This window comes from Orcinus orca, chromosome 1, assembly GCF_937001465.1.
Source record: "Orcinus orca chromosome 1, mOrcOrc1.1, whole genome shotgun sequence".
Taxonomy (NCBI): Eukaryota; Metazoa; Chordata; class Mammalia; order Artiodactyla; family Delphinidae; genus Orcinus; species Orcinus orca.
In genome coordinates this window covers 99,236,970-99,514,877 of record NC_064559.1, presented here as the reverse complement: position 1 = coordinate 99,514,877, position 277,908 = coordinate 99,236,970, and the positions used below count along the sequence as shown (strand labels likewise).

General features: G+C 49.9%; 11 protein-coding genes, 1 long non-coding RNA gene, 1 other non-coding gene and 1 pseudogene across 51 annotated transcripts in view; 10 read left to right on the top strand and 4 right to left on the bottom strand.

The window, feature by feature from the left end:
* The window catches only part of LMNA (lamin A/C), a 19,259-nt gene extending 3,948 nt beyond the window's left edge, over positions 1-15,311 (top strand). Inside the window, exons 2-12 of the mRNA XM_004284575.3 lie at positions 8,112-8,268; positions 9,593-9,718; positions 9,979-10,149; positions 10,352-10,477; positions 11,249-11,469; positions 11,563-11,785; positions 12,216-12,323; positions 12,432-12,551; positions 12,981-13,070; positions 13,867-14,136; positions 14,412-15,311. Coding sequence (XP_004284623.1) covers positions 8,112-8,268; positions 9,593-9,718; positions 9,979-10,149; positions 10,352-10,477; positions 11,249-11,469; positions 11,563-11,785; positions 12,216-12,323; positions 12,432-12,551; positions 12,981-13,070; positions 13,867-14,136; positions 14,412-14,438 — 1,639 coding nt within the window. The 3' untranslated portion in view covers positions 14,439-15,311. The remainder of the gene's footprint in view (positions 1-8,111; positions 8,269-9,592; positions 9,719-9,978; positions 10,150-10,351; positions 10,478-11,248; positions 11,470-11,562; positions 11,786-12,215; positions 12,324-12,431; positions 12,552-12,980; positions 13,071-13,866; positions 14,137-14,411) is intronic.
* An 11,402-nt stretch (positions 15,312-26,713) lies between these two features.
* Positions 26,714-47,144, top strand: SEMA4A (semaphorin 4A). Of its 5 annotated transcripts, none has more exons than XM_049709477.1 (15): positions 26,714-26,777; positions 29,063-29,233; positions 31,378-31,538; positions 33,350-33,412; positions 33,673-33,771; positions 34,003-34,108; positions 34,928-35,044; positions 35,423-35,547; positions 35,709-35,881; positions 36,925-37,075; positions 42,627-42,807; positions 44,685-44,803; positions 44,913-45,070; positions 45,336-45,436; positions 45,829-47,144. In XM_049709477.1, exons 2-15 carry the CDS (start codon positions 29,092-29,094, stop codon positions 46,419-46,421), a joined length of 2,289 nt encoding a protein of 762 aa, XP_049565434.1. In that variant the 5' UTR covers positions 26,714-26,777; positions 29,063-29,091; the 3' UTR covers positions 46,422-47,144. The 5 variants fall into 5 exon arrangements, with proteins under 5 accessions (XP_049565434.1, XP_012394060.2, XP_033270643.2 ...); XM_012538606.3 differs by having other exon boundaries at positions 26,773-26,915; XM_033414752.2 differs by lacking the exon at positions 26,714-26,777 and adding an exon at positions 26,928-27,153.
* Positions 47,145-49,081: 1,937 nt separating this feature from the next.
* On the top strand, positions 49,082-50,747 carry LOC125964283 (60S ribosomal protein L23a-like; annotated as a pseudogene).
* Positions 50,748-57,293: 6,546 nt separating this feature from the next.
* On the top strand, positions 57,294-75,836 carry SLC25A44 (solute carrier family 25 member 44). 14 transcript variants are annotated; one of them, XR_007470503.1, is made up of 5 exons: positions 57,294-57,453; positions 58,848-59,034; positions 62,781-63,418; positions 69,563-69,685; positions 73,209-73,348. XR_007470503.1 is itself a non-coding variant. In XM_049695242.1 (5 exons), the coding sequence occupies exons 3-5, from the start codon at positions 62,794-62,796 to the stop codon at positions 73,398-73,400; spliced, it is 945 nt and encodes a 314-aa protein (XP_049551199.1). In that variant the 5' UTR covers positions 57,294-57,453; positions 58,848-59,034; positions 62,781-62,793; the 3' UTR covers positions 73,401-75,836. The 14 variants fall into 14 exon arrangements, 9 of the variants coding, with proteins under 9 accessions (XP_049551199.1, XP_049551200.1, XP_049551224.1 ...); XR_007470504.1 differs by lacking the exon at positions 73,209-73,348 and adding an exon at positions 66,849-66,955 and having other exon boundaries at positions 69,558-69,687; XR_007470502.1 differs by lacking the exon at positions 73,209-73,348 and adding an exon at positions 66,810-66,955 and having other exon boundaries at positions 69,558-69,687.
* A 69-nt stretch (positions 75,837-75,905) lies between these two features.
* PMF1 (polyamine modulated factor 1) lies at positions 75,906-100,815 on the top strand. 3 transcript variants are annotated; one of them, XM_033414715.2, is made up of 7 exons: positions 75,906-76,224; positions 84,012-84,029; positions 90,747-90,835; positions 93,434-93,438; positions 97,265-97,365; positions 98,583-98,778; positions 100,302-100,815. In XM_033414715.2, exons 1-7 carry the CDS (start codon positions 76,064-76,066, stop codon positions 100,353-100,355), a joined length of 624 nt encoding a protein of 207 aa, XP_033270606.2. In that variant the 5' UTR covers positions 75,906-76,063; the 3' UTR covers positions 100,356-100,815. The 3 variants fall into 3 exon arrangements, with proteins under 3 accessions (XP_033270606.2, XP_004284618.2, XP_049551231.1); XM_004284570.3 differs by lacking the exons at positions 84,012-84,029; positions 90,747-90,835; positions 93,434-93,438 and adding an exon at positions 96,407-96,512; XM_049695274.1 differs by lacking the exons at positions 84,012-84,029; positions 90,747-90,835; positions 93,434-93,438; positions 100,302-100,815 and adding exons at positions 96,407-96,512; positions 99,556-100,291.
* Positions 100,816-100,963: 148 nt separating this feature from the next.
* BGLAP (bone gamma-carboxyglutamate protein) lies at positions 100,964-103,561 on the top strand. The gene is given in 5 exon segments (XM_004284571.4): positions 100,964-102,577; positions 102,806-102,844; positions 103,049-103,118; positions 103,272-103,389; positions 103,391-103,561. Coding segments are annotated over 5 exon segments (447 nt in total). The 5' UTR covers positions 100,964-102,513; the 3' UTR covers positions 103,547-103,561.
* A 113-nt stretch (positions 103,562-103,674) lies between these two features.
* Positions 103,675-109,545, bottom strand: PAQR6 (progestin and adipoQ receptor family member 6). Of its 8 annotated transcripts, XM_033414719.2 has the most exons (8): positions 107,470-107,796; positions 107,014-107,089; positions 106,440-106,567; positions 106,102-106,307; positions 105,850-105,976; positions 105,359-105,455; positions 105,002-105,152; positions 103,675-104,666 (listed from the first exon to the last, which is right to left on the bottom strand). In XM_033414719.2, the coding sequence occupies exons 2-8, from the start codon at positions 107,062-107,064 to the stop codon at positions 104,392-104,394; spliced, it is 1,035 nt and encodes a 344-aa protein (XP_033270610.1). In that variant the 5' UTR covers positions 107,065-107,089; positions 107,470-107,796; the 3' UTR covers positions 103,675-104,391. The 8 variants fall into 8 exon arrangements, with proteins under 8 accessions (XP_033270610.1, XP_004284615.1, XP_049551171.1 ...); XM_004284567.3 differs by lacking the exons at positions 107,014-107,089; positions 107,470-107,796 and adding an exon at positions 108,535-108,657; XM_049695226.1 differs by lacking the exon at positions 105,002-105,152 and having other exon boundaries at positions 104,017-104,666; positions 107,470-107,805.
* Positions 109,546-109,692: 147 nt separating this feature from the next.
* SMG5 (SMG5 nonsense mediated mRNA decay factor) lies at positions 109,693-137,586 on the bottom strand. Of its 4 annotated transcripts, none has more exons than XM_012538562.3 (22): positions 137,472-137,586; positions 133,304-133,402; positions 132,656-132,779; positions 132,134-132,290; positions 130,154-130,243; positions 129,111-129,200; positions 128,320-128,398; positions 124,673-124,798; positions 124,499-124,567; positions 123,829-124,037; positions 122,991-123,128; positions 122,226-122,825; positions 120,323-120,498; positions 119,108-119,183; positions 118,226-118,401; positions 117,067-117,225; positions 113,896-113,955; positions 113,335-113,494; positions 112,822-112,912; positions 111,900-111,974; positions 111,328-111,466; positions 109,693-111,146 (listed from the first exon to the last, which is right to left on the bottom strand). In XM_012538562.3, exons 3-22 carry the CDS (start codon positions 132,752-132,754, stop codon positions 111,063-111,065), a joined length of 2,853 nt encoding a protein of 950 aa, XP_012394016.1. In that variant the 5' UTR covers positions 132,755-132,779; positions 133,304-133,402; positions 137,472-137,586; the 3' UTR covers positions 109,693-111,062. The 4 variants fall into 4 exon arrangements, with proteins under 4 accessions (XP_012394016.1, XP_004284612.1, XP_033270595.1 ...); XM_004284564.4 differs by having other exon boundaries at positions 137,349-137,584; XM_033414704.2 differs by lacking the exon at positions 133,304-133,402 and having other exon boundaries at positions 137,349-137,584.
* Positions 137,587-139,277: 1,691 nt separating this feature from the next.
* Positions 139,278-144,986, top strand: TMEM79 (transmembrane protein 79). Its single transcript, XM_004284563.3, has 4 exons — positions 139,278-139,412; positions 140,206-141,008; positions 141,289-141,502; positions 143,936-144,986. The coding sequence occupies exons 2-4, from the start codon at positions 140,249-140,251 to the stop codon at positions 144,147-144,149; spliced, it is 1,188 nt and encodes a 395-aa protein (XP_004284611.1). The 5' UTR covers positions 139,278-139,412; positions 140,206-140,248; the 3' UTR covers positions 144,150-144,986.
* Positions 144,987-145,239: 253 nt separating this feature from the next.
* GLMP (glycosylated lysosomal membrane protein) lies at positions 145,240-148,249 on the bottom strand. 2 transcript variants are annotated; one of them, XM_004284723.4, is made up of 6 exons: positions 148,102-148,249; positions 147,333-147,590; positions 146,931-147,131; positions 146,588-146,806; positions 145,860-146,116; positions 145,240-145,745 (listed from the first exon to the last, which is right to left on the bottom strand). In XM_004284723.4, exons 1-6 carry the CDS (start codon positions 148,177-148,179, stop codon positions 145,580-145,582), a joined length of 1,179 nt encoding a protein of 392 aa, XP_004284771.1. In that variant the 5' UTR covers positions 148,180-148,249; the 3' UTR covers positions 145,240-145,579. The 2 variants fall into 2 exon arrangements, with proteins under 2 accessions (XP_004284771.1, XP_012394023.1); XM_012538569.3 differs by having other exon boundaries at positions 145,240-145,468.
* Positions 148,250-155,469: 7,220 nt separating this feature from the next.
* CCT3 (chaperonin containing TCP1 subunit 3) lies at positions 155,470-170,622 on the bottom strand. Of its 2 annotated transcripts, none has more exons than XM_004284559.3 (14): positions 170,466-170,622; positions 168,533-168,594; positions 167,765-167,815; positions 167,613-167,675; positions 166,823-166,919; positions 164,415-164,532; positions 161,828-162,014; positions 160,770-160,919; positions 159,871-160,003; positions 159,609-159,690; positions 157,932-158,112; positions 156,921-157,166; positions 156,514-156,645; positions 155,470-155,800 (listed from the first exon to the last, which is right to left on the bottom strand). In XM_004284559.3, exons 1-14 carry the CDS (start codon positions 170,494-170,496, stop codon positions 155,696-155,698), a joined length of 1,638 nt encoding a protein of 545 aa, XP_004284607.1. In that variant the 5' UTR covers positions 170,497-170,622; the 3' UTR covers positions 155,470-155,695. The 2 variants fall into 2 exon arrangements, with proteins under 2 accessions (XP_004284607.1, XP_049551154.1); XM_049695197.1 differs by lacking the exon at positions 170,466-170,622 and adding an exon at positions 168,815-168,832.
* A 131-nt stretch (positions 170,623-170,753) lies between these two features.
* Positions 170,754-222,340, top strand: LOC105748829 (uncharacterized). The gene is made up of 6 exons (XR_007470522.1): positions 170,754-170,914; positions 175,436-175,558; positions 176,495-176,536; positions 181,146-181,197; positions 183,014-184,192; positions 219,344-222,340. It is a non-coding gene; the product is annotated as an uncharacterized LOC105748829 (transcript).
* Positions 188,431-216,185, top strand: RHBG (Rh family B glycoprotein). 8 transcript variants are annotated; one of them, XM_049695165.1, is made up of 11 exons: positions 188,431-188,601; positions 193,415-198,437; positions 203,430-203,616; positions 204,114-204,264; positions 204,387-204,534; positions 206,398-206,564; positions 206,867-207,004; positions 207,088-207,221; positions 207,786-207,907; positions 208,914-208,987; positions 214,647-216,185. In XM_049695165.1, the coding sequence occupies exons 2-11, from the start codon at positions 198,251-198,253 to the stop codon at positions 215,412-215,414; spliced, it is 2,076 nt and encodes a 691-aa protein (XP_049551122.1). In that variant the 5' UTR covers positions 188,431-188,601; positions 193,415-198,250; the 3' UTR covers positions 215,415-216,185. The 8 variants fall into 8 exon arrangements, with proteins under 8 accessions (XP_049551122.1, XP_049551119.1, XP_049551134.1 ...); XM_049695162.1 differs by having other exon boundaries at positions 204,063-204,264; XM_004284557.3 differs by lacking the exons at positions 188,431-188,601; positions 214,647-216,185 and adding an exon at positions 209,186-209,578 and having other exon boundaries at positions 197,092-198,437.
* Positions 222,341-234,762: 12,422 nt separating the features above from the next.
* LOC125960648 (uncharacterized) lies at positions 234,763-239,459 on the top strand. The gene is made up of 2 exons (XR_007470525.1): positions 234,763-236,408; positions 237,811-239,459. It is a non-coding gene; the product is annotated as an uncharacterized LOC125960648 (long non-coding RNA).
* The last annotated feature ends 38,449 nt before the right edge of the window (positions 239,460-277,908 follow it).

Here is a 277,908-nt window from a genome sequence, read left to right as displayed (position 1 = left end):
CCAGGACCCTGCCAGGCCATGGATCATGGGACAGAGCTCAGGGAGGCTGGTGATTCCTGTCTTGAGACTGTCTTGGGACTTGTCGTGGGAATTGTCTGTCTACCTGGATCTGCAGGAGGCCGTGCCCTTTGGCAGATACATAAGGATAACAGGGATGGAGCCCTTCGAGGGTACCTGGGCCCCAGTCCTCACCTGAGGGAGCTCCTGGTGTCATCTCTTCCCCCACCCCACACCCTGAAGTCCACATTCTTATTCAAATGGAAAGAAGAAGGTACAGCTAACCCTGGGGGCTGAGCAGTAAGTACTTAAGGAGCCCAAGAGAAACAGGAAAGACAGTAATTCCTGCCAGGGCCCCTGATTGCCTTCCCACGATTGATGCCCCCGGCCGGCACATCCCCTGGCCTCCAGGAATCTGAGACTTACTCTTGCATGGGATGTGCCCATTGTCCCCACTCCCAGTCCCACCCCCAGTGATTCAGTAGCTCAGTGTCAGGGCTGAAGGCAGGGACAGCTGTGGGGACAACTGGTAGGAGATGCCTTTACCTACCAACTGTGCCCTCTGCTCCCCCTCCCTTGCCTCCCTCCTCCCCAGCCCCTGACTACCTCTAGCAGCTGCAGCAGGCAAGACCAGGTCTGGCTCAGAGGCCCAGGGCAGTTCATTCCATTCTCACCTCCCTGAGCCCCACCCTGTGTACTGAAGATGACACAGGCCAAGCTCGAATATTCTTGGAGACAGCAGGAAAGAGGTTCTTTGGGGAAGGTTGCAGCATCTGCTACTGCTTAACAAGAGGCAAGGTGGTCCACCAACAAAATGACAGGTAGCAGGAGGTAGCGCAAACAGCCCTGGCCCTTGGTGTCCTTAGTTCTAGGCTTGGCCCTGCTGCTAAATTGCTGTGTGACCTTGAGCAAATCACCCCCCATCTCTGGATTTCCCTAGCTATAAAAGAAAGGGGTGAGGGCAGAAGGTCTCCAGAGATCCCTCTGGTTCCAGAGTCGTACAATGACCCACAAAGTGAGAAAACAGTCCTCTAAAATACCACGCTATAAGTATGAAAATCGAATATAATTAATAACCAATGCTATTCACAATAGAAATATTTCCCACAAGCTTGGAATTAAAAGTACTAACACCCTCCTCTCTTTCTCAGAGAAAGTTTGTGAGAAACGGTTAACTATTCTGGCATCATATCCTTGGCTTATGCTTTGTTTTTACTGCTAGTAGGAAAGGACACTACGTTTTTAATGCGTCTCCCTTCAGGACATGTCATGTAGGCTGTACCATGCAGGAGAGGGAGAGTCCCATGGATCTGTGTTGGGGAAGAAGGGAGGCTCTGGGGCAGGCAGGACTCTTACCTTAGTGCTGGCCAGGATTAGACAGCATGAACCCGGAATAAGAGGGAGGTGCAGGGGTGACCTTGAACTGCCCCCCTTCTCTCCTTCCTGCACCCGCAACCTGAGGCTGGGCTGTGAGGAAGTCTTGGCCCTTAACAATCTCTCAAGGAAGGGGACAGTTTGGGAAGGAGGCGGGGCAGGGTGGGGGGACAGGAGCTCCCCCTGCCCGTTTGTGGGAGAGGAAGCTTGAATCCTGCCTGTCGAAACCAGGAATAATTCTGGCTGGAATCCCAGGCCCAGCAGACGAGCTGAGTCACGGTAGAGGGCAGAGTAGAGAGTGGACGGGAGACCCTGAACTTGTCCAGTCAGAGAAGAAAAGGCAGAGGGATGGCCTTTTATTGAAAACTACGATGGGTGTTCTTGTTGAGTGGCAGCAAGAGGGATGAGGGCCTGAATCACATGAGGGACAGATGGAGGGGAGCAGAACACAGGAGTCCCTTTAGGGACTGGCTCAGGGGAGTTAGAGACCCTTAATTTCAAGGGTCCCAGACCTGGGCAGTTGAGAGGGGGCTGTTTGGGATTGCCAAGGCACCCCCTTCCTTCTCCTGAAGCTCCAACGCTGCCACCCTCTGCTGGCTGGGAGAGAGCATTGCATCTTCCCAGGCTGGAGTTGGAATGCAGTGGTACCAGAACTCCTCGGCCCTCCCCCCACTACCTCTCTCCATCTTGGGGTGCGGCTCCCACCCCCTTCCCGCTGTTGTCAGGGTTAATAACCATGAGCCACCAGTCGGAGGGTTAATACGTCCTAAGAAGGGACAGCTAAGTCACCTTCTTGCAGGGATCCCCTAAATGTCCCACCTTATGGCCAGTGGCCTCCCTCCCTCCCACCCCCAGGACATCCTACCTCTTCCCAGGCCTTCCGTCTCCCCTCCATGCCCCCACTTCTTTTGGTCTGTTCTCAGGCCTCAGCCCTGCATTTTTATGACAACACAGGAATAATTTCTGGAGAAACAGGCCAGGAAGAAGGAAAGTGGAGTTTGGCATGGGACCTGGAGGGAGCAGTTGGTCAGGAAGCCCGCTGCCTGTTGTCCAGGACCCCAGCACCCTGGCCTCTGGCCGCAGGCCTCTCCTGCCTCTGCACAATGCCACGTTGATACACCCAGCAGCTGTGACTCAGGCCTGGCCCCCTGCCAGTCCCAGCGCCTCTGCTGGAGTTGCGTCTGAACGTGTCAACAGGCCTCCTGTCCCCCTCTCAGCACCAGTTCCCCCATCCCAACCCTCCCTCTGCTTGGAATTAGACCTGTCTTTGTCTGGGGCGAAGACAGCTGGGAGCCTGGTGGCTCTGGAAGGGGATCTGAGGACCCTCAGACCCCGAGCATATGTGGCAGGTGTCACGCCCAAGGGAGGCGTGTGGAAGCAGAGCCGTGCCTGCTGTGGGTGCATGTGCCTGTGTGGGGAGGCCCATGCACCCACATACTGGGGGTCGACCTCTACCATGTGCTTTCCAGGTGCAAGACATTCAGAACTTCACAGGGTGGCGTTTGGGGGAGGCTCAAGGGGCTTCTAAGTCCCTGGAACACCTGCCCCTCTCAGTTCCTCTCTTCAAGGTCTCCTTTCCAGAAAGGGCTGGTACCTTGAATGCCAGAGTGGGGAACCAGATGTCCCAGCCTATCCACGTCCTACCCATACCTGAAAGTGATGGCAGACCCACAGACCAGCCAAGAACCCAAGCAGTGGTTACTTTTGGGGGTGGGGGACCGTCAAACTTCATGGCTCCACACACAGCTGTGGGAGTAGCTGATGTCTGAGGGCTGTTTCACTAAGTCTCTGTATCATCACTCTCAGACTGGGGTGGCTCCCAGCAATTGAGCAGAAGTCGAAGTGTCTTCCAGGCTCTCTCCCTGGGTGTCTCTGTCTACTTTCTGCGCCCTCTGTGTGTGTCATGCCATTTTCTGTGTCTGTCTCCATCTGTTGTGAGTGTCCTCAGGTGACTGGGTGGGCAGGGTTTTAGGGTCTGAGGCTGCTCTTCTCCAGGCCTCGGTTTCCCCATCTGTAAAAGGGCAGGAGTTGGTCCAGGAAGAGGTCCCCCTAGAAGCCTTGAGCTCCTCCTAGTCTCAGGGCATTTGGGGACATACAGAAAAAGCCCGGAGACACACTTATTACTGGAAAGAGAATAAACCAGCAGATAAAACAACAGCTGAACGCACTTGGAAGAGGAGAGAGGGCTGGGACTGGATCTGGAGGCGCTGGGCTGAGGCGGGGCTCAAACAGAGGTGGGGGCGTGGATTTGGATAGGTGGAGGGAGGGAAGGATACATTTCAGTGGGGGGAGTTGCTGGAACAAAAGGAGGAACGTGCGGCCGGCTTGGGGTGGCCGTTGGAGACGCCCCATCACCTGGCAGGGAGTCAGCCTGGGCAGAGGTCTAGACCCCTGGGAAGAGAGGGGAGAACTCTCGCCAAGCCAGGAGGGCTGGGACTCACTGCTCTGCCCCCAGCCCTGCTCTGCCCCCAGCCCTGCTCTGCCCTGCCCAGCCACAGGGGTCTCCCTTTCCTGTGAGGCAGGAGACGCTCGGGGGTTCAGGGCCCTTTGTGCGCCTGCCTCCCCTCCCCCTCCTCCCGTCTCTGACCCGCGGCGATGGGGAACACGGAGGGCCGGTGAGGCTGGGGCGGGGCCAGTGAGTGGACAGGGGCGGGTCTGAGGGAGCCCGGCTGGGCTGGTCCGGCTCCTCCACCGCCCCCTTGGCCACCTGCCCCTCCCACTTCTTATTTTTAGCCCCAGTCCGTTGTCGTTGCTCCCCTTGTCTCTTCCTCAGCTCAGCGGAGGAAATGGGGGCCTCTCCCTCGGGGCCTAGCAAGTTGCTCCCGGCAAGCGGGCCCAAACAGGCCTGCGGCCGGCCCTGGCTTCCATATCTGGCATCTGAGCTGGGCTGAGGAGGGTGACTCAGCGGGCGGGTCAGCGCCTGGCCCAGTGCCCACCTCAGCCCCTTTCCCGTGCTGCGTGCCTTTCTCCCCCTCCCCCGCCCCCCCAGGCAGCCCCCAGAGTCCTGGCCTGCAGTGGCCCTGGAGCCTGGCTTCCCTATCCCACCAGCCAGCCTCAGCGTAACAGAGCCCCAGCCTGGGGCCACACGCGCCAGCTCCCAGGTCTCATTTCTACCTTATTCTTTTCCTCTCTGCTCCCCTGCCCTCCCCCACCCCACTCGTCCCTCCTTCTGCGATCAGATATGCCAGACGTGGGAAGAGTTAGAAACAGGATGCCCAGCCCTTCTTGCCTCATGAATGCCCGCTGGGATGGAGCCACTCCTGTGTGGGAGGAGCCTGGCGGATGGGAGGGAGAAGCCGGCAACCCACTGGCATGGCACCGGGCCTGGGGCAGGACGTGGGTAAAGCCAGGGTCTCCCCTGTGAGCACCAGAGGATTTCCCGACCCCTGCCAGAGTATTGTGTGCTTGAGGATGAGTCACCTGTGGAGCCCCTGGTTCCCACCCTTCCAGCTCCCCTTGCCTGCCTCACCCTGTCCTCCCTGCCAGCCCAGTCCTCCCTGCCCTAGCTGTGGGGCAGCAGTCAGCATGTGCCCGGCTTTCCCACCGCCAACCCCCAGTGGACTCAGGCACGGGCAGCAGCACCACTCTGGGGCTGAACGCCTGGCCAGTGTCTGCTTGCGGTCCCTGCTAGGGCTGAAGACCCCAGCTAGGGAAGAAATGGCATTTGGACCTGGTGGTCAGGCAAGACTGGGGAGGAGGTTGGAGAGGCACTGGTTTCCGTACTGCCACCCGCAGCGGTCTCTTGGGGAGTGCTTGTGGCTCCCTGGCCACAGAGCTCCTGAGGTCTGAGTCATGAGCCCATGGGTGACAGCGGCTGCTTCCCCACAGAGGGGAGCTCCCCAAACACGGCTGAGAAAACCACAAAGGCTCTTCCTTGCTTCCCTCTCTTTGCTTGGGGTTTCCCTCACCTGCAGGGTGTGCCTTAGTCCTTTCATCGCATGTCTTTTAAGCGCTAATCAAAGCCTCCAGGAGGGGAAGGAAAATCGCCCCCTTAATTTCTCTGGAGGCCATTAGAGCACGGGAGGTGGAGCAGTACATCAGTGATTTCCAGCTCTGCTCCCGACTTGCTGTAGGACCCTGGAGGGACCCTGGACGTAGCTCTCTGTGCCTGTTTCCTCACTCACGCAGTATTAGCACCTATCTCAGTAGGGAAGCTGTGGAGATTAAGTGAGTTAATATTATAATATTTAGAGCAGTGTCTTGTATGCAATTAGGTGTGTTTGCTGTCATTATATGATTATTAGTATTAGTCTGAGTATCAGTATTAATATTAGTATTACTACTACCCCACCTTTGGGAGCAGAAGGAACTGAAGAGGTTATACTGAAGGACAAAATCCTGCAGTTGTCAGGCTGTGTGAGCCCCCGAGGACAGGGACCGTGCAGCTCCGTTGTTTACCTCTGTCAGTGCTGCGTTGCACTGCCACAGGAAAGGTATTTCCAAGGAGAACTTCTGCAGTTCCTCTCCTGGTGTCTGAGGAGGCCAGGGAGGCGGGACTAGGGAAGAGACACCCTTGAGATGCCTTCCGAAAGCATCACGGTGCTCCTTTCTGCTTCTCCCAGCTCAGGCTGGCTGGATCTGGGAGCCCTCTTTCTCCTGCTGGCTTCTCTGCTCTCTCTAGACCTGTGGCTTAGGGGGAGGGGGAAGGGGAGGGGAGGGGGAGGAGGGAGGGGAGGGGGAGGAGGGAGGAGTCCTGATCAGCAGCCAGAATTGACTGTGACCACCCCCCCCCCAGCCCAGTCCCTATAGCTGCTTGCCGTGCTTGACACTGGGTCACTCACCTTCCTCCTCTGTGCCTCAGTTTCCTCATCTGTACAAGGAGGGGGTTACGCTGAACGTATGCTCAGCTCCTTCTAGTTCTCTAAATTCTGAGAGCCTCCCAGGATGGCCAGCTGCAGCCGTTAGCCTGCAGGGTAGAGAGGCCTCTTGGCTGGGAAGTCCCTGCCAACCTTGGAGTCAGCCCAAGGGGATCGGAATCTATGTCTGCTGCGTCGCTTCGCTTTACCAGCGGTTTTTCTTCTTTTTCCCTCCTCGCCCTGCAGCTGCCTCAGCTTCGGAAAAGTTCTGAAGTCATGGAAAGTTGGGGCTATGCTCCCAGCCAGGGGCTGGGCCGGATGGCAGCCAAAACCTGAGCTGGGTTTTGACTTTATTTTTAGCTTTTCTGGCTGAGACGGAGGAGGGGAGACATCCTCCAGATCTGGAAGGGCCTCTTTTCACAGGAGACAGACACTGTTGCATTAAACAGCTTGTTCTGAGATGTGGCCAGAGGCCTGGACAGAGCAAGCGTGCAGGCTGGGGGTGCTTCCCCCAGGTCTTCGGGTCCTTCCGTTGCCTGTCTGGGTGTTGCTCTGTCCCCCCTCCCAGTGGAGCCCAGTTGGAGGGGAGGTGGCTCCTGTTTGAAATCTAAGCTGGTGGCAGGAGAACACCGTCTCAGTCTCGGGCCCTCCCTCCAGAGCTGCCTCCAGTCTAGGCTTCTCCATCCTGCTTCACAGTGAATTGTTGGGTCTGCTGGAGCTGAGGGCTTTGGTGGCAGGAGAAAAATGTTGGCAGGGCCACTTTTCTCCTTTCCAGGATAGAATTTTTTTCCCCCTGCCCACGTTTGGTTTTCCTTTTTTCCATCTGCCATGGTGGGTTCATGCTTGAAGTCTGATGAGTTGCAGATGGCAACTGGGCCCAGGCCCCTTGTCTCTTCCCTTCCATTCCCTGGGTCTAGTGGTTTCTCTCACCACGCAATGCTGAAGGGATCATTACAACTGAAAAGTTCTTGGGTTCCCCAGAGGTCTTTAAGAAAATAGGATCCCTCTATTTCTCTAGGTCACTCTCCAGCAAAAGTCATCCGCGGCCCAGAAAGGGACGGGAGGTGGCAGAGGCAACCCCTGTTTGGTTGGTTCTAGCTAAAGCTTTACCCAGTTTGAGGAGTGGGGAGGTTCAAGGCTGGAACCCAGGTGGACCTGGAGGCCTGGGGGTCACATCTGGAGCCAGATGCTGAGGCCTGTGGTCGATGTGTCGGGCTCAGCATTCTCAGGCTCTGATGAGGCCCAGAGGGAGGGAGGCTGGAACCCCTGTGCTCTGCCCAGATCAGGGGACCCAGACTGGGTCCGAGAAAGGGAAGGGTCAGTACCATGCCTGGCTGTCCTCGTCCCAGGTCTCCCTGAGCTTTAACCAGGCTTTCCCTCCCAGCAGTTCCCGGTGTGTAAAAGGGACTAGGGGAGGTGACAGACACCTTTAGGTCTCAAACTGATAAGTGTTAGGGACGCACAGACCCGAGGCCTAGGAGCCTGGCTGTCTGGGTACCCGCAGGGAAGGAGGCTTGGCTGAATGGAAGGTGGGTGGAGTCGGGGGAGAAGGTTAAGGCCCTCTGTGGGAAGGGGCAGGAGACAAAGGTGGCTCTGTCTCTTTGGGAAGGAATGGGAGGGGAGAGAGGGAAAAGCATTCATCTCACGGGATCGAGCTTTGCCCTTGGCCCCAGGCGCGTTCCTGAGTACTGAGTCATGGGAAGGGTGGAGAAGCAGGAAGGGGGTTTTGGGGACCTTGGGGGAAGTGGGAGTCCAGCCCCAGAGGCAGGCAGATGCAAACGAACCAAAGTCAAGGATGCCCTCCCCTGGCAGTCTGAGGGATAGCAGAGCCAGGCCCCACAGCTGACCTCCCAGAACCTGACTTCTCTCTCTCCCTGGGGGACCTGGCTCTCTCTAGGAACACAGACTCCTCCTCTTAAACCCACTCTTCCCTGGCTTCTTTAGCAATACCAAGAAGGAGGGAGACTTGATGGCTGCCCAGGCCCGGCTCAAGGACCTGGAGGCTCTGCTCAACTCCAAGGAGGCCGCACTGAGCACTGCTCTCAGTGAGAAACGCACGCTGGAGGGAGAGCTGCATGACCTGCGGGGGCAAGTGGCCAAGGTGAGGCCCGCCCGTGATGCCGCCTGACACCTGTCCCCCTTCCCCTGCCAAATGCACACTCACTCTTCCACCCCAGGCCCCCTCAGGAGGTGCCCAGTCTGACCTGTCACATGGCATCAGAGCCATTCCTGTGTCCTACCCTCGTTGCACCCATCCAGACCATATTGCATCCTCCTTTGCTGCCCATGGTGTCTAGCACGGTGAATTTAAAAGAATCCACAAGCCATTTCCATGTAACTTTGCAATGAATTGTGCCTGGCCCTGGATCCCTCCCGGTGTGACCCTGCTAGAGAGAGCCATGACCTCTCTGGGAGGCAGGAGAGGATGTAGCCTGTCCACAGAGCCCTGATCGGGAGCTGATGGTCGATCACGTATGGATGCATTTCTCAGTGCTCAGCATGTATCCGATGGTCTTTACTTTCAAAACACTTTGCTATGTATTCTAGCCTCTAATCTCTCATGTTACAAGCTAAAGAACAGAATCAAAGAAGCTGGCTTGTTCCCAATCTCACAGCCACATCTGCTCAGAGTAGGACCAGGACTAGAGACAGTCACCAAGCTTCTGTCCTGGGCTGTCTTCCCTCCCAGGCCCTGCCGCCACGGTACACCGTGGAGAGACCAGGAGAAGCCAGCATGTTGACAAGAAAACCAAGGCTGGGCCATTCTCCTCCCAGGTCCTGCCCCCAGCCCTTCCCAGCTTCACTTCCCAGCTTGTGCTTTCTAAGATGAAGATCTAAGACAGGTGCACCCCTACTTGAGCTTCAGAGGATTGTTTCGTGGCAGATAAGGGCGCGTCTCTCCATGATCAAACCCCTGCCTTCCAGTCTGGCCGCCTCTGCTGTCACTCTACCCGCTGAGCCCTGTCCTTCAGGCTTCAGTACTGACTGGAGATCCTGAAGTGCACATGTGTGCCTTCTTCCCTCTGTGCCTTTGCACTTGGCTCCTGTCTGCCCCACTCACCTGTCCTTCAGATCTCAGCCTCTTGGAGGCCTTCCCGGAAGCCCCCTCTACCACCCCAGGCACACTTTGGTTCCTTCCCTCATATTCCTTCTGTATTCTGGACATACTTCCTTTATAGCAATTGCTATGTTGTGCCAGAGAAAGGAGGCACTGTCTTTTTTTTTCTTAGCACAGTACCTACCCAGAGTCATTACTGTGAGGGAATAAATATATTATTACCTCTATGGGTATCCAAGGCTCTCACTCCCCTAGACCTGTTTCTGCACATATAAAGGGATGTGCTGGACGCAGCCCACTTCTCAGCTTCCTTCCAGCTCTGATGTCCTATGATCCCTCTCCCTGACCTCTGCCCCCTTCCTCTCAGCTCGAGGCAGCCCTGAGTGAGGCCAAGAAGCAACTTCAGGATGAGATGCTGCGGCGGGTAGATGCTGAGAACAGGCTGCAAACCCTGAAGGAGGAGCTGGACTTCCAGAAGAACATCTACAGCGAGGTGGGAACTGTGCCCTGCAGACCGGAGGACCAGGGCTGGGTGGTGACAGACGTCAGAGCTGGGGCTGGGGGATCAGCTGTGTGCAGAGCTCCCTGCCTGACTCCCTTGTACTAGTGGATGGGGAGTTGGGGGGTGGCCAGCCCCCAGGTTAAAGTGGGGCTTTACAGTGACTCCATTCAGGGTTAGGACTGGGCCGGGAACTTGGGTTTCATCCTTGAAGGACTAGTTCTGATTTTGGTTTCTGGGTCCAACCCTTCCAGGAGCTTCGTGAGACCAAGCGCCGCCACGAGACGCGACTGGTGGAGATTGATAATGGGAAGCAGCGTGAGTTTGAGAGCCGGCTGGCGGATGCCCTGCAGGAGCTGCGGGCCCAGCACGAGGACCAGGTGGAACAGTACAAGAAGGAACTGGAGAAGACCTATTCTGCCAAGGTGCTCATTATCCCATGGCTCCCTTGCTGCCTCTGCCCCCAGCAGCCCTCCACCCGCCCACCCTGAGATGTCCTGTGGGAGATCGGGAGGACGGTGGCAGGAGCTCAGGGTACCCGGCCCCTGATGCTGCAGCAGTGATGCCCTTCTCAGGTCCCTCCTGCCTTTGGTCGCTGCAGCCCTAACCCTGTGTCCTCCCCTCCAGCTGGATAATGCCAGGCAGTCAGCCGAGAGGAACAGCAACCTGATGGGGGCCGCCCACGAGGAGCTGCAGCAGTCCCGCGTCCGCATCGACAGCCTCTCCGCCCAGCTCAGCCAGCTCCAGAAGCAGGTGATGCCCCCACCCCGCCCCTCCCCCATCAGCCAATAGTCTGGGCAGGATGTCAGGATGTCAAGTGGAAGTCCTGAGGAGGGGAGGGTAGTGGACAGAACATGCCCCCAGGACCACAGGCTGAGTAAGAAGCCTAGGATTTGGAGTCAGAAGACCTGTTTGCTGTTCCAGGACTACCTTTTATCTCGCCTGTAAGACCTTGCTTCTCAGAGCCTTGGTTTTCCCATTTGAATATGGAGATCATTCTTATCCTCCCTAACTCATAGATCTGCCAGGAGACCCAGTGTGAGGTGTTAAAAGCATCAATATTCTTCTAGCTGGCTGTGCCACTTGTGGCAGAGGAAATAGGTTCTAGCCTCAGATTAAGAGATTTCAGTTGGATACTGAGAAGGCCTCCTCAGTCGTCACCAGCCAGCCGAGGCCACATTAGAGCCATAAAAGGCTCTGATGGGGGCTTCCCTGGTGGCGCAGTGGTTGAGAGTCCACCTGCCGATGCAGGGGACACGGGTTCGTGCCCCGGTCCAGGAAGATCCCACATGCCGCGGAGCGGCTGGGCCCCTGAGCCATGGCCGCTGAGCCTGCACGTCCGGAGCCTGTGCTCCACAACGGGAGAGGCCACAACAGTGAGAGGCCCGCGTACCGCAAAAAAAAAAAAAGGCTCTGATGGGAGCCTGGAGATCCCGGGGAGGATAGCTGGGTGTCCCCTGCCCCTTACATCTCCATACTTGGGGCCCTTGGGAGCTCATCAGACCCCTGCCCCCCGTCACCCAGCTGGCAGCCAAGGAAGCAAAGCTGAGGGACCTGGAGGACTCGCTGGCCCGTGAGCGGGACACCAGCCGGCGGCTGCTGGCAGACAAGGAGCGGGAGATGGCAGAAATGCGGGCAAGAATGCAACAGCAGCTGGACGAGTACCAGGAGCTGCTGGACATCAAGCTGGCCCTGGACATGGAGATCCACGCCTACCGCAAGCTCCTGGAGGGCGAGGAGGAGAGGTGGGCTGTGCGGGAGTTGGGGAGGTGCTAGCGGCCGCCTCCAGCCTGCCACCGGCCTTGACTAGGCCCCCCACCCTGTCTCCCCCTCCGCAGGCTACGCCTGTCCCCCAGCCCCACCTCGCAGCGCAGCCGCGGCCGGGCCTCCTCCCACTCATCCCAGACACAGAGTGGGGGCAGCATCACCAAAAAGCGCAAGCTGGAGTCCACGGAGAGCCGCAGCAGCTTCTCCCAGCACGCTCGCACCAGCGGGCGCGTGGCCGTGGAGGAGGTGGATGAGGAGGGCAAGTTCGTACGCCTGCGCAACAAGTCAAATGAGGTAGTCCCCCAGGTTGGGTCTAAGAGAATGCATCCGGGTTAGGGAGAAAACCTGGAAAGTGAAGGGATGGGGTTTGCGGGGAGGGCTGTTCCTCCCATCAGAGGCAGACCAGGGCAGTGTGGATATCTCCTCCACACTCTGGTTCCAGTCCTGGCTCCGGGACTCATCGGTGGCAGTGAGACCTTCGGCAATTTATTTAACCTCTCAGAGCATCGGTTTCCTCATCTGTAAAATGGGCATAATAATAGTCCCTAACCCTTTGAATTCTTGGGAAAATGAAAGTACTGAGTGTGTTTGGCACAGCATAAGAGCCCATAGATGTAGCTATTATTTATCCTTGAGGGGGAAGGCAGCGAGGGGCAGAATAGAGTGAGATAGACCCAAGAGCCTGAACGAGCCTCCCCCAACCTTCCCCTTCTCTCCCCGGCAGGACCAGTCCATGGGCAACTGGCAGATCAAGCGCCAGAATGGAGATGATCCCCTACTGACCTACCGCTTCCCGCCAAAGTTCACTCTGAAGGCTGGTCAGGTGGTGACGGTGAGTGGCAGGGTGTTTGGGACTCTGGGGTGGCCTCGGGTGGGGATGGGTTGGCCTGAGGATGGGAGTGCTGGAGTGAGCACCCTTCTCTAATTCTCCCTCCCCCAGATCTGGGCTGCAGGAGCTGGGGCCACCCATAGCCCCCCTACCGACTTGGTGTGGAAGGCACAGAACACCTGGGGCTGTGGAAACAGCCTGCGCACGGCTCTCATCAACTCCACTGGGGAAGTGAGTATGCCGCAGGCTGGCCTCTTACTGGACAAAGTTCCCCTGACGGCCAAAGTAGGAGCCAGCTGCCCCCAACCCAAAGGGGCCAATTCAGGGCCACTTTCTCCCAGCTCTCCTGTGCAGTCCCAGGCCCCAAACTCTCTAACCAGTGTACAGACCCAAAGCTGCCTCCCCCAGCAGCAGGAGGGGTGGAGGTTAGACAGTGAGGATTGTTAAGGCAGACCATGCTCCTACCCAGAGAGTTTGACAGTGTCACCCTGGGGTAGAAACAAGTTCCTTAGCTCCAGTACCACAGAGGACAGAGTAAGCATCAGGTTGGACAAAGGGCAGGCCACTCGAAGGTTCTTAGGTGGTCACTGGGTTGGGTATGCTGCACACTCCTCCCCTGGCCCTGAGCCCTAACCCCTGGGGCTCTCGTATCCCCGGCAGGAGGTGGCCATGCGCAAGCTGGTGCGCTCAGTGACTATGGTTGAGGATGACGAGGATGAGGATGGAGATGACCTGCTCCATCACCACCACGTGAGTGGCAGCCGCCGCTGAGGCCAAGCCCACGCTGGGGCACCCAGCCAGGCCTAGGGACAGCCTCTCCCTGGCCTTCCCGTGCCCCCAAAATCTTTTCATTAAAGAATGTTTTGGAACTTCACTTGCTGCCCTGGCTTTTCTTCTCTCTCCTCCCTATACCTTGAACAGGGAACCCAGGTGTCTGGGTTCCCTACTCTGGTAAGGAAGGGAGTGGAACTTTCTGATGCCATGGAGTCTTCCCATGGGAGCAGTGGACAAGGGTCTGGATTTGTCTCCTGGGACAGGGATGGGAGGACAGATGTGGGGCACCCAGCCCTGCCTCTCTCCCCCAATTTCTGTTGCATGCATCTCCTTTCTTGTCTCCTCCCCATTCCTGTCACCTGCATGGCCTCTCATCTCCCCCATTTTTCCTGGGAGAACGGTCTCTCTCACCCACGCCACTTCCCAATTAATTTTGCATGCCTACTGCTCTACAAGCTTGCTCACTCTCTCTCCTTTCCCTCTTAAGTTCAGAGTAGCTAGGACAGAGTCAAAGCCACAACTCCCATTCCCTGTCTTCTGTCCCCAAGTCTTCATGACCCTGCCCCCTTTCGTGTCCTCCCTTCCCAGCCCCGGCCCCCTAAGCCCTATCGCTCACCCGCTGTTAGGTTAGATTAGGTTAGGTTACTTGAGCGCAGAACCCCACCTTCCCACCTGGCAACTGGGAACCTGCCAGAGCGCGGAGCCTGGGTGTTGGGCCTGAGCAGTCAGTCTCAGACTCGCCGTCAGGCCTGAGCCTTGTCTCCCTCCTCAGGGCTCCCACGGCAGCAGCTCGGGGGACCCCGCCGAGTACAACCTGCGCTCGCGCACCGTGCTGTGCGGGACGTGCGGGCAGCCTGCAGACAAGGCGTCTGCCAGCAGCTCAGGAGCCCAGGTGGGCGGATCCATCTCCTCTGGCTCCTCCGCCTCCAGTGTCACAGTCACTCGCAGCTACCGCGGTGTGGGGGGCAGTGGGGGTGGCAGCTTCGGGGACAGCCTGGTCACCCGCTCCTACCTCCTGGGCAACTCCAGACTCCGAACCCAGGTGAGTTGTCCCTCTGCCTCTACACCCCCACAGGCAGCGGGGCCCTTGTCCCTGAGGGTTAGGGTGGCCCTGTGGGGGGAGAGCCTTCTCTTCCGCAGCCCGGGGGAGTGGGAGCCTCCTCCCCGAAGCCCAAGATCCTAGATGGTCGCTCCCGCATCCTGCCCCTCCTGTCTGAGCCCCAGATTGGAGGGCAGGGGTGGGGCGGGGGGTAAGGGAGGGAGGGTATGGGCCAGGTGCTGCGGCTCACACCTCTCCCCTCCTCTCTTCTCTCTTAGAGCCCCCAGAACTGCAGCATCATGTAATCTGGGACCTGCCAGGCAGGGATGGGGGCGGAGGCCTCCTGCTTCCTCCTCACCTCATGCCCACCCCTGCCCTGCCCCTCCTGGGAAGGGGCTTGAAGCCAAAGAAAAATACCCCTTTGTTTTTTCTTCTATGTTTTTGTTTTTTTCTAAGAGAAGTTATTTTCTACAGTGGTTTTATACTGAAGGAAAAACATAAGCCCCCCCAAAAAGCGCATCTATCTCAATCCCCCCCTTTTTTTCCCTGCTTCTGGGGAACTCCATATCTGCCTTAAAACCAAAGAGGGAGCCAAGGGAAAGGGATGCTTTTTACAGAGCCTAGTTTCTGCTTTTCTGCCCTGCCTTCTGCCCCCATCCTGGGGACCCTGTGACATGGTGCCTGAGAGGCAGGTGTGGAGTCTTCTCCGCCAGGCCCCTGGGCCATCCCCCATCGTTCCACTACACCTGGCTGAGGCTCCTCCGCCTGCCCCTCCCCCAGTTCCCCCCGTCCCCAGCCCCGGGATGACTTGATTCTCCCAGGTACCAGCTGCGCTTGCTTTTTCTGTATGTTATTTAGACAAGAGATGGGAATGAGGTGGGAGGTAGAAGGAGGGTGAAGAAAGGTTAGAATGAGCCTGCCATCACCCAGCTTCAGAGCCAGGGGTGGGCTGTGCCCAGTCACTGGAGATCGAGGTCAGGTGGGTGTAGGGGAGGAGGGAGAGGGAGGCTGACTAGAATGGGGGAGAGCCTGCTGGGGCCCCACCACAGAGGAGGAAGATGAGGAAGGGTGGAGGGTGTGTGGCAGTGGATTTTGGCAAACACTAAGGAGCCCCTTGCCTCCCATTTCCCATCTGCACCCCTTCTCTCCTCCCCAAATCAATACACGAGTTGTTTCTACCCCTGGCTGCTGTGGTGTCTGTCTTTGTTGGTGGGTGTCACTGTGTGTTCTGAGGGGCAGACAGACAGACAGACAGACACACACACACACACACAAATGTCGCTCAGTCACCGCATCCTCACGCCTCCCAGCCTTGCCCCTGCTCTAAGGGAGATGCGACAAGGCCCTCAGAGCTTCAGATGCACATCTGGGCACCCAGCGGTGGCTGATGGGGAGAGGCTCTGACCTGAGCATCGCCCACCCAGTGCAGGGCTCTCTCTCCATAAGTCCCTCAGAGAAGCAGAGCCTGAAGGAGAGCATTTCCTTCCAAGCTTTCTTCAAGCAGCCAGCACTTAGCGAGCACCTTCTTCGTGCTGCACCCTGAACTCAGCGTGAATACTGAGACATGATGATATGGACCCAGTCTGAGGGTGGTGACATCTCAGGACCTGGGGCAAGGACAGATGGGGAGGAGGGAATAGAAGCCAGTGAGAGCAGCAGGAAAGGGGCAGGACTGACTTTGCAAACAAGCAGTTAATGTCCCTCTGCGCCACACTCCATGCTCAGCTCAGGGACAGGGAAATGGACAAGACAGTGTGTTCAGTGTCCTCAGGGACCTTACATTCCACTGGGAGCCAGAAAACGTGGACTGCTGTGGACAAAGGGACGTGTCAGGCGGAGTAGGAGCCTCAGAGAGGGAACCTATCATCTGGGGGAATGAGGAGCCCAGACTGAGGGAAAGGGCCCCAACCAGGGAAAATGAGTTATAGGAACCAAACTTTCTCTGGCCCTTTATAAATTCCAAAGCATCTCTGCGCTATTTCATTGGACCCTCATACTGTCTTGACAGGTGGATATTGTCCCCTTTGCCCCTGGAAATGGGGACTCAGAGTTAACTCGACAAGACCACACAGCTAGTAGATGGCAGAGAACCCAGGGTCCTGGCTGTAGACCCCTACTTCTGTGACACTATGCTCCCCCTCTGAAAAGAAAATAGTGATGATAAAATATAAGTTTATATTCCCTGGGACAGAGGAGTTGAGCCTGCAGTCAAAAGTCAGTGAGAAGGGGCTTCCCTGGTGGCGCAGTGGTTGAGAATCTGCCTGCCAATGTAGGAGACACGGGTTCAAGCCCTGGTCTGGGACGATCCCACATGCTGCGGAGCAATGAAGCCCATGCGCCACAACTACTGAGCTTGCACTCTAGAGCCCGTGTGCCACAACTACTGAAGCCCACGCGCCTAGAGCCCGTGCTCCACAGCAAGAGAAGCCACCGCAATACAGCAAGAGAAGCCACCGCAATGAGAAGCCCACGCACCGCAAGGAAGAGTAGCCCCTGCCCGCTCGATGCAACTAAAGAAAGCCCGCGTGCAGCAACGAAGACCCAACGCAGCCAAAAAAAAAAAGTCAGTGAGAAAAAGAGCATGTCTGGGTTTGTGGGAAAACGAATTGGAGAAAGCAAAATGAATGAGAGGAGAAAAGCCTCTTAAGTCCTGCTGGAAAGTTCTGGTTCCCCATGGGCTGAAACCAGGTGTCTCTGGGAAAGGGATGCTGAGAGGATGGGGCGTGGGCTTGAGGAAGTGGTCCCTTTCTGAGGTGGGCAGCTTCGAAGAAGGAAACCCTTTCTCAGTCCCAGGCGAAGGCCTCAGGGGTCCCAAGTGGGTATGGGGTCTTGGGCATCATTGGAGTCCTGTGTCTCTTCTTCTTTCTTTCTTTCTTTATTTATTTTTGCGGTACGCGGGCCTCTCACTGCTGTGGCCTCTCCCGTTGCGGAGCACAGGCTCCGGACGTGCAGGCTCAGCGGCCATGGCTCACGGGCCCAGCCGCTCCGCGGCATGTGGGATCTTCCCGGACCGGGGCACGAACCTGCAGAACCTTTCCGGACCGGGGAACCTGTTCCCTGCATCGGCAGGCAGACTCTCAACCACTGCGCCACCACGGAAGACCCTGTGTCTCTTCTAAATGAGGACTTCCTGGGATGGACACGTGGGGGCGCCAGAGCCCCACCCACGCCGTTGGTTGCCCCCCAGCCCAGCAGGACCCCGATGGATGGCGCGGGCTCTGAACATAGAAGGCTACGTGCGCACTGTGGGCTGGGAAGCACCAGGACCAGCCGGCAAGGTCCCGGCTCTTGAGGAGGGCAGAGGGATAAGGCAAGTCCGCAAAAGCTGCGGCAAGCCGAGCATGCAGTCGAATTGGTAGCTACGACTCAGCCCAGCGGGTGCGTCGCACACGTGGTTACTTCACATGACACTCAGCGGACCACAAATGACTATTAAGAATTTTGTTGCTGTTAATAACATGTAACACATACTCTGTAGTAAAACGGAAAACACAGGTAATTACAAAGAAGAAAAAAGAAGTCATCCCTTTCAATCACCCAGAGGCAACCCCGGGTGGATTTCCTTCCAGATTTTTTTTTTCCTGAACATATATTTATTGATAGTTTACATAGTTAAGGTCTCACCGTGGTTTAAACTTTGATTCTGCTATTCTCAGTTAACATGCATAAGCACTTTCCAAAGTTATTTCAAAATAACATTGACTTGGGACTTCCCTGGTGGCGCAATGGTTAAGAATCCGCCTGCCAATGCAAGACACATGGGTTCAAGCCCTGGTCGGGGAAGATCCCGCATGCCGCGGAGCAACTAAACCCATGCCCCACAACTACTGAGCCTGCGCTCTAGAGCCCAAGAGCCACAACTACTGAGCCCTCGTGCCACAACTACTGAAGCCCGCACACCTAGAGCCCATGCTCCGCAGCAAGAGAAGCCACTGCGAGAAGCCACTGCAAGGAGAAGCCTGTGCACTGCAACGAAGAATAGCCCCTGCTCGCCATAGCTAGAGAAAGCCTGCATGCAGCAACGAAGACCCAACACAGCCAAAAATAAATAAATAAGTAAATTTGTTAAAAACAATAATAATAACATTGACTCTTTTCCTATCATGTAAGTAATACTTGGCCGTTACAGAGAGGGTAGAACAAGAGAAAGAAAAATATTATAATCATCTGTGCTGCCACTACTCAGGGGTAAACACTATGAACACTATGGGGGAAGGCCTTCAAGCATTTTGTTTTCAATTTTCAAATATATACATATATTTACAATTTTCTCCTGGCTCTTGTAAATAATGTGTCCTGGAACAGACATCTTTGCACACATCTCTGGGCATTTCCAAGAAGTAAATTCCAAGAGGGGGACTAGCTGAGACAAAGTATATACATATTATAAAGGCCGTTGATAATATTGTCAAGTGTCATCCAGAGAAACTGGGTCATTACCATTCTCACCTGCAGCAGAGCCCACTTTTTCCCAAACTCTTCCCAACACCAGGATTTTTGTCAGTTTTAATCCTGTTAGGAAAACAATTATAGTTCATTAGTGTTTCAAATTGCATTTCTTTGAAGAGAAGTTGAAACCTCTTTTCCATCCACATATATTGGTTTTTTGCATTTCTTCTGGTGTGAATAACATGTTTCTATCCCTTTTGCTCATCTTTCTATTGGCAAGATTATCTTTTTCATATTGGTTCTTAAGATAAGGGAGAAATGGGGCTTCTCTGGTGGTGTAGTGGTTGAGATTCCGCCTGCCGATGCAGGGGACACTGGTTCGTGCCTCGGTCCGGGAAGATCCCACATGCTGTGGAGCGGCTGGGCACGTGAGCCACGTGAGCCACGTGAACCATGTGAGCCACGTGAGCCACGGCCGCTGAGCCTGCGCATCCGGAGCCTGTGCTCCGCAACAGGAGGGGCCACAACAGTGAGAGGCCCACGTACTGCAAAAAAAAAAAAAAAAAAAGGGAGAAAGCTTTTCCTCTCAATTTTATCTATCTATAGCTATTAAGTCATATGTTTTGCAAATATATTGTGTTTTGCAGCCATTTTTAATGCTGAATGAATATACAACACTTCATTTAACCACCCCCTCTGGACATTTAGATTAATTCTCAATTTTATGATTGTAAATAATGCTGCAGTGAATGTCTTGTCTTTAAAGATTTCAGGTAGTTTCTTCGGATGGAATTCTGATGATTCCCCTGCTGACTGGTCTTTAAATTCATGACCACGCACCCCTGGGACTCCCTCCCCTGCTACTCCTGTCCCTAGCCCACTCATCCCTTTTCTCCAGATGACTATTTCATACCTGTCCTTTCTCTTCAGACTTCCCCTCTTCACTCTCAGCTGCTGATCTGCTTCCTCCTTCATTCCCAAAAGACTGCTTTTGCAAGGTCCCCATGACCTGCACATTGCTAACCCAGCTGCCACTTCTCAGTCTTCATCTCCCTTGACCTTGTTTGTCACTGCTCAGCTAACATTGCTGAATCTTCCTCTTCTCCCTGACCTCTGATGGATGGAGTGACCCAGGGCTCAATTCTTCTCTCCTCTGTCTACACTTAGGCCCTGAGAGACTTCCTCCAGGTGCATGGCTTTAAATACCATCCATATATTGGTGACTCTCAAGTTTATACCTTTAGCTCATTCCTTTGTCCTGTACTCCAGACCTGAATACCCACTTGACAGTCTAATGGCTCTCAAAGTTAACATGTCCAGAACCGATATGCTGATTTCTACACCTCCACTCCACTCTAATCTGCTCTGTCTATAATCTTCTCCACCTCAGCCAATGACCACTCTTCTTTCCGGTTGCTCAGGCCAAACACCCTGGAGTTTGTCTTTAACTCCTCTTGTCCTCTCATACCCCATGTTCAGTCCATTAGTAAATCTTGCCAACTCCATCTTTAAGATATATCTGGAATCCAGTTCATTCTCACCACCACTACCATCTCTTGTCTGGGTTATGGCATTAGTTTCCTGCCCTTGCTCAATACACTTTATTCTCCACACAGCAGCGGAGTGGTCCTTTAATTGTTGGGTCACTCCTCTGCTCAGAACCCTCCAGAGCCTTCCCAAAGCACTCAGTGTAAAAGCCAAGGTCCTCTAAATGGCATGCAAAGCCAGGCATGACGACCCTTCCAGCTCGTCTCTCACGGCTCTCCCTCGTGCTTACTCTACTTAAGCTGCAGTGACTGCCCATGTAATTCCTAGAACACACCAAGCACATGACTGCCTCAGGACATTTGCACTAGTGGTTCCCTCTGCCTGGACCCCTTTTCCCATCAAATATCTGCTTGCTTGTTCCCTCACTTTCTTCAGGTCTCTATTCAAATGTCACCACCTAATAAAGCCTTCCCGGACAAAATTTAATAAAATAGCATCCTCCTCCTCATTCTGAGCTACCTTCCCTGGTTTGTTTTTCTCCAGAGCACTTATCATCACTGGACATATTTTGTTTGTATATTTGTTCATTTTCTGTCTTCCATACTGGAATACATACACCTGAGAATAGGTGTTTTTGTCTTTTTGAATCCCCAGTACCTGGTGCAGTGTCTGACAATATAGTAGGTGATTTATAAGTATTTGTAACTGCATAGACTCAGAAATAGACTCAGTGGGAGCACTTTTGCAGAACCTGAGACCTTTAGCCAAATTACTTCCAAAACAATAGGGGGCAGACTGTTAGTATTCCCGTTTTAAGTGAGGCAGCTGAGACCCAGAGAGAAGAGAGGTTTACCTGAAGTCACCCAGCTCACTCCAGGACTCCTGATTCCCAGAAAACACTGTGGCAACTCAGAATAGTGTGGGAGGACCCAGGAGGGCTTTACAGAGGAAGGGGTCCTTTTGTGGGGAGGGCATGGAACATTTCTATCAGGTAGAAATGAGGAGAAATACCACCCCAGGTAGGGCATGGAGACTAAACTGAAAGTTGAGGAAAGGCAGGGTCCAAGTGGACTGGGCGGAGCCTTCCCAGGCCGAAGGGATGAGAGGAGGTCTAGAACACCAGTCAGGGAGTTTGAAATTAATTCCACAGGCACTGGGGAGCCAGGGGGGATTTTTGAGCAGAGCAGTGATGTGAGAACTGAGATTTTCTGCTGGCTCACTGCTGTCTTTCAGTTTCCACTTCTCTTTCCCTCTACTTATATGTCTCTCTCAGCTGCCCCCTGCCCCTCCAGGGCCAGAGGTAACTGGTTAAGTCATTTTCCTTTTCTATGTCACCACCCTGACAGCTGATCAGGGAGTAGGAGGGGGAGGGGCTGAGCCAGGACCCTTTGTCTCTTAGCCTCCCCAGCACCTCAGTGACCCCTACCCAGGGAGGGGCGGAGGAAACAAGACTTAGAAGGTAGTTGAGAGGGGAAGGTGCCTCCTGCCCTCCCCCACCCTAAATTGACTCTGAGGTGCTGGCCTCCCCTCCCCCTCTGGGGCCAGGCCTCAGTCCCTTACAATCCTTGGGCTGATTCTCCGTGCTTAGTACCAGTCAGTGCCAGCTGGCAGCTCTCACCGGAGACTGAGGTGGCACGAATATGGGGAAGGGGGGAGGAAGTGGGCAAGGGCCCAAGGGGAATAGGGGCCAGGATTCGAAGAGGTGGTAGTCATAAGCTGGGTGGCCAAAATGGGGGTCGTATGGGAGGAAGAAAGGGCTAGACTGAGGAGTCTGGGGCTTTCCAGGGGAATAGAGGATGTGTCAGGCCCCTTACTCTGGCCCTCCTGTCCCTGGCAAACCTAATCCTCTCCCCACCACCTACTTTCCTCTACACCTACCCCCTTAAGCTGCCCCTAGCTAATTCTCCTTGGTCCCTTTAAGAGCTGCCTGGGAACTGGGGCACTGGAGGGGGCTGGCAGGGCCCCCACCCCTCCCCCTGCCCTGCCTGCCTCTGCTCCGCCCCCTGCCCGGTACAGACTCTGCTGGAAGTCTTGGACGCCTGGGTTAGGGTCTCCACTGCTGGGCTGGGGGTAAGGCTTGAAAGTGGTGGGGAAGGGGGACCGTGGTCCCTGGGGTGGGATGGGGTGGCGTGGGATGTCAGTTTCCTAGCCCTATGGACACGGAATATCTGTGTGCCAACTTCAATGGATAATGTAGGGGGCCCTCTGAGTGGTCCTCCGGCCTCGGACTGGGGGAAGGGTAGCCCCAGGTATCTTGAGGGACAGAGCCTAGGGGGCAGGATGCCTGGGTATCCTCACCCTTCACTCCCCCATCTTATTTTCCTGGGACCCTCATTTGCTAACCTCCATCCAGCCATTTCCTGCTCTTCCTGAAATTAAAGACATAGGGCCCTGACGCCGTCTTTCCACAGATGGGGAAACTGAGGCTAAGCAAACCAGAGTAAATGGAATTGTGTGTGCCTCAGCAGGAGAAATGGAGATTAGGCTGTAGAAAGGTTCTCCTTTCTCTACCCCAGTGAACTAGACACAGGGGACTTGGGAGTCCAGCGTACCCCAGCAAACTTCTAACTACAGCCACAGTCCCCACCGGAGACTAAGCCCCTGCTCCCTCGTCAAGACAACTTAGCTCCTGCCTGCAAGTTTTGATTTCCATATGTCAAAGCCAGGAGAGGTTCCCCGAAGCCCAGCTGGGTAACCTGGAACGAAGTGGAGCTGGGGGCGGGGGCTGTAGACCCCCCCTACTTTACTCCCTTTTCAAAAATGGAAATGTAGTCCCTTCCAGTTCTGCCACAGAGACTGTGAGCAATTCCCCTAAAAGGGAAAGAGATGGGGGCCAAGGACACCCCCGGGTGTAAAGTCGTTCTGCAGTCCAACCTGCCCTAGCCCAGTTTCCTCTAATCCCTGCCACCTTGATTCCAAATCATTTCTTCCCCTCCTGCCGTGTGTCCCAGTCCTGGGGAAGAAGAGCCTGTAGGCCCCCTCTGAGTTCCCAAGGGCCTCGGGCTGAGGGCACACAGGATGGCATGTCAGGAAGTGGGGGAAAGTGGTAGCAGCTCTGCTCAGTCCACTTCTGCTTTCACCACAGACGCTTCTTGCCCTGCCCCGGACAGATATGCTCACCCATCACCCCAACCCAGACCTAATCTAAAGGGGAACCAGGTTTGGCCTGTGAAACTCTCTGCCCTGGGCCGGCACCAGCACACTCACTTCCTTCTTCCTAAAAATACTAAGACTAGAGATAAGCCAAGCTGCTTCCAGGTAAGCTGGAAAGCCATCCTTTTACCTATGTGAATCAGAGAGGGCAAGTGCCCTGCCTATGATCACACAGCAAGTTATAGGTATGCAGGCCTGGGATCCAGGGCTCTATTTTTGTTTTAATTTTTAAAAATTTTATTTATTTATTTATGCGGTACACGGGCCTCTCACTGTTGTGGCCTCTCCAATTGCGGAGCACAGGCTCCGGAAGCGCAGGCTCAGTGGCCATGGCTCACGGGCCCAGCCGCTCCGTGGCATGTGGGGTCTTCCCGGACCGGGGCACGAACCCACGTCCCCTGCATCGGCAGGCAGACTCTCAACCACTGCACCACCAGGGAAGCCCCAGATCCAGGGCTCTTGCTCCCCAGTCCCATGATACCTTTTCTCACAATCTTCCCACAGGCGGAGAGAGGCCAACCTGGAAGCGGCTTTTTGTTTTCCATTTCTTTTTTCCTTTTTGTTTTTTTTTTGGCCACAGGGCATGTGGGATCTTAGTTCCCCGGCCAGGGATCGAGTCCACACCCCCTGCAGTGGAAGCATGGAGTCTTAACCACTGGACCACCAGGGAAGTCCCCTGGAAGGGGCTTTTTCAACTCCTCATTTTACCAGTGAAGAAGTTGAGGCCCAGGGGGAACAGGAGGGAACTCTGGCAAACAGTGGCTCAGGATCAGGCCTGGAAGAGGACACCAGGCCCAGCTCCCAAAGCTTCCACCCAGACCCCTGCTTGCCTCACAGATGGGAAAGAATCCAGCTCAGGCTTGTCTCTTTTTAGCCCTATCTCATCTGGACCTCTGGAAAGTCCTTTCTGAAGTCTTCCCTCAATCCCTCCTCTTATAGCACAAACTGTCTCCTAATAGGTCTCAGGGGGTTAGCCAAAGAAGGCTTCTGGCATCTTCTTGGTAAAGTGGCTTAGTAAGAAATGGCAGAACCTGAACCTGGCAATGGAGCCCTTGCCATCAAGCCAGGATAATATTAATAGAAGAGGGCTTCTTGGGCTTCTTGACAGAGACCCTGTCTCTTGGCTTCTTTGCATAGATATTTGTGGGTTCATTTGCATCCTCATTGGCAAACTCAAAAATTTGCCTGGGGTCAGGCAGACCAGCATCCAGGTGTGACCCCCTTACTTATACACAGTTCCCGAGAGAATGGGGAAAACACAGAGAAACCGACCATAAAGGAGAAATGGCCCCAACTGACCCCCTGAACCCAGCTGGGGAACATCTGCACTGTGGTGCCTGCCTGACGGTGGGCAAGGGAGCTGAGCAAGGACCCCCAGGGGTTAGTGTGCCCCCTCCTGCCTCCCCCCACATCCGGAGCCCTGCCTCCTCCACACATGTGGATCCAGGAGCCGCAGAAGGTGGGGCGCAGGGGGACACTGGGAAGGAGGAGGAAGAATATGGGGAGATTCTAGTCCCTCCCACTTAGAGATGCAGTTGCCATGGTGACTGAGGACGAGTGAGGCGGGATGGGGTTGGGGATGGGGGGTGGGGGTGTGGCAGGGCCGAAGGCACTGGGAGACAGGAAGCCTGGCATTCCAGGGGGAGGGAAACACGGAGGCCGCTCCAAGCTTCAGGTAAGGGAGCGGGAGAGCTGACAGTTCAGAACGGAGGGGGCGGGCCATTGTCTGGCGCTCGCTCTGCCCTGAGGAGGGGACAGAGAGAGGGGGTCGGGCCATTGTGTTCAGGACTCAGCTCAGTCTTCCAGCACTAGTCAGACGGAAGGAGGAAACCTAGCAGGCACTGGGTAAGGGGTTAGGGGGGACTGGGCTGGGTGGGCGGCAAGAAGGCTGGGAGACTGGGGATGGGAAGAGGTGGGGGGGATGCTGGGGGAGTAGAGGTTTGACGATATCGCTAGTGCCTTAGACACAGTAGGCACTTAATAATTATAAGTTGATTTGACTTGCTTGTGATTGTAACAAGAGGGTAACGACGGGCAGGGCAGGTGGGGCTAAGAAGGAGAGCCAGGAAGCTGATGTTCCCTAGGACTGTGCCCTTCTGGGGCTGTCCCTGAAGCCAGAAGGGAGAGGTGGGTGGGGGGGAAACTGGACCAGCTGGGTCATTGGCAAAGCCAGGAGTGGCTTCTCTCCTGGCTTCAGGAGCCCCTCCCTCAGTGAGGTATCCATGCTCGCTCAGGGTGCAGAAGAGACGGAGTCCCTGGGGTGAGCATGGGGTAAGTGTGGGAGTGACATCCCCATCTCCCTTCCCACCTCCATCCCCACATCTACATCTCTATCCTGGGCTGAAAGCTGGACAGAAAGGGGCTACTATTTGATGTGGTCTAGGGGCCGTGGGGGAGGAGTCCCCACTGAGGGGGTCAGGGTTGAACTCAGCATTGTTGTCATGGGGGTCCCCAGGCTGGACCCCAGGGCTGGGAGAGAAAGGAGTTGGGGAGCTCCCACAGTGGAGCTATGAAATGGCACGGCCCCTACAGCCTGGTCCTTGAACCTCTGACCCCTTCCTACCACCACCCCACCTGAACTGCTGCCTGACTCCAACCTCAGCCAGGACACTTCGCCTCCCTGGCCTTGGTTTCCTGGTTTGTACAGTGAGGGGGTGGGACCCTGTCAGCTCTGAGCATTCTTGATATTTTGGGCAGGACCTGCTACATCATTTGCAGGGCCCAGTGCGAAATGAAAGTGTGGAGCTCCTGGAACAAGATCAAGACTTTCAAGACGGCAACAGCTGGGCATTAGACCGAGCGTGGGGACCTGTGTGACTGCGCAGGTCACATGCCCAGGAAGCCAGCCCTGGCTGTGGGCTCTGCAGGCTGCAGCAAGGGAGATGGCAGTGTAACTTGGGATCTGACTCCTGAGGCTCTGGTGCAAGACAAGCAGTGGTAGCGGCAGGTTGCCCTTCCTCCCCACCAGGCTCCTCCAGGGAGCTAGACCAGAAAGCCCTTGTGGAGACAGGGGGTGGGACCTGTACCTGATGGCCTTTCTTCAGAGAGGTTTCTGTTTCCTCTTGAGTCAGGAATCACCCTAGAGGCACTGTTTCTTAGCCCATAGGAGCTAGAACTTGCCACCCTCCACCCTACACACTTGCCTTCTCCATGCAAGTGGCTCAGAGCTGAGTTTCCCCGACTAGGGCAGGAGTAGGACTCCTGAGAGACAGTGTAACTAAGGGAGTCACTCTGGTATGAGGCAGATATGAGTTTAACTTGGCTTCTGGCTGTGTAGCCTCCTTTGCCTCACTTTCTGTCATCTTTAAAATGGGATTATGGTGGTACCTAGCTAAAATTGTTGGGTAGACCAAAGCCTGATAATGCAGACTTCATATCCACTGGAGAGGCTGGGGAAAGGGAGACTTGTTGCCAGAAGGAGAATTCCTGGGTCTCTGGAGAAGGAGGAACTCGGCTCAGGGCATTGAATCTAACACTTCCAGAGAGGTGGGAATAGGGCAAGGACTGGGAGGGTGGGGCTGGAACCTGCTTCCCCAAGCCCCACCCACCCTATCAGAGCTCCTCCCAGAGACCCAGAAAAGACGATCTGTTCAAGCAGAGAGGTCCCAGAGCAGGTTAGGCTCTGAGGTGGTGTCTGGGTGGGAGTTTCCCTTGATTCTGAGCGTCTACAAAATGTTCTCTGGGTGGCTTAGACCATGGCTTCTCCCAAGGATCTGGCAACAAGACTCCATGAGAGTCTGGGGAAGTCTTAGGTAAGTCTTGATAGAAACAGTTGTCAGGAGGGGTTGGGCTGAGGCCAGCCCTCAGGGAAATGGAGGGAAAATGGGAGCAGAGGGAAAGGAAAGAAGGCTGAGCAGACTGATAAGGAATTCTTCTAAGGAGAAGCCTAGGCTGTCCCATCACCCTGTAGGCTTTGCTGTGGCAAGAGGGACGTAAGTTACCCTACAGGAAGGACTTCCTGACCATGAGGAATGTGCATTTAAGGAGGAGGTGGGTTATTTATCGGAGTCGGATTAGCCCTGGGGTGTCTGTGCTCTTTAACCAGCAGTCAGCGGGGCTCAGGCGGAGTGGGCAGGAAACTACCCACTTTATAGGTCGTGAAGCCCTTGGTGCTAGATGCCTCATTAACCCTGGATTATGAGGTTCCCCCTGGAGCCTTCAGGGAGGGGGTGAGCAGCCATCATCAGGCGTTCGGGTGCCCCAGAAGTATGTTCAAGCTCAGATGGGAAATTTTCTGGGTTTCCCACTGGCCTGATGCTGCCATAAGAGTGTTGGAGATAAGACCACAGAAGGAATTTCCACAGCAAAGCCATGGATAAGAGCTTAATGCAATTGTTTTGTTTATTTATTAGATTTTTTAAAGCCATTTTAAAAAATTGAAGTATAGTTAATTTACAGTGTTGTATTAGTTTCAAGTGTACAGCAAAGTGATAGTTATACATATATATATATATTCTTTTTCAGATTCTTTTCCATTATAGGTTATTACAAGATAATGAGTATAGTCCCCTGTGCTATACAGTAGGTCCCTGTTGTTTGCAATTGTTTTATTTTTTAAAGACTATGGCCCAGTTGGAAGTGGGAGGTTTGAAAGTTTAGATCACTGCAGGGACTTCCCAGTAGGTAAGAGTAGAGAGACCGCACCTTGTGGGTAAGTGGAAAGAGGAATATGAAAGACTGTGTCATGTCTCCTAGCTGGGAAGTCTTGAGCAAGAGGAGAAACCACTGCTAGTCTGGTTAGACTGGATGTGATGAGATAGAGGGACAGGGGAATGGCTGAAATGACCCAGAAACTTTCTGGCCGTTTAAACTTTCTGGATAGATGAGGTGAAAGACAGAGGTGTGCCTCCTTTTAGTCCCCTCCCAATCCACCAACTTCCGCCCAAGCCAGGGATCTGTCACAACTCGAGGTGGAAATTCTGGTTTCCCTTGCCCAGAGCTCCCAGTGCTGGCTTTGCCGCTATGGGTACCTGGAGCGCCGCACGCCTGGCCCAGCCAGGCTGAGCCTCCCGTCCCCTGCCTCTGGGGCCTGGGAACCCCCCTTCTTTATTCTCTTGGATGGCACCCACGCCCAAGAGTCTGGACATCTAGGTTCTGCACTGTGTCTGGCTCAAGGGTGAGATGAGATGGGTGGCTGGGGGTTGGCAGTCCCAGGGGAGGATTATGCAGAGGCCTAGGGAGACAGACAGCAGCAGCACAAGGACCAGGGAGAGAGGGGGCAGCTGCAGAGGCTGGGAGACAGCCAGCCAGTCCCTGCCCTGGGCCACTTTCCGCACGATGCTGGTAGCCAGCCCTCCAGGCTGGACTCCCATCTCCTCCCTGCAAGAAGAGGCTTGTAGGCCTGAGAGTCAGCGACCTAAGCCCAGCTGCGGAGAGATCAGAACAGGCTGATTCAGACCTGGTCTGCTTGTTTGGGTCATCAGAGGGTAGGGCTGTGTACGAGGCCTTGGGTATTAACAGATCTGAAAGTGCCGGGAGAGTCACGTCTGAAGAATCTATATTGTGAGTGCAGGAATCTGCTCCCCAGAAAGTTCCCTGCCCAGGACCAGGCATTGGTTTGGGCTCTGGGCTATAGGAGGAGGGAAGGCAAAGAGGAAACAGCAAGAAAGACTTCCCTGAGAGTAAGGTGAGAAAAGGCAAAGTGGGGCTATTGGTGCAAAGAGATCAGAAGGGCGGGATGGGGAACAGCTGGACTCCTACCCAGAGGGGAGAGTGAGGCGGGCCTTTGGGATGATGGAAGTGAGACTCTCTAAGGGCACTCTGGAGAGGAAGCTGGCCCGTCTCTCTAGCATCCCCCCCACAATACACACTTCTGCTGCCTGGGGCTATCTGATTGGTTCCCAGGGAGGATGTGGTAACGACTGCTCACCCAGAGAGTGGCGGGTGCCTGTTTCCCCAGAGCCGTCTGGTGACAGCCTCTGGCTGAGCATGGCCCTTCCAGCCCTGGGCCTGGACTCCTGGAGCCTCCTGGGCCTTTTCCTCTTCCAGCTGCTTCTGCTGCTCCTGCCACCACCGACGACTGCACGGGGTGACGGGCAGGGGCCCACACCCAGGGTCAAATACTACGCGGGTAAGTGTCTGATGATGAGGAAGTGTGGGGATGGCCACACCGGGCTGACTGAGACAGAAGTGAATGATGAAACTCACCTGGGGCAGAGATTGAGGAAAGGGAAGTGAGGGGACCAGGGGGCCAGGGGCGTTGTGCCTTCTTGTTCTCCAGAGTTGGTGATTTTTCTTTCCCTCCTTAAATGTCACTGGTATCGAACTGGTCACCTCAAACCCGTAACTGCTTTCATGCCCTCAAGTGCCCCAAAGCCAAGGCCCCTGCCAGAAGAGCATCTGTGGGCCTGGTGACCCAGGACACACAACTGCACAGATGATGCTGGACCACGTCAGGCCCAGTACTGTGGACACCAAGAATACAAGAACTCAGTGTGGCCTGACTGGGATACGGACCCTGGGACCCTTTAGGCACAGCTTGGCTGGTTTCTTACTGAGGCTGTGGTGACTGCTGGTCTTGCACCTCCAGGGAAAAGATTCAGGAAGGAACATGGGCCCTGCAGGAGCTGTAGGGGCAGACTCCTGGGCACAGCTGTGTCTTTAGCGTCTTTCTGGGGCAACGCGGTAAAGGAAATGCATGTTGCCCGTTGATGGAGGGACCTCTGTGTTGGGTGCTGGGACTACAACATAAACAGGGCTCAGCCCCTGCCCTCAAAGTGCTGATGGTCCCAAGGGGGAGGCAGATGAACCGACAACCACACTTTGGGGCAGTCAGTTCAGTAACAGAGGGGTGTATACAGTTCTGGGGAGGCCTGCCTCTCCAGCTCCTTGCCACACGTTTCCCCAGCTCCTCCTCTTGGTTGGTCCTAACAGTCTCTGAGCCTCCAAAGGTAACAATTAGCTAGTCAGTCCTCTAACTAATGCAAAAGTACAAATGTGCTCATGAGAGGGGATTTCAGAAGCTCCTCCCCCCTTGCTGATATGCCAGGGGACCAGGCACACACGCCCCATGTCTGCCACACCACGGTGATGGGGAGACCTCAGGGAACTTCCCACAACCAGCTGGAATCCCATGCCCAGGTGACATCTAGGCGCTTGCAGGAAACTTTGGAGAAAAACATTTCCTTTCTGTTCAGCCTATGGCAGTGATTCTTGTGGTGGAAATTTCCTGCAATAGAGGCGGGGAGGAAAGTGGGGCTGGTGAGTGGGTCCCCTACAACCCACAGCTACTTTGACACATAGTCTTATCTACATCTAGCTTTCCTGTCTGTGGCTGCCAACACCTTCCTGTCGTCTCTCTGCCTTCTGCTCTCCCCACGGGTGAGGACCAACGTGTCCTCCCCCACCGCAGCCCCCAGGCCTGGAAGAGCATCCACTGTGCCTCACTTTATTTCCTGTCCCTTTGTCTGTCTCTTGGGTACGGGCCACCCTCCCCCAGCTCCAGTCTGTCATTACCCTGTCTCTGGCTGCCTTTCCTCTCTACTATGAGCTCAACACACAAAGCTCCTATGGCTGCCAGCAGGGTGGGACGAAGCGGGGAGCTGCTGATGAAGAGTGGGTCCAGTTGCCAAGGTCTGGGGAACACACTCTGCCAGCCCTTTTCTTCCCCTGATTTTATTTCAGAAATCAGCTGCTTGCCCACTGACTTATTTTTTTTTAACTTTTTTTTTTTTGCGGTACGCAGGCCTCTTACTGTTGTGGCCTCTCCTGTTGCGGAGCACATGCTCCGGACGCGCAGGCTCAGCGGCCATGGCTCACGGGCCCAGCTGCTCCGCGGCATGTGGGATCTTCCCGGACCAGGGCATGAACCCGTGTCCCCTGCATTGGCAGGCGGACTCTCAACCACTGCGTCACCAGAGAAGCCCTAAACATTTTTTTAAAATTAATTTATTAATTAATTTTCTGGCTGTGTTGGGTCTTCGTCTCTGTGCGAGGGCTTTCTCTAGTTGCGGCAAGCGGGGGCCACTCTTCATCGCGGTGCGCGGGCCTCTCACTATCGCGGCCTCTCTTGTTGCGGAGCACAGGCTCCAGATGCGCAGGCTCAGTAGTTGTGGCTCACGGGCCTAGTTGCTCCGTGGCATGTGGGATCTTCCCAGACCAGGGCTCGAACCCGTGTCCCCTGCATTGGCAGGCAGATTCTCAACCACTGCGCCACCAGGGAAGCCCTGACCACTGACTTCTCATCACTGTCTCCTTCTCCCCACCTCTCAACAGGGGATGGACGCAGAGCTCTTAGCTTCTTCCACCAGAAGGGCCTCCAGGATTTTGACACTCTGCTCCTGAGTGGTGATGGAGACACTCTCTATGTGGGGGCTCGAGAGGCCATTCTGGCTTTGAATATCCAGGATCCAGGGGTACCAAGGCTGAAGAACATGGTGAGAGGCCAGGGGAAGGGCGTGGGCTGGGAGTGAGGAGGGGACCGACAGCTGCCCTGCGCTTGGGCTGCTTACGCATGAATAACCACCCAATTTGCTGTTACCTATAATCAGCAACAATCAGCAATTCTTTTTTTTGTTAATATTTATTTATTTTATTCTTTGGCTGCATTGGGTCTTTGTTACAGCGTGCGGGCTTCTCTCTAGTTGTGGCCCGCGGGCTCCAGAGTGCGTGGGCTCTGTAGTTGCAGCACGCAGGCTCTCTGGTTGTGGCTCGCGTGCTTAGTAGTTGTGGTGTGCAGGCTTAGTTGCCCTGCGGCATGTGGGATCTTAGTTCCCTGACCAGGGATTGAACCTGAGTCCCTGCATTGGAAGGCGGATTCTTAACCACTGGATGACCAGGAAAGTCCCCAACAATCAGCAATTCTTCGTATAAACATATATATATGATTGGTATAACAGACAAGAAACACTATAGTGGCCTCACTATTCATTGGTACCATGAATACTGGTTGAATACTATTAATTACTAAAATGGCTGATATGGAAATCATTGACATATGAGAGAAACATTGACTCAAATTATATCAATAATATGATATCCACCCACCGGTAGAAATCACTGAAGCTTCTGTGTTAAATTACAGCCACCCTACTCATGGGAACAACGTGAGGGAGAAAGGGAGAGGGAAGGATAAAAGGGAGGGAGGGAGCTAGCAATTACTGAGCATCTCCACGGTTTGTTTTTCTCAATGTGTGGTCTGTGGGCCACCTGCACACATGGGATGCCAATTAAAAATACAGATTCTTGGGCTTCCCTGGTGGCGCAGTGGTTGAGAGTCCGCCTGCCGATGCAGGGGACACAGGTTCATGCCCCGGTCCGGGAAGATCCCACATGCCACGGAGCGGCTAGGCCCGTGAGCCATGGCCGCTGAGCTTGCGCGTCCGGAGCCTGTGCTCTGCAACGGGAGAGGCCACAACAGAGAGAGACCCGCGTACCACCAAAAACAAAAACAAAACAAAACAAAACAAATACAGATTCTGGGCTTCCCTGGTGGCACAGTGGTTAAGAATCTGCCTGCCAATGCAGGAGACACGGGTTTGAGCTCTGGTCCGGGAAGATCCCACATGCCGCGGAGCAACTAAGCCTGTGCGCCACAACTACTGAGCCTGCGGTCTAGAGCCTGCGAGCCACAACTACTGAAGCCCGTGCGCCTAGAGCCCGTGCTCCGCAACGAGAGAAGCCACCGCAATGAGAAGCCTGTGCACCGCAAGGAAGAGTAGCCCCCACTCACCACAACTAGAAAAAGCCCACATGCAGCAACGAAGACCCAACACAGCCAAAAATAATAAATAAATAAATATAATTTTTTAAAAATACAGATTCTCTAAGGTGTGAGGAACTGACATTTTTAACAATTTCCTCAGGAAATGTGGTGGTTTTTTTTGCCAACCTTTGCTTTTATACCATGCATGGCATTAGGCGCTTTACATATGCTACCTAGTTGTGCCCTCCAGAAGCCTGTGCAGTTGACCAAGATCACTCAACCAGTAAGTGGCTGAGTCTAGATTCAAACTCAGGTCTGATTCCATAGGCCATGCTCTACCATGGAGCTGTGTCCTAATGAATAACAGTATCATCAGGGTAATAGCCAGGGTCACAAATTGAGGTTATTATAGCCCACTAGCATGTAACTAACCACTATGCCTGCTGGTGATTTCACATCAGAGCCAAGGGGGGGATGGTAGGTCAGAGCTAGAGCGGAAGACCTCATTCCCTTTATCTCCTCTTTCCCAATGCCCCACTTCAGATACCCTGGCCAGCCAGTGACCGAAAAAAGAGTGAATGTGCCTTTAAGAAGAAGAGCAATGAGGTAAGTAGAGGTGGAGATACTGGGGCTCTGGTAGAGAACCCTGGTGTCCCTAGACCATCACTGGATGATCTCAGGTTGGGCAGGCAGCAGAGGATGCTTGTTTGCATGATAATTGCCTGCATCATGTTCTATAAAGACAGATGGGGACTGCCTCAGCATTGCCCAGCCCTTGTCCCTACTAGGGAGTGAAGGAGCAGCCTCTGGGGGCCCGGGAGTTTGGGGCAAGTGCCCTGGAGGCCTGAATTCTCTATCTCCCCCAGACACAGTGTTTCAACTTTATTCGTGTCCTGGTCTCCTTCAATACCACCCATCTCTACGCCTGTGGCACCTTCGCCTTCAGCCCTGCTTGTACCTTCATTGTGAGTTATCTGGCACCAGCTCTCAGGCCCCAAGCATCCCTCCTCACGTCTACTCCCAGCTCATCCTCTGCAGCTCTGGAAAACTCTGGTTTTCCAGACGCAGGACCCTTGTGAGCTTCCTGGCCCCAGACCAATTTTCCTCTACATCCCCTCCCCTCCCTCCCTCACGCCCCTCCTTTCCCAGACATGAGACTCTGGCGTTCTGGCCCCCCAGCCACTCCCCCTCTCTAGGAACTCCAAGATTCCAACCTGTTGCCCATCTCGGAGGACAAGGTTGTAGAGGGGAAAGGCCAAAGTCCCTTCGACCCCGCCCATAAGCACACGGCTGTCCTGGCAGGTGAGTATGAGGTTCCCTGGTCCATCCCAGCAACTGCTTTCCCTGGTCACTCTGTGACATATGGAATCTGACAATTTCCTGAAAAGCAGGGGACAGAGGGAGGAGAAGCCAGGAGCCTCGGAAACAAAATCAGAGGGAGAATCAGGTACCCCAAACATCAGCTCCTGCTGAAACTGCCACAAAGGAGGTGGAGCGAAATGGATATGGAGAGAGGCACAGAGGTGGGAGGGTCCAGGAAGGGTCTCAGGCAGGGAAGAGGTCTGAGATTCAGTCATTTGTTCAACAAGTATGCTCTGTATGAATGCCCCCTCTGGTGTGCCAGGCATTGTGCTAGGAACTGTAGGGATTACAAAGAAGAAATCGTGGTGCTGTGCCCTCCCAGACACAAACCATTACAGACTTCCCACCCTGGCTTCCTGAAGGCGGTGGACTTTGACTGAGTGGGACCTTGAAAGATAGGTAGATGGGCAGGGAAGGTGTTCCATGAAGAAAAGGGTAGGACTTAAGGTACGGAAACAAAACGAAGCTGTCTTCGGGCAACAATGAGTGATTCTAACTGGCAAGTGGTTTAGCTGGGCATGGGAGGGAGGAGCCAGAGATAAGTGCCAAAACCCTGAAGGCCATAAGGTTGGCCATTCCCTGTGGGCAGAAGGACCTAAGAATGGTGCTCAGTGTGGGGCTGTGAGCTGGGCTTTGGGATTCCATAGGAAGGTGTAGAACACATGAAGGAGGCCAGAGACTGATGTGAATGCTGACAGGTCTGAGGAGGGCAGGGGCACCCTCCAACTGATGAGGTCTCCCCGCCTCTCCCCACACTAGATGGGATGCTCTATTCCGGCACCATGAACAACTTCCTGGGCAGTGAGCCCATCCTGATGCGCACACTGGGATCCCAGCCTGTCCTCAAGACGGACAATTTCCTCCGCTGGCTGCAACGTAAGGACCTGAGCCCCACCCAGCACAGGTTTGGCCCCCTTCCCCAAGTCCCGGAGACCTGGCACTGTGAACTGCTGTTAATTCACTCAACTCTCGTTTGTTGATGTATAACAGTGTGCAAGGCAGTACTGTTAGGCATTGGCGGTACTGCAGGGAAGAAGACAAAACTCCCGTCCTCTTGAAACTTTCATCTTACATAAATAATTAAAGAAGTACCAGTCGCTCCCCGCCCCCAACCCCCACCCATGGCTACGTCTCGACCAGCTGTGGGACCCGAGAGGTCATGTCTCCTGTCCTCCAGAGCCAAGGGTTTTCACAAAGGGGAAGCCAGGGCATCCAGGTGCTCCATCTCTTAGCCCATCTGCCCCGCCCCTGCAGCGGACGCCTCCTTCGTGGCAGCCATCCCTTCGACCCACGTCGTCTACTTCTTCTTCGAGGAGACAGCCAGCGAGTTTGAGTTCTTCGAGAAGCTCCACACATCACGGGTGGCCAGAGTCTGCAAGGTCGGCAACCTGGGCGGGAGGCGGGGCTGGCTGTGGAGAAGCCAATGGGGAGACGGCAGAGGCGGGGCTGAGCACTTAGTGACCAATGGGAGTGAGGGGCGCGGAAGAGGGCGAGGTCACGTGGGGCAGGGGTCGTCCCCTGACTCCTCTGGTGCCCCTAGAACGACGTGGGCGGCGAAAAGCTGCTGCAGAAGAAGTGGACCACCTTCTTGAAGGCCCAGCTACTCTGCGCCCAGCCGGGGCAGCTGCCCTTCAACATCATCCGTCACGCTGTCCTGCTGGCAGACAATTCCTCCACCGATCCCTATGTCTACGCTGTCTTCACCTCTCAGTGGTGAGCAGCCAGGCGGGAACGTGGCGGCTGGAAGCGGGATTACGGGTCAGCACCCTTGTTGCCCTGGCCCGCCAGGGAGGGTAGGAACTGATGTGAGCCGAGCACATACTCCACACTTCACATACGAAGGCATTTGATCGTCACCATCTCCCAGGAATTTGACTCATGCCCTTAATGTAGATGGGAAAAATAAAGCTCAGAAAGGTTCTTATTAGTTTATATCCTGCCTGGTTCCAAAAAGGATAGGAGGCAGCTTACAAAAGGCAAACATTAAAATAAAATAAAATCCATGAGGAAATGGAAATAAAAGGAGAATAAGAGAACCCAGGGATCCAGTCAGCACATTACACATGTGCTTTACAAATGTGCAGTCCTGGGATGTTGGCACAAATTTAGCTCTGAGCTTCCTAATGGTCAGAGCAAAGAGTGAAACACCACCAGTGACATAAGATAAAAATACAGTCATTGCTTGGAGGCTGAGAAAGTTTAACTTACTTGCTGTGGTCTGGGATCTGCTGACAATATGTCAGGTATCAAAGATATCTGTTGTAAGCAGGGTCTGGTATCTATGGCATCCAGAACTGAGAATATGGTGTATGTCACAGGTTAAAGAGAACAGGAGAGAACTTTTGTCTCCACAGACCAAGGCTGAAGGAATAAAAATAGTTGTAGTTAGGCTCTTGTTGGTTATCTGAGGACCAGGAATACATGGGATCCCCAAGGAGGAACACTTCATCTGAAGCCTGTTGGGCAGCTGGTTATACTGCTCCTCCCATAGGGGCCCAGTCTGGGCAGGCCAGGCAGGAGACACCCCAGGGCATGAGCCCCATTTAATTCCCATTAAAGATAATCACACCTCAGATCCTAAGATGGGCTAGAGTCTGGGGCTCTCCTAGCCCTTATCACCACAGCTGGGGGCTGACCCAGCCCTTCATCCTCCTGCCCTTCTGGGGTTTCTCACCAAGGGTGGGCCAGGGTTGGAAGGGGAGCTTCCTGGTATAGCAGAGGAGGTTACAGACAATGTCCCCTCTGGCTTTCTCCAGGCAGGTTGGTGGGACCAGGAGCTCTGCTGTCTGTGCTTTCTCCCTCAAGGACATCAAGCATGTCTTTGAGGGGAAGTATAAGGAATTGAACAAAGAGACTTCACGCTGGACTGCTTACGGGTTCTCTGATATCAGTCCTCGGCCAGGCAGCGTGAGTACTACCCATCCCACTGAGCAAACCCTGCCTCCCCAGATACATAATATGCATGTCAAAGTACCTATCACGGCATAATAAATGCCCAATAAATGCTAGTGTTCCCCGCACCCCCAGGTCCTGTCTGCTCAGATATTCACCCATTCTGGCTGCCCACATTCCACATGTGTCCAACCCCATCCTAAACACAGAGCAGCGCCTCTTCACCCCAGCTGAGTGCACCCCAAATACCTGGGTGTATCACTAAGGAAACAAGGGAGCACGGGCTGTGCCAAGGACTGTCTTGGGCATCTTCACCTGCATTTCTTATTTAACTTTTGTTTTTTGATCAGAGTGTATATGTACAGCATTTAAACAATCACATAGATTTACATGGTTAGTTACAAAAAACAGCCCTGTTTCCTATCCTCAGCACTTTTTCCTCTCTAGAGACAACCACCTTCAACTCTTTTAGCTGATTCTTTTGATATTTATCTCTAAATCTGGAAATACTTTTCTTGCTTCTTGATGTTTCAGTGTCAGGCAGTGTCTATTGAATTCCCATTCTGGATGGTGAGGATTTAACCATGTCCCCCACCCGCACTCAGCGATGTGCTAGAACTGGCTTGCAGCAACTAGCAAGAACCCTTTGTGCATCTCTTTACAAATCCGAATTCAGTGACAATACATTGATAGCTTGAAATCAGCCATGGTGGGAATAATACATCATGGAAATCAGCAAACACTTCAAATCAGCGGTCCCCCCACTCGTCATTCCCCAGAGCTGCCTTATCAACACACCACTGCACCCACCCATCATCTCCCAACATTGTTTTATAGTAATTTTGGTTAAATCAATATTTGTATTATGATTCATTATTCACAACTGAGCCAGGTAGTAAGACATGATTATTTTTCCTTTTTGCATAATTTAAAATTTTTCCCTGGGGTTAGTAATTATCTTGATTATTATTGTTATTTTTTTGCTTTGTTTTCTAAGCTCTTATCTTTAATTCAACCCCAGACTATTCCTCAGTTATCTGAATCTCTTTTAAAAACAGATCCATTAAAAAAAAAAAAAAAGATCCATTATGTATTCTAAGAGTTTCATCTTCCTGGAGATCCTTCCTATCTGCTGTAGTCTGTACTACATCTTAACTACATCCGGGACACAGCTGCCATCCTGGAATCTCCCTTCCTCATCATTCTGGGCATACCCTTTGCCTCTTCCTTGTGCAATCTAGTGTTTCTTGCATCCCACAACTTCCTCTCTTTTCTTTTTTTTCACTATCTCATTTTAGTGGAGATTCCCGGAAAGGGATACATGACAGGTAAATTTTTTTGAGAACTTGAATGTCTGAATATGTCTTTATTCTACATTCACGTTTGATAGTTTGCCTAGGTATATCTAATTCGAGACTAGAAATGATTTTCCTTCCAAACTTTGAAGGCTTCTTCTATTATCTTCTAGCTTCCAATGCTGCTGTTGAGAAGTCTAAAGCTATTCTGATCCCCAACTCTTTGAATGTCACCTGTTTTTCTTTTTCTCACTAGAATCTTGTAGTACCTTTTTTGTGTCGCTGGTTGTTTTGAAATTTCATGATTGTGCCTTGATGATATCTGTTTATTCATTGTCTGGACATTCAACTTGCCCCTTAAGCCTGGAATTTTAGTTCCTTCAGTTCTAAGAAGTTTTCTTGAACTATTTCCTCCTGTTCCCTTTTCATTCAACAAATATTTTTTGAGGCCACCTGTCACTGTTGTAGGCACTGGGGATATAGCAGTGAACAAAATAGACAAAAGTGTCTTTCCTCATGGAGCTGACATTCTAATGTCAGAACGTTTTTTCACTTCTTTCTGGACCTCCTGGACTAGTCCTCTACCTTTTAAAATCCTTTAAAAGATTTTTTCCATGTCTTTGTTTTGTTCTACTTTCTGAGAGAGTATCTCAATTTTATCTTCTGATCCTTCTATCAGATTTTTAATTTCTGCTATCAGATATTTAATTTATTAGATTTTTTGAGCTTTGAATATGTCTTTTATAAACATGTTCCATTATAGAGAATTTTAAATATATAAAAAGTGAACAGAATAGTGTAATGGACCTCCGTACACCCATCAGCCAGCTTCAACTCATAGCCAATCAAACTGTTTCATCTATACCCCACCCACTTCTCCTCTTATTATTTTGAAGCAAATTCTGGTCATTGTATCATTTCATCTGTATCAGTTTCCTATGGCTGCCATAACAAATTACTACAAACATCGTGGTGTGAAACAACAGAAGTTTATTCTTTCACAGTTCTGAAGGCCAGGTGTTTGAAATCAAAGTGTTGGCAGGGGGCTTCCCTGGTGGTGCAGTGGTTGAGAGTCTGCCTGCCGATGCAGGGGACACAGGTTCGTGCCCCGGTCCGGGAAGATCCCACATGCCGCAGAGCGGCTGGGCCCGTGAGCCGTGGCCGCTGAGCCTGCGCGTCCGGAGCCTGTGCTCCGCAACGGGAGAGGCCACAACAGTGAGAGGCCCGCGTACCGCAAAAAAAAAAAAAAAAAGTGTCGTCAGGGTTGGTTCCTTCTGGAGGCTCTGAGGGAGAATCTATTCTATGCCTCGCTCTGAGCTTCTGGTTGGCTGCTGGAAACCTTTGGTGTTCCTTGGCTTGTAGGCACATCACTCCAATCTCTGCCTCTGTCATCACTTTGCCTTATCTCTGTATGCCTATCTCTCCACTTCTCTTATACAGACACTTGTCATTGGATTTAGAGCCCATTGTAATCCAGAATGAGTCATCTTTTTTAAAAAAATATTTTATTTATTTATTTGGCTGCGTTGGGTCTTAGTTGCTGCATGCAGGATCTTTCATCGCGTTGCAAGGGCTTCTCTCTAGTTGTGGCATGCGGGTTTTCTCTTCTCTAGTTGTAGTGCACAGGCCCCAGGGTGTGTGGGCTCTGTAGTTGTGGCACGCGGGCTTAGCTGCCCCGCGGCATGTGGGAACCTAGTTCCCTGACCAGGGATCAAACCCACGTCCCTTGCATTAGAAGGCGGATTCTTTACCACTGGACCACTAGGAAAGTCCCCAGAATGAGTCATCTTGAGATTTTTAATTATGTTTACAAAGACCCTTTCTGCAAATAAAGTCACATTCACAGGTTTTAGATGGACATGGCTTTTGGGGGGCTACCATTCATCCCATTACCTCATCCATAAATATTTTAGTATGTATCTTCAAAGGATAAGGGCTTTGAAAACAACAACAACATAGCCGTAGTACCATTATCACACCAAAAAATTAATAATAGTTCCTTAATCTAATATGCATTTAGTGTTCAAATTTCTAATAGTCTCACAGATATCATAAGGGTTTTTAAAAACTATGGTTTCTTTATTGGAATCAAAATCCAAATAAGAACTGTAAATTTGGATTGGTTGTTCTTTTCAGTCTCTTTTAGTCTATATGTTCCCTTTCCAACTTCTTTTTTTCTCTTGCAATTTATTTGTTATGTAGAATTTTCCACAGTCTGGATCTTGATTTTGCATCTTGTGATGGAGTTTAAGTATTTTCTGTAAATTGGTTGGTGTTTGGATCTAGAGATGTAATCAGATTAAAGTTTGATTTTCGGGAACAAAACTACCTCATAGTGGTAGTGTGGTCTTCTTTCAGGAAGTATGTAACCTCTGGCCACACTCTTTGAAATAACAACTCCTCTTTTGTAGCATTATGTTCTTGTTTCATGGGTATACTATCTTCATACTTCTCTCTCTTAAGATAGTAATGATATTTTGCTCTGGTTTTCTTTTCTCTGAACCATTTCTGTTTCTTCTTAGGTTTTTGTTTGTTCATTTTTTCCATTTCCTTGTTTTGATCTCTTTCATGTTCATGGTTTCACTCACATATCTGGTAATCCTTGGCTATCTACTCATATTTAAGAGGGAGGGGACCATGAAGCTGTTTGGAAACTCTGCACCCTGGGCATGACTTGGCAACTTGAGCTCCGTGATAGCTCCACTGAGGATGGTCTGGCTGGACTGCTTTGTTGGGGACTTTCAATGTCAATATCTTTAAGTCTTTCCTCTTGGACCTCTAGTCAGTTTTCCTGGAGTAGATTCTTCCAGTCTTCTGCCTGGAGGGAAATGGTCTGGCTCCTGGTGTCTGGGAGCCATGGGGAAAGAGGGCTGGGTGTGGGGGAAGAGTCTCAGCAGGTACTGTGTCTACTTGGATTTAATCCCCTGCTTTCATGGTGGTGTCACCCATCTCTGCTGTACTCCATTCAGAGTCCCTCTGTCTTACCCTCTCCAGAGAATAAACCTCCAGTTTGGGGCTAGGGTATGGAAGGGTCAGTCACTCAGTGGCATGGAGCTGGGAGGAAATCTGCCTACTTCTTAAAGAGACTTTCAAATAATCTTCTTTATTCAGCCCCTCCTTTGCCCCATTTCCAGAGGTGACTGGGGCCACTAATCCATGAACTTCAGGAATTCTGCCTTATAAATCAGATAGTTTGGGGTTATCCCTGGGCTGGCTTAAGAAGATTCTTTTATCCTGCTAAATCTTTTCCTATTTGTTCATTTGCTTTCCAACTTCCAAAATGTGGCTGCCTTTGCCTCCTCTCCTGTTCTCCCCATCCCTGTAGGTTTGTGTCTTTAAAAAAAAAAAAAATCCCTTTGGGAGGAAGTGAGAGTAAGTGCCTATGCTCATTCTGGCATCAAAATGAAATACAAATGTTATTACATCACTTTACAGATGAGGAAGTTGCAACTCATAGAGGTGGGGTAACTTGTCTGAGGACATATCTTGTAGGTGACAGAGCTGGGGCTGGTGTTAAGACAGTGCTCTTGGAAACGGAGGACAAGAATCGTGACCAAAGATCAGGACACAGGTGTCCCAAAGCCACAGTATGCTGGTGTTGGCAGGGCCTTTCGAGAACAGCTGGTCCAACCCCCTCATTTTATGAGTAAGAAAAAGAAGGCCCAGAATGGAGAAGGGATTCTCCCAGAGTCACGCATCAAATTCATGCCACACCATGATGAGAAACACTCCCTGTTCACCACCCCTTTCTGTGACATCATTCATTCAATTACTGACTCAGCGAACATTTATTGGGCACCAACTGTGTGCCAGGTCCCGTGTTAAGCCTGGACTTAACAGACATGAGTTCAAGGTGGTCCTTGTCTGCAAGGGACCCTCACTCTACTTCCTGCTGGTGGCCAGGCATCCTTGGTGAAGGTGATGATGGAGGAAAATAATGACAGCTAATGTTTATGAAATACTTACTTTATGCCAACCACTGTTCTAATTACTTTTCATGTGTTGGTGCATTGCATCCTCACAGCAAGCCTGTGATGTATTGGTAATAGGCCCATTACACTGTTAAGAAACCTCAGGCACGCTCAGTTCAGAGGCTGGAATTCAAAGCCAGGCAGTTCCTGAGTCCAGCTTTAATCCCCATCCTGAAATGAGGACTGCCAAGAGGAAAGGAGGCAAAGGATATTAGCCAAGGGGGGAGGGAGGGAGGGAAGAGGCAATGGGTGAGTTGAAGGAAGAAGAAAGCTGACCTGATCTGCCTCCTTCCCCTTCAGTGCTTGGAGGGCCCCTCCTCTGATAAAGCCTTGACCTTCATGAAGGACCATTTCCTGATGGATGAGCCGGTGGTGGGGACACCCCTGCTGGTGAAGTCTGGTGTAGAGTACACACGGCTTGCGGTGGAGACAGCCCAGGGCATCGACGGGAATAGCCATCTGGTCATGTACCTGGGCACCAGTGAGTAAAGGGCTGAAGGCCCTCAGGGGACCAGAGCAGGGACTGCAACTCGGGCTGAGGAGGGAAACCTTTGAGTTCATTGACTCAGGCATTCATTCAACAAATGTTTTCTGAGCACCTACTTTGTGCCTGGCACCCTGCTAGGCTCTGAAAATACAGTGGGAGGACAAAACAGTCCTGTCCCTACCTTCTCTGAGCTTTCAGTCTGGTGGGGGAGAGAAACATGGAGGGCTTTGGTGGCCTTAGCAAGAACTGTTTATCTTATGGGGAAGACATGCTAGAGAGGTGAAGAGTGAGGGAGGATAGAGGGGGAGCTGGAAACAGCGAGAGTAGAGATCACAGATCATGCTTCAGGAAGCTTGGCTGTGAAGGGGAAGAGGGGAAGGGGAGGTAACTGGAGGAGGGCGTGGGATCCAGCCAGCAATCTTTTTAAAGATGGGAAAGATCGTCAGGATCCGGTAGAGAGGGAGATGGCGAAGAGATGGGCAGGTGAGGGGCTAAATGGCAGGTTAAGTTGCAGAGGCAGCAGGAAGCCTGGTTCTAGAACCAGGGGGAGGGACTGGTCGTGAGTGGGGGAGGTACAGACCTCTGCTGGGATGGGAGTGAAGGAGTAGAAGGGGGGATAAGACAGGAAGGGGGAATGTATAGACTTGTGGGGGAAATGGGCAAGACATAGAGGGAACTCTTTTGTGAAGGCTTTTGTGTTTTCTACGAAGTAGGAGGACACAGGGTCATGAGTGAGGGGCGGGGTGGGTGGAGATTGAGGGGTAGAAAAGGTGGGAGGTTTGAGGAGAGAGGAAAAGATTCAAATATTCATCGTAGAAAGAAGGAGAGGGACTTCGCTAGTGGCACAGTGGTTAACAATCCGCCTGCCAATGCAGGGGACACGGGTTCGATCCCTGGTCCGGGAAGATTCCCACGTGCCACGGAGCACCTAAGCCCGTGCCCCACAGCTACTGAGCCTGCACTCTAGAGCCCGCGAGCCACAACTACTGAGCCCGTGCTCCTAGAGCCCGCGCTCTGCAACAAGAGAAGCCACCACAATGAGAAGCCCGCACACCACAATGAAGAGTAGCCCCGCTCGCTGCAACTAGAGAAAGCCTGCGCGCAGCAATGAAGACCCAACGCAGCCAAAAATAAATAAATTTATTAAAAAAAAAAAGAGAGAGAAAAAAGGAGAGACAGTCTGCGGGGGAGATGGGGAAGATTGCCAAGCATATATTATATTGAGGGCCTGGCTGAGATGGATGACCTTGAGCTTTAGTGGAAGAAACCCATCAGGTTCATTCATTCTTTTAGGACATCAGCTGTGCATATATTGGGTATACAATAGAGAACAAAACAGACAACAATCTAGCTCCTTTTTGGAGTGCGTGGGGACAGACAATAAACATACTGAAGAGTCAATTACTGGGTACATTATGAGATTAGAAAATAAATGGAGCAGTGTGTGGTCAGGAATGCCAGTTGGGGTGGTAGTAATTTTTAAAAGGGTGTTCAGGGTAGAACTCACTGAAGTGCCTTTGAGTAGAGACACTTGATGGCGGTGAGGGAGGCTGGTGATGTGATTTTCTACAGAAGTGCTCAGCAGTCCACTTCCCCATGTCCATGGAGAAAGGGGACGGTTGGGTTCCTCCAGGCATGGAGTTTTATCAGGCAGTTGCAAAGGAAGGGCCGAGAGGCAAGGGATTTCCAGCCATTTACAAGCAAGCTCATCTCCGTGGCATACAGGGAAACGGTCTGACAGGTCTGTGTCCAGTGCACACTTCAGAAGGAACTTTCTGACAGCTGGGGAAGCCATCTGGAGTCAGAGAGGGAGCACGAGAGGGGTGTGTAGATGGGGTCAGACAATTTCAGCTCTCTCTGTCTCTTCACAGGCACAGGGTCCCTCCACAAGGCTGTGGTGAGTGGGGACAACAACGCTTATCTGGTGGAGGAGATCCAGCTGTTCCCTGACCCTGAGCCTGTTCGCAACCTGCAGCTGGCCCCCACCCAGGTGGGAAGGGGCCTGACCCTCAGATGGCCTTCTAGTGGGGCAGACCTTGGGTGCTGGGTTCTTCCTAGGTGTGGCGAGGACACCCTGACACTCTCCATCTTTCTTCCAGGGCGCAGTGTTTGCAGGCTTCTCAGGAGGCATCTGGAGGGTTCCCCGAGCCAACTGTAGTGTCTACGACAGCTGTGTGGACTGTGTCCTTGCCCGGGACCCTCACTGTGCTTGGGACCCAGAGTCCCAAATCTGCCGCCTCCTGCCCACCCCCATCCCGTGAGTGCCAGTTACCCAGCTTATGGTCTTCCTCTTTCCAGGTGCTACTAACACATTCCCTGCAAGATTCCCCCGGCCTCTGGGGGGCTCCTGCAGGGATGGAGTTGCATCAGGCAGTCCACTCTGGGCTTGTCTTCCCCTCCTCTCTGTTCCACCTAGTCTCCCAGACCCACCTTCTTCCCCCCTGCACTTCGCTCTCTTGCTCCCTCCTCCTCCCACTCTTGGCTGTTTCAAGGGATAATTTTTGCTTTCCCTGCCTTCTCAGGAAGTCCTGGAAGCAGGACATGGAGCGTGGGAACCCAGAGTGGGCATGTGCCAATGGCCCCATGGGCAGGAGTGGAAGGCCTCAGAGCCGCCCCCAAATCAGTGAGTGTGGGACCAGGGGAGGCACAAAGGCTCGGGAGGACTTCTGGGAGGGGATGGGCATTTCTGCCTCAGTTTCTCCCCCAGCACCTGCCTGGCTTGAGACCTGAATACCCAGAGTTGGAATGGATTGGGATGTAGGCTGTAGGGAGGAGGGATAGGAATTTTAAGCTGGGATTCAGGGTTGGGGTTGAAGTTGCTTCTGGTGTCAGAGTTGCAGTCAGATGGACTGGGGAGGTTAGTATGGGGCCCAGACAGGAGATAGGAAAGGGGTCAGAGTTGAGTTTAGGAGTTGAAATAGAAGTTGGAGGTGGGAGTTGGGGCCCACATGTCGAGTAGAGACTCCCTCCTGCCTGCTCTCTCCTTAACCTTTGGCCCCTTTCCCTTACCTACAGTTAAAGAAGTCCTGGCTGTCCCCAACTCTATCCTGGAGCTCCCCTGCCCCCACCTCTCAGCTCTGGCCTCTTACCATTGGAGTCACGGCACAGCAGCGATCCCGGACATCTCTTCCACAGTCTACCATGGCTCCCTCTTGCTGCTACTGCGAGATGGGGTGGGGGGTCTCTATCAGTGCTGGGCCACTGAGAATGACTTCTCATACCCTGTGGTCTCCTACTGGGTGGACAGTCAGGACCAACCCCTGGCCCTGGATCCTGAACTGGCGGGCATTCCCCGGGAACGCATGGAGGCCTCGCTGACCACAGTCGGTGGTGGGGCTGCCCTGGCTGCCCCGCGGTCCTACTGGCCCCACTTCCTCACCGTCACTGTACTCCTTGCCTTAGTGCTTTCAGGAGCCCTCATCCTCCTCCTCGCCTCCCCTTTGGGGGCACTCCGAGCCCGGGGCAAGGTCCAAGGCTGTGGGACCCTGCCCCTCGGGGAGAAGGCCCCATTGAGCAGGGAGCAGTGCCTCCAATCCCCCAAGGAATTCAGGACCTCTGCCAGTGATGTGGACGCTGACAGCAACCTCCAGGGCACTGAGGTGGCTTAAACTCTGGGTACAAGCTGGAGCTGTCGGGTAGGGCAGGGCGCCTGGCCGTGCTGGCTGGGGGTACCGGGAGCAGTGCAGCCCTGACTAGGGTGGGAGTAGCACAAAAGACCATCTTCCTCCCACAAGAGGACCTTCTCTGCCATTCTGTGCCACCGATAGCACTCAGTGGGACTGGGCACAGCGGTCTGACTCCCCTATGGGACTCCCTTCTGCCAAGCACGTGGCCTCTCTAATGGGGGCTGCCCCAGACCTGGACCTAGGCTATGATAGGAGGACCTAGAGAGGATCCTTCAGTTCTGGCCATTCCGGGATCTTCCAGAAACATACTGCTACAGGAGACCCTAAAACACCAAACACCTAAGCAACTGTAAGATGGCACACCACACCTGGAGACTCCACTCTAAAAGCAGCTGTCACCTTGGACACCAACACTCCCCTCTCCCAAGGCTCTCCAGGACTCTGCAGGGAGCTGCTCCCTTCCTGCTCCCCTTATCAACTCAACCAGGGAGGCCTTTCCTGAAGTCTCACCTCCTTCTGTCTTGCTTCAGTTGGGGCAGATTTAACCCCTTCTGGCCTGGCTAGAGCACAGGGGTAATCTGAGCCTTGTTCACTCCTTTTCCCTGTCTGACCCCTGGACCCCTTTCCTCTCCCCTCTCCTTTGTTTTGGGATTCAAAAACGACTTGTCACAGACAGTTTATTTTTTATTAAAAAGACAAAGCTTATGACTGGTGCTGTTTTTGTCGGAGCAGAGCGCTCCAGCCGAGGACCGCGGGAGGTAAGGGGAGCAAGCAGTCCGAGGACATTAGTAGGTTTGTAGGGTGATTGTTCTCTCCAGCTCCAAACCACCTTTTTTGCCCTGCCAGCTGCCTCCCAGCCCCCAGCCAGCCCCACAGCCCTTTCTTCCACTCCAGGCACTGCTAGAGGGTGCCTGCAACTCTGCCTTTGGGGCCAACACACGTCTGTGTGTCTGCTGGCCAGGCAGCACCTCATCCATCACGGACTCCGTGCTGCAGTCCCACAGTTGCTGTCCCCAGCTGTCCCACACTTCTCTTGACTCCTCCTCAGCCCCCCTTTCCCACTGCAAGCTGTTGGTTTCAACTCTTGGTGGATTGAATTTATAGCAAGACTGTGCAGTCACCCCCATCCTGGCCACATCCTTCCCAATATCTGACAAACACTCTGTCCACGCCCCCTTATCACCTTCCCCCTCTCCCTCCTGTCACGAAGGCACATGTCCCTCCTCCAATGAAGGCTAACAGGTGCATTTGCCCCTTCCGCTGTGCCAAGACCCCCTGCATCGCCCTCCCCACTTTATTACTCCCTCATCATTAACCCCCCTTCTTCCCCCACAAGTGTGCTCTCTGTACCGAAAAAGAAAACAAAGCAATAATCCTTCCCACAGCTCCACCCTTTCAGTCTAGCCCCTCCACCCTCACTAACTCTTGCCTGTTACCACCAATCACCAGGCAGGGTCCGTTCTTGCTGCCCCCCACCCCACCCCACCCCCAGTGTCGCCCTCACCCTCTTTAATGCCCTGTGGTCTGTCTGGCTTTTCCCCCACCTCTCTGCTCAGATGACTCTCCACAATTTCCCAGAAGCCCCCCCACTGGCCTTGACCTCTGTGCAGTCTTTACACCTTGGCCACACTATTCTTCTTACAACTCTCTTCTACTATGGCTTTTTCTTCAAAAAAAAAAAATTTTTTTTTAAATTTTCAATTGTGGTAAAAAGCACATGGTGATATAACATTTGTCTCCTTAACCGTACAGTTTAAGCATACAGTTCAGTATGTTAACGATATTCACATCGCTGTATAACAGATCTCTAGAACTTTTTCATCTTGCGAACCTGAAAGTTGATGTCCATCAAACACCATTCCTCCTCCTCCCAACCCCTGGCAACTTCTGTCTATTAGTCTGACTACTTTAGGTGCCTCATATAATCATATAGTATTTGGCCTTTTGTGACTGACTCATTTCACTCACCATACTGTCCTCAAGGTTCATCCATGTTGCTGTATATGACAGGATTTTCTTCCTTTTTTGAGGCTGATTAATATTCCATTGTATCTATAGACTACAATTTCTTTATCCATTTGTCTGCTGATGGACATATGGGTGGTTTTCACGTCTTCACCATTGTGAATAATGCTGCAATGAACATGGGCGTGCAAATATCTCAAGATCCTGTCTGCTAGGTCTCCTTTATTGGCGTTATTTGGCTTCTCTTGGTATTTCTCCCCTTCTGGTTCCTTTTCTTCCTCCCATTACCCAATGCACTTTTACCCTGAGGCCTGGCTTTCACTGTTCCAAGCACCCTTTCCAGACCTTCTCTCTTGTGGCTCCCCATGACCTCTAGGCCAATGGCTGTGGGGTAGTGGAAAGGGAATGAGGCCAGGGTTGAGCTCCTGGGGCCTTCGTCTGCTGTTAATAGACTTGGACAGCTCTTCCTGTCTGCACCTCAATTTCTTCACCTCTCAGAGGGAAAGGATGCACAGGAAACTTCCTGCTTTAAGCATTTTGGATCCCTCACTGTCAAATACATAGCCCCAGAGCTGAACTTTCTCCCGTCCTCCAGCCAGTTCAAGGACAAACCTGCTGGACGTCTTTATCCAGGTGACCCAAAGGCTCCCAGAACACCTTTTCTCTGTTTCCCTTCTCAGCCTCCCACCAGCACCACTCTGGAATGTACTCTTTCCTCATCTCCCTCTACGGTATAATTTAGAGGTTATCTCCTCCGTGCCACCTTCCCAGCCTGCCGCAGTCCTGGCTGATTAGTCTTCTCTAAGATTTCCCCAGCACTCACTGTCTACATCATTCATGAGGTACTTAGACCCAACCATAAGAATGTAAAACACAGCTTTTCACGAAGATGGCGCTGAAGGCGAAGAAGGAAGCCCCTGCCCCTCCCAAAGCCGAAGCCAAAGCAAAGTCTTTAAAGGCCAAGAAAGCAGTGTTGAAAGGCGTCCACAGCCACAAAAAAAGAATGTCTGACGTAATCTACCTTCCAACGGCCCAAAACACTGAGGCTCCGGAGGCATTCCAAATACCCTCGGAAGAGCGCCTTTCAGAGAAACAAGCTTGACCATTATGCCATCGTCAAGCACCTAGTCAGCCATGAAGAAGAGTGAAGACAACAACACATTGGTGTTCAATACGGATGCCAAAGCCAACAAATACCAGATTAAACAGGCTGTGAAGAAGCTCTATGACATTGACGTGACCAAGGTCAACACCCTGATCAGGCCTGATGGAGAGAAAGAGGCATATGTTCGACTGGCTCCTGACTATGATGCTTTGGATGTTGCCAACAAAATTGGGATCATCTAAGCTGAGTCCAGCTGGCTAATTCTAAATATAAAAGTTGTCAGTATATATAAAAGAAAGAATATAAAACACAGAAGGGGATGACACATGCAGTTACCCCTGCTGGACTCTCAACACCCTGGGGGTAGGAGGTATCTCAACCCCATCTCCACAGCCTAAAGCGTGAGGCACTATGCTCTAGTGAGAGGAGGCACCTGGGAAATGCTTACTGTTTATGAGAACAAAACCTTTTCAGTCTCATCCTACCTGACTTCTCTGCAGCCTTTGACACTGGTGACAATTCCTTCTTGTAACACTTATGCTTTGGTCTCTGGCTGCAGTGCTCTTGCTTACCTTCCTAGCTCTCTAACCACTGCTCCTCAGGTCTTTTAAGCACTTCTCTTTTCTTATTTCCCTTGAAAATTCCCCTTGGACAATATCTTCTGTGCCTATTGCTTCCACTCTCACCTCTCAACCAAGGATGCCCATTTATTCATTCAGCAAACGTGCACAAAGTACTTACTATTGTTCAGAATCTGGCCTAGGGACTTCCCCGGCAGTCCAGTGCTTCCACTGCACGGGGCTCAGGTTTGATCCCTGGTCAGGGAACTAAGATCCTGCTTGCCAGCGCAGCATGCCCACCCCCGCCCCGACCAAAAATAAAAAAGAATCTGGCCTAGACAGCTGGGGAGAAACCTGAATCAGACCTGCTTCCTACCCTCACAATCTGGCAGTAGGGACAGACTAGCAACAGTCGAGCCCAGGGTGGGATGGGGAAGAGCTATCGTGGGGGACAGAGTACTGCAAGCTCAGGCTTCCTGTCTCCCCCTCTAGCTACTGGTTACAGCCACCTGGATACACCACAAACATCTCTGATGCAACGTGTCCCCAGCTGAATTTATCAACCCTTTCAAACCTACTTGCCCTCCCTTGTTCCCCATGCTAGTTAACCTCACTGCGATGGAGAAGCTTGGGACCTCTTCTCTCTCACCCCTCCACATTTAGTGGGCCACCAGTCTCATCTCCTCTTCCTCCTCTCTCTCCCTGGAATTCCTCAGCACCTCTCCATTCCCACAGGCCCAGATCACTGACCATGACGGCCAGAGCTGACCCCTGACCAGCCTCTGCCACCTTCTCGCCTGCCGATGCAGGGGACGCGGGTTCGTGCTCCGGTCCGGGAGGATCCCACATTCCGCGGAGCGGCTGGGCCCGTGAGCCATGGCCGCTGAGCCTGCGCGTCCGGAGCCTGTGCTCCGCAACGGGAGGGGCCACAACAGTGAGAGGCCCGCGTAACGCAAAAAAAAAAAAAAAAAAGAAAGAAAAAAAACCTGCCTAAAACTCTAAATGGCTTTTCATTAAATCTAGAATTAAAAAAATGAAAACCCCTCGTATGGCATGGCTTGCCTCCAGCTCCTCCATCCACATCTAGGCACTACTTGTAAATCCTGAGGCCCTCTATACAGCTTTCTGGAAAGCTTTATTGAGTGCCTAGCACTATTCCAGGCCTTGGGGACACAGAGATGAATAGACATTCTGCGTAGAGGAACCAACAGTGAGGTTCTTTGGGCATGCTGTGTCTCCCTTCTAGAACAGCATCTTATCTGTGTGTTCTTCTCTACCCTCCCATGCAGAGTTAGTGACCTATGCACACTTCAGTATAACCGTTTTCATACAGTGCTGCTTTTTCATTGTGTTTCTGTGAGCCTGACATATGGTAAACACTCTCTCAGTGCTGAAATCCATTCATTTATTCAACAAATATTTACTGAACACCTACTATGTGACAGGCACTGTTGGGTGCTGAGGGCAGATCAGTGAACAAAACAGACACTATTCTTGCCATCACGGAGCCTACATTGTAGTGTAGGAGAGAGATAAATAAGTAAAATAAATAGGGTACTTTATAAACAACTTTTTTTTGTTTTTTTGGCTGTGTGGCTTGCAGGATCTTCCCCAACTGGGCCACAGCTGTGAAAGCCCAGAATCCTAACCACTAGGCCACCAGGGAACTTCTGATAGGGTACTTTATTTTATTTTTTTTTTAGTATTTATTTATTTGGCTGCATCGGATCTTAGTTGCAGCATGTGGGATCTTTGTGGTGGCATGTGGGCTCTTCATTGCAGCACACAGGCTCTCTAGTTGTGGCACGCTGGCTCAGTAGTTGCAGCACGTGGGCTTAGTTGCCCTATGGCATGTGGGATCTTAGTTCCCCGACCAGGGATCGAAGCCACGTCCCCTGCATTGGAAGGTGGATTCTTAACCATTGGACCACCAGGGAAGTCCCCCGATAGAGTACTTTAAATGGAGATGTGCTATGGAGAAAAAAATTTGAGTTGCAGAAAGAAGGTTGAGAGTGGAAGGAGTGTCTACAAGTTTAAATAGGGGATTCAGAGTAGGTCTCATTGATAAGATGATGTTTGAACAATGAAACAATGAAGTAAGTGAAAGTAGGAGCTATGTGGATGCCTGCAGAAAGAGCTTCTAGGCAGGAGCAACAGCCAATGCAAAGGCCTTGAGGCAGGAATGAGATGAAATGAGAAAGATGCTGTGTGTGCATGGGGGAAGATTGTAGGACCCTGTAGGCCACTGTAGAGACTTTGGCTTTTACTGTGAATAAATGGGGGAGCCATTGGAGGATTTTGAACAGAGGAGGGACATGATCTGACTTAAAGCTTAAAAGTATCACTCTGGCTGCTTTATTGTGATTGGTACATACCAGAAGCAAGGGTGGAAGCAAAGAAACCAGTGAGGAAGCTACTGGAATAATCCAGGTGATAGATGATGGGGGCTCTGATTAGGATGTTAGTATGTTGGTGATGGGAAGTGGTCAAGCTCTGAACATTAAAAAAAATTATTTTAATTGAAGTATAGTTGATTTACAATGTGTTAATTTCTACTGTACAGCGAAGTGATTCAGTTACACATATACATACATTCTTTTTCATAGCCTTTTCCATTATGGTTTATCACAAGATGTTGAATATAGTTCCCTGTGCTATACAGTAGGACCTTGTCGTTTATCCATTCTATATACAATAGTTTGCATCTACTAATCCCAAACTCCCGCTCCATCCTCTCCCCACCCCACCCCCAGCAACCACAAGGCTGTTCTCTATGTCTGTGAGTCTGTTTCTTTTTTGTAGATACATTCATTTGTGACATATTTTAGATTCCACATATAAGTAATATCATGTGGTATTTGTCTTTCTCTGTCTGCCTTAGTTCACTTAGTATGATAATCTCTAGCTGCATCTATGTTGCTGCAAATGGCATTATTTTGTTCGTTTTTATGGCTGAGTAATATTCCATTGTGTATATGTACCACTTCTTCTTTATCCATTCATCTGTCTATGGACATTTAGGTTGGCTAATTATAAATAGTGCAATGAACATTGGGGTGAATGTATCTTTTCGAATTATAGTTTCCTCCAGATATATGCCCAGAAATAGGATTACAGGATCATATGTCAACTTTATTTTTAGTTTTTTGAGGAACGTCCATACTGTTTCCTATAGTGTATGCACCAATTTACATTCCCACCAGCAGTGTAGCAGGACTCCCTTTTCTCCACACCCTCTCCAGCATTTGTTATTTGTGGACTTTTTAATGAGAGCCATTCTGAATGGTGTGAGGTGGTAGCTCACTGTAGTTTTGATTTGCATTTCTCTAGTAATTAGTGATGTTGAGCATCTTTTCATATGCCTATTGGCCATCTGTATGTCTTTTTTGTAGAAATGTCTATTTAGGTCTTCTGCTCATTTTTTGACTGGATATTTTTAAAAATTAATTAATTATTTTTGGCTGCATTGGGTCTTCGTTGCTGCACATAGGCTTTCTCTAGTTGCGGCAAGCGGGGGCTACTCTTCGTTGCAGTGCGCGGGCTTCTCATTGTGGTGGCTTCTTTTGTTGCAGAGCACGGGCTCTAGGTGTGCAGACTTCAGTAGTTGTGGCTCGCGGGCTGTAGAGCACAGGCTCAGTAGCTGTGGTGCATGGGCTTAGTTACTCCATGGCATGTGGGATGTTCCCAGACTGGATAGAACCCATGTCCCCTGCATTGGCAGGCGGATTCTTAACCACTGCGCCACCAGGGAAGTCCAGGTTGTTTGTTTCTTTGTTATTGAGTTGTGTGAGCTGTTTGTATATTTTAGAAGGTAAGTCCTTGTCAGTTGCATCGTTTTCAAATATTTTCTCCGAGTCTGTAAGTTTGGACATATTTTTAAGATAAAGCCAATGGTATTTGATGATGGATTGCATGTGATATACGAGAAAAAGAGAACCTTTAAGGATGGCTCCAGGAACTATACTCAATATCTTGTAACAACCTATAATGGAAAAGAATCTGAAAAAGAATATATGTATATATAGTTATCTGAATCACTTTGCTGTACACCTGAAACTAACACAACATTGTAAATTAATGATACTTCAACTTAAAAAATTGGTTAAAAATTTTTTTTAATAAATAAAATAAATAAAAAAGAAAAGGATGGCTCCAAGATTTTCAGTCTGGGCAGCCAAAATGATGGCGTTGCCAATGAATTGAGATGAATAAGAGAGCAGGTAGGTCAGATTTCAGGGACAAACAAGAGTTCCATTTCTGACATGCTAAGTATCAGTCAGGATTCTTCAGAGAAGAGAAACAGAACCATTAGGATATATATATGTATATATAATATATATTATTTATATATATAATGTATATTTTTTCATGGCTGAGTAGTATTCCATTGTATGTATGTACCACATCTTCTTTATCCATTCTTCTGTTGATGGATATTTAGGTTGCTTCCATGTCTTGGCTATTGTAAATAGTGCTGTTATGAACATTGGCGTTGATGCTGCCGTCTTTATTTATTTATTTATTTATTTATTTTTGTCTTCATTGGGTCTTCTTTGCTGCACTCGGGTTTTCTCTAGTTGTGGCGAGTGGGGGCTACTCTTGGTTACACCGCACAGGCTTCTCATTGTGGTGGCTTCTCTCGCTATGGAGCACGGGTTCTAGGCGTGCGGGCTTCAGTAGTTGTGGCACGTGGGCTCAGTAGTTGTGGCTCAGAGGCTCTAGAGCGTAGACTCAGTAGTTGTGGCGCACGGGCTTAGTTGCTCCGCGGCATGTGAGATTTTCTCAGGCTAGGGCTCAAACCCGTGTCCCCTGCACTGGCAGGCGGATTCTTAACCACTGCGCCACCAGGGAAGCCCTATTTATTATTTTTTACCATTTAAAAATTGAAGTATAGTTAATTTACAATGTTGTGTTAGTTTCAGGCATACAGCAAAGTGATTCATATATATATATATATATTCTTTTTCAGATTCTTTTCCATTGTAGGTTATTATAAGATAATTGAATATAGTTCCCTGTGCTATTCAGTAGGTCCTTGTTGTTTATCTATTTTCTACATAGCAGTGTTAATCCCAAACTCCTAATTTATCTCTCCCCCCACCCTGGCCATGCTGAAGTCTTTTTTTAAAAATTAATTAATTAATTAATTTATTGGCTGTGTTGTGTCTTTGTTGCTGCAAGCGGGCTTTCTCTAGTTGTGGTGAGCAGGGGCTACTCTTCGTTGCGGTGCGCAGGCTTCTCATTGTCGTGGCTTCTCTTGTTGCGGAGCACGGGCTCTAGGCACGCAGGCTTCAGTAGTTGTGGCATGTGGGCTCAGTAGCTGAGGCTTATGGGCTCTAGAGTGCAGGCTCAGTAGTTGTGGCGCACGGGCTTAGTTGCTCTGCAGCATGTGGGATGTTCCCAGACCAGGGCTCGAACACGTGTCTCCTGCATTGGCAGGCGGATTCTTAACCACTGCGCCACCAGGGAAGCCCCATGCTGAGGTCTTGATGCAGAATTTCTTCCCAGAGAAACCTTAGTGTTGCTCCAAAGGCCTTTCAACTAACTGGATGAGGCCCACCCACATTATCAAGGTAATCTTTACCTAAAGTCAGCTGATTGTGGATGTTAACCACACCTACAAAATACCTTCACAGCAACACCTATTAGTGAATAACTAGTTACTTACTATAGCCCTAGCCAGATTGACATAAAACTAACTTTCACACTAAGCTTGAAATGTCCATTAGATATTTTGAGGCAATTGTCAGTACAAATCTGTTGTTCAGGAGGGACCTTTCCTAGAGGTATCAAATTCTTTAATTGCAGTAAAATCACATAACATAAAATTTACTATTAGTGATATTTAGCCATTCACAGTGCTGTACAATCATCACCACTATCTAGGTCCAGAACACTTTCATCACTCCAAACGGACACTCTGTACTAATTAAGCAGTCACTCCCCACTCTTCCTCCCCCCAGTCCTTGGCAACCACTAATCCACTTACCTGCTTTTTGTCTGTATAGATTTGTCTGTTCTGCATATTTCATGTAAATGGAATTACACGATATGTGACTGTTGTGTTTGGCTTATTTCACTTAGCATAATGGTTTCAAAATTTATCCACATCATAGTATGTATCCATATTTCATTCCTTTTTTTGTTTTTTTTAAATTCACTGTGTAATATCCCATTGTATGGATATACCACCATTTGTTTCTACGTTTTGCCTATCGTGAAGAAGACTGCTGCTGTGAACATTTGTGTACAAGTTTTTGTTTGAACTCTTGTTTTCAACTCTTTTGGGTATATATTCAGAGCGAAACTGCTTGGTCATATAGTAATTTTGCTTAACATATTGAGGAACAACCAAACTGTTCCCACAGCAGCTGCACCATTGTACATTCCCACCAGCAATGTCTGAGGGTTCCAATTTTTCCACATCCTTGCTAACACTTGTTACTTTCTAGGTTCTTGTTTGCTTGCTTGCTTGCTTGAATTTTAGCCATCCTCGTGGGTGTGAAGTGGGATCTCATGGTTTTGATTTGTTTTTCCCTAATGATATTGAACATCTTTTCATGTGCTTTTTGGTCATTTTTTTGAAGAAACATCTATTCAAGTCCTTTGCCCATTTAAAAAAATTGGATTGTTTGTCTTTTTGTTGTTGAGTTGTAGAAATATCTATTTTGAAATGAATCTCCACCCCCAGCCTCCCAGTCCCTTATTTAAAAGGCTCTGCCTCTTCTTTTAAATCCATGCATAAGCAAATAGTTTTAGAGCTGGAAGAGACCACTCCGCCTCCAGGATGTTCCCTATTCCTGCAGTTTTTTGAGTTCCCAAACCTTAAAATTGGTTGTCTAAACTTAGTCTTTCCTGCTGCACACTGGCCTCTGTTTTGGCTCTATAGATGAGAAAAATTACACAAAAATTTACAGATTAGATTTGAATTTAAGGATTCCAATAGATCGGAAACACAAGGTGCCCCATTTAGAACAAGATCTTCAAGAAGCGCCGGGTGACTTTAAATTTCCAAGAATTAGAAAGACAACGCATGCGCTGTAGAGCTAAGGGCATGTCGAAGCCAATGAAGGCGTGGCCTCTGCCCGCATTCAAGATGGTTCCCAGGACCTTCCACCCTTGCTGCGGGGGCGGGGCGAAAGGCTAAAGGCTCAGAACGCCATTGGTGGAGTTGCACACCGTTCATCCCCGCCCCCCGCAGGGGGCGGGAGTGACAAAGTCCCAATTTCCGGTTCCGTCAGTACCGGGAGCCCGGTCGAGATGGAGGAAGATGCGACCGGAGGCCATCAGTCGCCCGAAACAGAGGATAGAGTGGGAGCTGCGGCCTAGAGATCCGCGCTTGGAGTTCACCTCAGACGGGGCGGAACCGCCCTGATGTGAGAAAGTAAGAAACCACCGGCTTGGGGTGCCTGAGGACTAAGGTCTCCGAGGACCTGGACCTGTCAGGGAGGCAGCGGGTGCCTGCAGTGGCCGGCTGCAATTCAGTGGGAGCCCGCCACGCAGTTTGGGGAATGAGGGGCGACTCTAACGAGTCATCTTTTCCTGTCGGAGGAGCATGAGTTTCGCTGACAGCGAAAGAAGCATGGCGAGAGGCATCTCGGGGGCCAGGACAGAAGCAGCTTAAAGGGGGTGTCATGTGGAGTAGGTGAAGAGGACTGTCATGTGGTGTCTGTCATGAGGGATCACGTGGGCACCTATGGAAGACCGAAGGAAGGCTGGATGGAAATCGCTTCATGCCCCAGAGGGGAGGTTGTCTTGAAGGGAGAGGTTAGAGGCATGCCAGGGAACTTCCCTAAGGAAATGCATGTTCATTAGGACAGGTGGGCAAGCATGTAAATATATTCACATTCATGTGGTAGATAGCTCCCAGGATGCAAAGCCTTGATGCAGTTGCAGTAAGAAGTACAGAGGAACAGAAGGAGGAAGCAAAGATGTTTCCAGCACAGAAGAGGGGACCAAACCCCACGGATGTCTTGTCAGGAGTTGTAGGTGGCTATTTGACTTGGGGGGGGTTGTTGACTGAAAAGATTTGAATAAGTCTAGAAGTCATCACTGAGCCCAGTCCTGGTGACAAGTCAGGATGGAGTCAGAGGGCTCCTAACCTAGTCATAATGGTCTGGACTCCTAGAGTAGTTGTTATTGTTATAATACTGACAATCCTTAATATTTAAGGCAATACTTTCCAAACTCTGATATATGTATTAACCACCCAGAGATCTTGTGAACGTGTTGGTTCTTATTCAGCAGGCCTATGGAGCATCCTGAAATTTTGTATTTCTAACAAGCTCCCAGATTATGCCCATGCTGCTGGTCTGAGTAGCAAAGATTTAGAGCAGCACTGTCCAGTAGAGCTTTCTGAAATGGTAGAAGTGCTTTGCTGTTAACAAAGTGCTTTCACACATTAGCTCATGTGAGTTGCACCACAGTGACATAGCTATGGCAGGCTTTACTAGCCCCATTTCACAGATGAGGAAACTGAATTTCAAAGAAGTGACTTGGTTCCAATCCTACTAGTAGGTAATGGAAGTGGAACTCAGACTTGGCTCTCCTGACTACTAGTGTTCTTTTCATCAAATGACCTTACATTCCAGGTGACACTGCCTTGTCCTGAACCAGAATCTTATCTCAGAACCCAGTGAACAGTCTGGTGTGGTTTTTCTGGTACAGGGAGAGGGGAAGTGGAGAGGGAGGTATACCTACTTGGGCCAGTTTGTCCCTTTCCTCTGATGGGCTCAGCAGTGGGGGTTCTGCCTCTGACATCTCATTTGATGATTTCAGGACATCCTGGGTCATCTGTTGGGTCTCCATATGAAGCACTTTAACCTTTGTGTCTAAGCTGTGTTAAAAGATGGGGGAAAATTCAGAATTGGAGCCATGAACACAAATAAGGATCTGGGAAAGAGCCATAAAGAAGCTGGGCTGATTGAATTGGAAGAAAGGAAGGCTGAAGGAAGTGAGCATACAGGTATCTGCATGGAGGATTTTCCAGAGGGTGAAACACAAGGAACTGGTTTTGATATTTCAGCGGGAAGTTTGGAGGTTAAATAACAAGGATCAGGTTGAGATCCCAACTTTTAGGAGCAACCCACCTTTCAAAGGGATAGAGGGGGTGGGTGCAGTGCCTTCCCCTTCAACTGTAGAGGCTCAGCCCTCTGTGGCATGACCCTTAGTGGCTTCTTCTGTCACCATGGTAATGATAGAAATTACCTGCTTTGGCCGTGGAGAGTCCTCCCTTCTTTCTGGGAATTTAAAATAGACTGGCACATGTGAGACATGGAGGAAAGTGGGGAAATGGGGTGCTGGGTGCTGCTGTAGGATTTCTCATCAGGAGTTGTTGGCACTCTGTCATTCAGTTTGATAAGTTGAGACGGTGCCCACAAAACCAGGTCCTAGAACAGAGTCCTTCGTGGCTCTGGCTCTCTGCCCTGCTCAGCACACAGTATCCATGAGCTGGGCAGGAGTCCTTGCTTGAGCCCTGCCGTATTTGTCCTGTGATGACAACAGGCCTGCCCAGCCACTCAGCTCAGTCACTCCACAAGCACGCTGGGAAAGCAGAGGCAGCTCTTGGTTTCAGTGGAACAAAGCGGAGAGAAATCCCTGGGCATCTGCTGCCGGGAGCTTATGCTTAACCCTTGGGTGACTGGCAGTCATGAGGGCATTAATTCTGCCTCCCAAGGGTGGGAATGACCTGGCTTTATACTGAACAGAGTGATTTGTGCTGGAACTCCTCAACTCCCATGGAGTAGAGGGCATGATGGAGTAGAGGAGCAAACTTGGCTCATATCCTGCCTCCGCTAACCAGCTGTATGACCTTGGGCTTGTTCCTTTTAACCTATTTGTTGTACCTCAGTTTCCTCAGCAGAAGTGTCTTAACTGTGTAGAGGTTAAGTTGTAAGGATTACTTGAGGTAATAGGTGTCTAGGTGTCTCTCTCTCTTCTCCTCCTCTCTCAGTGGAAATGGACACATAACCTTGGGACCCTGGATGCCAAACACCCTGTTTGTCAGTGATACAGTGATCCCCTTCTCTTGAAGGACCTTAAAGGAGAAGTTTGCCACACTGGACTTGATGGGTGTCCTGGGCTGAGGCTGGAGGAAGGGCCACTTTTGCCCACAGCAAGTGGCACATCAGTGTTCCAGGGGTTCTCCTCCTAGAACCCCATCTCTAGCTCATTTCCCATGGCCTAGATTCTCTGTTCTGGTCAACCCAGTTGTTTCAAGCCATTGTTTTCTCCCTTTCACTGTCCACATGTATTCCTCCATTCAAGCTGCTTTGTCCTCCTCCAGGAAGCCTGTCTTGGTTACATGTGCCTCACCCATGCCTCACCTTGAAGCTGAGGTTTTCCCTCAGCTCACATGTACTCAGTTTGCACTGCAGGTATCTTATACTTTAATGAAAGTGATGCAGTCCAGCTCAGGAAATTCCAAAAAGCTAACCTTGCTTCCCCACTGACTTATATGGTAAACCAAGAAGCTACTTAGGCTGGTTGGGACCTTTGGTTGGGGAAGGTGGTTGAGGATGAACTCTGGTTATACACTTGACATGAGATTTGTCAAGGCTTTGGTGCTGGGACTGCCTGTGTAGAACACTTCACCTCTCTAGAGTTGTCCTTTTGATGTGGCCACCTCCTTTCCCATCCCTTAAGGATTTCTCTCAGAGCTTAGGGAGGCCCTGATTTCCTGCTTCCTGGACTTTAACTTCTCACTTTCCCCTTCTGGCTGAAAATGTCCAGTATCCTACACAGGAGCACATTACATTGTCACTATGTGTATGTCCAATATATGATGTCCTCTCATTTGACATTTCTTTTTTTTTTTAATTATTTATTCATTTATTTAATTTTTGGCTGCATTGGGTCTTCACTGCTGCACGCCGGTTTTCTCTACTTGCTGAGAGTGGGGGCTACTCTTTGTTGCGGTGCGCAGGCTTCTCATTGTGGTGGCTTCTCTTGTTGCAGAGCACAGGCTCTAGGCACATGGGCTTCAGTAGTTGTGGCACACGGGCTTCAGTAGTTGTGGCTCAAGGTTTCTAGAGCACAGGCTCAGTAGTTGTGGCGCACGGGCTTAGTTACTCTGTGGCATGTGGGATCTTCCCGGACCAGGGCTTGAACCCAGGTCCCCTGCATTGGCAGGCGGATTCTTTCTTTCTTTTTTTTTTTAAAATTAAGTTAATTTATTTTATTTATTTTTGGCTATGTTGGGTCTTCGTTGCTGCATGCGGGCTTTCTCTAGTTGCGGCGAGCGGGGGGCTACACTTCATTGTGGTGCACGGGCTTCTCATTGTGGTGGCTTCTCTTGTTGTAGAGCACAGGCTCTAGGCACGCGGGCTTCAGTAGTTGCGGCATGCGGGCTCAGTAGTTGTGGTGCACAGGCTTGGTAGTTGTGGCACACAGGCTTAGCTGCTCTGTGGCATGTGGGATCTTCCTGGACCAGAGCTCAAACCCATGTCTCCTGCATTGGCAGGCAGATTCTTAACCACTGCGACACCAGGGAAGCCCCTCATTTGACATTCCTTAAGTTGAAAGCTCCTGATTTTATACAGTTATTACAGTTGTAACCTTATTAGTTTTGTTTGAAACTTTAGTCAGTGGATACACTTAACATGAGGGCCACATGTACATTAATTTGCCCTGGTTTCTTTATCTCTGTGTCTTATATCCGTTCCCCAGAGGGATACTGTGTCCCCTTGAAGAGACTGAGTTTCTCAAAGGCAGAGTCTCTATATCTTTTCTGTCACTTGAATCTCCCTTCGCTACCTAGGGGCTGAGGTTATTATTTATATGCTTGGGGATGAAAGAGGCCAAGCACGTTCTCTACCCTGTAGTTAAGACTCTTCAGGGAAACTGCTTAGCTCTCAGGTGGTTCTCTTCTTTCTCTAGAGTAAGTTATCTAATAACCAAAGAGGACTCTGACCTTTGGCTTGTTCCTAAATTTCTAACTCCTTTCATTAGAAGGAAGGGAGGTGTGGGGGGGTTCCTGTGGAGTGAAAGCCCCACTTGTCTTCTTCCTTGCACTTTCTTCTAATGCAGACTGGAGAAGGTGTAAGTGTAGTGAATGTGGGTCAGGAGGAGCTCAGAGGGGCCAGCACAGGAAACCAGAAATAAAGTGAAGTGAGTCAGCTGGTAAATGGTGGTAAAAGAGGCACCCTGCTGAGGCTCAAAGGCCCAAGGCCAAAGGCCATGGCTCCTCAGTAGGCCCAGGAGTGTCAGAAATGGAGCACTTCCCTTTAGCCTTTAGGAACCTCCAGAATGTCACTTAGTGACATCCCATTAGCCCACTTAAAGGCCAGGTGGTTGGTTTGCCCACAGCATCCTGAGCTGCCTGGGTGAGCTAGAGAAGGAAAAGGAGAATGGGCCGTGACACCAGGGCCTGGGCAGAGGCAGAGAGACCAGAATAGCTGATCTGATAAGCTGGGGGTAGGGAGCTGAGGTGGGAGTGGGCCCACGGGAGTCACTGAGGTAAGAAACAATTTTCAGAAGAGGGGTCCTGAATTGGGACAGACTGGTAAAGGAGAGAGAAGAGGGCACTATCCCGATCCATGAAGGAAGAATCAGGCAGGGGTTGGCAGAGCCAGACTGGGTGAAGTCTAAACTTTGGAGAAGTGAGTACCCCAGGAGCTGAAGCCTGAGAATGGGGTTTCAGAGCCCATCCAGGAGGGGAAAGTGCAAATTCTGATCTCCTTCACATTCCCTCCACCCTGCTCAAATCCCCAGGTCTCCAGACACAATGGAGGACAAACGTAACATCCAGATCATCGAGTGGGAACACCTGGACAAGAAGAAGTTCTACGTGTTTGGTGTGGCAATGACGATGATGATCCGTGTCAGTGTCTACCCATTCACCCTCATCCGCACTCGCTTGCAGGTTCAGAAAGGCAAGAGCCTCTACCATGGGACCTTTGATGCCTTCATCAAGATCCTACGGGCAGATGGTGTGACTGGCCTCTACCGGGGGTTCCTGGTCAACACCTTCACCCTCATATCTGGCCAGTGCTATGTTACTACTTATGAGCTCACCCGGAAGTTTGTAGCTGACTACAGCCAGAGCAACACAGTCAAATCACTGGTGGCCGGTGGCTCGGCCTCTCTCGTGGCTCAGAGCATCACAGTGCCCATTGATGTGGTCTCCCAGCACCTGATGATGCAGCGCAAGGGTGAGAAAATGGGCCGCTTCCAAGTGCGAGGGAATCCAAAGGGACAAGGGGTAGTTGCCTTTGGCCAAACCAAGGACATCATCAGGCAGATCCTGCGGGCTGATGGACTTCGTGGCTTCTACCGGGGCTATGTGGCTTCGCTGCTTACTTACATCCCAAACAGTGCTGTCTGGTGGCCCTTCTACCACTTCTATGCAGGTAAGCAGGGACCAGGAGGGTGGGGGTGGAGGATGGTCACTAATAGACAGAGATGCTTTTGCTCTGTGCATGTTGGAATGAGTGATTTAATGGGAGACTGGACCATTCATACAGCAAACATTTGAATCCAGGAGGATTCAGAGATGAGTAAGACATGGTTCTTCCCTTCAAGGAGCTAATATTATAGTGGAGGGAATCAGACAAGTAAAGTATATGACTGTAGGACGTTCTCGATGAATCAGGATCAACTAAGTTTAGTGGAATATTGGCAGAGAATCATAAGGTGGGGAGGGACAAAATCCATAGGATTTAAAGATGAAAGCAATGGAGCAATGGGCAATAGCTTTTGAGTTGGATGCCTTTCCTTACTATTTTTTTTTTTTTACATTTTTTTCTTTTTTTAAAAAAATTATTTATTTTATTTATTTATTTTTGGCTGCGTTGGGTCTTCGTTGCTGCGCACGGGCTTTCTCTAGTTGCGGCAAGCGGGGGCTACTCTTTACTGCGGTGTGTGGGCTTTTCATTGCCCCGTGGCATGTGGGATCTTAGTTCCCTGACCAGGGATTGAACCTGTGTCCCCTGCATTGTAAGGTGGATTCTTTACCACTGGACCACCAGGGAAGTCCCTCTCCTATTTTTCTAATTGTACTTTTTTTTTTTTTTTTGTGGTAGCTCTGTCTCTTCTTCTGTTTAACACAGTCTTTCATCTGGAGTATTTGGTAAAATTCAGATACATGGACTCCACCTCGACCCTTTGTATCAGATTCTTTGGGAATGGATGCTGGCAATCTTAATGTTAGAGAACCTTCCAAGGAAACGTGAGCATTTTCTCTGGAGTCTGTCCTCACCCCTCTCTCCTCATTTGATTTCATTTACAATTAGAGTTGTCCTTTTCTAATATGTCCAAAATTTCTATTTCTGTTCCCAAACTTACGTGTCCAGAGCTCTGGACAGACATCCTGGCTGTTGGACCTTTTGACCTGGAGGCATGCACTTACATCTGAAATTTGTTTCAATTAACCATTTTTCATCCCAAGCTGGCTTTCTCTTCTGACTTACTTTCATGTGTCAGTGGCCATGTTATTCTCCAAATCACTGAAACTGAGGCCTTGGGCATAGTGCTTGGCCCCTTGTCCTTGTCCCCACATCTAGTCCTAGTGACCCTGGAATGTCTTGTCCAACTTTCTGTCCATTCCCACTGCCTTTCCTGAAAACCATTCTCTGTACCTACCCTCTTGGACCACTGCATCAGCCTTCTAGCTGTTCCAAGTCTCTTCCTTCCTGTCTACACACAAGTCCCTAATGGATTAACTTTATTTATTTATTTTTAAAATTTTATTAATTTATTTATTTTTGGCTGCTTTGGGTCTTCGTTGCTCCGCGTGGGCTTTCTCTTGCTGTGGTGAGCGGGGGCTATTCTTCATTGCGGTGCGCGGGCTTCTCATTGTGGTGGCTTCTCTTGTTTCAGGGCACGGGCTCTAGGCGCGAGGGCTTCAGTAGTTGTGGCTCGTGGGCTCTATAACACAGGCTTAGTAGTTGTGGCGCACGGGCTTAAGTTGCTCCACGGCATGTGGGATCTTACCGGACCAGGGCTTGAACCCGTGTCCCCTGCCTTGGCAGGTGTATTCTTAACCACTGTGCCACCAGAGAAGTCCCCCTAATGGATTAACTTTAAACTCTGGTTGTGATGTTCAGTGGCTCCCACTGCTTACTCAATAAAATCCAAACTCTTCAGCCTGGCTTCACCTTCCCTTTTCAGTGAAACATCTTGCTGTTTCCCTATGTATAGTCTATGCTGCAGCCAGGCCAGTTCACACACCGTTCCTCCACCGTGCATCATCTCTCCCACCTCTGCTGTATTCATATCCCTCTGCTAGATGCCTTCCAGGTCCACTTACCCTGGTGAAATCATGACTCATTGCCTCCTCTCCCATCCTCTCCATGTATCTCTCAACTCAGAAATGATCTTTCCCTCCTTCCAACTCCCATGACATTGCTTCAGTCTTTCTTAAGGCAGTTAGAACATTTGCCTTGATGTTATTTGTATGTGCCTATCTCTTCTATTATTTGCACAGGTTCTTCTTTTTTCTTAATACTTTTTTTCCCCCAGCTTTATTTTGATATAATTGACTGGAAAGTTTCTTGGAAGGGGGTGGAAACTAACATTTACTGAATACCCACTGTGTACCACACTCTGTGACACTGTGTGTCTCAGGGCCTGGTGAATTGTAAGTGCTCAGTAAATATTTGTTGAGAGAGTAGACTGGTTTTTGTCACTCCATTTTGCTTAAAATTTTGCTTAAAATTTGCCTTATGGGTATTTACAATAAAATCTAATGCTTCTCACGGACAATACAGGTCTATGTGATCTGGTCCCTGTCTGCTTCTCCAGCCCCGTCTTGTGCTCCTCTGCCCTTACTCACTCTGGTCCATTCTCACTGCCCTTCTCTCAGTTCCTGAGACACACCAAGCTCTGTTCTCACCTCAAGGCCTTTGCAGATAGTGTTCTTTCTGCCTGGAATAGCCTTTCCCCTGTTGTTTGTGTGTCTGGGTCCTTCTCATGCTTCAAGCCTCAGCGTACATGCCATCTTTGCAAAGAAGACTTCTTTTTTAAAAAAATAATTAATTAATTAATTAATTTGTAAATTTTTGGCTGTGTTGGGTCTTTGTTGCTACGTGCGGGCTTTCTCTAGTTGTGGTGAGAGGGGGCTACTCTTCGTTGCAGTGTGTGGGCTTGTCATTGCGGTGGCTTATCATGTTGTGGAGCATGGGCTCTAGGTGCGCAGGCTTCAGTAGTTGTGGCACACAGGCTTCAGTAGTTGTGGCTCGCAGACACTAGAGCACAGGCTCAGTAGCTGTGGCGCACGGGCTTCGTTGCTCTGTGACATGTGGGATCTTCCCAGACCGGGGATTGAACCCCTATCCCTGCATTGGCAGGTGGATTCTTAACCACTGTGCCACCAGGGAAGTCCCAAGAAGACTTCTTTACCCAGTTGGAAAGAGGGCTCTTCCTGTTTTCTTTTTTTTAATTGATTTATTTTTAAATTTTATTTATTTATTTATTTTGGCTGTGTTGGGTCTTCATTGCTGCGTGCAGGCTTTTCTCTGGTTGCGGCGAGTGGGGGCTACTCTTGTGGTGTGTGGGCTTCTCATTGCATTGGCTTCTCTGGTTGTGGAGCACAGGCTCTAGGCACGTGGGCTCAGTAGTTGTGGCTCATGGGCTCTAGAGCGCAGGCTTAGTAGTTGTGGCGCACAGGCTTAGTTGCTCCGTGGCGTGTGGGATCTTCCCAGACCAGGGCTTGAACCCGTGTCCCCTGCACTGGTAGGTGGATTTTTAACCACTGCGCCACCAGGGAAGCCCTGTTTTCTTTTGTAGCACCTTGTTTTCCAGATGCTGCCTTCCAGTGGTTGTGAAATGTTTTCTTCTCAGGAGCAACAAGGCACCCTTGAGGCAGAGCCACCAGTTCACTTTGTTTCTTTCTGTATGCTGACCCTGGGGAAGAAAGTGATTAGAAATCCAGGGGAGAGGTGGTTCTGGTAAGGCTTAAGGAATTCTGTCATGCCTTCGGACTTGGAAGCCCTCGCTTCTGTCCTGCCAACCTCCACCATCCTACTTGTTTCCTAATCTTTAGTTGCCTGGCGGTAAATTACCAAAACTAGGAGCATAAGAAAAAAAATATATATATATATATATTTTTAAATCGAAGTATAGTTGATGTATAATAGTTTATAAATTACAGGTGTACAATATAGTGATTCACAATTTTTAAACGTTATACTCCATTTATAGTTATTACAAAATATTTGCTATATTCCCTGTGTTGTATAGTATATATCCTTGTAGCTTGTTTGTACCTCTTTTTTTTTTTTTTTTGAGGTATGCGGGCCTCTTACTGTTGTGGCCTCTCCCGTTGCGGAGCACAGGTTCCGGACCCGCAGGCTTAGCAGCCATGGCTCACAGGCCCAGCCGCTCCGCGGCATGTGGGATCTTCCCGGACCAGGGCATGAACCCGTGTTCCCTGCATCGGCAGGCGAACTCTCAACCACTGCGCCACCAGGGAAGCCCTTGTTTGTTCCTCTTAATCCCCTACCCCTATATTGCTCCTCCCCGCAAGAAGAAATTCTTAAAGGTATTATGGTGACTGAATTGTACAGAGAAAACTGAGAGGGAACCTTGGAGATGATAAATCTATTTTACATCCAGTCTCACTCAGAGTAAGAGCCAAAGTCCATGCAATGGCTTCAGGGCCCTACCTCTTAGACTTCATCTACTGTTCTTTCCCTCATTCATTCGGCTGCAGGCATACTGGCCTTGGTGCCAAAGACCTCAGGCATGCTCATGCCTCAGGGCCTTTGCATAGGATGTTACCTCTGCTTGGAAAGTTCTCGCCACAGATCTATAAGGCTTATACTATCCTTTAGGGCTTTGCTTAGACTTCACCTTCTACCCTTTCTGCCCTAGGCATTCCTTATCTCCTTTTCCTGCTCTATTTTTTTCTATAATTAGCACACAACATGTCTGACATAGTTGTATATTTTGCTCTTTATTTATTTATTGTCTGTTTTCCCCCACTAGAATGTAAGTTTCATAAGGACAGGGATTTGAGGCTATTTTATTCACTGTTGTATCTTTAGAACCCAAAGTGACTGGCTCGTGGTAATCACTCAATAAATCTTTGTTGAATAAATGAACGAACTCTTGTCTCTCACCTCCAGAGAGGGAAAAGCAAAATAATTCAATTGCAGGTGAACTTCCTAGTGACACTGGGATTGGGTGGATCTGGGTATTATTCCATCTTCTTCATCAGCATTTTGAAAAATGAATTTTCCTTTCTTTTTTTTTTAATTAATTAATTAATTTATTTTCGGCTGTGTTGGGTCTTTGTTGCTGCGCGCGGGCTTTCTCTATTTGGGGCGAGCAGGGGCTACTCTTCCTTGTGGTGCGCCAGCTTCTCATTGCGGTGGCTTCCCTTGTTGCGGAGCACAGGCTTTAGGCGCGTGGGCTTCAGCAGAGTTGTGGCACTCAGGCTCAGTAGTTGTGGTTTGCAGACTCTAGAGCTCAGGCTCAGTAGTTGTGGCGCACGGGCTTATTTGCTCTACCGCGTGTGGGATCTTCCCTGTCCAGGGCTCGAACCCATGTCCCTTGTATTGGCAGGTGGATTCTTAACCACTGCGCCACCAGGGAAATCCAATTTTCCTTTCTTGATATAGGCTGAAGAAAAGTTCTCACTGTAGGATATGATTTTCTCTTTTAATTGTAATTGTTTTTATTTTTTAAAACATTCATATGGTTCAAAATTCAAAAGGTAAGAAAGGGTATGCAGTGAAAACACTCCTCACCTACCACAGTCACCCAGCTTCCTTCCTTAAAGACAATTAGTGTTACCAATTTTTAATGTATCTTACCAGTTATCCAATGCACGTATAAGAAAATATGTGGTGTGTGCTTTTCTAGCCAGTGAGTTGTGAAAAGTAGAGCATAAGCATAAGAGTTTTACATCAGGAGTGATTTCTGAAAGGAGTCAGCAAGCAAAGAGGTTTTGAAATCCCCTTCTCCAGAGGAATTTTTGTCCTATGCAAAATGACTTCTGGAAGGGGCCTGAGATTTAAAAATTTTAGTTGGTTCAGGGCTTCCCTGGTGGCGCAGTGGTTAAGAATCCGCCTGCCAATGCAGGGCACACCGGTTCGAGCCCTGGTCCAGGAAGATCCCACATGCTGCGGAGCAACTAAGCCCATGCATCACAACTACTGAGCCTGCGTTCTAGAGCCCGCGAGCCACAACTACTGAGCCCACGTGCCACAATTACTGAAGCCTGCATGCCTAGAGCCCGTGCTCCGCAACGAGAAGCCACCGCAATGATAAGCCCGCACACTGCAACGAAGAGTAGCCCCCACTCGCCACAACTAGAGAAGGCCTGCGTGCAGCAACGAAGACCCAGTGCAGCCAAAAATAAATAAATAAATTTATTTTAAAAATTTTTTTGTTGTTGGTTTAGATGGAAGCAAAGATGGGAGTTATAGGGTCTAAGGTGGCTAAGGATGGAGGGTTTGTCATCGTTGGGCCAACTGGTAGAAAAGGTTTGGGCCCGTGTGGAGTGGAACCTCATGTCTTGAGGCATTATTTTTCCCTTGATTCCAGAGCAGCTCTCGTCCCTCTGCCCTAAGGAGTGCCCTCACATCGTCTTTCAAGCCATCTCGGGGCCTCTGGCTGCAGCCACTGCTTCCATCCTCACCAATCCCATGGATGTCATCCGAACCCGAGTACAGGTAAGACCAGTCTTCTCCCCTACCCTCCTCCCAGATAAACCATTAGAAGTGTGATCTTGAGGCCCTCCAATATTTCCTGACCTCTTTGTGTCATGGCCCTCTAGTCTAGCCAGCCTTCTCCTGGTCATCCAAGCCTCTTCCTTGTGGTTATGCTTACCATCTACAGAAACCAGCTGAGCACTTTGAATCACCTAGAATGTTTCTGTCATCCTGTCTGCTACCTTGCATGCCTCTACTCCTTTCCTTGCCCATGCATCTAGGAATTCTTACTGCTTTCTTCTAGGCTTTCATCATAATAGCATAGCCTATCAACCACCTTTTCCTTACCTTGTAGCTTTGTGGTTATTAGAAATATGATTTTAGTTAATTTCGTAAGTCTATCTAGCTTCTCCACTTGCTATGTGCTCTCTACAGTGAAAATGACTGTCCTTGAACAGGTTTCACAGATTGTTCTGTGTGGACTCAGCACAAACACAGACAAAGCCCTGGGTGGTGTTGTCCAGAAGTTATAGTCCCTGTCTTTAGTCAGCTTAATGACAATTTCACAGCCCCGAGTCCAAGGAAATAGAATCTGAATGATAATGTATAATATACACATGGTAGGTTTTGCTATATAAAGCTTTAGGTGGAGGGACTTCCCTGGGGTCCAGTGGGTAAGACTCCGCGTTTCCAATGCCAGGGGCCTGGGTTCGATCCTTGGTCAGGGAATTAGATCCCGCATGCATGCTGCAACTAAGAAGCCCGCATGCTACAACTGAGAAGCCCACATGCTGCAACTAAGACCCAGTGCAGCCAAGATAAAAAAATAAATAATAATAAAATTTAAAAATAAATAATAATAAAAGAAAATAAATAAACAATCATAAAATAAATAAATAAATATTTTTAAAAAAACTTTAGGTGGAGAGAATGGGGGAATTTTAATATCTGATTTGGGTAACTTAACAGGACAGCTGTCCAGGAGAGTGTGGTCATTGAGTTACAGTGAGAAGGAGAGGGAAGGAAAATAACCTTAGCAGATGGAGGTGAAGCCAGCTTCCCTGATACCAGGATGTTGGGATGGAGGTGGCTGGTAAATCTAGGTACAGTTGACTCTTGAACAACATGGAGTTTAGGAGCACTGACACTCCGCATAGTTGAAAATTGGAGTATAACTTGGCCCTCTGAATCTGTGGTTCGCCATCCACAGATCGCATAGTACTGTAGTGTTTTGGGTTTTTTTAAGTATAAATAAAAATGAATTTTTACTTAAATCATTTTGGTATAGATTATAGTCAAAGATATTTAAACACGTTGTGGGTAATATAAGCAGGCAGTTCAATTTTAAATTCAATTTTTTGTGTAGTAACTCTGCTACCTATGTACAATTTTTTTTTTTTTTTTTGCGGTACACGGGCCTCTCACTGTTGTGGCCTCTCCTGTTGTGGAGCACAGGCTCCGGACGCGCAGGCTCAGCGGCCATGGCTCACGGGCCCAGCCGCTCCGCGGCATGTGGGATCTTCCCGGACCGGGGCACGAACCCGTGTCCCCTGCATCGGCAGGTGGACTCTCAACCACTGCGCCACCAGGGAAGCCCCCTATGTACAATTTTTATTTATTTCCAGAGAAGTAAAATAATCTCTTTAAATTTAATGTTAGCGTAAGCATGGAATTCTTAAATTAACCAAGTGTGTACTTTAGAGAAACAGGAATATATCTTGACATGTTTAGAGAGATATGCAATCCATAAAGGTTAAATAGCAACGGTAAAGTCTTCCCAGTTATTATATTTATTTTATTTATTTATTTTTAAAATTTTTATTAGTACTGTAGTGTTACTTGTTACTGCTGGAAAAAAACATACTGCATATAAGTGGACCCATGCAGCTCAAACCCGTGTTGTTCGAGGGTCAGCTGTGTATTGGTCCCTAGGAAAGTATGCGCCCCCTCCACGACCCACACGTTTGAAAATGAGTGGCATCTGATTGGTTTGCAAATAATAAAGTGTATAGGTTCCATCCTTATTCTCTCCTGAGCCTTGTTCTGGGTGTTCCATGAGGAGATTCAAGGAAAAGGACAGGTCCTTACTTTGAGGAGTTCCCAGGCTGGAAGAGACAGCACATATGAGGACCAGGGCCATAGCTAAAAAAGCCCTTGACGTGGCTGTGGATAAGTGGAGGATTAGCGGAGCACAGGTGGTCAGAGGAAGAAGGGAAAGGGGGAATGTGGAGGAGGGCTCTAAAGGAGGCAGAGAGGAATGGGGAGACGTTCTTAGTCAGAGATGGGACCACCTTGTGAATAGAGGGAAGTATAACAAGGAGTGTGTCTGTCCTGCATTGGCTGAAGGTCTGAAGGGGGTGATCTCTAAAAGTATAATTTGGTGGCAGGTATGGGGGTGGGGGGGAAGAAGAGGGCAAGACTATTAAGAAAAAAGAGAGAAAAGATTCCAGTATGATAGGGAAGACAGGTCACAGGGTGTGTGGGAGATGACAGGGTTGGAGGGGGAGGACTCTAGCCATGGGGCTTCAGAGGGATCGAGATGATCAGAATCAAAATCACTGGTAGAGAGAGCTGAGACAGGCTGGGACCTGGGCCCCTTTGCTGCAGTGCTGCAGGGCTTGCACATGGACACACCTCTCCTTGAGCAATGGAATATAAAGAAACTATATGGGACTAAAAACAACTGTGTGCATGCCCAGTTGGGGCAAATTCTGGACCCAAAACATACAAAGAAACCAAAAAACCCAACTGCCACTTTTGAAGTGCCGGGAGCAAAAGCAGGGTACTGTGCATGCTCCCTGCACACACCACCACCTAAGGGGCGGCGAAATACCTAAGCCACCCCTCTGGCCGGACTCCTGGACACACCCCTACCCTCACCCCATATAAGAAACAAGCTTACCTCCCTTTGGGGAGTGAGCAAGCAAAGGAAGCTCTTGTTTGTTCTTGCTCCCCTCTTGTGCAGCAAGGGCCCCAGTAAAGCCTTGCCTGAATTTCTTGTCTGGCCTCTAGTCGATTTCTATTGCTTCGGGAAGGCCAAGAACCCTGGCCCGTAACAGAGCTGCAGAGGCCCTTAGAGGTGATTTAATCCAGCCTCCCTGAGACCAGAGAGAAGCACTTGGTCCAAAGACTCATCACTATGTAGTTTATCTAATGATATTAATTATAACTACCATTTATTGAATACTTACTGTCTGCCAGGCACTGTTCTCAGCATTTACAAGTATTCTTTTGTTTACTTCGTAGAACAACCACACAGGGTAGGTATTATCATTACTATTTTATATTTGAGGAAACTGGGGTGCAAAGTGTTAAGTAAAGTACCTGAGATTATGCTGTTAGTAAATTGTGGAGCAGAATTCATACCAGGCAGTCTGGCACCAGAGCCCATACTCAGTCACTGTGCTGAACTGTCCCGCAGAAGCAGAGTCCAGCCCTCTGACTCCCAAGTCTAATTCTTTCCACTTTAGCCTAAGGCAGAGGGAGATTGGGTAGAGGGGCTTTGACTGCAGACCGTCGTCCTCCAATGCGTTGACTTTTCCAGGTTGAGGGCAAGAACTCCATCATCCTGACCTTCCGACAGCTGATGGCAGAAGAGGGGCCTTGGGGCCTCATGAAAGGCCTCTCCGCCAGAATCATCTCAGCCACGCCCTCAACCATTGTCATTGTGGTGGGCTACGAGAGCCTCAAGAAACTCAGCCTCCGACCTGAGCTGGTGGACTCAAGACACTGGTAACCAGTGATGGGGAGAGAAGCCTGCTGTTTCCCACACTACTCTGAGTCAGGGGCAGAGAGGAGAGGGTAGCACCCTCTTCAGGTGCCCCACCAGATACCGAGTCCGGCCCTGGGTCAGGGACAGAGACTTTGAACTGCTCTTGCTGAAGAGGCTCCACGCCTGGATCCCCTGCTCTCATTTTTAAATTTTCTTGCCAAACTGGGCTCACTCATTCAGTACAGGTACTGTCCTGCCCTAAGGAAATCCACTCTCCCTGCCAATTCCACTCCATCCATCCCCTGCCAACCCTTCTCTGCCTTCCCCCTCCATCTGTGTCCCTGAGATCCTGAGAAGAGCTGCACATAGAACTTGCTTACTACCACTGGTTCTTCCTCTTGGGCTTTCAGCCCAGATTCCAAGCAGTTGCCATCAGCCCTTTCCTGCTTCATCTCTTAGGCTTGCTTATTTTTATTTTGGGACTGAGCTGCCCACCAGACTACTCTGCTTTTCCCTGCCACTGGGGGCAAGGTGCCAGGCACTTTTGCACAGGGAGTGGGAGCAGCAAAAACCTCTGGTTCTCCAAAGCACTCATCCTCTGTTTGGAGAGTTATTAGGTTGGGGAGAAATGTTGATACTTTATTTTGTGTGTGTATTTTTCTGTGAACCAGGCTACTGTCTTAGTCCTGCTAAAGCACCAATCCTGCAGTCAGAGCCCACCCCTTCCTCAGACAGGTGGAAAAATATCATGTAGCTTTTCCCTCAATCCCAGTTATCTATCCCTCCCAGTCCCTTCAGTCCCAGCAGCCTCAGGATATATAAGCTGTTTCTTTCCTCCTGGCCCAGATGACTACAGTGGTGGGCACAGCTCTAAATAGATCAGACTGTCTGGGACACACTGGACTTGGAACACTACCCTGAAAAGTCTGGTTTAGAGAGTAGTTGGTTTGGAAAGTGACAGGAGTATATGTGTGCCCTAGTGCATCTCCCTCGACCAGCTGAGCCAAACCTAGGAGAGGGCAGTGGAGGTTCTCAGCCCCAGGCAGTCATGACACACATATATACCCCAATCACTTGGACTCACAGAAACAGATGTTGTCTCACAATGGGAGCCTCTGAGATGTGGAACTGTTTGTGTTTTTCTTGTCTCCGATCTGAGGAGTCATCCCGGTCATGGTACCCTCTGGAGGGATGCTTGGAGGCGGATAAAGGGCGGGTCAGGAACTCACCCAATACCAGGACCACTGCATTTACCAGCCTGATACTGCCGAGATGATCTGTTGAAGCTCTCGGGAGCTAGATGATGAGTGCTCCTTCCCTGCCTCATCCTTCCCCCACAACACACACCTCCTCTACCAAGCTTGTGTTGCAGGTGAGGAGAGGTGCAGTAAATGGAATGACAAGAAGGCATACCAAACCCTGCACTTTTACTTGAGACATCTGGCTTGGATGACCCTTCAAACTTTCTTATTGGTCCCACCCCCTGGGAGAAGCCATGGTGCCAATTTGAAAGGTGCTAGCTACCTGAAGCCTTGATATTTCTTATGGCTGCCCCACATTCTATCCCCCAGGCAAGATCAGAATCTGAATTCTCTACCTTCACCACCACCACTGCCCATCTTGGGCTCTATCTTTGAGGGTTATTTTCTCTTTCACTTATTTTTATTTTTGACTGTCCCTTGCGCTTTGTCAGGAGTCCTCCAATTTCTATTCACAAACAGTCATCCAAAGGGTTGGGCCCACAGATCATGAATCTTCCTGCCTCTCAGTCACTCCTTTACCCTAAGAACCACCAACATAATAGAAGCCAGGGGTCCCTCCTTTCTCTTTAAACTCATCCTAGTGAGACCTTTGGAGGTTGGTTTTCTCAGCTCCACACCTTCCCCTCCCTACAGTCTTGTCTTCAGTCCTTCCCCACCATTGCAAAGTGGGTAAAGTATCAGGGACAGGAGGTAGTCTCCTGCTTCTCATGTCTTAGGTTGTTTCCATCCCAGACTCCTCCAGACTCTTTCTTCTGTTTTATTTTATTGTACAGTATTTCAGCCTTTCACCTGTTTCCTCTGTCTGTCTCTCTCTGTCACACACACAGTTTTAAAGGACGATGGGCATTTACTAAAAGGGACCCCTGGCCCCTACTTTCCCATCTAATATTTTAGGGACTGGGATTGGGTTTGGTTAAAATGCCTTGGTGGGGGTGGGATAGTGGGCTTCCATTTTCCCAGGACCATGGATCTGGACCAATTGGAATTTTTGATACATTGGTCTGTAGCCAAAATTGGAAGAAACTTTCAGGGGACTGGGCAAGACGGGAAACCTGATGGGAGTATTTAAAGACAGGGGAATAAAGTGCAGATGCAGTTAACATTTGATAAAATGGATTCGTGAATATTAACAGCGAACATTCACTGTTGCACTGTATGAAGTCTCCGAAGTGTAATTAAACGTTTTTATTGAGTCCTTAAGCTTTGCGCTTGTTTTGCCCGCTTGCCGAGAAAGTATGTTACGTAAGTGTATCGTTGTTGTATTAATACGTGTGTAACCCTCCGCCTCGGCAGTTTCCCCGGTGTTTGGTCGGTGATAGACATTCGCTGCTTCCAATCGGAGGCGCGCAGTGCCGGGAGTGGCCAATCGGGGGCTTCGGTGGGCGGAGCGGCCGGGCCAGTTAGCTTTGGCGGTTTTATTTCAACATGGCCGAAGCGAGCGGCGTCAAGTTAGGCAGCGGCTGTGAGGAAAAAGGGCCTGAGGAATTAGCTCAGGAATCTGCGCGACCCGGCACTACCATCTCGAGGGTGAAGCTTTTTGACACCATGGTGGACACTTTCATCCAGAAGTTGGTCGCTGCTGGGAGGTAAGGTGGAGGAAGTGAGGCTGAGTGCCAATCTCGCAGTAGGTTGAGGCGGGCGAGAGGCAAAAAGAGGGTTTGTCCCGCCAGAGTCTAAACCCCGCGAGACCAGGACGGCCCCAGGGAAGCCAGCCCAGTCACGTGGGTCTGGGGGGGTCTGGGTTATTTATCGGCAGTCATATTCTACCCTCAATTCCTAAGCCTCCGGAAGTCACGTGATGTTTACTAATACATAATTAGGTAATGTGGAGCACATTTAGGACAAGTAGCTACTCCTTCCAGTAAACCTAGTTTTTGTTTTTTTTTGTAAATATTGGATGCACTTATAAATTTATTTATTTATTTTGGGCTGCGTTGGGTCTTAGTTGCTGCTTGCGTGCTTTCTCTAGTTGCCACGAGTCCGGGCTGCTCTTCATTGTGGTGCGCAGGCTTCTCATTGTGGTGGCTCCTCTTGTTGCGGAGCAGGGGCTTCAGGCGCACGGGCTTCAGTAGTTGCAGCATGTAGGCTCAGTAGTTGTGGCTTGCGGGCTCTAGAGCGCAGGCCCAGTAGTAGTGGCGCAGGGCTTAGTTGCTCCGTGGCATGTGGGATCTTCCTGGACCAGGGCTTGAACCCGTACAGTTTCTTAACCACTGCACCATCAGTGAAGTCCCCAGTAAGCCTAGTTTTGATTATAGGTGGTTGAGAGGAAACACACTGGCTTTGGAGTTAGATTTAGGGTTCAAGTCATGGCCCAACTTAAAGTGAGCGAGACTTAACTGCTCTGTGCCTGCGTTCCTCATAAATAAAATGGGAACAATAGTACTTTTCTCATAGAGTCGGTCTTTCTGAGGTTTAAATGAGTAAAAACTCGGAAGGCTCTTAGAACAGTGCCGGCTACGTAGAAAGCATTAGACTTCTAGCTGTTGTTATGGAAATAGTAATAACCTTCACTGGGTGGTTGTGAGGACTAAATGTATTGCCATAGAAAGAAACACTTCCTCTCTTGATTTCTACTTTATATGAGCAATATTCTAACAATGCTGTTGACCTGAATTGTTGGACACTTTAATCAATAGAAATTGATATGGGCTTCCCTGGTGGCGCAGTGGTTGAGAATCTGCCTGCCAATGCAGGGGACGTGGGTTCGAGCCCTGGTCCGGGAGGATCCCACATGCCGCGGAGCAACTGGGCCCGTGCGCCACAGCTGCTGAGCATTCTCAAGCCACAACTGCTGAGGCCCGCATGCCTGGAGCCCGTGCTCCGAGGTGGGAGAGACCACCGCAGTGAGAGGCCTGCCCGCTGCAGCGAGGGGAGGACCCCGCTCTCTGCAACTAGAGAAAGCCCATGTGCAGCAACAAAGACCCAACACGGCCAAAAATAAATAAAATAAATTAACCCCTCCAAAAAAATGAATAAAAGAAAAAATATTTTTAAAAAAAATAGAAATTGATAAGAGGCCAGAGGAGAAATTCAGGCAAGGCTTTATTGAGACTCATGCTGCTGCATGAGGGAGTGAAAACAAGTTACAGGTGTCCTTGCTCATTTTTCTGAGGGGGAGTGAGCTGGTCCCTTAAATGGGGTGAGGGTAGGGGTGGATCCATTGGTCCTCTGGAAAGGTGGCTTAGGTGGTCTGCCCACCCCCTCAGTGGTGCTGTGTGCAGGGATCATGGGCAGTACCCTGCTTTTGCTCCTGACACCTCAAAAGTGACAGTTGGCTTTTTGGTCTTTTTGCATCTTGATCAGAATTTGCACCAACTGTGCATGTATGTAGTTGTTTTTAGTCCCTTATAGTTACTTTGTATTGTTGTTTGAGGAGACATTTGCCTAGGTGCAAGCACTGCAGGAAAGCGTCCCAGGTCCCAGCCTGTCACAACAGTATTGGACACTTTAAAGGAAGAGTTTTGTCCATGGTCCCATACCCCAGAACATTAATGCTGAAACACTGTTATCAGAACTTTAAGGGGTCTGACCACAGCCTGTTTTCCATCCACCCTCTATGTCCCCACTACCCCTGTTCTTTAACATCATCAAGACTCTCATCTGCTATTTCCTTCCCTCCTGGTTTTAGGACTTTACCTTTCCTACAAAAACCTTATGATACATCTCTTCACTCACTGATTCACTCAGCAAATATTTGAATGACTATTCTGTACCAGGCGCTGTGTCAGGTGCTGGGGATATGATAAAGCAGACAAGGCCCGTCTTATATTCAGTGGGTAGAGACATGAAGTAAACAAAATAATCATAGAGTTTGTTAAGGTAATGAACGAGCAACTTGAGGGAAAGGAAAACACTAGATAGGATAGTTAGGGGATTCCACTCTGAGGAAGTGACATTGATATGAAAAAAGAATAGGAGGGCACCAGCTTTTCAAAGAACTAGAGAAAAAGCTTATAGGAGGGAAGGACAGCTTGTGCAAAGGTCCTGAAATGGTCAGGGCGTTCTAGGAGCTGGCAGAGTGAGAGGAAATCAGAGGAGGCCGCACAGGCAGGTGACAGCCTTATCAAGCAGGGCCTAGTTTCCATAGTAATAAATTTGATAAAATAATTTGTAATCATTTTTATGGCCCATTCATGACATACCATCATTTTATGTCCAGGCAAGATTTCTCCATTGATTGATTGATTGGCTTTCCCTTACTCATTCTTACCCTCCTCTCTCCTCCCCACAGGCCCTGCTTTCTGTTGGCTATATGTCCTCCATTTATTCATGTATTCATGTACAAATGTTTTTTGGACATCTCCAGTGTCTCAGGCTCTGTTTTAGGAGCTGGAGATACAGCAGTGATCAAGATAGGAAGGTCCCTGCTCTTGTGGAATAGACTTTCTTGTGCCACAAAGAAAAATAAATCAGCGTGAAGGAACAGAGAGCAATGGGGAAGTGGTCTGGGTTAGTGTGAGTGCAGGGAGGTGACATTTGAATAAGTCTGCATCCTTGTAAAGTGTGTTGTTTTGTCTGTGTATTTTTTTTTAATTTGTTTATTTTTGGCTGCGTTGGGTCTTCCTTGCTGCATGAGGGCTTTCTGTAGTTGAGGTGAGCAGGGGGCTACTCTTCCTTGTGGTGCGTGGTCTTCTCATTGTTGCAGAGCACGGACTCTAGCTGTGCAGGCTTCAGTAGTTGTGGCCCATGGGCTCTAGAGTGCAGGCTCAGTAGTACTGGCGCACGGCTTAGTTGCTCCGCGGCATGTGGGATCTTCCCAGACCAGGGCTCCAACCCATGTCCCCTGCATTGGCAGGCGGATTCTTAACCACTGCGCCACCAGGGAAGTACCCTGTGTATGTTTTAAATTTATATGAATGATAGTTGTGCTGCATATGTCTTTTTTCACTTAATAGATTTTTTTTTTTAATATCTAACCATATACTATAAATGCATATGGTTCAGAGCTCTCAGTGCTGCTTGTCATTTCATGATATGCATCCAGCACTTACCCGTTCCCTATCATGGCACCTGGTTGCTTCCAGCTCCCTCCTCCACAAATTATGTCAGGGTACATCCCCTCACAGACTAGTGCTAGAATTTCTCTGAGGTATATAATGGATTGGAATCACGGGATCCAAGGGTTTATATCTACCTATGTTTTGTCAGATTGCTTTCCAGAAAAGCTGTTCCTTTCTCCTGTGTCCTCACCATCACTGGGTATCTACCATTCTAATATTTGCTATTCTGAAGGTGTGAAAGGGGTATTTCATTATTATTTTAATTTGCACATTTCTAATTCCTCATAGGTGTGGGCAGTTCCTTATATACCTCATTAGTCATTTGGCTTCCTTTTCTGTGAACTGCCTACTTATTTTCTGTAGTGTTTTTTTTTTTTTTGGACCTTTTTTTTTTTTAAATTGGGTTTTTTATCTTGATGATTTGCTGGAGTTCCCTGTATAGTCTAGATATCAATCCTTTGTCTGTTTCAGACTGAAGAGGAAATAGCTGTCTCTATTAGATGTTAACTTTGTCTATGATGTCCTTTGAGTAACAGAAATCCTTAATTAAATAAAAAATTACACAGATTTTAGTTGCTTACACTTTACCCCAGGAAGATGAAGCAGAAAGAGAAATGTAGTCATCCCAAGGGACCTTCTCCCAAGCAGTATGGATACTCATGACTCTTCTCAGCCTTTGCACTAACTTCGCATCCTTCAAACAGTCATAATAAATTGCTAAGTATTGCCTAATCAATTTGTATTTTAAAACCCTTAATTTTCATGTAATTCATGTTTTTCATTTTATGGCTTGTGCTTTTGAGGTCTTGTTTACAGAGGCTATACCAATGCCCAGGTCACAAAGATAATCTCCAGTGTTTTCTTCTATTGGCTATTTTATCATTTTACTCTCTGCTCTAAATCTGTGATCTGTCTGGATTCAGGTGTAAAGTGGTAGTCTCAGTCTCATTTTTTTGTTTTCCCAATCATTGTCATCTAAACAGTTCGTTCGTCCCCATTGCTTTAGGGAGCCCCTTTTATCGTATGGCAAGTCCCTCTGCCTATTGTGTCCCTGGGTCTCTCTTCTGCCCCAGATCTATTCACCTGTCTTTGTGCCAGTGCATATGGGTTCTTAATACCAAACCTTTGTAGGAAACCGTAAATCTGGTACAGCAAGTCCCTCTTCTCTCTTCACTTTAAAATTGACCCAGCTATTTGAGAACCTTGATTTTTTTCCTTGTAAACTTTAGAATGAATTTTTCTGGATCCTCAAAACATTCAGCTGCAATTTTTGGTATGTATTTTTGGCAAATTAAGGAAGTCCCTGTCTCATTCTAGTTTTCTGAGAATTATTAAAAAGATCATGATTTGGTGTTGAACCTATCAAATGTTTTCTTCCCCAGTTAAGAAGATCATATAATTTTTCTTCAGTTCATTAACGTTGATGATCTACATTGGTAGATTTTATGGAAGTTAATCTATCTTTGCATTCTTGGAATAAATCTACTTAATTATGATGCATTTAAAAAATACAGTTGGATTTAGTTAGATCAGTGTTTGTATGCCATAAGTGAAATGGGCCTATGGTTTCTTTTCTTTCACTGTCCTTATCAGCTTATAGAACCAAAGATATATTAGCCACATATATCCCTCTTCAGGAACGATTTATATAAAATCAGGATTATCTAGTCCTCAAAAGTTTGGAAGAGCTCATTTACGCCTATAACTTTCTGGGGTTGTCGAGGACTGCCAGTATTATGTTAAAGAGCAATGATGCAGTAGGCACCTTTGTTTTGTCCTCAAAGTGTCCCCATAGTGTTTGTTGCAGATTTTTGGTGTTTCTGTTTCTTTAACGGCTACAAGTCTGTTTAGATGTTATTTCTTCTTGCGACAGATTTGCCATTTTACAGGTTCCCCCCCAGAAATTTGTCTCTTTCACCTGTTATATTAACTTGTAACTGTTTGAACTGTTTAAAATTATTAATTTAATTTTCATTATTTCCCTTTTTTCCATTATATGCTGTTTATTTTGGACTTTATGTAGCCAGAGTTCTATCTTATTAATCTTTTTAAAGATTCAGCCTTTTTTTTTCTTTCTGTGTTTTGAGGTTACTATTGGTCTCTTTGTCTTTGTATCTATCCTTATTTTTTAAAATTTATTTAGATTTATTTTATTAGTCTCTTCACAAATTCTTTCTTTCTTTCTTTCTTTCTTTCTTTTTTTCTTGGCGGCGCCATGCAGGTTGCAGGATCTCAGTTCTCAAACCAGGGATTGAACCCAGGCCACGGCAGTGAAAGCCTGGAATCCTAACCACTAGGACACCAGGGAACAGCTCCAAAATTCTTGAGTTGAACATTTAACTCTTCTTTTTCAATCGTTTTTGTTTTCTGAAAAATGTGTTTAAAACCATAAATTTTCATATAATTACTGCTTTTGCTGGTTTCTACAAATTCTTATATCTAATATTTTCAGTCATTTATGTTTTTAAATTGAGATTTAATTCATAAAACATAAAATTCACCTTTTAATGAGTGAAATTAGTATATTCAAAAAGTTGTGGAACCGTCACCATTATCTAATTCCAGAACATTCTTTTCACTCCAGAAACGTTGTACAGTATTCATTAGCAGTCACTTCCCATTTCTCAGTCTCCCAGCTCCTGGTACAGGCCTGTCATTGTTGTGGCCTCTCCCGCTGCCGAGCACAGGTTCCGGAAGCGCAGGCTCAGCGGCCATGGCTCACGGGCCCAGCCGCTCCGCGGCATGTGGGATCTTCCCGGACCGGGGCACGAACCCATGTCCCCTGCATCGGCAGGCGGACTCTGAACCACTGCGCCACCAGGGAAGCCCTGGATTTGCTTTCTCTGGACATTTTATATAAATGGAACCATATAACGTGTGGTCTTATGTGTCTGGCTTCTTACACTTAGCTTAATGATTTCAGGGTTCATCCGTGTTATAGTATATATGAATCCTTCACTCCTTTTTATGACTGAGTAATAATTCCATTGTATGGATATACCATATTTCATTTATCCATTCATCAGTTGATAGACATTTGGAGTTGTTTTTAATTTTTTTTGTCTATTATGAGTAATGCTGTTATGAACATCTGTGAACAGGTGTTTTCAGTTCTCTTGGGGATATACATAGAAGTGAAAATGCTGGAGTGTATAGTAATTCTATGTTTAACTTTTTCAGGAATTGCCAAACTATTGTCCAAAGCAAGTGTACCAATTTACATTTACACCAGCTGTTTCTGAGGGTTCTGATTTCTCCACATCCTCACCAATACTTGTTAGGTCCATCTTTTTAATTACAGCCAATAGTCATCCTAGTGGGTGTAAATTGGTATCACATAGCATCTTGGATTTGCCTTTTCCTAATGATTAATGATGCTGAGCATATTGCATGTGCTTATTGACCATTTGTGTATCGTCTTTGGAGAAATGTCTATTCAAATTCATTGCTCATTTTAAAAAAATTATTTATTTATTTATTTTTATTTAGTTGTGCCAGCTCTTGCAGCAGGCAGGCTCCTTAGTTGCAGCAGGCAGTCTCCTTAGTTGTGGCTCACTGGCTTCTTAGTTGTGGCACATGGGCTGCTTAGTTGTGGCAGGCATGTGGGATCTAGTTCCCTGACCAGGGATCGAACCCAGGGCCCCTGCATTGAGAGTGTGGAGTCTTAACCACCGTGCCACCAGGGAAGTTCCTCATTGCTCATTTTCTAATTGGGTTATTTGTTGTTTTATTGTTAGCTTGTAAGAATTCTAATTTTGAGAAGTCCAATTTAGATTACTTATTAATTTTATTTATTTAGGTTAAAATTGAGAAGAGTTTTTTCTTTGGTTGCTTGCTTTTAGTGTCATATTTAAGAAAACATTGTGTAATGCAAGATCACAAAGATTTACACCTATATTTTCTTCTATATAGTTTTAGCTCTTACATTTAGGTCTTTAATCCATTTTGAGCTAGTTTTTGTATGATATGAGAAAGAGGTCCAATTTCATATTTTTACATATGGGCATTGTCATTTAATTTTATGTACTTTGTAATTTTCCTTACCATTTCCTCTTTAACCCAATGATTATTTAGTAGTATGTCATTTGGTTTCCAGACATGTAATTTTTAAAAAGTTTTCCTTTTGTTGCAATTTCTAATTTTATAGCATTATGGTGAAATAACAGTTTGTGGGATGCTGATTTTTTGGGAATTTTTGACACTGGCTCTATATGGCTAAGTCTATGGGCAGTTTTTGTCAGTGTTCCGTGTACATTTGAAAAGAGTGCAGTTTCTGTTTCTTGGGTATAAAATTCTATACTTATTTATTAGTTTGAGCTTTAAAATTTTATTATTAAAACATTTTAGGAATTCCCTGGCAGTCCAGTGGTTAGGACTCCATGCTTCCACTGCAGGGGGCATGGGTTTGATCCCTGGTCCGGGAACTAAGATCCCGCATGCCACGAGGTGTGGCCAAAAAAAAAAAATATATATATATATATATATATATTTTATATGCTCATTTTAAAAATCTTCTTGATTGAGCCATTCATTTCTTTTTAAAATCTTCCATCACAGTTGTTTATATCTATTTTTCCCCATAATCTATCTTTGTTGCATTATATAGAGAGGTTATTATTTTTACTAGGTGCAAGGGAGTTTATTATTCTAAGAGAAATGGAAAGCCATTGATATTTTTTAAGTCGTGACTGATCTTTTTTTTTTTTTCTGTGTGTGGGAGATGGCTCTCCACTGGCTTAAAAATCTATTTATTTGAAATGCTCTGAATACAGTGACTGATCTTTAAAAGGTACTCTGACTGCTGTGCAGATGATCGATTGTTGGTAGGATTCTTTTAAGGTCTTTCTAGGCTTCTAGACTCTGATTTTTTTTGAGACCCCAGCCCACATCATGACAAATTTATTTATTTAAATTTATTTATTTACTTATTTATTTTTGGCTATGTTGGGTCTTCGTTGTTGCTTGCGGGCTTTCTCTAATTGTGGCGAGCAGGGGTACTCTTCATTGTGGTGCACGGGCTTCTCGTTGGGGTGGCTTCTCGTTGTGGAGCACAGGCTCTAGGGCACGCAGGCTTCAGTAGTTGTGGCATGCAGGCTCAGTATTTGTGGCTCACAGGCTCTAGAGCAGAGGCTCAGTAGTTGTGCATGGGCCTAGTTGCTCCACAGCGTGTGGGATCTTCCTGGACCAAGGATCAAACCTGTGTCCCCTGCATTGGCAGGTGGATTCTTAACTGCTGGACCACCAGGGAAGTCCGACAAATATATTTAAAAAGCATCTAGTATCTTGACTGAGGTGGTGGTTACACATGTGATAAAGATACACAGGGGCTTCCCTGTTGGTGCAGTGGATAAGAATCCACCTGCCAATGCAGGGGACACAGGTTCGGTCCCTGGTCCGGGAAGATCTCACATGCTGCAGAGCAGCTAAGCCCGTTGCCACAACTACTGAACCTGCGCTCTAGAGCCCGTGAGCCACAACTACTGAAGCCCGTGTGCCTAGAGCCCGTGCTCCACAACAAGAGAAGCCACCGCGATGAGAAGCCCGTGCACCGCAATGGAGAGTAGCTCCTGCTCGCCGCAACTAGAGAAAGCCTGGGCGCAGCAACGAAGACCCAATGCAGCCAAAAATAAATTAAAAAAAAAAAAAAAAAAGATGTACACACACAAACAAATGTATGTGTAACTGTTGAAATCTGAATGAGATCTTTGGATTGCACCAATGTCAGCTTCTTGGTTTTGATATTGTTTTATAGTTGTGTAAGATGTTAATAACATCGGGGAGGATACATTTCTTTGCAGCTTCGTACAAATCTATAATTATTTCAAAAAAGTTTACATACAAAAAATATTCATCGTAGCTCCATGTTCAGTGGAAAATAGTTGAAAACCACCAAAAATGTCCAATATTTGAAGAATGTGGTTATGTAAATATAATAACTATCTAATAAAATACTACGGGGACTTCCCTGGTGGTGCATTGGTTAAGAATCCGCCTGCCAATCGAGGGGACACGGGTTTGATCCCTGGTCTGGGAAGATCCCACATGCCACGGAGCAACTAAGCCTGTGTGCCACAACTGCTGAGCCTGTGCTCTAGAGATCACTAGCCACAACTATTGAGCCCACGCGCCCTGGAGCCCATGCTCCGCAACAAGAGAAGCCACCGCAATGAGAAGCCTGCGCACCGCAAGGAAGAGTAGCCCCCAATCGCTGCACCTAGAGAAAGCCCATGCGAAGCGAAGACCCAACACAGCCAAAAATAAATATAAATAAATACATTTTTTTAAAAAAGGTTAAAAAAAAAAGAGTGGTTTGGAGGGGAAGATGAGGGAAAGGGGAACTCCAAGAGGATGCTGACTCTTCATGATAGTGGTTTAGTGGAGGGTTTTACCATCTACTGAGATGGGCAAGAAACACTCCCTGCTGAGAGCTGCGGGAGAGAAATGGGTCTGGGGTTGGAAATCAAGACGTCTGTTTGGATAGGTTCAGTTGGAGATGCAAGGCAGCCACACTTCTGTTTCACAGCTCTTTTGCTCCCTCATCCTTCCAGCCCACCGACTGTCAAACCGAACTTCAGTATCCTGTCTGCACTCCTCTGCCCCTACACTCAGCCTCCGCGCAGCACTGTAGAGTCTCACCCATGGTGGAAAACGGTGCCTCCACAAAGTCATGTTCTTGGAATTCATGTGGACCCTCAGTGAGCCTATGATCCTCGTGTCTCCAACCAGTTCTCTTGCCCTTCTCCACAGTAGCTATTTAAAATCTTCGTCATGTCCCTCAGGCCCTTCCTCTGCTCTGCTCCCTGTACCCTCTCAGTGAAAATGACCCCAACACCTGGTTCATAGAGAGAATTGAGACCACCAGGCAGGAGTTTATACATTTACAAATTTGGCTGAGAGATGCCCAATCCTGCATCCTCCTAGCGACCTCCCCATCAATTTCCTACCCTTTACCTCCCAGGTTGTGGCTTTGGGTCTTTGCATTCCCAGATTCTAGTTCTCCATCTCCAGTTTTTTCCTCAGCTTAGGGCAATTTGCCACCATTCCCCTAAAACCTTCCTTTCAAGGTCACTAATAACTCTTTGTTGCTAAATATTTTGGATATTTTTTCATCTTTAACCTACTTGCTTTCCTTGCAGCATTTGACTGTTAACCACTTCTCTGTCCTTGATATTTCTCTCTTGGCTTGCAACACCATTCTCTGTCCCTTTACCTCACTAGTTGCTCCTTCTTGGGCTCTTCTTTCTCCACTTGTCCCTTAAATGTGTGAGTATTGCCCTTTCCTTACTTCACCTACACATGTTCATGATCACATCCCATTTGATATCTTGCTGCTGCTGAAAGTCCTTTGTGACTGTTCATTGCTCCTTACCGTGGCTTCCAAGGCCCCACATGTTCTAGCCCCTGCCTACTTCTTGTTCCCCTCTCTAACTATACTTGGTTATACTAACCTCATTTCCTAGAATGTCAAGAGCTTTCTCACCTCAGGGCACTTTGCACTTGTTGTTTGCTCTGCCAGCAATGGTTTTCCTCCATCTCTTCCCTGACCTTCTCTAAAGCCACCTTTCTCCCCTGGTTATTCTTTATCATGGCACCGTATTTTATTCCTTCATAGCACTTATCACAGTATATAGTTCTACTGTCTGCCTGTTTGTTTGTGGTCTATCTTCCCCACATAAAACGTAAGGTCTTTGAGGACAGGATCTTATCTGTCTTGTTCACCACTCTCTACTCATTGCTTATTATGGTGCCTGGCACATAGTAGATATTCAATAAATAGTTTTGGAATAAATGAGGGTTCCCAAGCCACATCTTCCTCCTGAGCTTCAGACCTCTATCTCTAACAGTCTACTACTAGAAATCTCCACTTGGTGTCCCTCAGAACCATTAAGTTCAGCAAAACAGGATTTCTCCTCCCTCTGTGGTCCCAAACTTGGTTGAAGATACCACCATCTACTCATTCTCTAGGCCAGAGATTTGGGAGTCCTCATTGACCCCTTACTTACAGTCAACCACCAAGCCCTGTTGGTTCCAGCCTGTCTCCTCAGTGTCCTCTCCATCCTTTGCAAATGTTTTAGTTCAGCCCCTCACTATCTCTCATACGATTGTTGCACCAGCTTCCAAAATGGCCCTCCAGCTTCAGTCCTGCCCCCTCCAGTCTACAGCTCAGATTTGAGCGTGTCTTTCTCCTGCTTAATTGGCTCAGGGTTGCTTCCAGAATCAAATGTCAGCTCCTTAGCTTAGTGTAAAAGGCCATTAACTCCTTGGCCCCTCCTGTCTCTCTAGCCATGGTCAGGGCCATGGGTATGCAGCATATGCACACTTGCGTGCAGGTGCAAACATACACGCACATAAGCTCTTCTGCATTGAGTGCTGCACTGTCCCCCCACCCTTGCCACCTGCTCTTTCCACTTACTGCTTCTCGCTAGAACAGCCTTCCCCTCATTTTGTTAAATAGGAACTTATGGCTGGTTTCCACATAGAAAGGGCTCAGTAAAATGTCGTATGAATACAGACTTTTAAAATGTATCCAAGTGCTTGACCCTCTCCCAAGTCATTAGAAGTCCTCAGTCCCAAAGACCAAGTATTTATAGCGAGGACAGGAATCTTTACATAGTAAAAGCTAGTTTATTCACGTCATTTATCCAAACGGATATTTTAAACCGCAGGTTGGTTTTCCCTACAGCTCAGCATACTTTTCACATTCATGTTAGCTTAACTAGGGGGGCAAATTATATGATGCACTCCACAGTGACTGGAAGATTATTGGCCTCGCTGGGCTATCAGATCTCACAGACCCACAACCCTATCTTCAGTTAGGGTGTCTTCATTTCATTGGACCGGCTGACGCAAAGACGCCTGAATCTGTCCTTTCTCAGGCTTCAGAACATAGAAACGTGGCCATGTTGGAACTTACCATTTGCGACCTCTCCCTTGTCCTCTGAAAATGAAGGATTCTTTTCTGTCCTTACAGCCTCCTGGACCTTCTGAGAAACAGCTATTCTCTTAAAGCAAGCAGATGAGGCTTGCTATGTTTTGTTATAAATCAGGACCCGCCAAGAGAGGCAGTTGATTAGAGTTGGTGTTGGTGGGGCCCCGGTTGAAGTTAGCACTGTTTGGGGTACCTGTGGCACCTGGCAGCTGTGCCACATGTGTTGTCAGTGCTGGGGGGGCTGAAGGGAGTGAGAGGTGATTGACAGTTCCTAAGTTCTTAGATGCCAGACTGGTCCAGTGCCTTCCTGGTCCAGTCTTGCAGCCTGAGATGTGCTGCAGAGTGTGATTTGTGTAAACTGACTTAAAGCCTACATCTGACAGTGATCAAGGAAGGAGAGCTGATTGCACTTGTACATGAACTGGTAGAGTTTTAAACTAGTGGCAGAGACTGTTGGTGTTCATAGGAAACAGTTTTTCACAGGAAAGAGTGGTTTGATATATAAAATGTTCCGATTAAATAAGTGTTTCAGAAATGTCTCACCATCTTTGAATGTGCAGATGATGCGTGCTACTGGCAGTGATTAGTTTCTGAAGTGTGGTATGACTCACCAGACTGTGGTGTGCGGCTTCAGCCCCATCATGCTGATTCTCTCTTCTTTGTGTGTTTCCAGGCCATCTACCTCACTCTATCCCCACTGTGTCTGCCTTGCTCAAGTCGGCAATCACCTCAGCTGTGCCTCCTGAGTCTGCCCTCACACAGCAGCCGGAGGGAGCTTCTAACATACAAATATGATCTTGTCCCACCCCTGCTTAAAACCCTTTTCTAGCTCTTCCCATCATGATATGGTCTAGACTCTATGTGTCTGGCCTACCAGCCTGCAGACTGTGTGTCTTGGAGGCCAAGGCACCTGATCCAGAGCAGATGGTTCCACATGTCCCAACTCTGTGACCTTCGATAAGCTTCTCTCTGCCTCAGCATTCTCATCTGAAAAATGGGCATGGTGATAATAGACCCTACTTCATAGAGTTATCGTGAGGACTAAATGAGTTACTTCACGTAGAGTGCTTAGAACAGTGCCTGGTTCTAGTCAGTGCTCAGTACACATTTCTTGTTATTACATCTTTATACACAGGCATGTCTGTGCACTCTTCAGCTGCGCTGCCAGGGCCTTCTGTCCTCTGACCGACTCCTGCTACTCTCATAGGTCTCAGACGTTGCTTCCTCCAGGAAGCCCTTGTTGGTTGCATCACTTGCAAATATTTTCTCCCAGTTCGTAGGTTGTCTTTTCATTTGGTTTATGGTTTCCTTTGCTGTGCAAAAGCTTGTAAGTTTGATTAGGTCCCATTCGTTTATTTTTGCTTTGATTTCTATTGCCTTGGGAGGCTGGCCTAAGAAAACATTGGTACAATTTATGTCAGAGAATGTTTTGCCTGTGTTTTCTTCTAGGAGTTTTACGGTGTCAGGTTTTATATTTTAAGTCTTTAAGACATTTTGAGTTTATTTTTGTGTATGGTGTGAGGGAATGTTCTAACTTAATTGATTTACATGTGGCTGACTGATCTCTTATTTTCATCAAGGAACACTTCTGCTTTCTTTTCCCCTCTTGCTTTCTCAGTCCTGGGGCTGAGAAAGGGGGGAGGGGCAAAGACCAAACAGAGAAACCCCTTCCCTCCCCTCCCCTCCCCTCCCTTCCCTTCTCTTTTCTCTGCTTTCATTTTTTAAATAAATAAATAAATTTATTTATTTATTTTTGGCTGTGTTGGATCTTTGTTGCTGTGCATGGGCTCTCTCTAGTTGCGGCAAGTGAGGGCTACTCTTCTTTGCGGTGCGTGGGCTTCTCATTGCAGTGGCTTCTCTTGTTGCAGAACACGGGCTCTAGGGTGCGCAGGCTTCAATAGTTGTGGCTCGCAGGCTCTAGAGCGCAGGCTCAGTAGTTGTGGCGCAGCATATGGGATCTTCCCTGACCAGGGCTCAAACGCATGTCACCTGCATTAGCAGGCGGATTCTTAACCCCTGCTCCACCGGGGAAGTCCGAAAAACATTTCTTAATGAAACAGGGCAGCTGTACAGGTGGTGGTTGGAGGGTGGAGAGCATGAATTTCTGTCACTGCGCTCCCCAGCTTCTATCCCCAGCTTCTATCCGTCTTGGTCTGTCTTTGGCCTCCACTCCTTTACTGGTCGGAAACGCCAGTTCTCACCCGCCCTCTGGCGGACAGTCTGTGGAACATGCGTTCAGTCGGGCAGCAAGCCGGTTACCATGGAGAAGCCAGGGCTTCCTTTGCACTAGTACATGTGTTTACTTGTCTGTGCCTCTGTCTTTCCATTCTTACACAATTTATCTGCGTATATAAACTGACAGATTGACTAGCCACCAGAGTTTGATTCTGGCCTTAAGTACTTTAAATTAAACTTGTGTGATAATTCAGTTTACAATGAGTTTTTAGTGCAGTAAAAGACATGCTTTATCAGTGAGTTCAAAAACAGTGATGGGGCTTCACTGGTGGCGCAGTGGTTGAGACTCTGCCTGCTGATGCAGGGGACACGGGTTCGTGCCCCGGTCTGGGAAGATCCCACATGCTGCGGTGTGGCTAGGCCCGTGAGCCATGGCCGCTGAGCCTGCGCGTCCGGAGCCTGTACTCCGCAACGGGAGAGGCCACAACAGTGAGAGGCCCGCGTACCGCAAAAACAAACAAACAAACAAACAAACAAAAAAAGTGACGGTATCTCAGATATTGCACAAGAAGTATTTAAGAGAAAAAAATAGGTTAAAATCAGTTAATGTAGTCATCTCTGTTTTGAAGCAGTAAATGCAGCTTTTAAAAGTTACTTTCGGGAGGGAGACGCAAGAGGGAAGAGATATGGGAACATATGTATATGTATAACTGATTCACTTTGTTATAAAGCAGAAACTAACACACCATTGTAAAGCAATTATACTCCAATAAAGATGTAAAAAAAAAAGTTACTTTCATTGATGACAAATGTGGTCCTTTTTGTGGGACCACAGTGTAGCCTTTTCTTTGTAGTGGGGGCCAATGGGTTCTTCCTGCATATGCAGTTGCAACCAAAATGCTTTTACTAAGCCCCTGCTTCTGCAGACTTCTCAACCCTGGGAAGCCAAGTTACTGACTGTGTTCTACACTTCTCAGGGGGTGGTGAGGACTGTTCCTTTGAGAATAGTAATAATAATTGTAGCTAACATGGAGCATTTCCGGGTGTGCTCTGCACTGTACTAAGTATTTATATATGTAACCTCATTTCATCCTCACAGTAATTTTGTGACTTATGGATAGTTATTATCTCCATTTGACAAAGGAGGAAACTGATGCTTATAAAGGTAAAGAAGTTGTCCAGGATCACTCAGCTGATGAGGGGTAGAGGTAGGATTTGAACGTAGGCAAAAGGACAGGCAGTCTTTAGAGCCGTACACTTACCCCAGCACAAAGCTGGATGGCCCCTTGTGTACCCTTGGAAGGCCGAGGCCAGGAGACCGTTCCAGCAGAGGGCAAAGGGGGGCTTGGCAGAGGGACCATTGGGGATGCTCTGTGAAGAGGACTGCTCTGTCCAAGTAGCCCAGGCCCTGGTACCCTGGAGTCCAGGGTAGGGGAGGTGGCTGGGAATGGACCAAGCCTGAGGCCAGGCAGCCCAGGTCTCAGCTCAGCCCCAGTCGCCTGGTCTACAGCATGTCTTGAGTGTGCTATGTATCTAACACTGTTCTGGGTACCCTGGAAATCCCAGCACCATTGCAGATGGCGTCCCTATCCACAAAGACATTAGAGTTTACATGAGAAGATAAAAGTTGACATTTGGAGGGGGTGGCAATGAATGTTTTCTAAAATGCATCACTTTTCCTGTTTCTCTGTGAATGTATGTTTTCAGGAAATTCACAAGGGCATTCACAGCATTCCCAGGTCTGCATTGTCTCCCAAGAAAGGAATCCCTGGGGGCTGGGGGGAGAGGGAATTGCATGAAGTTGATCAAAAGATACAAACTTCCAGTTATAAGATAGATAAGTACTAGGGATGTAACGTACAACTTGATGACTACAGTTAACACTGCTGTATGGTATATGTGAAAGCTGTTAAGAAAGTAGATCCGGTCTTCCCTGGTGGCGCAGTGGTTGAGAGTCCGCCTGCCAATGCAGGGGACATGGGTTCATGCCCCGGTCCGGGAGGATCCCACATGCCGCGGAGCCGCTGGGCCCGTGAGCCATGGCCGCTGAGCTTGCGCGTCCGGAGCCTGTGCTCCGCAACGGGAGAGGCCACAACAGTGAGAGGCCCGCGTACTGCAAAAAAAAAAAAAAGTAGATCCTACGAGTTCTCATAACAAGAAAAATCCTTTTTTTTCTTTTGTTTCTTCTTTTTTGTTTCTATTTGAGATGATGGATATTAACCACACTTATTGTGGTAATCATTTACCAATATATCTAAGTCAAATCATTATGCTATATACCTTAAACTTACAGGGTGCTGTATGTCAATTATGTCTCAACGAAACTAGAAGAAAAGAAAAGAAACCTAAATGTCCATCGATAGATGAATGGATAAAGAAGATGTGGTAAATATATACAGTGGAATATTACATAAAATATATACAGTGGAATATATATATACAAATAAATATATACATATAAATATATACAGTGGAATATTATATAAAAAGAAATGAAATTCGGTCATTTGTAGAGATGTGTATGGACGTAGAGTCTGTCATATAGAGTGAAGTAAGTCAGAAAGAAAAACTAATACCATATATTAATGCATATATGTGGAATCTAGAAAAATGGTACAGATGAATATATTTGCAGGGCAGGAATAGAAACGCAGACGTACAGAACGGACCTGTGGACACAGTGGGGGACAGGGAGGGTAGGATGAATTGGGAGATTAGGTTTGACATAAATACTCTACCATGTGTAAAATAGACAGCTAGTGGGAACCTGCTGTATAGCACAGGGAGCTCAACTCAGTGCTCTGTGATGACCTAGATGGGTGGGATGGGGGGGAGGGAGGTCCAAGAGGGATGGGATATATGTATACATATAGCTGATTCACTTCACTGTACAGCAGAAACTAACACAACATTGTAAAGCAATTATATTCCAATAAAAAAAGAAAAGAAAAGAAATCACTTTCCTCCTGGCCTCCAACCTGGCTGTTCTCCCTCCATGTCCTTGGAGCATATGTTTCCCATCTTGCGTGTTTGTAACAGTGTACATGTTTCTGGGTCCTTCACTTTCACTGAAGTCTCAGAAGGGTTGACGGCAGCACTGGTGGGCAGAATTATCCTCACCCCTGCCCTGGGCCCTGTCTGCTGCCAGCCGCCTGAACTGGGTGGAGATGCACCCAGCTCAGATGTGCCTGGCGAGTGGGCTGGGAGGAGGAACAGGATCTCCTGTGTTTGAGCCAAACCCATTTCAAGCCACAATTACCCGGTTTCAATTCCAGCTGTGCTTTGTCAGGTGTCATGTATCCCTCCACATTCCTCCATGTAGCCACATGGCTGCGTGGCTCGTGGGGTCAGTGGCAAAACAACAAGATGTCTGGGGCTCTGCTGCAGGTTGAAATGATGCCTGTCATCTTTGTATTGTCCTTTTGGTACCTAGGTTTAGCCTCCAAGGGGTACTGATGTCTAATGTGTACCCTCAGAAGGATGAGAGACTGTCACCCTTACCCAGAGGTGTGCTGGTAGGTGCGTACAGCCAGCTTTCCTGAAATAAAGCCCTGGCTTGCAGTGTTTGCCAGTTTCTGAGGTGTAAATACTCCTAAGCTTACCAGCGTAGCATCACTACACACAGTAGAGAAGAGATGGGCAGCAGCACACCTGTTTCCACAGATCGAGACCATAGATGGAAACAGCTTCCAGAGCAGAGTAAAATGTGTAGAATGATTAGGAAGTCGTATGTTTTGAGCAGTTAGTATCTTTTTTTTTTTAATAAATTTATTTATTTATTTTTGGCTGCGTTGGGTCTTCGTTGCTGTGTGCGGGCTTTCTCTAGTTGTGGCTAGCGGGGGCTACTCTTCGTTGCGGTGTGTGGGCTTCTCATTGCGGTGGCTTCTCTTGTTGCGGAGCACAGGCTCTAGGTGTGCGGGCTTCAGTAGTTGTGGCACGTGGGCTCAGTAGTTGTGGCTCGCGGGCTTAGTTGCTCTGCGGCATGTGGGATCTTCCTGGACCAGGGCTCGAACCCGTGTCCCCTGCATTGGCAGGCGGATTCTTAACCGCTGCCCCACCAGGGACGTCCCGGTACCTTTGTTTTTAATATAATTGATTGTAACTTTGTATAATTTAATTTTCAGTAATGGCTGTGTTTAACAACTGGCTCACAGATTTCCTGGAAATTGAACGGTTATCTCTTACAAGCCACAGTGAGCTGGCCTTGGCACACCACTGCTCTCACACTGCACCTGTTTCAGAAGACATTGTTTTGGGGGTAGGAATTAGGCCAGGAGGCCCAAAGAGCCATGAGAAAGGGAGGACCCAGTAGTGACTCCCTGGGTGTGGTGGGGGCTATGCATGGGGTTCCAGGTACCTAACCCCCTGTTTGTCCAGAGCCCAGCAGCCTGGCTCACATGGCTAAGGGGTATCTGGGCCCATAGCGAAGCGTCAGGGTGGGTTTTTTGTGTTCCAGGACTCCTCCTCAGACACTTTTCGCAGGTCCCTTGAACATTGCTTCATCAGAGAGGGCTTCACCGACCACCTCCCCACTTAGAGGTGATGCCCATGGTACACCCTCTCAGCCCCATGACCCTGGTTCTTTTCCTTCCAGGCACTCTCCACAAGTAATCTCCTCCACATTCACATGTGAGTTTCTATGTTTGCTGCCATCTCTTCCTCTACTGGAAGCTCTAGGAGGGCCGTGCCAGTCTCACTGACCCGGAGCACCCAGCACATAGCAGGTGCTCAGTGAACACTTGTGGAGGGGAAGGGCCTGAGAGAGCAGGCTGAGAGACACGCACAAAAACGAGGAGGGAGAGGAGACAGCCATTTACCTTATTTGAGTTTCTTTTTCCAAGAAGAACAAGCTGTTGGCAGTGTACTGGGTACCCTTTGACCTTTCCAGCTACAAGGGGTGTATCTGCTGCCAAGTGACAGAGACCTGATTTTAAATGGTGTGAACAATAAGAGAAATCCATTAGCTCACTAACAAGAAGCCCCAAGGTAGGGTTGCTCCAGGTGGGTGTTTTCAGCAGCTCGACGATGTTCTCAGAGACCCGGCTTCTTTCCCTCTTTCTGCTCTGCCTCCTTAGGGTAGAAACTTTGCTCTCAGACCAGGCCCTCCATGGTTGCCGGGAACTAGAGGCATCACCTGGATATAGTCATGCCCTACAGACATCAGTTCCTTCCGGTGTGGCTCTTTTTAGGAGTAAGGAAACCTCTCCCAGAGACCACATGTCCTGTCCTAACGCAGCCCTGCAAGGGGACTAGGATGACCAGAGATTCTCAAAGTGGAGTGCCCAGACCAGCAGCACCAGCAGCACCTTGGAGCTTGTTCAAAACTGAGGAGGTGGGGCCCAGCGATCTGAGTTTTAACAAGCTCTCCTGGTGATTTGGTGCTTGGTAAGGTCAAGTTTAAGAACCACGGCTGGCCCAATTGTGACCCACCCTTCAGAGGGTGAACTCAACTGGGGCTCTGCTGAGAGGAAGTGGGGAGACTGGTGGGGCTGAGCCATCCTCAGAGACTGGAGCTGCAGATGAGACACTTTGCATCTACTGCCTTTAACCAGCACCATGAAGGAGACAAGGCTCAGAGTCCTGTGATGAGGGGCAGGGCTGCCCAGGCAAGAAGAGCCTATGACTCTGAACCCCCCAACCTTTGCCTTCTCTCCTTACCCCCAGCTACCAGAGATTCACTGACTGTTACAAGTGCTTCTACCAGTTGCAGCCTGAGATGACACGGCGCATCTATGACAAGTTTGTAACTCAGTTGCAGACATCTATCCAGGTGAGTGGCAAGAAGCCCAGCAGGTACTATTGGCTCGGGTCCTGCCTCCAGATCGTCAGCCCCCTGAAGGCAGGGACCCTGCCGTCAGCCCCTCTCTACCCTCAGTCCCCGAAACTGTCCTCTGTGCCCCCAGGCTGCAGTGGCCATCATCCGTTCCCTCCAAATGACAGGGGTGTCTTGAATGCCTCTTGTCTCATTGCCCTGTGTTGTAATTGAGTTTATAGTTGTTGTCCCACCTGACCTTGTGAGCTCAGCGAGGGCACGCCTGGGTCCACTCCTCTGTGTTTCTCCAGCACCTGGTGCAGAGCCTGGCACAGAGGAGGCATTTAGCAAATTGTTGAATTCATTGGAACTGCATACCGGAGGGGATACAGAAAAGGACAGGATTCCATTCCTGTCTTTAAGTGATCCCTCTTGGGAGTTTAACTTCCATGCTGTCACACTCCAGAATGGGCTTCGTTAGGCATCAGAATGTATGTGTGCTGTCCGCAAAGGGTGCTCAGCTGTGGGGACAACAGCAGGGATGCAGCCTTCAGAGATGATGTGCAGGAGGAGAGGCTTGCTGCAGACTCTTTTTAAATGTATTCTATTTTATACTTTATTTTCTTAATTATAAAAGTCACATGTAGAAAAGTTGGAATGTTTGTATAGAGACAGAACTTAAATTAGCTAAAATTTTACTAAGTGCCGTTAGTAGTTCAGCGTATGGAGTTGTCTGGTATTACTATAGCTCTTTCCTCTTTTCTCTTCAGGAGGAAATCTCTGAAATCAAAGCGGAGGGAAACCTGGAAGCTGTCCTGAATGCGCTGGATGCGATTGTGGAAGGAAGCAAGGACTGCGAGGAGCCGGCTTGGTGAGAAGGGTGATGCCTGCCCCCCAGCATGGACAGGTGGAGAGGACCAACACCAAACAGTGACCCAGAACAGAGAGACAAATGCATAGCCCCTCTGGGGCAGGAGAGCTGGGGGCAAGCGCATGTAGTCCAGGGGGTTGAGGTGACTGGGATGAGAGAAATCTTCCCAGGGAGCTCATTTCAGGACCCATCTGGCCTGCAAGAGAGAGGGTAGAGGGAGTGGGATGAGGCACAATAGCGAGGTTTGGAGTCTTATGTCGATTAGTCTGGCCCAGGCATCTGGTTTTTATTCATTTGTTCATTCAACAAACACTTAGAAGCACTTACTATACGCCTAATACTGTTGTAGATGCCAGAGATTCAGCAGTGACTAAGACACGAAAGACCTTCTCTCCCGGGGCTGTCATTCCAGTGGGCAGCCCTGCTGCCAGGTTGTTCTGGGCAGGATGGAGAAGGAGGCCCTGGGGACAGGAGTGGAGAGTTGAGGCCACTGAGGTGGCAAGTGGCCTGAGCTCCTGCCTCCTGCCTCCATTCCCTGTCTGAGTAGAATCCTAGGTCAGGAGGAGTAAAAACCTTTTTTGTGCTTTTCAATTTGCTAATGCTTTGTGACATTCATAACTGAAGAGAATTAACTTTTATAACTGAGAAAGAATTTTTAAAGAACCTACAGTGGCTTCTACCCCACTGCCCATCAGAACTGGCCTATCTCCTCACTCTGGGCACTCAGCACCCCCTAAACTCTTGCCTCCTCAGACCTGTCTTTCCTTTATCTTCTCACATTAGCCAGCCAGGGCCTCTTGGGGTCTGGGCCTGCTCTCAGGCCGCCACCTTCCCCATCTCTCCAGCTCACAGTCCCATGGTGTGGATGCACCAGCAAGGCACATGGTCACAAGGACTGAGGAAATCATCTCCAGCCCTGGAGGTTTACAGCTGGAGGGAGTGTCTGTGGATGAGGAGGAGGGCTAAGGTGTGGGTTGGTGAGAAGAGGAGAGATGGGTTCCTGGGCGCTGAAGCTAAGGGACAAGGGGTTAGCGTCCCCTCAGGAGCAGGAGCCATGCGGTTGGATCTTGGGAGTGAGAGGGACTACAGGAGAGTCCTGGAGAGCCAGCCAGCTGGAGGCTGAAGGTGGGAATGCCACTGGCTGGGTTTGGAAGGAGAAGCCTTACCCCACACGACGACTCTCTGTCCCCACCCCTGCGCCCCCTGCGGCCCTGCAGGCGCCCTAGTGGGATCCCAGAGAAGGACCTGTGCAGTGCTGTGGTGCCCTACTTTCTGCAGCAGCGGGACGCCCTGCAGCGACGTGTGCAGAAACAGGAGGCCGAGAACAGGCAGCTGGCAGATGCCGTCCTGGCCGGGCGCAGGCAGGTGGAGGAGCTGCAGCTGCAGGGCCAGGCCCAGCAGCAGGCCTGGCAGGTGAGTGTCCCGGCCCTGCCCTCAGGCACGTGCTCCCCTGCTGCAGCCGAGGAGAAAACGGGCCCAGGGAGGGCAACTGACTTGCCCAGGGATGGCTCCTCCATGTCAGGATCAGGGTTAATCCTCTGTAGCCATGGTGGTTCTACTCCATGTGATCACTGCCCAGTACTTTTAAAATGTGTACAGAGAATGACTTCTAGAGCCGTCAACATACCTAAGATATATCCTCCATGCAACAAATACGTGTCCTTTGAGGGTGAACTCAATTTCTGAAAGTGGCCCACAGTCACTTGGGGCCAAGTTGTTGAATAAGGGGGAAGAGAGTAATCAGGCTGGGTGACGCAGATAGCACATGTGGCTACAGAGTGATGAGATGGACTTTCTCGCCGGCTCAAAATGTAGTTCCAAAAGAGGGTTTCTAGTGGGGCTTGAATGGTGGCCCATTATTGGGTTCTCCTCATCATTTAGATGTCCAACTTATGTTTACCTGTGGCCACTCGACAGCTCCCTTCCTGGGGCAGACCCTCCTATTCCCAAGGGGGATAAGTCCCCAGATCCATGGCTCTCAGGTCCCCTGGTCTTCTTCCCAAGACCAGTCAGGGGCAATCTGAAGGCCCTGCCCCAGCCTCAGCAAGGCCCCAAGCCTCAGGGAGGCGGCAGCAGGAGAAAGGCTGGTGCCTTGCTCTGCTTCCTCTTATCTTCACCCCCTCAGCCTCCTCCTGTAACACACTGGCCCTGGGGGTGTGTAGTGTAGTGTAGTGTAGTGCAGTGGCCCAGGCTCTACACAGCAGACACCCAGGTGGTATAACCGAGGCCTCAGCCTAGTGCCGTCTCCTGGGACAGGTTCCACAGTTGAGAGTTGTGTCTCGGGTACTCTCGGGGCTGCCTTGCTGAGTCCTCCGGCTGCTCTGCCATTGGCGCTTCATCACCATGAGGCCAAGGGTCACTCCCCTGTCTAGGCTTTGGCTTCCAAATTGGCCAAGTAGTGATCCCCAACGCCCTGCCAGCTCTGACATTCAGTGCTTCTATTTTAAGAGGAAGAAGGAAGCCCCCTGCTCTTATAGCCACACCTCTCCCATTACAGCTACAGATGCTAACCATTGTTTGAAGTGGGTCAGCTGGATTGAGTGTTGAGTGCTGAGCCCTGTGTGGGCTCAAAGAGCCCTTTTTCACTACAATTCCCATGTCTGTAGCCCAGCTGCAAGTCCACTTAATTTAAGAAAGTTTCTCTGCTAGAAATCTCCAGTGAGGTCAGAGGATCGGGGGACACTTAAGGGGCCCTTTTTGAAAATCGGCTCTTCTCTGGGGAGGCCCAGCCTAGGTGGCCATGGCACCCAGCCCGCCATAAACAACTGCTGAGTGGGGCGGATTTCCTAATATGCCCTGCTGGGCCTGTGATATGAGTTTCAGACCCCTTCCTTATCATCCTGGGGGAAACCCAGGCCTGGAGTCAAGGACAGTGGAGGGAAAGCATTTGGATTTTCTCATCTCCCAGTCTGTCTGTTCTCTCTCATTGGTGTCAGGCTCTACACAGAGAACAGAAGGAGCTGTTGACCGTGCTGAGGGAGCCTGAGTGAGGAGGAGAGGGCCCGGCCCAGGAGCAGAGGGTCAAGGTCAAGGGCCTGTGGTCCAGGATGCTGAGCCTGAGTGAGCTGCCTCCAAGAACAGTCCCTAAGCAGTGATGAAATTTGCCGGAGAAGGAGGCCTCAGCTGTCTCCACTGCCGTTGTGCCTCTGGGGCCCCTTTGGGGTCAAACACACACACTACCTTCAGATTCCTCCCTGTTTTCTTCTAACTTTAGGATTCTTGGCCAGCTCCCGCCCTGGGAATTAGGCACCATGCTGCCTCTCCTTTAGGTTCAGGCCAACCCCCCACCCTACCCCCATCATACATATTGCCTATTCCTGAGCCCTCCCTAGGACCTGGCTTGGGGAATCTGTATTCAGTTTCCACTGATTGCCCCCTTGCTGGCCAGCCCAAGGGCCCCTGCCATGTTCTCCCCACATCCGCAAATAAACTTCCTTCACTACACTGTAATCTGTGAGGATGCTCCCTCTGCCTGGGCCTCTCCCAGGACTCTCCTAGGCCAAGATCCCACCCTGGACTCCAGAGTCCTGGCTCCAATTGAGGCCCCAGTTGCAGGGCTCTGAGAGCCTCCAGGCTGGGGAGGGTTGGTGGGGGGTGTATCTGACCATCTGTATGGAAGGGCAGTGAAGCCCCTTGTCACAGAAACCAGGAGCCTTGGGTTCCCTGAGGCCAGGACAAGCTGCCGGGGGGGTGTCACTGTCCATGCGCCTGCCCTTCTCTTTGCCTTGGGTTGATTCTGAGAGGCTCTATGGTGGGCCTCCCTAGGTGTTTGTTTGCGCCTGGTGAGTGCTCGAACATGGAGCAAGTGGGCCCTCCAAATGGCTGGGGCTTTGTCCTCTGGCTTCTCACAACCCCCTCTTCCCCAGCCAGGGCCACAGGGCATCAGGAGTGACTTAGCCAAGGGCAGGGTGGGTGTTTCCTCCAGACTGGAGGGTGAAAGGAGTGGGTGTGGGTGGGGGCAGAACTTTCTTCCCTGGCAAGGGCTTCACCCTAACTCTGTAGAGAGAGGCCTGGTTGGGTCTGTCTAGGAGCAGCGGGGACACTCGGGAAGATGGCAGGGTGGTCCCTGATCATCAACCCCACCCCCCAAGTTGAGCCTAGTGGCTCCTCTCTCCTCCTGGACACGCCTAAACATCCAGCCACCGGCCGTGGGGTGGAGGCAGCAGTGCTTCGTCTGGCAGGTCTCCACCTGGTGAGTGGGTGGTGGGGGAGGACACCCTCCCTCTTCTCCAGGCTGAGCTGAGGCAGAAGTGGCTTTCAGGTCTGGGGTGGCGCTTTTCAGGCTGGATGTTCTGCCCCTCGGAGGACAGGTCCCCAGGGTTGTTGGCAGTGGGGAGGCTGTGAGGGCAGGAAAAGGATCGGGGTGGGGCGGTCAGGAGCTCAGAGGTGCGAGGGGCATGGGGAAGGGGGTTCCCACCTCAGTGCCCACCTGGCCAGTCGCAGACAGAAGGGCTGTCCTTACCTCACACCTGGCCACACCTGTGTTGGCTTTTGGCTCTTGGCCCTATGCTGCCCCAACCCCTTCCCCCGTCCCAAGGCTCAGGGCCTGAGCAGAGTCGAGCCGCCCCCATGCCAGGCCTGCTGTTGAGGTCTCTCTGGGGCAGAGGCCCTCGGGGTGAATGAGGGCATTGGCCCTCCCTCACTGAGTTTGGCTCCTGCCCACAGGGCTGACAGTGGAAATCAGCCTGTGGGAGGCTGTAGCCCAGCTCTGTGCAAATCTATTTTGGACCTCTGGGCCCCCCTTCCTCTCTAGGCTCCCCCTCCTACCCCTCCCCGTCTGCCCCGCTGGTGCTCAAACTGAGGCTGGGGCTCCGAGGGAGAGTGAGTAGGGGCTGGGAGACCTGGGGCAACCCCCTTGAGGAGGGGCTGGGGACCTTGTCTGGAGGCTGGCAGTCTTGGACTGAAGCCCACCTTCCTCCATCACTCCCAGAGGCCTGCCCAGGCAGCCGCAGCTCCAACCACAACATCCTTTGGGGTTTGGCCTAGGCAGTTGACCCCCAAATAGCCCTGGTAGATTCCCCCAAGACCCGCCCGCACCCTTGCCTCTGGGGCACAGCCCAGAGAGTATAAAACAGTGCTGGAGGCTGGGAGGGGCAGACCAGCTGAGTCCTGAGCAGCAGCCCTAGCACAGCCGCTGACAGACACACCATGAGACCCCTCATGTTCCTCGCCCTACTGGCCCTGGCCACACTCTGCCTCGCTGGCTGGTCAGGTGAGTGCCCCTACCCCTGCCCCAGCCCGCGGGAGCTGCGAGGGGAAAGCACCATGGCCTCACCTCTCCTCACCCCTTCCACTGGCAGTCCCTATTGGCAGTCTAACCACCTTTCTGTGGGCTCAGTCCATTTGCCCCCACTGCTGTCCTTGTGGAGGGAGAGGAGAGGGGAGGAGAGGGAGAGCCCTAGGGATGAGCAGGGGTGAACTGGGCTCCTTTTTCTTGCAGATGCAAAGCCCAGAGATGAGGAGTCTGGCAAAGGTGCAGGTATGAGGCAGGGCCTGATGGGAAGCTGTGCCCTGTATCACTCAATGGTGCTGCCCACTCCCAGCACCCCTGTCTCACCCTGGTCCCCTCAGTCCCATTCTCCCCTCCTTCCCCCTCCCATCTGGCTCTCAGGAAGGCCAGCCTACTCCCCACCTTGTCCACCCAAACTCGGAATCACCTGACCCCTGACCCTCTGCTCCACAGCCTTTGTGTCCAAGCAGGAGGGCAGCGAGGTGGTGAAGAGACTCAGGCGCTACCTGGATCATGGGCTGGGGTGAGAGAAAAGGAGGTGCTGGGCCAGGGCCCTGCATCTCCAGGATGGGCTGGGAGGAGCGGCCGCTGTGGGAGGACTCTGGAGCCCCAAGTGCAGTGGGAGGAGGGGCGGGCATTTTGCATGGAGGCTGACGCCAGTGTGTTGGGCTCTCAGAGCCCCAGCCCCCTACCCAGATCCGCTGGAGCCCAGGAGGGAGGTGTGTGAGCTCAACCCCGCCTGTGACGAGCTGGCTGACCACATTGGCTTCCAGGAGGCCTATCGGCGCTTCTACGGCACAGCCTAGAGCTCTCAGCCCTGCCGGCCTGGCTGGCAGCCCCCAGCTCTGGCTCCTCTCCGGGACCCCTCCCCCTCCCCTCTCCCTGACCTCCCTGCCCGGCAAGTGTGAGATCCCAGCAGCTGGGAGCATCATCCCAGCTGCTCCAGAATAAACTCTGGAAGAGGAACTGGTGGGGCTGTGATTCTTTGTCCATCTATGGAGTGTGAGGAGGAGGTATTGGGAGGATGGGGAGTGGAGAGGTTTTATCTTTTTCAGTCCCAGAAAGTGCTTCCCAAAATCTGTTGTTGAGTTATTTATTTATCCCTGCCTCAGTCCAGAAGCATTGAAGGTGGCTTCCTAAAGTCTAAATAGGGTTCTCCTCTCTAGCCCAGCACCCTCCCCCACCTCAACCCACTGCCCCATCCGTGACACACCCAAATAGACCAGATCCCAAAGGCCTGGACGCCTGGAGTACACGGCTGTGACCAGGACAGACAGCCTCATCGCCATAGGCAAAGAGCTTCCGGTAGATGGTACTGCCTGGTTTGGGGGTGGGGGCAGTAGCGGGCCTCCTGGCCTGGTTAATAAGCATTCAGGATGGGCCTGGGTTAGTCATGTTAGTTCTTGCCTGGGCTGAGCAGAAACTCCAGGAGCACCAGAGATGGGACCAGATGAAAGGGCCCAACACCTCCCCATCCCAGCCTTCAATGGCAGGTGGGGCAGCTCCAGCCTGGACACACGCACCTCCCCTCTCAGACCCTCAGCACTTCCCCCAGCCCCATCAAGAGCACCCTCCCTGACCCTCCTACTCACTCTCTGCCAGCCTCCCAGCCCCTCTCCTCTCCTCTGCCTTCTGATCTCCGCACTCTCTCCTCAGCCACTCCTCTTGGTTCCAGGCTCAGAAGTGCCCCTGTCTTATCAGGCCTGGGTCTGGGCTCCTCCCCAGCACGGGGGTGGGGGCGGGGGGGGGGGCACCTGGCCTCTGCTTCCCTCCAGGGCAGGCTCAGAGCTGGGGCCTCACTGTAGTTTGGCCTTTGTATTCCTCTCCAGCGGGCCACCCTGCAACAGGGGGCACGTACTGGGAGCCTGAAATAGGGAAGCTGTGAAAGCAGCAATGATGAGCAGGTTCCCAGCCACTGCCAAGCCCAGTGTGGCCACTGTGCCCGCCAGGCCCAGCGGCGGTTCCTGCATGGCCAGCCAGGCTCGGCGAGATCCCATATCAGCCAGCACCGCCTCCAGCTGGAAGTGTGTGCCCAGCACTGCACAGATGTGGAATAGCTGGTGGCTGTGGCCTGTGGGGAGGATGGGCGTGTGAGGGCACATACCCCATCCCCAGGGCTGCCCCAACTCATCCTGTGACCCATGGTGAGCACCACATCCTCTGGGCCTGCTACTCCCCTAAAACTGGGAATAAGAAACCCAATTCCCAGTTATTGGCAAGAGTGAGTGAGCTGCTGTGCACAGAGCCCCTGGCCTACAGGCTGCTGGTTTTGTTGTTATCTGAGGACTGGGGCTGGGCCTGGACCCTGAGGGCCCTGCCAGGAATACTCTCCTTTACTCAGTTCACTCTGTGCTCTGGGGAGCTGTCTCCCCAACCCCTCCTGGGCCAGGCCAGGTCTGCTCTCACCGATGTAATCAAAGCGTCCTGGTGCCAGCCGCTCAGGCAGGTGGGAGGCAAAGAGGAAGCCAGTGAGCAACGCGCAGAAGAGGTGGTAGCCGTGGCTGGTGCTCAGTGCCTCCTGCCCACAGCTGTGGCCCCTGCCCCAGCACAGTCCGAGCTGGCAAAGGAAAAGCAGGGTTGACGGGGAGGGGCTTTGGGGGTGGACATCATGTGTCTGGGATCTGGTGAGGATGAGGAGGGGGAGGGCACAGCTGGACTGGGTGCTGGGCTAGGAGGGTGGGCAGCAGGGCTGAGTCAGGGATCGAGGGGGCAGGGCTGGGAGTGGGCACTGTGAGGGTCAGGACAGGAAAGCAGGAGCCTTACCCGATAGAAGAGCGGGAGGTTGTCGAACAGAAAGGGATAGGTGAAGGCAGCCGTGCGGAGGATCTTACTGAGCGCAGGGCTTTCTAGCTCTGGGAACCTGGGAGGCGGGAGTGAAAGGCTGGTCACCATCCTTATGCTGGGGTGGGGGTCAGAGGAGGGCAGGGGACCTTTGGCCAAGATGGAATGTCAGTGTAGCTTAGTGGCTATGAAAGCCCTTAGGCCACATGACTCCTCTGTGAGTGACAACAGCTGTTAGACGGGGATAGACACCTGCCTCTTAGGTGGCTTGTGAGAGTTAGAGACAGCGCAGGGATGGTGCTGGTGCACAGGGTCTGGGCACAGTAAGTCCTCAATAAACGGTCCCATTGTTACCAATGTTGTTCAAGAGCAGTGAAACGCAGGCACACCCCAGTGGTCCTGGGTGTCCAGGTGTTTGTGGGTGCTCTGTCCTGTCCCTCCGCCTTCCCCTTCACCACTGGCCGAGAACCCACCGGGAGTAGCAGGAGAGGCCGGTGCACAGGAAAGAATTGAGTGCGGCGGCGGGCACAAATAGCTGGTGCAGGCGGCTGTGCAGCCAGGAGGCCGGCATGGAGTAGGCGGCATAGGGGAAGGCGCAGCCTGGCGGGGGGAGGGGGGGAGGGGAGCTGAGGCCCCGCCCCGGAGACCCCGCGCCACACCCCCGCCCCGCCCCGGAACGCCCCCGCCCCCCTGCCCACCGCCCCAGCCTCCGCCGCGGGGCTCACCCAGGCTGTAGAGGCTGAGCGCGCCGTAGTCCAGGAAGTAGCAGATGTGACGCGCGCGGGGTGACATGGAGCTGAAGGTGTGCGCGCAGCACGACGCAAACGGGTAGAGGCAGGCGGGCAGCAGGAAGACGAGCAGCGGCCAGTGGTAGGGCTCCGACCGGAAGCCCTGGCCTCCCGCCAGCGCCAGGAGGCGCCACAGGAAGTACCTGCGGCAGGCATGTGCTCAGGCCACCGGACCCCCAGCGACTCCCAGTGCTGCCCGCGGGCCCGGACGGTCCCGGTCCGCCTGAGTACCCCCTTGAGCTCGACGCCCAAGCCTGGGACAGAGCCTCCCTCACCAAGTGGGCAGGAAGTGAGTCCAGATGTTGACGGTCTCGTTGGTCATCTGGAAGGAGCTGAGGACACAGTCCAAGGCCGAGCTGGTGGGGCGGCGGTAGCCAGACATGATACCATCTTCCCAGAACACCTGGGGTTGTGGGGGGCAAGGGAGGAGAGGAGTCACTGTGTCCCACCCTTTCTCTCCAAGGGACTCCACTGTGTCCCACCCTTTCTCTGGAAGCAGGGTGGAAGGGAATGGGCTGGAGATCACAATGGCCCCAAAGTAAAACTAAATCCAACCCCATCTCACCACAGTTTCCAGTACCCAGAGAGCAGGTGAGAAACAGAAGAGGCAGAGTAAGGGGACAAGATAGGATGGACACAGGGTGCTCTGAGGAAGCCGACTCTGGATAAAAGAGTGTTCTGGGCTCTAGGGAGCAGGTCACAAGCCTGTTCCTTAGAGAGCAGAAGAGTCCCACACTGAAATGGCAGGGATAAGAGTTAGCCTAGAGCAGGGACTTCTGCACTTGCAAAAAGAGAAGAAACTTTGCCCCAGCCAGTCCCCTGAGAAGTAGGAGTTGGTGACTCCCTCACCCTGGGGACCTGGTGGACGCGAAGGAGTTGGGGCAGCTTGAGACTGAGCATGGTGGCCCGGCACCTCCACGTTGACCTAGAGACAAAGGGCGGGGGGGGGGGAATTAGGTATCTGCCCCCATCCACAGGTCCCTTTTCGCCCAGGTCCAGGCTGAACCTGGTCACTGAGTCCCAGGGTAGGCTGTGTACCCGGGCATGCATGCGGGTGGTAGCTGGCCACCAAGCTGCTTCCTTCAGGCCAGGGGAGGCTGGCCCAGCTTCCCCAGTGATCATAACCCCAACCCCTCCCCAGCCTAGCCTGGGGGCTATTTAGTTCCCCCATTGAGAGGGGCTGGTCAGCCTCGACTCAGCAAGGAGTGGAGGGTCCTCCTCAGCCAGAAGGCTGCCTCAGTAACCCTGGACCCTGGAGCCAGGTCCCCAACCCCCAGTTTTTGTCTCAGAAGAACCCTGACTTACGGAGGCCAGCACAGAGAGCGCCTAAGCACACACCACCACCGCCATCGCCAGCACCAGAAAGCTCCTTGGCTCACAGTGCCTGGGCTGAGCACAGAAAACTTAGGGTGCTCAGGGAGAATTCTTGGAGAGGCCAGATGCCTACCGGTGGGACAAGGAATTAGGGGGATGCCTGGCTCTTCTCTGAAGACTACACGTGTGCCCCGGGGGGGGCATTTGGGGTCCCTGCCCCATCTGAGCCCCGGCCCCTCAGCCTCAGACCTGTGTGCTGCCTCCGGGTGGCCGCAGCTTTGCTGCCCCGCCCGCCCGCCTCCCAGGCTGCCTCTCCCAGGCACATTCCTTGGCACAAGTGGATGGGCTGGGCCACCAGGGCGGGTGGAGCTGCCCCAGGAGGAGGGAGAACAGGACACTCCTCCCACCTCTCCAGGCCAAAACTTTCCAGCCCCGCCCCGTGCCTCTTCCTGTCATCGCTTTGCCTACTCTCTGTGTGCATGTTTGCTCCGCACACACTCCGGGCCCTCACACCGCCAGCCTGAACCCCAAGCCTCTGTTCCTGTCTTTCAACATTTTGGGGGCCCTCTGCCCTTGAGCTGGGTGCTGGGGACCCTGCTGGGCACAAGGCCGACCTGGTCCCTAGTCCCTGCACCCTGGCTGAGATTTGATAGATGACCCCGGGAATTCCCTGGCGGTCCAGTGGTTAGGACTCTGTGCTTTCACTGCCGAGGGTCTGGGTTTGATCCCGGGTCGGGGAGCTAAGATCCCACTACCACAAGCCTCGGGGCGCAGCCAAAAAACAAAAAGAAACTAAGATAGATGACCCCTCCCGGAAGTGGGATGGGGGTATTCTGACCTATCCTGAGTGCGGCCCAAGCTGCCTGGGGGAGGGGTGGACCAGGAAGATGCTGGCGTCTAGCTCCCCTCAGGGTCCCTTCCCTCAGCACTGGGGTTCAGAGGTCTCTGAAGTAGTTTGTGCTGGAGCCATGGAAATGGGGGAGGGGCCGGCCGGAGCAGGCGAGTGGCCTCTAGTTCCCCAGAACGGGCGTCTTGGCCCCAGGTGAGCTTCCTTACCCAGAGTTTGATGGGCGCTCCTAAGCCGGTGGGTCGGCAGGCCCCGGGCTCCACGGGTGGAGTCCCTGGCTCTTGCCAGCCGGGCCAATGGGAGGGAGAAGAGAGTGGCGGGCAGGCGGGCCAGGCCTGGGCGGGGAGTGGGAGACAAAGGGGAGCCAGAGAACAATCCCAGCCTTGTCCAGCCTCCAGAGAGCCGTGCGGGGTGGCCCAGCCCCATTAGCAGGCAGCTCACTCGGGCTCCAGCGCACAGCCAGCCCCTTCAGCTTGACCCCACCCCACTGAGAGCAGACTGGCCGGAAGAGGCCAGGGCCCTAGCCAGGATGCAGCCAGGGTGGTGCAGAGCGCCCCCCTCAGACCAGGCTGCCCCACGGCTCCAGGGTTCCAGGCTCTCCCAGGAGCTGAGAGTGGCTCTGCCTCAAGCTGGGCAGAGGAATCCAAACCCTGAATATGAATTCTCCAAAACCTCTTCTCACTGTGCTTCGCTGCCTCTCAGCGCCTGGTGCTGGGCAGAATCCAGAGCAAATGCATTTGGTAAATGTTGGTTCAACCTCGAGGGGTTCACCAAGCTTCTCCACTCCCCAGACACACTTGAGGTGTCAGTGCTTGCGGAGGGATGGGGTTGAATACTCAGAGGCTGGTTTCAAGGTTCACCCTCACCTCTCCACTGAGGAAGTTTCTCCCTGATTCAGAGGACCCAGCTGAAAACCGCAAACCACCCCCAGGGAGCAACGTAGCCTTCAAAATAGTTGACCCTTGAACATAGGTTTGAACTGCGTTTATATGCAGCTTTCTTTCACTAAATATGTACTCAGTACTACACGGTCCCCAGTGGGTTGAATCATGGATGTGGAACTGCAGATACAGAGGGCGGACTGTAAAATCAAGTGCAGATTTTTGCTTGCATAGGGGTCAGCGCCCTAAAACCACATATTCTTCAGGATCATCTGTATATTGTTTTCACCTATCACCCTTGTGAAGGCAGCAGCTCAGTTCAATGAACTTCACATCTATCAAAACCGTCTCTGGAGTTTGTGCTTCAGCTGCTGGTTACTTGCTTCAACTGGGCCACCTCAAAGAAACCTTTCCAAACTGCCATTTCAGTATGTAATCTCCAATGTCCCAATAAAACTGTACAGAAAGGCACCAGGAGACAAGGAGTGGGCTTCTGGGGGTCTTTATTAAGTGATGCTTTAGTCTCAGCCTCTGCCAGGGACTGGAAGTGGGGGTGATCCCACTCCCCCCAGGTTGTCCCAGACTTGCTGTCTTAGAGGAAGGAGGCAGGCAGCCAGTTCTCCTCCGAGAACAGTCTGGGAAGCTAGGCTAGTGCTCTGGGGTGGGGAACAGCAGAGCTGAGATCCCCGACCCTCAACCCCCAGCCCGAGCTGTATGTGCAGCCCGAGCGGGAGGGGCCGAGGCAATCCTGGCCAAAGCCTCCCACACTCAGCCCCACTCTTGCTGCTCCACTCACTGCCCTGAGCTATTCGTGATCTCTGCTCTCACATTCACCTCAACACTCCAGAAGCTAGCCCCATGCTCAGCTCCTCCAGGCCTTTAGTCCCGGGGAAGGACAAAAGTAGGGAAGCCCATCAGGGCAGAGGGTCCCTGGCCGGGCAGCTTCAAGAGCCTCTCCTTTCTGCTGTCCATCCGAACACAGGCCCCTCCCTAGATAGTAAGGGGGGTTGTGGCCTCAAACTTCACCCCTCTCTCCTCTTACTGGCATCCCACTCTGTCCCAGCACAGCAGCCCAGAGCACAAAGCGCAGTGACCATGGGGCTGGCGGGCACAGAAGCCCTCATTGGCATATAGGCCAGACTGCCTGCAGCCGTCGTGGGCCTGCTCCCTGCCCTGGAAGCTAGACGAAGGGAGACAGAAAACAGAAGTGGGGCAATGGGTGTGCATCCCCTGCAGCAGGAGGAGGGGATCTAAGCCCTGCCCTGCTACTGGCGCAGGCAGCTCCAGGCCCCTCTTCCTTAAGAGTCCCCAAGGCTCCAGAGCTGCCCAGCCCCTGCAAAGGGAGATGAGAGGGGGATGGGTGGTCCTCAAGGAGAGGAAGGGTCTGCAGAGAACCACCCAGACACCTGGTGTTACCCAACTCTACCCCCAGGCCCAGAGGGCCCAAACTCCTGGCACCAACCACCCTGCGTCTTGGGTGAGGAAGAAGGGCCCCTTCTGCTGTCCCTTCCCCTCAGAGGTCCAGGAACCACTCCAACGAAACGCAGACACCCGTGCCTGCCACCTGCCCCTGGGGAAAGCAGGGGGGCTGAGGCAGGAAGGCTGGCTAGGGGCCAACAGGCCTCTCCTGCTCCAAGCACTTTCCTTGCTTTCCTGACGTCGTCTTGGCAACAGGGGGACCCCGCCCTCCCAGCTGGCTCCTGGGCCCTCCCTGCAGCCTGTGTGCAGCTGGGCTTCCTTCCTGTGTGCGTGCGTGAGTCTGCGTGTGGTGGGGTGACTACAGGTGGTGGTCCTGGCTGCCAGGGAGGGCAGGAGAGATCTGGAGTCAGCCCCGCTGCAGGGCCTGGGGGTCGGTCTCAACCAATCTCCTTCCACTGCTTGTAGAAGTCCAGAACATTCTTGATGTCCACACTGGCATGTGCAGCGGCCTGCAAGGCTGCCTGTAGAATTGGGGGGAGGACAAATGGAGGAGGGTCTGACCTCCCAAACTCTGGGACAAGTCGTTGAGGGGCTGGGGAAGGGGTGATGGAAGAGGAAAAGGGCAGCTGTCTGGTCTGAGGGAGTCGACACCGGTACCTCCTCCCCATTCCACACTCTGCCAAACATCACCCCATGACCCACCTGCATAGGGCCTGAGAGCGTGCTGGGGTTGTCCAGTGGAAGGCCTGTGATGATGGTCACCATGCCACTCGGGTCCTCCTCACCTGCCCCCTGGGCCAGAGTCAGCTGTTTGCAGCTGTCCAGGATCTTATAGAGCGTCCTGGTGGGAGCAGGGGGAAGGCGGGCCAAGCCCCAGCATTAGCACAGCCTGAACACCAGATCTCCAGGGCACAGGGGAAGCTGGGGGTGAGGAGGGCACCAGGAGAGAGCGAGAGAAACCAGGCAGCCCAGAGGAGAGGGTCCTGGAAGCTGGCCCCAGAGGACATGCTACAGGGACTGGGCAAAGGTTCAATGAGTGAGGAAGCTGAGCCCAAGGATCTCAGGGCCACGGGGGCTCAGATGCTGGAGCAACTTCTCACTCCATCTAAGGTGAGACCTGCAGGAGGCCTCCGGCAGAATAAGCCTGGCCCCGCGCTGGTCCTGCTGCCTGTTATGGAATTCTCCGGCCCCGTCCCTCTGTCCTGGGGAGTGCCCACAGAGGAGCAAGGTAGGCAGCCTATCTGAGGTTCTAGGGGTGGGGGCTGAAATTTTACCAGGCATCTGCATCCTGCCTCTTCAGCTTATGCCGCTCAAAGCTCTTCCCCACCTCTTTCTGGCAGCGAATGTACCTGCAAAGGAGACGAGAGAGTGAAGGTTGGGGGCAGGGGAGAGGGAGGGCACCTCATACAAAGCAGGCCATTGTGGCGCAGGGGACCCAGTTTTATCGGGGGGGGGGCACGTCTCCCACATCACAGGTCTGTTTGGAGTCATTCTGAAGTGGCTTCCTAGCTGCTGAGCCCAGCTTGCTTTTCCTTCTGATAACATCAATTCTTTGGTTCCTCCCTGGGGAGGAGCTGGGAGGGGAGAAGCAGCAGGTGCTTTTCAAGTCAGTGCTTCTGGAGACAAGGTCCAAACAAGCAGGCTTTGTGCAGCTTTCTGACCAGGCAAGGGCAAATGCAGAGGAGGGGTGGGCCAGCCAGCAGAGAGCAGGGAGCTTTCTCCCTCTTCCCTACACCCAGTGTCTAGTCCTTTTCTGGCCCCAAAGGCCAGAAGGAAGGGCCTGTGCTGGGCTGAGCACCTATACACTGCCATCTGTCCCCTCAGCCCCATGGGAAGCCCCTGGGCAGCCCCGATGAAGGCACTCCCACCTTGGTCAACCTGATCACCTAAAGCAGGAGAACCTCCTGCAAAGGAGTCCATAGGTTGGAGGTGGGGGCTTGTTCCCCTCTCCCCGGTCACAGTGATCTCATGTTTGCCCCAGAGGTAGATGGACAGCAGGTCACTGTTCCCCAACAGGGCTCCTAGCTCCTCCAATCGCTGTCTATTTCAGCACCTAAGACCCTGACTTCTAATTATGTCTTCGGCTTCCCTCCCCAGGCAGTGAGCCAACTGTGACCAGGGGCCACGTGTCTTACACGAGGAACACACGCATTTGTTGTCTGTGCTCAGCAGAGGTCCAGCCAGGCCTGCACTCACCTGTTCCCTTTTTTAAACTCTGCCTCCAGGTATCGGATCCCATCCCGGGCCCCGGGGTGTTCCTTCTTCAGCAAATCCAGGCCATCGATCACTGGCGGGCAAGATGGGGGGTGGGGGAACGACAAAACAGATGAGCTCAGGCTGTCGTGACATGGGGCTCTGCAGAAGCATCTGCACTCACTCCAGGACACACTGCAGGAAAAGGGGCCGTAGCTCCTACAGGAATCCTGAAGTTCTTTCAAAGACTGACCTTCTGCCAACAATGTATGTTGGCAACTTACCAACTGCTTTCACTTAGATTTTCTCATCTGTTTCTCCCAACCATCTTGTGAGTCAGGGTTTAACAGGGATTGTCATGCCCACTTCGCAGATGAAATGACTGAAGTTCAGAGAGGCGGCAGGACTTGACCAAGGCCACTGTGTGTAAACTGGGCCCCAAGTAAGGGTCTCTCAATCCCAAGCCAGATTCTCTTTTAGCCACACTCTCTGCTCCCACCTCTCCAATATACTCACCTGTCCTTGGGATGATGACAATGAAGCGGCCACTGGTGGCCAGCTGGCGGATGACAGGGAGGTGGTGGCAAAGGGCTTGGGTGTCGGGGACGAGGTAGGGAGACATTGCTGACTGGGCCTTGGGCTGCTGCAGGCTCCCTTCCAGCTGAGAGACCTCGAGCTGTTGAGAGAAGGCAGAGTGGGTGGAGCTGCGTGCAGCCTGGGCAGGGGAAGAATGGTACTCAAGGTGGCTCTTATGGGGCTCCTCCTGCTGCCAATGGGAACAAGGGACCCCTTCGATGAATGGCCTCATAGGAAAAGTAGACAGAAACAAGTGGTAAAGGAAAGAGGAAGAGAAAGAGAAGGAAAAGAGACAGAAGTGAAGGCAGAAGGGACCACAAAAGCTCAGTGACAAGTCAGCAGTTGGAAGGCAGTCTAGGAGGCTGGGAGGGTAGCCAGGGCAAGGTAGAGAGCCACAGCGGGCAGAACAGGGGCTGAAGCTGGAGGGCTGAGGACGTGCCAGGGGGCTTCAGGCAATAACCAGATCAAGAGCAGAAGGAGCGCGGGGCCCCAACTTCTTACCTGAAGTCGTAGCTGGGCCATGTCTCTCATTAGCCTGTTCCGCCGAGCTTCCTCCTGTGCCTACAAGGGGAAAATAGCAGGTGCTAAGCTTGGGACGAGAAGCTGGGGGAATGAATATTCCTTTCCCCAGTGATCAAGAAGACCAAAAGGGATTCCTGGGGTCTGAAACAGGTACGGCCTCATATAAAGGCAGCTCTCTATCACTCCTGATAAGTGAGGGGAAGGGAGGTGTGGGAGAAAAAATATCCCTCCTGTGTAATCTGAACACACTTCATCAGCAGCCCACAGAAGCTCACGCCTCCCAGGGAGAGAGGGAGGGGATGGCACCTGTCTGTGTCTCAGGGTTCCACCTCTGCTCCTCTCAATCTGTCCTCCCTCCCAGGGGATACCATCCATGCACCCCTTCACTTTCTATCATCATCCACTTGCCAACTTCTTCCAAAAGCTGCAGCTTCAGCCCAGACCTGACCACTCCTGAGTTCCAGACGTACATACCCAAATGCCTACTTGACAGCCCAACCTGTTTCTCAGAACCTGCTTCTCATCCTCTAGTGTACCCCAGCTTGCTAAGTAAACCACCATCTGCCAAGCCAGAAAGCTTAGCTAGCTTTGACTTTTCCCTCTCTTTCAGCCCCAGAAGCTATCAGCCTCCCAGTCCTGTCAACTGTACCTCCTAAAAAATCATTCACATCCCTCTGCATCCCTCCATCTTCAACATGCAACCCCGGTCTAAGCCAGTACCTCCCACCTTGACTATTATAACCACCTTCTTTTTGGTCTCTGCCTCCAGCCCAACTCATTTTCTCTGCCTGCAACCAAGGCAATCTTTCAAAAACCATCTGCTGTCCACCATGGCCCTGACTAAAAGTCCTGTGATGGTTTTCCTTTGTCTTCTAGATGAAGTCCAAATTCCTTAGTACGGTCTAAAGATGGGGACTTATTCTGAAAGACATGGGGAGCCACTGAAGGCTCTTCAGCAAACTGGCATCATCAGAGTGATGCTTTAAAATATTAATCTGGAATGTATAATCTCATCCTCATCCTAAGAAGACACCAGACAAAGCCAAGTGAGGGACATTCTACAAAACAACTGAACAATACTCCTTAGGACTGTCAAGATTATAAAAGACAAGGAAAGGGACTTCCCCAGTGACGTGGTGGTTAAGACTCTGGGCTCCCAATGCAGGGGGCATGGGTTCGATCCCTGGTCAGGGAACTAGATCCCACACGCATCCCACAACTAAGGAGCTCGCCTGACTCAACTAAGATTCAGTGCAACCAAATAAATAAATAAATATTAAAAAAAAAAAAAAGGACATGGAAAGACTGAGGAGACATTAAAACAATCAAATGTAATGTGGGATTCTGGAAAAGAAAATAGACATTTACAGGAAAACTAGTGAAATCTGAATAAAGTCTGTAGTTAACAGGATTGTACCAATCCTAACTTCTTAGTTTTGATAATTATACTATGGTTATGAAGTGTCCACCTCTTACCCGCCTGTGGAGTGTCCCCTTCGAGAAACTCTGGTAGAGAAAGCAAAGAAGGGAGGCAGAAGACCAGACCCATCGGGAAAGAGGGGTCCCTAAACCAGGCAGACACTAGAGCCCAGAGAGTAGGAGCAGCGCCCCGCCTGGCTTGCAGAGAAGCTAAGCTCCCACAGCAGCTTAGAACAAGGACAAGAGCCTGGTCTTTCCAATTCCAGAGCCCTGGCTCTGCCACTGATACCTCCTCCTTTGTCATTCTGAGCCTCCTTGTCTATAAAATGAGGCTGCAAGCACCCACCTCACAGGGCTGTTACAGAGTTAAATGAGATGTCACATGCAAAGCAGCTTTGCACATGGAAAACTCTCGGTAAATGATGGGAGAAGGCAATATGACAAGGACCACGCTGCTGCTGCCAGGGGATAAACCCCTTGGGGTGGAAACGTGACTCAGGCAGAGCAGGAGGCAGTCCCAGCAGGCAGTGTGGCCTGAGTCCACCGTGGCCTGTGGTGTCTAGCACCACACCAGAGGGGCTTTCAAGTATTCCGTGCCCCCAGGAGTCGTCTTCGGGAGGTTTAGGCCAGAGGAAATGCCTGCAAACACTCTAACATTTTTTGAAGCTGTGTGACTTCCCCGTAATTATTTTTGTAACCCCCCGTGTTTCCCCCTATGCAACAGCAATGAAAGCCTTAACACAAAAGGTTAGTTTTTAACAAAACATGCTTGCTTTTAAGGCAGCAAGGAGGGGGGTTTCTGGGGAGACTGTGCCCCTTCCCATCCGCAGGAAGGGGGTGCTCATAGGTCGGGGAGCCTGCGGCTGGGGAAAGGAAGAACATGGGGGAGGAGACTGGCTTGAGATGAAGAAGAACCCCTGGGCTTGCCAAGACACGTGGGCCGTGCTTCCCGTGCCAGACACCACCCCCCCAAATGTACTGGTGCCACTTAGCTTGGGGAGGACAACACGCCCAGGGTTGTGCAGGCCCCACTAAAGAACCCACAGTGTTGCTCACGAAGTATTAGCCTCACAAGAGAAAGGCCTGTCTTGTTTGCTGCTGTAACCCTCATGCCTAGGATACTGACGGGTCTGGCATAGAGCAGATTCTCAGTAAATATCTGTGGAATGAATGACTGACTGGAAAAGAGGTAACACAGGCCACCTCCTACTCTTTGAGGCTTCTGTGGGATGGAAGGGTTCCTGCATGGTGTCTGATGCCAGGATCCCTCCATTCCTCAGTCTTCATCCCTCGAAAAGGAAAGGGAAAGGAGCATTTTGCTGAGCACACGTACTCCACAGCACACACTCCATAATGCAAAGTGCAAAGTGCCTGCCATTCTCTATCATTGCACAGTCACAGCAACGCCATAAAGCTGATTCAACTATTCCTGTGTAACCGATGAGGAAACAGACTTAGCAAGGTTAAGTGACTTGCTCAATTCAGACTAGGAGGTGACAGAGATGGCCCTCAATCCCCAGTCTGTCTACATACAGGCCGGTGCCAGGCTGCCCCTGCTCAAAGCAACTCTCGCTCCCTATCAGCCCTCAGTTCCCTCCCCAGGCTCAGTCTCCCCGGCCCCAATGACCAGGTTCTTCAGTCGAGGGCCACCAGTGTGTCTAAGCCTCTGACCCTGGGTTTCTCAGTGAGCCCATGGGAGCAGAGCAGACAGGGAGGGGAGGCCTGACTCACCATGCGGAACTGGGCCTGGGCCTGCTGCAGCAGGCTCTCCTGCTCAGACTGGGCGATGCTGACGAAGATGCCAACCTCTGGGTTGAACTGCAGGATGCTGCCTTGCAGGCGGGCAACGAAGTGGCCAAAGCTGCGGATGCAGCAGATGCGCACGACCGTCTGTGAGGAGACATGGGAGGCGGCCCGGCTGAGCAGGGCCCTCCAGGCCCGCTGGCCCCCGCTCCTCCCCTCCGCCGTCCCTGCCAGTCCAACCAACTCAGCAACACGGGCTCCCTCGTAAGGCCTGTGGTCTATGGGGTGGAAAAGAGGAGCGCCGAGGCCCAGGGCCTCTAGCTAACGGAAAAGGAGTGGGCAAGTAGGGCGAGGAGACTCCCAGAAGGACTAGAGAAGCAGGACTCAGGGCTGAGAAGAAAGAGACAAGTGCATGGGCTGGGAGTGATGAGACCTGGGTTCTTATGCCATCTTTCTCTGGGTCTCAGATCCTAACGTGTAAAATGAAAGGACAAACTAGATCACCATTTCCAACTTATGTTTTTGGCCAGCAAAACCCTTCTTTCCCCATCAAACAAAAATCTTATCTAGAATGCTAAAATATGAAACAGACTATCAAGCCAAGCTGGAGAAGGAGGAACCAACGAGGGGGTGGGGGTGGTGTGTGTGTGTGTTGGGGACGGGGGCTGGGACGCCTGTCCACTTGGCTTCCCTTTGCTGCCCGAAGACGGCCCATGTGGTGACACAGATTCAAGGGTGAAAATCACTGGACTAAATGGGTAGCACATTCCCTTCCAGCTCCAACTTTCTGTTTGCTGGTCAGCTTAGAGGAGGCTGGGCTTAGAAAAGAAAAGAGACCAACAGAGATTTCAAAGCCCTAATAATTTACTTGTTTTGTCCTCTCCAAAAAGCGGAGAAAGGGGAAGGAGGCTTGTTCTACAAAGGGAGACACTACCAACAGCAAACCTGTGGAAGGACATCCTGCCAAGGAGGAAAGGAAGTCCAAATGGTTCACCGAGTGAAAAAGGACTCACAGCTGCAGCCCCAGGGACATGCTCCCTGTCTGGATGGAAGGGGTGCCTGCCCGTCCCCTCCAGCCCTGAACCCCTGCTTTGCTACTGAGTCTGATGAACAACAGAGCTTGTGGCGTGAGAAATGATATCCCCACCTCCTCTGAGGTGCTGAGCAAGAGCCGATCCGTGTCGAAGTTAAAGCGTCTGTGGGCAGCCCGGAGGGGAGGCAGGTTGCGAAGTGCCATGTCCTCTGGGAGCAGCAAGCTAGACGGGAGGTCAGGCAGTTCACAACCTTCAAGAAGATCCTGGACCTCAGGACACAGGACCAGGCCTGGGGAGAAAGAGGACACATGAGGCCACCTGCTCTATGGGAGCCCCCAGTCAGAGGGACACAGTCCTTCCTCAGAGGCTGTGAGACAGGACATACTCCTCGGACACAAAGTGGGGAGAGGTGGCGGGGAGGAAAGGAGAGATGGGTACACAGGGCCATCAGGCAGAGCTTTAGGAGACCAGAGCTGGGAGGGTTAGAGGACCGCTCAGGCTGGGATGGCCCCCTGACAGAGGGACAATTACACTAGGATGGATGTGAGAGGAGGAGCTCTGGCAGAAGGAATGGACTGCCCTTGGGTGAGTCCAGAGGTAGGAGAAGGCGATTTCTAGCTGGAAGGTGGCAGGAGGGGACGACCCAGACAGATGGGCTCTGAAGGTCAAGGTCAATTCTCAATGAGGAAGGCAGCGGTGCCACACCGGTGACTGGGGCTGGCTCACAGGCTCCCCTCACTCTGCTCTTGCCACTCCACTGCCTTCCCCAGGGAGCACACTCCCTGGTGGACCAGGCCACCTGCCCACAGTGGGGCAGTGTTGGGGCAGGAAACCAGAGAGGCCCAGACCACAATGACTGCTGTGTGTTAGGGAGGATAGGCAGTGAATCCCATTAACCTCCTTACCCTAAGGACCAGGTTACCAGGAAGGGGGAGGCGGGCTTTGTGGGGCCAGTGAGGGAGAGAGAGGGAGGACAGTGCCAGGGACTCACTCACCAGACTCTTGGAGTTCGCCAGCAGCTGGCAACAGATTAAGCAACACAGAGAGGCGGTTCCACAGACTTTGAGAGCTCTTGAGGGAGAGAGAGAAGAGGAAGCCTTCAGCTGGGGCAGTGCTGGAGGCTGGCAGTGAACAAGAAAAGCACTGTATCTGAGGGGTCTGGGGCTATGGTCACAGGCCTAGAAGCGTTTGAGAGAAAAATTAACAGAAGAGGCCAAGGCGGGGCTCACGGAGGACTTGGAAAACAGGGAGGAATGAAGGAGGGGACCATGAAGCCTCACTGAACTTCATCAACCGCTGAAGGCTTGAAACCACAGGAGAAACTCTCTGGGTCTTGGTAGTGCAAAAAGCTAGGGCGCTGGGGGAAGCCCCCTGCCTGGCACAAGCTTCTCCTCTCAGCCCTCCACGCGCCCGCGCCGGGCCACCTCTCAGGGGTATGATCATCTTCACCACCCCGCCCTCGATCACTAACAATGACCGGCTAGCTGTCATCAGGCACAAGCACACGCCCAAGGCTGTGCCTGGCCCTGACCTAAACTCCCTCATCTAGGGAAGAGGGCGACCTGCAGAGAAAAGGGTCTTCCACAGCAGGCAGGTGTGCTACTGGAATAAAGGAACACTGAAGAAAAGCCTCAGGGCACTGCAGGCTCAAGATTAACTCTGAACCTGAGAAAGGAAGGAAAAGGTCACAATCACGCCAGCCAGTCTTCATGGCAGCCCGCTTCTGACACCACTCACTCCAGCTACAGGACTCTCTTTAAGCCGTTTCCCTGCTCACAACACCTGCACCTTGTCTGAACATCCTGTCACTTCCCAGTCTCATCTCTCTTGTCACAACTCAGTGCTCTCTCCTTTCTCTGGACTCCGCTGTTTACCTATCAAGGTTAGCCCTTGAACACATACTGTCACAGACGTTACTCATAATGGCAGGCATTATGCCTAGCGTTGGGGACACAAAGCAGAATAAGCAGTGCTATTTTCCCAGCCCACAAAATTTGTATCCCAGCCCAGGCCACAGACTCTTTGAGGGCAAAGGTCATGCCTAATCCTTGCCCTGTAAAAAGCATAAGGAGCCAGCACAGAGCAGGTGCTTGACAATAACTTTTGTCTTGACCAGCCCACCTGAGGGGATTCCCACACCCCATCCTGGCTGGCACCCTCCCCTTACACCTTGGGACCTGACGGAGAGCAGTGGGAGTGGAGTGACGCACCTGCGCACACACTATGATGAGGTCGGGGTTAGTCCGTAGCCAGTCCAGGAAGACTTTCACAGCAGGAAGCAGGCCTTCCGCCATCAGGACTTGCAGCTTCTCCTGGATGCTGCGCTCATTCCGACAGGAGCGCCCACTAGACTCACTTCCCTCCGACTCAGAGCCCTCTTCAGAGGCTGGGGATGGGTGACAGAGAACCAGGATGAGCGACTAGTAGGCACATGGCAACAGGCTTCAGCTCTGTGCGGGGAGCATGCCCCAACCTGCTTGGACTCTTCTGAAGAATTCTGATGTGAGAAGAGAGGACTCAGGCTCCTGCCTAACTTTTCTAGGCTCACTAACTAGTTGCTATTTTTTTTTTTTTTTTTTTTTTTTTTTTACTAGTTGCTTTTAAGCCAAGAGCCTGGTGCCTTTTAAAATACGAGCTAAGGAGCTTCCCTGGTGGTGCAGTGGTTAAGAATCTGCCTGCCAATGCAGGGTACATGGGTTAGAGCCCTGGTCCAGGAAGATTCACACGCCGCGGAGCAACTAAGCCCGTGCACCACAACTACTGAGCCTGCGCTCTAGAGCCCACGTGCCCCAACTACTGAAGCCCACGTGCTCTAGAGCCCATGCTCTGCAGCAAGAGAAGCCACTGTGATAAGAAGCCCACGCAATACAACGAAAGAGTAGCCCCTGCTTGCCGCAACTAGAGAAAGCCCGTGCACAGCAACGAAGACCCAACGCAGCCAAAAATAAATAAATTAAATAAATAAATTTTAAAAAAAAACACGAGCTAATTTGTGAGGTCTACAGCTACTCATTCAACTGATATTTATGATGTGCCTATACTGTGCAAAAGGCAGGGCAGACAGTCAGAAGTGAGCTACAGGTGGGGAGAAAAGGGGTACAGAATTAAAAGAACTACTTCCAACTCCTAGCTCTTCAAGTCTGCAGGTTAGAACACTAAGTAGTTCACACTCCAACTCTGAGCATCAGCTTCCTCATTTCTTTTATTCATTCAAAGTCCCAACCATGTGCCAAGCACTGTGTTAGGTAATGAGGATACAGCGATAGACAAAACATGGACTGCCCTGCCCTCAAGAGGCTCATGGTATTGCGGGGGAGGGACAGACAAGTCAACGGACAATGTCACTCAAGTGGGAAAAGGCTGGAAGTTGCCAAGGTGCAGAGTCTACAGGAGCCCACAGGAAGCCTACCCTTGGAGGAATCCCAGACCAAGTGACTTTTAAGCTAAAATCTAAAGTGAGAATTAGGCAAGCAATTGGCTAATTGAGAGGCTCGGGGCAAGGGAGGAAAAGTATATTCCAGACCAAAGCAGCACCGTGCACAGAAGCTTGGAGGTAAAGAACAGAATTTAGAATAGGGATGATAACTCTTCCACCACAAGACTGCAGTGAAAATTAGATAAGACCCCCAAAAAATCCAACCTAGTGCTTGGCATAGAGTAGATGCCGCAAATGCTCACTGCTGCTGCTGACCAGGTGCCCCCTTTGCACCTCAGGGGAAGACCCTCAGGGAAACAGTCTCATTCTAATCCACCTGCCCTGGTGGGTGTGGTTTTTCTAGCTTCCAGGAGCCCTGGTAGGACCTGGGATGGCACGGGAGGGAGTTACAGCTGCAGTGCTGTGTAGGGAGAAAAGCCCCAAACCCACGGGGCAAGGTGGGAGTGGGAGGAGAATAAGACCATGAAATCAGTTGGGAGCTGAGAATAAGGAAGTGAGCAGCAGAGGGGATTCCCAGGAAAAAACTCCAGGCCACACTACAGGCAGAAGCCGAAAGCCAGGCAGTGAGGGTGGGGATGAGAGGTACTCAAACAGAGAAAAAAGTGGCCTCTCTCAGATGAGTGCCGATGGTATAGAGGTGAGGACCAGAGCAAGATGATGAAGAGAGGCCCAAGTACCTGGCTCTGAGGGCTTGTCCACATCCCCATTGACACAGGGCCTGCGGCTGGCCAAGGTGGGAGCTTCGGTGGTGGGCTGGAGGAGCAGGTTGCTGAAGGTGGGGGCCAGTCGGAAGCAGCGTTTAGTCTGGAACATCTGGGTGGACATGGCTTGTAGATTGCTGGCAATGCTGGCCTCACTGGGGCCCAGTGGGCCATTGAGGGATTCAGGAGCCTCTGACCTGGCCCGAGGTGGCTCCAGGGCTGGGGACCGTGTCCCTTCCTCGTCCTCCATATCTTCCAGGTCTGATCGGGACTCTTGGCTGTTCATTTCTGAATCTGTCTCGGCATCAAAGGCTGTTCCCCCACCTTCAAGGCTCTTGTCGGAGCCACTGTCTGAGCCCTCACTGGCCCGGGCTGAGTCATGGCTCGAGTCTGAGTCAAAGCCTTCACTCAGGTCACTGTCATCACCAGCTTTGGGTGGGTGGCGCCGGCGGCGGAGGCAGGAGAGGCGGGAGAACTTCCGGCTCTTTCTGACCTCGCCATCTTGAGATGCTGCAGGAGGAGGCTCAGGAGCCGGCTCCTCCACCTTCTCCAAGGGTTCCTTGGACTCTGCTTCATCTGTGGAAAGAGGATGGTCAGGTGGGGCCTTAGGGACAAACCGGAACGAGGACACTGGCAGGTGCTCTTCGACAGCACCTCCCCTGCCACAACTGTGTTCCCCTCCCACGATCCCCACACCCCATGCTAACCTTTCCACAGTCACAACCTCCCCCGTGCCTGCACCTGTGCCATCACTCTGGAATGCCGGGACGGGATTCTCGCCCTCTTCCAGCTCAGCTTGCAGCCGTATGTTGACATGATTGACAAGGTGGGAGAAGAGGGCCAGGGTGAAGGCAATGGCTGCACTGTACTGCTTGGATCCTAAAACCAGGAAAGCCGGCATTAGGGGCCCAGGGCCCTGAAAAGGAGTAGGCTCCACTAATTTCAACCTCATCTCACCTGTTCTCAACCCTTCCAAGGATCCAACTACCTCTGAAAACTTCCTCTAAGGTAAAAAAAGACTTCTCAGGTCTCTTCACTCGCATCCTGTAATGTGGAATGTGCCAGCTCATCCTGCTTCAGGTAAGCTCATGGATGCTCTTGTCCCATCTCATCCTCCCTGGCTTTGATGCCTTCACGCAAGCGTCTCCGCATATGCCCCAAGCATCTTTGCACCCAGCCCTGCCTCCCCCTCCCTTCCATCCAACTTTGCTCTACATACACCTCCGGCAGACAGGTTTCCAGAACTGCCTAACTGCCCCCACCCCCAGCAAGTCTGAATTCCATCTGGATCATCAGCTAAGCATCTCAACCACTGTGTCTGCCTGGGTCCTGGCCAAGGGTACGTGTGTTTGTGGGTGTAGGAGGGCGGAGGGGGTGGGAATATGCTGTCGCCTTTGTTCATTCACTAGGAGCTTCTTTAGGGCAGGGTTCCTTGCCCCTATCTCCCACAGCCAGGCAGCGACACAGGTAGTGAAGGGACTGCTTGTGGAAGCAAGTTCATGGATAAGGAGCTGCAGAAAATGGTAGTGAGGATCCCAGAAGCCAGTCGGGGAGAAATGAGGGACAGAGGGAGAGTTACCTGCTCTCTTCAAGCTGTGCACACCCATAAGGCAGATGATGACCATCTGAAAGATGAGAAGGTCCGGGAGGAAAGCATATCCACTCTCATACTCCTCCTCATCCTCACTGGCCAGGCTGAGGTTGGGTGAGGAGGGCAGGTAGAAGAGACAGAGGTTGAAGTCCTCCAGGACTGACTGGCAAAGTGATGTCAGCTCTGAGTCCACAGAGCTATGGAAGGGCAGGATAACAGGGGAGGTCAGTGATGGGGGCTGGGGCAGGCAAAACGAGCTGGGAATACAGGATTCAGAGAAAAGACCACAGGATCCTTAGCAGAGACTTCAGAAAGAGGAGCAGGGGGAATCAGTGCTTGCTGGTCTCCAAAGCAGACAGAATAACACGGGAAGGGCAGACACGCAGTGGAAGAGATGTGGGTAGGCTTCCCATTCGGCCACTCCTTCAACATCTAGTAAGCACCCACTGTGCCAGAGGGTAAGCCACCCAGAGAATGGGCACAGAACCTAGGGCGAGACAGTGAGGGATGCCAAGAAAGGACTAACCAGCTAAATAATTTCCAATCAAAAGGCAGAATTCACCAGCCCACTCCCTCCTCTTCAAGTCCCCTGCCAGAAAGAAGCCATCGTGATGGGGCTCACAGGACATAGTTCTTGCTCACACTCTCTTCCACTCACCTGCTTTTGGGCTGCAGGAGGCTTTGCAGATACATAAAGTTCACCAGCAACCTCTTAATGTCTTTACATCTGAAATGAGAGGAGCCCAAGGTAAATGGTGAACAGCTCCAGGGTCCCTATGGTCCTACTGCACCAATTGCAGAAAGACCCCCTCTTCCCACAGGCCCCACTCACCGCTTCTTGCTGGGAGAGAGCTTCCGAGTCTCGCACTTCTTCAGCTGGTGGTACATTTTGGCTGCCTTGTCATACAGCCGCTTGAGGTTCCCATAGGCCCCCTCAAAGGACACTTCCGACTGGATGCTGAAGGAGACAGAGGTGAGCTACTGAGTCTTGGCAGAGGCAGAGGGGGAGAGCGGAAATGTCAGTCTTCCAGGGATTTAGGCAGCACTGTTTCTAGTCAATACAGGCTGCTCCCAGCCTCCCCTTCCATGTATGTACTCAGGGTGAAAGCTATCTTTCCTAATAAAATACACACATACAACTTCCAGATTAATCAGAGTAATGATGACATCTGCATCTCCTCTGTATCTAGAAATGGGACAATTAATCTCACTGAATGTTACAAACTTAACTTAGTTACCATCCCTGAAATACACTATCCTTCATCTTAAAGCACAGGCATTTAATAGGTAGCATTTAACAAGCATTTACTATGCGCAAGGATATTTACATACACTACTTCAGTTAATCCTCATGATATTCATTCAAATGCAAATATGTACTGAGCACCCAACTCTGTGCCAGGCACTGTACCCTACTATTGTCCACATTTACAGATGAGGAAGTAAAGCCTGAGAGAGCAAGTATAATGCAAAGGTCACATAACAGACTTCCCTGGTGGCGCAGTGGTTAAGAATCTGCCTGCCAATGCAGGGGACATGGGTTCGAGCCCTGGTCTGGGAAGATACCACATGCCGCGGAGCAACTAAGCCCATGCGCTACAACTACTGAGCCTGAGCTCTAGAGCCCACAAGCCACAACTACTGAAGCCCGGTGCCTAGAGTCCGTGCTCCCCAACAAGAGAAGCCACCGCAACGAGAAGCCCGCGCACCGCAACAAAGAGTAGCCCCTGCTCGCCACAACTAGAGAAAAGCCCACGCGGGGCAACGAAGACCCAACGCGGCAATCAATCAATCAATCAAACAAAGGTCACATAGCTAAAACATAGTAGAGCTGAGTCTCCAACCCAAGTCTGTCTTACCACAAAGGCTATGACCTTAAGAGCATGCTATACTTTTTAAAAAATGTCTTGTTTTTCGAAACATCTTTTAATTACAAAAAGCAGTGATAGAAAAGAAATACACGCCAGTGGTGAATTAAATATAGCTACAGGGCTTCCCTGGTGGCACAGTGGTTGAGAGTCCGCCTGCCGATGCAGGGGACACGGGTTCGTGCCCCGGTCTGGGAAGATCCCACATGCCGCGGAGCGGCTGGGCCCGTGAGCCATGGCCGCTGAGCCTGCGAGTCCAGAGCCTGTGCTCCGCAACAGGAGAGGCCACAACAGTGAGAGGCCTGCGTACCGCAAAAAAATAAATAAATAAATAAATTTTTTGGTACTCCTTCCACTGAGAAGTGGGCTCTGTGTCACCTCCCCTTAAATCTTGGCAGGGGATGAGGGTGGGAGACGACGACTATGCAACTGCTTTGACCAAGAGAATACTGCAGGAGTGACTCCACCAGTTTCCAGGCCCAGGCCTTAAGGGATTGGCAGGCTCTACTTCCAAGTTTCTTGGGTCATTATCTGCTGTTGGAGCCCTGAGCCACTATGTAAGAAGTCCATCTGCCCTGAGGAAGATACCACATGGAGAGGCCCTGAGACTACAGGGAGAGGGAGAGGGGTCCAGATGAACCAACCCTCCAGACATATCAGACCCCCAAATCAGCCAAATACCACTGCCTGACCCTAGACAATGCCACCAGGAGGAGAACTGCCAAACTGAGCCCTAGCCAAATGCCTAACCCACAAACCATGAGATATAATTGTTTAAGCATAGTAGAGGAGGACCTTATTTGGCACCTCCCAAACCTGGATGTGCTTGGCTCTCTTTGAAAGTGATTCACCCTAAATCATGATTATGAATGTGATGAGGGATCCAGGACAAGTAAGGGGGGCATTCCCTGGAAGGCATGCAAGGAATGGGAAAGATGCAATGGGAGGTTATAATATAAAACCTGGTAATCATATTCAAGAATGAATACACAAATAACAAAGGCTGGACAGGGTGTGGAGAAAAGGGAACCCTCCTACACTATTGGTGGGAATATAAATTGGTGCAACCGCTATGGAAAACAGTATGGAGGTTCCTCAAAAAACTAAAAATAGAGTTGCCATATGATCCAGCAATCCCACTCCTAGGCATATACCCAGACAAAACTATAATTCAAAAAGATACATGCACCTCTATGTTCATAGCAGCACTATTTATAATAGCCAAGACATGAAAACAACCTAAATGTCCATTTACAGATGAATGGATGAAGATGTGATACATATATATATATATATATACACAATGGAATATCACTCAGCCATAAAAAAAGAATGAAATAATGCCGTCTGCAGCAACATGGATGGAACTAGAGATTATCATACTAAGTGAAGTAAGTCAGACAGAGAAAGACAAATACCATATCATATCACCTATATGTGGAATCCAAAATATGACACAAATGAGCTTATCTACAAAACAGAAACAGTCTCACAGACATAGAAAACAGACTGTGATTGCCAAGGGAGAAGTGGGGGTGGAGGAGAGATGGAGTGGGAGTTTGGGGTTAGCAGATGCCAACTATTATATGTATATAGAATGGATAAACAACAAGGTCCTACTGTATAGCACAGGGAACTATATTCAGTATCCTGTGATAAACCACAATGGAAAAGAATATAAAGGAGAATGTATGTATATGTATAACTGAATCACTTGGCTGTACAGCAGAAATTAACACAACATTGTAAATCAACTATATTTCAATTAAAAAAAAAAATGAATACAGTGGATGGGAGGCCAGTCTGTAGCGATCTAGTAACGGAACAGGGTAAATATTTGTTGATACAGGAAACAGGTTTCCTTGGCCAGGAAGGCAGAATTAGGTTATTTTACTTTACACCTTAGTAGCTGACCATTTAAGCTATGAAGACCACCCTTATTCCCTTTAGGCTTTGAAGCCCAATTCACTATATAACTTCTTCTGAGATAGATTTGGCTTCTCAAGTGGACTCTGGCCCTGAATAGGTGGCAACAGTGAGCTTCCTGGCAGTTTATGTCTCACTAAGACTTAACCAACGGCATTCTCATTTACCTGTCACTCTCATGTGCATTTGGTTATGGTGACTTAGTAACCTAAGCCTAGTCAACTTTGGGTGCCCTGAAAAAATTGTTTTTTCATTCTAAGAGCTAAGTGTGAGATCCAGGGAAGCAGTGATCCACCCTGTTAAACTTGTCCCCCCGTGCTGTCATCTCTGTCACCTCAAGACACTGAAGCTCTATAGTTCTGAAGTTCTTGTCAGAGGCTACTTTGGTACCATTTTATCAACTATATCAAATTTATTTCCTTCTTCAGGAAGGCGGCAATCCTGTTATTTTTCATGACAGCAGACAGCTACTTCAGCTGCCCAAGTATCTACAAGTCCAGGTGGCTATGTGAAAAGCAGCAGGGCTGTGTCAGGATGCCCCCGAGAGAAGGGACACCCTCAATCTTAGCATTCTTCTATCTATCTCACTCAGGAGCTAGAGAAGGGAGAAAGGGAAGAGAGAAAACAAAGGAGGAATTGTGCAGACATGAAAGTAGGGCTGGGGAAAGAGCTGGCAAATACTCACCAGCGCAGGTAGCAATACATGGCTTCCACATTATAGTACTTGCTGCCGGCAAGTGTGCCCAGCTGGTTGAAGGGCATTCCTGGAGAGGAAGAAAAGTCACACAGTCTGTAGCCATAATACTCACCGAAAGCTGCAAGGCCCAACCCACGTTAAGCATCAGAGAACTCATGGGGAGAACAGTGGGTCTGCAGGCGACACTGGTGTCTCAGGTGATCAGCAGTTTAATCTTGCTCCTCCAGGGCATTATCTATTCTAGACTCACTTCCTATCAGTCTAAGCCCACCTGGACCACCAGGGATTTCAGCACTGACAGCTGCCATTCCTTCAGCAGCAGCTGTGCCTCTTCCAATGCTGACTGAACTCCATGGAGCCCTCTCCTCTATCCCAGCTCAGTCTCTCACCTCTGAGTTCTCCTTCCTACATGCTAATCCCCATCTTTCCCTGTAATGGAGCCTGATCCGTTCCCTCACTGTGCCTCCATGGGGGCAGCTGAAGTACGGTCCCCTCTTTCTACAGAAACCTCAGGGACAGGGAAGCCATCTTGTCTCTCCCTCTTCTTCTGCCTCCTTCCTTCTTAGCTCAAGACTTTCCCATTTCTCTTCTCCTTCCACCATCTTCTGAGTGTGTGTTACAAGGGTCAGAATGCAGAACCAAGGTGAAGTATGAAAGAATTGAGAGTGGGTGGGAAGGACCCAGGGGGAAGTGAGTATGGCCTGCCTGCCATCTCAACATTGTCTTCCTCTTGGAAAATGCTGCTGGGTTGGGAGGCCCCAGTGGAGGGGTCCACTTACCAATCTGGGGAGCCACTGACAGGGCTTGGTAGTAAAATCTCTCAGCTAGCAGCTCAGTGTCTACGCCAGCTAATTCATTCTGATATCGTGCTGCAGGAGGGAGAGGAGGAAAAGAAATACAATGATTCCGTGTTTCAGAAAAACCTCCCCTCATCTGGGAGTCTACTCTGGAGAACTGTAATAAGAGCCCGGGAGGAAGATACCTGAGCTAGAAGGCAGGCTGCTTGGGTCTCTGGCACAGTCTTAAGTCTGCATGACTATGGGCAAACTGTTCAACTCTCTCTTCCTTGCTGGTAGGTCCAAAATGTAAAGAATGTTTAGTGTTTGTAAAGTAAAGAGGCTCTTCTTGATTATCTCTTCCCAATGAAGGGGCTGCAGCATATATAAATGCTTGAAAAGACTTCTGATATTTGGTTCTGGAATTCAACTGCTCAGTTCTAGAGAGAAGACATTACTAATGACACTTGGTCAATCTACTGTGAAACAGCTGATTCTCTCTGTGCCCCTTGCCTATAAAGGGTCCAGGAGTGGGATGGGGGCAGGGAGACGAGCCTCAGATCAATAAAGGATAATGCATCTGACAGCCACACACCGGCAGCCTAATGACAGAACCATTGTCTATCAGGACTAGAGACCGGGGGCCATAAAGCAAGAGTACTTTTCCATTCTGAGAAACATATTTCAGGCAGGTAAGTCCTCCCTGAGGTCTAACTGCAATTCCTCTAGGAATCCATGAAGAGAAAACCCCAAAGGAGAAAGACATCAAATTAAAATCTTCCTAACCCACCGCTGAAACCAGGTTATCACCCTGACTTTCTTAAAGAGCAAAGACATTTTCCTTCTTCTTGTATTCACCATCCTTTTCGACTCATGCACGAACAGTGAAAAGAAGGAAACACTGTAAACAGACTGGAGGAGAAAAGTTATCAGAGGCCACACTGCGCCTCCTGCTCTCCAATCACATAAAGGGTGGTACCAACAAGAGCAGTTGGAGCCTGTCCTGTAGCCCAAAACAGAGAAAAATGAAAGGTTCGGATTCTTACACAAATCCCCCAGGTACACTAGACATCGGTGGCATGCCATCTGTGCCCAATCCATCTCCTTCCCTGAGGCAGACACTGGCTTCTTGCATCCTGAGAAAGAGAGAGAGAGAAAGAGAGAGAGAGATATGTTTATAAGCCCATTCCTCTGTCCCTACCTTTGGGGAAACACCTTTCCTAGGTGGAGAAAGGAGATAAAGAATCCAGGGCTAGTTTTAGAACACGGCCTTATGGGGCAGAGAAGACACCCATCCAGGACACAGATAGAGACACAGGCTCACAGGTAGACAGAAGTAGAGACACAGAAACTCATAGGCAGGGGTCATTCATAGGACAGAAAGGAACTAGAACAGATGGGCTATGGTCCTCAACCTAGGACAGCTCCCTGGGGGAAGGTCATGTGAAAGGTCATCATAGGAAGGCTTCTAGAAAGTAGAGGTGAGGCTCAAGTGTCAGTACAGTTGTGGGTGCCTTGGGTAGCAGCTCCCCACCTAAAGGTAAAAGGTTTGGGTAAAGATGGGAAACTTGCCCAGGAAGAATGGCATTTGAATGAGGCCAAGGTAAATGCTCCTGGCTTCTGCTTGGTGGGAGGTCCACAGAGAAGGCAGCCTATGGAGAGTCTATTCATGAGGGAAACGAGGTCATCTTGCCTGACCTGAGGACTGGTGGTGGCCAGAGCCAAACATGCATGGGCTCTCTCCTCTCCCTTCACCCAGGCAGCCTTGTAACTTCAGAGAGCTCCGGCTACTTGGCAGGCAGTTTTCCCATGTGCCAGGTACTGTTCTAAGTGTATTAAAATATCAACTTAAGTAATGCTCAAAGCAACCGCATGAGGTAGTTACTCTTGTTACTTCCATTTTACAGTTAAAGAAATCAAAGTTGCACAGCAGGTAAGTTGCACAGCATCCTCCTATCCATTCCACTTTGCAGCCACACTCCTGGGTGTGGAGCTCCCATTCTGAGCAGCCTTTCCTAATATTCTTTATAGAGACATCGCTGAGTTGGCTGAATGAGAAATATCAATAAGGAGAAAAACTAAAATGATTTGGGGAACTGACCCTTTGAAATAAGGGTTCTTAATCTTTGTTTAAGCTATGGACCCCTCTGGCAATCTGGTTTAACACCTATAAATGTTGCCTTGGATTGACGTTGTTTTGTTTTGTTTTGTTTTATTTTTGGCTGCGCCACACATCTTGCAGGATTTTAGTTCCCCAACGAGGGATTGAACCCGGGGTCCCAGCAGTGAGAGTGCCAAGTCCTAACCACTGGACCGCCAGGGAATTCCCCATTGTTTTGTTTTTAAATGTTTTTAAATGTACAAAGTACAGTGCTCTGCTTCTGACCAGAGAATGCTGCCACATAGGGGTGTAGACACAACTTCCATCTCTGACCCAGAATGTCTTTGTCCTGGTGAGGGAAGGGGCATGGGGCTGGGGGAGGGTAGGGGGTATAAAGAGCAAGGGGAGTTGGAGGAAGAGGGAAGGAGCTCTAAAGGATAGCTGAACTGAAGAGAAAACCACCATAGCTGCCAGTACCTCAGAAGGCCAAAAAGAGATTTGCACTATCTTGAAAGAATGTCCATGATTTCCCCAACGTTTCTAAAAACTTTAATACTTTCATCAAATACTAGGAAACAATCTCTAAAGTTGAAACAAATGCCAGCCAAATTCAACTGGAAGAAAAAAATGCTATTAATAACATCTTTCAGTGTCAGACCTACTCTAGATCATTCTATTCCCTCCCCGACTCCCCATCGGTCTACAATCCCAGACTGAAGAGGTCTCTCTCTCTCCTTCCTTAAGATCTTTACCCCAAGTCATACGGTTGTTTGGGTAAATCCAAATTTCATGAAGCATTTGTAGGTCTTCTAGAATGCTCTCTGCCTGGCTGGGTCACAAGGTACATGGATCCTGAGGGATAAGAAGGCCAGAAGTAGAAGCATATGAACTTGCTCCTCGAGTCCACCTTTCACGTTTCACTGACCTATGAGGGGGTCGGTGACATGGGTCCAGTCGATGCAGCACTGCAGTTCTAGCTGGTAGTGGGACTGGATATAAAGAAGGAGATGCTGGTAGAAGCCGATACCAGCGACCAGGTGTGTCCTGTAGGCACATTCCAAGGTGCTCCGGCTGTGGATATGCTGGAGATTGGGAAAGGGAAGGGGCTAGTTAAGCAACAAGATCAGAGTTCTGCTCCCCCATCCCTAATCATATTCATCTCCCTGAAGAAATAAACTTATCTTCTTGGCTCTGGAACTTTATCCACATCTCCTCTCACTCACAAGTTACCCCTATACCCTTAGACCTACTTCTCTGGTCTCCCCATCTGGGATCAGGCTCCCCTCCTTCCCTGATCCTAATTCCATATGACCCCTCCCTTTCTGCTATCTCTTCCTTGGTTTCCCTATCTACAACCATACTCTGGCCCACTTGCCTCACTGTCCTTTTCTTCCTTAGCTTCCCCTCTTTAGACAAACATCTTCCCAAGATCTTGACCTCCCCTTACCTTTTTGTTAGTCTTGATAAGCTGGATAACTTCGTAGTACACCTTTCTCCACAGCAGCTCCTCTGCCTTCCTCCCATAGTCCACCGGGTGCAGGAACATAAGCTTGACGCAGAGCTCACGCAGCCTGGGAGGGTGTAAAGGAGAGCATGAGAGGGACTGCCCATCCCTTGGTGAGGGACACAAGAACTGAGGACAAGAAGGCATTTGCCAACACCCCGACTGACAAATCTCTGTGCCTCGCAATAGACATCCAGGGTCAGTCAGTAGGACCCAAGACAACAGCAGTCCTGGAAGGCAGTGGGAGCCCCAAAAGACAGAGGCAGGAGCAATAAGAATTTTAATAATCTTCATTTCTTTCCCTGCACCTTTCTCTCCTTTTTACTCTGCCTCTGTATCTCCTCCTTCCTTCCTTCATTATGCAGTATGGCCAACTCCTCCAACTCAAACACCATTCTAATGGTGTTAGATGTAGAAGCTGCACAGAGTGAGGGATCCCCTCTCCCTCTTAGGAAGGCCAGAGACGTCATACCCCATTATGGTACCATGAGGTCAGGAGATAAAAGAGAACATGTGTCTATATGTGACAGGGTTTCAGGTGGAAAGGAATAAAGAAACTGTAAGAATGTGTAGTTTAGAGTCTCAGCTTACTTGTTCCTCAAGCTAATGTTCTCTGGTTTGAACACTTCTTGATAAGCAGTTTTGTTGCAAAGGATGAGGTCAAGTCGATGCACAGCCTCCACCACGGCCCTGCAGGGAAATATAGGCAAACAGCCTCTGAGCCATGTGTATGGTCCACCTATGACGCTGGAACACTGATCCTAGAGGAAAAGCTAAAGAATTTGGGGTGGGGAAACTAAATCGCTGCAGATTGAGCTCGGTACAAAACAAGATGAACACAGTCTCCATCCTGACACAGCAGTCCCCTCAGGAGACATCTGGCAATGCTGAAGACATTTTTGATTGTTACTACCTGGGGGAGGGGAAGAAGAGGCATGCTATTGGCATTTACTGTGTGCTGCTAGACACCCCACGATACATGGGAAACTCTACCACCATAACTATCCTGCCCCAACTGTCAACAGTGTCAAGGTAGAGAAACTCTGTGATATGGAAGGTAGACTCTCTCAATGGAAAGAGCATAGGCTGTGATGCCAGGCAAAACATCTAGGGTTTGAACCTGGCTGTGTCTTACTAACTCTATAACTTTGGGCAAAATTACCTACCTCTTTAAGCCTTAGTTACCACATGCATAAAAGTGGAAATAATAGCAGTTACCTCAAAGGGCTGTTGTGAGGATTAAATGAAATAATTTATATACAGCACTGGTATACAGTAGGCATTCAATAAATATTGGTGGAATGAATAAATTATTATTATGCAAAGGCTTATTATCTCTGACATAAAGGAAAGGCATTCCTAATATAAAATTCTGCTTTGGAATAATGGGGTAAGAGAAAGGGGGAGGGTGTCCCTAAACTGCTTAGTTATAAGGTCTCCTGGATCCTGCTGAAGGAACTGTTTCTTTAATATAAAGTGTAGGCTCTGGAACCAGACAGTCTGGGTTCAAATCCTAGCTCTACTTCTTACAAGCTATGTGGTCCTGGGTAAAAAATCTAACTTCCGGGACTTCCCTGGTGGTCCAGTGGTAAAGAATCTGCCGTCCAATACAGGGGACATGGGTTCAATCCCTGGCCGGGGAACTAAGATCCCACATGCCGTGGGGCAACTAAGCCTGCGTGCCTCAACTAGAGAGCCCATGTGCTGCAAACTACAGAGCCCACGCACCCTGGAGCTTGCACACCACAACTAGAGAGAAAAAACCCACACGCCACGACTAGAGAGAATCCCGCACGCCGCAAAGATGCCGCATGCCTCAACGAAGATCCCGTGTGCCACAGCTAAGACCCAACGCAGCCAAAAAAAAAAAAAACCCTTAAAAAGAAAAATCTAACTTCCTTATGTGTCAGTTCTCTCATCTATAAAATGGGATTAATATCATCATCTACTTTGTGGGGGTTAAATTAGCTAATATATAAAGCACTTGTAACAGTGCCTTGTACACAGTAAGTACTCAAAAAATATTAGTCTTCATCCTGAGGAAGATATTCCAGACCCTAAGAGAAAAGTTCAAGGAAACTCTACAATGGATGGCCAAGAGGTGCCTGGGTAAGTATCATCTCTGGAAGGGTAAAACCCAGAGGACAGACAGCAGCTGTGAGAACAGGTGAATCAGGCACAGCTCTGGACACAAAACAATGAAAAAATAGGGAGTGATGATTCATAAAACAGTCCAAAATTGTTTCAGAACACTGAAACATGCTCCTGGGCTGGGGAAAGTGGGCCACAGCAGGCTAGCATCTTGTGGTGGCTCAGGTGGTACACCACTAACAGCTGTCCTGTACAGGGCGAAGTGACCGCCAACACCCAGCTGAGTGGGTGGGATGGTAATCAAGGCCTTCTCACAGGCAATCTTAAGAGCCCAGCATTTCTCCAAACACCTCCTGGGCTGCCTAGAGATGGAAGCCAAACCCTTTCAGCCATCCTGGCCCTCAATGCCAAGGGCAGCACCAGGCAGCCATCAGTGATATGCCAGCTTAGTTCCCAGGAAAGGGCTTTTAACTTCAGTGCCATGCACAGATGTAAGGAGGCTGTGTGTGTATGTATTTTTATGGACAGGCCCCAGAGCTTTCCTTAGAGTCTCAATTCAAAAAGGTTAGTAATCACTACTCAAGGAAGTTCTAATTGCAAACTCTTAAACCTGAGAGGTCTCCGCACTTTCTTCCACATTTCCCATCAGACCCTAAGCTCCTCCACTAAATTGTAATCTCTAGAACAAAAACTACAAAAAAAAGTCTTGTGTCTCATTCACTATTGTAATCCTAGGCCTAGCAGTGTTAAAAAAAAAAATGTTTTTAAAAAAACAGTTAAAATTGGCCTAATTAACTGGTGCTTGTGTCCCTTCCAGCATCCCTTTTCCAGCTGCCTTTTCTAAGGGGCTTAAAACATTTCAGAATTTCATTTCTGTAAACAGACTGTGGGAATTTCCCAAATTTACTGAAGGTCGGATGACAGTTACATAGTCTAACAACATATTTACCTCGGGCCAAGAAATCAGACCTTCCTCCCCCAGTTCTTCCCACCAATCAACACTGCTATAATAAATAATAAAGAGAAATCCGCTGCCTCAAATTTCCACCCTGCCCAAAGCCAACAACACACAATTACCAGCAGAGATACCCACGTGCACACATGTAAACCACACATGCAAACATATCCGCTTAAGTCAGTCAGTTCTGTGAGGGCAGTGGCTTGAGAAAAAACAAGATTTGTGAATGATTAGAAGGATGACCAGAGCCATTTCCAAAAGCTGGAGACAAGTAAGGAATCTTGCAAGCACTGCCCACTCTCTGTCTGACAGGCAGCACTGACAATCGGCTGCATGACAAGGCACACGTGCCATCCCAGCCACCTGCTCACCCACCTGGAGACTGCTTGGGGCAGCCCACAGTGAGAGCCCTGGGGCTGATAGATTGGATCGCTTTTCTATTTTTGCATCAGCCTATACTCCCCTCTGCCTTCTGGCTTAGGAAGCCAAAGCAGGCAGGATGCCTACTCAAGGGAGGAAAAGACAACATGTTCTTGACTCTTTCACTGTCAAGATGAGGCCCATGGCTCTGAAGCTGGTCTTCTCATGCAAACACCTCTGGTTCTATAGAGCCTGAGCCGAATGAAAACCCCAAACCCTACTCCCTATTAGAAAGCAGAAAACTCAATTTGGTCTCTATGCTTCAACCTACTTTGATCCAGTTCAAGAGCCCATGTTTCAGCTGCCCCACACAGAAAATCCTCGACTCGGGGCAGGAGGAGCTCACTCAGGATGGGAAGAGCTCATACTGGCCTGTTCCCAACAGAGGGCTGAAAGGCTGAAGATGTGAGTGGCACAGTGGCACTGTGGAAATCAGAAACCAGGAATGGAAGTTGCCTGGCAAGAGACTGTAGTCATGAGGCTGGAAGGAAGGCAGAACTCAGGAGTCCCCAGGTGCCCTGAAATGGGCTCCTATGACCTAAGAACATTCTGGACTCAAAGTCCTTCACCGCCCTTCCAGTCCAACACAAATAGTCTTCCAGCCTCTTTCTTTTCATTCCGATTCCCAAAACTTAGAGTCATAAGGGACCTCAAAGCCTATCAAATCCAAACCTCTCCTTTTAAGGGTGAGAAAACTGAGGCCCAAGGTTAAACTGTGAGAGAATGGCAAAGCAAGGAGCTGAACCTGGCTCTCTTGATTTCAGTCCAGGGCTCTTCCCTGTAAGTCCTTACAGGGTTCTAAGCACCATTCCCTTCCGGGTTTTTCTCCTATCTGTGACCCCACCCTCACCTTCCCAACCCCTGCAGTCCCCAATTCCCACCTTCTTACCCCAAATCCGCAAAGCGCGGTGCCAGCCCCAAGCTCACTGAGGGAGGTATCCCTCCACGTGCTTCCCTCCCAACCTCCCACCCACCCAATTCCTTCTTTCTGCTCAATCCAGCGTTACGGGGCCCCGAGCCCTCTGCTCCCTCCAAAATTGCACCCCCCCTCCCTCGCCCGCACCCCAGCCCGGCACCAGAGCCCGCCCGCCCGGGAGGCCCCGCCCCTCGCTGTCCCCCCCCCCCCACTTCCCTTGGCGGCTGCACTCACACCCCGGCCCCTCTCACCGGTAAAGCCGCTTAGTGTGGAGGACCTTTGCTTCGGGCTCGCTGCTCTCCCCTGTGGGGGGGCCTTGGCTCATGGTGCCCGGGCCCGGGGGCGGATCCCGGTCACAGACCCCCGCCACCTACCGCTACCGCCACCACTGCCGTCTCCGACCGTAGCCTCAGCCACCACCGCCGCCGGCCCTGCTCGGCCGCCATAGCTGCGAGGCAGCTGCCCGCGACAGCTCCTCCTCCGCCTGCCAAATATCGCGATACCAGCTGGAAGTTGCGGGCCATTGGCCTGCCACTACCAAATCTCGCGAAACTCGTTTTCCCTCCCGGGAAGTTGCCAGAACTAACTGTGGGCAGCATGGCATCTTTCTGGCTTCTGCAAGCCCTTGCGAAAAACTTTATTGACAAAGCTGCCAGAGAACGAACAGTGAACTCTGCGGGGGAGCTGAGGCTAAGCTGGATCTGGGCAGATGGACTCACAGCTAGGAGTATGACTTTGCTTTGTCCGACGGTGGTCATTTGGTCCATCCTTCTGCCCGCACCCCGCACCCCCGCCACATTTGAGCCGAGCCCCTTTCAGATTACTAGTTAGGGTGATTCCACTTCTCCCTTTTCCCCCATTATTTAAACAAACAAAAAACGTGTATGTGAAAATTTTCTTGGAAAGAGTCAAGCATAGCGTAAGAGTAAGGCCCTCCAATACAGGACTCTTGTACAGGCACCTCGGCCCTTCAGCTCCCGCACCCCAACCCAAAGATTTCCACTTGCATGTTCATCTCTCACCAGTCCAGCAAACATTTATTGAACACCTGCTGTCTTCCAGTCACGATGCTGGGTTCTGGAGACACAGAGATGAGCAATCCAGACACTGTCCCTGCCCTCACAAAGCTCAAATAACTTCAGGGGAAAAGATCCACAGGACTGAGAAGGTACACCCTTAAGCGTTTCTGCCCCCGGAAAGATCACCTTGGATTCCAATTGCTTTCTTAAACCTTAAACCTAACCTAAAAGGCAAGGTGTTCAGGGGACCTGTGTACCACTGTAACGGGAACATAAATTCCTTTTCCAGACACCGACCTTCTTTCTGTTCCTGAAACAACCTGTCTTTCCCACTTATTGGCCTTTCACCTGCTGTTTCTCTGCCTGGAACACTCGTTCTCCTGATTTCCCATCAAGTCTCAGCTCAAATATCATTCTGGCAAAGAGGTTTTCCCTACTGAAATTGTCATATTGGTTTAGTTGCTAGGCTTCTTTATTATCTGTTATCCCAAAAGAACAAGCTCTTTAAGCGCAGAGGCTTTTTTTTTTTTTGGCCGCGTGGGGTCTTTGTTGCTGCACGTGGGCTTTCTGGCTTTCTCTGGTTGCAGGGAGCGGGGCTGCTCTTCCAGGGGCTACTCTTCGTTGTGGTGCGCGGCCTTCTTACTGCGGTGGCTTCTCTTTTTGTGGAGCTCAGGCTCTAGGCGCGCAGGCTCTAGAGCACAGACTCAGTAGTTGTGGCACACGAGCTTAGTTGCTCCGTGGCATCTGGGCTCTTCCCAGACCAGAGATAGAACCCATGCACGCTGCATTGGCAGGCGGATTCTTAACCACTGCGCCACCAGGGAAGTCCCAAGCACAGACACTTTGCCTGTCATCTTGCTCTTTCCTGTGTCTGTGCCTAGCTAATAATAGGTGCTCAATAAATATTGAATGAATAAGTGTAGAAATTCAACCTCTTTTTGGGTATCCCAATCTACTCCAAGCACCCTCTGATGCCCAAACCCACTTCTTCCTCCTTTGCTTTCCTGTGCTGAGGGTTCCTACGCATCCCATGTTGCTAGGACACACACTTACCTCTATGATCAGCTGCACCCCCACTTTCAGAAAGGATGACGTCCTCCTTTAATGCTTTTTCTGTCGGCAGATTCAGCAGGGCGGGGCCTGCCCCTTTAAACTGGGCCGCACCTGCTCTGGTCAGACTGGTTTGGAGACACAGGTAAAGGGAGGGAGACTGAGAGGAATACTCGCAGAGCCAGCAGGGAGCTGGGCAGCTCCTTCCCGGACACTGGGGACCCTCTACCTCTCTCCAGATGGAAAGTAAGTGGGTGTCATGGGTCCAAACACTAAGGGTTAGGAGGTCCTTGAGGAGATGGAGAGAGGGGAATCAGCCCCATCCAGAAGCAGTGAGATGGAAGGCGGCAGGGAGGGAAGAAAGACCAGAGAGGAGGCACAGGAAACAGTCTTGATTAGACTTAGAGATCAGAATGAACAGACTCAGGCCCTCCGGAGACGTTGTGGGTGGGTTACTGAGAAGTTTGGAAACTGACCAGGTATCCAGATTGGTGACAAAAGAACAGGATGCACTGCTGTTGCCAGTTCCTTGGGACAGATCTCTTGGCAAATCATTGGTATCAGTTGCCAGGAGAGTTCCAGTTGGGGATCTGCAGGGGAATGGGAGGTGTGGAGGTGAAGGGGCAGCTTCTCTGTCCCACAAGAATATCCTTAGCGGGAATAAAATCCTTGGCAAAATTCTAGACCTCTCCTTTTCCTCCCATTCCTGCATTAGGGTGGCCATGACCCCAGGGGTTTTGGTGGAGGGGGTAGAAGGCGTGGGTGGAGGCTGGCTGAGGCCACAGCTGCCAGCACCTGTGCCCCCTGACTCACCCTCTCCTGCTGAATAGCATTTGATGTCGAAAGGGTGCCTCCATTTCGGCTCTCACTTCCCTCCTGCCTCCCTCTGTTTCAACACCTTCCTCCGGACCATGTTCTCCCTAAGGTCCCAGAAAGGACTAAAGTCCATGAGGCCGGCTGCCCTGGAGACTTCCTGTTCTGTCAGCCCTTCCTGAGGGCCAGAGGATGGCAGCTTCTGAAAGAACTTTACTCCCTCCAGGGTGACATGACCTTGCGGTAGACCCCAGAAGTGAAGCCCCAGGATGACAGAACCCGAGACCCTGGCCCTGCTGGAAGTGAAGGGGCTGGAGGCCCTGGAGAAGAGCCCACCCCAGGCTTTGGTCCCCAATGGCCGGAAGCTGGAAGGGGAAGATGGGGTTGAGTCCCCTGGAGCTGAGTCCTCCAGAGCGGGATCTTCAGCTGGGTCTCCCACAGCCGGAGAGGGGACGGAGGATGGTCTAGACAGCACAGTAAGTGAGGCTGCCACCTTGCCCTGGGGGACTGGCCCCCAGCCCAGTGCCCCGTTCTCAGATCCCCCTGGCTGGAGGAACATTGAGCCTGAGCCCCTTAAGTCAGAGCCACCCACCAAGCTAGAGGAGTTGCCTGAAGATGACGCCAGCCTGCTGCCCGAGAAGGTGGCCCGGGCCTTCGTGCCCATCGACCTACAGTGCATTGAGCGGCGGCCCCAGGAAGACCTCATTGTGTGCTGCGAGGCCAGCGAGGGTGAGCGCCGTCAGACCTTCCTGCCCACCCGGGCCACCCACCCTGAGCCCCCGGAGCGCAAGTGGGCCGAGGCAGTGGTGAGGCCGCCTGGGTACTCCTGTGGGTGCTGCAGGGGACGTGGAGGCCATGAGGGGCTGAGGGCCATGGCCTCGGTGGGAGCCGCCCTCATCCTCTTTCCCTGCCTGCTCTATGGGGCATATGCCTTCCTGCCCTTCGATGCCCCGCGCCTGCCGACCATGAGTTCCCGCCTCATCTACACGCTGCGCTGCGGGGTCTTTGCCACCTTCCCCATTGTACTGGGTGAGCCTGGGCCCTGCAAGAAGGGAGGGGGCATGTGGGAGCTCGGCTGGAGGGCAGGGCCTGCCTGGCTTGGGGAGCAGGGGAGTTTCCCTTCACTAGACCTGGACCCTCAGGGCCTCCCACACCCTGTCACCCCCGTGTGCCCACCTCCTCCCAGGACCACCTCAGCCCCACCCACGGTGCAGAGCCCATGCCCATGAGCTCTCTGCTACAAACCCTGCCTCCAGCTTCCTGCCTGCCGCTCCTCTCCTGACCCTATGTGTCCTCCAACCCTACCCAGGGATCCTGGTGTACGGGCTGAGCCTGTTGTGCTTTTCTGCCCTGCGGCCCTTTGGGGAGCCACGACGGGAGGTGGACATCCACCGGCGATACGTGGCCCAGTCGGTCCAGCTCTTCATCCTCTACTTCTTCAACCTGGCCGTGCTTTCCACCTACCTGCCCCAAGACACCCTCAAACTGCTCCCTCTGCTCACTGGTCTCTTCGCCATCTCCCGGTGAGCTGGGGCTGGGGGTGGGGCAGAGGGAGGTGCTGGTGCTCAAGAGGCCCAGGCATCTGAATGTCTGGAGAGCCAGGGAGCTTTCTGGATTCTGCAGCAGCCCAAATGTGCACCCCGGAAAGTTGAGTCACTTTCTTCCTTGTACTTTACCTCACCTGGTAGCAGGTGATCAGCTCATATGTCTTTCATAAGAGACATGTATCAACCTAGAACTGGAAAGGCTTTCAGGTGTCACCTAGACCAACCTCCCACCCCTTGCGGCCACTCCTCTGTGGCACTCTGGTCAGGTGGCCACTGGCTGAACACTGGTTGAACAGCCCCTGTGACCAAGTGCTTAGTTCTTTGTAAGGCAGTCTTGTTTCATTTTTCAGAAGTCCTAATTATTAGAAAGTCCTTTTTTATATTGTGCTAAAAACTGCCGCCCTGACTCTGACCTCTGTAATTGCCTAGACAAATTCAGATCTTTGAAAACAGCTCTCAATTCCCCCACTCCAACACTCTGCTTCCCCAGTGTTTACTTTGCTAAATGGCCCTGGTCCCTTCACTATCCTGTGTCCTTCCCTCTAGGCAGGAAATTCTCCTGTCAAATGGGAGGGATGGGGGCTGGTCAAGGGTATTGTCCTGTTCATACAAGCCAAGGCCACATAGGTCTCATGGCAGCCTCATTACTCTGCTTTCATTTAGAATTTGTAGGCACCTGAAATCCTTAGGGGTGTTTTCACGTGAACTACTGTTAACCCAGAAGGCACCTTGGAATTTCTGAAGCCAAATGCAGGCTTTCCATTTTGTCCCCTAATACATTTCCTTTTGTTATTTTCCATAGAGCATTCCAGGTAGCTTTAACTGCTAAAGCATTCTTCCTATTTAGCTTAAATCTGTCTTCCTGTCACTTCTGACTGTAGTCTAGTGGTCATTTGTCCCACCAGCCTCCTGACCATCATTCAGCCCTGCAAGTTCTCTCCCAGTAGATGTTTCCCAAGATAAATATGTTCCTGCTCATGTAACTCAACCTCCCATCTCTCTCTCGGGGAATGCTGGTCTCAGACAGAAGTTGGTTTAAGCACCAAGAATCATCAGGGAGCTAAAGGACCAGCAATCGTCTGGTCCATCTCACCCATTTCACAGAGAGAAAGTGACTACAGATTGGGGGAGAAGACTCGCATAGGTCAGTCAGCAGCAGAGGCAGGACTAGAACCCAGGTCCCTTCCTTCTCTCATCCAGGGTCCTTCTTCCCTACCATGGGCAAGTTACTTAAGTATTTTGTGCCTCAGTTTCATCATCTGTAAAATGGAGTTATTGTGAAGATTAAGTGAGTTAATTCATGTAGAGTGCTTGCAACAGTCTAGTACTTGGTAAGTGTTCACTAAATGTGAACTTTCATATTATTATTATGCTATGCTGCCTCCTGGTGCAGTAGAAAAGCAGCAGTTACTCTTTCCTCCGTTTCCCAGGTAAAAAAAAATAGAGACATCACAATTTTGTAATAAGTGATCCTTCATATATTAAGAGGAAGCTGCTGCCCTCCCGCCACTGAGGAGTGTGTATTTTGAATGGATCTTCCAAGAGGGGAAATTTGGTTGTGCCTAGTCCATCCCTCTGGGCTTCAAGCTCTCTTGAAGCTGGTTTCCTTACTCTCTTCCTTCCCTGAGGGGCAGGAGATGGGGTGATGAACAGGCATGGGTTCAAACCATGGTTTTACTATTTCCCCAATGTGTGACTTTGGACCAGTCTTACTTAACCCTTTTGGAATCTTAGTTTCTTCATCTGCAAAAGGGGAAGTAAATACAATGGAATGTACTGCAGCTGTGAAATAATGAAGCTGTTTATATACTAATATAACACAATCTCCAAGATACATTAAATGAGGGGAAAAAAATCAATGTGCAGAACAATCTCATATTTAGTATGCTACCAAACTTCAAAAAAAAAAGAGAAAAGGAAAACATAAATGTTTTCGCTCATATGTACAGAAAACATCACGATGTACAAGAAACCATAATACTGGATGTCTGGGGTGGGAGTGGAACAGAGGTGAGAAGGTGAAGGACGAGAATAGGGTATCTGGGAATCAGTAAAGGAAGACATTTTACTATACTCACTGGTACCTTTGAATTTTGAACCACGTAAATGTATACTGCCTACTCAAATTTTTTAATTAAAATTTGAAAAGTACACAAAGAGGGAGGTGAATAATATTCACACTTCATAGAGATGCGGGGGTCTAAATTAAATTAAACATTGCCCCTAAAGTAACTGGTACCATGCCTGGCACATGGTAAGTACATAAACACTGGCTGTCTTTAGAGGTATCAGTTGTGCTGACCAACACCCAGCTACTGCCTTCACTTTGTATTCTCCCCATCATCAGCCTGTTGCCAGTTAGCTCATGTACTCCCCTCAAGGAAAGCCCGATCTTTTCTTGCCTCCCAGGCTGATATACTGGCTGACCTTTGCCGTGGGCCGCTCCTTCCGAGGCTTTGGCTACGGCCTGACATTCCTGCCCCTGCTGTCCATGCTGGTGTGGAACCTCTACTATATGTTCGTGGTGGAGCCCGAACGCATGCTCACTGCCTCCGAGAGCCGCCTGGACTACCCTGACCACGCCCGCTCAGCCTCAGACTACAGGCCTCGCTCCTGGGGCTAAGCCGCCCCGCCCCCTTGCTCCCAGCCCTGGTACCTGGGTGGGATGAACCCACCTACTGCCCCGGGAGGGGTCCCATCCAATCAGGGCCTGGACTGTCCCCTGCTCTCCGAGTTGGGGCACTCCCCTTACCTTTGGAGCCTGGGACAATTAGGCGGGAGGGACTCAGACATTCTTTCAGGGAAAGAGGTGGACAGCCATATTCCTTAAGGATGCTGAGGGCACAGGACCAGGAGCAGAGGCATGGTTCCTTCCTGAGCAGCCTCCCACCACTGCCACTAGGGCCCAAGATGGCTGGACTCTGCTCCACTCTCCAGCCTCCTGTAAGGCAGCCAGCAGAGCCACAGCCAAAACTCTGACCATTTCTGTGCTGGGTGTCCAAGCAGAGGGCCTCAAAGAGACTAGAAACCTTGCCCATGCCTAAAGGTAATGGCTGGCCATCAGATCAAATAGGACGTTCATGTCTGGTGAAAACCTTCTTGGGGACCTGTATTCAGGACCCTCCATGACTGGCCATATAGGCTCTTGAGCCTCAGTCAAGTCAACAGCTGTCCCAATCCAGTGTGGCTGCCTCCTCCCTTCCAACCCTTTAGGTCCCTGTAACCTTGCACCTCCATACTGCCCAGAAGTCATACCTCTCTCATGGGAAGAGGAGCAGACAGGGAAACCTGCCTCCCAGGAGGCGTGTGTGTGTGTGTGTGTGTGTGTGTGTGTGTGTGTGTGTGCGCGCGCGTGCACGCACACACCCACACCTGTGGTGGCTGGGAGTGGTGGGAAGACATAGTGGTTGATGTTAACCCCGTGTGAATGTGTGTGTAACAATAAACAACTACCACTGTCTTCCTTGGCTCTTCCTTCGTGTTTGCGCCCTCGTCTCAAGTGTCCCTTCCTTGTTTGATTCAGACTGCACCAGGGACCTCCCAGCTCCACATGTTGAAGAGTGGCTGGCAGGAGCCTGGTCCCATGGCAAGGGAGAGAACTGGGCCTGGGGAAGAAACGGCGCTGCAAACAAGAAATTGCCTTCCATGCCCACCTCCAGCCCTCTCATTCCCTGGAACCAGACCCAGCAACACTCACACACTGAGAGACAAGCCCTGGGGAAAAACTTAGTCTATTTCATGCCCTCCAGGGTAGCAGACAAGTCAGAAGGCCTCTCATTTAGGCCTGTGAGTCCCATTCAAGGGAAATAGGGTGGTGGAGGGGCGGGGAGGCAACGAGGAGGGGACCCTCCCTCTAGCAATCACTCTGTCCCTGGTCCCTCCTCAAAGTTTGAAGGAAGCCCCACCTGGGTCTGCAGGAAGTTGAGGCTGGTCTCTGAGGTTCTGCAGAAAAGCAAGATGTGAAAAGGGAGCAGCTGGCTAGGAATACTGACCCTCAAACCTGCAGACCAGCAAGGCAGTTCCAGTAATGTCCTTCCCTCTAGAGAGCAGGCCTCAGTTTATAGGCTGATATTCTGAGTACTGCTTGTGGCCCAGCAGCAGAAACACGCCTCCTGCCAGCAGCATGAGCGCTGGAGCACCCAGGGCCACTGCCATGATGCCTAGGACTAGCGAGGACAAGGCATCTACTGGAGGGGTGCCCACACCCAGGAGCATGGACCTAGAGCGAGCAGAGTGAGAAAGAGAGGTGAGCAGGCTTAGCGGGGAAGGCCGAGAGGCCCAACCCTCCTCCACTTCGACCTCCCAAACCCTTGGCCCAGGCCCTGACTCTCACCAGCTGAGGTAGTGTTTGTCCCAGTAGCCAGGGCCTGTGGAAGTCCCAAATGTCAGATTGAAGGCACAGAAGTTGTTCTGGGACCCAAAGAAGGCTCGGACAATGGGTGACTGGGGGAGAAGGTATGCCAAGGTGGGGTAAAGAGGGGAAGCTTGGCAGGGCATGGCTGATTCCCGGCCCCCCTGCTTCTGAGAGAAAGCCACTGGTCGCCACTGCATGAAGCCTGATGGGAGGGAGCCCCATAGCAGCTGGTCCAACTGGGGAGAAAGGCAAACAGGCAGGATGAGGAGGACCCGTGGTGCCCGACCTTTCTGTTCCCCCACCCTTTCCCAGCCTCTGTCTGTCACGAGTTGTCCTGAATCCTAGGCCTGGTTCTAGAACTCACAGGCTGTTTGCATCGATCTCTCCTCTGTAGAAAGGGGAGCTGGACTGGATGGCACTGGGTCCTTTTCCAGCCTCAACACTCAGCAAGCCTGCACTCAGCTCCCTCCTTTGGGCCCCCGGGCCCTTGCAAATCCCATCTGTCAGAGCACTAGTCACACTGTACTGCCTTCCCTCTGGCTCCTCCACTGAGAGCAGAGACTGGGCTAATTCATTAGCACAGTGCCCAGCACTTAAAGGAGCTGAGTGAAGTGTTGCTAAATGGTAAATGGTTGAATGATTCTCTGAGGTCCTAATGGGGTCCCCCTTCACCCCACACCCATCTGCTTCTCTGCTGGAAGCCTGACCTGGAAGACGGCAGGTGCATATTCATCATCGATGGAGTGCTGCTCCTGCACTGAGGGGCAGTCAGGGCCATGGCCCAACATGGCTACCTCCAGCCCAAACAAGGAGTGGTTTCCCCGGGGAGAGGCCCCAACCAGGTCCACCTCTAGCTGGCAGGTGTCCGCTGTGTGCAGGAGGCGAGGGGGTTGGGCCGGTCGGCCAGATCCGGAGAAGGCCTGAACCTAGGATGGAAGAGGCATGGGAGGTGTGGGAAGCAGGTGGATGCCTGTGTTTGAAGGCAACCCCCATCATTAACTCCCACCCTCGTAAACCAGCCTTTTGAGTTCTGACTCCCCATACCCTTACCCTGAAGGCCAGGCTGCCACTGGCAAAAGTCCCAGTGGGGTCGTGAATGGGGTGGCCTCGAAATGTGGCACTCAGGGTGGCAGGATCCAATGAGTCAGTGATGTTGTCCCAGGAGAAATCGGCCAAGGAGTATGGGGGATATGATTTTCCTGGAGGCTTTGCGGCTGCATCGGATGTGTCGGTGCTGTCAAACTCAAACAGCTGGCGGGTGGGGGTGCGGAGGGACTAGGCTTGCCTGAGTCCAGCTTTCTCCTGAATCACCACCACCACCCGTTCACTGGCCCCACCCCAGGCTCTCATACCTGACTCGACTTCACCTACCCCCAGTCTTGTTTCTCCCTCTAACTCGAATGAACCCTCACCTCTGCACTCTTCCCCTTGGTTCTCCCCCAACCTCCTCACCCTGGTAAAGACGATGGCAGAAGAAAATTGGATGCTCTCCTTGGGAAGCACCATGAGGCCCCCGTCAGGCTCAGAGGAAATCAGGAGGCTCCAGTTGACATTCAGGGTGCTGTTGGGGGTGTTGGTGGCCACCAGCAGCACGGCTGGGGGTCCCAGGCTGCTCCACACATAGTGCAGGGTGGAAGTGGCACCCACTGCCCAGATATGAAGCAGGTTCTGGGAAGGGTCCAGCCAGTCAGAGATGACCTTCAGAGACACCTGGAACATGGAGCAGTGGAGGGTCAAGCAAACAGGATCAGGGAGAGACACAGAGCAAAGAAGTTTGGGGATAAGGAGAGGGGCCTTGGAAAATGATGAGGAAAGGGTGGGACCTTGGGGGCCTAGGCAAGAGGAATGCTTGTGGGAGCTAACAGAACCTTCTTGTAAAGGGCAGAGGTTGGGTGGAGGAGAGGTGGGTAGAGCCAGAACTGCCTTGACCCTGGTGGAGAGATCAGGGCACAAGGTTGAGAGGAAGAAAGAAATCCAACACTTGTTTGGACCTGGCTCACTCAGGGCTAAGTCAAGGTCCAGGTTTCACCAGAAGACAGGAAGCTCTCACATCCACCCTACTCCACAATCCTGTCCCATGACCCATGGCTGCTCCAACCCCCAGTTTGAAAAACTCTTTTGTCAATGCAAGCACACTCCACCCCCACCAATTGTTTGCCCTAGATTCCAACCACCCTTCAAGGTAGCATATCCTGAAACACCTACTGCTCTAGCCCCTCACCCGGCGGGTCTCCTCCCCCAGAAGGCCAAACGGAGCTGCTGTCAGAAGTAGGCTCAGGAGGAGCACGGCCCTCCTCATAGCTTCTCACACAGTCCCAACTTCAGAAGGCGGAAGAGACGCTGAAATCATGTGACTCACAGATTCAGCTGATCTCTTTAAAGGGCGGGACCATCACAACAGTTCTTAAAGAGACCGCCTCCCTTAACCCAGATTTGTGAGTGAGAATAGAATCAGAAAGGTTAGGAGTTCGTCATCCCCAAATGACCTGGCAAGCAAGTCATCCCAGGCTAGATCTGCAGACATACTCCCAACCTCTCCTACCCAACTGGTCCCGCTAAAGTTACCTATAAGCAGGCATGATGTCTGGATTCAACATCCAAATGTAATCTATAGAATGACTCTGTGGCAGGGAAGGCACTGAGAAGAATTTGAAGGAATTCGATGGAAGAGATAGCACACCTCAGAGGGTTCTTTTTGTCAGTTTTTAATATTTATTGAGCCCCCAGCTATGCAGGTTCTTGTCCTGGAAGAGCTCACAATTTTATTGTGGAGAAAAGAAACCTCAGAAAACAGGACATGAAAGTGATACATAATTGTCATAGGAGGGAGTTCATGTCTGGCTGAATGAATGCACTTTTTATTTTTCTTGGTTTTTTTCTTTAATTTTTAAATTTTATGTATATTTTGGCTGCGTTGGGTCTTTGTTGCTGTGTGCGGGCTTTCTCTAGTTGCGGCAAGTGGGGGCTAATCTTCGTTGCGGTGCACGGGCTTCTCATTGTGGTGGCTTCTCTTGTTGCGGATCACAGGCTCTAGGTGCATGGGCTTCACTGCGACGCGTGAGCCCTAGAGCGCACAGGCTTCAGTAGTTGCAGCACATGGGCTCAGTAGTTGTGGCGCACAGGCTTAGTTGTTCTGCAGCATGTGGGATCTTCCCGGACCAGGGATCGAACCTGTGTGCCCTGTATTGGCAGGCGGATTCCTAATCATTGCGCCACCTGGGAAGTCCTTTCTTGTTTTTTTGTTTTTGGTTTGTTTGTTTTGCCTAATCCTAAAATTATTCTGGCTAATAAAAAATGCATACAGTACAATATTCATAAGGTACCAAAGGGTACCACCCCTATTCCCCAGCAACTTGGGTCCTTCCTTGAGACAACCACTATTATCAGTTTCTCATGTGTCCTTCATAAAATATTCTATGCATGCTCGAGTGTATGTTTTGTTGGGTTTTTTTTGGCCTCGCCATGTGGCATCTGGGATCTTAGTTCCCTGACCAGGGATCGAACCCGTGCCCCCTGCAGTGGAAGTGCAGTCTTAACCACTGGACTGCCAGGGAACTCCCTCAAGTGTGTGTGTGTGTGTGCACACTTGATAATACATATATACATATACATATATACACACATATATATGTATAATAAGATACAATGGAATCCACCGTTCTGCAGTTTGTTTTTTCACTTATACATTGAGGAATGTTCTGTATCAATGCACTTGGAGTTGTCTCATTCTCCAGTCTTTCATTGCAGGGTGGACGTTCCATGGGTATATTTAGCCAGAACCTTGATAGTATCCAACATTTTGCTACGGCAAACAACACTGAAAGGAATATCCCTGTATGAAAAGCATTTCATACATATTTGTAACCAAATCTATAGGATAAACACCCAGGAGTAGAATTGCCCAGTCAAGTTGCCCTCTATGAGGTTCATCAATTGACACTCACACCATGTCTGAGAGCCCATTTCCCCCACACCCTGGCAAGTGCTTACCAAACTTAATTTGCATTTCCCTATGAATAAGGTTAAACATCTCTTCATGCTTTATTAGTCATTTATTTTTTGCTTCTCTGGAGCTATTTATACACTTTGCCTATTTTTCTGAGGCCCTATCTTCTTTTTTTTTTTTTTTTTTTTTGGCAGTAAGCGGGCTTCTCACTGTTGTGGCCTCTCCCGTTGCGGAGCACAGGCTCCAGACACGCAGGCTCAGCGGCCATGGCTCACGGGCCTAGCCGGTCCGCGGCATGTGGGATCTCCCCGAACCGGGGCACGAACCCGTGTCCCCTGCATCGGCAGGCGGACTCTCAACCACTGCGCCACCAGGGAAGCCCGGCCCTATCTGCTTAATGGCCAAGTTCTAAAAGTTCAAGGAAATCAACTCTTGTATTGTTGCAAACATCATCCTCCCTCTCCCATTTGTTCTTTTTTTGCCATGCAAATATTCTATGTAGTTACATTTATTATTTTTCCCCACTCTGATAAGTATTTATTTATTTACTTACTTACTTACTTACAGCCACACTGTGCAACTTGCAGGATCTTAGTTCCCTGACCAGGGATGGAACCCGCGCCCTTGGTAGTGAAAGCGCAGAGTCCTAACCACTGGATTGCCAGGGAATTCCCCTGGTAAGTATGTTTTTAAATCTCGTGTCTTCTTCTAGTACTCTTATATTTAAATCTTTCAGTCGCCTGGAATTAATTTTGCTGTAATAAATGAAGAAAGGATCCAATTTAATTTTTTCCCCAAATGGCTACTCTAGGATAAACTAAAGTTTCCTTAAAAACTTTCATTTTTCTGGCCTTACTACCCAAAGCAATCTACAGATTTAATGCGATCCCTATCAAATTACCCATGACATTTTTCACAGAACTAGAACAAATAATCCTAAAATGTACATGGAAGCATAAAAGACCCAGAATTGCCAAAGCAATCCTTAGGAAAAAGAACAAAGTAGGAAGCATTGCCTTCCCAGACTTCGGACAATACTACAAAGCTATGGTAATCAAAACAGTGTGGTATTGGACTTCCCTGGTGGTCCAGTGGTTAAGACTCCATGCTTCCACTGCAGGGGGCGAGGGTTCAGTCCCTGGTTAGGGAACTAAGATCCCACAATCTGTGCAGTATGGCCAAAAAATTAAAAAAAAAAAAGATACCAGCGTGGTATTGGCACAAAAACAGATGGAACAGAATAGAGAGCCCAGAAATAAACCCACACACCTATAGATAATTAATCTTTGACAAAGGAGGCAAGAACATACAATGGGGAAAACACAGTATCTTCAGCAAGTGGTGTTGGAAAAGTTATACAGCCACGTGTAAATCAATGAAGTTAGAACACACCCTCACACCATACTCAAAAGAAACCTCAAAATGGCTTAAGACTTAAATATAAGACATGACACCATAAAACTCCTAGAAGAGAACATAGGCAAAACATTCTCTGACATAAATTGTACCAATGTTTTCTTAGGTCAGTCTCCCAAGGCAACAGAAATAAAAGCAAAAATAAACAAATGGGACCTAATCAAACTTACAAGCTTCTGTACAAAGGAAACCATAAACAAAACGAAAAGACAACCTATGTACTGGGGGAAAATATCTGCAAATGATGCAACCAACAAGGGATTAATTTCCAAAATATACAAACAGCTCATACAACTCCATAACAAAAAAACAAACAACCCAATTGAAAAATGGGCAGAAGACCTAAATAGACATTTCTCCAAAGAAGACATACAGATGGCCAATAGGCATATGAAAAGATGCTCATCATTGCTAATTATTAAAGAAATGCAAATCAAAACTACAGTAAATCAACCATACTGCAATAAAAATTAATTATACATAAAGAAAAACATACAATGAGGTACCACCTCACACCAGTCAGAATGGCCATCATTAAAAAGTTTACAAGGGCACTTTCCTGATGGTCCAGTGGTTAAGACTCCGTGCTTCCACTGCAGGCAGCACAGGTTCGATCCCTGGTTGGGAAACTAAGATCCCACATATCGCACAGTGCGGCTAGAAAAAAGAAAAAGAAAAAAAGTCTACAAATAATAAATTTTGGAGAGAGGGTGGAAAAAAGAGAACCCTCTTACACTGTTGGTGGGAACAGAAATTGGTGCAGCCACTATGGGAAACAGTATGGAGGTTCCTCAAAAAACTAAAAATAGAGTTGCCATGTGATCCAGCAATCCCACTACTGGACATACACCCAAACAAAACTATAATTTAAAAAGATACATGCACCCCCTATAGCAGCACTATTTACAATTGCCAAGACACACAATGGAATATTATCCATAAAAAAGAATGAAATAGTGCCACTTGCAGCAACATAGATGGACCTAGAGATTACCGTACTAAGCGAAGTAACTTAGAAAAAGACAAGGACCATATGATATCACTTACATGTGGAATCTAAAATACAACACAGGACTTCCCTGGCGGTCCAGTGGTTAAGAATCTGTGCTTCCACTGCAGGGGGCACGGGTTCAATCCCTGGTGAGGGAAATAAGATCCCACATGCTGTGTGGTGTGGCCAAAAAAGAAAGAAAAAAAAAAACCACAAATGAACATATCTACGGAACAGAAACAGACTCACAGACGTAGAGAACAGACTTGTGGTTGTTAGTAAGGGGTGGGGGTCGGGGAGGGAAGGATTGGGAGTTTGGGATTAGCATATGCATACTATCACATACAGAATGGATAAACAAGGTCCTACTGTATATAGCACAAGGAACTACATTCATTATCCTGTGATAAACCAGAATGGAAAATACGAAAAAGATGTCACTTTGCTGTACAACAGAAGAGCCACATAGCACAGGCAGATCAGCTTGGTGCTTTGTGACCGCCTAGAGGGGTGGGACAGGGAGTGTGGGAGGGAGATGCAAAAGGGAGGAGATATGGGGATATATGTATATGTATAGCTGATTCACTTGGTTATAAAGCAGAAACTAACACACCATTGTAAAGCAATTGTATTTCAATAAAGATCTTAAAAAAAATTTAGAGAAGTTATAATGCCATGAGAAAATGCCTCTGACCCCAATGCTAAGTGAAACTAACAGATGAGAAAAATGTTCTATATGTGTTGAGCTTTTTCTGTTCCTATTTTTCTTTTTCAATAAATAAAGTTTTGCACAGAAATAAGACTGGAAGTAAAAATAACAAAATACTAACAGTGGTTGGATTCAGATAAAGGGGCTTTGGATTCTTTAGAAAATCATTTCTATTTTTCTGTATTTAATATTCTTTTGGAACTTTAAAACAATCTTAAATCAACTATACTTCAATAAAACTTAAAAAAAATCTTTTCACTTTTCTTGAGAAAAAAAGTACTTGTACCCTCTGAGGTTATCAACTCTGGACTTGACAAGCAAAGATATAAGCAAGAGTCTTGGCTGAGTTCAAAGGGTTTCGGTAAATAATTCAAGCCTCCCCACCACCCCCAATACACCACTTTTGGGGGGCGGGGTGTGGAATAGGACTTACTTGAATCCAGGAATTTGCCAGGGAAGAACCATGACAAAGTCAAGGTGGCAGCAAAGTTGTGTTCATGGAATCATTTAGAGTTCACGCAGGCAACAAAGTGGCTTGGATAGCCTTTAATCACTTTTAAATTTAGCCTTTGAACAGCACAGAGGGGCTCTGAAAGCTAGACTGAAGAGTACAGATTGATCTAACATGCCAGGAGGAATTTTCATAGGTTCAGGAGACTTTGTAAGTCTTAAAAGAATAAAGAGGCACTGATGACAGGAGGGAAGACTACTATGTACAATTATCCAAGTGCTTAACCATTACAGCTGAAACCAGAATGGACCCAGAAAGGTGTTAAGGAACAAATGGGAGGCAATTCCTCCCTCCACAACTTCCAAGCACTACTTCTTCAAGATATTTTTATCTACTTGAGAATTAACTCATCTTTCTTTAAGGTCTTAAAGCTCTGAGGGAATTAACACTGCAAGTAAAGACGCAGGGATTTCAGCAAAAGATAGGTAGCCTTATTTCAGAGCCTCTCATTGAAGAGAAAAAGCTGAAGACTTCATTTTTTTTTTTTTAATTTTATTTTTGGCCGCGTTGGGTCTTCATTACTGTGAGGGCTTCCTCTAGTTGCAGCGAGCACAGGCTTCCCACTGCAGTGGCTTCTCTTATTGTGGAACACGGGTTCTAGGCACATGGGCTTCAGTGGTGTGGCACACGGGCTCAGGAGTTGTGGCTTGTGGCTCTAGAGCGCAGGCTCAGTAGTTGTGGCGCATGACCAGTGTCCCCTACACTGGCAGGTGGACTCCTAACCACCGTGCCACCAGGTAAGTCCCAAGCTGAAGACTTTAGACTGGGTTAAGCAGGAAGCTGAATACTAGGCATGAACACAGTCTCCAGAAGCCCTTTTCCACAGCACACCTCTGTTCAGGCAGCACAGCCGGCTGTAAATACACTTATAGAGGCAGACTGCCTACACAGGAATTCTAGGTCTGCCATTTATCAGCTTTGGGACCCTTGGACAAGCTACTTTATGCTTTGGATTCCCCATCATAAAATGGGGTTATTACCTACCTTATAGGGTCCTTTTGAGGATATGCAAAGTGAACAGAACGTATCTATTATACAATAGGCAATGTGTGCTAGCTATTATTATTCTACCTAGTATTCAACTTAGTAACACTAAGTCCCGTGGTCAGGGAGGAGACACAGTCTGATTGCATGAGTCATGAGGACAAAGGGGACAGTGGAAGGCCCAGAGGAAGGACTCCAAAGAAATCAAAGGCTAGCCCCACTTAGCTTCCAGCATCTCAGGGCCACTACATTTTTTTTTTGTCTTGATAAAAACAAAGCACAAAATGGGACTTACATCTTTTGTTTCTGCTTACAGGGAAAGCAGAGGTCCTACTGTGACACAAGCATGCCAGGAAAATAAGCCAGCAAGCCAAAATAGACTGGAATCAAGAACACCACTGGGGGCTTCCCTGGTGGCGCAGTGGTTGAGAGTCCACCTGCCAATGCAGGGGGCACGCGCTTGCGCCCTGGTCCGGGAAGATCCCACATGCCGCGGAGCGGCTGGACCCGTGAGCCATGGCCGCTGAGCCTGCGCGTCCGAAGCCTGTGCTCCGCAACGGGAGAGGCCACAACGGTGAGAGGCCCGCGTACCGCAAAAAAAACCCAAAAAACAACAACACTGGGAGAGGGCAGAGAAAAAGAATTCTAGGTATGATAGGAAGGATTCTGAAAAGTTACAGGATACAGTACAGAAACAGATGCTCTATGTCCTTTAGGATAAATGCCTGAGCCCTAGCATGTACTGGGTGTTGCTCTACGTACAACCACATACAAGGAACACCCGTGGTTTGGACAGGTTCTTCCTGTTCTTTGAGTGGTGAATGCAAGGTGGTACGTTTTTAAGCTTTACAATATCATGCTTTGAACTCCAAGAGCCTTCGCAACCAGCATCTACTGAGAAGTCTGAAGAATACCCTCTCAAGGAGGCAAAGATACTGAATGACCTCATTCCCATCTCTTCCCAGTAAGGTTTTTTGCCTCTTCCCTCCTTGCCAGGAGGCAGGCAAGGTTGAAGAACAAATAACCACCATCTCAAATGACTTAGATTTAATCATCGGAAGCAAACTAAATGGAAAGCTTACAATAGAGAAGAATTACATGTCAGTGCCTTTTGCAAACTGAGCTGGGACAGAAAGGGACTGGGGCTGCCCCTCAACCCAATCTCTTCCAAACAAAGACATCCACAGTGTCCCTGGCAGTCTGGCTCAGGGAAGGGGGAGACTGTTGGCTCTGTGCGTTGAGGTTGCCTTGCCACCGCTCACTCCTGGCCAGCATCAGGAGCCCCGCCTTGCTGGCTCTGGTCATCACCCTTTTTTTTGTGGCCTGATACGATGTCATCAATCCGCAGCAGTAGAACTGCCGTCTAGGAGAAAAACCACAGCCCCAAAGAGGTTAGCAAAGAAGGGAAGGACACTTGTTTTCTTTTAGACGTATCACCTAGCTCCTCCTATATAATTACCATTTTATCTGAAATCTACCCTTTCAGAGTCTTGAACGTAAAATGCAGTTCTCGGTCAGCAAGGGATGCAGCCTGTGCTACGTTACCTTGCCTTTTTTTTTTCCTTCTTTTTTTTTCTTTTGGCCATGCTACACAGCTTGTGGGATTTTAGTTCCCCAACCAGAGATTAAACCCGGGCCCTCAGCAGTGACAGAACGGAATCCTAACCAATGGACTGCCAGGGAATTCCCTTTTTTTTTTCTAATTAAAAAAATTTATTTTTGGCTGCACTGGGTCTTAGTTGTGGCATGCAGGACCCTCTTAGTTGTGGCATGTGGACTTCTTAGTTGCAGCATGCGAACTCTTAGTTGCGGCATGCATGCGGGATCTAGTTTCCCGACCAGGGATCAAACCCGAGCCCCCTGCGTTGACAGCACGGAGTCTTACCCACTGGACCAGGGAAGTCCCCCTACCTTGCTTTTTAAATGAGCTAAATATAAGTAGGGGGATGGAATTCCTTGGGAGATCTTTTGGGGAATACTCTGCCTTCTATCCCCCCCTCCTCAAGACTGGACCAAACACAGTTTTCTGGTTATCTGGAAATTAACAGCACAGCATATGTCTTAAGAGTGCCTCACCTCCACTGCTGTCTTATACGTTTGCAGCTTTACAGCCAATGGTTCCCAGATGCCCAGTTCTTTCATGTCCACCAAAGTACCTGTCTCACCATTTACGCCCCAGGTCTCACAATTCTCCTGGGTGTGCTTGGCCTATAGTTGGAACAAGCATAAATAATTAAAGGGGAAAATACTAGGGACAAGTAAGCTGACAGAGACCATTACATAAAAATCAAATACACTGCACTGATAAGGTAGGGATAAGAGGAAATGGCAATGACAACAAACAAATCAAAAATTAAGAAAGAGAAGAGATTTTAAAGGAACAAGCTACCAGGAGAACCTGGAAAGACAGACATGAACTACCCTCTTAGGCCAAACACAGCTTTTCCTACCCCATCAAGAGAAGACCATGGAAAGGAACTCACCCGAAGGGAGGTAAGTAGACGGATGGTGCTGGCCCCACAGTTTTGAATAAGGGTACGAGGGATGACCTCTAGGGCTTGGGCAACAGCCCGATATGGCCATTGTTCCACACCAGTCATGGCCTTGGATTTTTCTGTCAAGGCATGAGCCACAGCCATCTCAGAAGCCCCACCCCCAGGCACCAGCTGAGGGTCCAGGAGAACATTGCGGCACACCTGCATGGCATCCTGGAGGTTGCGTTCTACTTCCTTGGGAAAGCAAACAAAGAGTATAAAGCCAGAGCTTGATGACTCAAGGACAAATCAGAAGCACCAAAGGACTTCCTGACTGCCAAATTCGGTAAACCACCAAGGAGGGCAAACTAAGAAAGGTCCTTCAAACCTTTTGGGCAGGGCAGATGCTACTAACTCTGGAAAAACACATTAACTACAACTGCAACAAGGCCAGGGGGAATGTGGTATCACTCTGGGATGTTAGGCTTTTGTCCATTGTGCTTGACAGACCTATAACCTTACTCTGTCCTGTCTAGCTGTGTACTCTAGGAGGCTGCACAGTGTAGTGGAAACTCTCTGCTTACTAGCTATATGCCTTTGGTAAAATACTTAACCTCACTAAGGAAAAAAAAAGTAATATTTATAATTTCAACTTAAAAAACAAGGAAACAGTGGTTGCTAGTGGATGGGGAAATGATGAGCCATTGTTCAATGGGTATAGTGTCTCAATTTTTTGAGATAAAAAAAGTTCTGAAGATCTGTTGCATGTGAATATGAATACACTTAAAACTGCTGTAACTGTACACTTAAAAATTATTCAGATGATAAATTTTACATTAAAAAAATTTAAACCATGATTAAAAATAAAAATATTTAAAAAATAAGAAGAGAGAGATTTGTGGCTTCAGATGGCAATTAAATAACTATAAATGCGCAACAGGATAATTTTAGGCTCTCTGGGAAACTCTCAAGAAATGGAATGACCTGGATCATTCAGTCACACTTCCAAGGCTGACTTACCGAGAGAATCTCTTTGCTGGCCCCCCGTAGGAGAATGGTGCAGGCCTTGGGGTCTCTGCACTCAGTGATGAATGTAAAGTACTCATCTCCAATTTTCTTGATTTCCAACAGGCCTGCCCCTGTGCCAACATCTTCTTCTCTCAGTTCCTCTGGTCGGCTGACTATTCGGCCCCCACAGGCTCTATTGATTAGATGGGGAGAAGGCGGACAGGGAGAAGACCAGATGATGTCAAATACTTTTACTCATCTTCCTGGTCCTTAGGGTCTGTGGTGGGGTGTAAGGGTTAAGGGCCAAAGTGGACTGCTAGCAACACTTCTACCTAACTCGAGAGGTCTTGGTTGCCTGGTGAAATAGATTTCCAAATATATAGGTGAAGTTTCCTTAAACTAATATGGCTTTATAAGTGAAAGTGTGCATACCTAAGGCAACTACTGTAACGAGATACAAGTTAATTCAAAGTATACTTAGTGGACCCTAAAATTGGGACAAATGAATTCTTATGCATATCTGACCAAGTGTATAACACATAATGGTCATTTCTAGATAGAACTCATCCTATAATGCCCAGTTAGATCTCAAGGCCAATAACAGGACTGTACTAAAGACAATGTAAAGCTCAAGCAAGAAATAAGGTGATTAGGTACATAAGTATATGTCTCACCCAGTTTTAATAAATATAGGGCTAATTTTTTTTTTTCTTTCGTGGTACGCGAGCCTCTCACTGTTGTGGCCTCTCCCGTTGCAGAGCACAGGCTCCGGACGCGCAGGCCCAGCGGCCATGGCTCACAGGCCCAGCCGCTCCGCGGCATGTGGGATCCTCCCGGACCGGGGCACGAACCCGTGTCCCCTGCATCGGCAGGCGGAATCCCAACCACTGCGCCACCAGGGAAGCCCATGTGGGGCCAATTTTTTATTTGTCACTTTTTCCCCACGCATGGGCATGTAGAGTCAACTATGTATATGTATGTATGCCGAGCCATTTCAGAGAAAGCGTTTTAAGTATAAAATTGGATTTGGATCTATGGCATATTATGTGATGTTAGGATAGACTTACCTTTTAAAAAAAAAATTACTCTTAAAAATAGATGGTATCTGAGCCTAGATATTTGTGCTGAAGTAGTAGTGCAATCTAAGGTTGCATTAACAGCAGCTGAGGATCCAATCAAGGTAATTGTTGGATCTGCTATATTCTGAGCTAGTTAAAACAGACTAATCTGAAATGGATCCCTACACCAAGGTAGTGATCATAGATGTCTAAGCATAAGCTGTTCACTACTGGTTAGGAGCAGCAGAGTCTCATGCAGCAGATAACTGTTACTCTAGATAGAGAACTTCTTCTTCTTCAAATACTTATTTACTTACTTGGCTGCACTGGGTCTCAGTTGCAGCATGCAGGAACTTTAGTTGTGGCACATGGGATCTAGTTCCCTGACCAGGGATCGAACCCAGGCCCCCTGCATTGGGAGTATGGAGTCCTAGCCACTAGACCACAGGAAGTCCCTAGACAGAGGGCTTCTGAAGAGGGCAGATGGCTAAACCCAGGTTATTTCCATCTGTAAATAATTTGGCTGGCTTTATCCTATGCTAAACTTTTTCAGATAAAGATGACTATATTATGAAGCTACAAAATAAAAACACATGGGAAGGAGAATCTTATTTTTACCTGGCCTACTCACCTAGCAATGCGATTATTGTCTGTCTTCCGGACTCTGCGGATGGCTGTGATATTGGCCCGCATGAGGTAGTGCTGAGCTAAATCTGCAAGAATAGAGGTGTCAAGCTGGAAACCAGAAACCCTGGGTTCTGAACAGGTTTTATCCTCCACGTACCCTAACCATCACATGTTAATTATGTTCAGTGTATGACAACATGCGAGGAAAAAAATCACCGACCCTCTTCTACCACAACAATAGTCTGGAAAAATGAATGTAGTCCTACCCGAGATGCCCTTTTCTGTGATGACCACGTCTGGCTTCAGATGGATAATGTCCTCACAGAGCTGCTGAATGTACTCTTCTTCCATTTGGAGGATTCGGGTGAAGTCTTCCTCTCGTGTGATCTCAATGTCAGTCTATGTGGTGAAGAAAAGTCACTCTGAATTAAAAATTTTGGATTGGTGAAGCTCTTTAGGGTCATCCCACCTACCATACTCCCTCCATCCAGCACTCTCATGTATCCCAGAAAGCATGAGTTAGAATAAGCCACGACCCAACACCTCATAAGCCACTTTAGCTCCAGCAGTCATCTAGTTTAACCCCATTTAATTATAAAGCAACTGGAATGCTAAGTCACAATGTAATTAGTGGAGTCTGGCTAAGGTCTCTAGCCACTTAGTTCAATGTTTCCTCTGACCTGTCAGTGTGCATGGTAACTCAGCGTCTTAATTCTTCCCACTAATAAATCGATTCTTGTTGCCAACCACTGTTTGATAAGCTTCAATTACTTTGTTTTATCCAAGGGTGATGGAGCCTTGTAAGCTTCCTGCCCTCTGGAAATTCTTTGGCACTTCAAAGCTCAATTAACTCCTACTCTATGTTCTACTGATGCATTATGAAAGGTGGCATGATAGTGTGAAATTGAAGCCGAACAGAGCTGGGTTCAAATTCTGATTTGGCCAATACCAGCTGTGTTCCTCAAGCAATTAACCTAACTTCTCTGAGGTGTAGATCCCTCATCTGTAAAATGGAAGTCAGTATCACCTGCTGTAAAGGGTAGTTGTAAGAATCAGAGATTACTTGTAAAGGTCACAGAGTAAGCATGTAACAAACTTTTTAATTCCCTTGCCCATATTAACAGATTCTTACATCAAATTTAAGGAATAGGGCCAGGGACATTACCTGGCTTTCTCCTTTCTTGTATTCCAGAGAAGAATCCAGCAGCACGATGCGAGGGTTCTTAATATAGCGCCGCATCCGCGGATGGGTCACATCCTTGTTAATCATGACTCCACGTAACACACACGAGTCTTCAATGATGCCGCCAGGTATCTGAGCAAAAGAACCACTTCAATCCACAACGAGGAGACAATTTCTCAACTCCCTGCCCAGACATTCATCTTTCCCAAATAACCACCATTTCAGATTTTTAAAGTATCTTTTTTCCATGAACCTCTAAAACAACTACAGTTGCAATCATATTTCTTTCTCTCTAGGAAGCACATCAATCTTAGCACATGATACACAATTTGAAGGTTGGCTGAGACAGAAATTCAGTGATTGACAGATTTAAAGGGGCACAGGGACTTCTCTGGTGGTCCAGTGGGTAAGACTCTGCACTCCCAATGCAGGGGGCCTGGGTTTGATCCCTGATCAGGGAACTAGGTCCCGCATGCGGCAACTAAAAGATCCTTCATGCTGCAATGAGGATCCCGCGTGCCGCAACTAACACCTGGCGCAGCCGAATAGATGGAGAATCACGCAATACTTCTTAAAAAGAAAAAAAAGGGTGCAGATCTCTACTTCCTGAAAGATATTTCCATGAATTTTAGACATAGGGCTCCATCTATTGGCCACAAGATATTAATGCTACTTTTAAATCTTAAATTATAATAAAGATGGAGAAAGCATTCTGGGGCTTATTAGCGCTATGCTGTAGAGCTCTTGTTTATTTCCTGACCCAGTGGCTGTTATGTACACAAATGCACAAATACAGACACAAAAATAAGCCTTTCTCTTGCCCCTGTAGACCCTGTGTAGGGACAGCAGTGAAGCTAACAGAATTATTTCAGATACCTCTTTGGCACCCTCTTTTTCAAGTTTTTTTTTCCAGGTAGCAAATACTCTTCTTCCTGGTTCTAATAATAAAAATATCTTGCTCTGATTTAAACTTATTTCCTCCACAAGTGTCTCATTCTAGGAAATAATTTGTCTCCAAAGTACACACTCAAAGAGTTTACCTTTTCTACCCTTGCATATTTCTTGATGTCAATCTCCTTCCGACCGTTCTCCTCAAACTGTACAGTTTTGACAGCATCCAGGGCAATGTTGCAAGCCAAAGAAGACCACCGACTGATTACTTTGGTAGTAATGGAGCTGTTGATGATGTTCAGCATCGCATCTCGGTTACTGGTGTCAACAGGGGTACTGGAGAAAAGAAAAACGAATAATATGCTCAGTGGGATCTTGGATGTTTATGGAAGTCCTCATCTGTATCTTGATGACTATAATAGTGGGCCAACAGGCAGAACAAGGGGAATCTGTTCCTTTGTAGGAAACTAAGTGTTATCAAGAAGTAACTTTGTCCACCCTCTGCCTTTTAGCAAGATTATAATTAACCCATCCCTGAAAGGTGTCTCAAATCCCTGAGTAATCTGTTCTCATGTCTGACAACTCTCCACACTTAGAGTTTACAGTAAAATAATTTCTTTACCTTCTGCTCCAACCAAATAAACTCTATTACTTTCACAACTTGGGTCAAGACACATTTTATCTTTGAAACCTCATCCTGTAACTAGCAAATTCTGAGAGCTCCTCTTGAGAATCACCATCGGTCTGTGCTATCCATTTGGACAACTGATTCTATTTTACCTAGCATCATAATACATGGTGCGCCACAGTGTTTTTATGTGTTTAGTCTCCTCCGACGAGACTATAAATTTGTACATGGCAAGACTATCTAGTAAGAGACCTTGGATACCACCTTGTCCAAATTTTCACATACTGTTGAAATCCCTTTTATTAACACAGTAAGACACACAATAAGCAATCATTAAATAGTTGCTGAATTATGTATTTTAGGGAAAAAGCAATAGCTCCAAAAATATTATCTAAGATATACAAGCAGTTATTGCTTGATTAAAAAAAAAAAAAATGAATGATTCAGCTCCAAGTATTCAATAAATCCTTTGTGTACTCTACATTCTTACAAAGTTTACTTCATAAAAATGTTTTTTTTTTTTTTTTTTGTAGTACGCGGGCCTCTCACTGTTGTGGCCTCTCCCGTTGTGGAGCACAGGCTCAGCGGCCATGGCTCACGGGCCTAGCCGCCCCGCGGCATGTGGGATCTTCCCAGACCGGGGTACGAATGCATGTCCCCTGCATCGGCAGGCGGACTCTCGACCACTGCGCCACCAGGGAAGCCCCATAAAAATGTTTTAAATCAAACACCTCCTTCTGTTAAGAGTGCTAGACAGATATTATCATATACTTTGTTTCTTAACAGCAGGAAGTACAATACAAAGCTCACCAAATTGCTAGGTGCTTGTGTACCCGACAACCTAAGGATATGAGTAGAAAATGATAGGTTTTAATTAATTAATTAAAAATGAATTTATTTAATTAATTGACTTATTTTTGGCTGTGTTGGGTCTTCGTTGCTGCGTGTGGGCTTCCTCTACTTGTGGTGCACGGGCTTCTCATTGTGGTAGCTTCTCTTGCTGCGGAGCACAGGCTCTAGGCGCGCAGGCTTCTGTAGCTGTGGCTCGCGGGCTCTAGAGCGCAGGCTCAGTAGTTGTGGCTCATGGGCTTAGTTGCTCCACGGCATGTGGGACCTTCCCAGACCAGGGCTCGAACCTGTAACCCCTGCACTGGCAGGCGGATTCTTAACCACTGGGCCACCAGGTAAGTCCCAGGTTTTATTTTTTATTTATTTTTTTTTTTGCGGTACACGGGCCTCTCACTGCTGTGGCCTCTCCCGCCGCGGAGCACAGGCTCCGGACGCGCAGGCCCAGCGGCCATGGCTCACGGGTCCAGCCGCTCCGCGGCATGTGGGATCCTCCCGGACCGGGGCACGAACCCGCGTCCCCTGCATCGACAGGCGGACTCTCAACCACGGCGCCACCAGGGAAGCCCCCAGGTTTTATTTTTTAAACAACCTTTTTAATCAGAAAAATTTTGCATTCTGTATCATGTTCTTACTTAACTGACATTTCCTCAAGTAGAAGTCACACATTCCTATATTCCTTTTATTACCTTATAGCACTCAGCAAACACAGACTAACAGCAAGCCCTGTGATAACTAGAGAGGATTCAAATAGCATTTTCAGTACCAGTCCTTTTGATTTTAATGAAAACCCCTGGCTACCATCCTCCACAGTACTTTAGAGAGAGTACTGACTGAATTAGTTATAATCATACACGATGGTAGGGTATTTTAAGCCCTGAATAATTATCTAACTCCTTAACTTATTTCTCCCACTAGAATCTAAAACTGCAGAATAGCTTTATTTTACTTACTACACATTTCCCATAGCAGTGCCTAACACGGAAACTAGCAGACTGCATATAACCAAAATATATTTTGAAGAATTAAACCTAGCTTCTTTTATTTGTCTGCTTTGCATCCTTTGCCATTTTCTAAAAACTTTTATTTCTCTTATCCTTCCCTTCATTTTGCTCCCCTCTTTGTTTCTCCTTCTCACAAAATAATACCAGGGTATAAACTACCGGTGATGTGCTCGGTCTTCCTTTATCATCTAAGAACAGATTAGTCTTCCAGGCCTCCCATAGTTGACACTACCCATTTCTGGTCCCCACCTCCAATACCTTATTTTCTTAAGGGTGCTGATCATATCGTCCAAAGCCCTGCGGTAAGCACTGATCACCACTGTTGGGTGCATCTGCTGCTCTAGGAAGTGCTCAGCCACAGATAACATCTCCCCTGCTGAAAAAAGATACATACACCGTAACATTTTGAAAAGTACCTGGATATCAAGGCAACTTCATTATGCTTCTAAAAATACCTGCTCTTTTTTCTAAAGTAGGTTTCCCCAAAAGTATGCAAATACTATTCCAAATTTTATACTTTGTACAAGCAAATTCAGAAAAAAAAATTCTCATCAGATATATTTTAAATGATCAAAGATTGATCCCAGGGTTGACTTATTCTTGTGATCTTACTAAATATTTGTTCCCAGTTTCCTAAACAAATGGTAAACATTTTCCCGAAGACTCTAAAGTTGAAAGAAAAATAAAGGAAAATTGACTTGCTTATTATTTCAATACCTAGCATGTAGTCAAACTGCTGGAACTGAAAACAAACAAAACCCACAAAACTTTGTATCTGCAAGAATACCCATAAAAATTTACAAAATTTACCCTCTGGAAGAGGGATTATTGGTAAAATGTCCCTTCCTTTTAAAAACTGTCCTTACTTTCTAATTCTAATTGACACACACACACACACACACACACACACACAAAAGCTTCTTTCTAAAAAAAGTTTTAAAGAGGAAAAACGATTATTTTGGTCAAAAAAGGACCTTCTGCACAAAGGGCTTGTACTACCAGGTCCACTGACACTAATTTTTAAAATGTACACAAATGTGTAAAAGTTCACATGTATACTCTTTGGCATGTGCTCAAATGTTTGATTTCAATACTTTAGAATTCCTAAGTGACCATCATGTATATTAATAGAAAGATAATCAAATATTTTGAAACATGCTCTAATAAGTTAACTTAGAAAAGACTATACCCTGTTAAAGAAGAATCAGAACAGTATCACAGAAGAAAGATATCTTCAGAAATGGCAGTTTTGGTTTTTTAAAAGCTACCTAAGTCTAAGAAACCTAGACTCATGGATACTTACTTAATATCTCCACGAGATTTAACTAAGATTACCAGCTAAAAAATTCTGCCTGATACCTAAAGCTCATCTTCTACCCAAATAAGTGAAAAAGCATATGGAGTCTTACCTACTTCTTTCATCCTCCAAGTTTCTCTTCAAAGTACAGAACTAGCCATATGTAATTAATTCTCAATCCACAAAAGAACTGGATCTAAAGATGTGATTAGTTGGTGGTGACTCAAGCAAATTTCCACCCAACTCACCATTCTCAAAATGCAATACAAAGGCATTTAAAAATTAATTTTTAAAAAGTTCATATAATAATAATTTTGTTAAGGATTCTATTTTTAGGCCTGTGGACCAACACTATAAACTGGCATATCCTAATTAGAAAATAGTTTTTTTCTCAATTCCTAAAAACATATTGCTACAGATTTTCATTTTCTTAAATTAATTAATTTTTTAATTTTTATTTTTGGCTGTGCCACACGGCTTGTGGGATCTTAGTTCCCGGACCAGGGATCAAACCCACCCCCTTGGCAGTGAAAGGTGGAGTTCTAACCACTGGACCACCGGGGAATTCCCATGTAACACATGTAAACAAGTGTCCTTTACGTGGTATATTTAGTGGCACATTTTCCACATTTTTTGAGCATTTTCTTGTTGATTTCACTGTTTAAAATGGCCTAAGTATCGTCCTAAAGTACTATCTAGTTTTCCTACGTGCAACAAAGCTGTAATGTGCCCTGTACAGACAATAACTTACAACATAAGATTTGTTCAGGCCTAAGTTATAGTGCTACTGGGCATGAGTCCAGTGTTAATAAATCAACAATATATATTAAATAAGGTATCTTTAAAACAAACAAAACATAAAACGTATATATTTATGCACTGATAAATATGTGACTGGAGGCTTGAGGAACCTAACCCCATACTCCCCCCGGAGTGATGGTTTAGTATTCACTAATTCAGTGTTTGTGGTGACTTTATAGAATATAACTTATTGTGAGTAATGACAATGGACTGTATTTTATTCAACCAGATTTGCAAAGCTCATCCTATACCACGATGAACATTTTATGCTCAGCTGGAGAGAATACACAGAAAATTAGCAAAAAGTTCTTTAAACATTTATAATTAGTGGATTGGTAAAAATGTTCTTCTTAAAATATGACTCAGGGGACTTCTTTGGCAGTCTAGTGGTTAAGACTCCATGCTTCCACTGCAGGGGGTGTGGTGGATTCCATCTCTAGTCAGGGCACTAAGATCCCACATGCCGCGCGTTGCGGCCGAAACAAAACAAAAATATCTGACGTTATTTCTGGCAAAAATCTTATGTTTCAATCTAATTTTCCTTATCAACCTTCCATTCTTTTCTTACCAAGAATAATTACAGATGTGGTCCCATCTCCAACCTCTTCATCCTGTGTCCGGCTAATTTCAATCATGGACTTGGCTGCTGGATGCTGTACTTGAATCTGAAAGAAAGACCTCTTAACCCATTCTGCTTGGTCCTAACTCTTGAGCTTCTTGCTTCCACACTGACTCCCTTTTATTGTTTTACCACAGCTTTAAAGATTAAAAGTGGCCCCTAAGAGATCTAAGTAAAACACCTTTCCAAGTCTTTCTTTTTGGGGAAAAATGCATTAGGACAACTTAACTACTGAAGTTTCTTGAGAACAGAACAGTATCTTTTAGCTTATTTATTGCGAACACCATTGTTGTGGTTGAATTGTGTCCTCTGAAAGAACATGTTGATGTCTCATCCCCTGAAAACTGTATTTGGAAATAGGGTCTTTGCAGATGTAACCAAGTTAAAATGAGGTCACAGGGGTAACCAGGGTACGTTCTAAACCCAACCACTGGTGCCCTTATGAGACACACAAGAAAATGCCATATGACAGAAGGGGAGTTTATAAGCCAAGGAATGTGGTCAAGCATCAGAAGCTATAAGAGGAAGGATTCTTCCCTAGAGCCTTCATAAGGAGCATGGCACTGCTGACACCCTAAGTTTGGACCGCCAGCCTCCAGTCCATGTGAATAAATTTCTGTTGTTTCAAGTCACAGTCTGTGGTAACTTGCTACAGCAGCCCAAAAAAGCTAATCATTATTTACATTATCTCTTTATGTATCCTTTATAAAATGTTACAAAGCAAAACGAAAAGTCAAACCTCTCGAAGAATAGCATTGCCATCATTGGTCATCACGATGCCTCCCATTGGGTCCAAAAGCATCTAGGACAAAAGCAAAAGTTATATTTAAGTGTCCCAGAAAACAGAAAGGGAAAATCTGTAGTCGAAGTTTCAGTATGAGATAAGCCTACCTTCATCATAGACTTGGGTCCCAAACATGTTCGGATGATATCTGCAATAGTCTATGGAAAGAAAATACAAAACATGTAAGCACAAATCAGAAGATGGTGAGTGTGTTAGGGGAAGAGGCATGAGTAACCCACAGAGCCAGTGTTTTAACAAGGACACTTCCAAAGTAGGGTTGGCGACCACTTTAAATACAGCACGCCACATGGCTAGATTCTGTTCTTTGCTTTTTCCACTTTGGGAATGTTTTCTGGATGCAGAATAAATAACTTTTCACAAGGAAAAAAAGAGACATGCCTTCCAGAGCTTCAGTTTCCCAGCAGTCCAGATAACTGAAGGTCCGTGTATTTGTATTTCTTTCCATGATAGTAGCCTCCACCCCACGCTAATTAGATCTAGGGCTTTTTCATTCTTTCATTCAAAAGATATTTACTGAATACCTACCTATCCAGGATCTACAATGAGTACTAGGAATACAAAAGGGAATTAATACAGTTCTTCCCTTCAACTAACTCAGTCTAGTATGGGAGACAAACACAAATAGAATATTATGAGACAACGTACAGCAATAGAATATGCACAAGTTAATGTGAGAAGACCATTAGGCCTAGCTCAGAGAGGGAAGGCTTCCTTCTCCTTATCACCGAGAGGGAAATATCCTGAAGGAACGGAAGTCAACTTTTCCTCTGCCAAATTGCAAACAAATACAGAAATACTAGGGAAGGCAGCTACAGGCAAACTATTATAAACAACTTAAAAGATGTGCTACCTACCTTGGCAGCATTGATGTTTCCAGATTGAACTTTTCTTCCAGATTCACGCTTTGTGTTCTGGCCTAAAATATATAAAAACAAAAGGCAACAGCTCAGGACTGCCACACTGTATATAAGCTATTTATTCCCCGATCTTTGAAAATAAAAACACCCAGGTTTCATCATGTATATATGAATTAAAGCTTATCAACTTGTACTCTTTAAATATGTGCAGCTTATTGTATGTCAACTATACCTCGACAAACTGTTAAAAAGTAAACGTACATACTTATGGCTACTTACTTCTTTATTTACTTCAACCCCTGGTATATGAAGAAACAATCCATAAAGCTTCAACTTTGGAATCCTGGTCATCACTTTCCCTCTAGCAAAACATTCATGTATTTACAGCAAGAATTCATAACCTGAGATCTGCGATCCGTGAGATTCTCAAAGGGCTGGTGTCTCTAAAAGCATCAATCTCTCCTTTACGTAAAAAGGGAGTTTGGGGGTTCATATTCTCCTACTTGGATATGGGGAATCATACTGACAGTCCTCGCATAATTACTGATAGTGCCCCCCACTGTGCTGTGGAATGAGAACACACACTCAAGTGTCTGGGTCTGCCAAGATAGTCACTTCATGCTTGGACATAACAAGAATGCCTCAGTTACCCATTTACCATTAGGAAGAGCTGACTACGTATTTTATAAGGAGCCTAACTGGATACAGCCACTAATGCCAGAGATTAACGTGGACCTCCAAAGGGCTGCACAATGCACCACTCAGTCACCCCAGGGCCCTCTCAATGGGAGAGAAGCCAAAGACTATAACTGAACCTAAGTAACGTCTCACTCCTCTCTCCAAATTATATTTTCCCTACAATTTGCTGTAAAATTTTTGATCCAGTCCCATCAAAACTAAACACAATTCTCAGGACTTCGATTCCTATTTCAGACAGTGATAACTAAAATCCTGCATGGACCTTTCTGATGGATTCATCAGAAAAAACAGGGTTTTTTTCTGGGTTAAGTGAATTCTTGTCTGAAAACAGTTATTTTCCAGGTATAGACAAAATAGATAAAATCTTGGAATAGCATTCCTCTACAAAGAAGATGGTGAGGGAGGGAAAATGGCTAGTCAGGCAGCTCAAATGCTCTTGCAAATAGGATACAAAAGTTACACAGGTTGGAATCATACCAAGGGAAGACAAGGGAAATGGGACTCGTAAGTAAGGAATGAAATCTGGGATGTTCCCGAAGGGTAAAGAGAACCAATCGAGGAATCTGGGAAAACTCAGCTGGTAAGTGGGAAAGATTACAACGGAGGGGACACTTGAGGGAATAATTACATCTAAGCCAGACCAGTGAGGGAAGCAGGGTTACTTCGTGAAAAGGGGTTGACTAACAGAAATTCAAGAGGATGGCTACCGAAGAGGAAGTGGCCAAGGATACCACTCACTGTTTTGACAGACCCTCTTTTAAACAGCTGTATCTCCTTATCTCATTTAAGCCTCACAATCCTATGAGGAAATACTGTTAACCCTAATAACAAAGATGGAGCCATTTTCAATCAAGCAGTTTGGCCGAGGCTACACCGTTACGAAGGGATGGGCCAAGATTATAAAGCTAGGCCAAACTAAAAAATCTTTATTCATTCAGCTACACACTGAAAATCGCTCAAGGAAGAGTGCAAGGGCGGGGGTTGGGGGTGAAGAACGGAACGCCGTTTCGTTCAACAGGCTCGGCGACAGGAAGGTCAGTTTGCATTTGCCAAGACAGGGGAATGGGTTAAGAGAAGAGAGGAAAACGGGAGAAGGGGCTTCCAAAATTAACGACTGGAAGGCTCAGTGGCCGGACCTGAGCGGGACTGGGCTGAGGCAAGGCTGTAAAGTGCGGAAAAAGAAGGGTGGTGAAGACGGGGGGGTCCCTTCCCCGGCTTTCCCACAACTCACTAAGCACGAGTACCGGACGATGGCCCATCATGGCGGCGCGATGCAGAGCCGTGTACCCCGAGCTGGGAGAACCAGCAGAACCTTCTGGAGAGAGAGAACCAGCGAAGCCCAGAAAACGCTGCCTCCACAGGGCTCACACGCAAACCCGCTACTCTCCGGGTCGCCACCAATCACCGCACCCACCTCACTGACCGGCACGCACACAGACCAATTGACATTCTTAGACCCGCCCCCTACGTAAGAACGCAGGGAAAGCTAGATAGAGAGAGCACGATGATGGCAGTGAGAGGGCACAGGCGCTTGCGCAATAGGGTGGCCGCTCCCGGCCGCGTGCAGCGCGAACCTCCGCGCAAGCGCCAAGGCTGGGGCAGTTGGCCGACATGCCACTGCGCATGTGTACCAACTACAAGGGTTGGTGCTGGGGTTGAGGCTTTCGATTAACACCGCAGGTGAGGTCCTTAAACTCTTGCGTCTCAGCTCCTCTCGGGTTCCGAAGGTCAAGAAAAGCGTAACAGTTTCCACGCTTTAGTTCCAGCCTTAGCAACCGGGAGGGATGGAGGGGCGGGGCTTAAACCGGTGGTTGAGGGAAGACCTGGCCCGTGTGATGCGGGGTGAAATGGGAGTTGTAGTCCGATCGGACTGGGCTGGGCGGTTAACTATTCTTCCGGGCACGCTGGGAATTGTGGTTTATTGTCTCTGACTCGTTGCTGTGCGTGGACCTTCACCTTCTTAGGTAAATGTGTTCTGCTGAGGCTGTGAACGGTACCGGAGGGTGATGGCTTACTTTTTCCCCGAGTTATCCTATCTAAAACACTTTTTCAAGTGTTCCCTGTAGTGCTCTAAGATTTTTTTTCTCCACGCCCATTCCCTCCTCTGCCCTCCTCATCTCCTCAGCTACCGGTGCGTTAGAGATGTTGGGAAGCCAGAGTTTTTAAATTACAAGACAGGAAAAGGACGGATATTACAGAAATTAAAACGAGGAGAGAACACAGAATATTTGCCCGTTCATAGGAGATTCTTAAGGTTTGGGCATGGTTACAGTACTATTTTGTCCGGGAAAAAAGGCTGCAGTGCTACTAGAAACAGCTGTTTTCCAAACTAATGAAGGGGCTGTGAGACCAAGATCAATTCAAGAACAATTACTTATATTTGGCCATGAGATAGAACAGTACACCCTTTCACATTTTTTCCTCCCCAAATTGGAACAGCCTGAGCCCTGCTGGGGAGAACTTATGAAGTTGTTAATAGTAAAATAATAGCATGGGTTGTCAGTGGTCATGTGATTCTTTCCCAGGGCACCACACTTCAGATGGAGCAGCATTCTAGTCATCCTACTAACAGAAGAGGTGTGTGTCAGAGGCCCTGCTTCCTCTCCCTTAAAACCAGATCTCTTTGGGCTTCCCTGGTGGCGAAGTGGTTGAGAGTCCGCCTGCTGATGCAGGGGACATGGGTTCGTGCCCCGGTCCGGGAGGATCCCACATGCCGCGGAGCGCCTGGGCCCATGAGCCATGGCTGCTGAGCCTGCGCGTCCGGAGCACAGGCTCTGCAACGGGAGAGGCCACAACAGTGAGAGGCCTGCGTACCACAGAAAAAACAAAAACAAAAACTAAAACAAAAAAACCCAGACCTCCTTAATTGCTCAGCTTGTGGGAAAATGAAGCTAGTTGTATGTATGTTTTTTCCTATTACTTATTTAATTGGAAAGTATTTGTATTTGTTCCGCATTTCCCACTAAATGGAAACATTCCTGTATTCCCAGTGGCTAGAACTGGATCTGTTAAATAATAGATGCTCAATAATTTTTTAATATATTTTAATAAATTTTTAAATTTATTTTTGGCTACTTTGGGTTTTAATTGCTGTGGACAGGCTTTCTCTAGTTGGTGGTGAGCGGCGGCTGCTCTTCGTTGCCCTGTGTGGTCTTCTCATTGCAGTGGCTTCTCTTGTTGCAGAGCATGGCCTCTAGGCGTGCGGGCTTCAGTAGTTGTGGCTCACGGGCTCTAGAGCACAGGCTCAGTAGTTGTGGCGCACAGGCTTAGCTGCTCTGCAGCATGTGGGATCTTCCCAGAGCAGGGCTTGAACCTGTGTCCCCTGCATTGGCAGGCAGATTCTTAACCACTGTGCCAACAGGAAAGTCCCAGGTGCTCAATAATTATATGTTGAATGAATATATTAATTATTCCTTTGTATCTCCTCTTAATACTTAGAACAGAAGACATATTGTTGGCTAGAGTGAACAGATACTCAGACTGAGTGGGACAGTCCCACTTGGTGGCCAGGGAAGTGCCTGAGACCATCTGACTCCAGAGCCTATTCCCTTAACTGTTAGGTGGGGTAGATTACTCTATCTGAGAGGCTTGCTCTCTCATAACTTGAACATAAATGAACTAGCTCTTCTCACAGATTATATTGTGCAGTGGTAAGGAGCATGACTGGAGTCTATAGGCCTGGATTTGATTCCGCCATTGGCACATACTCATTGTGGAATCTTGAGCAAATTTCCTAACTTAAGTTTTCTCAAAAAAAATGCAGATAAAGCTACCTACTTCATAGGGCCATTATGAGAAATGTATAAGATAATGTATGTAAATCACTTTTTATTATTTTCTCTGTTCTGCTTCCTTTTGCTGCTCCCCGACCTCATCCTCTGTTATACATTGTCCAGTCAGAAATATTGTTCCTTTAGTATGGACTGTGTGTAACATACTCATCAAACCTTAGAATTCAGTAGAAAATGCATCCTCATACACCTAGGAAGGGCCCAAATTAGAAGTGCATTTGCATGGAAGTTCACAAATTTTTCAAATGGTGAGAAGAATCTTGAAGCCTGAGTTTCACCTTCTAGCTCCTTACCATGCTGAATGAGCCATCAAATGTGGTGATGACTCTGGAGCAGGAGTGAGGAGAAGTTGGAAGACCTACGGTAGGGCTCAGAAAAATCCACAAACCCAGGGCAAAAACATGGATTTCCCTCACCAAGAGTAACTGATGGTGCTTGATCACTTAATGACTGTCTAAACGGCAATACTGTCAGTTCCATGAGAATAGCAACCATGGCTGTTTAGCTCACTGTGGTATCTTCAGTGGCTGATACATTGCAAGCACTTAACTGTCTCTTACATGTATGAGTAAATGAATTCAATTTTTTAATCCTTTTTTGATCTCATTATGATAGTGAATAATGGATTCCTCACTGTCTCAACCCCTTTAATTCTTTCATAGAACCAGCTGTTCTGCCTTTCCATCCATTGCTCCTCTGTCTACTTTGCCACTTCCTTTTCATCTTCCGAACTCCCGAGGAGGAGTTCCCCAAAGGTCCAGTTTTCTCTCACAGTCTTTGACCTTGGAGAGCTAATGTATTTTTGCAGTTCCTTCATCACCTCTTTGTGACTGGCCTGGCAGTTTGACCTTTCACCTGAGCTCAGTGCCTTCTCTCTGGCAGTTTTTCTAGGCATTTCTATTTGGACTGTCTTGTCTCACCTCAGATCCAATATGTCCAAAATGTGATTTATGTTAATATGACATTACCCCAACTCAGATTCCCTTGAGTGAGAAAGGAAATTCAGAGGCTTGTGCAGTTGGGAGGTTGCTGAGGTAGTCAGAGAGTAGGAAGAAGAGCTACCAGTACCACAGGGACTGGAACTGGGGATTCAGTGCCTGTAGCTATCTGCCCATCTCTCCATCTTTCTCCTGCACTCTCTCTTCTCTCTAGTCTCTTGCTTGTATCTGCTTCTCATAGCATGCTAGCCAAATTCAGTAGCTTTCATTGACCCCAAATTTACATCTTCCCAACCTAGCAAATCAGAGGAAAGCAAGCTTTGACACAGAATCTATATATCAATGCCAAGGAATGACTGGCCCAGTTTGCCTCATGTGCTTACCCCTTCAATCAGTCACACTTGCCAAGGGGGATAGGATACCATGATTGCCCTGTATTGGGTCACATGCCTATTCCCATTGGAATATGGAGAGGGGTCTGATGTATGTATGACCTGGAATCTGAGGAAAGAGTAGTTTTCTAGAGAAAGGGTTGCCCAGTAGACAGAAATGACATATGTCTCCTATAGGACTCATGATTTTCTCCCTACAAATCAAATTTTCCTTCTAACGTAACTATTTTTGCCAAAGGTAATCTGTTTTCCCCTTCGAGAATTTCCATGTCCAACCCATTTTAATCCCAGTGGATTAATTAAAGTAGAAATTTTATCATATTTTCTAATCCTAAAAGGCTCAGTGACTTTCTGAGAAAGTCTCAGATTTGCTATTGGAAAGGGTCTTCCATGACCCATCCTGCTTTCCCACTCTCCACCCTCTAATTCTGGCCACTTTCTTAGGGCTCCTCATCCTTCTGGCCATATTCTTGCTTCCTTGCCTTTGCTCACGCCATCTTTTTTTTCTCCCACTTGAAATATCTTTTCCACTTATCCAAAGCTTCCGGTTTTCAAGGTCCAATAAATATCCTCCACCTGCCTGGAGTCTTCTTTGACTGTTGTACTCATATTGATATCTTACCCCATTTCAAAAACATTCATTTTTACATTTAATCACATCTTAGTGTAACTAAAAGATAAAAGGACTTACTTTCACCCAAGACTGTCAGACTCATTGTTTATGTCCTGTGTTTTTATATCACCATTTCACCAGTGTCTGATTCGTCTCCCTAAGTAGGTATTAAACACCTAAGAAACCATGTCTTAGATGTCTTATGTATGCCATTTAGCACAGTAGTCAGCATGTAGCACAGATCAATAAGAACTTGCAGAATATAAGCAAATTAGATTTTAGCTTATCCCAACCCTGCTTGGTTTTCCTCAGTCCCACTATGTTTCTCTTTTGTCTTATATAACTTTCTTTGAAGGTATTCAGGCCAAGGTCTCAGCACCTGAATTCATAGACCAGGCACAGGGATCTAATTAGGCTGTCCCTTGTCGGAATGAACTCTGACTTAGTTGCCTCTGATTTTGTTCCAGCCGAAGAGGAAGGTAATGCTGTGCCTCTTTGTCGAGCCAAACCCACCCCCAGCTTTATTAACCTTCAAGCAAGTTCCCCACCAGCCACTTGCCTGACAATCCCGGCAGCAAAGCTGTCCTCAGGTAAGGAAGGATGCAGGGTGGATTTCCCAAATGGACTCAGCAGGGGGAAAGGTTGTATGGAGTAGGTGGCCGGAGCTGGCTGAAAATTTTATTGCTTGCTACTAATGTTAGTTGAAAAGTGGCCAGGGAAGGAAATAGTAACAGTTAGCTCAGTTTCTTTGCATTTCAGTTATTCATCTCCCATGGCGACATCAGTGGGTATTTAGCATACCTGTGGGAAGCCACACAGCACACTAGACAGTCATGACTCCTGTTTCTGAGGACCTCAGAGTTTAACAAAGAAGTCAAGACCAATAAATACACAAACAATGGATAAATAACTACCAAGGTTAACTAAGAGCTGGATGTGTATAATGTAGTTGAAAACATTAGAAAAAGAATTGATTTCAGCAAGACTGGTGAAAGTTAGACAACAGGAAGAACTTCGGGTCACTGCTGATGACCTTACTATGTCAGGTAAGAAGAATGCTGAGGCATCCCCTGAGCTCTTGAAAGGGAAGTTAGGCCTCACTCTCAGACCATTTCATTCACTCATCAAATATTTGTTGAACACTTATGCGCCAGGTACTTACTCTTCTAGGTGCTGGGGACACAATAGTGAACAAATCAGACAAAAATCTGTGCCTTCCTGGAGCCTACATTCTAGAAGAGGGAATTAGCCAACAATTATGTAACTAATTATAAAATATGCCAAATAATCATAAGTACTAAGGGAAAAATAAAGCAAGAGAGTGGGTAAAAAGTTCCAGTGGATTGGTTTCAAATAGGGTAACCAGATAGGCTTCATGGAGAAGGTGACAGCTGAGCACAGCTGCATCTGGGTTGAGTTGTGCCCGGAAAGATTAGAGCAGTCATCTTATTAGAGCCCTTCCCACCTCAGTACAATTATAAAACCTCTCTTTTGTCTCCTTTGCACCTCCATTGCTCTTCCTTCAGGAATTGACCACAAGCCCAAGGAATGCCTAGGACTCCTAGAATGTATGTATGCCAGTCTCCAGCTTGAGACCCAGCTTGCCCAGCAACGGATGGCTATTTTTGAAAATTTACAAGCATCCATGACACAACTGGCTCCTGGGAGAGAAAGCCAGAACTCTTCTCTCCCAACCTTATCTTGCAATCTGTTGTTAAATCACCTGCCCCAATTCAGTAAATGAATTGTGGAACAAAGTTATCATGTATGTTTTCCCTACTCTCTTCCCAGTAAACCCTTGGTGGAATCTGGGCATATATATTCTACAAGTGGTTGGTTAGTTCACAAGTTCATAGTAGGTGCTCATTGAGTGCAAAGCACTATACAAGGCACTTGGGGATACATATTACAGAAGAGAGAGTTTTGGGGGATTTACTATCTAACAAGGCAGATAAGAAAAAGAATTCATTGTAAAATTTAGTGGTACTCTGAGGGGGAATGGAAGTTCAGAGATAGAGGTTAGTAGGATACTGGACCAATCGTGGAATCTTGCTGGAGGAAGTGGTGCCACTTGATGAAGGAACTGCATTGGATGGCATGGACGGATGAAGTAAGGTAGTTCCATGTCAGTTGGGAAGCTTGGACAAAGACCTAGAGGTAGGAGAATAAGTCATCAAAAATTAGGATAAGAGGGTTTTTTATGCCCAGAATATAGGGTATGAGGCAGAATGTAGAGCAGCTGAGAACAGACAGAGCAGCTTTCCCTGGGGAATTATTCTGGTAACAACTGTTAGAAAACTGTCTGATTTTCATTCTTTTCTTTTTAAATTAATTTTATTTATTTATTTATTTTTGGCTGTGTTGGGTCTTTGTTGCTGCACGCGGGCTTTCTCTAGTTGCGGCGAACAGGGGCTACTCTTCGTTGTGGTGCACGGTCTTCTCATTGCAGTGGCTTCTCTTGTTGCGGAGCACGGGCTCTAGGCGTGCGGACTTTAGTAGTTGTGGCACGTGGGCTCAGTAGTTGTGGCTTGCGGGCTCTAGAGTGCAGGTTCAATAGCTGTTGCACATGGGCTTAAGTGCTCAGCGGCATGTGGGATCTTCCTGGACCAGGGCTCAAACCCGTCTCCCCTGCATTGGCAGGCAGATTCTTAACCACTGCGCCACCAGGAAAGTCCCAGCTCTGATTTTATTTGAAGCACTAGAGAGCAATTGGAGGCTTTCAAATAGCAGCAAGGCACATATAATGGGCAAAACATTTTGGGGTGAAGGGAGAATGGAAGTGGAGAGGCCTGCACTAATTAATAATAGCAATCTGATACAATACTACCAGGGTCTGGATACAGGGTTTAGAAATAAAGACAGGCAATGGGTAAATCTGAGCTAAATTACAGAGAAGGACTAGCCTTGAGCTTGAAACACCAAGAGACTGCATCCTGAAATTTCTAAGTTGGGAAGTCAGTTTAGCTTTAATGAGGGTTCAAGTCCAGCCATAAGTTTTCAGTGTTTGAGAAGGGGACACCTGAGTTTGGCTTAGCCATTTGAGCTAAGGTTGAGGAATTGGGGTTGGGCATTGAAAAAATTCTGATTAAGCTATTATCCATGGAGAAAGAGAAAGAAATAATTTAAATAATTTTACAAAGATATTTGTGGATAAGTTTGGACCAAATTGTGGTGCATGGGCTTCTCATTGCAGTGGCTTCTCTTGTTGCGGAGCACAGGCTCTAGGTGCATGGGCTTCAGTAGTTGCAGCACGTGGACTCAGTAGTTGCAGCATGTGGGCTCTAGGGCACGCAGGCTTCAGTAGTTGTGGCATGCAGGCTTAGTAGCTGTGGCTCACAGACCCTAGAGCACAGGCTCGTAGTCGTGGTGCATGGGCTTAGTTGTTCCGTGGCATGTGGGATCTTCCTGGACCAGGGCTCGAACCTGTGTCCCCTGCATTGGCAGGCAGATTCTTAACCACTGCGCCACCAGGGGAGTCCCCAAAATGCAATTTTTGAATAAAATCTGAATGGGTCCCCTCTTCCCTTAGCCAGTGATCTCTCCATTCACACTTAAAATTTAAGAGTCATGCTGCCACTAGAATGGCTGTCATCAAGAAGACAAAAGACAACAGTTGCTGGTGAGGATGTGGTGACAAGGGAACCCTTATACCCTGTTGGTGGGAATGTAAATTGGTCCAGCCACTATGGAAAACAATATGGAGATTCCACAAAACATTAAAAATATATCTACCATGTGATCCAGCATTCTACTACTGGGTATATACCCAAAAGAAATGAAAACAGTATTTCGAAGAGATAAATGCATTTCCATGTTTATTGCAGTATTTGCAATAGCCAAGGTATGGAAACCACCTAAATGCCCATCAGGGGATGAATGGATAAAAACGATGTGGTATGTATACACAATGGAATATTTATTCAGCCATGAGAAAAGAGGATATCCTGCCATTTGTGACAAAATGGATAGACCTTGAGCACATTATGCTAAGTGAGATAAGTCAGATAGAGAAAGACAAGTACTGTATGATATCACTTATATGTGGAATCTAAAAAAGTCAAACAAAAAATAAAGTAAAGTAAAATGGTAGTTTTCAGGGGATGGGTGTGGGGGGATAAAAAAGTGATGTTGTCTAAGGGTACAAACTTGCAACAAATAGTAAATAAGCCATAGTGATCTTAATGCACCATATAATGAATTTAGACAACAATATTGTACTATAATTATGTAACGTGGTATCACTACAACAGCAATCATATTACAAAATATAAATATATCAAAATAACACATTGTACACCTTAAATATACACAATGTGATTTGTCAAATATATTCAATAAAAAAAGTTATAGTCACACTTAATGAAAACAAATTTCATGTTCATGGATAGGAAGACTCAACCTTTTTTTTTTTTTTTTGGCTGCACTGCCCAGCATGCGGGATCTTAATTCCACTGGACTGCCAGGGAAGTCCCAAGGGAAGACTCGATCTTGTTAAGATGTCAGTTCTTCCTGCCACTGCAATGAGAAGCCTGCGCACCGCAATGAAGAGTAGCTCCCTCTCGCTGCAACTAGAGAAAGCCCATGCGCAGCAACAAAGACCCAACACAGCCAAAAAGAAAAAGAAAAAAAGACAAATTGTACTGCCAGGGATAAAGAGGGACATTTCATAATGGTAGATAGGTTAGGATAAAATGTTATATTCAAGCAATGGAGTGCTACTTAGCAATAAAAAGGAACAAACTACTGATACATTCAACAACATGAATGAATCTCAAAAACATTACATTAAGTGATGGACATCTTGCAGAAAAGAGCACACATTGTACCATTCCATTTATTTGAAGCTCTAGAACACACAATATTAATATATGATGGAAAAAAACCTAAAAACAACAGTTGCCTCTGGGGATGGAGTGGGAATGAGAATTGACTGGGAACGGGCAGAGGGAACTTTCTGGTTGATGGCTCTATATTTTGCTATAGGGTTTGGGTTACACAGATGTATGCATTTGTCAAAACTCAACAAACGGTACACTTAAGATTTGTGCATTTCATCAGATATAAATTTTACCTTAAGAAGAACAAATATTGACCTCTAGTTAATGATATGCATACAGAAGGTTTAGGAGTGAAGTATACTGATGTCTGCAACTCACTCTGAAATGCATCAAAAAAAAATAAATAAATAGGGGCTTCCCTGGTGACACAGTGGTTGAGAGTCCGCCTGCCGATGCAGGGGACGCAGGTTCGTGCCCTGGTCCGGGAAGATCCCACATGCCGTGGAGCGGCTGGGCCCGTGAGCGGCTGGGCCCATGAGCCATGGCCGCTGAGCCTGCGTGTCCAGAGCCTGTGCTCCGCAACGGGAGAGGCCACAACAGTGAGAGGCCTGTGTACCACAAAAAAAAAAAAAAAAAAAAAATAGATGGAAGAATGGATAGATAGTTATGCAACAAATAGAATAAAATGTTATGGTTGAGTTTAGGTATTGGTAGTCCATGAGTTTTCACTGGAAAAAATTCAACTATTATGTATGTTTGAATATTTTCATAATAAAATGTTGAAAATAAGGGTCCTTATGTTTAGAGATACATACAGAAACATATACAGATGATGTCTGTGGTTTGCCTCAAAAGAACCTTGGTAGAGGGGCCTGGGTTGGGGTGTGGATGAAATAAAATTGATCATAGGTGGTTAATTGTCTTATCTGGGTGATAGGTACTTGAGACTCCAGGATAAATTCATCAATGGAATTGTTTTAAAAATGAGGTGTTTTACAGCATCGCTGCATTCTTCGTGATGAGATAATCCTAAAAATGATAACATTTGTTGTTCCTTTTTTCTTCATTTCTTCATTCATTCACTGGGTGCCTCTCATGTGGCAGGCACTGATCTTGGAGCTGGGGTTAGAGCAGTGGACAGAACAAAGTCTCCATCTCGTGGAGTTTTCATTTTAGTGCAGGGAGACTGACAGTAAGAAAACAAGTAAATACATAGTTATGTTGGATGACAGTAAGAACTATTAAAATATAGTGTAGTACACAGTTCTGCAAATGGGGCCAGGGACTCCTGAGTGTTCCTAAAACCCTTTTAGGGGATCCTTGAGGTCAAGACAATTTTTGTAGGAAGTAATACTAAGACATTATTTGCCTTCATTCTCATTCTCTCATGCGTATACAGTGGGGTTTTCCAGAGGCTACATGGATGTGATATCACAACAGATTGGATACAGGTATGAGAATCCAGTTATTTTTCTATTAAGCCAGACATTAAAGAGATATGAAAAATGTAAATAGTGCTCTCGCTAATTTTGTTTTGGATAATATAGTTATTTTTATTAAAAATATTTGTTAACATGAGGTTGCTAATGTTTTTAAATGAATACATGAATATTTTAAAATGTTCTAATTTCTAACAAAGTAAATATAGAGAGATATAACCCATATAAACAAAAGCTGTTTGGGGTCCTCAATTTTTAAGAGTGTAAAGGGGTCCTGAAACCAAAATTGTGAAAACCCTTGGTATAGTGTAATGGAGGGAAGGGGGAGATTGTGGGAGGTAAGGGAAGCGTTACTGATAAAGTAGCATTTGAGCAGAGACCTGAAGGTAGAGAGGGAATGAGCCATATAGGAGTAGAACATTCCAGGCCAAGGGAACAGAAAGTGCAAAGGCCATGAGGCATGCCTGGAATTCTGGAAGAACAGACAGATATTTGCAATGGCATGACTGCAAGGAAGAGTTGGAAGGAGGTGAGATCAGAGAGGTGATGAGAATCCCAGATGATGTGTAGGGCATTGCAGGATATTTTAAGGACTTTGGCCTTTTTTATTTTTATTTTTATTTATTTATTTTTGGCTGTGTTGGGTCTTCGTTGATGCGCGCAGGCTTTCTCTAGTTGCAGCGAGCGGGGACTACTTTTCGTTGCCGTGCGCGGCCTTCTCATTGCGGTGGCTTCTCTTGTTGTGGAACACAGGTTCTAGGCACTCGGGCTTCAGTAGTTGTGGCACAAGGGCTTCAGTAGTTGTGGCACGTGGGCTCTAGAGCGCAGGCTCAGTAGTTGTGGCGCATGGGCTTAGTTGCTCCGCGGCATGTGGGATCTTCCCAGACCAGGAAGATGAACCTGTGTCCCCTGCATTGGCAGGCAGATTCTTATCTACTGCGCCACCAGGGAAGCCCAGGACTTTGGCTTTTACTCTGAGTGAAATGGGAAACCATTGGAGGATTGTGAAGAGTCATGTGATCAGAAATACATTTATTTTGACAGGATGACTCTAGCTCCTGTGTTGAGAATAGATTGTGTAGAGGCAAGGGAGGAGGAGGAGGTTATTTTAATAATCCGAGCAAGAGGTGAAGGCAGCTTGGACCAGGGTCGTAGCTACGGAAGTAGTGAAAAACGTTTAGAGTCTGAATATATTTTGAAGGTATAGGTCTCAGGATTTGGTGATGGATGGATATGATGTATGAGAGAAAGAGAAGTCAAGGATGACGCTAGATTTTTGACCTGAACAGCTGGAATGATAGAGTTGTCATTTATGAGATGGAGAAGCCTGGGGGAGGAATAGGAAGGGGTGGATGCAGAAGCAAGGTTCTGACTGTGTTAGATTTGTGATGCTTGTTATGTATTTAAGTGGAAATGTCCACCAGGCAGTTAGATACATGACTTAAATTCAGGGGGGAGGCTTGGGAGGAGATAAAAATTCCATAGACATCAGTATATTAATGATATTGAAAGCCACAAAACTGGAGGAGATCACCTAGAGAATGAAGAGGCAGAGAATAGAGCTCTGGGCACCACAAGGCTAAGAGTTCCATGAGAGGAAGAGCTACTCTCAGGCTCTGCTGTCCTTAGCTTTGACTGGAAAGGCTAAGGTAGTGTTAGATGAAAACATCTTCAAGAATGAAAGAACCAAATTACCCTTCTTTCACTGTTAGGAACGTAATTTGATTACTAGAAACAAAAGTTACTTTAATTATTTTCCCAAATTTTCCACCAATATTTTCTTTCCCGTACTTCCTTGTCTCTGATTTTCCAATCTTTCTCCTTCCAGGCCCCTGATCAACCAAGCCATTCACCACTACCGTCCAGAACTCCATGTATACTCGACCTCAGGCCACTTCTGCCATACAAAGTAAACGACTGACTAGGTGTGATGCTCAAGGCTCTGGTCCGGGAAGGATCTCCCTCCATGGTGTCCTTTAGGGCCACCCCTGAGTAAGGCTGTGATACGGCAGCAGCCCATTTACAGCTAGCCCCAGTGTATCATGTTGACCCATCTCTGGACCAGACTGGGTTTTTGTTTTAACTTTGATTTACAGAGAATTTAGAACATACACATAAGTAAATAGTATATGAACTCCCATCTATCCCTAACTCAGGCTTAACCATGGCCATTTCTGTCCCATTCATCTCCCCTCTCATGATATTTTAAACAAGTTGCACACATTACATAATTTCACTGTAAATATTTTAGTATGTATCACTAAAATATAAATGCTTTTGAAAAATGACATTATTATTGCACTTGAAAATAGCAATAATACCTTAATATCAAATATATAGGAAGTGTTCAAAATCAGACCTGAGTTTTTGTTCCTCTGTCAGTTGGTCTTGGAAAGTTTCCCACGAGGCCATAAATATAAGTTGAGGGAAAAGCACTGGCGCAAAGGACATAGACAGTCTGGACCACCAGTTGATGTAATTAGCATGGGTCTTTTGGCTCTGCTCAGGCCTAATCCCAAATATGCCATTTTCCCATTGTACAATTGATTGCTGCTGTGCCCCCCCAATCTTATGACTCAGTGGATCTGATAATACCCAGTCAAGATGAGTAGCTCTGGATGAATAGTCACTCGATGTCCCATAGTCAGTGCTGGGTCTGTGCTCAAGCCCTATAGCCCATTTTTCAAATGATAACATTCTCTTTCACAGTAGGCAGAGTTTGGCCCCAGAACCCTGAGTCTGTGTTACAGCCCTCCTATTGGGGCTTTTTAGAGACTCTCTACAACGTTCTAATCCACTGTAGAGGCCTTTGGATTCATTGTGTTTTTTGTGTGTCATGTGGCTTTAGTGGCAGGACAGCTTCAATCATAGCCTGGACATGCCATAGAGCTCTCTCTTGCTTTGAACCCCACTCAAAACTGATAGCCCTTCAGGTCACAATAAATGGTTTGGAGCAATATTCCCATGTGTGGGATATGTTGCCTCCAGAATCTAAAGAGTTCTGCCAGTTACCATTCTTCTTAGTGGTAGGGGACACAAAATGCAACTATTTGTCCTTCACTTTAGGGGAGATGTTCTGGCATACCTCAGATTATTGGATCCCTAAAAATGTCTTCAATGTTGCAGTGTTGGAGGACAGAGGGAATGAAAAGCACCCACCAAACTGAGAAGGCATCTTGAGACGGAAAAACGAGGCAGCTCCGTATAATCAGTGGATCAGTGGGTGGGATTGGGATCGAGCTGCTTTCCATACCACAGAGGGGCCATTGGGATAATTTTATAGTTAACCTAGGGTATGGGGGTATGTGCTTGGAAACACATTGTGAATGGGTAACTAGTCTTGTGGGCACTGGGAATATGTCAGGGAAGGTTTTTCATCATTGTTTGGGGACTAACAGAGCATAGAGGCTACCTAGTCCGAATGATCATTAGGAAATATCTATTAAATACAAAGCCCTTGATGACAGAGAAGTGATTCACTGCACACTACAGTCCTGGGTAGGGTCAGCGAAAGGTCAGGAGAAACTGTAAGGGCCCAAGATGGCGTCAGTCACACTAACAGCCATACGGTCAGGAGCCTGAACCTTCTAGTCTTACTAAACTACTTACCACTTCATGATCATCAAGTCCAATTAGTAAATCATCAATATAGTGGACAGGCATATGTTGGGCAGCGCGTCAAGACAATTGATTTCCCTTCAGACTCTATTGGTTAGAGAACAGGAGAGTTAGCATGATCTTATGGCGAGACAGTGATTGTGTACTGCTGTCCTCATATAAAGGCAAATTGCTTTAAACCATCCTTACCAAGGAGGATAGAGAACACACTTGCCAGACCAGTAGTCACATATCAATGCTAGAAGCTGGCCAGTAAATATACCACATTCAGTATGGCAGCTATGATTGGGGCTACCACGTGGTTAAATTTATGGTAACCCATTATCATCCACTCTGTTTGGCTTCTGCAGGAGCCAGACAGATGAACTGAATAGTATATGAACCCTTATGTATCCATCACTTTATCCCAACAAAACTACCATCCCTGTATCCTTTAAGTATTTGATGGTGGTGCTGATCTCTGCAAGGGGAGAGGGTTGCTTCTGCTGACCTGGAGTGTTCAGATGAAGCTGGAGGTTCAGCATTCTCAGGTTCATGCGCACAGATGTCTCATTCCAGGTCTTTGAGTCTTACTCTTTTCCTATCAGGGTCCTGACTTTGATATAGGAGACCTGTTGGTGCTGTGCATTCAGTCTCCTTTGCTGTTCTGCTACCCTCAGTTAGATCCTGTATCTGATATTCTCACTGTCTGCCCTGCAACTTAGATGAGAGTCTCCTTAGACATTGCCAAAGAGGCTCTCTGACTTTCGTGGTATGCCTTGAGTTGTTAGTTAGTTGACCTGAGCCTATAATTTTCTTTTTTTTGAAGGCTTCCAAAGCAGTTAAAAGCCAGCCAATCCTTATAAATTACCATTGCCCCCATGCCATTAAAGGGTCATAGCTATCACAAATGCCAACACTTCACCTTTTACCACATCCCAGTCCACCACGGGTGAGAATCTTAGTTATTTGATGCTGTTATACACCAGGAATTACCAGCAGTGGAATCCTTTTTGCCATCTGACTAAAAAGTGATCCAGCTCCAAAATCCCATCCTGATAGTCTTCATTCTAGTCTAGAAGCAGTTGTTTTAGCCAGTTTCTCCCCAAAGCAAAGCCTGAATCAAGTGTTTTTCATGCAGGTAGTTTGTTTGGGAATGAGATCCAGAGAGAAGGTATGCAGAACAAGCGGAGTGGACAGGGAAGAAGGGAAAGATGATATAAAGATGCATCATTCAGTTGGCCACCACTACAGGTGACTCATGCTCAGTCCCACAGGACCTTTTGAGGAGCCTCATGAAATGGATCTCAGAACCATTTCTGAGAAATGAAAAGAGATAATGAAAAGGGGAAATGTATCTATTGGCTCCTGACCCCTGCTGATCAAGAGTGCCCCACTCTTGTTAACTCCCTGTCTTAATCAGTCTAGGATGCTATAACAAAGTACCATAGTGGTGATCATTTTGTAATGTATAAAGATACCGAGGGAATTCCCTGGCAGTCCAGTGGTTAGGACTCCATGCTCTCAGTGCCGAGGGCCTGGGTTCCATCCGTGGTCAGGGAACTAAGATCCCGCAAGTCACACAGCATGGTCAAAAAATCAAAACAAGGGGCTTCCCTGGTGGCGCACTGGTTGAGAGTCCGCCTGCCGATGCAGGGGACACGGGTTCGTGCCCCGGTCCGGGAAGATCCCACATGCCGCGGAGTGGCTGGGTCCGTGAGACATGGCCGCTGAGCCTGCGCGTCCGGAGCCTGTGCTCCGCAACGGGAGAGGCCACAACAGTGAGAGGCCCGCGTACCACAAAAAAAAAAAAAAAAAAAAAATCAAAACAAGACAAAATAAAATAAAATACAAATCGAATCACTATGTTGTACACCTGAAACTAATATAATATTGTAAGTCAGTTATACTTCAATAAACAAACAAAAAACAGAAAAACAAAGTACCGTATAGTGAGTGGCTTATAAAAAACAAATTTAATCTCATAGTTCTGGAGGCTGGAAGTCTAAGATCAGGGTGTCAGCCTGGTCGAGTTCTGGAGAGGGTCCTCTTCCAACTTCTTGTATCCTCACATGGTGAAAAGAGGGTGAGAGAGCTCCTGGGGTCCCTTCTGTTTTTTTTTTTTTTTTGCGGTACGCGAGCCTCTCACTGTTGTGGCCTCTCCCGTTGCGGAGCACAGACTCCGGACGCGCTCCGCGGCATGTGGGATCTTCTCGGACCCGGGGCACGAACCCGTGTCCCCTGCATCGGCAGGCGGACTCCCAACCACTGCACCACGGGGGAAGCCCTGCGCCACCAGGGAAGCCCTCTGGGGTCCCTTTTTAAGAGAACTAATCCTGTTCACGGGGGCTCCACCCTCATGACCTAATCAACTCCCAATGTACCACCTCCTAATACCATCACATTGAGGGGGTAGAGTTTGGAGTTTCAGTTTCAACTTAGAGTTTCAGTTTCAGTTTAGAATTTTGGGAGGCTACATTCAGTCCCTAGCACCCCCATGCTTCCAGTTTACACATGCATAAGTCTTTGTAGGTTCTTGCAAAGAAGCCCCAGGGCAATAAATGGGAGGGGTGGCACAGATTCCAAGGAGAGACACTGACAGGTTGTACCTGCACTTAGCTGGTTGAAGCTTGTATGAAACTGTCACCGCAGCATTAGCTGGAGCAAGAGGTAGGGTCCAGAGAATTTACAGAATAGTTGCCTGTTATAACACGTGATAGTGCCTTTGGGACATCCTCATGACCGTGTCTCAGAGGGAATTGCAGGGAGGGGTATGGGAGAAGAAAGATGGCTGGTGTGCCTGAGCGGCATTCCCCCAGTGTCCTTCTCCTCCTGGCTTTCCCCTCAATGGGGCTGAGATTTCACTAACTACTGTTCTTCTTCCTTCTTACCTGACTGTGTATCCTAGAGATACTAGATTTTGCCATTACTTCCTCTCCAGGGCTTGATTCCTTTTTGGGTTCTGGGGCCTTTCTAATTGCTCTGAGGCCAAGAGAAAGGCCCGGAGAAAAATCTCTGAGGGGAGCCTGGGTCCCTCCTTCTCTTCTACACTGGGGCAGAGGGGGTGGGATGGAAACCCTGGGATCCTCACAGCCTTCTAGTCTCATCCAGAACCTCCAGCGCAGAGTGCTAAACTACCTCCCTGCAAATAAGCCCTCTGCTGTGGGCTTCCTCTGACACAGGGTTTTGGTTTTCCCTTCCCTTTACCACTGACACATTGGCATTTTTCCACTGAATGAACAGTGGTGCCCAGACTGACATCTTCTGCTCAAGCCTGCTTTGCCACCACTTTCTTCTCTGGGTGAGCTGGGCCAACTCTTGCCTGGCAGGTCCTTCCCTCTGTGTACTGACACTGACTCCTGGGGATGGGATGAAAGCCAAGTGGATGGCAGGGTCCCATAAGTGAAGACCTCATAAAGCAGGCAGTAGGGTCCTAAGGACTCAAGTAGTCGATTTTCTGAGACAGGAGGTGATGGGTGCATCTGATTCAAGGACTACTGTTTGCTGCCAAGCTGAACACTTACTGAAAAAGTCTGAAGATGGGTAGTTTTTGTTTTGGATTTTTCAGGAAGTGAGACACTAACAAAGAAGTGAAACCATTCTGTGATCTCAGGTTTGACTGGTTTGACTGGTTTGCTCTCTAAGCAGGTTAAACCATGAACGCAAATCCTTGGTGAAGAGGGTAAGCCATTATCGACCTTTGTTTCCCTGAGGTTCTGAGACTCTTAGAGCTAGAAAAGGCCGTCGTTGTGCATCAGAATCACCCAGAGGGCTTGTTCCATGCAGACTGCTGGCCCCGCTTCTGGAGTTTCTGATTCGGTAGGTCTGGGGCAGATCCTGAGAGCTCTCCTTTCTTCCTTTCATTTATTTATTTATTTAATTTTGGCTGCATTGGGTCTTTGTTGCTGTGCGCGGGCTTCCTCTAGTTGCAGCGAGCAGGGGCTACTCCTCGTTGTGGTCCACGGGCTTATCACTGTGGTGGCTTCTCTTGCTGTGGAGCATGGCCTCTAGGCGCCCGGGCTTCAGTAGTCGTGGCACATGGGCTCAGTAGTTGTGGCGCACGGGCTTAGCTGCTCCGCGGCATGTGGGATCTTCCTGGACCAGGGATCAAACCCGTGTCCCCTGCATTGGCAGGCAGTTTCTTAACCCCTGCGCCACCAGGGAATTCCCAGCCTCTCCCTTCTAACGAGCTCCCCGGTGGCAGGGGGCTGATGTGCTGGTCTAGATCAGTGATCCTCACCTCTGGCTACTCATTGAAAGTGTCTGGAGAGCTTTAAAAGAAAAATACTGGTGCTGAGACTCCACCCAAACCTATTAAATCAAAGTCTCTGGGGGTGGGGGCAAGCACTGGTATTTTTTCAGAGTTTCTTCCCCAACCCAAATGATTCAGAGGGACACTGATCCAGTGTCTCCACCAGGCCAGCATGGTTCACTTGAGGGAGTGGGTGCTGCCATACGGGGTCTCTCACAATCATCTGCTGAGCCTTTTCAGCTTTCCCGCAGTGGCTCTGGTGAGTGTGCTTTAGGCCCCCTACCCCTCTGTGTCTATGATTCTCCTGCCAGGAATTACCCAGCTACCTGCCCAGCTGCAGGAAGCCCAGTCTCCTCCCAGGGCAGCAGGTCTGGGTGCTAGAAGGCTCTTGTACCTAAACCTGGGTCTGACTCCTACAGCTTTCTCCAAGCACTTAGTAAGCCAATTCCGTGGTGAAGACAGGAACCAATAGTGCCATCCACAGCCCCTGCAATCTCAGACCTCCATTGCCCAGATAAAGCAGCCCCAGTTCCTGTAACATCCTCCTGTGGTTTTCATCTGAACCTGCTTCTCTGTTTATTGCTCATCTCAGATGTGGCAGTTCTAACTGAATCCAGAACTTCAGGTGTGTCCAGAGCTTGGAAAAATGAAGATCGGAAGGGGAGATTCAGAACCCTGGAGGAGTTCTCTGGGAGCATTTCCCCAAGACACTCCTCCACCCCACTGGCCCAGCTTCTCCCTTCCTGAACCCAGGATCTTCTGGGTTTTTTCATCTGATATTTGCAAACCACTTGACAGGAGTTTGATGCCGTCAGACCACCAGTTTCAAGGAGTGACACATTTTATTATTATTATTATTCTTTGGCCACGTGGCGTGGCTTTCGGGATCTTAGTTTCCCAACCTGGGATTGAACCGGACCACGGCAGTGAAAGCGCTGAGTCCTAACCGCTGGACCACCAGGGAACTCCCAGTAGTGACACATTTTAAAACAATACAGTTAAAAAGAACTTTAGTAAGTTTCACATTAGTGAAGAATCAGGGGTTTTTTGTTCCTGTTCTTGACAGCTTTTCCCGTTGCTGTGTGACCAACGCATAGAATAGTGCCCGGCACATAGCTGGCTCTCAGTAGCCATTTGCTGCATATTTAAATGGCTAATAAAATGAAATACTTAAATAGATAAATATTTATTGAATGAGTAAGTGGGAAGGATAATATTGTTTACAAACTGATCTGGCTAAGAAGATAGGACAGTGAAGGGCACACTGAAAGCCAGCCAGGGAGCCTAGCCCAGCCAACAGGGCGGGGTCCCCCTCTTTCCTGTCCACCATCGCTGCCCACGCCCACGGAGATGGAGGGGTGTGGCCTGCCCCCTCCATGGGAGCTAACCTGCTACTGGCTTGAGCTGTGAGTGCTGGAGCTGCAAGCCTAGGGTGAAGGTGTTGTTGGCAGAGGAAGGTGGGGACTGGTGTGATGACTTAGCTCCATTGCCAGCTGACCAGCTGTCTCAGGGTGGAGGGCCTGGCAGAGGAAGCAGTAGGAAAGGGCGGGCCCTCGAGGATGGAGATCTGGAAAGGACTCCCAGCGGCGGGAAAGGACTCACCCTGGTGGAGTCAAAGTCCTGTCTCCTTTCAGCCCAATATTTCAGTCAGCAATTGGGTGTGGGGACCATGCCATGCCCAGTAGAGGGGTTGCCCTCAAGGTGGCCCAGTCCAGAGAAGGGGTGGAGGTATAAATCCCAATGGGGCATCCAGCACTCTAATTTGGGGAGCACACAACAAGGAGCCCAAAGGCAGGGAATCATACTTGAGGTGGGCCTCGAAGGTGAAGTCCTGTTTTAGTTGAAGAAGGGGCACGCGGGTAAGATCCTGAACTAATTACCCGCCAGAACTAAAGTACAGAGTCTGGAAAGTGAATCTCTCAGCCTGGAGGGAGAAACAGGCTGCATTTGGGAGGGGTCTTCTCGGTTCCCTGCTGGAGATGGGCCCGCCACCAGTGGCTCAGGTCAGAAACCTGGGTACCATCCTTGACTCGTACATTAGTCAGCTCAGGTTGCCATAACAAAACACCATAGACTGGGAGTTTCAACAACAGAGCTTTATTTTCTTACAGTTCTGGAAGCTGGAAGTCTGAGATCAGGGTGCCAGCATGATCTGTTTCTGGTGAGAGCTCCCTTCCTGACTTGCAATCAGCCACCTTCTTTCTGTTGACCTCACTTGGCAGAGAGGGCGAGAGTGAAAGCGAGAGCAAAAGAGGTGGGGGGAGCTCTCTGGTGTCTCTTCTTATAAGGGCACTGATCCCATCATGAGGGGGCCACTCTCATGACCTCATCTAAACCGAATTATCTTCCAAAGACCCCATCTCCAAATACAGTCACCCTGGGGGTTAGCACTTTGACGTATGACTTTAAGGGCACACAATTCGGTCCATAGCAACTCCTTTCTCTCTCCCCTCATATCCAATCCTTCGGTAAACCTTGTCAGTTCTACCTTCCAAATATTGGGCTGACCAAAAAGTTCGTTCGGGTTTTTCGTAAGACGTCAAGGAAAAACCCGAACGAACTTCTTTTGGGCCAACCCAGTACGTCCAGAATCTGACTGCTTTCTGCACTGTTACTGCTACCGTCGGCTCTTGCCTGGGTTGCAGCAGTGGCGTCTGGACTGGTTACTTGCTCCCCAGACAGCCAGAGGGATCCTTTAAAATAATACATCAGGTCATATTATTTCTCTGCTCTTGACCCTTCAGATTGCTCCCCGTTATCCTTACGGTAAGGTCCAAACTCCTCACCAGGGCCTTGAGCCGTCTGTGTGCTGGCCCCCGCTACCCCTCCTGCACTGCCCCATGTCTCACTGAGCTCTTGTCACACTCCTTGCTGTTCCACCTCAGGGGCAGTGCATTTGCTGTTCCCTTGGCCTATCAGTCTGTAAGATCCCCTCTCACTTCCTTCCATCCCTCCTGAGGCCTTCCCTAGCAATCCAGTCTAGCAGCATCCCTGTCACTCTATCCTCTAGCCCAGCTTTGTTTTCTTCAACAAACCTCTCGTGACATCTTATGTATCTATTTGTGTGTGTTTATTGTGCTTCTCCCCCACTAGAACAGCAGCTCCATGAGGGCAAGGACGATGCATATTTGTTCACTGCCAGGTCCTCAGGGTTGAAAGCAGGGCCTGCTTGACCTTGCAACGCATGGCTCAATAAATAGCTACGAAATGAACGGCTGAATGGTCATGACCTTGCTTAACAGCATTAAGAGACTCAGATCCCACATTCTCCTCTGTGTCTCAGGAGCTTGGTACACTGGTGGAGCTGCAGGAGGGAGATCAGAGCAGACAGCCCACGTCCCTAGATGTGCCCCAGGGAGGCTGAGTCTGATCACAGCCCAGTCTGATCGCTCTTCTGCAGCTCCTGTCAAACCTTATGGAACCATCTTACCACCTCCATCCCGGCTGCTTCAGGCCCGGGGCAGAGAAGATGTGCTTCCAACCTTTACAATTGTCCTGTCCTGGGTCGTATGTAAAGAATATTTCTATCCAACTGCTCCCTTTCCAGAGAAGAGAGGTGTTCATCACAAAGTGTCACTCACTTTTGGGGAGGGGAGGATGGGACTGGCCTAGGAGAGCAAGGGTCCAACACCAGGATGCCTGAACAACAGCTCCTGGCAGAGGGAGACGTAGTAGGGCTTGAGCCAGCTTTCCTGGCTTCTCCAGGGTGGAGTGTGGTTTTGGTTGGTTTGGTGGCGGCAGCAGAATCCTTAGGAGAACTGAGGAAGGGAAGCTGGGGTGGGGATGTGGCTTCTCATCTCCCCGCTCCCTTTAACTGCTGTCACCTCCGCCTGACCCATTTCTAGATGCAATTCCACTGCACCCTAGATTCCCTCCCAGCTTTTCTCTCTCTGTCTCTTTTTTTTTTTTTTTTTGCCTGTGCCACATGGATTGTGGGATCTTAGTTCCCCGACCAGGGATGGAACCCTGGCCCTCGCAGTGAGGGCTGAGTCCTAATCACTGGACAGCCAGGGAGGTCCCCCCCTGGCTCTTCTCTTAAGTGGCTCCAGTCAGGCACTTGAGAGTTAACCGAACACAATTATATTTTTAAAACTAAGGACTGAGGGACTTCCCTGGCTGTGAGTGCTGACCAACAGTCACAACCATGGCTGTACTATTGAAGACGTACTACATGTCACGTGATTTGTGGACCTTAATCCTCACAACAACCCCTGTGGGGTTATTACTATTCTTATCTCCATGTAACAGATGAGGAAACTGAGGTTCAAGGCATGGTAAGCAACTTCTCCAAAATCTCTTTTGGACAGAGCTGGGACTCTGACCTCTGTCCCTCTCATTCTGAGGCCACACTCTCACCTTCTGCTCTTTGCTGTCTTTCAGAATTTTACTGTTCAGAAATTGATCACAGACCCCCCACAGGATCGCAAGAATTGCACCACTGAAGCAGAGCTGCTGTCAGGCCTTGGGAACTGAGACTATATCTCATCCATCTTGGCATCCTGAGAACAGAGCATGATTCTGCTCTGTTTGATGGTGATGGAACGTGGAGGATATTCCTCCAGAACCTAGCACGTAGCGTAGCACCTGGCACATAGCAGGAATGCAAACAAAATGTATTACATGAGTGGAAAACATTTTAATTTGATATCACTGCCTTCTGACAAACTTTTTCCCCAAGGTATTGTCATTTTCATTTTACAGATGAAGAAACCTTAACAAACACAAGTAATCTGATTTTGGCAATGTTTTACATGGAAGTTATTTTGGTGAGCCTCTGGGGACAGAAAGCCATATTTGATTTTACCATTGGCTGTATGTAAACACAACAATATTTTGTATGGTGCCACTGTGGCTGTGGTTTTTGGGAAAAAATGAGGTCTGGGATTTTCCATCCCCAGAAAATGAGTGCTGACGAGTTCTCTAGTATAGTTTCTTTTTCTAGTTTCATACCAGACTGTTAGACAAAAAGGAATCCCCCTGTTCCACCTTACCTGTGAAATTAGGCCAGATCTCATGGTAAGCCTCACTTCCTCTGGGAAGCCTTCGCTGATCACCCCCAGCATGGGTTGGATCCCCGTAGGACCTGTCTCCCCCACTATCACCTTGGCAATGCGATTGCCTGCTGATTCACTTGCATCCCCCCCAGATAGACCTCCCACCCCCACCCAGGGATGTATCTCGTTCCACTGTATCTCCAGCCCCTAGCACCGTGTCTGGCACACAGTAGGTGCTCAATATATGTTTGTTGAATGAATGAAGGCTCTGCCTTCTCCCAAATCTCCTCTATTCAAGAGTTGTGTTACAGGGGCTGCTGGTCTGATGGCCCTTTCTGAATATGCTTGTCCTAGGCCCCAGACTCTGCTGGTCACTGCCTCCAGCCGATGACAGGAAAACACATCAAGTCTGTGTCTGCCCCCTCCATCCTTTCCTGTCCCCAGAGGCACATGTGCCCATAGTATGTTGGAGTCAGCAACCCATTTGCCCTCTCTGCTCAGCCAATCAGAACAATAATAACCATATCTGTTGACTGCTTATGAAAATGCCAGTGCTCTACATCAATTATTTGTAATCTTCATAACACTTCCACAAAGGGAATATTATTACTCCTATAGATAAGGAAACTGAGACTCAAAGAGAGCTCAACAATTTGCTGAGGTCACACAGCAAAGATGTATTGAATGAAGGAAGGAATGAACAAACAAGTGTCTTACTGATTCTGGTGCTTTGCTGTTTTTCTCTTTTGTTCCTCATAAACACTGGGGATAGCTTGATGGAGCAAAAGGACCCAATTGGCTTTGGGGATTCCTGAGCCAAGAGAGCAGAGAATAGGGAGGAGGTGACCCCAGTAGAGAACAGCTCCAAGCAACCCCGAGTTACTCAGTAACCCAAACCCTGGTCCCCGTGGACAGCCTGGCCAGGCTGGGCCAGGGCAAGCAGCAGACGCCAGTTCCCCTTGGCCACCCTCAAGTGCCCAGCTGGTCACAGCTGGAAACTGGAGATGGAAGGTCAAAGATTGGGCAGACCCCAGGCCGGGCAGGATGGGAGCTGGTGACAAAGTTTGGGCCCTGAGAGGAGGTCAGGGGTGGAGGAAGGGGTGAGAAGTGAAGCCCCCCCATTCCATCAGAGTTTTCAGGGCCAGAGAAGGCAGGAGGAAGGGCCAGGGGCCCTGACAGCACTTGGCAATCCAAAAGAAAACCATGGACTGAGATTCTCCATAGTGGGTGGTGGGCCAGGGGAGCCCTCACAGGTGTAGGCCTGCCAGGAGAGCCCTCAGAAGGGGCGGGTGGGCCAGGGGGACCCTCAAAAGGGGAGGACTGTCAGGGTTTTGCTCTCTGTTGGACCAGGGGTGATACCAGATGGTACCCATTAGTTGTTAAAATACCAAGATCCAGGGCTTCCCTGGTGGCGCAGTGGTTGAGAGTCCGCCTGCTGATGCAGGGGACACGGGTTCGTGCCCCCGTCTGGGAAGATCCCACATGCCGCGGAGCGGCTGGGCCCGTGAGCCATGGCCGCTGGGCCTGCGCATCCGGAGCCTGTGCTCTGCAACGGGAGAGGCCACAACACTGAGAGGCCCGCGTACCGCAAAAAAACAAAACAAAACAAGATCCTCCTATAAAGATGGTACTTAGCAGTTCCCCAAAGGTCTCCAAGTATGCCCTCAAGAGGTTGGCCCAGCTATCCTGGCCCTTCTAGGAGGCTCCCTCTAGACCTCCCACAATCCAACAAATAAAGGGTTGACACCTGCCAGGTCTGGAGGCATCCAGGACCCAACCATGTTACACGTGTGGCTAGAACCTCAGGTCACAGCCTCAGGACCTGGCTTAGCGTTGACGCTAAGTGAATATTCGTTGAATGAATGAATGAGCAACAGAGGAGAGGGAAAATCAAAGATTCAGAGGAATTCAGAGAGACTAAGAGAGACAACAGGTGAATAGAGATGGAGGAGGCTGGCATCAGGGTGGAGGCTCCCAGAAGATGCTGGGAAGGCCCAGCTCACTCCTTCTTTCTCTCTCGCGTTCTGCTGCTTTTGAAGACTCTTCCCCTTAAGGGCCTGTCCAGTCCCTGCCTGTGCAACCCAGGGCAGCCCCTGCTCCCAAACAGGGCTCAGGAAGCAGGCTGAACTTTTGGGGCAGAAGGCTGGACCTGGGAGGATAACCCAGATGCTGAATTATCTGAGAATCATTATCCAAAGGCTGCTGACCAGACATCTTCTCCTCCCCCCCGCCCCACGCCACCACCTGCAGAGGAGCTAGAAAACAGCCATCTTGCTGACCAAGAAGTGAGAGAGAGTCTCAGGGTCAGGGGCCACCGAAGGCCAGAGAGGCTGCTCAGCCTGGTAGAGCAGTGCTATCAGAGGCAGCTACCACCCTCCCATGCCTGCCTGGCTGGGCACCTAGAATCCAACTGTACCCCAGAGCCCATGCTGGGCCAGAGGATCAGGACCCTGAGGGGAGGTAGGGAGGAGGTGAACTGGGGAGAGGGCAGAAGGGGAAGCAAGGAGGAGGGTCAGGGACCCCTGTCACTCCTGTCCCTTCCAATTCTTGAGAAGGGGCAACCCCCATTCCTAGGAGGAGCCCTACCCTGCATCAGATCTGGGCAGTGGCTGGTCCCTGTGGGCCTAGGCCACATCCCCTAAGAATGGCAGCTCTTCCTTCAGGCCGAGGTCTGAGACATCTTTGCAAATACCCACAAGTCCCTCCCACACAACAACCCCTTCAGACAGCTGGGGTTAGGCTACGGGCATTGTAGACAGAGGGCCTTCCCCACCACCAGCCCCACTGGCCTTCACGTTTTCCTCTTTGAAGCCCCTTGTGGCCTCTGGGAGTCAGAACCAATAATGTGAGGGTCCTCCATCTGTTTAGAGGTCTCCAGGGGCCCGGCACCCACTGGGTAGAGGCCACGTACCTCTGCCTGCTGATACCCACCCCTGGCCTCAGTTCCTGAGCACCGTGAACGTGTGCACGGTTTCTGCTTATGTGGGTCCCCTTCTTGAAACATCTCCTCTTCTTTCTTTCTTCACTTACTCAGTTTCTAGGTTGGCCTTCCAGGCTGCCTTCAGACACCACCTCCCGGGAAGCAATTCTCCATCTTTGTCCCCTCCCTCATCCCCACTCCTGTGGGTTCTGCAGCCTCTCCTCTAGGCCCCCAGAGCCTCTGTGATTCCCAGGGTCACACATTTACCCCAGTGGTAATTTAGTTCTCTCCTAAGTGTCTCTCTCCCAACTGGACATTGGCTCCTGGAGGGAGGGGTCATCTGGTTCATCTCTGAAGCCTGGTTCACAGTAAGTGCTCAATTAACAGCTGCCTCCTCGTTGTCTATTTACCAGGACCCCAGCAGATGCAAATCTTGCTTGTGTAACAAGGGTCTCTTGACTCTTAACTGAGAAGACCCTCCTGCCATCTAGCTTCCCTTCTTTCCAGCTGCTGGGGCAGCCCAGACCCTCTCATATCCACACTGGACGTGCAGGGAACCCAAGTGTCAGTTGGCCCCTGCCCAGCCTGCTCGCAGGTCCAGCCTTCTGACCTACAAGTATGGTGGGATGCAGACGCGGGTGAGGAGGCTGAGGCTTGGGAGTGGGGTAAGGAACTCAACTGTTGAGGCTCAGACCTCCCCGGCCAGGTTAATCATCAATGCCTAGAGAGCCGGCTGTTCTTTATCTCCGTTCCCTATCGCCTTTTCAGTTGGGCAAAAGATTGAGTAATCCCTCTCCTCTCTCTTGTATTAACCCTGGAGGGGTTCGGCCAGGGAAGTCTGAGCCTATAAGGCCGCTTATTCTTTGGGAAACACTCTCTAACAGCATGTTTGAGGGGGCCGGTGCCCTCCCTTCTTCCTCTCCCCCACCGCCCCCTGCGGTCCCGCAGCTGCGCCCCAGCAGGCAGAACATAGGGCGCCTCTCTAGGGTCATTTTCAAGGACCTGTCCCAACCGGAACGGTGCCAGGGTCAGCTGGCCCAAAGGAAAGAGGACTTGGGGGTACAAACGCCCCATCGCCTTCCACTCCTTGCCCCACCTCAGGCCTGGGACGCCGCCCACCCTTCCCCGCCTCCCGGGCTGGAGCCAGGAGCTGCGGGCAGGTAAGCCACCTTGTGGGCGGGGCCTGGCTCCAGTGGGCGGGGTCTGGCTCGAGTGAAACCTACCCGGCCCGCCCGGTGAGTGTCTCCCAGAGCCGCGCGCCAGGAGCCCTAGCCGGAGACGGAGACTCGCAGCCTCTATCCCATGGCCGGGTCTCCCCGCCGCACCGCGGGCCGGCGACTGCAGCTGCCCCTGCTGTGCCTCCTCCTCCAGGGCGCCACCGCCATCCTCTTTGCGGTCTTTGTCCGCTACAACCATGAAACCGACGCTGCCCTCTGGCACTGGCACAACCACAGTAACGCGGACAATGAATTTTACTTTCGCTACCCAAGTGAGTGCGGGTGAGGGCACGGGGAGAGCTAAGGCCCTAAGCTCCCCCGATGTCTTGGGAGGGAGCACTTGGATGCCCAGATCTAAGGTGCCCCAGATTTATTATAATAACACCCTTTCACTAGCGTCTGCCACGTTCCAGGTATTATGCTGAGGGCAGCACATGCATTTTTTCTCCTTACTCTATGAAGTAGGGAAAGATGGGGAAACTGAGGCTCAGAGAGGTTAGGTGGCTGGTTCAGGGTCTTGCTGTCAGAATTGAGGGAGCTGGGATTTGAACCCAGATCTGAAGCCCCAGCTTTACCTACTCTCTTGTTGGCCTAGTTGGGCTTTGCTGGGCTGTTCAGAGACTTTGCCTTTCCTGGGGCCTCCACCCTGACCACAGGGAAAAAAATCATCTGGGCAGGGGAGGTAGGGAGTGGGGCGCAGGGGGCAGTGATGGTATTAGCTGTGAAGGCAGCCAAGACTAGTGGACTGAGACATTTCTTCCCCAGTCCCCCAAAGCTGGTCCTTCCAGAGCCAGAGAGAAAATGATGTAACTATCCACCAGCCAATCACAGAGTAGCAGCCCCCCAGCCCTGCGAAGGAGGCAAGGCAGCCCATTTCACCCAGGAGGAAGCTGAGGCTCAAAGGGGTTGTGATTTGTTCATGATCACCTACCATGTGAGTGACAGAGCTGGAACTAGGACTCAGCCATCCTCAGGTCCTAGCACCACAGCTCACCTGCCTGCTGACAAGGCCCAGGAAGGAGAAGGTTAAGCCCCTGCCCCCTGTTGTGGACAGAGCCTCTCCCTCAAGATTGGGGACCCAACCTTGTGACTCAGGCCCTGGGCAGCTGGGACCAGATGTCCCAGACTTCATCACAAATGTTTGACCAGGTCTCTAAGCCTCAGTTTTCCCCATCTGAGCAATGGGGAGAAAGATGCCTCCATTTGAAGGATATCCATTCAAATGAGGCCCAGAATGTGAGAATCTCCTGTAAAAATCCCAGGCTGTTATTACCCTACTTTCTGTATGCAGAGCTGGTGGCAGTGTGTCCCCACCTGACACTCTCCCAGCCCCAACCCCAAGAAAATGAAGCTCACAATGCTGAGGATAGAGAGGGTGAGGTGGAGGCTTGGACCTGGGTATAAAGTGCCAGAATACCGGCCACCCTAGGCCGAGGGAGGGCTACAGCTCCTCCCGCCCCACATTTCACCCCAATTCTGGCTGCATGAGGTGAGCCATGGATGCTGGAATCAAAGCCAGAGCCACAGAGCTGGGATGGCAGACTCTTGGGGTCATACATTTGTCCACAGAGATGGGGAGTTGGGCAGGGACAGTCCACAGGCTGAGAGAAGTAAGCTCTTGTCCTAGGGTCTGACCTGGCTGCCTGCCATGAACCCCCATTTGCTTCTCCCATGGGCCTCAAGGCCTCCAAGCCCTGCTTGCTTCACAGTCCTCCCTGAAACCCCCAACCTCTCATCCCTCTGCTGCAATGGTAGGCTCTCCTGGATGCACAGTTTTCTGTCCCTGGATTGCAATAAGAGGAATAGCAGTGGGAATCCTACCTCTTTTTCTGCACTAGGTTTCTATCCCTGTGGACTTGGGACCCTGGTGCAGGGATGGGTTGGGGAGGAGGGAGGTGTGAGGTCCCTGGAGCGTGGGGCTTTGATGAGCCAAGTCTTCACCTATCCCTGTGTCCTGGAGAAGTGGTCAGGGCCAGAGGGTGGTGTAGCCACTGCCCTTTGATTTGGGAGATGAAAGAGAGTTTTGCCGCTGTTGTTTAGCTGTGGGACTAGCCAATGCCAAATGCGTGGCTGCTCTGAGTGTCTGTCTGTGACCTCTATAGGAAGGGCCTTTAGAGCTCATCTGATCCACTCCTCTCAGATGTGGAGAGAGAGCCAGAGAGGTCATGTGACTGCCCAAGATCACACAGCAAGTTAGCCAGCCTAGAACCGGGTCTCTTGACTCCCCATCTGCAGACTCTCCCCCACATTACAAACTTCTTATCCTATGAGGCAAGTAATGGAAAATAAGAAAGGGGGAAAACTAATACAACATGTAAAGCAACTATACTCCAATAAAAAAAAAAGAGAGAGAGAGAGAAAGAAAGAAGGGGAGAAACTAGGGGAAAAGACTAGGCATACAGGGGACACAGAAGCAAAGATGAGAAAGGATTCTAAGAAAAAATACGGACAGGTTCCTTTTTATATATCTCTGAGACCTGACTTGCAAGGAGAGGGATTTAGGACAAACGGAATCAGGATTTTCTTGAGGTGGGGGCAGGGGGAAGTGACTGGGACCAGAGTGGTTTGTGACTTTTCTAGGAGAATACAGCCCTATCTGCCCTCTTAAAGGCACGTGGGGGTAGAGTGGTGGGGGCAGATGGCCTCCCCAGCTTACCACTCCCTTTTTCCTGCTTCTCACATTTTATATCCCCACTTTACAGATGAGGAAACTGAGGCTTAGAGAGGTTAAGTGGCTTGTCCAAGATCACACGGTGAGAAGTGGAGGGGGGAGGTGCTGGAATTTAAATCCAGCTCTGTTAGATGCTAAAGCCCCAGCTTTAACTGTCCCCTTGTCCCACAGTCTGACCTTGTTCAGGAGTCATCTGGTGCGGTTGGGGAGGGGCAATAAGGGAAGGAGGGAGGGTGAAAGGTGGCCCTAGAGGTGCATGGGTTTGGTGGGGGTGGGGATATGATGGAAAACAGGCTCCATCCTGCCCAACCCAGGGATCCCCTGAAGGGAATGTTGAGGGGTCATCTCATCTATGCCCCTGCCTCCAGCTGGAATAGCCCCTTACCCACCACAGTCCATGGAGAATGTCTGTGTGGAATGTTCCACAGAGTGGAATGAGTAAAGGAGATTTCTTGATGTTTAGACTCCAGGTGAAAGGCCAAGGGATTGAGTTTTGATTCCAAACAAACCCGGGGTGGGAGATGTAAATATTATCGCCATTTAAGACAAGTTCTAGAGCGGTTTCGGCATGAAATGGGCATGACCCAGCCCCTTTTGTTGCTTTGTTATCCTTGGGCAAAAGGACAGACCTGGCACCCCCTTTACTGTTTGCACAAGGAGAAAACAAGTCAGGCCGTGAGGCTAAAAGAACTAAGGCTTCGGGCTGAGTTCTAAAAGATACTCTCCTTTTCTGTTGGGTTTTAAGATCTGAGAGGGAAGAGAGATCTGGGTGATTTGGGGAGTGAGTTGGGCTGGAAAAGTGGCACAGTGGTGGGGACATTTAGTGAGGCCAGCGGACCTCCAGACCCTCACCCACTTGGCCACTGGGGCTGGCAGCTGAGCTGTAGACCTCCAGTTCCAACATGCACCCCACCCTCTGCCAAGGGCTTGCAAACTCATTTCCTATCAGCCCGTACACAGCACACACACACACACACACACACACACACACACACACACACAAGCAGAAAAATTTGCTTCTCTCAAAGTCGTTGATTACATTCTAAAGTTCAGTAATAAATTTTTGGCTTGTTGGTCCTTCACCTTTAAACAAAAAAGGTGATTGTGATTTTCTTTCTTTGTGGTCTGCCTCTTTGTACAAGACACGCGATCATTTACAACAAAAACGTGAATAAGAAAAGTATAGAAGCAGTGCACAAATAAGGAACACTGTGAAGGCCTACAGTTGTTATAGTTGAAATTCCTGTAGCTCTGAGCTTCCAGGCAGCTAGGAAAAAGGGGTAATATGGTCAGTTATGTGTTCTCATCAGAATCAAGGAAGGCTCACAAATGTGATTCTTTGATCCTTTGATGGCTGTCCTCCACCGACAGCTCTACATTCGCAGAGCCTGGTGCATGACTGCTTAGTAAACATCTATCACATGAATGAGGGAAAGCAAACCAGCTCCTGGTTCCTCAGGGGAAATGACATTTCCTAGTACTAAGTTCCAGGAGAAATTTCTCACATGGAGCTATGAAAGGAGAGTTTATGGTCGTGGTTGACCCTGTTTCTCAGTAAGTTATTTACAACAAATGCAATAATGCACTCAAGTGTTTCTCTAGTATTTCTCAATTAAAGCCAAAGATAGCACAGCATTATGGATACATAGACCCAAGACGAAGGAAACAGGACCAGATGCACTGGCTGAACATCATAGTAGCTTGTGTTTCAAACCCTATTTACAAGTAGATGGGGGGAGGGGTACAGAACAAACTAATACAAAAGCAAACTGTTGTATTTATCTCATTTTCACTATTACTGTTTATTATTTTAGATCTTTTTACACAGAATAGAAAGCAAACAGAAAAGACCCCAAATCTCCCTGCCCAGAAACCCCACCGACACTTAAAAAAATTCGTGATTCATCTATAAAATTAAAACATTCAAAGTATAGAAAGAAACAAACTATAGGGTAAAATCCTCCTTCCCGGAGTGGCCATATTGCACACCTCCAGGGGGCATTATTTGCTCCAGAGTTGTACAGCTCAGCAGCCCTGCCCCCTCCCTTCAATTTCTTTTCTCTGAGATAATCTCTGTTAACAATTTAAAGTTATTTTTGTAAATTAATTTATAAAATTTAAAATCCTGAAAATGGAGAGGTATAGATTCTGAAGTATGAGGAATGGAGGGTAGACATCAAGAAGGACTTCCGACAGAAAGGGAAAATTTAAGAAAACCCGGCAGGGGAAGAGAATTTCCAGCACAGAGGGCAGGGACTGCGCCAGGAAAGAACACAGGAAAGGTTGGACTTTTCACTGGTTGTAAGCAACCCAGGGATAGGGCAAATGAGTGGGGCAGAGAAGAGAGCGGAAGGCTCTACTCTCTTGCTCTGACCTGGCGACAGCAGGGATGGTCTGGGTCCCACTGCTCCAAGCTGGCCAGCTCTGCATGGCGGATCCGGGCTGGGAGGCCGGCCATGCCCAGGGAGTTTTATAGGCTCGGCTCCAGCCTCAGGGCGGCCCTGGCTTGTGAGAGCTGGGGGCGCTGGCAGGATGGCTGATTGGTGGATGGGTGGCAGCCTGAGCAGCCCTGAATGCCCCCTCCACCCTGCAGGCTTCCAGGATGTACACACCATGATCTTCGTGGGCTTCGGCTTCCTCATGGTCTTCCTGCAGCGCTACGGCTTCAGCAGCGTGGGCTTCACCTTCCTCTCGGCCGCCTTTGCCCTGCAGTGGTCCACACTCGTCCAGGGGTTCTTCCACTCCTTCCACCATGGCCACATCCATGTAGGCGTAGAGAGGTGGGCAGTGGCAGCCACCCTGGCTCCCTTCAGGTCTACCTGGGAGGCCCCTGTCCAAGGGACCCAGCTCAAACCCAGTCCCTCAAGTCTGCTCCCTGACCCAGGTTTTTGACCCATCCGTTGATTTCTTTTAGGTGCCCTGCCTATTCTGTTGCCTGATTTCTTCTCCCATCCTCGAGCCGCACCTCCCCATTTCTTTAGGCCCCTTATTACCCAAGAGATGTTGGGAGGATAGATAGTGTCATGGAAAAGGGCAGGGTTCAGAGGAGCTCTTGATTCAAGATCTGGTTCTTCCACCTGTTGTGGGCTTTGTTTGCTAAGGCCCAGAACCTCCCTGAGACTCTGTTTCCGCATCCACAAAAAAGGCAAGGTGATACCTTCCTGCCTACCAGGGAAGAGCTTAGGTGGGTAGGCTCATTGCCTCCTCCCCTCCCCCCACCCCCCAGGGCTGCCCTCACTTGCAACCCCCTCTCACCCTCCCCATCCCAACCCCCCAGCATGATCAATGCTGACTTCTGCGCTGGGGCTGTGCTCATCTCCTTTGGTGCCATACTGGGCAAGACTGGGCCGGCTCAGCTTCTGCTCATGGCCCTGCTGGAGGTGGTGCTGTTTGGCCTCAACGAGTTTGTGCTCCTTAGTCTCCTCAGGGTGAGTCTGGATGGGGATGGGGTGAGGAGTGGGAGTGGCCAGGGCCAGGCCCTGAGCAGGGAGGGCGTGGGGTAGGGGCAGGGGCGAGGGGCTGCCCCTCCACCTCAGCTCCACCTCCCCAGGTGAAGGATGCAGGAGGCTCCATGACTATTCACGCTTTTGGTGCCTACTTCGGGCTGGTCCTCTCCAGAGTCCTCTATAGACCCCAGCTGGAGAAGAGCAAGCATCGCCAGGGCTCCGTCTACCATTCGGACCTCTTTGCCATGATTGGTGAGGCCTGCTGAGGTGTGGTGGGTATGGGGCCGGTTCATCTCCAGGCCTGGTCTTGGGGTGCCACCTAGACTCCTTGGGGCTCTGGCTGGGAACTCCCTTCCAACTCGGATTCTTCCACCAGAGCCCCGGGAATCCGTGCTCACCGTTCTCAGTAGTTTTATGACAGGTTCTTAGAACTCAGCACTGGGGTATGCACATGCCCTGAGATCCATCCTAGGGGCCTTTCTCAATCGAAGTCTGAGGGCACCAATCTCTGTTGAAGACCTCCAGTGTTCCCACTACCGACAGTTAGATACCAGACTCCTCAGCCTGGCGCACCCACCCCTGCAGGATCTTGGCTACTCCTCCCCCCCTTGCCCCCTCCCCACTCACTCTCCCCACGCTCTCTCTCCAGCCAGACTCAGCTTCTCCCCATCTCTAACCTCCAGGCTTTTGTCCCTGGGGCTGCGTCCCCCCTCCTGAGGTCACGTCCTCTCAGGGGATTTCCTGGAAGCCCCTGCACTCTCAAGGGGGAGGAGGAGAGGTCGTAGGTCACGCCGGCGAGCAGTAGGGTCTGACCCGCAAGCCCCATCATCACCACCTGTTTCTCCTAAGCGCATACCTCCGCCTTGGCCTCTGCTCCTCTCTCTTTGTTCACTAATGAGTCAGGAAAGGAAATCCATATTTTATGTTTTTTTGTTTTTTTGGTTTTTTTTTGCGGTACACGGGCCTCTCCTGTTGCGGAGCACAGGCTCCGGACGCGCAGGCTCAGCGGCCATGGCTCATGGGCCCAGCTGCTCCGCGGCATGTGGGATCCTCCCGGACCGGGGCACGAACCCGTGTCCCCTGCATCGGCAGGCGGACTCTCAACCACTGCGCCACCAAGGAAGCCTTATTTTATGTTTTTGAGGGTAGTATTGAGTAGTGACCGAAGTGCCCATTCTTACATTAAAAAGAGACTCGTTTTGTATTTCTTGCTCACCTCTGGGTTTGTTGTGAAATAGAGCATGTGGAATCCTAGGTCAGCTGAGGCCTCCTTGCCCTTTGAGACTCAGATAAGTTTAGCTTGAAGTCCAAAGGCTTCGCCAAGATGTCTGTGCTTTCCTGCAAGGCTCACATTCTCAGATCTCCTCTGCCTCCCAGCTTCTTCCAGACAGGAAAACTGACCTCTTCCTTGATTCCTCCCAAAACTCTTCTCAGAAGACGCATGTGTATGTGTGGTAGATTTTAATCAGACTGTGGAGGTGCAGAAGTTACATCGCACCCCAAGGACCACTCAGGACTAAGGGGCAGTCTCTCAAGCCTCTTTGCTCTGCTGACCCTACCCTACCGGGTCCCCAGCTCCCCTTCACCTGCCCTTGGCCCCTCCCCCTCTCCCTCCAGGACTGACCTGGGACCCGCAAGCAGAGCATATGTCCTTACCCCAGATGCGCAGGCCCAGCCCATCGGTGCTCACGGCAGGGCCCACCCTCTCCAGAGGGCAGTTGAGGTTATAAAACAAGTGATTTTCCTCTTATGTATATCAAGTACCAGATTAGTGCCTGACATGTGGTGCCCTTTGCCTTTTTTTTCTTTCCTTTTCTGATACTTAAAAAATCTCAACCCCCTGTGGTTTTCAATCAAGGAGCTCCCTTTTGTGCCAGTACCCTGCGATAGCTACCATTTGTTGAACATTTAGTACTGGCTAGGCCATGCGCTATGCACTTGGGATGTATCACCTCATTTAGTCCTCCCTTTATAAAGTGGGTATCACTATCCCCACTTTACAGGTGAGAAAACTGAGGCTGCTGAGGGTAGGTGACTTGAGTGCAGTTACACAGCTTGTGCCTTGTGGGGGAGTCACCTCCTTCCTCGCATTCTGCCTGCCTGCCCACCGTTTAGGGACCATCTTCCTATGGATCTTCTGGCCTAGTTTCAACTCTGCACCCACTGCGCTGGGGGATGGGCAGCATCGGTCGGCTCTCAACACGTACTACTCCTTGACTGCCAGCACCCTCAGCACCTTCGCCTTGTCAGCCCTTGTTGGGAGGGATGGGCGGCTGGACATGGTATGGGGGAGAGGCTTGGGAGAGGCAGAGGGAGGGACCGGGAGGTGGGGGAGAGATCGGAGACCCTGCAAGGAGGATTCTCCAGGGGAACAGGTAACGGCACAGGCACAGGGGGCTCCATCTGCACTGGAGGCGTTGGGTCAGAGCATGAGGTGATGACAGGATAGCAGGAGAGTTAGAGGGTTAGATGGTGGGGGGACTTCAGAAGCAGTAGGTGCCACTGTGGTGGGCGGGGTTGGGTTGGGTGTGGGTGTGACGATCTGAAAGGGCCTCCAACGCCTTGTTCTTCTGTGCTCCCTTAGGTCCACATCCAGAATGCCGCACTGGCCGGAGGGGTTGTGGTGGGGACATCGGCTGAAATGATGCTGACACCCTTTGGGGCTCTGGTAGCTGGCTTCCTGGCTGGGACCGTCTCCACACTGGGGTACAAGTTCTTCACGGTACAGATGCCTCTTGGGCCCTGGGCAGAAGAGGGGGTCTTCGGAGTGCACACGAGACTCATTATTGTTGTCCTGTTCTCCAGCCCACCCTTGAGTCAAAACTCAAAGTCCAAGACACGTGCGGTGTCCACAACCTCCACGGGATGCCTGGGGTCCTGGGAGCGCTCTTGGGGGTCCTTGTGGCTGGGCTGGCCACCCATGAAGCTTACGGAGATGGGTGAGTTCTCCCCACCCTCACCCCCCATCCCCAGTGGAATCGTTATCCCCCTTGAACTAAGTCCCTCACTCTCTTCCTCCTATTGTGGACCAACAAGAAAAAGCTGTCTATTTTCTTTCATTCATTCATTCATTCATTCCTCTACCTCCTGGGAGCTGAAGAAACTGGAGTGAACAAGACTGGGGACTGCCTTCTTGGTCCTCACTCAAGTGCAGCAGAGGGTCATTGAACAAATGATTTCAATAGTGTTATTACTAAAGGGTCAGGAAAGAGATACTGACCCTTAGGATAGACTTTTGCACATCAGGGCTCAGAAAAGAGGGCAGGCAAAAGTGACCCTCAAAGTGAGCCTTGAAAGGTGTGAGGGTGTTGCTGGCACACGGGAGGTGGGAGGGTGTTCCAGGCTATGGGCCTGACTGGAGCAAAGGCCCGGAGGTGACTCAGCCTGGCAGCTCCCTTGAGGCCCTTTTGGCCGCTGCAGGAAGCGGTGCAGTGCACTGATGCACTGACCAGCCCTGGCTCCATGCTCCATCCCTGTCTCCCCCCACTCTCCCCTCCCCACAGCCTTGAGAGCGTGTTTCCACTCCTAGCCAAGGGGCAGCGCAGCGCGACGTCTCAGGCCATGCACCAGCTCTTCGGACTGTTTGTCACACTGATATTTGCCTCTGTGGGTGGGAGCCTCGGAGGTGAGTGACCTTGGCCTGGGGGGGAGGGGGGGGATGGGCGTTGTGAGGAGCTCCAGGGAGGGCAGAAGACAGAGGAGGGGGTTTCTCTGGAGGAAGGGCCATTTCATCCCATCCCCCTGCCATTCATTTACTCACAGGTATCTGTTGAGCGCCTACTTTGTGCCAGGTGCAGGGTGGGGTTGTACATTTAAGGGGTAACTTCCTCCAGATAAGTAGGACAAAGTGGGTACTTGCTCCCTTCCGATGCCAAGGGAAGGTGGGAAGCCTGCTAGGGGCTGACAGATCCCTCTCCTCTGTGGCTTCCCTGTGCTGCTCCCTCTGCCCACTAGAGGGCAGCCCAACCTCAGGCTGAGGCCCTGAAGCGTGTAGGGCTAGGGGCAGGGAGGGAAGAGCCCTGCCTGTCTCATCACTAGACTGGAGCACAAAAACCTTCCACAGAGGCAGCCTGCCCACTGACGCCAGGTCAGGCAGTCCTTCCTGATATCTGGCCTTAGTCCTTTTGGCCTTCAGAAGAAAACGTCTGATTGAGTATCCCCACCCTCCTGCTCCCACCCTGAGATTTTCATTCTCAAACAAGGTGCAGCTCATTCATTCATTTAATTACTTACTTACTCAATAAACACTTCCTGCACCCCTCCTGGATAGGCGGCCACAGAAGGCTTATGAGCTGTGGTTCATGACAGACTCACTGTTTGGTCCGTTCCCAACTGTGCCAACTTGAATAAGTTATTTAACTTCTTTAAGCCTTGGCCCCCTTCTCTGTAACAGAGGGATCATATTCACCTTGCAGGATTGCTGTGGTTGCTTAAGGAGGGCAATGCACGTCAAGCACTTTGCATAGGGCCTAGCAAAAGTCGGTGCTCGATAAATACCACTGTGATATGCCTGTGCCGGGCATCGCGTTGACTTCATGCCTCCTGGCTCCTCTGTGCCCGGTGGTATTGAGTGGCAGTCTCCCCCATGGGGTTGGCAAAAAGCCTCACACATGATCCCCTACTGCCACCAGGGCTCCTGCTGCGGCTGCCCTTCTTGGACTCCCCGCCAGACTCCCAGTGCTACGAGGACCAGGTTTACTGGGAGGTGAGATGTGGTTGCAGCCCCTCAGGCCCATGGGGCTCTCTCACCCTCCAACCTTCCCTTCCCTGCCGCACCTCCTCTGATCCAACGTGCCTCTTTCCTTCCTCGCTTGTCTCTTCTCCTCTGGGGTCCCTCCCTGAGCTGTGGTCTCCAGCCCCCTGGAGCTGCCCCTTCACCTGCTCCTCCATCCTTGCCCTCCAGGTGCCTGGGGAGCATGAGGATTTAGCCCAGGGACCTCTGAGGGCAGAGGAACTGGAGACTCGGGCCTAACTTGCTTCCAGGACTTGAAAGGACGCTCTCCTTTTAGAATATGATGGCTGGCTACCGTTGGGAAGCTTTTCTTTTCTAGTTCCCATCACTTCTGCTGCAAGAAAGAAGACAGGAGCCGGAAGGAGCCTCCTTACCATAGGCAGCATTGGGGAAGGGGCTGTAACTAGTGTGGTGAGGGGAGAGCCTCACACAGCCCCACCCCACCGCCCCACGCCCTGCAAGTGAGGCACCCAAGTGACTGCTGATCCACTGGACCAGCATCACTCCGTTACAGTGAAGCCTGAGCCAGGGCCTGAAGGTGATAAATACCACGGTCACCGAGGACTCTCACTCCTTTTTTTGTGCACTTGGAATTTGGGGGGCTCCTCCTACCATCTAACTCACAATTTTGGAACCTCGGGTGAGAAAGGACCTTAGTGGTGACAATATCCTGCCTCCCTGGGTCCATGGAACTCGCCCTGGGATGCCGTGTTCTGCTAGGTGGATGCCCAGACTGGGCTTACCTGCCTCCAGAGACAGGAAGCTCATTCTCCTGCAGCCAAGTGTGTGTTTGTTATAGGACAGACAGCTCAGGCTCCTGGAGAGCTCTTCCTATTCCAGAACGGCTGCCACTCTGACCCTCAACTTGGGTGGCCACTGAACAGAGTAGGAAGAGGGCCCCTGCTGGGACTAAGAGGGGCATAAGGAGTTCTTTGCCACTAACTCCTCAGAAGCTCGAAGCAGCCAGCCCCCAGGCACCAACTTATGTCCCTGTCCCGAGTCTGAGGAGTGGGGACTAGGAAGGGCAAATGAGTTGCTGCAGAGAATGGGGCTTCCGTCAGCCCGAAGCCATCTGATCACCAGAGGGCGCTCCAGACCCAGCAGAGGAAGATGCGGCCTTTCTTGCCCCTCCATCCTCTACCAAGAATGGGAAGTCCTTCCTACAGCCTAACGGCATCCCTGTCTGCTTCAGCTCTGGTCCTCACTATTCATGCCACAAGACTTTTCTGAGCTCCCAGTCCCCACCACATGTCATTCCAGATCTCTCATTCAACAGAGAATCCATCCTGCCAGTAGACCAGAGCTCCTTTCCCAGCCCTGAAGTACTGGGACCCCCCTCTGCCCTCTCCTGCTCTTCCCTTCTGGCAGGAGTGAGCATGACTAGAGACCTCTTTCTCAAAACCAAAACCCATGCACACGTAGGAACCCAAGGAGGGATTGCTGAGGCCTAGTTCTGGGACAGGGGCAAAAGGTGCCCCCACAAGGCTCCATCCTCACTGTAGCTGAAGGGACTGAGTCTGGCTGGGGAAAGAGGTCAAGCACAGAGTTGAAGAAAAGCTGAGGAACAAGGAGGGAGGTTGAGAGAGAAGTGCCCCATGGGGACCACGCCTGCCCATGTGGCCCAAATATATTTGGTATATCCCTCCCCTTGAGCTCCCCTCCTTCCTCCACAGCCTCCCCTGACCATTGCTGGCTGGGGTAGGTATGTTGGAGGGAGATCCTTGTGCTGAGGCAGGATGACTGCTGAGATTGCAAAAAGGTACCCTGTCCTGTCAGCCCCTGCTGGGAGGGAGTCTGGGCAAGCAGAGGCCCATCCCCCATTTCACCCTGCAGAGCCATGGCTCTGCCTCTGCATGGATCCAGGTACAGCCAGCTGACCTGTTCTGCCCCTGAGCTCTCTGAGCAGTCCTCAAACAGAGATCTGAAAGACTTCTAGGAAGGAGAGACTTAAGGATAAGACCCTCCCTGCCCTTGCTTATCCTGGGTGGGAAAGGCTACGAGTATTCATTTATTACGCATACCACCAACATTTTCCCACTTGATCCTTTCCTTCTACTCTGGTTCTTTCTTGACCACAACCAACTCTCCTCCAGGCTTGACAGAAAGGGGCTGCTCTAGCCTAGGCTGGTCATTGCTACCATCTCAATCCAGGGAGGCTTCCTGGAGAAGTGACAACTGAACCCTCCCTGGGAGAGGGCAATTACCCAGCCAGCTTCTAAGGGAGGAAAGGCTACAGTTCCTAGGGTGGCCCACCAAGAGATCCCTGAGAAAGGGTGATGGCTGCCCGACAAGAGATGGCCCTGAATATCCCCGAACCAGATAGTTCAGGCTCCATCACCCCCATAAAGCCTCTCACGGCCTGGGAGACGCTGCTGAGCTCTACTGCAAGATACAGCACCCTAGAGCTTCCCTGGTGGCGCAGTGGTTGAGAGTCCGCCTGCCGATGCAGGGGACACAGGTTCGTGCCCCGGTCCGGGAAGATCCCACATGCCGCGGAGCAGCTGGGCCCGTGAGCCGTGGCCGCTGAGCCTGCGCGTCCGGAGCCTGTGCTCCGCAACGGGAGAGGCCACGACAGTGAGAGGCCCGCGTACCACCAAAAAAAAAAAAAAAAAAAAGATACAGCACCCTGGCTTCATGGCTCAGGGGACTCTGTCCTGGACTGAACTCTCCTAAACCAGGCCTTTGGTTTTTCCCTCTGCATTTCCTCCTCTCCCTCCCCCAGCTTTTCCTGCAGTGCCTAGCACCCTGGCGGGCAGTCCATAGATTGTTCGGTCCAAATGATGGACCGAGCCATCATTACTGGTTTGGGTCTGGGGGGTGATCGTCCCATTACTGCTTTCAGGCAGGGAGCTCAGAGGGCAGGGAAGGCAGGTATCCTTGGAGCCTCTCTGCTTCACCAAGGCTAAGCCCCTCCCCCATCTTTCCTGTAGCCCCTGCCTCAGCACCATTGGTTCCCCACACGGTGGCCCATCCATTCAGGCTGGGTTGACAGGGTGACAATGAACAGGTCAAGGAGATGGCGGGGACAGGGGCAAAGGGAGCTCCTTCCTCACCCCTTCAGGACAATGAGGCCTCTGCCCCTCAGGGACAGCCCCTCTGATCACCGCCATTATCACTCTCAATGCAGGACAATCAGACACTTGCCCACTCATGAACTCCGTCTGGCCAGCCCCAGTGCCTGAGCTCGGGGGACAATGATGGACGAGGACACTTGGCCCCTGCTCGCCTCCCAGGGCCCCACTGATGGGGAAGGTTGGCTGCGCTGGGGTCAGTGTCAAGCCAGCAGAGCCAGAGGCATTAGGAAAGGGTTTCTGGAGGTGGAGCTGTACGGGCTTGGCACAAGTATGTGTGGGCGACAACAGAGCTTCCTGCCCAGACATCTGGCTGGGAGGTCCAAGGTTCCCCACGCGCCTCAGGGTGCTTCTGTGCCTGTGTGGCCAGAGCCCCCTGGGCCGGGCCGGGAGCTAGAGCTGCTCCTCTGACCTCTGGAGGACCTGGCGCCCTGAACCTGCATAGCCTGGGGAAGGCCTGAGATGCCCCGTTATTGGGATTCAAATCACGGCGCATGGTGGCCCCAGCTCAGGGAGGAATTAGACACGGCGTGGGTGTCCGAAGTGGGGGTCGGTGGCGGTCCCGGGACAGACTAACTCGGCAGCCGCGTCCCCCGCCCCACCTCACCCCAATATTTCTCTCCCACCGTCACGATCTCCCCCGCCCGGCTCTGCGCGCCCCATCTCCTTTGTCTGGTCCTCCCGCCCGCTCCCAGCCGGGTCCTCCGCGCCGCCCCGCGCGCCCCGGCCCGTGCGCCCGCCGGCGCTGCCGCCGCCGCCCGGGAACAATGCGGGCCAATGTCTCCGGGCGGGCGAGCGGGCTATGCAAATGTCCAACGGCCTGTGAGAATCCCCCTCTGCCGCCGCCCCGGCTTCCACCGCCTGAAAGAGGCTGGCGGCCAGGCCCGGGTGGGGGAGGCCGTCCCTGCATAGGGATGAGCTGTCTTCCCGGAGCGCCCGCCCGGGACAGAGCGCTATTGTCTCCGTGCCGCCGTCTGATCGCCGATCGGAGTTCGCCAGCCCGGGGAGGAAGGAAGAAGGCGACCCAAACCACGCCTTGGGGCCAGGCAGGGGTGGTCACCTGTTCCCTCCATACCTACTCCTCTCCCCAAAGAGCCTTGACTTTGGGGTCAGACCTTGGTGGGCCCCCAACTTGGCACCCCACTCACACAAATCAGTTCATTTCTGAGCCTCGTCTCTTGGAGGTTAAACCTAGCCTATAGGTGATGCTCTTCCCATCCTCCCTACCTGTTAACTGCCCTCTCCATCTCCATCCATTTTTTCACATTACATTGACCAGAGGTGTCTCTGGAGCCAGTTCCCTTCCAGAACCTTGAGGGAAATACTTATAGTTTCCCCAAAGCAGGTTACTGGACAGAGATGCCCCCGAGGGATCCTCTGTGACTCGTGAGCCCCAGGCCCAGTCCAGGCCTCCTTCCTGCTTCCTTCTGCTGCCACCACCAGTTAAGAAGGCCCACCGTTTACTGGGAGAAGCCCTAGCCATGCAGGACTGAAAGAAACTTCTCCAGTGATGTAGAGGTGCGGGGGAGTGGTTTGCCACAGAAAGTCCCCTCCCACAAGTGAAACGTGCATCCCTCTACCCCAGCCCAGGAGCTTGTGCCCATCTAACAGGTGGTATTGGCCCAACACTGGATAGTAGGCAAGGGACCCTATGCGGGAAGCAGAGTCCATTCTAGCTGGGAACTTGGCCTCTGCTCTTGGGTGCTTACAGGCTGAGCTCCAGTAACTGGGCTTTCGACTCTGCAAGGTGCAGGACCCGATTCCACCTTTTCTAAACTCCCACACAGGCTCATGATCAAGGGCTGATGCCACTCAGGTGGGAGCTATTTCAGAGATGGTTCCTGGGCCCTTGAAACAGTGATGCTTCTGAGGCTCATAAGGTTTTCGGGGCAAAATCAATCGGGGCAACATCAAAATGAGAACTGTCCCAGGAAGTCCAGGTTTTCAGTTCCAGTAAGGCAGGAGAGGGTTGAATGGGGAGAGGAGGGAGGAGACGCTGGTAGGGCAGGCAGTCTTCCGGGAAGCAGGGCTTCTAGTGCTGCCTCAGAGGCCTGTTCATTTCTGGTTTGGCCCAGGCTTTCACTAAGACGGAGCACTTCCTTCTGTCCTCCTGGCCTCTGTGACGAGATCCAGGTACGACATGCGTGGCAACTCCACTCTGGGGAGGTGGAGGTGCAGTGCGGGCAGTGGAGCCTGGCCTCCTGGGATAGCATTTGGGAGACAGATAAGAGGAAAGTTGGGGTCAGGGGATGTGGGCTGGGAGCTGAGGCATTTTATGGTGCCAGGGAAGTAGCCAGAGTCCTGTCCACCCCCACTCCCCACCTTTGGAAGTGGGCCCCCCTCCAACTCCTCACTGCGTCTCTGCTCCAACCTGGAACCCTCCAAAACATTCTGACCTGGGGCTGCCCAGCCTCATGGAAACTCCTCCGGGGACCCCAAAAGCCACATCTGAAAGAAGCCAAACCCAGGTCCCTGCACGTCTCCACACATGGCTAGAGGCTCCACCCGCCTGAGCCCCAGAACACATCCTTCCTCCCATGACCCTCCCTCTTATCTTCCAGGACATTTGCAGGTTGTCCCCAGAAGAGGTTGGACCAGAGATGCCTGCTCTGAAGGGGGCCCTCTCTCTCTCTCTGGCCTGGATTTCTGGAGCTCTCTGGGCCTGCTCTGGATGGTCTTTGGAAGGTCCCTGGGCAGGACCCAAGCAGACCCATCCTGGCTCTGAGGCTGAGAGAGGAAGTGGGCTTTGTTGTGCTGGGGCATCGGCTGGATTCTTAAGTTCGCTTTTCCCACCCTGCTCGTCTTGGCAGGGGAGCCCTCAGCTGGAGAAGATGCCCCCCCCCACCCTAGTGTCCCCTCCTCCCCAGCTCAGCACCATCCATCTCCGTCTCCCCAGAGCGAGGAATGTGGCTCCGGGACACTGCGGGGCTTGTTCCCAATCCCCTTCTAGCTCATTTCACTTGGGCTTTTACAGGCGCGCCTTCATCCCACAGGCTGCTGTCTGGGTTCTGGCTCTGACGGCGCAGACAGAGATCTCCCCTCCTCCCTGCAATTCCTCACGCTTCATTTTGTCCCAACACCATCTGAGGAGGCTACGCCGTGGGGGGTCAAGGAGCCCTGGTGTGGGAGCCGGTGGGGGCAGTGTCCCCCTTCTTCCCAGCCCTCCAGCCACTCAGCTGGCCTCTGCTGGACCCTACAGCTGCACGGTATCTGCAAGCTATGCACAGGGTCTGCAAGCCATCCATCCCCTCACTAGCATTCCTGTCTGCGCCCCGCAAGCCTCGATTATTGGTGGAATTAGTACCGGGCTTCTTGTTGGCAGTTGCTAATTAAGACCATTTTTAAACGTGGTTATTAATGCTGCAGAGGGCTGTAGCCGCCGGCATCTATCACCCGCACCACTGGCGAGGTGCTGGCTCAGGATGGCTCCCGCCTGCCTCCATGTTGCCCCACCAGGCTTCAGGTCTTCGAGGCAAGGGTTGGTGGGTACAGAAGTTCGGAGGGGGTTTAACTGAGCCTTCCAGAGAAATGGAGGGGCCGCCTTCACTCCAGGGTGCCCCCAAACTGGAACCGTGAGTGTGTGTGTTGGTTGGGGGGGGCACTGTGTGAGCCACGTGCTGCCAGTATCTTTCTTCCCCAGAATGTTCAGGGCTGCGTCAGGATGGAGCTCATGAAGACTCTAGGGAGAGCTTGGGCCATCCCCTAACGTGCCCCTCTGCTCTCCAGCAACCCAAATACCGGCTCTGCCTTGAGCCAGGTGAGGGGGACCATTTCAGTGAGACCCTCCATATAAAAGGGGGTGATGCAACCGAGTGGAGCACTTACCTCACAGTTTGTGGGTACCTACCAGGTGCCAGGCCTTAGGGATCCTCTCATAAATAAATCACCCTTCCAGGGCACTGTCCCAAATCCCTCCAGACTGGCTGAGGTCTGCCTCCTCTGTAGACCCCCTCACCCCCTTTCACGCTTCAGCTAGCCTCGCAGTGTGTTGTAACGAGCTATTCATTTTTACCTGCTCACCCCCACTGGACCACGCCTTGCTCAAGGACAGCGGCTGCATGTTGCTTACTGCAAACAGTAAAAGTCTTTGTTGATTCAGCCTTCTGGCCCCGCTCCCTCCTCTCTGACCTCCAGCCTTGGCCTTCCAGAGCAGGATGTGTGGCACGGAGCCTCTGGCCCATTTTGCCTCGGTTGGACCCAGTCAGCCAGGACTCGGAGGAGGTGCATGTGGCCTGGCTTGCAGGGCTGGGCCTCTCAGGGGCCTTCCGAGGGAGCCGGTCCGCTCTCAGCAGGCCTGTCTGGGCTTCCCCTCCGGCCCAGCCTGGCCGCTGCACCCCTCCCTCTCCACCCATGTCCGGAGAGGCAGCCCAAGGCGGCTCAGGAGAGCTTGGGAAGGCACCCTCCCCCATACACCTGCTCTTCCCCATTCTTCTCCATGCGGATTTTACTGTCTTGACCCTTTCCTGCAGCTTTTGAAGGAAGGATCCACCAAGACTCTAGTGTCCCCCAATCCAGGAAAAGAGAAGAGGAAAAAGAAGTCCTGGAAACAAAACCCCTCCAACAACCTTAAAGTAGGAGAGATTGGTTGGAAGCCTTTTAATCCCTTAATCCCTCTCAGATGGGCCTTGAGACGTTAATGATTTTCCTAATTATTCCCTCCCATTTTCCCATCGCTCTGTAAGGACTTTCGAGAGGAGTGAAATTCCGAGTGAGCGGGTGTGGGATGAATGGTGGGCCCACCTCCCCCCGAGATCGAGCCCAGAGTCCAGGCGGCTGGGGAGGTGGGGGAAGTCGAGGAGCGCTCCAGCTGGGGGCTAGGGCTTCCCTGCCACTGACACCCGTGTGCAAGGCGGGCCTGGGACAATGGGGCTGTCGGGGGCTGCCTGAGAGGGCCAGGTGTGGGGCTGGGGTCCCCTCAGTGTGAATGGCCCATTATCCTGCCTAGAGGATGGGAGTGGAGGGTCTCTTTTTGTCCCCCAGGAAAGGCCCCTCTGGGTGATAATCACCCTGGGAGGGAGGTGGATGTGGTGATAAGGGTCTTTAGAGGGGGCCAAGCCTCCTCAGAGAACAGTTGGCCATTCAGGCCTTTGGCCCTTCTCTTGTTTCCAGCAGCCTGGGATCCTGTGGCCCATCCATGGGGGTGGGGGTGAGGGGGAGGCCAGCAGACATGGCCTGGCTCTGAGCTCAAGCCCCCTCCCCATCACCATAGTCTGCTACACTAAGTTTGGGGGTAACCTTCTGCAGGAAACCACCCCCAGACCCCCTTCCCAACCCCTACCTAGTCTTGGGTACCCTGGGGCCTTGCCTCACCTCCACCAAGACACTGAGTTTCTGAGAGTAGACCTTGATCCTGGCGTGTTGCTCTACTGTATAAAACACTCGCAGAGATTCTCATTCCACCTCTACAAACTCCCTGTGGGGTGAGGGCATCAGCCTCATTTCACAGATGACAAAACTGAGTTTCGGAGCAGTGAAGGGACTCGTGTGAGCTTACACAGCCAGTAGAGGCAAAACTGAGATTAGAGCCTGATCTTCCCATCCTAGGCGCAGGGCTTTTGCACCTGCTCCCTCTGCCTGGAATGCTCACCTCCCTAATGACCACGTGGCTGGCTTCCTCATCTCCTTTGGTCTTTGCTCAAATCACATCCTCCATGAAAGGAGAAGTCTGGAGTTTCCTGAAAAGTGACACGGGAGGTGGGGGAGAGTAGGTGGAGGTGCAGATGGAACGACCGGCCGTTGTTGAAGCTGGATGAGGGGTAGATGGGGGTTCGTTAGATTAGTCTATTTTTGCATCTATTTAACATCTTCCACAAGAAAAGTTTGGACAAAACCTGGCCTTCCGGAAGCACCTTATTTTAAGTTGAATTCACCACCCCAACTCCAGCCCTTATGTTCCCTTTCCCTTCCTATTTTTCTTCAGATCACTCATCAGCATCTCTACCTATTTTGAGTATTTGCTTGGATTCATGTTGGTCTCCCACAGTAGCCTTGTGCGGCCTGAGGTCCTGGGGTCTGTTGGTGCGGGCTGGTGCCCTGGCACACAGAGCGGCACCTGGCACTTAGGGGCGCTTTGTCCATATTAGCGAAGGCCCGGATAACCCGGGTTTGCGGCTGAAGGCTCTTGGCCAAGCCGCCTTGAAGCAAAGAAAGGGCGGCCCATCGGCTTGGGTTTCCGGCCTGTGGGGTCCTTCAGCACCTGGAGCCACAGCCGGAGGGTCCTTCCCAGCACCCCCCAGCCTGGGCTAAGCCCCTAAGTGTCCCATTATGTACCATTCACTTCTCACTTTGTCGGGCCCGTCCGCAGCCGCTGCGTCCTTTTGTCAGAGGGGCCTGGGAGTGCGAGGGGCTATTACCACAAGGCCTCATTATTCCCAGCCAGAGCAATAATGATGAGTCCCTTCCCCAGGCTAGCACATTTTGCAGGGTCCCTCCCATTTAATAACTATAATAACAGCCACCATTTATGAGCCCCCACTTCGTGCCCCGCCGCGCCAAGCACTTTACATACATTATCTCATTTAATCCCCCCAACAGCTCTGGCAAATAGCTACTGTTTGTATCCCCATTTTTCAGATAAGAATGCTAAGACTGGGTGCCCAGAGCTCCTTTATCCTCAGCTCAGCCATACAGGGGGAGGAAGGGCAGGGATACACCCATGCCCCAGATGGGACAAGGAGGCGCAGAGACAGGAGGTGGCCTGGGAGAGAGCACACAGGAGATAGCAGGGCCCATGGCTGGGGCTGGGCAGCAAGCCTCCCTCGGGCATGTGCAGAGGAGGGCGGGCAGCCGCCCTCAGACCTCTGCAGGGGAGAGCAGCCAGGCCGTCACTGTGTGTTCACAGGGGCAGCTGCTGGCTTGGGGAGCTTCAGTGACTTGCCCTGTGCAGGGCTAGTGAGAATCCAGGGGCTCTGCCCGCAATGCCCACCCGATAGGGAGGGGGTGCTTCTGCTCCCTGGGCCAACACTGAAATGCTCTTAGAGGACCCGGCGGAGTGTGGGGCACAGGGACCAGGCCCTGGGAGGAGGCAGGAGCAGGGTGAGAGAAGGGGGAGGTAGAGGGAAGGAACTGAAATTGCACTGTTTCCTCCCCAGTGAAGAGTCTGAGGGGTTCTCTTTATGCTCTGGCCTTTGGGGTTAAACACTGTCCTTCCCAAGCTTTCAAAAAAGATGCAGTATTTATTATTTTAAGTTAGATTTATTTCTGAATAATAATTTCTTCACTTTTTAAAATGTTAATTTTATTTATTTATTTATTTGAGGCTTCCCTGGTGGCGCAGTGGTTGAGAGTCCGCCTGCCAATGCAGGGGACACGGGTTCGTGCCCCGGTCTGGGAAGATCCCACATGCCGCGGAGTGGCTGGGCCCGTGAGCCATGGCCGCTGAGCCTGTGCATCCGGAGCCTGTGCTCCGCAATGGGAGAGGCCACAAGAGTGAGAGGCCCGCGTACCGCAAAAAAACCCAAACCAAACAAAACAAACAACAACAGCAAAAATGTTAATTATATTTATTTATTTGAGGCTTCCCTGGTGGCACAGTAGTTAAGAACACGCCTGCCAACGCAGGGGACATGGGTTTGAGCCCTGCTCCAGGAAGATCCCACATGCCGCGGGGCAACTAAGCCTGTGCACCACAGCTACTGAGCCTGTGCTCTAGAGCCTGTGCTCCGCAACAGGAGAAGCCACCGCCATGAGAAGCCCGTGCTGCAACGAAGAGTAGCACCCCCCTTGCGGCAAACAGAGAAAGCTCGCTCAGCAAAGACCCAACGCAGCCAAAAAAAAAATAATAATAATAACTTATTTGGCCATGTGGCATATGGGATTTAAGTTCCCTGACCAGGGATCGAAGCCATGCCCCCTGCAGTGGAAGCGAGGAGTCTTAACCACAGACCACCAGGGAGGTCCCCAGTAATGTCTTCACTTTAAGGGCATAAAACTTTAGAGGCCCAAAAGGGTGTACCACACAGTAAAGTTTCCCTCCTGCATCCGGGTCTCCACCACGCAGTTCCCATCCCAGAGGCAACTAATGTTTCTGGTCTCTCCTGTATCCTCCCAGAGCTGCTCAGACATTTAGTTATAAAAGTAAACACCGGCCCCTCACCAGGCCATTCATCTGTTTCCTAAATGCGTGGTAAGCACCTTCTCAGCCAGGCTCTAGGCGGCCAGAGAGAACCCTTACCCCTTAGGGGATCTAGGGGTTGCAGGGGAGAGGAAGATCTCTCAGAAGGGCAGAAACGGAGCAGAAGGGATGGCTTTCCAAGGAGAGGGAACAGCATATGCAAAGGCTTAGCGGTGTGACACCTGATGTGTGTCCAGGTCCCTAGTGTGCCTTCTGCATGCGAGGCAGGAGGGGGTCTGCACCACCTCAGTCAGGCTGGACTCCCAGAGTCCGGGGTCTTTGGGCTACAACCTGCATGCTCTTGCCCCTCAGCCTGAGGTCTCTCAGAGTCTAGAGAGGGTTTGTTCATCCGTCCCTTCCTAGAAAGGAGCCACCCCTGGCCAGTGGGACCCCTGGCGTCTGCTTAGCCAGGGGGCTGGGCCCAGCCCTAGTCCCGAGGGGGAGACCTACTTTACCATGGTTGTGAGGGTGAAATCAGTTTATAGAGTGTTTTGTACAATGCTCGACACAGAGTACGTTTGCAGTTCGTGTTGGCGTTGTAACTGTTCCCAGGACACCCTAACCATCCCCGTCTCAATGTCCTCTCTCTGTGGGAACGTCAGTATCCTCCTTGCTCACTCCTGGCCCCCCAGATTCTTCTCCAGGCTCCCAGAACTCCACTGAACCGCAGCCTTCCCCTTGGTTTCTCAGGAAGGGCAGTAGGGGGAGCCTCGCCGGGGCACAGGACCCTGTGAGCTGAGGTGTTCACAGTGGAGAGAAAGACTGCCCCTCCTGGCCCCTCAACTCCGCCTCTTCTCACCCATCCTCCTTTAAAAGGAACCCACCCCCCACTCATTACCGAGCCCCAGCAGCCAGGCCCTGGCGAAAGCCCTGGCTAAAGGCAGCAATTAGATCGTTAGCACCAGCCCCAACCCACCTGCTTGGAGTCCCTCAAACGCATTTTAATTATAATCCCTTAATCTCCCTCAGATGGCGAGGCTGGCTCTAGGGCTTTTGCCCCAAATAGCCCCTTCCCTCACTCTCTTCCCCCAATTAAGGGGTCCTCTCAGCAGAGAGCCCCTCTCCCAGCTAAAGGCCTCCCCTCCTGGGAGCGGCCGCCTCACGGGCTCTGTCGCCCTCTCTACGGGAAGTGGCCCCAGATGGCCGGCTAGTCCGCCTGACGTTCCCATGTGTGTGGCTGCGCCCCCTCGGATAATGTGCCTCCTGCCTGGGCACGAGCTGAGATGCCTGGGACCACTTGTCTCTGCCTTGGTCTCCTCTTGTCCTGGTTTCTTTGTGTCCTCCGGGTAGCATCTCCCCCCCGACCCTTTCACAATGACTTCTATTTTCCTGTCAACCCATCCATGCCACCCTGTCCGGGCCAGCTGTCTCCTTGGCAATTCCATGCAGGAGCAGCCAGGTTCTGTCACAGGTGGAACTGAGGCCAGGGCCCTGACGGGACGTCTCCTGGTGGCAGCGCTATAGTGACCTCCAGCTGACCTCAGCAGAGTGCAGCCTTGCCCTCCCGCCCCTCGTTGCCCATCAGGGCTCTGAGACCCTCCGCCACGTAGGGACTGGCAGAACATTGGGCGGCCTCTGTCCCTGAGCTCTGAGCAGGGCAGAGGCAGGGGGAGGGACAAGATGACCCAGCATGTGGCCCTGTCTGAAGCTGAGCCTGGATGAAGCTCTTTCCTGGGAAAGTTCTGTCACTAATTGACTTGCAAATGCCTTGTTTGTCCCCAGATTCATAATTAGTGCTAAGGATTTCTAGGGCCCCATCCCGGAGGGGGCTTTTTTTGGGGCAGCCTGTTCCTCTCCCCTCTCTGAGGTCGGCCGGGCTGGGGGTGGGCAGAGCCGGGCACCGGTGCCCAGCTGCCGTCCAGCGTTCCCACGGCTCTGGTGCCAGCGTGTGAAAGGCGAGGTGTGGGGGACGCGGGGGCTGGGGCTCCCCGCCATCCTTCAGCCGGGACCAGGGCCAAAGCCCTGAGGCTCCAGGAAACACCAGAGCTGGGGAGCGGAGCGGGCAGTGGCAGTGGGTGGGGGCCGGCTGGCACCCCCAGGAAGGAGAGCCCAGCCGGTGCCTGGGCTGGCATTGGCCGAGCCTCCAGCAAAATGAATGGGCCAACAAGGGGCCTCTCTTCCCCACAGCTTCCCCACAAAGGCCTTGGCTACACCATGGGATGTGGGGGACCAGGGGCCACCGAAGGAAGAGGAGAGGCTATTCTCCAAGACGCCCCGACTCCCAGCCTCTGCATTCCCAGAAAGCGGCCCTGGGCTGGGGGCGCGGTGCCTTGGGTTCAGGCCCAGCTTGGACCTGGATCGGCTGAGTGAGGAGGGCAATCCTCCCAATCCCTGTGGGCCTCAGTTTCCCCCACCGTATTATCCCTGGCGTCCTTCCCAGCCCTGATGTCCCCCTCCCGGCTTCTGCCCACTCAGCTACCCTCACAGCCACACCCTACCTTCCACCGCCAGTTCCCAGCCCTCAGCAGGCCCTCTCTGGGCCTGAGACCCAGCCAGACCTCCCCTCAGCGGGCAGCAGCACTCCTCACTCAGGCACAGCCTCCCAACCCCTAAGGCCCTTCAGTTCCCCTCAGGTTAGGAGGAGCGGCTTACCAGAAGGGAGGAGTAAGGAGATCCTAAGCCGTGGCTGCCTGCCATGGAGTCAGACAGCCCAGGGCCCTGCCATTTGCAAACTGCGTGACCTGGACCTGTCAGTCTGTCTGGGCCTCATCTGTGAAAGGCCTCACAGGGTTATCACCGGGAATAGTGAGACAGTGGAAGACACTCCATGTGGGACCTGGCACAAAATGGATACTCAATCGAAATTCTTTTTTTTCCTGCCTCCCTTTCAAAGCTTTCTGCAGTCTGCCTGCACTTCTGGGTGACTGAGATGTTCTTTCACAGTCCACCCCCATCTTTTTTGCCTGGCTCTCTCAGCAGCCCCTCTATATTCCTCATTTCCTCTACAGTTCATTTCACAGGACTGGCCATTTTCCTTTGGTAAGTTCTTCCCAAAGTCTAACCTTCTATTGCAGGTTGCTCCTCCCCAGGCCTGGCCTCTTCGCAGGCTGCCCTGCACCTGGGGCCCTGAGGGAAGGGGGTAGGGATGGGCTCTATGGTAACCCTGAGAAGAGAATGCCCTCTTCCCTCATCTGCATACAGACGGTCTCATTTGCATACAGACAGACCTCATCTGCATATGCTCAGTGGGACTCTGAGAGCAGATTCTTAAGTGTCTGCCTGGACACTCCCAGCCTAGTCCTGGCATCCCTGTCGAGGGAGGGGTCCCTCCCCACCCCTTCTGCCCCTGTCTGGGTCTGGGCCTTTCTGTTTCCAAAAGGCAGCCCACCCTCTGTGGCTCCTCTCCCACCTGCTGTCACTAGTGTCCGGCTTTCTTTTCCTGTGCTCAGATAAGTCCTTCCTCCCACCTCCTCGTGCCGCCCCAGCTCCTTCACCAGGAGCCTCCCTTCCAAGCCAGGAGGCCAGGCCGCTAATGGAGGCAGAGGGCTGCTTTTCCCTGCCCAGGACCCCCAAAACCCAGAGGGTAAGGAAGCCATAGAAGGTTGATGCTGAGGCTCCAGGGTCCAAACAAAAGCAGGGGGAGGGGGAGGGCAGACCTGGGCAACTTCCTTCTTGTTGAACCCAGGCCAGACCCGGTCTCCATTCACCCCCTCCTCCTCCTCTGGGGGCTGACCCCAGGGCTGCAATGGGTCCTTGCAAGGCTGCGCAGTTGGAAGGATCCTGAAAGTAGGTCTGGGAACTTCAGAAGCACTTGCCTGACCTGGTGAGCCCAGGCTCCGCCCCTTAAATATGCCAGATTGTGATACAAATGGAACTGCCTTTTCCTGGGCGCATCCTTGGCCTCAATCAGCCCTCCTAGACCCTGTCCTTGTGGGGGGTCCTGGGGCTCCTTGGAATGTAGGTTAGGGGAGCTTGGAATTCTCCTCATGGGCCTCCACCATGCTGAGGACCCGGGACACAGCCCTTCCCCTCTCTGGCCTCAGTTTCCTCTGTAAAATGAGGAGCTGGGCTAGAACAGGTGGCTCTTACTGTGTTCCTTCTTCCTGGAAATCATGCCCAGGTGCCTAGCCAGCATTCTGTATGCAATTTCAGCAGATGCAAGGATCCCCCTGTGGTTCATCTTGACCTGAGGCTAGGAGCCCTGGTCTAGAGGAGCTAAAACTGCTGTGGTCAGTGTTTAAACGGAAGGGGAGGGGTGTGTAGACATACGTGCTTGGATGCGCAGAGTATCTCAGGGAGGACATAGGCACCAGTGGTTGCCTCTTGGGAGAGGAGGTGGGTGGCTGGGAACAGGGGAGGGTAAGAGGCATACTTTCCCTCTTGTGCTGTTGGAATTGAACCATGTGTATTATCTTAAGCCTTTTTATTTAGAAAAATCCCAGGATTCCAGCTATAGTTCCATGGAGGGATTGTTGTTAGATGGGAGGAAGGACTTTTTAGGGAGTGGTAGAAGGCTTAAAAGGAGCTGGCACTCTGGACTCTGCTAACACTTTCCAGCAGGAACTCTCTAGAGATTGGAGGGGGGGGCGCTATCTTTTGGGGGAGCATGTTTTATGCAGGTGTGTTATGAGGCAAATAAGGCCAAGAGCACAGTTCCTTCTTGCTGTGGTTCCCCTGCTCCCTCAGGTTCCCTCCCAGGTATTGTTGGGAAGTCCTACCTGCTGTATAACCTGAATCCCTTTTGTTAAGCATATTCATCCCCTTCTGCCTCTACTGAGGGTGGACAGAGAGGAAGCAGGAGTGGGTGGCCCCGTGAAGCAGGGATGCTCTTTATCTCTGGTCTGTTCAAACCCTGGAGGACATTTCTAAGGATGTGTCCCTTGGTGGCTGAGACAGAGGGCCATCCAGTGACCTCCCACACAGGCACTCTGGGGGAGCAACCCCACCCTCTCCCATCCTCTTGGTCCTTGGGGTGGTACCTAGGGGCCTCCTTGGCTGGGAGCGTCAGCCCACTGCTCTGAGTTGGGACTGACCAGATCATGGATGGTGTTCCCAGGGGCCTTGGGATGGCTCAGAGAGGTGGGAGGAGCCAAGGAGATCTTTCCTCCCCAACCCATCCCCCACAGATGGGAGTTCTGTCTTAGTGAGGCTTCCCCCTTTTGTTGCAATGGTGGCTTTTATAGCATTGGTGTCTTAGAGGGAGCCCGGTACTGCCCTCCTCTCATTCAGCCCCTCCCCTGCCCAGGTACATCCACTACCACTAGTACTGTTGGTCAGTATTCAAGAGTCTTTATTAGACAGGAGATGGGACTTCCATCTCAGAGGAATCTCAGCTCAGACAACACAGGAGAAACCAGGACGGGTGGGATGGACAGCTTGTAGACCTGGGAGCAATGGTGAAGCAAAGTGTTATCCCAGGTGGCTCCAGGTACAGTGGGCTGCCCAGGCTGGAGGCTAGGGCCTCCCCACTTCTCTCTGGTTCAAAGGCTTCTTGAAAGAGCTCTTCAACTTGCTAGAGTTTAGCCTTATCTTTCAGTCAATCAGGACGGCTTCTCAGAGGGAACCCAAGCCAGCTGGGTGAAGTAGGTTCTTCTTTTTGGTCTGAAGAGAAAAAAAATGTCAAGATTGAAAAAGGTTCTCTTTGGTTGGAGACCTTAGCAGGAGGCAGAGGGCAAGTGTCCAGTGGCCAGGAAACGCGAGAGACCAGGGAGGGCTCCATGTAAGAGGGGGCCACCATGACAATGGATGAATCTAGGAGCGTCTTCTAGGTGCTCTACGCAGGGCCATGGCAGGGGTTGTGTGTGTGGAGGCGGAGGCAGAGAGGGCATGCCCAGGGCAGGAGCTCAGATCCCAAACAGGTGAGAGGCTAGGCAGTGGCCCAGGGCACTTGCTTCAGGAAGACAGAAAGCATATTTCCTTGGCTCGGGACAAACCTGGGAAGATTTTGTTGACTTCTACAGCTCCCGTGGCCTCTTCCCCAGTCCTGTCTTTAACCTGCAAGGACTGTTTCAGCATTCCTCAGACTTCACTCCTGCACCTGAGAAGGAGCGCCCCTTCCTCCCCTGAGAACACGCAGAGAAGGCCTCCCCCCCATCTGGCCGTCTCTCCTCTCAGTCCCTCCGACTGTGTTTGGAACACGTTCTGCAGGAAGTCAGCACAGGGGAGGGAGACAGCATATGCTGTGGGAGCCACCGAGTCCCATTTGAAGCCCAGCCCAACTTACTAGTCCTGTGACTTGGGGCTCTGATTATGCCTTTGTAAAGTGGGGACAGTATCACCAGTTTTCAGGACCGTTGGAAGATTAACTGAGACAATGGCTAGGAAAGGGCTTACACAAGCAAGCGGGTGCCAGATCAAGGTCAGTCCCTTCCTTCCTGGGGTGGAGGGAAGCTGTGCCTAGGAAAGAATAAAATCAGTAGGGGCTGCACAGAAAGCAGGTGTCAGAGGCACAGTGTGGGCACAGCATTCCTTTCCTGCCCCACCCGGAGTGGGGAGCCCCCAAAGTTCTCCTCACCCGACTTCTCCAACAGCTTTAAAATCTGAGAAGATGGGCTTCCCTGGTGGCGCAGTGGTTGAGAGTCCGCCTGCGAATGCAGGGGACGCGGGTTCGTGCCCCGGTCTGGGAAGATCCCACATGCCACGGAGCGGCTGGGCCCGTGAGCCATGGCCACTGAGCCTGCGCGTCCGGACCCTGTGCTCCGTGGCGGGGGAGGCGCGACAGTGAGAGGCCCGCGTACCGCAAAAAAAAAAAAAAATCTGAGAAGAGAATTTCAGAAAGAAATTCTTTCTGAAATTCTAGGCCACACCGCTGCGCTGCCCATCTCTGCTCAGATCAGTGTCACCTTCCTCCTACCTAGACTCTCAGACTTTCCAGACTTGCCTCCTTCCTCCCTGTCCCACCTCCTCCTTCCCTGCCCTGCCCCCAACCCCACCTTTGCCAGTCCCTAACCTTGACCTTGACCATACTATGGAGGGGTGGGGATGGGAGGTCTGCCTCACCCATCAAACTGGAAGCTCCCCAAAGGTAGGGACTCAGTCTCCCTCAAACCTGGGCTCCTTGAGGCCTGTGTCCCTGACGCCCTCTGGCCCTATTCCCAGCCTGGGCTGGCTCCCAGAGGCCCGGAGGTGAGCCAGCTGCCCCTCAGTGCCCGCTAAGTCTGTTAGCATCTCCCTCCACAGCTCTCTTTCCCCTCCTTGCTCCAGATCCTCAGCCTGTCTGGAAACCCTGCTAGCCCCAGGCTGGCTGGATTTAGGGGAACAGCAGAGGAAACTGGTGTCTGTCAGGGCCTGGGAAGGGGTGGTAGATGAAGCCCAGCGCAGGGCCCTCCTCTGGGTGGGGGAGGAGGAGTCCAGATGGAACAGTCTCCGCCTGTTACACCCTCCCAGCTCCAGACAGAGGGAGCATCTCCTAGCAACCGTACAGTAGCAGGGGGCTGGGAAGAGGGTGGGGGCTGGGAAAGCGGGGCGGAGAACAGTGATATCGTAAATTATCCCTAGCCCCTCCCTGCCAGCCCACCCTTCCTCAGTTGAGAATGGCCTTCTTTCTCTCTCCACCTGCTCCTCATTCAGGATTCCCTTGCAAAGCTGGCCCCTGCTCAGTGCCCCTTATAGGTGCCCCTCTAGCTCAAGGTGACAATTCTCAGCCTTCTGCTTGAGCTACAGAAGGAGGGAATTCTTACCCTCCCAGGATCTCTCAGGGACCCTGCTGGAACGTCCCCAGTGGCTGGAGGGGGAGACTGCCTTCCACCCCCACTGCACCCGAGCTAGAAGACTATCACTTGCCAATGGTCTCTGGCTCCTGCCTCTCTCTTTGGGTGGGGATGGGGGCAAGGAAGGGAAATTTCAAAGCATTTGTGACACTGACTCCACTTCTCTAAACAAAAGGTTTTAGACTTGGGACCTCCAAGTCTTTAAGGGGCACTTGGGCCCCTCACCAATCTGGCCAAGTCTCAGTTTCCCTATCCCAACAGCTGGAGTCCGGGAAGCTCAATAAAGTGACTAAAGCTGGGTGGCAGTTCCTTCGTTACCTCTCCAATTAGCCATGTCAAGCCAAGGGTCAAAGAACTGGTACTTCAGCAGTACAGATCTTGGTTAGACACTGGAAAGGACTTCCCAAGACAGCAGTAAGCAAGATCATGGAATTTCCTGGTTGGAGAGAGGAAAAGTCTGTCAAAGAAACAGGAAACTGAGTGGGAACCCCTTAAATTTTGTCTCGTTAATGCTTTCTTAGCCACGTTAAATAACATATTAGAGAGTATTTAGCAGAGCCTGACATAAAGTAAGCCTTCGTTTTGGCTATTTTAAGAAATCATATATTAATATGATTTTTTATTGGGTGGCTATCAAGAGGAGAGATAAATCCCCTGGAGACCTATCTCCCATCCTCCAGGAACCCCATGGGAAAATCCAGATATGAGATAGTGCCCCAAGTACAAGATGGCAGCCAATTGCCATGGTAACAGCAGAAGAAGGAGTCTGGTTGGTTGCGGGGGCAGTGCCGGGAAGCCAGCTGGTGCCAGATGGACAAACCCAGCAGAAGGTAGCCCCAGCTGGGTGAAGCTCATGACCCTGTGCCCAGGACTCTCCCTCCATATGCCAGCCTCAGCCTGTCCCTTCCCTCCAGGCCTAAAGGCTCCATTGCTATCTGTGGGGATTCCTCCTCGAGACTCTTGCTTGTACAACAAGGGATGACTGCTCAGAGACAAAAGACCCTCCTGCTCAAAGTCTCCCTGGCCCACCAGCCGAGAGGTCTAAACTGGTCTGAATTTAGCTCACTCCTGACAGTGCTGAGGAACCTTAAAATCAGGGACTTGGGAGGGTCCTAAGTGGCAAGGCTTGGAGGTACCATTTTGTCCTCATTCAGTGGAGGGTCACAATGTCTGGCTAAGGTTCCCTCTGGAGAGCATTGAGACGAGGGAGCAGAGTAGGTTAGGACAATGAAGGGAAATCGAGCTTCACTCCACCCCTCCTCTCTTCCCGGAATGGCTGGACAGTATTCACACAGGGCCAGTGGGAAGTTCTTCCTGAGAAGGACGAAAGAAGCCGTGGTCATGGAGCCCATTTCACCACACAGTTGTTAAAAACAAGTGCCTCCCAAACCTGTCTCAACAAGATGCTCACCTGCTTGAGACCAGAGAGCTCCAGCCAGTCCACGGAGCCCAGCCACGCTTCCCAGACAGGGCTTCATCACGTTCTGCACCCAGAGTCCCTTCACTCTCCTCCCCAGCAACCCACTCCCTCATTTCCAAACTCTGGAAGCCTTCCTGGATTGTCCCCATCTGCCTATCATGGCCCCTCTAACTCTGTGTCCCTCAGCATTTAGAATGGGCACTGGACATCTGCACACAGCCTTTCATCCACACCGACATATTTGATCCTCAGGATAACCGTGGAAGGAAGTTAGGATCCAAAGACGTTAAGTGACTTGCCTAAGGCCACCCAGCTAGTAAGGGAGGGAAGATAGAATTTGTATCTTGACCAGCCTGTCCTATTCCAGAGTCGAAAACCAAAACCTCCTTCTTTTGTTGTTCTTCCTATGGCCGGAGCCCCTCTATCAAATCTGTGAGCAACCTGCCAGCTGAGGTGTGTCCACTGTCATTCTACCGCTTCCAGTGCCCCAAATCCAAACTTTTATTAGCAGGGACGGTGTACCCAACGGAGGGTTGGAGGTAGGGGAGAAGGTCTACCCACACTGCCACTTAGCATAAGTGACACTGAGGCCAGGCAAGGAGAGAAACCTCCCCTGGGTGTGGAGACCGAGGGGACCTTGGACTCCTTTCTGGGCTCTGGTCAGTCTTGATCCCAACATAGCCCTCCCTGGACAGGGAGCTCTGTGCAGAGCTGGAGGGGACTCTTACACTGGAAGAAGAGAGAGGCTCCGGGCGGGGCCAGCCGCAGAGGTACTATGGGAGGGCATGTACAGTTGGGGAAGGGAGGCTAGACAGGCCTGGCAGGATCGGAAATACACCTGGAAAGACATGGGGAGGGAGCAGGGGCAGAGCCTTGGTGCTGGAGAGGAGCCTGTCCTGGGAACGGCTCTACCATGGATGGCCTCACTGTGAGACCTGGCCAAATCTCAGCTTCTGTTTCCTGCCAGGACCTGGCTAAAGCTTGAGGCCACCCCTCACCCTCCCCTCCTCCAACCCCATTCCAGCCCACTCCCAGTGGGCCCTGGGAGCTAAGCCCCCGCACCTGACATGGCCACTTCCACAGCTACTCACAGAGAGGTCTTTGTGCAGAGGCTGCGCCTGGGGGAGGGGCGGTAGGCGGCACACCCACTTACATTCCACCCTAGTGGCCGGCAGTGGCATCGTCATCTCCTCAGCTGTCTCTCCAGCCTCTCACCCCTTCTCTAGGAAGAATCTCCTCAGAGCCTTGGCCCACCCCTGGACCCTCCCTTACCCCTTCTCCCGCTCCCTCCTCCAGGAAGTTTCCAGGACTGAACTTCTCTGTTCTTCACTCCAGTCCCCAGAGGTCCATCTCCTGTCCTGACCTCAGGGCACTCACTGTGCTGGGGACCAACCTTGGCTTCTCCACGTCTCTTCCCAGGGAGCTCCCCTGAGCCTGCCCGACCGTGCAGGTGTGTGTGGCCGAGAGGAGTGAGGGTGATTCTAGAGGGGGCGAGGCAGAGACCCTTCTTCAGGTGGCTCCCACTCCTTTCACATTCCTCTCTTTGTTCAGAACCAGCCAAGAGCCAGTTAAGTATCTGGTTGGTGCTGGGCTCAGTGGGCAGCTAGATTCGGGTTTCCTTTCATCCTGGGGGTGGTTATGTGCTGTCCCCGAGCCATACTCTGCACTCAGCACCTCTGAGGCTGTCAGCTAACTGCCCAGTACCCCCATCAAATCCAGTCTCCCTGGTGAAGCACATAAGCCTCCTAATAACCGAACTTCTGCCTCCATTTCCCATCTCCTCCCAGTCAGACTCCCTCCGAGGGACACGCTAGTCGCCTGACACAACACGCTCTTCCCTACCTCCTTGCCTTCACATACGCTGTCCACTCTCCACCACGCACTTCGTCAGCCGCCTTAGACTGTTAGCCCCTGCTTAACTTTGATCACTTTTATCCCCTTTATTTTATCACTTATCTTTTGGCTCCCTCCGGGAAGCCTTCCTTAACTCACCTAAGGTGTCCCAGGGCTCCGGCCCCCATGCGGCCACAGCACCTTGTATAAGTCTTCAGGACAGCAGCCTTTACACTGTCTTGTAATTATTCATTTCTGCCTCCCCCACCAGGCTGCTAGGCCCTCAAAGCAGCTTTCACCTTCCTCTTCAACACAGCATCTGGCACACAGTAGGCACCCAATAAATGCCTGGAGATATGGGTAAGGGAAAGGAAGGCATGGATGTGAGAAGCGCTACTGAGGACGAAGTGATGGGCTCTGATGTGACTGATCTGGATGAAGGGGAAAGGAAGAAGGCAAATCCAGGATAATGCTCAGGATTTGCACCTGAGGACCTAGAAGTTTAAGGATGCTATTGATAGAGGTGGGGAAGCAGGAATGTAGCTCAAGACTTAAAGCACAATGCTGAGTGAGTAAGCATCTGAATGCCCTCCCTATGTTTGGGGAATGGCCATCTCATGAGTCTTGGAGGGAGGTTGTACTTATAAGCCACTACAGAAGCCAAAAGCACAGGTACTTTCCCTGGTTTCCTTGCAGCTAGGGCCTGGTCATGCGGTCCAGGCTTAGCCAATCAGATGCACCACTCCAGTCTGATCTGGGAGCTAATGACAGGACCACAGTAGTTAGGGTGCAAATCTGGAGTTTAGAGAAATGAGTGAGCGTTTATAATTCCAAATGATGGTTGAAATGATAAAAGTGAAAGAGCATGAGTGGAAAGGAAAAAAAAAAAAAAAGAGCTGATAGCAGAACTTTGGGAAACAATTCTGACTGGAGAACTGATCTACCCAGAGGACTGAATGACTAGAACCCAGAATGAATAATCAGGGATCTAACAGAAGAACCAAAGGCCACAGGAGAAGACATCAGTATGAAATGGATATCAGTAGGAAATGTTCCACAGAGGTCACCAGGCTTGAGCAAGGGCCATTTGGTCCAGTTGAAGAGTCTGTGTGAGGCTGGAGAGGGCACAGGTTTCACCAGTTATGAAGGTGGAAGCCAGACTGATGGGCTGAGGAGAGAAGACTTGGAACTTCACCTCAAGTACATAGCGAGGAGCCCTTCACAGACCCCAGAGAAACCCTCAAACTGACAGATAATCCTGCCTGCCCACACCTTACCCTCTCCCCCTCCTTTTCCTGCTGATACTCCCAGTTCTGATTCTTCCTGTATTTTTTTTTTACACTCTTCACAGTCCTCCAATTTCTCTAACCACTGGCACCCATGAGGGGTCTGGAACTAAACTCAACACAGAGGCCTCTCTACCACCTCTGATCGTATGTGAGGTTCATGTCTCTTCTGGGGCTGCCATCCCTCATCTCTCCCTCCTTCCTTCTCTCCCCATCCTCTTCTCACAATTCCACTAGTAGGAAGATTCAACAATGTTCCTGGTCAGCCAGAAAGTCCTTCTTATGGTCTCACCTCCCTCCCTGTCCACCAACCAAGGCTGGCTCTCAGCCCACACCTGTCAGAGGCGGCCATTTTATAGGCGCCAGCTACCTAAGATGGTGGCCTCCCTCTCTCCCTCTGCTTCCGTTCCCACAGCTTGCCTCCTACCCTTGCCCCTTTCTTTCTGAAGCCTGAGCCCAACAAGGTGGGGGGCCAGGCTAGGGAGCCAAGGCCGGAGGAAGCAAGACAAAAAAGGACAGAAAAGCCGGCCCCTTGGCATCTCTCTTTGGCATTTGAGTCTAGCATAGGGAGGGAGGGCAGAAGGGAAGAAAGAAAGTAGTGTGAGTTTTTATTTCTGTCTTCTTCCTGCCACCTCCCCCTCCAACACATACACTTTGATGAAAACAAAATCTCTCCCCTTTTCTCTCTTCTCCAACCCCCCTCCCCATTTTTCCTGGCTCCTACCAAGAGCCTCCTGGAATGCAAATGAGTTGTATTATGCAAATGTATGCAAATCAGGCTTAACAAGCGGAAGGAGGGGGCAGAATGCCTAATGAGTAATGGCGGAGGGTACAGATGGAGGGTGGCAGGAATGACCCCATCTTCTCTGTTCCCACAGCCTGGGGGCTTGCTGGGGGTAGTGAGGTGTCCTTCACTTCTGGGAAAGAGTAGGGGAAGGCACCGTTGCTTCAGCTGAGAAGGCCTAGGATGGCCTTGGCTATAGGTGAGGGACAGGAGAGCTTGGAAGGAGACAGGGTTAAGTACAAGGGACTCACTTATACAACCTTGCCCAGAGACTCTGGATGTACCAGCCTCCCTGCCTGTATGGTCTGCTGATGGCTGAACCTTCAGCTGAAAAGAGGGTGATGCTTATGCATGCAATGGCTTGTGCATCAGAAAGGAGGATTCCCAAGGGAAGATTCCCAACCAGACCCAGGTTCTTCCTGGGTGGGGGGGTGGGGGGGTGCAAGCTGTCTCTCTTTGTGCTTTGGAAGGTGGGGGTTGGGGTGGTTGCCATGGCAACATAGCATGGAACACCCACCTCCCCAACATCCAGCCCCAGAGGACCTAGAGAGTTGGGAGGGATAATGGATTGACACCCCCTGATGCCCCCACCACCTGGCACTGCCAGCCGGAGATGGCGGCATCAAATCCTAGAAAGAATGGTCCCTTTGTTTCCAGGCTTGCGGTGTTGGGGGAGCAGGACTGGGCACACAGAAGGGCCTTTCCCAGGCCCCATTCCAGTTTGCGTGACTCTTGCCGGCCTCTGGAGACTCCTTGTGGCCATCCACTGGCCTCTTTGCCCTGGCAGGTTGTTGCCCCCTTGCCTTGTCTCCCATGGGCTTACCAGCTACTGCTAGGTATGCCTTCCCCTGTGCTTCTCTCTGAGGCCTCCCTTCCCAGCCTTCTCAGACAGAGAGAGCAGTCAGTTCCATCTCTTCCTGGCTTGTGTGGACACACCTCACATGTCTGGACATGAATCCTGTCTTTTGTATGGGGGCAACCTGTGAACTCTACCTACCTGCAATAGGGCTGCTCCACCCAACTCAGGCAGGGAGACTCCTTAAGGAGGTATCAGACACAACAAGACGGCCAGGCTGGAAACCGGGAGCCTGGATCTTGGGCTTTCCACTAACCAGCTGAGTGACCTTGGTCATACCTCTTGCACTCTCTTGGGAATCTGTAGAATGAGGGCTATAGAGCTGATGCTATCTAAGGCGCTGCCTGATCCATACACTCTGTACCTTACATGAGCTTAGGTTAAATTCTTCCTGAAATTTAACCCTCAACCTCCCTACTGCTGAAGCCCTCTCATTCAGACTCCCCAAGGTGGACAAACCCAGTTTCCTGGAGACGGAATGGCAACTGCCCTCAGCCTCTTCCTCTCCCTGAGACTCAACAGCTGCCTGCAAACAACTCGCCAAAATTAAAAATTCTAGAGTCTTTGCTATATAACCGTGCAGACAGGATCCCCTCCTAACCCTCCCGAAGGGGGTCAGCACAGCCACCGCACTCACCGCCTGGGAGCTGTCCGTGGTGCTGGATACGGCTCTGGTGCCCTTGTGGAGGAAAGAGGGCGGGAGGGTGGTGGAGATCCCACCCACCCACCCCAGAGGAGAAGCTAAAGGGAAGAGAAGAAGCAGAAACATTTGGAAACAGCAAGGAAAGGGACAGATGTATTTCTGAAGACAGTTTCTCCTCCCTGAAGATCTCCAAATAGCCAATACTACTTTGGGGGAGGAAGAGATCAAGAGTCAATGAAACTCTGAAACTCACACTCCTTCATCCCTAATGATTTAAGTGTCCCGGATTAGATCAGTCCTCATCTGGATCCTACTTGGAAATCCACATGGAGATGGAGTCATAGTTTCTGCCCTTGGGGTAGAGCTCAGGCTGAAGTAGTGGACAGGTTACAGACTTCGAAATTCCATCCTAAATTCTAAGACTCCTACGAGGAATCTAGTAATAAAGATGAGGAAGATACACAATCTGCCTGATAGTATTATGGCTCTTAGGAGCTTGTGGGGGGGGTAATAGAAAGGTAGGGAAAGTAGGAAAGGGTGTGTGTGTGCCTGCTTGCATGTGCACAGGTGTGTGTGTGTGTGTGTGTGTGTTTGTGTGTTTCCCAGGCAGAGAGATGAGCCTATATCAGTGGTTCTTAACCTTAAATGCACATTTAGAAACACCAACGGGCCTTTTAAATGATACTGATGCCTAGGCCTCATTCTCAGACACTCTGGGATACGCTGGACCCAAATATCGGTATTTTTAAAAAAGTTTCCTAGGTGATTTTACTGCATAACCAAGTTGAGAATCCCTGGTCTGGAAGAAAGCAAATAAGAAAAATTTCAGGGGTTAAGCCTGAGCAGCTGGAGGAAGGGGCAATGCCAGGCCCCCTGGAGAAGGGAATGAAGAGGGAGGAGAAGGACAAACATATAACCTCCCCTCTCCTAGGAGTTCCCAATGGCCCCATGCCTGGCCTGGAGACCGACTTAGGTGTTGGGCCTGTCTCTTCTGTGCTGTGGGAGCTCAAACCATTCCAAGGCAATGAGATGAACTTTCCCCCCACCCCAGTCCCTTGTGCAGAGACAGGGAATGGGTGCAATGACCCTGAGGGCGTGCTGTTCTCCTTCACCCAGAAGGTCCCCAGGGAGGCAGTTGTGGAAGGTAAACAGCAACAATGGTCTCTTTCAGTGTCCAGATTCCAACCCTTCAGTCCAATTAGCAGACACAGCAAACAGCAATTCAGCTGCCTTCAGCCGCTGTCATAACAAACTCAGAGCAGCCTTAATGGGGGGATTAGGGCAAGAGGAGGGGGGGGTGTCATTCTGAGCCCTGGGAGAGCCTGGGTGGCAAGGAAGGGTTCCCCTTTTTCTCTTACCTCTCTCCTATCTAAATATGCCCTGGCCCACACTTACCTTCCACAGCCCTGTTCCTCATTCTCCTCAAAGTTCTGAGAATGTTTCTATGGTTTCGTCTACTCTTTCCCTCCAATGATTTTAAAGCATTAACCTAAACTCATTTAACAGCTAAGGAAGTTGGTACACCCTGCCTCCGAATGAGACAGTGTTCTAACCACTCAAGATCTCTGAGGTCTCAATAGCAAAGGAAGGAAGATGGAAAGGTCAAAGGTCCCCAGAACATCACTGTGGAAAGGAGGTGAAGAAATAAATATCAGTATTCCAACTCCCAAACCTTGGGAAGTACAGGCCTCAGAAGGACTTCCAGATGTGGAAGAATGCAGAGGGGCCTGTGCTCTCTGGTGAGTTATCACCCTTGGGAATCAAGAGTCAGCAGTTGGGGGACTTCCCTGGTGGCACAGTGGCTAAGGCTCCACACTCCCAATGCAGGGGGCCCGGGTTCGATCCCTGGCCAGGGAACTAGATCCCGCATGCATGCCGCCACTAACAGTTCTTATGCCACAACTAAGGAGACCACATGCAGCAACTAAGACCCGGAACAACCAAATAAATAAATAAATATTTAAAAAAAAAAAAAAAGAGTCAGTGGTTGGGAAGGTGGGGGGTTGGGAGACAAGAAGACAGAAAACACCCCCTCCCCCTTTTTCTTTTCTGGCTGCACTACGCAGCATGTGGGATCTTAATTCCCAGATCAAGGATTGAATCTGCACCCCCTGCATTGGAAGCACGGAGTCTTAACCACTGGACCGCCAGGGAAGTCCCCGAAAACACCCCTTCTTAAAGTCTTTCAACGATGAAGAAAAGTCTGCATACTGATAGACAGAACTCTCTTTGGTTCGTTAATTATACCCACTACCTAACTGGTCCTTTAATTTAATAAACTCTTTTTAGTAACTCCAGAAGCTTAATGGAATAAATTTGGAATTATCATTTACACAGACATAGCTCTTTATCTACATAAGTCAGTTTACCAATCTTAAGTACTCTTACCAATACATGGTAAGATCCATTAAGGAGAAAAAAATACAATGGTCATTCTGCCACGTGGACTCCAGCCACTTCCCTTAACAGGCTTCCCGGGGTCTGTTCCTCCTCTCCCCAGGCTTCAGACACTGCTTCCTCAGGTCCCAAGAGTCCCTCCTCAACTCCAAAGCTGAAAAGGAGGAGGAATTTTCTCAAGTTTAAGTGTTTTGAGATCCTCAGTCGAGAATGTGCCAAAAAGCTGTCCTTTGGCACTCTGAGATCAATCACATGCTTTCAAACAGTCATTTCAAACTGTAGCCTTTAGCTACTCTGCAATCTAAGAATTCCTCTTTACCTGTGGGTATCATAACATATAAGATCTTTTATATAGAATTCTTCATTTGCTCCATGTAACAACCCTGAGGATATAAATTCTTACCCCCACTGTACAAATATCTGATCTGAGGCTGGTTAATAATGGCACCTAAACATAGACCTTGGTTCAGTTACATTTGCTCATTCTCTTTCATTCCCTAGCCTTTCTGATTGTGTTGATTCCTGTTATTGTAAGGACCTTTCAACAAAATCTTTTTTGATGCCCGGATTGGGAAAATTTTGGCCCCGGGTGAGGGTGTGAGTGAAAATGTAAAACTTGAGACAAATATTTAGAAGAAAATTTCCTTTGAACTCCTGGACTCATAATTCAATAGGGGAAGGTATTGGGATAAAGGGATGAGGAGAGAAATAGGTAAAGAACCTAGCTTAAAATTTGTTTTCCAGTAGGAATAGGTGGATGTAGCAAGATCCGAAGAACAGAACTAAAAATTCTTGGACACAGAAACGTGATGATACAAAAGAGAAATTGGTAAGGCCCTTCTGTGCCCCTTTCAACCCAGCCTCCACGCATCCCCATTCCATCGGTTCTCCTATTGGGTTTAGCTGGAGGAAATGCTATCTGGTATAAAGGTTGGGGGAGGCAGAAGGCAGGACTCAGTGGTGTCACTGTGATGTCTGCATTTGGTAAAACCCTCCAGATCCCAGAGTGTCTCTTCCTCTAGTGGCTTTATAGCTATATGTAGCCAGGAATCCCTAATCTCACATCTGAGCTTCCTACCCACCATGGATCACGCACATCCAATCTCATACCAGGTCACACATCACTCGGTTTCTCACCCTCATAAGCAGACATACACGGCCCACAGATACTGTCACCCATCATTCTCCTGACAACCCTATCCACACACCCACACACCGTATGTACGCATGAGGCAGACAAAAACCCTCACTCCCACATCGCTCCTGCCTCCTATTCCCCCTTTCCATTGAGGTGCTTGTTTTGTAGGAGGTAAACCCTCAACCCACCAGTGCCCTCAGGCCCTCTATTCTCCTTCGGAGATCCTGTGGTCCAACGCATTAATGGGATACAACAATAATAATATAAAGCCAAATGGTGTGGCTAATAATATAGGTTTGAAGTCTCCTGTGGATGAGCAGATCAGCAGATCTGCTCAGCAGATCCCAAATACACATTTCCAGCTAACTACATGAAAAGTTAAAAAAAAAAAAGTCAGCCCATGCTCACAACCAGGCCTTGCATCTCACAGTGGGGTTTCCCTCTCCGCTGATGCACAGATTCCCTCCCTTCTTAGCTCATTCCCATCTCAGTCTACCTACTTCACCCTCTCTAGTCCTTCCCTCAGGCAAGCATGGTAGAGTAGAGAAGTAGAGAAAGTATTGGATTTGAAACCACTGAGTGACATTAGCAACTCATTTGAATGCGTAGCTCCTGTTTGTAAAATGCGGTTAATAACAGCGACCTCACAGTGTTGGAGGATCAAAGGAAGGCACCTAGGCAGAGTGCTGTCACTGGGAAATACGGTGTGGTGTTAGGGATTAATAGTGCCTGCCCCAAACCCACTCCCTTTCTTCCTAATCCTGTCTCCAGCTGCACACCCCCGCTCCAAAAAACCAGATTTCAAACAGCTGAAAAAAGCAAAAAGGCCGTTAATCTCTCTTTCCTCCAAACCAGGAAGAAGACATAGGCACTCTGGACTCTCGGAAGCCCAATTGTTTTAGTTTGAATTCCCAAATATTTCTCCCATGTAATATATAATTGAATCATAATCTTGTAGCTATAAAATCAGCTCCTGGGAGGAAATTTTAAATTTACACAGGCAAAGGGAGTCAGTACGAGGTCATTTGTCCAGTGGTCCTGCCCTGTGTTCTGGAATGCGGGGGGTGGGTGGAGGGATGGGGGGGGAGTTGTCGGGATGGGGAGAAGTAATAAATGCAGAGGGGCCCACTTCTAGTTTTGCCACAGTTACATTTATTCTACCAAGTGACTAGACCATCCTCCACTCAACTGTACCTAAACACCCTTTTGCTTAAAATATTTAGGTCAGGCCAGATAAATGGATTCTTTTAGGAAAGGCCCTGATTAATCTCTCTAATTCTTTGCTTTCTCTGGGCAGCATAAATACCAAGCGACAAATTCCTTTGTGTTGGAGCTCCTTGAGGCCATTTGCTCTTGGAGATGATTTCCAAGACAGTGAGGATGGAGTGGGGAGGTAGGGTGTCCTGAAAGACCCCAACTCAACCCCTTTAGTCAGTGAAGACAAAGCTGGCATGAGAAGCTTTTCAAGACATCAGATTCGGGTCCTGAGTAGGAAGGAGGAAAGAATATGAAAACAAGGAGGCCGAGAAATACTCTGCACTCTGTCGCCCTGGACCCAGGCTGGGCAAAGAGGTTCCCCAGCCACCCTGTCCTCTTTTTGAGCGACCCCGCCCCCACCCCCCGTACTTCCAGTCTACCTCCACTTATCTCCACCTTGCCATTCTCGGCTCCCGATCTAGCTGGATAGACTTACGTGGCTTCAGGGAGCCCATCAAAGCAAAGGCTAGCCTTCTCAGGTGACCTCCCCCAAACTCTCCCGCCCCAGCAATAGCTGTGAATAGCCTGCGGGAAGCTGTTCACCAGCGCCCACGGGAGAGGCCTGGCCCAGGAACCCCCGGCACCGTCCGGAATAACCCTGCAACAAGATTGCAACAGATCTCTCCCTTGGAGCAGCTTCCCCGGCAGTGACCCAATCCGCAGACTGCCAGAAAAGGCCCCATCCCGAGAAGTAACCACAACGCCCTTTCTTGCTACCCTCCACCCCCCGACTCGGCGGGGGAAGGTACTGCCTTGAGCCTGGCTATGGGGCCGCGACTCCTACCTGCGCGGACCGAAGTTGGAGGGTGGAAAGTCGCCCCGACTGTTGCGGTCTTGAGGCCCGAGGGCCGCCGGGTCCTCTTCTCGCCTACCATGGCCCGTGGGTCCTCGCAGCTCTAGCCCCTCGCTTAGGCCTCCCCCGCCCGCCCGTGCCGCCAGCTTTCCCGGGGCCCCTCCGCGCAGTGTATGGGGTTATTTTTACTTTCGGTTATCTAGCTTTATGAAGACTCCACACCACTCATACAGCTAGATAACCAAAGATAACAACCAACCCCGCCTCCTGGCTGCCGTCGCCGCCTCTTCCACGCAGCCTCTCGGCTGCCGCTGCGGACGCCTGTATCGCCGAAGCATCCTGGTCGCCCGCCGATGGGGGTTGGGGAAAGGGTACACTGGTAGAGGTGGGGGACGGGGAGAGAAACAGAGTCCAGGACGGAAAAAGACTCAGAGACACAGGGACACAGACATGACAGAGACCGAAAAAGGCGTGGAAAAAGACGCGACGGCCGACGGTGTCGAAGTCCGGGAATCGCCCCCGGATCCCCAAAGCTTGCGACGCCTCGTTTCCCGCTCCCCATTCGAGCCAGAAGCGACAGAGTTCCGCTGGTCCCTGGGAGGAGGGACTCTCGGGCTTTTCGTGCCACACGGGAAGACTGCAGGGACCGAGACAGAGGCCTCCCAAACCTCACGGGGTCTACATTGCCCTCCTTTGGGAGATCCAGGCACATCCAATAGACCGAACCTTAGCTTCCAGCGGAGCCCAAGCCTCCGTGTGGGGTCGTAGGGGGAAGGCGCGGAGCCGGCCCCACCACAGCTTCCACCTCGCGAGGGCGGTGGAAGCGAAGCGGAGCTCATGCAGGGGAAAGGGCTGGATCCAAGCCTCCGACTAAAAGGGGGAGCGGGTAGCGAAATCCTGGGGGTAAAACCCCGGAGGTGTCCCAGAAGGAAACAGGGAAATCCTAGCAACCCAAAGGGGGTGGGAGGAGGCGACCCAGGGACTACCAAGCGAGTCTCTCTAGGAGAGAAGGAAAAGGCAGAGACACACCCAAGAAGGGATCCGAGAGAGCACCCATGAGATGGGGAAGAGGGAAGAAAGCGGCGGGCGGGCCGGGAAGGTGAGCCGAGTCCCGGGCCCCGCAGGACCCCCCAGAGAAATGGCTTTGTACAAAGAGGTCCAGAATCACCCAGGGCTGTGAAAATGGCCGGGGGTCCGAAGCGAGAGGCGCCCTAGGGGTTGGTGGGAGTTCCGATCAGGAACGGGAATCGTCTAGGAGGTCCCGGGAGCCCTGAGGAGGGTGTGGGGCTCGGCCAGCCCCCCTAGTGGTGGAGGCGCCGGCACGCAGGATTCCGAGGCTCTAGCCCACCTCGTGTCCCGAGCCAGCCAGGCCACTTACATCGAGCCTAGTGTGCCCATCCGTGCTCTCCCGCGCGGTCCTCCCTGCAGATTCCCGCCCACGGAATGCCATTGCCCTGGGTCCGAGATGCCAGGGCTCAGCGGGCGCCGGGGTGGAGGCGCCCGCCGGGATCTCAGCCTCCGCCGAGCCAAGGCGAGCAGGGCAGAGCGGGCCTCACCTCCCTAGCTCCTTCCGTAGCTTCTGCCGCTGCTCTGACCCGGGCGCGCTCCGGCTCCGGACTTTTCATTCATCCTTTCACGCTCCCTCCCCAGGCGAGCCTGTGATTGGCTCCCCCAAGCCTGACGTCACCACCTCGTTCCCCCGCCGGCTCCGCCCCTCCCCCTTCCCAGGTTGAGCCGGAGTGCGCAACTGGGGCGCCCTCCCCCCGGGAGAATGGTGAGTGGGGGAGGAACTACTATGTCTGTGTGCTGATTCCCAGCCTTTTGCTGCATCCCCGAGATCTGCCGGCCGTCTCCAATGCATTGCCATTTGTGCTTTTGCACTCCAACCTCACTCTTTTTGTAGGTTCTACATTTTCCATTTTGGCCCTAGGTGTATTGCACCAGGTCCAGGGCTCAATGATGGGAAAAGAGATCGGGTGACATCTCCTCAGAAAGAACCAGATGACTGGAGATTCCACCTCTACCTGCCTTCTCTCATCAGGGTATTCTTTGTGCCTCCCAGACTGTGATCTTAATCTTTTAGGATGGACGGGAACCTCCCTTGTTGGTTTTCAATCCAAAACAGTGAGGGAAAGATCCTGGAAGTTTGGGACTCCTATTGGGAGATGCAGGGTCTGAGCGAGGCTGGGCCTCCTTCTTCGCCGTGCAGAAATGAGAATATCTCTTGAACTTGTTCGCAGCACCAAAGTTCCAGGTAGGGGAGGCTGGGGATCCCAGCTGGCATTAGTCTGGGCAACACCTGCAGATTTGACCTAGCCCTGGAGGCCCTCGCTAGAGCTTTCTCTCCCTTCCCCCACCCCGTGCGCCTTGAACCGCGAACCCTGCACCCCCAACCCGGGTTCCATCTCCGGGTGTCTGGAGAGCCGGGGTCACAGGGAGAAAAATCATTCTCCAAGCAAGGTTTCAGGTTGCGGGCTTTCCCGACCCCGTTCCCCATGTGGCCGGGAGAATCAGAAGCGAATAATGCCGTGTCCCAACTCCCGGTGGCACACGCTGGTCCGCAGGCGGGATCCGGATTCTCCAAGGCTGGCGGAGCCCTCTGAGATCGAGCTGCGGACCCCCATTTGAGCTGCTGTGACTGACAGGGAGCAGTTCTATTTCCTGGCGCCGAGTTACCCCATCCTTCCACCCACTCTCCTCTGGGCCCCTTTTCTAAAAAATCCTATGACTTGGACATCGGGAGCCAGTCCCTCTGCCTAATATGGGTTGGGTCCTATCACCAGGGATCCTACAGCAATAGGGGTGCACTGGGTTTGGCCCAGTGTTTGGCCATCAGACCCAGCCAGGTGGTTTTATCTGCCCCAGGGTCCTGCCTCTGCATAGTCTAAGACAAAGCTCAGCCTGAATGCTATTTGCCTTGGTTAGATGCAAGCCGTGCCAGTGGGTTTCATCTGGTGCTCCCCTCAAAAACTGGAAAATGTATGAATAATTGCTGCATGGTTGTGAGGTGGGGGACACTTTGAAATAGGATAAAGCCCAGGGCCCTGCGTTTCCCCACCACAGTGACAGGAGGGAGCTGAAGCAGATGCCCTGATTTCCCCAGGTCTCAGGGCAGTGCTTGGCACACCTTTTCCCCCTCTGTCAGCCTCCATAGGGTCTCAAGGCCCCTACCCAAGGGAAAGGCTCTCTAGAAACTTCCACAGTGTCAATTCTTCACCCTCCCAGAACTGACAGCACACCAGCCAATGGTGGGGTATAGCTGAAGAAAAGCAGAGCCCTCCCCACTCTCACAGGTAGACATACCCTACTGGTGTGCTGCTAAATGCATTCCCTACATACATCCCCCATGCCAGGCCCCAGAGAAGCTATACGCCTCTTCATGCCTACAGACCTCCTCAAATATTTCTCAGTGTACCACCTCATACCCCTTTATAGGATACCCAATATCCTCTAGACATTCCAGCAATCCTAAATAGGGCCTACACTTCTCCGAACATACCACCAACTTCCCCTACAAGTATTTCTCCATGTGCCCTTCCACGAGATCCCTTAAAAGCACCCTAAACAAACCTTTCTGCCCCTCCATCCTACCCTCACCCAGCTCCTGGAGGCTGGGGCCAGCATGTGGGAAAGAGGCTGTCTTGCTAGCTAGCACACTCCCCTTTCTCCTCTGTAATAATTTCCAACCAAGTTCCCTGCCCTCTGTGGGGCCCAAGCTTATCTCCACAATTCCTTGCCCTGGCCTGGGCCATCCAGACAGCTTAGCAAGAAGCAGGCACCACCCTTCCCCTTCAGCCACTGCTGTCTTTTTGTTGGGGAGGAAGGAGGACAGAAACAGTTTTTTGTCCAACAGAAACCCCTCAACCACACCTTTATTGCCCAAATTCAGACTCAACTGGAATTCCTGAAAAACCAAGGTCAGGACAGAAGTGGGTACATATCTCAATTTCCCCAAATAGTTAGACAAAGAACTAGATCCCCTTGCGCCTTACTATGGCTTTGGCTCCTACAGAGGTACCTCAGTCTAAACAGAGTGTCCAAATATAAGGGGGGGGGGCCACAAAAGAAAATGGAGATTATTCTAAGTTGTCCTGGTACTATCTACTTGGAATCCCCCTCTCTGCCTAGATTCCTGATGAAGTAATTTTTTGTTTAGTTTTGTCTGGGTGGAGTTGACAACCTGATCTCCCACAGCTCCTGCTCAGGGATGACGATGAGTGGGGCACCGTCTTTATTCTAATGGAGATGGAACTGCAAGCCATGAAAGAAGCAGAAAACTCCCCACCATCATATTAACTGGAATTGGTTTGTATACCAAGCCATGTTGCTCCAGTTTCAAAAAAGAAACTAATTCAAGGGTAGCAAATGAGACAGCCCCTCAAGGGCAGAGGCGATTTCATACATTTTTGACTCTATGGTATCTAACACCATGCTTAAAACAAAGTGGGTACCCAGTAACTGATGAATTAATTTATTTTAATTTTTATTTTATATTGGAGTATAGTTGATTAACAATGTTGTATTAGTTTCAGGTGTACAGCAAAGTGATTCAGTTATACATATTCATGTATTTATTCTTTTTCAAATTCTTTTCCCATTTAGGTTATTACAGAATACTGAGCAGAGTCCCCTGTGCTATACAGTAGGTCCTTCAGTAACTGATGAATTAATAAAAGAATGTGTGTCTCTGTGAGTGTGTCTGCAAGTCTGAGTTTGTCTTCATGTGGATTGAGCCCATTGTGGATGCAGAGGGTGGGCATTGACAAAAGGTGTGTCCTGTGGGATCTGCGTATGGGGATGAGAGAGGAGTGTGGGGAGTTGTATGTTAGTGACTATTCCGCAGTTCCTTTGACCGGAAGGGACCCTTCTACTGCGGAGAATTGGATACAGCAGACCTGAGAGAAGCTAACAGCTGGAGTAAAGTGGGTGCATTCGATCCCCCTTGCGCTTGGCTAACCAGCCTCAGTCTCTCTAGGAAGGCCTCAGTTGGAACAGAGCCCTCTGCTTCCAGCACACAGCAGATTCCGCTGCAGTGTTCTTAGAGCGATGGTCTGCAGACCCCACCCAAGTCCTTCAAGGGAAATTCTGGCAGACTGTGGAGAGAGCACACCAAATCCCTGGTGCTGATCTCAGTCTGTAAGTGTCTCAGATAGCCAAGGAGCATACATTCTTTGCCAGTGCCTGTCCCCACCCCCATCCCTACAGCCCTGATGCCCACCCATTGTCTGTGTCCCTGAAGAGGTCCATGTATAAAAAAACATGGCCTGAATTACGCTCTCTGGACGCAGCTTCTGGATGGATCTTTATAATTTGGGTCCCAAAATATATTTTGGCATCAAGCAACTCTCTTGAAATATTTAGGTAATTAAATAAAAGGCGTATTTGTTCTTTGTTTCAATTATCAGGTTAATTTGCCTTGAAGATACAGATGAAAGCTGCATTTGGAAGAGGGGGGGTTCAGATATTTATTTCTGTCTTATAAGTGCATCATTATTGTGAACATTATCATACATTATTCTTTGGCTGTAGAATATTTGCATTTTCTATGGGATAGCGACAAATAAAGCAAGAATTTGCAGTAAAAAAAAACATGGGGAAGCTGTGAAAAAAAAAATCTCTATATGGGCAGATAGTTTAAAGGGCGTGGAGACGTAATCTGGAAGATTTCATCCCTGGGGACACCACCCTTCGCTCCCCACAAAGTGTTTTTCTCCCCTCGAGAGGCCGGCCTGAAAATTCCTCGGGTCTATCTAAGCACTGCCTCCCTGCCTGCTCCCAATTCTGTCCTTGAACTCACACACCGCTCACTTGTTTGAGAGCCCTGTGGAGTTGGAAAGGTGAGAACAAGGTGACAGAGGTGGTAGAGGGTTAGCCATCGGCAAATGGTCTCTTTGAGAGGCAAAAGCATGAGTGTGTAAGGGTGCTGTGTACGCACACATGCACGCGCACACACACAAACCTATCAACTAAGACAAATGCAATGACATATCTACAGACATTCCCAGCAGTGCCACCTCCCAATGCTTACACACCCTGGCACACACACCCACTCACAGCTGTTTCAGCTCTGCAGGTCCCCCTTCACCACAACCCACACTCCTTTCCTTTCTCACCTCTATCACCCATGTGCAGATATCTCTGCTCCTCTGCAACCCACCACCGCCCCCTGTGTCAACTGGCCTCCATCTCTGCCCTCAGCAGCCTATGAGAGAGGGGGAAAAGAGTCCCCCGGAATCCTCAGTGCCTCTCCTCTCTCTCACGGAACTGGGTGCAGGGTGGCCTTCATTCCTAAGTCTCCATGTTCCATTCCCATTATCCATGACTATACAAGTCTTACAACAATCAGAATAGACCGAAATCGGGGGCTGAAAGCTAGAAGAGACAGGGCATGGGGTAGAGAGGTGTAGGGAACAGGAGAAAACCCAGATGATTGCAGAGCCAGCTTCTTTCTCCATCCTCACCCCCGACACCACCATCAAAAACAAACAAATAAGAAAATAAATACCCCCAAAGCCAAAGGGGGACACCTACGATGACACCAGAAACAAAGGAGGCTGCTTCTTCTCGGATGCCCAGCTCCTGTCAAGGAGGAGAATACAAAGGTTAAAGTCTTTTGAGTGGCTCCAGTCTTCTCTCACCAACACCTCTGTCTCCCTGACACTCTCTCACCAACTCCTTTTCTCCTAGTCTTATGTTTTTAGGACCTAGACAGTCTAGGTTCCCCTCTTCTGCCAGAGCTCTGGGCTGCACAGGGAGATAGCTAAAAGAGAAAAGCCTAGACATGCAGGGAAGGCAGGGCCCCTGGCCTGAGCTTCTCCGGCTCCATCTTGCCTGGACGACTCTAACCCAGGCCCATCTTCACAACCTCCTTCCACCTCCCTCCAAAACCTTACCAGCCCAGGGCTTTGAACCGAGCCTATGGAGATGTTGTGGCCCTTCTGACTTAAAACTAGAGGAGTAATTCCCTGTCCAATGGCTACCATCCCCTCACAGATTCCTGTTGCTCATGGTGTACGAGAAAGCATGCTCAAGATAGAATGAAGGATCTGGGGTCAGACATACATTTTTGTCTCTCTAGCTGTAACTGCATTGTAAACTGTAAAGTGCTACGCACTTGAGATACTGTCAATCATATTGTGTCTCTAGCTTTCTTCCCCCTTCTCATCATTACCTATCTACCTATCATCTACCCATGCATATCACTAAGGATCCATAAAGACATCTCCTGTAGATAGCAATTTCTCCCTCTCTCCTTCTCCTTCTCTTTCTCACATACACAAAAGGTGTGAATACAAAGCAGTTTTTTAAAAAAATTTTAATGTTGGGTATGAAACCCAGTCTCAATATTTTATAGTCTTACTTTCCCAGTATTTGCTTCAGGCTAAATTATGATTTTGAGGAATGACATGTGTACCACAGGTAACCCAGCTCCTAAAATACTAAGAGAAGTGTATTTGTGTGTGTGTGTGTGTTGGGGTAATTTGGTGATTCCTTCTACATCAAACTCAATTCCACAACGAATTCTTCCTCTTCTCCTTTTTTTTTTTTTTTAAGTCAGGAAGATAACCTACCTAAATGCAGAGGAAATCAGAAAAAAAAAGGAAGGCTGGGGAGCAGAGATAAGCCTTAAATCCAAGCCTGATTTCTAGGAGGGGTGTTTTGAATGCCCCCCTCCCCACTTCTAACACCCATGAATACCCACTTAACTCCCAGCCTCAGCTCTGCCAGCCCATCCATTTCATAAAGGGGTGTCTCAGTCTGGAATTATCTTCAGACCAAAGAGGGGGCCAACTCCAACCCCCAACTTGATAGAAAATAAGCACAGGGACAGTTGGGGAGCCTAAGGCTCCTTCTCCCACCCTAATCAAAAAGCGTCATGGGGTCCCTGGAGCAGCTGTACCTCTCTTTGCTGACCTCTGCCCTGCACCCCACCCTACACCCCCACCCCCACACACAATGTCCAGGGGGACGTGGTGACAAGGACCACACCCCAGGAGGCATGGAACAGGTGTGTGCTTGTTTGGTGGCGGCAGCCTCAGCCTCTCCCACAAACCTGGCCCCTGGGGTACCAGAAATAGCCTGCCGGCCTCTAGCCTCTACTACCCCACAATGGTCCCAGCCTCTCTCCCAGAAAGCACCATGTGGGTGGGGACTGGGGATAAGAATAGTGTTTTCTTTCTGTCTCCTCTGGCCCTTCTTAAAAAACAAGAAATTAAAAAAACCACCGTCAGATGGGTCGCATAAGGGCTGGAGCAGGGTTCTCTCCCCTTTTGAACCTAGGCATCTGCCCCCAATACCTCGCTTGCCTTTAAGCTTTCCCACCTCCCAGCTCATGAGAAAAGCAAAGAAAAAGGGGAATAAAATTAATCTAAATGCTATTGCTGTTTTTTCCTAATTCTGGTCTCCACCTTTTTGGAGATGTGGCTCCTTCCCCAACCCCCAATCACCCCAGTCCCTCAGACTTTGTCCGCCCCTAAAACCTGAAGTCTTTGGGGCAGAGGGGAATAAGAGTCAGAGCGAGGGAAGAAGGTCAGGAGTCCAAATACAGAACCATTTTTCCTCTTCCCTCCCATCTCCACTACAATCTGCCTTCCTGCCTCTCCTCTGGTGCAAGCATTAAGATGTTGGCCCTGTCTGGTGGAGAGAAGGGAGGGGCGGATTAATAGGATCAGTGGCACCGTGACCCTAAAGCCCCCCTGAATCCCATTGACAAACTTAGTAAGCTGTCTCCCGGTTGGCCTGGGCTGGGGGAAGGAGGGGGACCAAGAGGCGCTCTGGGACGGCTGGGCAGGGGCCTGCCTCAGCCCACCTCGCTAGATAGATGGGGGAAGCAAGAGGTGAAATCCCACTCCGCCAACTACTGCTCACACACACGCCTCACCCCTTTTGGTCACCCCTAAATCTTTTATCAGCCTTTCTTTTCTGTGATTATTGCACCCGCCTCCATTAGCCAGTGGGCAAAGTAGGAAGGTAGGGCGCCCCGACTGATTTGAGGGGATCCCTTCCCACCCCCAGCTCCGATGTCTGAGGCGCTAGGACCCTCCCGAAAGAATGGCCACTTACCCGGCTGCTGTGAGGAGGACATCCTGCTCGGGTGGCCCCTGCCGCTGGACTGCCTCTTTCTCCCGGCTCCTAGCCTCTTGTGGAGTGGAGGATGCAGCTCCGATGACGTAGCATCTGTCTATCCATTCAGGAATTTCGCTTGCCTCTCTCTTTCTTTCTCTTGCTGCGCTCCCTGGAAAGGCAGCAAAAAGGGGGTGCTGCCCCTGTCTGGAGACACCATCACCACCAGAATAACAACCCACTCTGATGAAGCCCCTCCTTCTCCCATCTAATGCCTGTCTGGGAAGGGGTCTTTGTCATCTTCACTCTTTCCCACCTCCTCCTACTGCCTTTTCTAACCTGAGGCAGGAAGAAGGGGCTAAGGAAAGCTATTGTTCCTCCAGGCCACCCTTATCCCCAAAGGAAGCAAGAGAAAGTGTGTGACAGAAATACCCTGTCCCCAGTCTCCTTCCCCTTCTAATTCACCTTCGAACTTGAGAGCGTGATTCAATGATGTGTGTCTAGGGTGGGGAGTGGAGTTGATACGGAGTGATAGAAAGAGGACACAGTTTGCCATTTGGAGGTTCAAAGTATTCCGGTCTCCCCTTCCCAAACCTCCCCCAGCTCTCTGTCCCTGTCAGCTCAACTAATCACAAATCCAGATCTTAGCTGTAAAAGAGAAAGTGACAGTCAGAAGATGAAGGCTGAGAGCTGGAGGGGTGACCAAGATGGGGGGGCAGTGAAGGCCAGCACTTAGAAGCCTAGACAAGAGAAGAGGAGGGGTGCGACCACAGATCCAAAGTGGGAGATAAATTATCTTGTTCTTAGAGGAGGGAGAGTGAGTTGGGGGTTGGTTTCCAGGGCCGGGGTCCCGATATCTGGTGGAAGCTGGGGCCCAGAATGGTACAATGGTCGGGTCTCTTTTCTCTCCCTCACCCCCACCCTCAGCGCCTCCCTCTTCTCCCTCCCTCTCTTCCTGGCCTGCATGGGAACTCAGTCTGAGCTCGACGTGACAGACAGCAGGCCTGCATGCTAATGAAGTTTGTCTCAAGTTCATTGTCAAAGCCCCCCCTTCCCCAAGGCCCCCTCCCCTCTCCTCTCATACACAAATCTCCCTCCAACTTTTGTCCCACAGACCTGGAGGCCACTTGAGTCTCTGCTGGCTCCCCTCTCTCACCCTCCCCCACTGCTTTCAGTCTCCCCTCTCCTCACCACCTCCCTCAGCTGGGGCGGGGGGCTCTCTTCTCCCTGGTGCCTTCCCAGCCACCTTCTGGCCTGGCCATCCCTAAGCTCTGAAAGGGGGATTCTGAGGGCAAAGGTCAGAGTCTATAGACCTGGTCCTTCTTTGCCTACCCCAAAGTAGGCAGACTTTGGGGAGGTAGGAGAAGGTAACAGACTGCCCCCAATCAAGGCTACCTGCCCCCCAATTCTCAGCCCTGTTCTGGCCCAGTCCCCCCATTCCAGCCTCAGCTTCCCCCTCCCCTCATTCCTCCCATTATGATTATTTTGCTCTCCCCTTGATTACATCTGCTTCACTAGCTCAGAAATAAAGATCCTTTGAGACTAATTTTGCACCCCCCGCCCCCAGCTCCCCACCCCTTCCCTCCTCCTTCCCTCTGGACCAGGGCTCCCTTTAGCTCCTTTCTCACCAGCTGAAGACATTGAGTTCCTTGTCTAGGGAGCTGGGGGGTTGATGGGAGGGGGTGCCAGTGGAATGGAGGGGGGGTCTCTCCAACTCTGGGACGTGTCCAGCAATCCAAACCTGTCCTTCCTTTGTTCCTACAAATCTCTTCATACTGTCACCACCCTCTGGAGTCTGCCTTTCTCCCAGTAACCAAGGGATTGGGGAGGAAGGGGAGGAGGACCCTGAACTCACTCCACCCCTCAATTCCAGAGAAAGGAGGGAGGGGGAGAAAGGCAGAAAAAAATTTAATCCCCCCCTCATTAGCCAGAAAGGAAGCTAAAGGGGATAATTATAATTAAAAGCAGACAGCTGTGGATTGCGTCTTTTATGTTCCTCCAGGCTTCCTCCCCACTTCTGCCACTATCACCCAAAAATCTGCACAACTCCATGAGCATCTTCCCCTTGGTTTCCTGAGAGTGGGAGTGTGCTAAGAGAGTGAGGCATGGGGGCAGATTCGGGGAAGGGGACTGCACTTCCTCTCCCACAGACAGCACTTTCTTAAACATCTCAAAAGGCCTAGGACATGGAGATATCTCTTCCTATCCCCCAACCTGTACCCCAAAGCATGGGCCTGTAGGAGGGGGGCATTCAGGAGATTAATTCAATAATTTGGGGAAATCTTTGATTTTCCTAATAAAATAGTAATAACTTATTCATAATGATACTAATTCTAAGAATTTAAATATAACCTAGAATGTTTTCTCATTCAGGCTTCTCTTTCCTCCTCCCTTGGAGTGGCCTTAAAACATAGGAGGGGTAACTAAAAGCCGGAAGAGCTAGGATCTGTAAGGGAGTGTGTTATATCAAAGAAAGGCTCATAGATCTAGAGTACACAGAAATGCGCACAGATACATACGTATGCTCGATAATTTTCAGGGTGGTGTGGCTAGGCCTAGCTCTGCTATCCTATGTATTTATAGAACTTGATCATAGGCCAGAACAGCAGGGTAATTATAACAATATTAGCATATATGCAAATCAGGTAACCTATATACACTGAATGGAAGCAGATTATTATTTATTTCTCTCCCCCCCAACCCCCCCGCTCCTTCCCTGGTATCAGCTCTGGCTTCTCAGAGCTGCACACCAGCAATTATCTGACATTATAAGAGGGGGTTGTAGCCCTGGAGGAGGGGGCTGAGGGGAGTAGGACAAGAAAAAAAAAACCTACAGGCGGGTTTTATCTCATTTTACTCAATGTTATTCTGGGAAGCCTAGGGAGGGGCTCAGTGAGAACCCTTTGGATTAACAAAGGGAGGGGGTACAGAGAGACAGAGACCTGAGAACGGAGACAGATGAAGTCAGAAAAGCTGCGAAGCAGTGACAGAAATGGAGAGAGACAGATCCGCAGTTCAAGGGAGTAAAGAAGCCAGAAACAGAGTCGAGAGGCACGAAGAATCCAGATCTGGAGAGAAAACAAGGATCTGGAGGCGGGAGGGATGAGCTTCCCAGGTTCACTCAGGATGGGCTTGGGGCAGCCCGAGGACCAAGGCCTTCCCCAGTCCTCTGCTGGCTCCAGAGCCCAACCCACATTACCAAGTCCTTTGCCCTCTTTCCACCACCTAGTAAATGGCCAAGGGACCCCCGCCGAGGCTCTTGGCGCGTCATTTATTCTAACAACCACAGGATAAGCATAAATCGCAGGAAGCAAGTCCGACTCTCCAACTTCCTTTCTCCCACCAGGGCTGGGCCGGGAACCCCTCCTCTCCCCTCAGGGGCTGTCTCACTCTCTGGTTCCCCAGCTAGATCTCCACGGGGTGCATCGGTCTCTAAGGAGTCAGCCATACCACTCCCTCCCTTTTCCTGTTCTACCCTTCTTTTACTCAGACACTATTTGTACCAGATCCAAGATTGGGAAGTGGGACCTTGACAGTTTTCATTGCTTTTCCATCATCTTGTTCCCAGCGCTTGCCCTCATAAGTTGGGTACCTCTTCCTCTACCTCGCGGGGTGGGATTCTGCTGGCCCATGGCAGCCATGGACCAGTGACTGGGATTTCAGAGCCTCGCCTATATCCTTCCCTCCACTCCACTCAGAAGAAGCCTCCAGCCCCCAGGTGAATTAAGGAAGTATCTCTGTTTGGCCCCAAAACCCTTTTTATGTCCCTAGATATTCTTGTATCTCCATCATGTTTCAAATGTCTTTCTCCAGGTACCACTTGCAATAGGGCAAGCTAACTGTCTGTTTCAAAAAAAAAACCTTTGCCCACCTGAAGCAAACTTCGAAGAAGGCGATATAGGGAAGGGGGGATTACCAAAACTGTGGCAGGGTCCAAGGGCCAAAATGCCTGCTCTTAAGTGATATAATGAAGAAGAGGAAGGGTCCCTGAGAGAAACGAGACAGAGACAGACACCCAAAGAGAGCGCAGCCAAAAGACTGAAAGGAAACAAAATTTCAAGGCTCTACTTAGATTTTTACACAAAAATGAAAATGTGCTGTCACAGAAATCTATATAGACCAGCAAGATGAATAGGCTTTATCACCAATGACCTCTGCGTCTACGACATGAATTTGTTTTTGTACGTGCTCTTGGACCTGGCTGTGTTTCTCTGTGGCCATGTAATACAGAATAGTAAAAGAATTGAAGAGGCAGTGAGAGAAACACAGACAAACGGAGCAGAGAGAGAAACTGAGAGAGGCAGAGACCGACCCAGAGACAGCGACCTGCAAGAGTGAAAGAAAAAGGTACTAAGAGGCACCAGAAAGACAGTTAAGGATCAGGGCAGATCCAGAGACTGACAGCCAGCCAGCCCCAAGGGCCACGCTTTCCATTCTCTAACCCACGTTAGAGACATGGGACGTGGCCCTCAATTCTGCGTGTTTCTCCCCCAGGCTCAGCCCAGAAATTGGTGAGTAGATTTGCAGCTTCATCAGGCACATCCCTCTGCGTGCATCTGGAGTCATTTGGACAATGGATCTAATCCCTCCCGGGGCTGCCCCTTAGACACCCATCTCCATGCAGCCTGGCGTTCTACGATGGGGACTCACCTGCCTGTGTTTCTCTTTTGCGCTAGGCACTTTCCTGCTGCTGTGGCTCTCCTGTTACAATAACTGAGCTCCAAAACTATAGAGCTCCCTGTGTGCACCGAAATATCTCTTATCTTCTCTCTTACAAAATTAATTTCTCTGGCAATCCAATTGGACATCTGTAACCGCACATTGCCTGGTGTGGTTCTCAGAGCTGTCCGTGTGTAGAGAGGGTTTGTGTATGGCATGAACAGGTTTATGTTTTTATCCAGCACAGTCTATGTGTACCGGCACCTACCTGCAGTCAGGCTCCACCATCGGCCAGGCATGTCTGGCCATCGCTGGTGCTGCTACAACCCAGGGCACCTTTCAAACCCGGGACTTCTGGGGTGCAATTCAGACAGTTTTTTACCCCAAAGTTGCCCCCTAAAGCTGCCAAAATCTCCCCTTCTGCTGGGTTGATAATATGTCAGATACATCTGATTCTCCCACAAACCAGTCTTTCACCAAAGAGCTCCCATGGCACCAAATAATCACGGCCGCCCTGGAAAGGAGACAGACCTTGCCACAGAGGCTTGGTCTAGCATGCCAGCTTGATAATGATACCAGTGAGCTAGAGAGAGATTTTCTACTTGACATCTCCCTAGTTGTGTATTGGTACCTATATTTGTATACATATGTTACTTTTATTCTTGGAACCATATACATCTCTTCTGCTCGTTTTCACAAAAATAATGGTCTCCATGTGGGCACCTGGCCAAACACCGGCACTGTGTGGGATACATGTGGCACGGAATACATACTGGCACACATATCGCATGCCTGCTTTATACGCTAACACAGTGCCATTTTCTTGGTGCAGTGCCCGCTTCTGTCGGCTTCACAGAGGGTTCTTTAGGTCCGATGCTCATTTCTGGGGCTCAGGCTCTGGGGTCTGGGCTGGATTCCTCAGCTAAAAATGCAGCCAGTATTCCCCACCTTTGGAGCCCCTACAGCCTTAGTCCAAGCAGAGCTACTGAACTCTGGGTGGCTGTGTATATTGGCTACGGCTGTGCCTGCTGGTGAGACCAGGCAGGTTCCCTCCCCACTGCCGGGAGCTCTCCCCAGGGTCACCACTGTGATGGGTTGAGTAGTCAGCACTGAAACCCCCCTGAGCAGCAGTGTGTGCGCAAGTAGGTTTGTGTGTCTCTGCCTCATGTCTATATGCAGTGCGCAGTCATGTGTGTGCTGGTTGGTGTATGTGTACTATGATCACATATATGTCCATATGACCATATGACACTCTGTGACTGGTGTGTGTGTGTAGTTTGGGGCTATATGTGTGACATTTGTTGATCTCGGTGTTTGTGTTTGTCGCCGTGCGCTGTGCTTGCGCAGCGCACGCCCTTCAGTTGGCTGTGAGCCTCGGTGTCTTTGTGGCTTGTGGACCACGGTCTGCGGGGCCCTGAATCCCAGTGTGTGTGGACCTGTGGCTTCTATGTGTGAACTGCGGGTGCCCGGGCGCGGCCAAAGCCAGGGAGGAGCACGCCCGTGCGGCCCCAGCCGGCGCCCCTGCCTCTTCTCCGCGCTTTCGCGGGCAGCAGCGGTTCCGGCTCCCGCTTGCGACAAAGTCCAAGCTCCGCAGCGGCACGGGGCTCGGACCCGCCGGGCGGCGCCGAGGGGGCTCCGGGTGCGACGGGCGAGGCGTGGGGGACACTCGCTTCTTCCCCAGGGCGGGACGACCGCGGACGCCTCCGACGCGAGAGCCGCAGGGCTGCGGGCGCCCAGGAGAGGAAATGAAAGCACGAGAAGAGCCGAGGAGAGAAGTGAGCAGAAGAAAACAGAGAATCGGAAAGAGAGAAAAGGGAAAAACAAAATCTATTTGAAAAGAAATAACGCGTTAAAACAAACGAGATAAAATAACACTAAATGAAATGAAAAGGAAACATACCAAAGGCATTTAAAATGTTAAACTAAATTATAGAAACGGCAAAGGAACAAAATGGAGAAGAAACGACTCCAAGGCGTCCGAGGGGAAAGGGAGCCTAGACGGGGCGAGTCGGCGTTTGAGAGCTTCGGGGATCCGGGCGGCTGCGCTCGGCCCAAGCCAAGCCCCCGGGGCCTCCTCTGCTCGTCCGCCCGCTCCCCGGAACCGGGTCCGGCGAAAAGCTCCGCTGGAGTGTCTGTTAGTCCCGACTCGCCCCGCCAGCAGCGATGGCACAGAGGACCACCTCTGCCCCCCACCTCCGCTACTGAACTCACCCCCGGGGAAAATAAAACCAAGAATGATCCTCCTATCCCCGCCCCCACATCCCCCGACTGTCAGGGTCAGTTCCCCCCAGGGTTCGTGTTCTTGGCCGCGAGGCCCTTGTAGGCGCTTCTCTGGGTTCGTGGCGCCAAGCGGAGCCACGGGAAAACCGGCCTGTTGACAGCGTGGGGTTTGGGGGACGCGGCGGCGCCCACTCACTGCCGGCAGCTCAGGGCCCCAGCCCCAGCCAGGAAGTCCCGGACTGTGGTGCGGGGCCAGGGGGGTGAATAATTAACAGCCAGGAGCAGCTAGGGTGTCAGGGGAGCCTGGCAAGATGAGGAGAAGGAAGATGAGAGAGACAGAGGAGAAAAGACGGGGCCAAGAACGGGGCGGATAAGAGAGGAAGAAATGCTGGAGAAAAGGAAACAGAGAGATAAAGGGGAAAAGGGAGACGGAGAAAGGTGGTGGAAGGGCAGCCGAGACCCTCGAGGAGTTTGGCCGGAGGCGCTGATATCCTCTCTCCCTGAAGCACCGCTGGGGGCCCTTGACCTTATCTTCCAAAGCTGCTGAATTCTGCCCTGAGACCCTGGGCTTCCAGTAGCGGATGGGGAGACCATAACATGGTAGCCTGCAACAGGCTTCAGAGAATTAGGAACGTGCAGACTCCGCTGAACACGTCGGTGGCTCTCAGAAGCAGAGAAAGGTGATAGAGAGAGTGTGAGGTGATGGGGAAGCTGTAACATCTTAGGGCACAGAGAAGGTGCCTAAGAGGTGCACCCAGCAAGCTGAAGTTCTCCAGATAAAGGTGCAGAGTCATTTCTGGAATCACAGCCACCAAGAGGCTTGGCTGAGTTCAGAGCTCACGCATAAGCTCCAGCTGACTCCGTGGCCATTTTACTCTCAGAACACCTGAAAAAATACCTACCGTAGTCTCTCTCCTGGCCCTCGTATCCACGGACCGGTGGGGAACAGGCTGCTAGGACCAACTATGTGGCCTTGGCCAAGTTATTCCTCCTTTATAAAAGGAGAGTCTGGGGCTAGGAGTCACCAGCCCTTCCAGTGGAAAGATGATCAGAGCCAGGAAGGAATGAGACCAACCCAGGTTTGGCGAGTCAGTCAGTCTCACCCCAGAACATTCTGGACTTCATCAGTAAACATACTGTGTATTAATTTTCAGCAGGGTGCGGGCCGACCTGAGAGAAAGGCACCAGCTGTGGGGAGCAAGAGGACTTCCCAGGAGGGTGAATAACCAGGCAGGGTGCTCTGGGCAGAGGATGACATAAGGGCCAGACAGCTTGATGGGAGAGCAAGGTGCTGGGAAGAGCACAGTCTGCAATGGCAGCCCTGCCACTTAGCTGGCTGTGTGACTCTACGCCAGTTACCTAAACTCTCTGAGCCTCTGTTCGGAAGAGGTAAAATGCAGGAGAGGAAACATAGTTCCTTGGGTTGTGAACTCAGTGCGTTAATGCACCCAGTGTGTACCTGTTTGGCCCCTCATAGACACTCAAGAAATAGTACGTTTCTTCCAGTCCAGGATTGTTATGTCAACTGTTTGATTTTCATATTTGCTGGGGGGGAGGGGGGCTTGGGAGGTGAGGAATGGCTGTAACTTGCTGCCTTCTTGTTTTAACCAGTCTACACATCCTTGTGTCAGCCTCAAATTATCTCAACTAAACAAATACACACATAACAAAATGTCACCCTTTTAAAAAATGATACTAAAATAAAATAAAACATACCTCAGAACATTGAAATAGCCTGAAACAAAATGCTGTACAAGTGGAATTCCTCCTGGAACCCTCACCAGTCAACTGTTACATCTCTTAGAGTTTAATGTACTCAAAAGTGTTAGAATTTTTACTTGGAACTGAATAATTTGTGCTGCCTTTCTATCTGCCCCTCCCCACCACCAACTTTCCTTATTTACATACTTATTTTCAGAGAATTGTGGAGATTCTATGTATGGAAAAATGCATATTTGACTATTTGTGTTTTGGTTTTTAATCCCCCAAGTTAAATCTATAAATCTGATACAATTCCAAGCAGATGTCTGTTCAAGACTGATTGTAACAATAAAGTTTAGTTTTGGAAATTACTTCAATACTGAAATAAATCAATAAAATGTTGTGCAGTAGTTAAAATAAAAATTTAGACCTCTATATCAACACGAGTAGATCTCACAATATAATGAAAGCAAGTTTCAGTCCTAGTTCTGTCACTTACTGAAGTGGGTGACCTTAGGCTTTCCAGTGTTTCGATTTCAATTTTCCTCACTTAGTTGTGAGGAACTACAAATAACTTACACACTACACACTACAAATAACTTATATGACCCTACCTACTGCACCACACCTCACACTGAATGCGTCTCCCATACGCCTCCAGCTCAGAGGCCCAGAGTCTCCAGATGGAGGGGATCCTAAGTCTGGAGGCACTTGGGCTCTGGGGGGATTGAGGTGAGTTAAAAGGATGAAGGGTTGGGCACAGTGGCTCATTATCACCTTACCTCCCCTTTCACATTTCTCCCCCCTCCCCAATCCCTGCCCTTTCCCCCTGTCCTGGCTCTTTCTCTGCCTGGCTTTCAAGTCTGTGGAGAGTGGAGGGAGTCCCAGTGGAGGGAGTGGGAAATGGACTGAGATTCCACTGGGAGGGTTATCGTTTGGATTCTAAGAAGAATTTTCTGACCTCCCAAGGCAGGCGACCCAATATCTTTCCCCAAAGAAGAGTTCCTGGGAATGGAAAGTGTTGGAGGCAGAGGACGTTAGTGAAGACACCCCAGCACACCCAGGAGAGGGAGGAGGGAAAGGAAGAAAAAGGAGGCTCTGAGAGGGCACTGGGAGAATTCTTATTTCTGTGCTCTCTCAAGTGGAGAGGGGCTTCCATCGCCCAGCTAACGAACTTCTTCCCAAATTCTCTGTGCAAGATTCGGCTGCTCCCGGAGGGGGGTCCTTTCTAACAAGGTGCCCCCGGGCTCTGCCCCTCCCTCCCCAGGAGCTGAAGCCGCCAAAGGTTCCTGGAATATAATGGATCATTTTCCAATTTACCAGGGTCTTAGAGATTACGCCGCTAATCCCATCAAAGACCATCTGCTTACATTGTCCCTCCTGAGCCAAAATAAATAGATCCTTTACTCTCTCCACTTCAGCTCCTCTGGGGTATTGTAGCGGGAGAAAGTTCGACAAGGCCCATCCCATTTCCCCCTCCCTCCTGCTGCGGGCTGGACAGAAAAGGAGAAAACAAACTTAGCTTGTCTGAGGTGTGAAAGGTCACTTATGCTCCTGACCTGCATTCTTCTCGGGAGCCTGCGACGATGGGAATCGGGGAGAGGGGCGGGCCCGGGGCTCTGGGGGTCTCTGAGGATCAGCCCCCTGTGGAGGTGTGGGACAGCCTGTTCTGTGCCCCACTGGCCTGCTGTCTCAGCTCTGAGGCCACCTTGCCCCAGCCCACTTTTGGTCTCTCTTTCTCTCTAGTCTCTTCAAGTTTCTCCCACCTGTGACTGTTGGGAAATAATTATTGAAATCTAACTTTCATCCCTCCCTTGGCAGAACTGTGGGGAAGAGGACACGAAAATCCACAGAAGCACTAATTTAATTCCATCTGAAAGTCATTTCTTCTATAGGCTTTTCACATTTATTCTCTTCTTTGTTATTACTCTGTTGTCAAAAGGGGCTTCATAAATGGTGGAGGGAGGTTTATTTATGGCTGAACCAGGAGGAATATGTATGTGCAAATCGGTTCCAGGATTTAGATCATGCAAGTTATTTATTAAAAGGTGCTAAGTGCCATAGAAAATAAATGAAATATAAAACAGGGTAAGGGAGTGAGGGATGGGGCCTCACTGAGAAGGTGGCATTTGAACAAAGACTTGCAGAAGATGAGAGAATTATTCAAGAGGAAATCAGGAGAGAGTTCCACACACAAAGAATAGCCAGTCTCTTCCCATCGTTTCCTGTGTCTTGGCCACTTCTAACCCATTCTGTCTATCAACCATTATTTTTAGCTGTTTTCTGACCTGCTCAAGAACCTAAAGGGGCTCCCAGCAGCCTGCTTTATCATCTCCAGGACAATCTGCAGAGGCAGGTCTCCCCAGCTCGGCCAACAACCAACTGCCTGTTTGGAGCGACTGCCCCAAACACACTTGGTCTCCAGAAGGGGCACATGTTTTATTTTAGAAAAGCAGCATAGTGACAGAAATAACACAGACGTTGGAGTCAGGACGATCTCAGTTTGAATCATTCCAGCTCTGCTGCTTACTAGCTAGGTGATCTTGGGTCTGGATCCTCAACTCTCTGACTCTCCATTTTCCTCATTTGTAAAACAGAGATAATGCCAACCTCACAGGACTGCTGTGAAAAATCAATGAGGTAATACACAGTTCCTGGCGGGTGTTCTATACAAAACACTGTGCAAGACAGAGCAGGGACTGTGCCCCAACACCACAGAGAAGTTCGAAAGCCTTTGCTCAAGAAATTTAACAGCAGTGTGTAAAGCATTTGCACATTTAGGGACACAATGCTAATTTCCCAGTTATAAGATTTGTTCATTTGGCAAACGTGGCTGGATACATCTATATACAAAGCACTAAGAGACACAAAAGGGAATGAGGCGTATGCCCTGGTTAAAGAGTGAAGACAAGGACACAGATTACTGATGTACATAGCAGGACATGATATGTGCTCAGAAAACGAGATAGAAATTCTAAGGGGAGAGCAAGAGGTCCTTTTTAAAAATTTATTTTATTTATTTATTTTTGGCTGTGTTGGGTCTACGTTGTTGCATGCGGGCTTTCTCTAGTTGCAGAGAGCGGGGGCTACTCTTCCTTGCAGTGCGTGCGCGGGCTTCCCATTGCAGTGGCTTCTCTTGTTGCGGATCACGGGCTCTAGGCATGCGGGCTTCAGTAGTTGTGGCGCATGGGCTCAGTAGTTGTGGCTCGTGGGCTCTAGAGTGCAGGCTCAGTAGCTGTGGTGCATGGGCTTAGTTGCTCCGTGGCATGTGGGATCTTCCCAGACCAGGGCTCGAACCCGTGTCCCCTGCATTGGCAGGCGGATTCTTAACCACTGTGCCACAAGCGAAGCCCAAGAGATAATATTCAGTTGGCATAATGTGGAATCAGGAAGATTTCTTTAAGGGGGTGGCATGAGCTGGGTGGGCCTTGAAGGATGAATAGGACCTGAACATGCAGAATGTAGGGAAAGGAGAGAATGAGAGAGACCATGCTTCACGATAATGCCTATCAATAAGACTTGAACATTTAGGTAATCGTAAGCTCATTATGAACCGATACCATCATGTAACTGGTAAAGGCTAACGTGGTCTTTGGCTTTATGAGGGGAAGAATCACATCCAGATCAAGAAAGATGAAGAATGTTACTGCTCTTTGAACTGGCTTCATCTGAAGTGAGATACTAACATATAAGATAGCACTGAGAAGAGGATTAGCTAAAAACAGGGGGCTCTGTGATATATAAGAGGTATGACCGTGGGCGGGTTACTTCACCTGTCTTGTCTTCAGTTTCCTTATTAGTAAGTAAGGTGAGAATGACATTGGCTGCACAGTAAGTGAGGATTAAATGAGATTATATGAAAACACCCACTAAAGTGACTGGCACATGGAAAACACAAGACATGATATCTGTTTTTTAACTTTTAACTTTCAATGGGCCATCATGTAGAAGAGGGGCAGACTAGGGATTGACATATATACACTAATATGTATAACTAATAAGAACCCGCTGTATAGCACAGGGAACTCCACTTCGCTATACAGTAGAAACTAACAAAACATTGTAAAACAACTGTACCCCAATAAAAAAAAAAGAAAAGAAAGAAAAGGGACAGACTAATAGTGCAGGAGAAAGACAAATACCACATGCTAACGCACATATATGGAATCTAAAAAAATGGTACTGATGAACCTAGTGGCAGGGCAGGAATAAAGACGCAGACGTGTGCAATGTACTTGAGGACACGATGTGTGTGTGGGGGAAGGGGAAGCTGGGGTGAAGTGAGAGAGTAGCGCTGACATATATACACTACCAAATGTAAAATGGATGGCTAGTGGGAAGCTGCTGCATAGCACAGGGAGCAGCTGGGTGCTTTGTGATGACCTAGAGGGTGGGATAGGGAGGGTGGGAGGGAGGTTCAAGAGGGAGGGGATATGGGGATATACGTATAGCTGATTCACTTTGTTGTACAGCAGAAACTAAACAACATTGTAAAGCAATTATACTCCAATAAAGATATTTAAAAAAATAGTGTAGGAGAAGAATCGGTGAATGGGAATAAGGAAGCAGATTAGGGTTGGCATGAAGAAGGATGTATAAATGGCCAGAAAAGACCAAATATAGAGAATGTTTTGTTAATAATGGCCACCCATCAAAGACATAGAGGAAGGAATTTCTGATTTGGGTAAGGGATAGAACTAGCTGTTTCAAACATTCCTTCCAATGCCAAGATTCTGACACAAAGCAGTGGATGTGTCAGCTTAAATTGAAAACTATAAGCTTCCTTGAAAGTTCCATGAAGGCAGGAATCATGCCCGTTTGGTTCATTTCTCTATCAAGTGCCCAGAAGAGTATAACAGGCATTTGATAAATAATTTGTTGAATGAATGAATAACTGAGTGTTCTGTTTCAAGTGCTTTATATGCATTATTACAAAGACAGTAAATGTTACAGTTCAAAGGAAAAGCATGGGAAGAAGTGAGGTCTGGAAGAAACAGGGAGAATCAAGGAGTCATAGCCCAGAGACAGAGAAAACAGGATAAGATGGTGGTATTTGTTGTACTGTGCTAAAGGAAATTTGGGGCACCACTGGGCTGCACATCCACAGATGGCTGCTAAAATAGGATGTTGGACCGAGCAACAGGAGAAATGGAAATAATATAGAAAGGGGAATTTTGTCTTAGAGTTACAAAACCAAGCAGAGTGAAACTAAGGAGAAGGCAACATATTTCACTGGGGTGATGTTCACGACACAGAAGACTTGCGTTATGGTGGCAAAGATGGCATGATCAACTCCCTGCTTTGTACCACAGTAGCTTTTCAGGATTTCATGGCTGAGATGGGGGTTTACTCGATGGCCCCCGGCTTTTGGCAGAGCCTTCTTTCCTGTAGCAAAGAACCAATACTTGATGGGAGGATAAAATGAAGAGTTTCCGTTAACTACACTCCTGATTTCTGTTTTGCTTTTGCTTTGCTGAGAAATGCTATGGGCTTTCTATCTATGGAGAAATTGGAGGAGACATGTCCTTGGTGTCCTGAGGCAGGAATGGGTGAGGCACTCACTTCCTCAGAGTACCATTATTTGATTTAAAAAAAAGAAAAAAAAAAGATTCCTGCCACAGTTCTTTTCCCAATCAGTCTAGATTGGGAGTCCTATCTGAATGCCTCCTTACCCTGATCCAGATTTCTCATGCAGTGTTCTGAATTTTCCTTTTTCTTTTTATGCCCTTTTGAAAGCTGGAACACTCCAACCCCAGGGGCTATTTGAAAACGACCCTAGGAAATATGCATTTGGTTCCCCTCAGATTTTCTCTTCCCTGTCTGCATCTTTACCATTAGAGAGTGTCATCCTTTGAAAGAATGTAGGTAGAGAAAGGGAAAAGGTGCTTAAAGTCAGAGGAATACAGATGAGGTGCTCCGTCTCATCTCTTGGTTTCTTGCCTTGTGCTGCCACCTAGTGTCCCAAAACCTTAAATACCTTACCGTAGGGAGGGACCACAGTTCATTCATTCGTGCAGATTCATTTATACATTCATTCTCTCTTTGTTTGTTTTCGGGTTGTTGTTGTTGTTGTTTGTTTTTGTTTTTGGCTGCACCGCGCGTCTTGCGGGATCCTAATTCCCCAACCAGGGATAGAACCTGGGACCCCAGCAGCTGGAGTCCTAACCTCTGGACCGCCAGGGAAGTCCCAATACATTCATTCTTTTTTTTTTTAACTTAAAAATTTTATTTATTTATGTTTGGCTGCATTGGGTCTTCGTTGCTGCGTGCGGGCTTTCTCTAGTTGCGGAGATCAGGGGCTACTCTTTGTTGCGGTGCGCGGGCTTCTCATTGTGGTGGCTTCTCTTGTTGCGGAGCACGGGATCTAGGCACGCGGGCTTCAGTAGTTGTGGCACGTGGGCTCAGTAGCTGTGGCTCGCGGGCTCTAGATCACAGGCTCAGTAGTTGTGCACGGGCTTAGTTGCTCCGCGGCATGTGGGATCTTCCCGGACCAGGGCTTGAACCCGTGTCCCCTGCATTGGCAGATGGATTCTTAACCACTGCGCCACCAGGGAAGTCCTACATTCATTCTTTTATTCACTGATGCCCTTAACCTTTTAGCAAAAATATGCTAAGCCTTCCCTCTGGCCAATTATGGAGCAAGTCACCCCATCCCTCTGTTTGTTTCTAGGTATCCCTGCTTTCATGCTGCTCTAGACAGTTCCCTCTCTGCCCTTTTCTCCCTGTTAAAAAAAGAGGCTCCAGCCTTTCAACCTCTTGCTATGGTTGAAACTCATTCCTTTTTGTTAGCAGAGGTAGAGAAGCTGTGCTCTGTATTCCCTTCCTGACCATGAGTTTCCAACTTGAGGCACAGGGTTGATGGGAATGAAGAGCATAGACTGCAAAGACAGTGGAAGGGAGCAATGACACTGTATGAGATTAGACAAAGGTATAACCTTTGTGGCATGTTATAGTTAATAAATAGTGTCAACATATGTCAGGATATTTAAGATTTATAGCAACCTAGTGAGGCTCACAGGGCAGGTATTAGTATCATTATTTCACAGGTGAGGAAACGGATGCTAAAGAAAGTCAAGCAGTTAGCTAATCAGTGGCGAAGCTGGGTAAGTCACAGGTCTCCTGGCTCTCATCCAGGGTTCATTCCTTTAGAGCAGGCTGTCTGAAAGAAGAGAATGGAAATGTAGAACTAGAGAGCCCCATGTATGCCTGGAGGGAGATGGAAGTGGTGGCATCGCAAAATAGCACACTACCGAGCAACATGCCCTAGAGGGGAGCGTATGTGGCCAGGAGACTCGAGCTGACTTTTTCCTACGGGAGAGTTGGAACTCCTCCTTTGGCACAAATGCTCCTCCTGGTGGCCATGCAAGGCTATGGCAATATCCTCCTCCACACAGGAGGAGAGTGAGGAGAGAGGAAGGAGAGGGGCTGGAAGGGCTGACCTGGGCTGGGAAGAGAAGCTGGGAAGTAGAGTCATTTAATCTACACTGATGTGGATTTCCAGAAAGGCAGGCACATTCATACTAAAGTATAAATATATAAAACCCATTTTGGGGCTTCCCTGGTGGCGCAGTGGTTGAGAGTCCGCCTGCCGACACAGGGGACATGGGTTCGTGCCCCGGTCCGGGAAGATCCCACATGCCGCGGAGCGGCTGGGCCCGGGAGCCGTGGCCGCGGAGCCTGCGCGTCTGGAGCCTGTGCTCCGCAACGGGAGAGGCCACAACAGTGAGAGGCCCGCGTACCAAAAAAAAAAACAACAAAAAAACCCCAACCCATTTTGAATGTATTTTATAATTTCTACTGTTACTATAACATCTAAAATTTATTAAACACTTAATCTTTGCTAGGCACTATTCTAAGTGCTTTACTTGCATTATAGTGACTCCTCACAACCCTACGAGGTAAGTACTCACAGAGAGTCCAAGAGGTTAAGCAATATGTTCTGAGTCATACTAGTAAGTGGTGGGACCTGGGCTGACTCCAAAGCCTGGAACACTGCTTCCCTCTACCTAACACTTGGAATAGAACTGACTGTGTAAAAGTAGGCAAAATTTATTTATGTAGGAATCCAATGGGAGAAAATAATCTCTCTTCCTAGGGGTATCTCTGATCTATTCCAGTTTCCAGGAATGACTCCCTCCTACAAGGCCACTCAGTCTAGAAACACAGCACAACAGCTCACCTGACAGAGCCTGAAATGTGGAAGTTGAAGGATTAACAAGAATGGACCAAATGTTTATTTGATTGGTTCAAATCAGCCAAACTAAAATTTAACACACAGCACATGACTGCTTTGAACACTGCCTAGTGGGGGGCGGGGGGAGGGGTGCGCGGGGGCGGGGTTAAGGTGAGAGGAGCAAAGATAGCTAAGAAACAGTCCATATCCTTTGAGAATATAAGAGACTAGTTGGGAAGACAAACATTTACAAAAATATCTCTGAGACAAGGAAAAATATGACAAAGAAAAGCAAAAAATACTAAGAGTGGGGGTTGGAAGAGGTAGAACTGAAATGTCCCTTAGAGGATTTGAAGGGGTTTTAGGTAGGAGGTGGCATCTGAATTGGGCTTTAAGTGTGGGTAGGATTTCAACAGACACATATTGGTGGGGGGGAGGGTTAGATAAGGAAGAAAAGGAATTAAAGAGGGAAGCAATAGCAAGAACAAACACTGGGTTAGGAGTGCGGGGCATGTTGAAGGCTCATGTTTTGGCTAGGTGGAATATAAGTCCACAAAGGGCACTTGCAGGATGAAAGGCCGGCATTAGAGGGTGGAGAGCCTTGGAGGCCAAGCTAAAGGGTTAGAACTTCATTCAGCACCAAGAGCAATTTCGGATTTTTAACCTACAAGGAGTGATATGTTTAAAACTATGCTTTAGAATGAAATCTGTCAGTGATCGTTGAAGAGGGTTTGCTAATTTCTAGGCAAAAAGAACAAAGGCTGACTGAAGGAGGTGGTGGGCAGATAAAGAAGGGGCAGATGTACAGTGAACATGCAGAGATTCAGGGGACCTGGAAACTGGCTGGATATGGTAGAGGAGCAGGAAGAAATTATGTGGTGAAATACCACACAGAGGCTTTACCACTAACTAGACTTGTGAATACCACCGCTTTCTAGTAGTTTCCTCATCTATAACAATGGGAATAGTAAATCAACTTTACACAATTATTGTAAGAGGATTGGATTTGACAGTGTATGGAAAGAACCTGGCATATAGCAGGTACTCAATACCTGGTAACTATTAGATTATGGTTGTTTTTTGTTTTTTTTTTTTTTTTGCAGTAAGCAGGCCTCTCACTGTTGTGGCCTCTCCCATTGCGGAGCACAGGCTCCGGACGCGCAGGCTCAGCGGCCATGGCTCACGGGCTCAGCCGTTCCGCGGCATGTGGGATCTTCCCGGACCGGGGCACGAACCCGTGTCCCCTGCATCAGCAGGCGGACTCTCAACCACTGCACCACCAGGGAAGCCCTAGATTATGATTTTGAACGTGACCATTAAAAGTATGGTGACAGCATTAACTGAAATGGGAAACATGGTGGGAGAGCAGATTTTTCTGTGTGGGGAGGGGAAGGGGTTGTTGGCTCAGGAATTCAATACGGGACTTGTGGAATCTGAGGAGTTACATCCAGGTAGAGCTGTCTAACAGGTAACTATCTCATTTGGGTCTGGAATTCAAGAGAGAGGCTGTGAGTCATCAACGTAAAGAAGATCACTGAAGCCACGGAAGTAGGTGAGAAAACCCAAAGAGAGAGGGGAGAGAGAGAAGAGATGAGGGTGGAGGCACACAAACACTTAGAGGGCATGAAGAATTACAGACGTTCTCTTGAGAGGAGAACCGGGAGAAGGCAGAGCCACACAGCCAGAAGAAGATGGCCTCAGGATGGAGGTCATGGTTCTGCGTCACAAGCTACTAAGACGTGAAGGAGGACAACAGAGACCAAGATTTTCAGTATGGCTTTGAGACTGTTTGGGACCTTGAAGACTACAATTTCAGGAGAGAAAAGGGGCTGGAACACGTAATTCAAGGGGTGAGAGGTAAATGAGACTCAATAGACACTTCTTGATCACTGTTTAGAAAAGTTTGATGATGAAAAATAGGAGAGTTTGAGAAGGTACAAGTTTGAGAAGGTAAAAAAGGTGATGGAACTCTTTTCTTGTATAGGAGAGATTTAACTATATTTGCTGGAAGAGGAAGGACATTAATACTCTATTAATGGAAGATACTGCTCAAATAAGGCAAAGGTTCTAGGGGAGGAGGGAAGGGCAGGAGTGCTTCGGAAGGGTCAACCTTCAAGGAGGGAGAAGAAACGACTTTTCAGAGACAGGAATTTAGGAAAAGAGGGAGATAAGAGAAAATACTAAAGAGTCACCAAAAACATATTTTGGAAGCTCATATAGAATAGTCTAGAAACCACTGCGCAGGAAAGCAGCAAAAATCGGCCCAGAGGCTTAAAGAAAGGGCAGAAGATTGAGAATTATCTCTATGGGAAATTTGGTGTAACTTTCCCCTCGGCCTTTCAAGTGAGTTGTGTATCCCGGGGGAGTTGTGAGAAACAAAGGATAAAGGATTTTGGGGAAAGGCAGGGGCTGAGAGTTGGAGGGCCAAATATAATCTATCATATCAGCAAAAATTAAAGGTGTTAACATCCAATGTTGGCAGAAGTACAGGCAGATGAATGCTACCCATATACTTCTAGTACAATTTTTCTGGAAGGCCAACTTGGCAATATGTGTTAAAAGCTTTTCAAATGTGCATACTCTTTGGCCTTCCACTTTCAGTTCTAAGTATTCAGTCTAAGGAAATAAAATACGTACATGTATGTTCAGTGCTATTTATAATAGAAAAAAGGGAAACAAACAGAATTTTCATCAGGGCAGTAGAATATAGTACATGTGTAGGAGATAATACTATGCAGACACTAAAAATATAGACAATCATTTACTGACATGATAAAATGATTATGACATTAGTAAGTGAAAAAGAAAACATAATACACAAAATATAAGTGTGTTCCCAGTCTTTTAAATGCCTATCTACCTACGCACACATTTGGAGAAAGAGAGAGAAGGAGAGGGAGAGAGAAAAAGAGAGAGCGAGATGAAGACATGTATCTGGCTTGGCAACAGAGAAAGTATTGTGACCATTAGCTGTGATAAACAATTTAGGAGAAATTAACAGTTTCAGTCCTGGAGATACTGAGTTTTTGTTCAGTTTAATCCGTAAGATACCCTGGGGATATGTTATATATATAGGTAGCTGGATACATAGATCTGAAGCTCAAGAGAGAGATTTAAGCTACTGACATAGATTGGGAGTCATCAGCATTTACGTGCTTGCTTAAACCTCAGGACTAGATGACACTTCCCTGAAAAGGAGTAAAGGAGAAAGGGCAGCAAATACAGAACCCCCGGGAAACAATACACAGTAAGCAAAAGGAGTATAGCCAGTAAAGAATAATGTCTCTTAGATCACCAGCAATCTATAGTTCTTGTACACCACCCCATTACTGGAGACATGTAACCTTGCTGCCATCTGACTGAAAAAATCCACAGGAGCTCTCCTATACCACCTTTCCTACCTCAAGGGTCTGTATATAATTATGACTTGTGCCTTTAACCCTGCTGCCTACTTCAGAGGAGGAGACTTCTCACTTCCTTGCAAAAGCCAACCGGTCTCTTCGACTGGCTGATTTCTCAACTCCCTCCCATCCCCTCTGATGATGCATGTTCCCTTTCTCGAGCATTTTCAGTATCTCCTATGCTGCTGGTTTTGTCCCCTTTACCTACAAACATGCCATGATTTTCTCAATCTTAGGAACTCCAACTGGCGTTATTTCTCCAGTATTTCCTGCTTGATTTTTCTTCCCTGGAGTGCCAAACTTCTCTGCATGACTTATAGCCTCTGTCATGGCTTCACAACCGCTTTCTTTATAAACCACAGCAATATGTTTACCAACTCCCTCTGTTGAAACTACCCTCTCAAAAATTACCAACAATCTCCTTATCTTAAAATCTAATGGGTTTTATTTGGCCAACACAGTCTTTGATCTTTTCGCAAGTTTGATGATGCTGACCATCCTTCTTTCTTGAAAACATTTTCCAGTTTGGTTTAATAAACTTTGATGGAACCCCTCTTACTTAGGTGCAAAGGATAATACTTGATCTCTGAGGAGTTTAGCCCAGTTGGAGCAGTTCAGTGAATTTAGCAACAGAGACCTTTGCCCCGGTCAGAAAGGCTTCAGTGGAATGGTGAAGGCTGACCTTAGACTACAGTGAGTTGAAGAGTAAAGCCAACTTATAATGGGAAAAGATAGAGTAGAAATAGCAAATGCAATTAATTCTGTTATGAAATTTGTTGGAGAAGGGAAAAAGAGATAAAACTTTCTAGAAAGTACCTAGGAGGTATTATAGGACAGTGGAGCAGTGGAGGGACTTAAACATGTTCTTACACTGAAGGAAAGATGCAAGTAGAAAGGGAAAAGTTGAAAACAGAGGAGGGGGACTTCCCCGGTGGCACAGTGGTTAAGAATCCGCCTACCAATGCAGGGGACACAGGTTCGATCCCTGGTCCGGGAAGATCCCACATGCTGCGGAGCAGCTAAGCTTGTGTGCCACAACTACTGAGCCTGCGCTCTAGAGCCCGTGAGCCACAACTACTGAAGCCCGTGTGACTAGAGCGCATGCTCTGTAACAAGAGAAGCCACCGCAATGAGAAGCCCACACACAGCAAGGAAGAGTAGCCCCTGCTCACCACAACTATAAAAAGCCCGTGTGCAGCATAAATAAATAAGAAAAGAGGAAGAGAAGTGTATAACTGATGGGGCAAAGCCCTGGAAGTACCAAGAGGGTTGGGATTGATATTATAGAACTGCTATGAACAGAAACAGGAACCTCTTCCACTAAAATTATACTTAAGCATGTATGATTTGAGGGTGGGAAAAGAGTTCCTCTTTGCTACTATACTAGAGAGGCTAAAGACTGTGGCCCAACAAATCTGGCCTATAGATTGTGTGTGTGTGTGTGTGTGTGTGTGTGTGTGTGTGTGTGTGTGTGTGTGTGTGTGTGTGTGTGTGTGTGTTTACCTGCATAGAGCATCAAAAGAATCTTAATTGGTTGCCCACATTTAAAAATCATGAGATTTCAAACAAAAATCTGGATTTACAGCTTCATCTTAAAAACTAGAAGATGTGGCAACACAAGCTTTGGTAACCAGAGACTGCTGACTTCTTCGGATGGGCTGTGGCCTCTCCAGTCTCCACTGCTCCCTCATACTTACCACATGACCACTTCATTTATTTATGTTATCTGCCTGGCTCCTCTAGGCATCTGAATTTGTCACTCCTCCTATTATTATCTTTCCTACTTTTTTTTTTTTTTGGCCATGCTGTGCAGCATGCTGGGATCTTAGTTCCCCAACCAGGGATTGTACCCATGCCCCCTGCATTGGGAATGCAGAGTCTTAACCACTGGACCGACAGGGAAGTCTCTCTTACTTCTGAGACTGATTTTTATGTCACTTTCAATGGCTTCTCTTTCTTGTATCGGATAACTGGATGTTGCTTCTGTTCTCAATCTTCTTCTTCTACACGTTTTCCCTTCAAGAACTTGTTCAAGTTCAATCTATCACTTCTGTGCAGATTACTTGTAACTCAATATTATAAAATCTTTGAATATTGTAGTTGGAAAAGGAATTTAGAGATTGGATAGTTCAATCTTCCCAATCCATAGAACATAGTTGGATAACAGACTTCTATAATTCAAAAGAACTTTAAAGATGAACTAGCTTAATCTACAAATAAGGACATTTAGGTCTCACAGAGATTAAACATTGCTCTCTACTTAACCACACAATTCTGCGCGATTCAAGACACATCTACTACTTTGTGCAAGACACCTTGGGGGAATATAAACTTGAATTAGATAGGGTTCCTTCTCTCAAGGAACTCACTTCTAGCACAAGCACACGAAATAAAATGTGGTTAAGTCCTATAATGGAGAAAGAACATGACATTAATGGACAACCAAGGACAGCAAAGTTCCAATGATGGATATCTGCATATGTAACTATATGAGTAGATTTAACTAGATCTTGAGAAGGGGGTAGGGCACATTCTTCTTTTTATAGTTCTTGCTGTGTGTGTATGTTCCTTAATATCTGAGAATATAAACTCAGATGGATTAAGTAATTTCTCCAAGGCGACTCTGTCAATTACAGGCAAGGCCAGGTCTAGAAATCAGGTCTCCTAACTCAAACTCCAGTGTTCTTTCTCTTACATCTCAGTGTTTCTTCAGCCCTTATTTCTCCTGAGCACTATCCTGTATTATCAACTGTCTGCTAGGCATTTCTAAAAGAAGGCCTACTTCCTTGTTTTACGTGGTAGCACAACCATTCATCCAGTTGGGATGTGTCAGCATCCTGTAGCTACCTACAACAATACACATAACAACAACTACAACACACCTCACACTTATTCTGGCAAAAGGTCCTATTAATTTGTCCTTCAAAATGTCTCCTTTGTCCAGACATTTCTTTGGTGACCACTTCCACTTCCCCAGTGGAAAGCCTTATTATCTTCATATAGTTTTGCCTTCAGCCCCTGATAAACTCATAGAGCCTTAGAGTTGAGAAGACTCTTAGAGGTTATCTACATCCAACCTTTACCCAGAGAGAGAATCACTTCTGTAGTACTCCTGATCCTGACAATGGTCAGCCAGCGGTTGTGCAGGGTATTCAACTGCTTCTAGGGCAGCTCATTTCACCACTAGACACCCAAGTAATTAGAAAATTCAGCCACTCGCTCACTCAACAGATGTTTACTGATCACGTTCTCTGTTCAGGCGTCGTGCTTGGCGCACTGGAGGTTTAGCTGTACAGGGCTCCCCACAGGCCTTCTGCATTTCCGCCTTTCCTGTCTTTGTTCACTGGCCTCAAGTAACTTTCAGTTGAGTTTCTTCTTCTCTCACGTGGAGATAATAAAACCTACCTCGAAGGGTTTTTGTGAGGATCAACTGATATAACATGTGTAGAGATGCTCTGGAAACCAAGTGTAATATAGCTAAGGCTTTCCCCTCATCTCTCCAACTGTGTATTATATTTGGGGGTGGTGGTGGTGGAGATGATTCCACTATCATCTCTTAGATATTTTATACATACAAAAGAATAGTTGTTATATGTGTGTTATAAGATATAATGGATACCCACAAATCTACCATTTAACCCAATAACTAGAACATTACCAAGAGCATCCACTTTTCTTCCCCATCCCATCCCCAAACTCTCTCCAAAGTAACTACTAATAAATTTTGTGTTTATCATTCCTCTGCTTTTCAAAACATTTTATCATATATACCCAAACAATATATTGTTTAATTTTGCTTGTTTCTGAGATTTATGAAAATGGTCTCAAATACTTGCAGTGTTCTGGGATTTCTTTTATCACTCAATAGTATGTTCCTAAGATTTAGTCAATCCAATTATACATACTTTGAAGCTTCATCTCCTTGACGTAGCCTCTTCAGATCACAAGAGCACAAAGCGATCCTTCCCACTATGAACGCCTCTAGCAGTCACTATTTTTAAAATGAGCTGAAATTGTAGCTTCACTTTTCCTGTATCTTAAGTGGCATCACCCTAACTAGACGTAAACTCCTTGGAAGGCAGGGAGGTGGCTTATCGTGGTAGGAGAGCACTGAATGGGTGGCCTGGGTTCCAATTCCGGTGTCACCCTCACAGGCAGTGTCCTCGGCCTGGCTCCTTCCCCTTTCTGAGCCTCCCACTTCTTTCTTTACTTTAACAGGAGGGTTTTTGCGAGGAACTCCTGAAACAGCGGATACAACGCGCTTCGTAAACTGCGAATTAATTTTCACGTCACCGTTGGGCCCACAGTTTCCAGAGGGGCCTCTGCAAACAGGGCCAGGCCAGTGGCGCTCTGGCTGTGTTTGGGGACGGCCGTGTCACCCGCGAGGGCAGGGACCTGGATTCTTCCTTTCTTCGGGATACTGCAGGCAGCTCCATGGCGGGCCATACTCTTAACGGAGGCTAAACTTCTGTGAAAACTGCCAGCAGGCGGGAGGGCGTTCCCTCCCCCTAGAATTGGGCAGGGCGCGAGGCAGTTGTATTCACGCATGCGCATCTCCTCCTCGAGGCCCTGGTGAGACCCAGCCAAAATTGGTTCGCTCCGCTCGTGTTTTTTCCATACAGGGGCTAAAATCTTTTCTGTACGCACGCGTCTTGTGTAGGCTGCGGTTGGCTGATGGTCCCATCCGTCATCGGATGAGCCAATGAAGTGAGCCTCAAGATCCACTTCCCGCCCTTCGCTGGGGAGCCCTAGGAGTGGATTTGGGTCTTTGTCCGCACTCATGCCCGTGCGGACCAAGCGGTTGGGAAGTTAGCCCGGGAGCGCGCAGGAGGCTTGGCTCACCCGCTGGCGACCGACTGCCTTATTTGCTGTCATAGCGGGGAGGGTGAATGAGAGAGTGAAGGGGTCGGTGTAAAGGGTGACGGGGTCCCCAGGGGTCGTTGCTAGTCAATCATTTGTTGAGCACCCACTGTATGCCAGACGCTGCCCTAGGCGGGCGCTTTGGAACGGTGATGTCTGCTTCCATGGGGGCTTACAGCCTAGTGGGACAGGTTAAACAAGTGCTTTTATTGCCTTACACCTCCCTTCTTCCCCTTCGCCTTAGATGGAGATTCTCTTCGCGAATACTAAACCAAGGTCCCCACCCGGCACTGGGTGGCAGCGCTGGGATTGGACACCAAGGCGCCGAGGCCAGCCTCCGCTCCCAGCCGAGGGCGGTGTCTGGGGGTGAGGACTGGCGCTGCGGTCACGTAAGGGCGGGGTTTGGCGGGCGCGTGACCTCCGTGTAGGCGGGGCCCTTCCCCTTCCTCTTCCCTTTCCCCTTCCCTCTTGGGCCCTCGGCGTCGTCGCCAGCTTTTATTGGACACATGGCGGCTGATGCGCAGTAAATGGGAGTGACTCTGGGCGGCCACACTGCGAAGGCGGGGATCTCAAGCCAAACGAAGTGCCCAAATGAGGCCTAAGAGCTGTAAACAGGTGGAAACGGGGGCAAAGCAAAGGGGGGTGGGGTGGGTAAATGCAAGTCAATCCAACTGGAAGCAATAAAGCCTAGGCTCAAATGAACTATACCTATTTGGGAACTGCGCTGTGGAAAGAACCTGAGAGCCACCTTTTCTTTTTGGGCCTAGGGTTTACCAACTGAAATAGAGCAGGGCACTGGACGTGCCCCTTAGCCGGGCAATGACACTGAATGATTTAAGTTTGCAATCAGAAACAAGCAGTCTGTACTGGCTCAGTAGGAGCCACTTTGGAGCCTGGGGTGGGGTCGCCTTATGTCCCTTTCACATCCGCTTGCTGTTCCTGAAACAAGTTTCCACAATCACAAGGCTGGAAAAGTTAGCCCATGGGACTGAGGGGTGAGTCACAAGAACATGAGCTACAGGGAACTGCTTGGCCTCCTTGGCTGGAACAATCAGATACCACCCTTTGTTTCCCACCTCCCAAGAGTCACCTCTTTGGGGATAGGCACCCACTGGGTGCTAATTCTTCAGTGGAGGGATAACTAGAAGAAACTGGAATCCACGCTTCTCAGCCCCATTGGATCTGGTGCTGGAAAGTAGAGAAGCTGCAGAAAGTTACCACGCCCATGAGGGGAAAAAAAACCCTTTGTAGATTGTAGCGCTCAGTTTATGAACTGCACTTTGACATGCATTATCTCATTTTAGTCTGACTGAACACGTACTGTGTGCCAGGCACTGAGCCAGACACAAAAATGGGTGAGGCAGTGAATTTTTAAGAAGAGCTTTCAGTCCAGTTGTACAGAATGAATAGAAACTAGTACCTACAGTTTCAGGTAGAATGAGGTAGGAGCTATAAAAAGGGCAGATTCCTAAGACACTTCATAAGAGAAGAATATCATATCCAGCTGGGTAGGATGGGGGAAATCAGGAAAAGTTTAATGGAGGTAAAGTTGTAGGAGTAAAAGCTTGAATGATAGGAAAGTTTTCAAAGAAACAGGCATGTAGAGCCCTATTTTTTGCCCATAGAACCTCTTCTTACCCACGTAAGTTAATCTATTTTCATGTCTTTGACAAGTAGCAGTAATAAAAATAATAACACTGATTGAGCACTTATGGATCAGGAATGGTTTCAAGTGATTAATATGTAACGTTTATTTAAATCTCACAGCAACCCATTTTACACATGAAGTGACTGAGTCATGAAGAAGTTAAGGTTCTCTCTAGGCTGATGTCTCACAAGCCTTCTCTTGCCTCTGGCCTACGCATTGTCCTGAGCCCCAGCTTCATTCATCCAGCTGCCTACCAGGTAGTTCCTCCGGAATATCCTCCAGGTATCTAGTAAAGAAGTGTTCTCTCTCCTTATCGAAAGAAAACCAGTGACCTCTAGGGTTGCACCAGGTCCACCACACCTGACCCTGCAGTTACCCCTGGGGAGCAAAACACTCCTCCCTACCTTCGATGCCCCAAAGAATGCATCAGTGAATTTTCCCTTTTTCAAGGTTAGCACAAGCGTAATGAGTCAAGGGACTTCCCTGGTGGTCCAGTGATTAAGACTCCGCACTTGCACTGCAGGGGGCATGAGTTCGATCCCTAGTCGTGGAACTAAGATCCCGGATGCGGTGCGGCCAAAAAAAAGACTAATGAGTCAAGCAGGCCTTTAGTGAAGTTAGGAGATCACAGATAAGAAATACACTTCTGGTTCTTCTGATCTCTACAACTCAAACTCTTACGCAGCTTGGGGCCCTCCATGAGTCTCTCCTTGCCCCGCCCTCCAGCCTTTTTCCTTGGTCCTTGGAGTTCCCATGTCCCAAGGACGACGACTTCACAGGTGACCAACACTATGAATGGCTTCCCTCTTCATAAAAACCTCTCTACCCATGGGGTGACCTCACCCTGCTGGCCTTCCACGTACACCTCCAACTCAGTTCATCTGAAACGAAACTCGTCTCCTTCGGACGTACCTGGTGGCCTTGTCTGGCGCCACAGCACCACCATCCAGTCAGTAGTCCAAGCACGAGTTTGAGAGTCGTTGACTCGCCTCCCTTTCCTTCGTCCTCTACCCTCACCAGGCAGTTTCCGAGTCCTGTTAATTCTACCTCTTAAGTATTTACTAAATTCATCCTCTCACTTGCAAAGGACCCTGACTGGACCTCAATTCTGCCTGCCTTCCAACTGGTTCTCAGCATTACTGTCTGAGGGAGCTTATACTGGCAGGAAGCTTTCTGAAGTGCAAATCTGATCAAGTCCCTCCTCTATTTAAAATCCTTTGATGACCAAATATCTCCTGCAGAATAAAATCCAAATTACGGCAATCAAGGCCCTTCACAGTGAGGTTTCCGCCTGCCTCTTCAGCTTTCTCTGCTATACCTTTGACCCATACCACAGTATTAGATTTCCTGAATGCACCATTTTCTCTCCATACTTTACACGCTATTCCGGCTACCAGGAATGACTTCCCTGCCCTCATTTGTACATGTCTTCCAAATCCAGCTCAAATACCTCCCCTAAGTAGCCTCCCCTGATCCGTACTGGCTCGGATTTCGGTGTGCCTCCTCCTCTGATCCCACAGCCCACTTACAGCCTTCCTACCTGTCATTTAATGCAGCCTGCTGACTCAAGTGTTAACTGTTGGTTCACCTGTCTTTTGTCCCCGCTTAACTGTGAGGTGAGAGGCAGGAGCTGTCTTGTTCCTCTCTGTATCTCCAATGCCTAACAAAGGGTTTCACACACAGCAGGTGCTTAATAAATGTTTGTTGCATTTAAGACAGGAGGATGGCATGACTGAAGACTCAAAGGGTCTGTCAAGGAATGGACTGTACTGCCTGGTTGCCCTAGTGGCCAAGGGATGTGCAGTGGAGTTGCATGGACTACGCCTGGAAAAGAGGTTGTGTCAGTTCTTTGAAGGCCCTGGGAACCCTGCCCAGGAGTTTGGGCTTATTTGGTGGGCAGTAGAGAACGATGAGGTGCTGGATGATCAG

What these genes read in the sequence shown, in the direction of transcription:
- SLC25A44 (XM_049695242.1), top strand. Translation starts at nt 62,794, where the DNA reads ATGGAGGACAAACGTAACATCCAGATCATCGAGTGGGAACACCTGGAC. An exon ending in CTTCTACCACTTCTATGCAG is followed by an intron (nt 63,419 to 69,557) that starts GTAAGCAGGGAC and finishes CCTTGATTCCAG; the next exon opens with AGCAGCTCTCGTCCCTCTGC. An exon ending in TCATCCGAACCCGAGTACAG is followed by an intron (nt 69,686 to 73,208) that starts GTAAGACCAGTC and finishes TGACTTTTCCAG; the next exon opens with GTTGAGGGCAAGAACTCCAT.
- SMG5 (XM_004284564.4), bottom strand. Translation starts at nt 137,422, where the DNA reads ATGAGCCAAGGCCCCCCCACAGGGGAGAGCAGCGAGCCCGAAGCAAAG. An exon ending in GTCAGTGGCTCCCCAGATTG is followed by an intron (nt 128,399 to 129,110) that starts GTAAGTGGACCC and finishes CTTCCTCTCCAG; the next exon opens with GAATGCCCTTCAACCAGCTG. An exon ending in GAGTTTAAAAAAGGGAACAG is followed by an intron (nt 111,975 to 112,821) that starts GTGAGTGCAGGC and finishes TCTCCTTTGCAG; the next exon opens with GTACATTCGCTGCCAGAAAG.
- PMF1 (XM_033414715.2), top strand. Translation starts at nt 76,064, where the DNA reads ATGGCCGAAGCGAGCGGCGTCAAGTTAGGCAGCGGCTGTGAGGAAAAA. An exon ending in GACTGCGAGGAGCCGGCTTG is followed by an intron (nt 97,366 to 98,582) that starts GTGAGAAGGGTG and finishes GCGGCCCTGCAG; the next exon opens with GCGCCCTAGTGGGATCCCAG. An exon ending in CCCAGCAGCAGGCCTGGCAG is followed by an intron (nt 98,779 to 100,301) that starts GTGAGTGTCCCG and finishes CATTGGTGTCAG; the next exon opens with GCTCTACACAGAGAACAGAA.
- RHBG (XM_049695162.1), top strand. Translation starts at nt 198,251, where the DNA reads ATGGCCGGGTCTCCCCGCCGCACCGCGGGCCGGCGACTGCAGCTGCCC. An exon ending in GGACCTCTTTGCCATGATTG is followed by an intron (nt 204,535 to 206,397) that starts GTGAGGCCTGCT and finishes CCCACCGTTTAG; the next exon opens with GGACCATCTTCCTATGGATC. An exon ending in CATGAAGCTTACGGAGATGG is followed by an intron (nt 207,222 to 207,785) that starts GTGAGTTCTCCC and finishes CCCTCCCCACAG; the next exon opens with CCTTGAGAGCGTGTTTCCAC.
- TMEM79 (XM_004284563.3), top strand. Translation starts at nt 140,249, where the DNA reads ATGACAGAACCCGAGACCCTGGCCCTGCTGGAAGTGAAGGGGCTGGAG. An exon ending in CACCTTCCCCATTGTACTGG is followed by an intron (nt 141,009 to 141,288) that starts GTGAGCCTGGGC and finishes AACCCTACCCAG; the next exon opens with GGATCCTGGTGTACGGGCTG. An exon ending in GGTCTCTTCGCCATCTCCCG is followed by an intron (nt 141,503 to 143,935) that starts GTGAGCTGGGGC and finishes CTTGCCTCCCAG; the next exon opens with GCTGATATACTGGCTGACCT.
- CCT3 (XM_004284559.3), bottom strand. Translation starts at nt 170,496, where the DNA reads ATGATGGGCCATCGTCCGGTACTCGTGCTTA. An exon ending in CACAGAAAAGGGCATCTCGG is followed by an intron (nt 159,691 to 159,870) that starts GTAGGACTACAT and finishes CTATTCTTGCAG; the next exon opens with ATTTAGCTCAGCACTACCTC. An exon ending in CCAGCAAAGAGATTCTCTCG is followed by an intron (nt 157,167 to 157,931) that starts GTAAGTCAGCCT and finishes TGCTTTCCCAAG; the next exon opens with GAAGTAGAACGCAACCTCCA.
- SEMA4A (XM_049709477.1), top strand. Translation starts at nt 29,092, where the DNA reads ATGGCCCTTCCAGCCCTGGGCCTGGACTCCTGGAGCCTCCTGGGCCTT. An exon ending in GCACACGGCTGTCCTGGCAG is followed by an intron (nt 34,109 to 34,927) that starts GTGAGTATGAGG and finishes TCCCCACACTAG; the next exon opens with ATGGGATGCTCTATTCCGGC. An exon ending in GCTGTCTTCACCTCTCAGTG is followed by an intron (nt 35,882 to 36,924) that starts GTGAGCAGCCAG and finishes GGCTTTCTCCAG; the next exon opens with GCAGGTTGGTGGGACCAGGA.
- PAQR6 (XM_049695212.1), bottom strand. Translation starts at nt 107,934, where the DNA reads ATGACAGGAAGAGGCACGGGGCGGGGCTGGAAAGTTTTGGCCTGGAGA. An exon ending in CACCCGGAGGCAGCACACAG is followed by an intron (nt 107,090 to 107,727) that starts GTCTGAGGCTGA and finishes CTTTGTCTCTAG; the next exon opens with GTCAACGTGGAGGTGCCGGG. An exon ending in GCGTCCACCAGGTCCCCAGG is followed by an intron (nt 106,568 to 107,013) that starts GTGAGGGAGTCA and finishes CCACAACCCCAG; the next exon opens with GTGTTCTGGGAAGATGGTAT.
- GLMP (XM_004284723.4), bottom strand. Translation starts at nt 148,179, where the DNA reads ATGAGGAGGGCCGTGCTCCTCCTGAGCCTACTTCTGACAGCAGCTCCG. An exon ending in GTGGCAGCCTGGCCTTCAGG is followed by an intron (nt 146,807 to 146,930) that starts GTAAGGGTATGG and finishes CTTCCATCCTAG; the next exon opens with GTTCAGGCCTTCTCCGGATC. An exon ending in ATGCACCTGCCGTCTTCCAG is followed by an intron (nt 146,117 to 146,587) that starts GTCAGGCTTCCA and finishes CTTTCTCCCCAG; the next exon opens with TTGGACCAGCTGCTATGGGG.